The 288358-nt window shown below is 32.5% G+C and overlaps 11 protein-coding genes and 1 long non-coding RNA gene across 14 annotated transcripts; 5 read left to right on the top strand and 7 right to left on the bottom strand.

Moving 5' to 3' along the window:
* Positions 1 to 3869: 3869 nt before the first annotated feature.
* LOC132738528 (uncharacterized) lies at positions 3870 to 14075 on the top strand. The gene is made up of 10 exons (XM_060726032.1): positions 3870 to 3984; positions 4307 to 4369; positions 5122 to 5210; positions 6267 to 6342; positions 6996 to 7116; positions 7673 to 8106; positions 10255 to 10371; positions 11085 to 11184; positions 12046 to 12113; positions 13915 to 14075. The coding sequence occupies exons 1-10, from the start codon at positions 3899 to 3901 to the stop codon at positions 14000 to 14002; spliced, it is 1242 nt and encodes a 413-aa protein (XP_060582015.1). The 5' UTR covers positions 3870 to 3898; the 3' UTR covers positions 14003 to 14075.
* Positions 14076 to 19193: 5118 nt separating this feature from the next.
* LOC132738527 (cubilin-like) lies at positions 19194 to 71948 on the bottom strand. Of its 2 annotated transcripts, XM_060726030.1 has the most exons (22): positions 71810 to 71948; positions 71387 to 71430; positions 69824 to 69908; positions 66768 to 66901; positions 64201 to 64321; positions 61512 to 61634; positions 60817 to 61011; positions 41497 to 41616; positions 40464 to 40685; positions 39479 to 39577; positions 37888 to 38012; positions 37405 to 37493; positions 36426 to 36541; positions 35317 to 35409; positions 34550 to 34712; positions 33523 to 33596; positions 27527 to 27708; positions 26572 to 26722; positions 25780 to 25948; positions 25353 to 25528; positions 23140 to 23310; positions 19194 to 22684 (listed from the first exon to the last, which is right to left on the bottom strand). In XM_060726030.1, exons 3-22 carry the CDS (start codon positions 69882 to 69884, stop codon positions 22536 to 22538), a joined length of 2733 nt encoding a protein of 910 aa, XP_060582013.1. In that variant the 5' UTR covers positions 69885 to 69908; positions 71387 to 71430; positions 71810 to 71948; the 3' UTR covers positions 19194 to 22535. The 2 variants fall into 2 exon arrangements, with proteins under 2 accessions (XP_060582013.1, XP_060582014.1); XM_060726031.1 differs by lacking the exon at positions 71387 to 71430 and having other exon boundaries at positions 71810 to 71941.
* LOC132738526 (transient receptor potential cation channel subfamily V member 5-like) lies at positions 52176 to 56151 on the top strand. Its single transcript, XM_060726029.1, has one exon. It carries the CDS (start codon positions 53074 to 53076, stop codon positions 55921 to 55923), a length of 2850 nt encoding a protein of 949 aa, XP_060582012.1. The 5' UTR covers positions 52176 to 53073; the 3' UTR covers positions 55924 to 56151.
* Positions 71949 to 80333: 8385 nt separating the features above from the next.
* On the bottom strand, positions 80334 to 96192 carry LOC132738516 (uncharacterized). Its single transcript, XM_060726018.1, has 5 exons — positions 95817 to 96192; positions 94724 to 94883; positions 91771 to 91919; positions 81644 to 81758; positions 80334 to 80589 (listed from the first exon to the last, which is right to left on the bottom strand). The coding sequence occupies exons 1-5, from the start codon at positions 95836 to 95838 to the stop codon at positions 80403 to 80405; spliced, it is 633 nt and encodes a 210-aa protein (XP_060582001.1). The 5' UTR covers positions 95839 to 96192; the 3' UTR covers positions 80334 to 80402.
* A 3881-nt stretch (positions 96193 to 100073) lies between these two features.
* Positions 100074 to 107103, top strand: LOC132738524 (3-oxoacyl-[acyl-carrier-protein] reductase FabG-like). The gene is made up of 9 exons (XM_060726027.1): positions 100074 to 100224; positions 100778 to 100917; positions 102322 to 102414; positions 102822 to 102960; positions 103292 to 103332; positions 103771 to 103840; positions 104447 to 104483; positions 105271 to 105343; positions 106820 to 107103. Exons 1-9 carry the CDS (start codon positions 100188 to 100190, stop codon positions 106997 to 106999), a joined length of 810 nt encoding a protein of 269 aa, XP_060582010.1. The 5' UTR covers positions 100074 to 100187; the 3' UTR covers positions 107000 to 107103.
* Positions 107104 to 108241: 1138 nt separating this feature from the next.
* On the top strand, positions 108242 to 213111 carry LOC132738523 (3-oxoacyl-[acyl-carrier-protein] reductase FabG-like). 2 transcript variants are annotated; one of them, XM_060726025.1, is made up of 9 exons: positions 108242 to 108473; positions 109379 to 109518; positions 110194 to 110286; positions 112400 to 112538; positions 114375 to 114415; positions 207685 to 207754; positions 208638 to 208674; positions 212314 to 212386; positions 212775 to 213111. In XM_060726025.1, the coding sequence occupies exons 1-9, from the start codon at positions 108437 to 108439 to the stop codon at positions 212952 to 212954; spliced, it is 810 nt and encodes a 269-aa protein (XP_060582008.1). In that variant the 5' UTR covers positions 108242 to 108436; the 3' UTR covers positions 212955 to 213111. The 2 variants fall into 2 exon arrangements, with proteins under 2 accessions (XP_060582008.1, XP_060582007.1); XM_060726024.1 differs by lacking the exons at positions 207685 to 207754; positions 208638 to 208674; positions 212314 to 212386; positions 212775 to 213111 and adding exons at positions 114648 to 114717; positions 115215 to 115251; positions 120334 to 120406; positions 121293 to 121630 and having other exon boundaries at positions 108264 to 108473.
* LOC132738514 (uncharacterized) lies at positions 136710 to 153670 on the bottom strand (the record flags this gene model as incomplete). The annotated part of the gene is made up of 4 exons (XM_060726017.1): positions 153662 to 153670; positions 152540 to 153356; positions 149135 to 149200; positions 136710 to 138637 (listed from the first exon to the last, which is right to left on the bottom strand). Coding segments are annotated over exons 1-4 (2820 nt in total), but the record flags the coding sequence as incomplete, so codon positions are not given.
* On the bottom strand, positions 153802 to 172838 carry LOC132738515 (uncharacterized). Its single transcript, XR_009626887.1, has 3 exons — positions 172597 to 172838; positions 154209 to 154639; positions 153802 to 153876 (listed from the first exon to the last, which is right to left on the bottom strand). It is a non-coding gene; the product is annotated as an uncharacterized LOC132738515 (long non-coding RNA).
* Positions 191477 to 196168, top strand: LOC132738522 (toll-like receptor 4). Its single transcript, XM_060726023.1, has one exon. It carries the CDS (start codon positions 191582 to 191584, stop codon positions 193850 to 193852), a length of 2271 nt encoding a protein of 756 aa, XP_060582006.1. The 5' UTR covers positions 191477 to 191581; the 3' UTR covers positions 193853 to 196168.
* On the bottom strand, positions 212921 to 229539 carry LOC132738525 (sodium-coupled monocarboxylate transporter 1-like). Its single transcript, XM_060726028.1, is given in 15 exon segments — positions 212921 to 215670; positions 216056 to 216165; positions 216842 to 216942; positions 217222 to 217472; positions 217827 to 217913; positions 219034 to 219104; positions 219534 to 219658; positions 220146 to 220234; positions 220773 to 220902; positions 221314 to 221454; positions 222135 to 222289; positions 223446 to 223513; positions 227222 to 227273; positions 228065 to 228080; positions 228490 to 229539. Coding segments are annotated over 15 exon segments (2040 nt in total). The 5' UTR covers positions 228975 to 229539; the 3' UTR covers positions 212921 to 215511.
* Positions 229540 to 234341: 4802 nt separating this feature from the next.
* Positions 234342 to 248381, bottom strand: LOC132738520 (sodium-coupled monocarboxylate transporter 1-like). The gene is made up of 15 exons (XM_060726022.1): positions 247851 to 248381; positions 247104 to 247169; positions 246110 to 246161; positions 244815 to 244882; positions 243037 to 243191; positions 242198 to 242338; positions 241543 to 241672; positions 240526 to 240614; positions 239869 to 239993; positions 239021 to 239091; positions 238319 to 238405; positions 237673 to 237899; positions 237114 to 237214; positions 236315 to 236430; positions 234342 to 235557 (listed from the first exon to the last, which is right to left on the bottom strand). The coding sequence occupies exons 1-15, from the start codon at positions 248190 to 248192 to the stop codon at positions 235378 to 235380; spliced, it is 1950 nt and encodes a 649-aa protein (XP_060582005.1). The 5' UTR covers positions 248193 to 248381; the 3' UTR covers positions 234342 to 235377.
* A 5714-nt stretch (positions 248382 to 254095) lies between these two features.
* Positions 254096 to 288158, bottom strand: LOC132738519 (uncharacterized). The gene is made up of 9 exons (XM_060726021.1): positions 287948 to 288158; positions 285772 to 285928; positions 269508 to 271119; positions 262215 to 262350; positions 258351 to 259888; positions 257860 to 257953; positions 256674 to 256943; positions 254757 to 255043; positions 254096 to 254433 (listed from the first exon to the last, which is right to left on the bottom strand). The coding sequence occupies exons 2-9, from the start codon at positions 285925 to 285927 to the stop codon at positions 254237 to 254239; spliced, it is 4290 nt and encodes a 1429-aa protein (XP_060582004.1). The 5' UTR covers position 285928; positions 287948 to 288158; the 3' UTR covers positions 254096 to 254236.
* Between the last annotated feature and the right edge of the window lie 200 nt (positions 288159 to 288358).

Below are 288358 nucleotides of genomic sequence, written 5' to 3'. Positions count from 1 at the left end.
CCTTTATTTCCCATGGGTTTTTAGACCCCTTTCAAAATTTTTTTTTGTTTTTTCACCCTTTAAAAAAGCAAACCACCAACTTATAAATGGGAAATATGTGTCTGAAATGTATTAAGGGGGTTGAAATTTAAAACCCCTTTTCCCCTCCTGCTGTAGGTTTAAGGGTTAAAGGGGTGCAAGGGTCTTTTAGATTTTTTTTAATTTTTGAGAAAGCTATCCAGCTTAAGTTTTCATATCATGGGTTTATTTTTGCCCCCAGGTTTTCGTTTTTTCCTAAATAATGTACAGAAAGGGGGGGGGCACCCGAGGTCTTCCTCTACCAGTTAAAAAAATGGGCCCATATGAACCCCCCTTTTCGTGTTGTTGCAACATTTCCCGGGCCCAAAAAAAAAAAAAGGGAGCAAAAGCAGGGTGGTCTTAAATGAAAGGGGGAAATTGGGGTTTATTTAAAGGTTTACATCTTTGTTTCCTTTAAAAAATGCAAACTTCATTAAAGAAAAGGTCACCCAAATTTTTATGACTTTTTGCAGTAAAAGGCTAAAATTTCCCATTTTTAATTTTGATTTGTTAAACCCGTAAACTGGCCACTTTGAAAAAAGGTTTACGAAAATTACGTTTTAAAATTGTTAGTGTGAAATTTAAACCAAAACCCCAAAAAAATAACTGCAAAAAGCCTTTATTAAAATTTTAGGGCCCAGGAAGCATCTCACAATTTTTTCCCATTTTTACTTTTTAATGATGACAACATTCTCCAGGCTTTTTTTACAAATGGTCAGAAAAAAGGTAAATAAAAATTAAATTTACATGATTTATAGATTTTACCCCATTTGTTACAGCCTTTTAAAAAGAAAAAAAAGGGAAAATTTTAAAAAGGCACCCAAAAAAAAAAAAAAAAAAAAAAAAAAATTTTAAAAAAAACAAGTTTGTTTTTATTTTTAAAAAATGTTGGGCCCAAATTTGGTTTCAAAAGCTTTTTGGGGAAACCCAATGAAGCATTTCCCAAAATTTTCAAAAGATCAACTTCAGAAAAATTTTTTCACTTTGGAAATAAAATAAACAAAAATCCGTTTTTTTTGACTACCATCCCGAATTTTTAATTTTAAACCCCGTAAAACAAAACCAAAATAGTGCGTTTTTCGACCAGGGATGGATCCAGGAAACCCGGGCCGCGCAAATCTTTATCAGGATTTATGCTGTTTTCTATCAGTTTCTCACCCTTTTTTTTTTGTTAAAAAACGAAAAAGCATGGATCCTGAAACAGACTGGGGGGATGCTCAGGGTGGGCTGGATCCAAACTGGTCGCCAAAAGCATTATGTTTGGTTTTTTTCGTACACGGCTCCAATGTCCATTTTTATCATTTTTTGGGTTTTAAACAGTAACTTCATTATTTCTTTTTTTTGTAATGCAGGAAATTTTTTTTTGTTTTAGAAAAATAAGGGCTTTTTTTTTTAAAAGTGGCCCCCTTTTTTGGGAAAAAGTTGAGATAAATTTAAAAGAATTTTTTTGCAGGGTTTTTGTTTCTGTGCGTTAACAAATTTACAATAATTTAATTAAAAAAAGCCCCCGTGAAATAATGTGTCGGCTTTCACAGCAAAAGGGAAAATTTTAGTTTTTTTCTGCTGCATTTTTATCTTTAAAGATATTCTATGCTCATTCCCTTGAGTTAAAAAAATTTTTCACAGCAAAATTTTTTGGAAAAATTTTGAAATTCTTCTGAAATTGTTTTTAATTTAAAAAAATTTGAATGGGGAAAAAACTTTTCCATTTCCCCTTTTCAAAATAAAATTGGGCTTTTTTAAAAAAATGTTCCAAATTTTTATAAAAGGCAACCCATTTAGTAATGAGTTTTAAAAAAAACCCTTCCAAAATTTCTCTTGTGATTTTTTTTTCCCCTTTTATCATTTTTTCCCAAAAAAAGCCCTAGGGGTAATTTTTATATTAATGACATTATATTTAAAAAAATTAAATTTTTTTTAACAACAGTTAAGACCATTAATTACCAAAAAAAAAAAACAAATTTAAAATTTTTTTTGCCCGATTCTTTTTGTTTTCTTATTAAGACCAATTTTTCTATTTGACAAAAAAAACCCTTTCACAAAATTCCAAATATTAAACTTTTTCACTAATTAGGGGAGATAATTTTGTAAGCATTTTGGAATTTGGGTCAAAAATTACCCCCGGTGGGTTTTTGAGTTCGTGGTTCGAGCCTGGTCCAAAGGGCATAAAATGATAATAAATTTTATTGTTTACTTTTTGGTTAAAGCTTTTTTTTATTGTTTTTTTCAATTAAAAGGGAAATTCTTTGTCAAAGTTATGGAAAGTCTACATGGGTTAAAAAGTTTTTAAACCCCAAGAAAAAATTAAAACCCATGCATTAACATTGTTTTAAATTTTAAAAATTTTTGATTATTTTTAAAATTTTTGGAACTTTGACTGGCTTTAAAACCCAAATTGACAAAAACCTGTTTTTTGGGGGGGAAATCCCTCACTACAGGGCAATGTTAAACCTTTCCCAAGTCAGGAAAATTTTTGTTAAAAGTCCAGCTCAAGCAATTCCGTTTTAAATTGAAATTTAAAAAAAAGCTTAAAAAAGTGTGGATTACTTTGGGAAAAAAAGTCCCGTCTATGGCGGGGAAGGGCCCGCCAGTGTTGGAGAGAAAAGTGGGTGACATTATTGCTGCCCACCCCAACAGTCGCTTCTTGCTGATAAAATTTTGAAGGGAGGAAATAAAATTACCATTGAAACACTTGGGGGGGTGAAAACAAACAATCAAAAAAATTTTTTTTTTCCCTAAAGTTGGGCTCTTTATAGTTAACATAAAATTTATTTATTAAAGGGGGAAACTTGTGGGGTAAAAAGGGGGGAAAAAAGGGTTGAAATTTAAAAAAGGGGCAAAATTCCCGTTTTTAAAAAGGGGGGAAAAATTGCTTGGGGTTTAAAAAAAGGGAAAATGTTATTTAAAAGGGGGGATAAAATTTCATTGTTTTATTGAAGGGAGCTAACTTGCCACTGACATTTAATTACAGAGAGCTAACTTGTTCTAGTAATGAGTACTACAGGATGCTGACCTTACATTATTTTGAGCTAAAACTCATTTGTACCAATACTGTGTTTCAGGGAGCTGCCTTCCACTTAAATATTTTATTAAGCCTAATAAAGGGAGCTTACTTGTGTTAACATTGTAACATGAAACGGAGCTTACTTGTGTTAACATTGTAACATGAAAGGGAGCTAACTTGTGTTAACATTGTAACATGAAAGGGAGCTAACTTGTGTTAACATTGTAACAAGAAAGGAAGCAAACTTGTTTTAACATAGTAACATGAAAGGGAGCTTACTTGTGTTGATGTAGTAACATGAAATGAGCTTACTTGTGTTAAAATAGTTACATGAAATGAGCTAACTTGTGTTAACATAGTTACATGAAAGGAAGCTAACTTTGTGTTAAACATAGGGTTACATGAAATGAGCTAAACTTGTGTTAACATAGTAAACATGAAAAGGGAAGCTTACTTGTGTTGATGTGAGTAACATGAAAATGAGACTTACTTGCTGTTAAAATAGTTACATGAAATGCAGGCTAACTTGTGTTAACATAATAACATGAAATTTGAGCTTTAACTTGTTGAACATTAGTTACATGAAAAAGGGACTAACTTTGTGTTAGAATTGGCTAAACATGAAAAAGGGGGCAGCAAACTTGGGTTTCAATCATATCTAACAATTAAAAGGCGAAAGCAAAAAACTTGTGCTTGCATGTAGTAACATTTGAAATTGATCTTTACTTGTGTTTAACATAAATTACATTAAAAAAGGGAGGCTAACTTGTTGTTTAACATTGTAACATACAAGGGAGCGACTTTTTACTGACGTTACATATATTACAGGTAGATGACATGTACTGTAAGATGAAGTCAGTATTACATGAGGCACTAGGAAAAATACTTGAAGTTGAGATGCAAAAAGCATATGATGACATATGGTAAAAGCGCATTTGAATTTATTGATATGATAATTTAATTATCCAGTTTTGATCATTTTCTGAAATGAAATGTGATAATTTTAGATGGTTGAGGGAAGTTTTATGAAAGTGTGGCTGAACTGTACTCTGGTAAATTTAGTGTAACTTATTGTTGTGATCAGTAGTAAAATCTACCAACACCACCACCACCACCAGTTGTGAATGTTGGTGTGGCTCTATGCTAGTGGGTAAAGCTACTCACTCGCTCTCCAAGGTGGTTAATGGTTAAAAAAAGGTTTGCTGTTAAATCTTGATATGTAATGATTATTTGTTTGTATTTTAGGACAGACATTGTGTACAGAAAACCACCGTGGGATTTAAAAGCTATACTAGAGTGTTGGAAAAAGTAAGTAGTAGATTATGGTCATTACTCTCCGTTAGTTTACATCTGTCATGGTTACATGACCCATCTGTCACGGTCATATTACCCATCTGTCACGGTCATATTACCCATCTGTCACGGTCATATTACCCATATGTCACGGTCACATGATCCATCTGTCACGGTCACATGATCCATCTGTCACGGTCACATGATCCATCTGTCACGGTCACATGATCCATCTGTCACGGTCACATGATCCATCTGTCACGGTCACATGATCCATCTGTCACGGTCACATCTACAGGAGAATATAGCCTGAATGAGTTAAATATGACCCTAGATGCTAACGAACGGTTATATATATTTTTAAATGTCAGAAAGGCTATTAGCGATATGGATATATTGGCAATTTTCATAAATTAACGAGAATGTTTTTCATCAAAGCGCAGGAAAAAGTGGAATGTAAAGAAGATGATGTCATGTCTTAAACAAATACTTGTAAGCCGAGCTATCAAAATTAATTCAAGTATAAAGTCATCATTACAGTGTAACTTTTATATTTTTAATGTAACGAGAAATATGGCATAAAGGACTGAAAGCAATATTGAATATTATGCACACATGAAGATTACTATTATCATAAGATAAATCATTGCTTTTTGTAGGTGCTTCAGTTCTTAATGGTATATATGGCATAGTAAACAGAGTGTTTCAGCCAATCAGAATTCAAGAAAATTATTTGCATTATACATGTCAGATAAATATATTTGCAGGCACTGGAGAGCTGTGTTTGGATTTGTGTTTCCAAGATACCTGTCCGCTAATGTTGACAGTTTACTTGCCAATATATCTAGGTGTAAAGGTGAGACTTTGATAGTTATTGTAAATGAAATGACATAAAATAGGAAAAAGAAAACTGCTGACCACAACCGTATGAGCAGTATAATGTAACACAGTAGAACTTCCAAGAGTTGATTACCAATTAGTCCATTTTTTCCATGAGTCTAAGTAAAATGAAATTCATGCTTTTTTTCGCATATTTTTTTTTCTTTGATAAAAAATTTTTGTGTTAAAATTTTTCAAAGCTAAAATTTTTTCGCAAACCTTCATTTCTGAATTTTTGTTTTTAAATTTTTTTTAAAAAAATTTGGCTTGATTACACGAATTTCTTTGTTTACAGTGTGTTTTGGAACCTGTTGTTTTAAAGGTTGGCCCCAGCTTGTATATATGGACAAATTTTAAGCATATATTATTGTTTTTTAAGTGTGGATTTTTAGTTTGTACAAAAATTTTTTTTTTTCTATTGTTTTGGCTTGCTTTTGAAAAACTCTCAAAACTGTTCCTGGAACCAACCAATACTAAGCAATGAAAGTAAAGTTTCTTGCTCAAAGAAACAACGGCTTGTCCCTGACATGGTTTGAACCCACGCAGTCAGCAATTTTTAGGTTACTAGTCTGACCCGTTTACCACTTGGTCAAGCCACCACTCTTCAGGCAGATGGATCATATTGTGCTATGCCATAGATTGTATGTTTTCATTAATTCTTTCCTTGATATACATTTGTATAGAAACAAAATTTTTAATTTTAAATACCTGTGCATATAAATCAACCCATCTGAACCCGTATAGATTATTAGCAATTTTTCTATAGGTTCTAATGGCCCAGCAGCTGTTCACAAACCTTGTGACCATATTGTCACCTTAATGCAGTGACAGGTTAAATCCTTAAAATATTTGATAGGAGTTAATCAGTTATTGCAATAAGGTGAGGATATACCATATAACAGTGTATATGAATAATATAAACATCATAATTGTCCAATGAAAATCGCTGACACAAAAGGCAGTGTTGTAAAAATTTATAATTTGCATTTCTTCTTCTTCAAAAAAAGAAAAAGATCTGTGATTGTTTTTCCAGGTATAACTTTGGATGTTGTTACTGATATTTGTGATGAAAGTACAGAAATCTTGGAGAAAGCTGCTTTTACCAACATGTAGGTAGATTTATTAACTCTTAAATCGGGGGGGGGGGGGGGGGGGGGGGGGGGGGGGGGGGGGGGGGGGGGGGGGGGGGGGGGGGGGGGGGGGACTAATTTTTTTTTTTACCCTTACCAAGGTTGTAAGTTATGTCTTTCAGATTGTCACCTTCTAGCCAGTTTTGTTAGGATTTATATTTGTATGATATTATTAACATCCACTTATTCATAAGTAAGTTTTCAAAAATTATACAAACATCTATATGCATTATTTATTGTATTAAACATTAATTGACATTTTATATTATAATGTATGTTCTTTGCTTCAAAAGTGGCGTCTTATCAGCAACGTCAGTTTGGCATGTTAACATCGATGCCTTTGTTATTAATGGTATCAACAAAAGAAGCTAATAAAAAGAAATACATATTGTCACCTTAGTGCAGTAAGGGATTTACTCATTATATAATTTAATAGGAGTTAACCTGTTACTGCACTAAGGTGAAGATGTACTGATAATTTGTGTTAGTTTATGAATATTTTTTTTTTTATTATATCAAGGGTTGAACGCAATACAGTTGTAAGTCCTTCTGTATTTCACATAAGTTACTGTAATTTTGCGATAAACTCTAGGTATATAAAATTGTTACACATTTTGATGATGTTAATTCAGGTACAGTTCAAGGTTATGGGAGATCTCAAAGACTGTGACGGTGATTAGAGATTTGTGTGGCAAGATACCGAAGATGACCTCAGCTAATGTACCGAACCTGGAACATTACATTAATTCACAGGTAATGATATCTGATTAACATGATATGTTCAAAACTTTGGAAATTGGGACTGAAGATGACCGAACCTAGAATATTTAGGTGAGTGATAAAGGGCAATGATACCTTTCTTGTTTGATAGGATGGATTTAATGTCGTTTCAGCATAAGTAAGGTCTTTAGGATGATTTTCCATCTGTATTTGTGGAAGATACCCTTGCATGCCAATCTGTGCACCGTTTTCTCCATATGAGGGCACCTTTGATGAAGGATAATGGATATTCCTTAGTTTAGATTTAGCTTCCTGATATGAAAGAATTTTATAACATTGATTGTCATTGTCATAGGATTCAAGTCAACAGTATTGAGGGATTAGTTTATTTATGAAGTGGTAAAAGAGTGGAGCAGATGTTTAAAACTTTTTTATATTTGACTCTTAACAGTTACCATTGTCAATTATTCCTTCATGATCAAAACTGACATTTTTTTTGGTGAAAAATATAGCTGATGCTGTTCAGTTCGACAGTGGAACATGAGCATATTGTCATTTTAAATTTTGAAATTTTTTCTTTTATTTATAGGTTGATGCTACATTAAATGTTGATAGCAGTACAGGATTGACCAATGATGATACAGCTGTACACACTAGTCAGTGTACAGCCTCCACGTCTGTGATAAATACGCAAAAACCTCATACAGACACTGAAACAGCTCATTCTGTTCCCCACCCACATTCCAATATATATCATTCTAATCAGACTGGTCCCATACAAACTTTCTCTAGTCAGAACTTACAGAATGGTCCCCTACAAACTTTGTCCAGTCAAAATTCACAGACTGGTCCCCTTCATTCCCTACCTAGTCAAAATTCACAGACTGTGTCTGAAATAAATCCAGCTGTTTCATCAGTGAGTTGTGATAAGACTGTGACAAATGTTGCAGAAAGTGATTCCAGTCCAGAATTGATGGCAGGTGAACATTTATCTAACATATGGAGATGCATTTATAAATACTGGTAAGTTAGACCATTCTTTTTTATATGCCCTAGGGTCATTGATTTTCCTTATATGTGTATGGCAAAAACTTAAAAATCTTCTTTGAAAAAACCCAAATAGCTAGAGTTTAGGTATTAAGCATGAAACATCTTCTAGTAAGTGTCTACAAAGTTTGTTCAAAACTGGCCCCGCCCCAGAGGTGTCATTGTTTTTAATTATATGTGTATAGTAAAAACTTAAAATATCTTCTTTTAAAAAACCCAATGAGCTAGAGGTAAGATGTTTAACATGAAACATCTTCTTGTGGGTGTCTACCAAGTTTGTTCAAATAAAAGCCCTTGGGGTTAAAATTGGCCCTGCCAGGGGGGGGGGGAGTGCAGAGGTCATTGTTTTTTAGCTCACCTGAGCATATGCTAAGGGTGAGCTATTAGGATCACTCTTCGTCCGTTGTCCGTCGTACGTCGTCCGTTGTCCGTTCACACTTTTCAAACGACATCTCCTCTGAAACCATAAGGCAGATCATAATGAAACTTCACAGGGATGTTCCTTGTTTGAAGCCTTAACAAAGTTGTTCAAAGAATTCCATTCCATGCAGAACTCTGGTTACCATGGCAACCAAAAGAAAAAACTTTAAACATCTTCTTCTAAAAAACCCAAAGAACTAGAGCTTAGATATTTGGCATGAAACATCTTCTAGTGAGTGTCTACCAAGTTTGTTTAAATAAAAGCCCTGGGGTCAAAATTGGCCCCGCCCCAGGGGGTCATTGATTTTTCCTATATGCATATAGTAAAAATTGCACTTAAAAAAATCTTCTTTTAAATAACCCAAAGAGCTAGAGCTAAGATATTTAGCATGAAACATCTTCTAATGGTTGTCTACCAAGTTTGTTCAAATAAAAGCCCTGGGGTCAAAATTGGCCCGCCCCAGGGGGTCATTGATTTTCCCTATATGCATATAGTAAAAACTTAAAAAAATCTTCTTTTAAATAACCCAAAGAGCTAGAGCTAAGATATTTAGCATGAAACATGTTCTAATGGATGTCTGCTAAGTTTGTTCAAATAAGAGCCCTGTGGTCAAAATTGGCCCCGCTCCGGGGGTCATTGATTTTCCTTATATGTGTATAGCAAAAACTTAAAAAATCTTCTTTGAAAAAAACCAAATAGCTAGAGTTTAGATACTATGCATGAAACATCTTCTAGTGAGTGTCTACCAAGTTTGTTCAAATAAAAGCCCTGGGGTCAAAATAGGCCCCGCCCCGGGGGTCATTCCTTTTCCTTATATGTGATATACAAAAACTTGTAAAAAATCTTTTTTGAAAAAACTCAAATAGCTAGAGTTTAGATATTAAGCACGAAGCATCTTCTAGTGAGTTTCTACAAAGTTTGTTCAAATAAAAGCCCTGGGGTCAAAATTGGCCCTGCCCCGGCTGACATTGATTTTCCTTATATGTGTATAGCAAAAACGTAAAAGTCTTCTTTGAAAAAGCCCAAATAGCTAGAGTTTAGATATTAAGCATGAAACATTTTCTAGTAAGTGTCTACAAAGATTGTTCAAATAAAAGCCCTTGGATCAAAACTGGCCCTGCCCCAGGTGTGTCATTGTTTTTAACTATATGTGTAAAGAAAAAAACTTGACCAGCTAGACCTTAGATGTTAAGCATGAAATATCTTCTAATGGGTGTCTACCAAGTTTGTTCAAATAAAAGCCCTGGGGTTTAAACTGGCCCCGCTCCGGGGCCTATATACAGGTGAGCGACTTCAGGGCCATCATGGCCCTCTTGTCATAGTTGAAATTCTTGAAGAAAGGAGACATTTGCATATCATTGACTCTCGCTTGATTTTCTGTATATTATTATGATATAAATGTTTATGAAATGAGTTCAGGTGGACATGTCTTTAGCAAGTTTAATGAAATTTTATATTATATATGACAACACTTGTGAGGTTCTTTGTATCACATGACTTTGAAGTTATTTATTCAAATTAACTTGTTTTGGTATTTTATCAGCGGTTTTGTACACTTTTTTACTATTTTATTTAGACGCAAAAATGATGTCTTAAGTATATTGTATATGTGTAATTGTGAAGAAGTACATTATGGTTGTATATCATACAGAACAAAGCAAGGCTATGTGATAAAAATATAAAATATATATGTCTGATTTCAGTGACGAGTTTTACAGAACAATATCGACAAGTACCGACCCAGATGTATTAAGAAATATCCAACCAGTTTTAAAAGTACTTGTATCAACGAGCCTGGAGTTGAGGAAATACTATGCTGGGTAAGTTAGGGCTCACAGCTTGTTATGTAACTGTAAATTAAGCAGCGTAAAACATGAATATTTTGAATATTCAATAAATCACTGTTGAGCAAGTATAATAGATTTGAATTAAATGCTGAATATATATAATTTTATATTTTAAATAAAAAAGTAGGAGGTTCCTGCCAAGAAGTTGATTATTGTTATCTCCAATTTTTTTTGCAAGTCTGTTCTTTCCATCCATCTGTGTGCCACACAGTTTTACAGAGCATTTATGTATTGACAGAATTATCTTAGATATTAAATTGGTAAGTAGCTTCCTTGCATGGTTGTATGCCCGTCACTGCTGTGGGTTTGAATCCTGCCAGAGACTTTGAATTCTGTCATGTGAGGAAGCTATCCAGAAGCTTACAGAACGTTGGTGGTTCTACTTAGTTGCCCGTTTATGCTCGAAATAATGCAAGGAGTGTCAATGCAGGTCTCCCTCCGGAAACAAAGCTGGATAGAAAATGCTATTTTACCTTTACAGTGTGTGACATAACATAACATAAACATAACAAAACACAATACAAAATCCCCTTTGTTGCATTTTGAAGTTGATAAAGACTTAGTCAATGAGGCTGGAATTTATTTTATTTTCTACTTTTCCTCACAGTCATTTAATGTTGATATCTTTTATATAATTGGGATATAGTTTGTTTGTATGATGATACTAAGATTTAAAATGTTTGCAGGTTGCTAGAGTTACCGGTCACTGATCTCTCAAATAGAGAACAAGAGTTTACAGCATTAAGTCAAGTGTGTAACACTTTCTTCAGCAGATTAAATGTTCAGGTATGTTTTATAGGCTAAATATGAATGTAACAAAAAGCAAAAAAAAACAACAAAAAAAAAAAACAAACAATATTTCATTTGCCATAGTTTGAAATATTTGAAATGCCTTTGTTTAAAGATTCTTGATAAGTACAGGACTAGTGATAATATGTCACTCATAGTTCAATCATTTTGTTTACAAAGTTATTATGTCTTTATTATATGAAAGTAAAAAATTATCTGATTTAATTTTTGGTAAACAGTTTTATGCACCTTAAGGGTGGCATATAGATTTTTAATAGCCTTTGGGTCTTTTATATGGTTTGGTTAAAACATATTTATGTAAGCTTCATTGGGAAACAAGTTCTTGCAACTTATATTAATCACTTCTGAGTCTGCTTACTGGAAGCAACCAGTACTGGTGTCATGAAGAAACATGGTCCTCACCTAAGTAGGGCTCGAACCCATGATCCCTGGGTTGAGAGGCATACACCTTAACCACTAGCTCACTGCTTCAGTTTTATCTGGTCTATTACTTTGTAATTCCAGGTTGGATTTTGATATGAATTTTGCATTAATGTGTCACCACTCTCAAGATCCAGATTTGTAGGTCAAAGGTTATGGTCACACTTCAAAAGAATTTTTCATAAAAGTGCATATAGTTTGTCATGTCCAGTCAAGAATACCATCCTTCCTGGGTGGATTTTGAATATACTATGCAGTAACATGTTGATCATGATAACAACATGTTGCAGGGCATGTAAGAATCTGTTTTCCAGCTTAAACTTCAAATGCACTGTTCCAAATTCATAGCAGGGCAAATCCATTATAAAAATTCAGCAGTTTTAAGGGTTAAATTTAAAAGTACTGTAACTCTTTCAGGATAATGTTCCAGTTGGTATAGTTACACCTATACAGCTTCTGACTTTATATAGCAAATTATCCTATAGGTAAGTTTTATATTTTAGTAACAGTTTTTACCAGTGTAGTTCTAATAAGTGTTCTATATTTGGGACACTTTAAACCAGTGTTCTATATTTTGGATAGTTTTAACCAGTTTTCCATATTTGTAACATGTTTTACCAGTTTTATATTTCACAAACAGTTTTTACATACTGTCACAGAAAAGGTATCTGTGGCAGAATTGTTAGTAAATAAGAATAAACTTATAGAATGATAACAGTAAAGACTTTCATGCCTGCATGTCAAACTCTTTCTTATTGGCTGCTCAACTCTCAGCTTTTAAATATTGAATCATGAAAAAAAGCTGACTTGAGTGTTCCAAATTGAACGGAGAAAAAAGCTCATTATACAACATAGGTAGGGACAGGGTTATAAAACTCCGTAAAGAAAAGAAATAGAATGAAAACACGATTGTATGATGTTATTTGTATATATTTCACAAGTGTATGATGTTATTTGTGCATATTTCACATGTGTATGATGTTATTTGTATATATTTCACGAGTGTATGATGTTATTTGTATATATTTCACGAGTGTATGATGTTATTTGTATATATTTCACAAGTGTATGATGTTATTTGTATATATTTCACGAGTGTATGATGTTATTTGTGTATATTCCACGATTGTATGATGTTATTTGTATATATTTCACAAGTGTATGATGTTATTTGTGCATATTTCACATGTGTATGATGTTATTTGTATATATTTCACGAGTGTATGATGTTATTTGTATATATTTCACGAGTGTATGATGTTATTTGTATATATTTCACGAGTGTATGATGTTATTTGTATATATTCCACGAGTGTATGATGTTATTTGTGTATATTCCACGAGTGTATGATGTTATTTGTATATATTTCACGAGTGTATGATGTTATTTGTATATATTTCACAAGTGTATGATGTTATTTGTATATATTTCACGAGTGTATGATGTTATTTTGTGAATATTCCACGAGTGTATGATGTTATTTGTATATATTTCACAAGTGTATGATATTATTTGTATATATTTCACGAGTGTATGATGTTATTTTGTGAATATTCCACGAGTGTATGATGTAATTTTGTATATATTTCACAAGTGTATGATGTTATTTTGTGTATATTTCACGGGTGTATGATGTTATTTGTGTATATTTCACAAGTGTATGATGTTATTTGTGTATATTTCACAAGTGTATGATGTTATTTTGTGTATATTTCACGAGGGTATGATATTATTTTGTTTATGAGTGTATGATGGAATTTTGTGTATATTTCACGAGTGTATGATGTAATTTTGTGTATATTTCACGAGTGTATGATGTTATTTTGTGTATATTTCACAAGTGTATGATGTAATTTTGTGTATATTTCACGAGGGTATGATGTTATTTTGTGTATATTTCACGAGGGTATGATATTTTTTGTGTATATTTCACGAGGGTATGATGTTATTTTGAGTATATTTTATGAGTGTATGATGTTATTTTGTGTATATTTCATGAGGGTATGATGTTATTTTGTGTATATTTCATGAGGGTATGATGTTATTTTGTGTATATTTCACGAGGTGATGATGTAATTTTGTGTATATTTCACGAGGGTATGATGTTATTTTGTGTATATTTCATGAGGGTATGATGTTATTTTGTGTATATTTCACGAGGTGATGATGTTATTTTGTGTATATTTCACGAGGGTATGATGTTATTTGGTGTATATTTCACGAGTGAATGCTGTAATTTTGTGTATATCCCCCGAGTGTATGATGTTTTTTTGTGTATATTTCAGGGAAACATTGACACAGTTCCTGTCACAGCTTGATGAAATGTTAAAGATGATGTACCAGTGCCTTCATAAACTCTGTCCTGATGACTGAATCATTTATTTGTTCACAGTGTTAATTTTGTTAAAATAAAATCATGTTATAAATCTGTTATACCTAAATTGATTTGTTATTGTATATCCCTGTAATTTAGATATGGAAAGGAAAGCTGATTTAGTTAAGTGTCATAAGGTGTCAGGTGACCATTGCTTTCTAGCAAAATCTTTTCGTGAAAGTTTAGTAGTGGTTGGCTATTAATCTCATCAGGGGCCCTAATGGCTGAGTGGTTTAAATTGATGACTGAACTTCTTACCCCTCACTGCTGTGGGTTTGAATCCTTCCTGCCACCTTTAATTGAAGCTATTTGGCTATTTTAGGAAAGGTTGGTGGTTCTATAAAGGTGTTTGTACATATCTGACAATGTAGAAATGGACGCTGTATGTTTTCCTCCATTGTTAAAGCTGGAAAGTTTACAGTGTTCCAAACCTAAAGCACCACCAGGGGGCCAAAACCACCTTACCTGCTGGAGTAAAAAGATGATTAGACTCCAGTTATTCTTACCCATAATTTAGTCACATCTTAAGATCATGCAGGGATAAACAGTGGCTGCAATTGTGATGTTTTAACCTTTAAAGGCAACCACTTGGCCACAAAGGGAGTTTTTGTATAATAAAAAGCAACATCAAGTTATATATACTCTTGTAATTAATTTGTGAATTAAAGCATTTACATGCAGCAGTAATAAAGCACACCTGAGTGCAGAAATAAGTTAATTTGTATTAAATTTCAACAGGAGTTAACCTAATATTGCACTCGGGTGATGTGACAATTTCTAACAAAAGATGGTGAATAAACTAGGTCAGTAACAAAACTAAAACATTCTAAAGGTTAAGTATACATGTAATTGTTAATAATTTTCAGAAGATTAATTGCTATTACATATTACAGATGTACATTAATCACATTTATCAATCACATGAAAAGAATATATCAATTGAGTCATTCACCAAATTCAGAAATCATAACAGAAGCCAATATTGTTGGCTTTTCTTTTTAAAGCTTTAATGTAGCATAGCCCATGCCTATACCGGGACATTAATCATCTCCGGGACGCTTCTGGGACAGACACTCTATTTCCATCACTTTCCCGGATCCGGGACAACGTCTGGGACGTTATGGCACGTATACTGGATAGCTTATTAAATTTAATTTACTGAATAGGAACTTCCACCTTTGACCTAATAATGACCTTTCTTGATAATGACTGTTCTTGATATAATTTTAACCATTACCTGATAACAACCTTGACCAATTGATGACCTATGGAAAGTAATTTTCACCTATTAATGAAAATAACTCGTTACTGACCTTTATTATATAGCATTTACCTTATAATGACCTTGAGGTTTTACTCCTCTTCTGATAATATATAATGACCTACATGTAGATCAAATAATGATCAGCTGATACTGACCTTGACCTAATTATGATCTTTTGATACTGACCTTGACCTAATTATGATCTACTGATACTGACCTTGACCTTATTATGATCTACTTATATTGATCTTGATATAATTACGATCTATTGATAATGACCATGACCCAATTATGTTTTTGATAAATTCACCTTTTTTTACTTTATAATTGCAATTTTTGCAGTTGCACTTTTATGAATATTTAAATCCTTTTATTGCTTTCTTAAAATTGGTAAAGTAATGTAACCGACTAAATAGGTAATAAGCAAGATATCATGCACATTCGAAATCAATATTTACCAAACAATGTTTGTACTTGAATTCTCTGATTAATAAGATAAAAAGACAAAATAACCAGACTGTGTGTAAAACAAACAACATTTCTACAACCTACACTTCAAATATATATATAATAATTACTCTGTAAATTTGTATAGTGGGCTTGTCCCCACTTTAAAGGAACTCCACTGAGGTCCAAAGGTCTAAAAACATAAAATTTGAATTTCTTACATAAGTAAGCTGGGACACTTAAAACAGAAAAATATGCAAAAGATAATTAAGAAATATACCCAGAAATAAATTGGAAATCGTATTTTGTGCTATTCCAATTATTATTGAAAAGCATTTGGGTCAATTTTCACAAGAAAAATAATTATTCAGTGATAACAGAGTGAGCAAATGATCTAAAATTTAGCACATAAGTTATTTGTCTAACCCTACATCAAATGGAACATCTCAAAAAATTATTTCAAGTCCCATTGTTTCAAAACCACAGTGGAGTCCCTTTTATGCTGGAACTGTCCATTGTAAACACAAGGTTTTTTTTTTAAATAAAAATATTCTAAAATTAGCCCACTAACGGCGTAAAGAGTAGTCAGGCTGCATGGATGTGATGGCTGGCCATGCTCTATACTGGGTGGGTTAAGCGGAAATATACCATCACTACCATAACCAATATATTACATTTATAACAATTACAAATAATGAAAAAAAAAAAAACATTCAGCACAAAATACAACCTTTTCCCTCACATCAAACTTTACAATAAAGTAAAAAAAGAAAATAAAAAGAAACAAGCAAACATATCGAAAACAATTTTCTTTCTTACCATTTCAGATTTTTTTTTTAATTTCATAATTTTATATGATTGTAATTTGCTTAACAGAAAAACATCTTGTGATATCTTTTGAGTCAAGCAACAGTGATTATATATTTGCCATAAAGAAATGTTGACTGGTTTTTTATCAAAAATGTTGACTGGTTTTTTATCAAGAATTTTGATTGGTTATTGAGTAATGCAAGATATATGTTCATGCTATATTGCCTAGTTATAATATCACCCCTTATAACAGTTGGGAAAATAATATAAATGGTGGCCTTCATTATCACTGAATGATGTTCACATGTGAATATAATTAAAATGTATACAAAAAAGTAAGCATTATAATATTTATGAATGTCAATAAAGAACTATCCAAACAACCATTTTAAGATGGATACATGTATGTAGCTTATAAAAATTTTGAGAAAACAAATAATATTGCCCTATCCCTTCTTATACTTGACTAAAAACATCACATAAACATCAGTTCACACATTTACAAAAAAAATCCTAAATTTTTCCTAAGCTACCTATTGAAGGTATCTAAAATTGCAATACATGTTTTACTCTGAAACACAAAAATTGACCTAGATTGATAAAAAAAAACATTCAAGGGGAATTTAAGCAGGCAGATGTCCCTTAAGGCAGTGACTTACAAATTTTCAACCACTTAACAATGGGAATAAATTACCTAGCAAAATGATTAAATTGCTCTATAAAAAGAAAAATATTCACAATGTTATTGATACAATTCGTTTTGAACAAGTAAAACATGAAAAATGTTCACAATTAAAAGTGTGAGATTCTGAAGAGATTTGAGTATTTTAATGTTCCGAAGAAAAAACAACAACAACAAAACAAAATACAGTTCACAATATCTTACAGATTAACAGTTATTCTTAAAAGAAATGTAAAAAAAATCTCAATTACACATACATTGTACCAGATCCCTTCTATACATTGTTCTGTAAAAACAAGGAGTTCACAATATTACAGATTAACACTTTTTTCCAAAAGAAAAAAAGATATGTAACAAAAAAGTTCACAATAACACAAGCCAGATTCTTTCCATAAAGAATATTTTCATTGATCTAAAGAAACATAAAATTCATTTCATAACATACACAAACTTTGTGCTGCACTACTGAAAATTGAAATATTCATTATAACACATGTCAGATTTCTCCCATGTAGACTACTTTCTATAACTTCTAAATATGTTCTACAAAAATGCAATATAACAGTTTAATTTTGTTTTGAACAAAAAAAAATATGAAATACATGTAATCATACAAAAAATTAAATAAAGAATCATAATTGAGATTACTTCCATAGAATACTTGCATGCCTTGACAGATCTACTAAGTTCACAAAATTAAACTTAATCTGTTTGCAAAAATATAAAGTTCGCAAAATTGAAGACTTACATCTGTTTTGCAAAAAAAAAGTTATAAAGTTCATGATAAAAAGAAACTGCAGTATGTATGCCAGGTAAAAAGTAATTAATGTTCACAATATTAAAGAAGTCTGTTTTGCAAAAAAAAAAAACTAAGTTCATAAATTTATGTAAAAAGTAAAATAATGTTTACAATATTAAAGTCTGTTTTGCAAAAATATACAAAGTTCACTGTTTGAAAATTGAAAAAAATTAAGTTATGTAGATCTAAAAAAAAATTGTTCACAATATAAACAGTAATATGTTTTTACAACCCATCAATAATTTAATAACTTTAACAAATATGAGATTCTCTTGAGTATTTTTTATTGCTTTTACACAAAAATATAAACTACAAATGTGATAATTGCCATTCCACATAAACACATTATTATCCCATATCCAACTGAATATCTTAATTGTAATAGCAAGCTTTCAGATTATACAAAAACATTCATAGTTTTTAGCGAAATTTTCCCTAATTATACCAGTTTTCTTTCTTACCCATTTTAATGAACAATTTTTGGACAACATAAATTAAGGTCGAAAAAAGTATTATAAATGTTAAATTCAGTCATTAAATCATGTAAAATATATGCTAAGAATCACATGAATATGAACAATTTCTTGTTTCTTCAACTTCTTATTCACAGTCAGGCGGACATATTGTCATTATTCTGTGTGTTGTTATGTCATTTATGTATCTTTATTTTTGACACAAAATTATCAAAAGTAAAAAATATTATGAAAGTGTTCTTTAAACTTATAAATATTAAACTTTTTTATTTAGTTTAATTCATTTTGTTAATTTGTTAAAGTATGTTTGCTCGTCTAGGGAGGCATACAACTTTCATCAATAACACATAATAATAATACAACAAGAGGGCCATGATGGCCCTGAGGTCGCTCACCTGTATATAGGCCCCCCAACCCCCACTCCCCCAACGTTTCAGAGCCAATTTAACCCAAGGGCTTTTATTTGCACAAACTTGGTAGACACCCATAAGAAGATGTTTCATGCTAAACATTTAAGTTCTAGCTCATTGGGCTTTTTAAAAGAAGATTTTTTTTAGTTTTTACTATACACATATAGTTAAAAACAATGACACCCCTGGGGCCGGGCCAGTTTTGACCCCAGGGCTTTTATTTGAACAAACTTTGTAGACACTTACTAGAAGATGTTTCATGCTTAATATCTAAACTCTAGCTATTTGGGTTTTTTCAAAGAAGATTTAAAGTTTTTGCTAAACACATATAAAGAAAATCAATGACCCCCGGGGCGGGGCCAATTTTCACCCCTGGGCTTGTATTTGAACAAACTTGGTAGACACCTATTAGAACATGTTTGATGCTCAATATCTTAGCCATAGCTCTTTGAGTTCTTTAAAAGAAGATTTTTTAAGTTTTTACTATATGCATATAGGGAAAATCAATGACCCCCCGGGGCGGGGCCAATTTTGACCCCAGGGCTTTTATTTGAACAAACTTGGTAGACACCCATTAGAAGACATTTCATGCTAAATATCTTAGCTCTAGCTCTTTGGGTTCTTTAAAAGAAGATTTTTCAAGTTTTTACTATATGCATATAGGGAAAATCAATGACCCCCCGGGGCGGGGCCAATTTTGACCCCAGGGCTTTTATTTGAACAAATTTGGTAGACACACACTAGAAGATGTTTCATGCCAAATATCTAAGCTCTAGCTGTTTGAGTCCTTTAAAAGAAGATTTTTAAGTTTTTACTATATGCATATAGGGAAAATCAATGACCCCCGGGGCGGGGCCAATTTTCACCCCAAGGCTTTTATTTGAACAAACTTGGTAGACACCCATTAGAACATGTTTCATGCTAAATATCTTAGCTCTAGCTCTTTGGGTTCTTTAAAAGAAGATTTTTTAAGTTTTTACTATATGCATATAGGGAAAATCAATGACCCCAGGGGCGGGGCCAATTTTGACCCCAGGGCTTTTATTTGAACAAACTTGGTAGACACCAATTAGAACATGTTTCATGCCAAATATCTAAGCTCTAGCTCTTTGGGTTCTTTAAAAGAAGGTTTTTTAAGTTTTTACTATATGCATATAGGGAAAATCAATGACCCCCCGGGGCGGGGCCAATTTTGACCCCAGGGCTTTTATTTGAACAAACTTGGTAGACACTCACTAGATGTTGTTTCATGCCAAATATCTAAGCTCTAGCTCTTATGGTTTTTTAAAAGAAGATATTTAAAGTTTTTTCTTTCGGTTGCCATGGCAACCAGACTTTTGCATGGAATTAAATTCTTTGAACAATTTTTAAAGGTGACCACCAAAGGAACATTCCTGTGAAGTTTGGATGAAATTGGCTTAGTGGTTTATGAGGAGATGTCATTTAAAGTAAAAGTTTACGGACGGACGCCGGACGGACGCCGGACGAAAAGCGATCACAAAAGCTCACCCTGTCACTTTGTGACAGGTGAGCTAAAAACACTTCCATTCATCTAAGCACATTGCAAATTAATATAATTACATTTGTTCCATATCTCGTGTTCACAATATTTGGTGTAAATTTGTATCGAAAAAAAAAGAGGAATGTTCACAATAACAGGTATAAGACTGTATGTATAAAGTATTGTAAGGTGCCTTGAATTCGTACCTGTCCGTGAGTCAACATTGTTACTGTTTATGTCACAAAGTTTCAACAAATATTTATTAAGATAGAAAACAGTTGGATATTTTTAAACAACAAAGTAAATTGAAAGTATCTGCTAAATTTCTTCAACATAGAACACTTGGGGTCATTAGAAAATAAAGTGTATCAAACTAGCACTGTAAAATGCTTAGGGTAACGAATCATGGCCACCCATGGATATACAAATATACATGTATATACTATATCAACAATACTCTGCGCATGAGACTACATAGAACCATAAGGCCATAGGGAATGAAAACATTGATATGGTTACTTGATATAAAGACACACAACTGTTTTTTACATTTGTTTTCCTTCGTTAAACAAGGACAAAACTTTCAAATGTATCATCAAAACAATCACAGAAAGGAATGTTGCTCAATTTTAACCCTCGGAACATAGAGTCAGAATGGAAATTGGATTTTAATTTTGTTGAATTACAGTATCACACTCGTGTTTTCACTTCATATTGAATCCCTACCAAGTATGGCCTTTTTCTTGCATAGCAGACTGGCGTTTCCGTTAGTTTTACCCATGCCGTAAATTTCATCTGGCATGGGGGGTGCCAGATGAGTCGCGTGCTGTACAATGGCACGCTTAGGATGACGTCATTTTACTGTTATGAATGAAGTTACAATTTCATACGCTGTTGTAAGAAAGTAGTTACGGTTATCATGATATAAATTTCCATTGAAAATAAAGATAAAGAATTTAAAATATAATGGAATATGGTAGAATATGCAAGAAAAAATATCTGACATATGTTTGCGGTTCGGATCGGAATATCCGCCCCTCGGTTACCCGCCCATGGGCGGTAACTCGGCAAGCCTCGTTACCGCCCAATGGGCGGGTCACCTCGGGACGGATATTCCGATCCGAACCGCAACATATGACAGATATTATTAGTCATTAATCCCTAACCTTCTGAATTTCTTAAATGAACTTGCCAAGCTTTTATTTTTGATACTGTCCATTGTCGAGTGCATGCTGGCCTGGCTCTATACTGGTGGCAAAAGGGTATCACTTTCGCACCCAGCAGGTTGAAGGTTTAAGCCTGTGAAACCAGAACTTGCAATGTTACGCATTAATGAACTTGATTTTAAGGCCCATCATTAACAAAAATTTTACATGTTCAGGCAATGTATAATCTTTACAGTTTAAATGACAGTGCTAATTGTATATGGTGTAATTTACACTGACATCTGTCAATCAACCATAATTATCAGATAACATGCCTGTTATTTTTTGAGACTTGCTATAAATAGAACAAAAAGTAAATTATTGTAACAAATGAACAACTTGTCCTAAAAATATACATGTATTAATAACTTTCTTACATTTAAATTAGTAAACTGAAAAATATATGTATAACAAAAGCAGCAAACACAATTTCTTCTCTTCAAAAATACGAAAAAAAAGTCAACAACATAGAAACACAAAAACAAAATCTGAAGAATTACTTATGGCAGTTACTTACTACAAAATCTCAATTAAAATTAAAAAAATATTTTGAGAAATATATCACTAAAATGTGGTTTCAGATCTACATGTATCCTTGTCAAAATTGTTAGTTCCCACAAAGCTTATTAAACTTTCTGAAATTAAACTTAAACAACCAGTACTCAACAAGTAATTGGAAAAATGCCAACTCTTAATCTATTTTTAGCAATACTCAACAAGTTATTGGAAAAATGCCAACTTTCAATCTATTTTTAGCAATACTCAACAAGTTATTGGAAACATGCCAACTCTCAATCTCTTTATAGTAACATTTACAAAAAAATAAAGTAGTCTGCATGATATTGGCAAATCTGGTAAATTAATAAAAGTCTTTTTTTCCTAGTGTGGTATTTTGTTCTTCATTTGAGTTACCCGGTGTTACATACGTTAAATATGCATATCTATGTGTCTTCGTGGAGAGAGCCGTAGTTACTTCCTGGCGACCTGTTCCTTCCACGTACGTTTCTGATGCATTTTGGGACAAAGATGGTCAGCATTACACCTATGACTACTCCAAGCAACAGACAAATAACCACCCAGTAACTTGCCACTGAAATGTAAATAGCCGGGTCTTGTATTATATTCAGAGGAGATATAGAGATCAAATGACAGGAAATCATCACTAAAAAATAGATTTTCCGACAATATTCCATATGTTAAACAAAAATAACAAAGGGCCATAAATCTGAAAAAAAATTATCAAATCACAAAATCTTGACAAAATGCCCAAGGAAATTTGATGACAATCTTTTTGTTTAAGTTTCAATGAAATCCCTTGTTAAATAAAGGAGGAGCTGTGTACAGAAACAAATTGTTTACACCCAGCCACATGCTTGCAGACATTCAACACTATAGATCCTGGCTAGACTGCATGCATGAGGATGCTAGTCTGTATCTAAACTGGTTGAAAAGGCCATCATTTTCGGTTCCAGTATCGGTCAAGATTAAAAGAGATCTTTTAAATTGTAAGATTCTTGGTTTGACCTTTTTAGTTTCTATACTTACCCCCAGCTTTCTTCCCTCCTTTGTTAGGAGCTGGAGTAGGTGCTGGTGGGATAGGCTGGGAACCGTTACAGTGTTTCTCATCTTTACCATCTCTACAGTCTGGTACCCCGTTACATCTCCAGTCAGGATGTATACATACACCATTATCGCACTGACTTGTACTGTTACAGTCTGCAAAATATGGTACATTTATACAAAATACATGGTTTATTTGTTTGTTTTGTTGGATTTTAAATCAAACCCACACTACTAGGGCCATATTGCAACTTTCCGGCTCTACTGGTGAAGGAAGACCTCAAAACCCCTTAGTGCACTATTTCAGGCACACAAGGGGCACCTGAGTAGACCCAGATGCTAGCTGGAAAGCTTCCTCACTGGAAAGAACCTAAAGTCCCTGACAGGATTCAAACCCACAGTAGTGAGAGGCAAGTGATTTAAGTTGGCGACCTTAACTGCTTAGCCACCAAAGCCCACAAATACATGTACATGACTAGTGGAGGAAAACCTCAGGTATTCATTTATGCATCGTTTTAATTATATCTGTGGTAGAACCACCAACCTTCTCTTAATAAGCTTGATAGTTTCTTCACATAAAAGATGGGATTTGAACCCACAGGGTTAAGAGGCCACTGATTTAATTAATTTCAGCCATCTTAACCACTCAACCATGAACCATTCACCCTTGAAAAAGATATTATGGCCTAGCTTATAGTTGCCCTGAAAGAGGCAGATCAAAAGCCAATATGCTCCATGATCCATGGATCAATGCTTGGCATAATTATTGTTTGTTTCTATATTGCAACAAGGGTGCCATAGTCACAAAATACGCCCGTTTACGAAAGCTTTAGATGGAGATGGGGGCATTATGGATAAGTGTTATCTAGCAAGCAAGTTTTTATTCTTGGCACTGTGTTGTTAAATGAACCTTAAAACAAATCAGTAGGGAAGATATGCACAGGATGTGTGACCTTGACCTTGGTCGCAGGGACCTGAATTTTATGCATGGCACTCAGCCTCACAATGGTGAACATTTGTGCCAAGTTATATTGAAATCCCCCTATGAATGTAGAAGTTTTGCTCCAGACAAGCGTTTTTCTATGAGCTCTAAGTGTGGCCTTGACCTTTGACCTGGATCATGCATGGAGCAATACATATCATGGTGGTGAACATTTCCATAAAGTATTATAAAAATTCTTCCATACATGTAGGAGATATGCTCCAGACAAAATCTGGATATTTCACCATCTTTAGTGACCTTGACCTTGCATATATTGACCTAAAGTACATGTGTCACAGCCGTAGTCATGATAATGACCATTTGTGTTACAATCCCTCAATAAATGATGATTAAATCATCCCTATACACATCTTCATATTTTTATCTAAACTTTGACCTCTATGTGTGACCTTGACCTTGGCTGCAGGGACCTGAATTTTGTGTGCGACACTCCGCCTCACAATGGTAAACATTTGTGCCAAGTTATATTGAAATCCCTCTATGCATGTGGAAGTTTTGCTCCGGACAAGCGTTTTTTAATGAGCTCTAAGTGTGACCTTGACCTTTGACCTAGAGACCTAGTTCATGTGCGTGACATGGCTTCTCATAATGGTGAACATTTCTATGAAATTTCATTAAAATCCCTCCATGCGTGTAGGAGATATGCTCCGGATCAAAATCTGGATATTTCATCATCTTTAGTGACCTTGACCTTGTATATATTGACCTAAATTATATGTGCGCGACACTGCTCCTCATAGTGGTGAACATTTCTATGAAGTTTCATTAAAATCCCTCCATACATGTAGGAGATATGCTCCGGACAAAATTGGACGCCGCCCGCCCGCCAGGGGCGTTCCCATAATACGTCCCGTTTTTCAAACGGGCGTATAAAAATTGACCATCAACTTGTAATTTAATTCAGTTTAGGTTACATGATAAACTTTGTAAATACGTTATAAGGACCTTACACTGGCTGCTGGTAAAGACCGAAATATCTAGCTAGAGGGTAACTTTTTATGGTCGTAATGAAGCTCTGCGACTTGTCTTACATGAGTTGTGCCTTTCTAGGACCGGTAGATAATCCTGTCTTATACGCATCAATTGCGTAACAGAAACTCTGTGGTCTAAAATACAGTTAGAATTCATATCAAGGGACATTTATGACATCCCTGTGTTTAATATGGATATACAGGATATACATAAAATCACTTACTGAAGGTAGCGTAAGTAAAATTGAAGGTGAAAGGCTGGTTTGTAGAGATTGTGTAAGCATATCTGACAAACAGGAAGTTGGTGCGACTGTAGACAGTGGTCGTGTTTTTCTGCGTCATGTTCACCGTGATACTCTGGTCACGTACTGAGCTTCCATCGTGTATCTCCAGTACACCACTGTAAAATAAAAGATAAATCTGCATGTTTGTAACGTCAATTTTCATTGGATAATCGTGACGTTTTATATCATCTATATAGACAGCTTGAGAGCAGCTGCCAGATGCTGAACAATGAGTGATCCTAATTTTGTGCAAGGGGAGCTAAATACCAATAAATATCATATGATTATGAAAAAAAAAAAAAGAAATTTATTTTCATTCTGCGAAACTTTTAACATTAAGAATTAGGTATACATTATACAATCTTACTTCGAAGCATTTTTATATCCTTTCACTGTAATGTTAGCGAGCACAATGTTCACCGATTGCTTTGTTCCGTTTAAAGGCACCTGAATGATCCAGATACACTCTACAGACTGGTTTTTTCCTTTAGGGACGGTCAGATTGGCAGGGTAATTAGTAACCAGTCCACCGCAGGCTGAAAATAAGAGAAAAGATACATGTATTCTGTTTTTCTTCTTCATATTTCATGTAATATTGGCAATGATAAGATCACATTGCATTAACAAAAGCTATCTTTAGTTCGGAAAGATCGAAAATACTCATACATGAATTGTTATCAACATTTGCTGAGAATTAATAAATTTCCTTGAAGAGAGGTGGATTTGAGGCCTTTTCAACATTGGGATTGTGAATTCAAGTGCTACTGGAGTCATGACCATGTTCCCACACTTGACATCAATACTGGGTAGTATCAAAATAGATATTCAAATATATATATATATATAAACAAATTTTGTAGTCAACAGCTTCAGGTAAAGGGTAAAGGCAACCTGTATACAATAAATGTACAATAACATATACAATAATTGTAAAATATACAGTCAAAACTCACTGTATTAAGAACCAACTCACCATGAAGACCACCCTGTTAATAAAGACCACTCTTTGAAAAACCTTCATTAATTAAAGATAACACTTATCTTCAAATACAGACCACTTGTCTACAACTGCCTCCTTTTTTCTCCTTTGGATTATCGTAATTCACAGATTTGCCTGTACAATTTATTTTAGAAGGTAGAAATATCAATGTTCACTTACTCAGAACTTTGTACATGAGTTGTGCCCCTTGTCCGGTCTGTGTTGAGCCTTGTAATGTTGCATTGAAGATCATGGACAGGTTTCTGTTTGGTACAATCAGATCACTAGATGTACCAGTAAAGTTTGCTATGGTACTAGAAGTACTGGTATTCTGAAAACAATAACAAATCAACATGATATCTCGAAACCTTTAAAGAAACATGCCTCTAGATTCACATGTTCATTTTCATCTTTTTTTTTAATGAACATTATGTATAAAGTAGGAAAAACACATTGTCTAGTAAAAAAATAGTAATTAGCGCTAGTATAAGTCATTCTAAATCAACATAAAATATGTCCAAAAAAACAATAAAAAAAAATCAGCCCTTATTTTATGAAAAACGTGGATAGAGTATGGGAATAAGACTACTCTCAGTGCTTGACAGGGACATATCTCTATATAAAACCCATTCCTTTCAATAGTAATGGAGATACAAACTTGCAAAAACTTACCTAAAGTGTGAGGTTTGGGTTGAGTACATGTTATGTACATTATTCCAGACAACCTTGGAACAGCAAACAGCTGATCTTGTGCAAGTGTATGATTCAAAATATTAAAAAAATACAGATGTATATATACCTACCAACTTGTTCATCATTTCTTGTTTGTTTCTTCGAAATTGTTTATCAGCACACAATTTAGGTCATATGGCGCCAAAACAGGAAAGATGATATTGGCTAACCTCGGATGTTAAAAACTTAGAGCAACATCAGCAGTCAAAACCGCCTCACCTTCTAGAACTAAGAGATGCATAGTTTGCAGTGATTCGAACCCATTTAGTCGCCTCTTACAGGTTCAAATCACTAGAGTCTATGCATATTAGCTTCAGCAGGTGAGGGTAGTTTTGACCGCTGATGATGCTTTAAGTTTGCAACACCACACAAAGACATAAACCAACAAGAAGATATAGATTACCTGTAGTGTAAGGGAATGTCCTCGTTGAAAGTCTAGTGATTTGACAGTGAGATACATCATCGAGGTATTGACAGTAACTGGTAGTGTCCAGTTACACATCACATTCAGGGGGTACTGATTCGGGAAGTTTGGAGTATTAATATTCCCGGACATTCCTGCTCCCAGAGCACCACAGGTTGCTCCTATGTATACAGAAATACCTGATGAAACCTTTATATTAAAGTGTATAAAGCTATATCTTTGGTGTTTTTAGATGTCAAAAATATTGTTTATTTAATTTTATAATTAAAATAGCTACATAAACTGTAAATCAAAAGAAATATGTCCATATAGTTTAATGAAAGCAAGTTGAACATGTGTTATATAATGGGTAAACAAACTAAAATAGTAGGGGAATATTTTGTTCCGGAACATTTTATTCTGATTTACCTACAATATTCATGTATGTTAAATAACACGGGCATTCTATGTAACATCTTTTTTGAGATAATACTGATACAATATGAAAACAATATGTATTTACAGCTTTTAAATCTTTACAAAATTTTTCATTAGATATTGCTTTATACCCTTTAAGCAAAACTTTGTATATAAATAATGACAAATAAATTCAATCTTTGCAGTAATCTATAACCTGCTGAAATTGAAACAATTATGATCAGTCTTTGCTACCAATATAGATCCAAGCAAGGCTACACATCCATGCAGTCTGACCAGGCTTAATACTGTTGGTGGCTCTATTATAGTATCTTGATATTGAAAGTCCTTAAAGCTGCACACCTCCAGATGAGCCAAAATATTTCAAGAAAATCAATATTGAGAAAAATGTACTGAAAACATTCAAGATCCAAGTGATATTTTACATGTTATATGCGGTTTAAGACTGCTTTTGCAGTATTTCATAACAATATTTCTACTATAATCTATAAGACACCAGTACTTGACTAAATAATGCCTCTGGCAAATATAATATTATTTAATCCAATAAGTTCAATGCATTTTTGTAATATGAAGGTACACAAATATATATTCCATCTATTTCTTATGGAAAAATGTTTCAGGCCATGCAATACAGTTTTTACAGAGTGCAAAAATGGCACAGATGCATGATAAAAGTCTTTATGAAATAACATCTTATGATCTTACATAGGGTAAAGTGATCGTAAGTCGGACACATCATTGCTTCTTCCGTTTGTAGAATCTATTTTTAGAAACATATCGGAATTTCCAAAGCACTTACACACGGGGGAATACTTTAAAATGCGAAAAACAATCATAATTACTCGGAACCAGTGTAAGAAAAGAACAAAAATCGGGTGTAAAGCCAGGTACCAGCATTTGATGTTGACTCGGACGGATTTGATGTTGAGTCGGACACCAATTTTTTTGACTTGGGCGGTAAAAATTACGGTCCCGTTCTAATCGGTATTCATCAAAATAATCGAATGAAATATATGGATGTTGTATTATTGTTCCAGAAATATTATAAACATTATAAATAATATAATTATTATATTTTTAACTAAAGTTTATAGCATAATTTGTGTGACTGATGATTCTGAGTAAGTTCATTTCTCATCGCTCCCAATGATCAGACTGACTATATCAGAAACGGGGCGTATTTAATGCTTACAGACTAATTTGTATTTTAGTTTGATTAAAGTACGTAAGTACAGTGTAAATAAAACATTTAGTTTGCAAATTAAATGAAACACTAAAATATTGACGTTACCGTGATATTTTATTTTGAAAAAAGTGTCTTCAGGGTAATAGACACAACATGCAAATCTGACAAAACATGCAGCCGACGCATAAACGTAAAAATAGGCGTATACGCCGTTACATACATGAACTCATTCAATGTTTTTGTAAGTAAGCATTTTAAATGATTTCAATTATGTATTTATTTTTGTTGGTTCCAGTCACGCAAGCATCGTAGGTTTCTACATGTGAGAAAGCTATCAAGCTAGCTTACGGAATGTCGCTTGTTCTACTTAGTTGCTCTTTTGTGCCTGAAATAACGTACAGAGGGGCACCTGACGTCTTCCTCTATCAGTAAAGCTGGTAAAGCTGGCTCCGGACAACGCAATATGACTTTAGTAATACTTCGTTGGTAAGACGTACGTAAACCCCACTCTCCCACCCAAAGGCTAGAAACGTACACAATTTCCTGTTTTTCTCACAACATCTAAACAACAATATGCTTTTTGGTTGAAGAAAATATCACATTCGGAGGAGAGGGTCGAAATTTGCTGTTTTATTTTATGTGTATGGATGGTTCAGCTAGAACATTTTCGTTTGTCTAATAAAATATATTTTCTGAAAGATACCTGTGACAGCATGAATATTGTTACGCAACAGTAACACATTTATATGCTAAATTGAAATCAAATTAGGCTGTTGTCACTGCTTTCACTTTAGAACTGACAAAGGTCTAGGACGTATTTGGGATTTAATTTCTTAATATATGTTTGAATTCATGCAGAGCAAAATCAAACAAAAAAAAACAACAACAAAAAATAGCAAAAAAGCAACATGTCATTTAAACAGAGAAAGGTGTTCAATCATGATAATATATATGTTACGGCAAAATGTGAATGTGATCCATGCTGTTGGCTTACCAACCCTATTACAAGTAGAGAACAGCGTGAATCCTGATCAGACTGCGCGGCGAATGCGTAGTCTGGTCTGGATTCATGCTGGTCGCAAACGCACTATGTTGGTTTTGTCGTGACACGGCTCATTTATATATGTTCCCAGGTTAATGAAGTGTGTCTGCCTTACACATGTTAATCGTGATTCTGATATTCTGTAATTATGTATTTTCTTTTTATTAATTGCTGTTATATAACGTAGATTGGACTTTTTATAAGAGCGAAGCTTTGAACATAAGTGTATCATTTTAAGTTTCTGTGCGTCTTCACGACGCAGGTAACACAAGCCGACATGGCGACTAGGACCTTTATGTTTCAGGTAGATCATATACTAGCCCAACAAATTGTGCGCTTTATGGCTTTTTTTATATATACGATAGTCGCCCTTTGCGACAGACATCTATGAAATATCAGATTATAAAATCGGTCTGTCTTGCCGTCGAAATATTGAGACTAATCTAATACAAGTTTGGCTCCAGTTACAACCAAGCAATAACAAAGTTAAAGTTGGTAACACTTTGAAACTAAGAAACCATTTAAATTGTAAAACAAAGAAAAAAGCAGCTAAGTAATGAGGTGAACATATGTTTGACATAAAGATATCTTACATTATTTGAAAACACGAATACCAAATATCACATTTTAGAAAGAAGTTATATAGCGTAAGTATTAATGAACCATGAATATATATGAACTCTAGATCTAGAATAATGATAGGAAGGAAGCAGTGACAAGAGCCTAATTAAATTTCATGTAGCGCGGTATCCGCCTATCCTTTCGTCTATTCGTAGAGCGCATGCCTTGTCAGAATTGTATCTTGTCTATATTAAAAAATATCGAACACTGAAGACATTTTTTTCAATCAATTATCTAACTATAGATCTAGATGTAATGTCATTTGATATTAATCTTCAATAAATACAATGATGAATTTATTGTATCGCAAAAAATATAGGAAGCTTAAAAAATATCTTTCTTTTACTAGATAGGCCTATACGCTCTTTGTCGTTATAAAGAATAAAACTAGACCTTGTAGATAAGTCATGTATAGAACAATGGGTAATTATGTCAATAGAACCTACTTTGAACAGTGTCCAACTTAACATCAAATTTTCACTTTTGATTGTCCGACTTAACATCTAATTTGGTTCCTACGCCGGGTGGGGAAAGGTAAAAGAAATACGAGGCAAAATAATTAAACAAGTTTAGAACACAAAGTAAACATGTATATTTGTATAGTTGATATATATTTACATACACATTATTTAATTTTTAATACTTTAAACCACTGAAATAGGAAGACCAGTCTTACTTTTCTGGAATCCAGATTTTCAAATTTCGCGCCGATAGAGCTATTTATAGTAACAATATTCAGAAAGACAGGAAGTAAGCCACGCTGACAAGAAAGACAACTATGCACGGTTAAAATGTTAAGGTTGGTTTGACTGCACTTATTGGCATGTTAGAAACGTTTCTACAACATTTAATGAACAGCTAAAAATGTCTGACTTTCAATCGTGTCCGACTTACGACCACTTTACCCTATACAGAATAATATGTTGTAGTAGCCTTCTGAGGCTTTGTATCTAGCTACAAGCAACATTGCAAAATTAATATCTCACAAGACCTCTCACAGCTTCTACAACACAATTATCAGGGCCAGATTTGACCCCCGGGCTTTTATTTGAACAAACTTTGTTGATATTTACTTAAAGATGTTTCATGCTAAATATCTTAGCTCTAGCTCTTTGGGTTCTTTAAAAGAAGATTTTTAAGTTTTTACTATATGCATATAGGGAAAATCAATGACCCCAAGGGGCGGGGCCAATTTTGACCCCAGGGCTTTTATTTGAACAAACTTGGTAGACATTCACTAGAAGATGTTTCATGCCAAATATCTAAGCTCTAGCTCTTACGGTTCTTTAAAAGTAGATTTTTTAAGTTTTTACTATATGCATATAGGGAAAATAAATGACCCCAAGGGGCGGGGCCAATTTTGACCCCAGGGCTTTTATTTGAACAAACTTGGTAGACACTCACTAGAAGATGTTTCATGCCAAATATCTTAGCTCTAGCTCTTTGGGTTCTTTAAAAGAAGATTTTTTAAGTTTTTACTGTATGCATATAGGGAAAATCTATGACCCCCTGGGGCAGGGCCAATTTTGACCTCAGGGCTTTTATTTGAACAAACTTGGTAGACACTCATTAGAAGATGTTTCATGCTAAATATCTTAGCTCTAGCTCTTTGGGTTCTTTAAAAGAAGATTTTTTTAGTTTTTACTATATGCATATAGGGAAAATCAATGACCCCCTTGGGCGGGGCCAATTTTGACCCCAGGGCTTTTATTTGAACAAACTTTGTAGACATTTACTAGAAGATGTTTCATGCCAAATATCTAAGCTCTAGCTCTTACAGTTCTTTAAAAGAAGATTTTTTAAGTTTTTACTATATGCATATAGGGAAAATCAATGACCCCCCCCCCCGGGCGGGGCCAATTTTGACCCCAGGGCTTTTATTTGAACAAACTTGGTAGACACTCACTAGAAGATGTTTCATGCCAAATATCTTAGCTCTAGCTCTTTGGGTTCTTTAAAAGAAGATTTTTTTAGTTTTTACTATATGCATATAGTGAAAATCAATGACCCCCTAGGGTGGGGCTAATATTGACTCCAGGGCTTTTATTTGAACAAACTTGGTAGACACTCATTAGAAGATGTTTCATGCCAAATATCTAAGCTCTAGCTCTTAGGGTTGTTTAAAAGAAGATATTTAAAGATTTTTCTTTCCGTTGCCATGGCAACCAGAGTTCTGCATGGAATTAAATTCTTTGAACAATTTTTAAAGGTGACCACCAAAGGAACATTCCTGTGAAGTTTGGATGAAATTGGCTCAGTGGTTTATGAGGAGATGTCATTTAAAGCAAAAGTTTACGGACGGACGGACGGAGGGACGCCGGACGGACGCCGGACGAAAAGCGATCACATAAGCTCACCCTGTCACTTTGTGACAGGTGAGCTAAAAATGGCTCTCAAAAAAAAAAAAAAATCATGAATGATGGATGAATATGTAATTTTTGCAAGAGACCAAGCCTCCAAAAGTTTGGTTCCGTTTTCCATATGCTATGTAATACACAGCAAAGATGAGAACCAATGTAAAAAAGTAGTCTGGCACTTCCATATATGGTACTGCATTTGTCACTTGCAGAATACAGATTTTTTCTATCCATTTAAGTGTATTCCCGCTTCAAGATTTACGCCTATTTTAGGGAGAAAATTTATAGGTACATAATAAATACGACATAATTATTAAGATGTATTTTATAATTAATATGGAAAGTTTACCATTATCTTGGCTCCAGTATCTAGCTACCACTGTAGGTCCTGTACATGTGTTGTTGTTGTCTTTCCACACTAGCCTGAATGTGAAACAAAATAAAACATGATTAATAGGACTTTCCAACCCATTCTGCTAAAACTCCTCCCATTACCTCTATTTTTTATGCATACACCCTTTTAAAAAATTTTTTTGACCTGTACATTGTAAAATTCAAACCTTTAAACTATTAAAACTATAAAACAGTGCGCTTGAGAATTTTCAGTGATTGATAATAAAATAAAAATAGGTCCGTAGTTGAAAAGTATTAGTGAAAAACACGTGCATAATTAAGACAAAGCTCATTTTATTCATATTATGAACTGTATTATCATACTTTTGTTTAAAATGGGGATGAAGGTCATAAATACATATTTCATATTGCAAAGAAGTCATTTATCAAAATGGCCATATGGCCAGACAGTATACTGTCCAAACAAGCTGGCGGTTACCACCACTGCTTAAAGATATAAGTGGTGGCACGGCTAGTAATCTAATGATCACTAGTCGCATGGATTCAAACCCCATCAGGGTTGAGTCGCTGTTTACTTGAGCAAGAAACTTTACACTGATTGCTCAGTTCTTGTTGGTTCCAGAAATGGATACAAAAGTGTCTCTTTAAGCCTATAGCTTCCTACACAATCAAACTAAAATAAATTCTATATAAACCAAAGGGAAAGAATCAATAACCATGAGATAATATAATACCAGATAATGCTTTAAAGTCTACAATTAAAGTATCCATGGATGGCCAAGACTCATTATCCTAAGCACTTTCATAGTACTATATTGACACTGTATTTTAGAATCATCCACAATTCTATGTCAGAGAAATTTGGCACATACATAAAATTATACTTTGATATATACGGAATAATCAATTGTTTTCTTCCTTAATAGATAATATAAAGAGACCTTAGGACATAAATAGAAGTGGTGACGACCTAAGGACGGGGTTAAATGTTTGAGATCCAAAGACGTATCTTAAACTTTTACCTTGGAGGTGAGCCAGCTGGAAATCTGATCTGAGGGATCGTGTATGACGTGTTAGCTTGGAAGGATGCGTATTTCACGGAGTTCTTGTTGAAGCCCTGGTAGATATCGAGGGTACCCGTCTTACACAAGTTAATCTGCTTCATCTCCAGTATTATATCATTACCTGTATAAATATAATATCATTACCTGTATAAATATAATATCATTACCTGTATAAATATAATATCATTACCTGTATAAATATAATATCATTACCTGTATAAATATAAAGTAACATTATGAACATAGTTTCATTGCAATCTGATTAAAATCAGCTCTAAATAACGCTCCGCTTTTAGATCCGACTGTGACCAAATATGAAGTCATTTCTGGAGACCTTTCACATAGCCAATCATTGGCGAGCTTTCATAATTTTGAAAGCTATGTGGTTTCTGATTTTAACCCTGAGAAAACCAATATGGAGTAGGTAAGTAACTTGAAGGTTTAAACCAGTACTGACAAGTCGAGGCAGTAACTTGAAGGTTTAAACCAGTACTGACAAGTCAAGGCAGTAACTTCAAGGTTTAAACCAGTACTGACAAGTCAAGGCAGTAACTTCAAGGTTAAACCAGTTCTGACAAGTCAAGGCAGTAACTATGCTAAATGATAATTGATAAAAGCTTTTAACTTTCAAGACTAATTTACAAAAATAAATCAATTCAAACTACCTCTTGCATCTATATATACTTAAAGATTGACATAAGATCAATAATAATAAGAAATTTTACTTGTAGAAACTAGAAAATTGCAGGACTTCTCTGTTGTGCTTGCACCAGCAAAATTAATTTGGCCCGATGGTCCGTTAGACAACCCATTACAACCTGTCAAATATACAACATACATTTATATAATTATTGCACAATAATTTATTTAGGAAATGGATATCAAATTTGAGTGCATTGTTGTAGAATAATGCTTGGTTTGAGTTCAAATGCTTAGGAATGTAATCACGAAGGCCAATAGGCCTGAGTTATTAATTACAAAGCATTTTAACAATAAACTGAGAGTAGATGTCATTTGGTTAATTGACGTCATATCTGATGTCATATGACGTATAACCATTCCTTTTTTATGCTGTGAATATATCGTGTAATAATGCACTTGACTGTCTTATATGTTTGACAGGGGAATAGTATGAAGCGTGTTAGAATTATTATTTAACTGCAGTAGCTGAAGGTATGCAGAGTATACTGTATCACAGGTTTTATTTGCATTAGATTAATTTTCGCTAATATTCATACATCAATTTCTTCGAGAATCCATAGTTATCAGATATAAGTTTATCTGCCCACAATTATGAAAATCTTAACTTACTTAGCATCACTTTTGATTTTGAATACAATGACGCAAATTTCTGAGAACACAAATAAGGAAAAATATACTTTTTAAGCAAAAAAAAACAAAAAAAAACGCAAAATTCTTGACAACATAATTTCAAGTGTTTTACAGGAAAAATACAAAAGCATCACAATAATTACACATACACAAATACAATTCTATTTCTAACATAAGAATGACTGTTAAAATCAACATAGAAAACAGAAATCTCTTAGCAAAGAGCAAAAATTAAAAGAGCAGTATTGCTGATTTATCACATTTATTTCATAATCGCTCATTCATATACCCCTGTCCTGAAGGAACCAATCTTAAAACTTTTTTTTTCAAAATCCTGAAAGAGCCATATTTAAAACTGTCAATTATCAAGATCAAAGTTGGTCAATTGTCAGTATAAAGCAAGGTCAGATTGTATGGATGTGCAGCCTGGCCTGGCTCTATACTGGTGACAATGACTTATCAATGTCGGCTCTAACCGTGTTAAATCTTCAATAAACCTTACCTGTTGGTTGTAGAGCTGTTGCCTTCAACGAAACTTTCTGATTTCCTGTCAACATAGTTATAACAACCATAGCTCGAGCACTGGGAATTATTATTGGAAGAAACACACTGTCTTTCCTGAAATCATATACAAACAGTAGACATTTGTTTATAACAAGAATATGCAGCTGTTTAAACATTTTAACAATCTTTATTAAAACTATGGATGGCAACGAATAATCAAGTAGTCGACCCGTGCTCTATTAAACACTCAAGTACCAGTTAACAAAATTAATACTACATTCAACGGTTAATCGAGTACTCAATCAGTACTTGATTGAACACTCAAGTACCGGTTAAGAAAATTAATACTACATAACTGGTTAATCAAGTCTTCAATAGGTACTCAATTAAACATCCAAGTATCAGTTAACAAAATTGATATTCCATTAACCAGTTAACTATTCGAGTACTCAATCGCTACTCAATTAAACATCCAAGTATTGGTTAACAAAATTAATTCTCAATTAACCAGTTAATCGAGTCCTTGATAGGTACTCGAATAAACATCCAAGTATTGGTTAACAAAATGAATACCCTATTAACCAGTTTAATCAAGTACTTGATCACTACTTGATTAAACCTTCACATATTGTTTAACAAAATTGATGCTCCATTTTTCGTCCTAAATATAATTATTATTGTAGTAAAATAAAAGAATAGAAATTTCATGTTAAAATGTCAACCATAAACTTGTTCAATTGAATGAAAACAAAGATTGTTGGCCTATCAACCAAGGGATTCCGAGTTTGAGTTCTACTGGACTCAACTGCATTTTCTTATGTTCTAGTTAGTTTCAAGAGGCAAACTCAAGAGTGGCTTCAATAGTAAGTCCAAATGCTTAAGAACCAATGCACCTACTAATGTGAACTCCGGATGATAAGTTTTGATAATTACACACCTGCCTGTCATAAGAAAAAAACCACCAAAAAATGACTTACGTATAAGTGAACATCGTCATGAACCCTTGGCACTGGACTGTTATCTTACCATCTGTCAATGATGTGTTGTTGTTTAGTTCAATCTTAATCTGAAAAATAAAACAACAAATTAATAAACAAAACGTAAAACACCATAGCTTATGTACTGTCTGACCAGACTCTAGACTGTTGGTTCATAGACTTTAATTTTCATACTGATATCCCTCAAATTGATAATGGGTTAAGTTCATTTAAGAAATTACTACTGTTGAATCATAAGACTTTAAATTTCATACTGATATCCCTCAAAATTGATAATGGACAGTTCTAAAATAGAAGCTGGGGTTAAGTCCATTTGAGAAATTACTAGTATGCACAATAAGGGTTAAACTGACACTATCACTAAAGGGGATTACTTATTTATTTGACTTTCACTTATTCACTAATTATATACCCTTTAGCTGGCATAATTTCACTTTAATGCTACAGATTTTCACAACTTACAGACGATAGGGACTGGTTTGTACTCAGGAACATCACTTTCACAGTACTATTGCTGATGGTAGTGCCGTCAAAGTCAATATTTGCAGATCGTGACTGATTCGTGAGAGTGAAAAAATTGTTGTAACCTGAAAAACAATCATTATTTGAGCCGTGCCATGACAAAACCAACATAGTGCATTTGTGACCAGCATGGATCCAGACCAGCCTGCGCATCCGCGCAGTCTGATCAGGATCCATGCTGTTCGCTTTCAAACTCTATTGAATTTGAAAGCGAACAGCATGGATCCTGATTAGACAGCACGGATGCGCAGGCTGGTCTGGATCCAAGCTGGTCGCAAACGCACTATGTTGGTTTTGTCAAGGCGTGGCTCATTTATGCTTAAAATAAACAAAATTCAATTATACATTACTGATTTGAAACATTGTATTTTCTTCCCTTAAAGGCCAAATATGCCTCAGAAATGGTATGATTTTTATTTCACAAAATTTTTTAATTTTTAGTATCTTGTTATAGTTTCCAAAAATAATTATTTGCCATATAGATGAAGTATCTTTTACTTCTTTTGCTTTGTTGGCAATTGGTATAATTATAGTGAAATTGGTATTTTGTATGGAAGTCAAAATGCCACTTTGTTAACATTTTGCTACTTTTACAACACATTACTGCACATTCAATACTACTTTCTTCAGCTGTTAAACATCTAACATGCTCTAAATCCATTATTAAAACATTATTAAACACATGTTTCACATTTCTAATGAATTTAATAAATATGGATGTCTGGGGCATAATGTGCCTTTTAACTTAAAAATAAACTTTAAACTATGCCTTATTTGATAACAAGATGAGTTCATGATAAACACTGAACAGAACTTCTGGTTTAAAATCTGCAAACCTTTACCCTCCTGAGAGTGATCACCATAGCCTTAAAATGTCAAGTACATAAAGTGCCTTGTAATTCATCGCCTTAGTGCAGAAATGGGTTAACTCCTCATATAATTCAATAGGAATTACCGCGTTACTGCACAAAGGTTACAAAATATCAAGTTGTTTAACAATCACTTTTTTTCACCAAAAAGAACTTTCCAACTAGCGATGAAAATGCAAACTTTAATCCATGCATTATTACAAAATTAGTTCTTTGATGCTTTTGTTTTTTTTTGTTTGTTTCATTTTACGCCTTTTCCCAACAGTATTTCAGTCATATAGACGGGTAGTTTCCTAACCATTGTTCCTGGAGAGTTACACCAGTACTAGACTACCTTCCTCCACGTTAAACTACCAAAACTACCAAAACATCTCCCGGGGATCAAACCCACGCCAGAGAGGTAACTGGATTAGCAGTCATCGACTCTCTCTTTGATGCAACAACCCTATATACATGTAGATGTCTCATTAATGACATCAAAAATAAGGCAAATTTTTATAACGGCATCTTCAGCCCTCTTTCCCAATACATTTTCTTCCATTCTACAAAATCAAAGGTTGACAGTAAAACTGCTGTAACTGATATGAAATAAAAAAGGAACTTACATCAATTTTGCGGTCAACCCTCGAAATATGTCCAATGAATATAAGAATTATACTTACTGTCTGACCGGTACTGTAAATTACTGACTCGGGCAGACTGTGCTCCAAGGTTGGCAACCACTGTCAGAGATTTCTTTGAGCCCACGAGCCACTGAAGTCCTGAAAATATGATGAAAATGATGAGTTTACTCAGTTATTGTAGATGTTGCAAGGCAAGTAATTCAGTGGGTTTTCTTTTTTTTTCTTTTTTCTTTGTACTTACACTAATAAATATGTTAAATGGACTTGCCCTTTTGAGAATTTGGAACAGTCCATATCTAGTTTAAAGTGACATTATGCCCATCTAAAGGTATATAGTGAATGAATAGGTTAGAGTCAAACGAAATTTCTGTAAATATCTTTTTAGAATTTACCTGTTAGGTTCAGTTTATAAAAAGAGTAGGACAGTCTTGTTATATTTTAAGCCGATAATAAATTTTATCCTAAATATTTTCCAAAATAAACTGTTGGTCAAACACCATTTAAACAGTCAATCTTTTTGAAATATAAAGTCAATATAGCTCAACTTTACTATGAAAATATGAGCATAATGTCACTTTAAGGAATTTCAAAAACAAAATACTAAAATTTAACAGTATAAAATCCGGTCAGGGTACAGAAGTGCTAGGTTGACCTGACACTTAAAGATATATTATGCTCAAATTTGAAATGAGGAAATATTAATTTAATAATTGCTACACAGTCTCTTTGTAAATATTAAATAAACATGTTTTGATTTCACACAAAGTGTATATGTTAATATGTTTAAATTTCTACACACTGTAGATGGTCACAATATAAATACATAGTATCATTAAAAAACTGCAGTTTTTTTTAAAGAAAGGACCAATTTGACTTGTCCCATAACAGGAAACGAAGCTTCCCCAGCATAGTTTATTCATTCTTTTATTCAAATGAGACAATTAGAAAATATACAAAATAGTTGAAAAGTAAACCTAACTTGATCTACTAACTTGATCTACTAATCTGACTTGTTTTTACGTACCATCGCTATTGGTTCCTACGACGGGTGCCTGAGTGCTAGCACCATCATAAAATATCACATTATCAAAGCCACGTGTCTGAGTGTAGTTCACACTGTTCTCCATATACACCTTGCCCTCGCCTCCCAACTTCAGCTGAGCGTAGCAGGTCACCGGTAACTGGTTACTGGCAGGTATAGTCAGTTGTTTAAATGTAGACGCCACATCCAACTTTCCACTGCAACCTGCAATGAACAAATTTACTATTACTTCCAATTACAGAAATTTTTGTTTGTTTAATTGGGTTTTACATCACACCAAAGCAGTATAGGTCATATGGCGACGTTCCAGTTTTACTGGTGGAGGAAGACCTCAGATACTCTTCTGTGCATTATTTCAAGCACGAACGGGCACCTGAGTAGAACCATCTTCGTTCTGTAAGATAGCTGGATAGCTTCCTCACATGAAAGAATCCAACTGTCGGGATTCGAACCCACAGCAGTGAGGGGCAAGTGGTTTGAGGTCAACGACCTTAACCATTCGGCCACGGATGCCCCTCCAATTACAGAAATGATATGAACATTAAAGAGGTGAGGTATGTAACTTAAGCTAAGTTTGAAGAGACCCCAGCAATGATGACAGCTTTCTCTGGATACAGGTTTTCCTCTGACCTCTATCATGTGACCTTGACCTTGAGATCTTATTCATGCATGAAGCACTATGTTTCATGATGGTGAACTTTGGAATGGTATATTACTGAAATTCATCCATGTTTGTAGAAAAAGATATGCTCCAAACCGACCCTCCTTAGGCGTGCCTCTAACATGACCTACTTTCAAATGGGCATATCAATACGGAGTCAAATATATGGGTCAAATTAGTGTACTTCAAAAATATTAAGAGTCGAGACCTGAGATCAATAAACAGATCTCTAATTATTCTTTCCAGATTATTTTATGCAATTTCACAAATTTTGTATGTTATATAAACCATGATATTTTTTTTTTTATCATTTCAATTAATTACTCAACACATTAGCTAAGATTTTTTACTTACGAGGATCTACCGTCTGAAATAATGCTGTGAAGTTCTGAGCAGCAGTATTATTGTTGAAGAAAAAGTTTACTGTAAAACTTATAGCGTTCTTGTCTCCAAACACATCGTTGGGAACCGGTCCTGAAAATATACACATCATCGTGTTTATATAAATATACATATTTACTGTGTAAACTCACATCATCGGGAACCGGTCCTGAAAAAATACACATCATCGTGTTATATAAATATACATAATTTAACGTGTAAACTCACATCATTGTGTTTTGCTGCGAAAAATGCTATCATTTAATAATCATGGCCCCGCATTTTTTTCATGATATTACATGATTTGTTTATTAGTTTATTGATTAAAATATTTGGCTGAAGATATGCATTGAAAGTGCTACCGAAAATAATGAAAATATGAAGTTTCTTATTACGTAAATATTATTATTTTATTTATTTCGACACTTACGTCTTGATATTACGATATATACATATCTCTATTAGAGTATAAAGTTACTTCCCAGCTTTTTGTTATGATAACACTTATCTGTTTTCATTTTCAATCTTCAGCCTTAACTATTCTACAACAGACGCTATCTATGCGATCAGGGTACGGATCTAGATCAGCCGGCAAAATCTGTGCTGTCTAAACATAGTCTGCAATGTTAGCGATTCAATCGGTACATATTTTAAAAAATTCTCTAAAAATGATGGATGGTTACGTCAAGATATGACATTTTGTTCACATTTTATATATAAGACTCAAATTTTTTACAAAACATATCTGATTATGGATTATTTATTCTGGTAGGTCTGTACCGATCAATATTAGATAGCCTGTAACTGGAAAAAAATACATTGTTTAGTACAATTAAAATACAAACTAACTGTAATAAACATCTCGTTGTAAAAATGAAGGTCAGGTTAAGAATCAATTTAAAACTTTCTCGGCTCTTTGTCTATATATTATTAAATTTCTAACTAGCTTTTAGCTAAAATCTGATCGTTAACAGATAATTTAAACATGACATCCCTATTCTTTTATGATAAATTGTTTCACATTCAGCACTATTTTTTCAGGTAATAAGCATCTAACATGCTCTTCATTATTGAAGGGTTATTAATTTTAATACATGTATTGTATGGCCTTTCAGAAGAAGGAAAAAAAGTGACTTTAAGAATTCAGAGGCCCCTATTGGTCAGATAATGTTAACAAAAATATTTACTTTTACTCTTTTTTTTTAGGATCCTCATTAGCATTTTCAAATTAGGAGTCGTATGTATTTATGTTTGTTTACTATCAATTATGTTTATGCATCCTCGCGTAAAATTCAGCATTTATAGAATCCCAGCACTGAAATCTACGTGTCCATCAACAATAAACATGTGTACCAGAATGCTGAATCAAATAAGTTTTAGATTGCACATAAAAAGCCATAAATATTACACATATTGATTACTATGTATAACTGTCAAAATTTATCATTTTTTACAAATTATGAAATAAAATAGCATAAATACATTCAATCATAGACACTTTTTATGTATCTTTGTTAATGTTCACCACATACCTATATCTGAAGTGTTTGTAATATTACATTTCAACCTTAATAATACGACCTATACTGGCAGCTGCTTGAAATTAAAAATTGCCGACCAAGATGAGCCAGTAACATCCATGCTGTCTGATCATGGTCTGCACTGTTCCTTATTTAACCAATTGCTTTATATAGGTGAATGAATAATTGCCCTATTTAGACCCCAAAACACCAATGTTTTCATTCGAGAAATTTTGTTTAAAAAAAATCACTTTTCCAGCACAGTCCACTCAGTGATTTTCCTACTTATATAACAGACTCCGAAAAAAGGCCTCTTCCCAATTGAAATTTTCTTTAAAATCATGCAGTTTTCCCAAAAATCTGAACTTAAACCAGCTTTTTTACTTCCCAAATCAGCAATTTTAGCGATAATTTTTCCCAAAATCAAGAGGCTTAGGCCTCTTCCCAATTAAGTGAGAAAAATCACTGCCACTATCAAAAAGATACATCGGGGGGGGGGGGGGGGGGGGGGGGGGGGGGGGGGGGGGGGGGGGGGGGGGGGGGGGGGGGGGGGGGGGGGGGGGGGTATTGGGATTGTAAACAAGCTACTTTAAAGAAAGAAACATTATGCACAAAAACTTAGCTTGTGTCCCACTGAGTAATTACAGAACAGAAACCTTTAAATAAACATTGGTGATACAAACTGTGAATACTTTTTGTATACTATTAGATATTAAATGTCACATTGAGGTCAAAAAGACTAAAATCATTAAAGTTGAAATTTTTACATGTATCATATCTGAAGCACTTAAAATGGAAAAATCTGGAAAGGATGATATTTAAATATAAGAATCAACTTAGATTATAATTGAATTTCGATATTGAGTAGTAAGAGTTTTGACCCGATTTGAATGAAACTTTTTTATTTTGACAATAAAAAATGATGATTCTGAAATAAATCGAGAGGGAATGGTCTGAAAACTAGCTTGTACACAAGTTATTGGTGCAAACCTTTATCAAATGGTACACCAAACTTGAAAAAAATATTTTTTGAGGCCCATTTATAATGTCAAACATACCTCAGTGGAGTCCCTTTAAAGTGACATTATGCTCATATTTTCATAGTCAAGTTGAGCTGAATTCAAAAGATTGACTGTTCAAAATGGTGTTCAGACAAACAGTTGATATTGGAAAATGTTTAGGATAAAATTTAAAATCTGCCTAAAATATAAAAAGACTACCCTACTCTTTTTGTAAACTAAACGTTTAAGTAAATAAAGTCTATATTATACAATAATTCTGATATAATATCACTGTGTGACCCCAATATAACCAGATAATAATTATTACAATAACTAGAACAAACTTCCATCAAAGCCAGGTCTGACACATGCTACCCCCAGCAAAGAATAAATAAACAAGAGGGCCATGATGGCCCTAAGGTCGCTCACCTGTATGTAGGCCCCCGGAGCGGGGCAAGTTTAAACCCAAGGGCTTTTATTTGAACAAACTTGGAAGACACCTATAAGAAGACGTTTCATGATGTACACACTTATAATGAAAAACAATGATCTGCCCTCCCCTACCCCCGGCAGGGCCAATTTTAACCAAGGGCTTTTATTTGAACAAACTTGGTAGACACCCATAAGAAGATGTTTCATGCTAAACATCTAAGCTGTAGCTCATTGTGTTTTTTTTAAAGAAGATTTTTTAAGTTTTTACTATACACATATAGTTAAAAACAATGACACCCCTGGAGCGGGGCCAGTTTTGACCCCAGGGCTTTTATTTGAACAAACTTTGTAGACACTTACTAGAACATGTTTCATGCTTAATATCTAAACTCTAGCTATTTGGGTTTTTTCAAAGATGTTTTTTTAAGTTTTTCCTATACACATAAAAGGAAAATCAATGACCCCAGGGCAGGGCCAATTTTGACCCAAGGGCTTTTATTTGAACAAACTTTGTAGACACTCACTAGAAGATGTTTCATGCTTAATATCTTAACTCGAGCTATTTAGGTTTTTTCAAAGAATACTTTTTAAGTTTTTGATATACACATATATAAGGAAAATCAATGACCCCCGGGGCGGTGCCAATTTTGACCCCAGGGCTCTTATTTGAACAAACTTGGTAGACACCCATTAGAACATATTTCATGCTAAATATCTTAGCTCTAGCTCTTTGAGTTCTTTAAAAGAAGATTTTTTAAGTTTTTACTATATACATGTACATATAGGGAAAATCAATGACCCCCTGGGGCGGAGCCAATTTTGACCCCAGGGCTTTTATTTGAACAAACTTGGTAGACACCCATTAGAACATGTTTCATGCTAAATATCTTAGCTCTAGCTCTTTTGGTTCTTTAAAAGAATATTTTTTAAGTTTTTACTATATACATATAGGGAAAATCAATGACCCCCTGGGGCGGGGCAATTATGACCTCAGGGCTTTTATTTGAACAAACTTGGTAGACACTCATTAGAAGATGTTTCATGCTAAATATCTTAGCTCTAGCTCTTTGGGTTCTTTAAAAAAAGATTTATTAAGTTTTTACTATATGCATATAGGGAAAATCAATGACACCCTGGGGCGGGGCCAATTTTGACCCCCAGGGCTTTTATTTGAACAATCTTGGTAGACACTCACTAGAAGATGTTTCATGCCAAATATCTAAGCTCTAGCTCTTCGGGTTCTTTAAAAGGAGATTTTTTAAGTTTTAACTATATGCATATAGGGAAAATCAATGACCCCCTGGGGCGGGGCCAATTTTGACCCCAGGGCTTTTATTTGAACAAACTTGGTAGACACCCATTAGAACATGTTTCATGCTAAATATCTTAGCTCTAGCTCTTTGAGTTCTTTAAAAGAAGATTTTTTTAAGTTTTTACTATATACATATAGGGAAAATCAATGACCCCCTGGGGCGGGGCCAATTTTGACCCCAGGGCTTTTATTTGAACAATCTTGCTAGACACTCACTAGAAGATGTTTCATGCCAAATATCTTAGCTCTAGCTCTTTCGGTTTTTTAAAAAGAAGATATTTAAAGTTTTTTCTTTCGGTTGCCATGGCAACCAGAGTTCTGCATGGAATTAAATTCTTTGAACAATTTTTAAAGGTGACCACCAAAGGAACATTCCTGTGAAGTTTGGATGAAATTGGCTTAGTGGTTTATGAGGAGATGTCATTTAAAGTAAAAGTTTATGGACGGATGACGGACGGACGGACGACGGACGGACACCGGACGAAAAGCGATCACAAAAGCTCACCCTGTCACTTTGTGACAGGTGAGCTAAAAAGTAATGAGAAAAAAGAAATCCCCATAAATATCCTTAAGGTGGTCTCCCCATTCTGGTAATATTCTTAAGCATTTATTTCCGAAGTCCAGCCTTAGTTCATTAACATTGTGATCAGTCATATGTCCGTTTGAACGTCCGATTGTCTGATCATTTAATAATGTAATATTTTGTGCCCTCACCGGAGTACTACATTACAATAACTAGAACAAACTTTGATCAAAGCCAGGTCTGACACATGCCACCCCCAGCAAAGAATAAAATAAAAATTGAGAAAAAAAAATCCCCACAAAAATATAGGAGATTACACATAGCATAATTTCCAATAAAATCATTCAAATTTGTGTTTTAATTTACATGTATAATAAAGCATAAAATAAATTTTAAAATGCTATTTTTCATCGTAAGCAGAAAACATTCAACAGCTATAAAAAGAATATATATACCAAGGTTTAATAGTCAGTTCCAACAGATAATAGAAAATATAGAAAAATTTAAACAGTGTGTTAAATTTACATTTTTATTAGCTATGCAATTTATTATTGGATTTTAAAAAAAGATCATTTTCACCAATAGCTTTAAACAATTTTCACTTAAAACATATCGCACACAGATCTGTCAACAATATATTATTGCTTATTGTCACACATATCAAAATTAATACAGACTGGGAGAAAAAACTGTGGACAATGAATTCTCATTTCTAAATATAGATGTAAAATCGGTACATAATTGTTGTAGTAAAAGTCTAAAAATAACTTTTATCAATATCTACAGAAGCCCATATAGCCAGGTAAAGTCCCCCCTCGTAATGTGAGGTATATAGTGAATCACATGGTATATACGTACAGGGTATTTAAACCTCACAAGGTTAAATATCCTGTCAATATAATCTTTCAAAACTTGGCACTGTTTTTAAACAAAGGTCTTTGTGCAGGAATCGCAAAAATTATTACGTTCTTTTTTTCTTTCAATTGATAACAAGCTCCGAGAGAGAGTGGGATATAAATCAAATCAAGAATAAAGTTTATTATATATATTTATGAATTAATATATCTTAACAAATAATTAAATAATCCTTGTTGAAGGTAAGTGGGTTATATAATTATATATTTTTATTGCAAAATTAATATCATCATTTTAAATTTCATTAATATTCAAGTATTATTTCTACATGTTTTAAAACTTTTTAAATACAAAATAGAAATAGTTTTCTTGTTGCAAATTAAATTATAACAAAAAAATTGAAGAAATAAAAAATTGATTAAAAAAAAAAATAATAAAATTAAAAAAAAAAAAATTTAAAAAATTGGCCACTGCTATTAAATCTACCGATGCAAAATAAGTTTGAAGTCATGCACATTATGCTTAAGAAACAAATAAATTTTTAGTTCTTTAGAATTTAGGGCAAACGTGAATTTTATAATGTTTAAATAAATGGTTTTAGAGAAATGTTAGATTTTTGATACCTAATGAAAGTAGCGATGAATTTGAAATAATTTGTCATAAAAGTTGCAAAATGTAAACAAACGTCAAAGTAGTATTTTGACTTCCGTACAAGATATTTAAATTCTTATATTCATTATAACTAAAAAGCAAGAAATGAAAAAGACGATTTTAGGTAATTGGCCAAATGAGTAACTTTTGGATACTATAATTAAAAGTACATCAAAATTAAAAAGCTTTTTGAGAAATAAAAATAAAAGCATTTCTGAAACATTATGGGCATTTAATGCACAAATGTAACTTCTGAAAAAATTTGGTAGCCTTAGTAAATGAATGTCAGAGCATTCAAGGCATATTTTTCTCCACTTCAAAATTATTTTCTTTTCCCATGCATCGATTGGTGTAATTACAGATGTCAAATATATATTATACATATACAAAATTTAAGTAGTGCACGTTTAATACAATGTAACAAGATCAAAGGTTAAGTATCGTAATCCTAATTTAAACTGTATAATCTCGACGATCAATACCCTCCATACTTCATATACACTTAATATACATGTAATACGTGGTACAAACACACTTGTACTTCGGAATACAACAATGCAATCGGTAAATTAATAACAAAATTTGATACTAATTCAAATATACAGCTTTATAGTAAGTCGAGTTAAGATTACAAGTTAGAGCTGCATGCCTCCAGATAAGCTAAACTATTTTAAGTAAATCAATCTTGAGAAAAAAATATCAGGATCCTCAAATCATTGATAAGCACAAAAACGATTACCCTATAGAATTTGAATAAATAGACTACAGTCTATTAAAATTATAATGGAGTTCAGTATACAAATACCAAACTTAAGTAGCCCATTGTTTAGAATCTGTTCAAATTGTCTGACCCATGTACAGGCTTGCCTCAGAATCCAGAGGGTAGGACCCATGTACAGGCATGCCTCAGAGGGTAGGACCCATGTACAGGCTTGCCTCAGAGGGTAGGACCCATGTACAGGCATGCCTCAGAGGGTAGGACCCATGTACAGGCATGCCTCAGAGGGTAGGACCCATGTTCAGGCTTGCCTCAGAGGGTAGGACCCATGTACAGGCTTGCCTCAGAGGGTGAAGTCTAAAATGGAAACATTGGACGCACCTGAATTATACCCTGCTGAGACTAAAAGTGCCACCACTATAAAGCCAGGGCAGCCTATGTGCAGTCTGACCAAGCTCTCATCCAGTGTTCACAAAGATTTAAGGATCAGGATCAAATTTAAAAACTAATATTTTTCATATATCAAATATCTTATATTAATTTGATGAAACTGAACTTGCAAAAGCAAATTTATGAAATTTTAGAATAAATTTATTGTTATTTTTGCAATATAGATCTACCGGCAGTTTACAGTTTACAAAATTGATCCTTATTTTATCCGAATATTTTTGTATTTGTTTAGTTATTTGTTGATTTTATTCCAGAATAGTTTGGTTTCTTTGCAAATCAGCATTTTTTTTTTACGTTTTGAATATTTACCATTTAATCCTAGCAAAACTGGTAATAGACAGTTCCAAAAAAAGAAGCTGGACTAAATGAAACCAGTTTACCTTTAAAATAATTGCCTCTCATGTTCGAAAAGTAAATACATAAATTATGAGCCGTGTCATGACAAAACCAACATAGTGCGTTTGCGACCAGCATGGATCCAGACCAGCCTCCGCGCAGTCTGATCAGGATCCATGCTGTTCGCTATCAGTTTCTCTATTTGTAATAGGGTTGGTAAGCAAAGAGCATGGATCCTGATCAGACTGCGCGGAAGCGCAAGCTGGTCTGGATCCATGCTGGTCGCAAACCCATTATGTTTGTTTTGTTTTGACACGGCTCATTTAAAGCTGATGAATTCATCAATCTATTTATAAATCAATTACTATGCATTCTATATAAACGAGAAAATGTCAATTGTTCATTTATTTTTTCAATCCAAAGGAGAAAAAGAAAAATAGCAGATCGTAACTATCTAATTCACCCTGGATATCTTAAAACTACCTGCTTTATTGATGTTTCTTTCTTGTTTTATAAATAAATACACTGGGTAGATAGTTGAGAGTTTATTGGTTTTACAATTATAACTGGCCTTGTTCATGGACTTAAGCCAGGACCCAACCTTGTATATATACACAGTTGAATTTGTAAATATAAAATTGCAATTTTAAATTTCACGTCTTTGATAATATCTTGTCTTTCTTTTGCTACAAAACAAATTTGAACAATTTGCAGACATAAAAGAAATTATTGTTATAGCATGACTAATAATATGAATACAATATTTTATTTTATGCTGACTCGATAATCCAAGTACTGCCAGTGTATTGGCTGCCTTTAACCATAGTATTGCTAGTGTATTAACAGGCATACCTTTGTATTGCTAGTGTATTGACAGGCATACCTTTGTATTGCTAGTGTATTGACAGGCTTACCTTTGGTATTGCTAGTGTATTGACAGGCTTACCTTAGTATTGCTAGTGAATTGGCAGGCTTACCTTAGTATTGCTAGTGTTTTGGCAGGATAACCTTAGTATTGCTAGCGTATTTGCAGGATTACCTTAGTATTGCTAGTGTATTGGCAGACTAATCTAAGTATTGCTAGTGTATTGGCAGACTAACCTTAGTATTGCAAGTGTATTGGTAGGCTAACCTTAGTATTGTTAATGTATTACCAGGCTTACCTTTGTATTGCTAGTATTTTGGCAGGATAACCTTAGTGTTGCTAGTATATTGGCAGGATAACCTTAGTATTGCTAGTGTATTGGCAGGCTAACCTTTAAGTATTGATAGAGTATTGGCAGGCTAACAATTGTATTGCTAGTGTATTGGCAGGCTAACCTTAGTATTGCTAGTGTATTGGCAAGACTACCTTAGTATTGCTAGTGTATTGGCAGACTAACCTTAGTATTGCAAGAGTATTTGTAGGCTAACCTTAGTATTGTTAATGTATTACCAGGCTTACCTTTGTATTGCTAGTATTTTGGCAGGATAACTGTAGTATTGCAAGTATATTGGCAGGATAACCTTAGTATTGCTAGTGTATTAGTAGGCTAACCTTTAAGTATTGCTAGAGTATTGGCAGGCTAACAATTGTATTGCTAGTGTATTGGCAGGCTTACATTAGTATTGCTAGTGTATTTGCAGACTAACCATTGTATTGCTAGTGTATTGACCAGCTAACCAGTTTATAGCCTTACCTAAGTTTAAGGTTTAAAATTGCAGTGAAATCAGACTTCAAATTTTCGTCTGCTTGAATTTTTGACAGCTGCTTACCATTTATGTCAACATTTTCCTACTGAAACCTCTTTTTTAAATAATGGGACAGTTCCATTTATTCTTAAATGAGCAAGTCCATTTTACAAATGCAGCAGAGTTAAGGTTAACTGACCAATCTTTATATTAATATAAATTATACAACCTTAAATCACGAAAACATTGGCCCACCTTCAGATGACCCATATTTTTTTTTTATCTTAATAAGCAGGTTATATTGAATCAAATAAAAATGATATTTCTTCATTTAAATATACTTGGCCACGTCTTATCATTTGGCCATGTACGTAAAACTTCTACGTCTTCAAAGCTGTCAAGATACTCGACAGCTATCTTTTTTTCTTTTTTTTTTCCGTGTCAAATTGTATTTAAATATCAATCAACGTTGAATTTATCTCGAGTTCAATTAATGTGCAATAGACAATATCTATTTATGATTGTATTGATAATGATTTTGCATTATTTTATAGCATGGGTTTACAAATTCTTTTTGTACCAACTTGAATATGGGATTGTACATTTGCCAACTGCACTTATAGATACTTTAAGATAAAACAACTGTCATCATTTTTACGCTCCTACATTATAAGTGTCAAGACCCATTTTCAATGATAAAAATAAAATAATTATTTTTTACTGAAATGGGTTTTAAAATTCTCAATCAGTAATTAAATTCAAGATAAATTTTGGCTGCTGTTCTGACTCCTCCTGCTCCCCCATCACCTGCCCCCTCCCCCCTACCACCTGCCCCACTCCCCTACCACATACCCCCACCACCTGCCTCCACTTCCCCTTCCACCTGCCCTTTTCCATCCCTACCTACTGCCCCCTTCCCCCCTACCCCCCCACCACCTGCCCCTTCCCCCTACCAACTGCCCCCCTACTTCCTGCCCCCTTCCCTCCTGCCACCTTCCCTCTACCAACTGCCCCCTTCCCTCCATCACCTTCCCCATTCCCCCTACCACCTTCCCCCTATCACTTGCCCCCTTCCCCCTACCACCTGCCCCCTCTCTCCCCATGATTTGCCCCCTCTCCCCCTACCACCGCTCCCCCAATCAATTGCCCCCTCATATCCCTCATTAAGTATGCAAAGTTCTTTTTTACAAACAAATTTATCTAGATCTGTCTTTGTTTTATATCTTCAGACATCAGAAGAAGGACATATAAAATCATCAATGTGAGGTAGCTAGTGGGAGCCTTAAAGCGGCACCGAACATTGCAGAAGCCACCAGATACCCCAGTACATCCAATGACTGCGAGATTAGACAATAAAACAAATACAATAATCTACTTAATAATGCATTACTCCAGGAGTATGTATTTATTACTTTTCTCTGACTGAATAAAAGAATGAATAATAAAAACAATGGTAGATAAAGCCACATTATCATTGATCCAGAGCTAGAACAATTAATCTTTTCTTATCATGAATTATATATGAACTGTGCAGGAAATCTTGTTGGCCAACTATGATTCAATTCCAGCATATAAGAAAACTGTACTACACTGCGGAAAAAATTATTAAATGTATGTACCCAGGTTTTTGATCAATACAAGAACGAACAAAATTTACATCGATAATATCAAACAAACAGTAAAATGTGCTTATCCGAGAACAGGAAAATTTTGTTGAAGTTTAATCAATGTTTGTACTGGAATTAAAGAACAGGATTTTAATCATAGTATAGGCATAATGTGAATTGTCACTGTAATTATGTTCACTATATAACAATACATATACTATACTTATACATGTATGTATATATAATGACATGGAGAGATTTGCAGGGACAAAACAAACAAATTAAACAAAGAATCCATGAAATTTTAACATTTGAAAGGAAAGCTGAGAATTATGAATAAAACTGAGTGAAAAACAATCTGGAAATGTAATCAATATTGCATAGTATATTGTGATTATTTAGTTACAAAAGAAACCCAAAGAATCAATAATTGGGAAAAAATATTAATATCGTAAAGAATAAAAAGAAAGAAAAATGGCGTTCAATATCAAATCATATAAAGAGTATCATAGACGTCTGCTATTTGTCGATAGTGAAAAACCGAAGTACTTCCAAGAACTTGCCAGAGCAGTTAGTCTCGGTGAGGGTAACAAGGTGCGCATCTTACTTGAAATATTGAAGAAAGAAGGACAAACAAAGGCACTGATGACATATAAAGGTAAAGATGGGGAATCTATGTTACACCTCGCGGCCATGTTTAACCAGTCCAGTGAAATAATACAAACATTAATCAAAATCTGTCCGGAATTGATGACAACAGCTAGGAAGGATTCCGACAATTATTACGGTCAAACTGCTCTCCATATAGCCATAGCTAAAGGAAATACTGAGGCAGTCGATGGAATGCTCTCAGAAATCCTAAACTTAAGTCAAAGTCTAAAAAATGCACTATTACATTCAAAGGCAACCGGTCAAAATTTTGCAAACACCGTTATGATGGGTGAACTCCCTTTATCTGTGGCGGCCCTGACATTCAACACTGACATGATGAATGCACTTTATTTCAATGGTGCCGAGATGGAACGAAAGAACACCAAGGGTGACACTGTCTTCCATTCCCTGATTCGATTTGCAGCGATATATCCCGACAACATACCAAACATTATTTCGACTATGGAGTTTTTACACGAGAAAATCACAGAAAACTTGATGTCTAGTCATATGAATCTTGAATTTGATCACAGCGATAAATCGTACATTTGGTTTATACCGAACAATGACAATTTAAATCCTTTACAACTCTCTGCGACGCTCTCTCAGTCAACTATATTCCAGTTTATTCTCCAACTGCCAAAAGTCTACTGTTTTCTAAGCAGCCATGATGGCTTGTTTGACAGAAAGTCTTACGATATAACTGAAATAGATACAGTCTCTACTGAAAGATGGGCACATGACCAAAAGATGCGTCAAAGTCGACTTAAGAGACACGTCGCTCCAGCTGCTGCAGAGGGCGTGTCTCAGAAAAAGTTCGCTAACCAAAGCTCTCTATGGTGTTGTACTCAATTTGAAATTAAGCGCGAAAAACAAAAATCGATCATGGAGACGATGTTTGACATAAAGTCGTCTGCTGCGTTTGATTTTATTCAACAGCCGACAGTACGCCATGTGATCAAAACAAAATGGCTGTACTATCGATGGTTTTATTACTCATGGGCCATACTACATTTACTCTTTATGGTGACACTGACTGTGTTTGCTGTAGAAAAAGCTGACGACTACATTATAGTAACAGAAAGCAACGTTTCCGTGCCAACAACCTCTACAAACTCTAATCAGACAAGAGACCAGTTTCTAGAAGGTTTCAAAGTTGTATACCTTATTCTAGGAATTTTGTACCTGTTTATGCAAATGATTCATATATGTTTCAGGGTAAAATCTTTTTCCATATATCAACTGACAAATGTACTCCACAATGGTATATACAGGATCGTTCTTACTATTTTTGCACTCAGTTTAGTACTTGAATTCTCGCTTTCGGAGACTATGGAAAATTACGAAAACTATGCACTGATCATAGCCCTAATCACGGGCTGGTGGTTCTCTGTATTTTTCTTGCGAGCCTGGAAAAAGTTCAGTTTCTTTACCGTCATGATACAGAAGATAATATTTGGCGACTTGCTGCGCTTTTCCATCATTATAATATTAATGCTGATAGCCTTCACGGCAGCTATATATATGACGTTTAAAGGTTCTGGCACAAAAGACGACAATCTTCTCTCTTACGGACACACGATGATGCTGTTATTTAAGCTGATGCTCGGCCTTGGTGATATTGACGATTTATATGATGCACGTCGACCGTGGATGGCCGTCACGCTTTTCATCGTGTTTGTGCTACTTACGTATGTATTGATGTTCAATGCACTGATTGCTATGATGTCACAAACATGTGCTTTTGTCTCAGACAACCGACTGGTGCAGTGGCGAGTACAACAGCTGTCGGTCATCATGTTTTTCGAAGGTATACTCTGTGGCTGGTTCACAAAGCTCGTAGGCGAGGAGAAACATGTGAAACGGTTTGATACTAACCTGCAACAAGTTATTGAGGAAAAACGTTACTTTCTCGACATGCATTCTTTACAAACACAATATGCTAACGCAGAGGACATTTACTCGATGAAGCATAAACTGCAGACTCTCCCATTTGGTGGACAGCGGTCAGAATATCGTCCCAGCTTTAATGTCACAATTCCCACACAACATTTTATGACTCCAAGAAACAACGATGCTTATTTAAAGTCTCCAAAAAGTCCTTACTCTTACCATGATTTCAACCGTCCAAGCACTTCTTTTCAAATCACACCAGCTTCAGATCGGGAAAACAGAGATGATGTAAAAAATAGTCCGGCAATTAAACGCAGAAAATCTAAACGTGAGAAATCTCCGGATATGAAACATTCCCCGAAAGATTACGGCGACGGCCACTCAGATAGTGCTCAAGAGACCAACGCTAAAAATGTGAAACAGAGACAGAAATCTAAAAAGAAACGTGTTGAACCGGAAGGGGATATACACACATCATTTGACGAACAGAATATCGAGCCTCGTCGTTTTTACCTCGACCAGGAACATTTAACCGTACCTGGTCCAATGACTCAACATGCTGATGCACAGTTTGTGGGCGAGCGACGGAGATATCACTCTGAGAGTGGCCTCATTGATACCCATATCGGTAAACCAGGTCCGCCTGCAACTCCTGCGAAACCAACTATCCCAGCCCAACATGTTATGTTTCCAATACGAAGAGTTCAACCAACGCAGGATGGACCCAGTCAAAACCCAGGCTCGCTTGATATTGGTGTGATAGCCGACAGTTACATGTAGGTAGTTTATAAATAATATCAAGACATCAACATTGCTCGGTACTACAAAGAACAATATCTCTAATAAATTATCTGCTCTATTGCATGCTTTGTATGGAACGGAACAACAATACACACTTGTAGATGCGGTACAAGAAGTTATTCTTCAAATCAAAAAGGGTAGAAATGAAAGTGTCAAACCAAAGTCAGGATAGATTCGAATCAAAAAGAGCACAAATTAAACTTATATTGTCAGAGCCTGAAAAACTTGGACAGAAATTCTCGAAAAGTTATGCTTCAATGAATCATCTTTATGGCAAGTCTAAGACAGTATTATAGGATATGACAGTATTTGCATCTCATTAATAATGTACAACAACACTGGCACTAATTACAGTGTACTTTTAAATATTTGATTATATACGAGTTTAACAAACACTAGAGTAAGATTGTTTTACTCTTGTTGGTTGAAAAGATATTTTTCATTTAGTTAATATGAGATATTTTTGTATACATGTGATATGTTTATGACATATTTTCTTTGTTTATTAGAAAATTACTTTATTTAATTAAGAGGTATTTACTTTATTTATGAGATATCTACTAAATTTTTGTGATATCTACTAAATTTTTGTGATATTTACTAAATTTTTGTGATATTTACTAAATTTTTGTGATATTTACGTAACTAATGAGCTTTGTGATATTTTAAACTTATTTTATGAGAGATTGAATTGTAACAGTAAATGTGGTTAAAGAAATAGAAATATTTACTTGGAACATCCCATAGAAACAAATCTTCAAATATTATAATTCTTATAGGCCAATTAAGCCTCAGAATGCTATCATTTTTACTTCTGAGAAGATTTCTATTTTTGGTCTCCTGTTTAAGTTTCTGAAAAAAAAGTTACTTACTGGGCAGTAGTTAGTTAATACTAATTTTTTTTATTTTGATTGTGTTGGAAGCTATTAGCTTATTGAAATGCTCTGGAATCAATTCCTGGAATCAATCAGTACTATAAAGCAAATTAGTTGTTTGTAAGGAAGTCAAAAAATACTTTGTTTACATTTCGCTTCTTTGTAATGGCAAATAATTTCACTTTCAGCACTGATATAGCTCATGTCATAAGCATTTAACATACTTTAACATGTTTAAAACCCATTTTTTTTAAATGTTATATAACTCATGATTTGCCTTTTCTTAAAGTCAGTGGAAAAGAAGGAATTCTTTTATGAGGTAAAACATGCCTTTAAATTGACAGTCATGCATGACTTATACATAAGTTCAGTCACGCATAAACAAGTTTTCATAAACAATGTTAGCAAATGGATCTTTCGACTAAAACCAGTGAAGACATCAAGGCTCAAACTTGGAACCAATATCATGATATAAATTTATATTTAAGACTAATTTCAGGGTATATTTATGTGTTGTTTTTTTTTAATTTGTTGTTTTATTTAATTAAAAACTTATGTGATAATGCATTTTCAAGTTTGCTGTTTAACTACTCAACATAAGCAAAGGTCGTCAAACTTGACATTTTGCATTATATGTTTTTAATTGATTAATATATATGAGCCACGTAATGACAAAACCAACATAATGGCTTTGCGACCAGCATGCGCGCAGTCTGATCAGGATCCATGCTGTTCGCTATCAGTTTCTCTACTTGTTATAGGGTTTGTAAGCGAGCAGTATGGATCCTGATCAGACTGCGCGAATGCGCAGGCTGGTCTGGATCCATGCTGGTTGCAAACCCATTATGTTGGTTTTGTCATGACGCGGCTCATATCTTTCTATCACACATACTTGCATGCGAGCAGTTTCCGTACAAATATCGTAGTTACTTAAACATTATTTTTTATTACGCTCACTCACCAAAATTTGAACGTTACACATCAATATTGGGCTCGTCACACAAATCATGGAAATTCCATCATGTTCTAAACATAGAATAACCCTTAGTTATGAGGCCTCATATGGGGTACCGAAATTATCCATTATTTTGTATGAAGAGAAGTAGTTCCCGTACATAAAATTTAACTCATTATAATTATACAATTTTATAATATCGGACCTATTTTTCATTTATAATTGTTGAACAGACCATTTTCTAAGAGATAAATAGATGTTATTCAGGAAATAGAAAGTAGACTAAACGCGTGTATCTATTACCCGGTACCGTTACCGCCAACGCATATACATGCGATGGCATGCTTGTATGCATGATATTTTACGCATCAAAGCCATAAAATTATTTTATATAGTAATATTGGTCAAAATTCTGATAATTAAACAAGTTTTCATCACATTGCCTTCTTATCTGTAAACAGGTGGCATAACTGGAAAACCTTTTACATGCCTCACGTGTAAGTATGTTTGCGCGCATGCGCAAGGACGGAATCCCCCAGATAAAACAAGGTCACGTTTTGACAACGCACAGGTGAAACTGATTTAAAATGAGACCTTTTATATGTACTGCCGAACTGAAACTTAGATTTTGTCTCGTTTATGTATCTGCTTGATTTGAAATGAATTTTTGAAGAATGCATGTAAAAATCAAGCGTTTAAATGAAAAATACGGGTACTGCTTCTGTACGGGAACTGCTCGCATGCCAGTATGCCTTAACAGTATTTATTTACTTCTTATTTTGAATGATGTTTTAAGCTGTTGTTGTTCTTTTTCTAATCTGAATCAGATTGTTTACATTTAAAATCATACTTTTGTTTTAAAGATTTTTATTTTCTTTTTATTTTATTTTGAGTTTGTGTTTTATCATGTTTTATTGTTTGACAAAGTCTGGCTTTACTGGAACTCATTTTTCTTTTCAAACTTTAAATGTTTGGAACCGAAAGAGATAAGTCTTTGGCTCTACCACTTGCCTAGAGCCCGGCCATCCGTGCAGTCTGACCAGGCTCTATACTGTTGGCTGACAATCTTTAAATTATCAAACTAAAATCCAAAAATTTGCTTATGGACCAAAAATGGAAGTCCATTTAAAATATTCAGCATGTTAAGGGTTATTATATATAAAAACCCATTATTCTAAAATGCACTATTCAAAATTCAAAACAAGGCTGTTACATAATTACAGCATGGTTAGAGGTGAAATCAAATGGTATAAACCTATACAAGACTGTTGGTATTTGGCAGACTTTGTCATAATTTCATTCTTCAACTTTTGCTCTGCGGGGGCACCACTGGACACTATAAGGGGGGCATTGTTTGGACTGAACTTACCTTAAACCCTCATTTTAACCCTTACCATGCTAAATACTTTCAGCCAACTTGTCCCATCTCTCAATCTCGGACAAAAACCATTCATCATTTTTAGGGCAAATATCAAATAATGTACAGCTTTAAGTACCTATAATAGACTGACATTACTCATGTATATTACAAGTTCAACCTTTTGTCAGCAAAACCCTTTAAGAGACAAAGATTTTAGTTTTTGCCGAGAGGTGGTAGCTCTAGAGAGGTTTAATTTGTTGGGAAATCTTTCTTTGAAGAAAAAAAATTGATCCTGTTTTAGTTTCGAGTTTATTGCTCTACAGTGGGCCACACTTCAAATGTTAATCTGTGAAGTTTTAAGTGCAGAATAAAAGCTAGTCAATTCATTTGAGTCTTTATTTTCTTTTAATTTTTACCAAACAGGATTAGGATAACTGATAAATGATGAAAATTGATAACAGAATGATGACTACTGATAACAGAATGATGACTACTGATAACAGAATGATGACTACTAATAACAGAATAATGAAAATTGATAACAGAATGATGACTTCTGATAATAGAATAATGAAAATTGATAACAGAATGATGACTTCTGATAACAGAATGATGACTACTGATAACAGAATAATGAAAATTGATAACAGAATGATGACTTCTGATAACAGAATGATGACTACTGATAACAGAATAATGAAAATTGATAACAGAATGATGACTTCTGATAACACAATGATGACTACTGATAACAGAATGATGACTACTGATAACTAATAATGACAACTGACAACACAATAATGACAACTGATAATAGAATAATGACAAATGATCACAGAATAATGACAACTGATAACAGAATAATAACAACTGACAACATAATAAATATAACTGATAACATAATTATGACAACAGATAACAGAATTTCGACAGCAGATAAAAAATAATGACAAAAGATAAAAGAATGATGACAACAGATAAAAAATAATGACAACTTTTAAACTTTTAACACAATAATCATGATAATAACAGAATACAGATAACTGATAACAGAATGAGGACAAAATATACTAGAATGATAACAGCAGATAACAGGATAATAATAACCTGACAACAGGATATTGACAAACGATAACAGAATAATGACAACTGACAACAGAATAATGACAACTGATAACAGAATAATGACAACTGACAACAGAATAATGACAACTGATAACAGAATAATGACAACTGATAACAGAATATTGACAAAACATAACAGAATAATGACAACTGATAACAGAATAATGACAACTGACAACAGAACATTGACAAAAGATAACAGAATAATTACAACAAATAACAGAATATTGACAAAACGATAACAGAATAATGACAACAAATAACAGAATATTGACAAACAATAACAGAATATTGACAAACAATAACAGAATAATGACAACTGATAACAGAATATTGACAAAACATAACAGAATAATGACAAAACATAACAGAATAATGACAACTGATAACAGAATATTGACAAACGATAACAGAATAATGACAACTGATAACAGAATATTGACAAAACATAACAGAATAATTACAACAAATAACAGAATGATGACAACAGAAAACATATTAATGACAATAGAAAACAGAAATGAAGGAATATTAAGAATAAATAATATTAAGTATACCTGAGACGTTTACGGGATTCCCAGATCCAAACTGTACAGTGACCTTCCCACTGGATAAGTTGAAGCTGGTAAATGAAACCACACCCATTGGCTGATACAAAGTTTGTTTATAGGTACAAGTCACAGTTCCATTTCCAGGTAGGTAAAGTGGACTCTGAATAATGCCTCCTGCATCCTGTCTCTCTAACATGCAGGCTGCAAATAATACACAAATAATTACATATTTGAGCTGCGTCATAACAAAAACCAACATAATGGGTTTGCGACCAGCATGGATCCAGACCAGCCTGCGCATCCACACATTCTGATCAGGATCCATGCTGTTTGCTATCAGTTTCTCTACTTGTTATAGAGTTTTTAATATAGCCTCTTTTTCCCCAATTTCAAAAAAAATATATCCCAACAGCAGCCAGAAAAAACATGCTTCAATTTGTGAGAAAAATTGAACATTATTTTTTACTTAATTGTTTCTTAAAAAATATAACGGGTCATATGAATTGTCACAATGATCTTTCAATACACCGAATATGTAGATAATTTAAAGCTAGTAAGTCGACTCAAATCAAAGTTGATGGCAGAAAAATAAATTCAATTCGGCAATCTTATTCAGCAAACATCTTACAAAAAAAAATAATAATAATAAACTTGCTTGCCGCCTAACTAAAATTACCAGTACAAAACAAGTAATAACAAACCAGTAGTATCATAAGCTGCAGTAAACCCTGCATCAGACGGTGTGTCCAAGTTGGCTCGTGAGTAAACTATCTTCGTAACATTATATCCTGAAATCACTGTCAAAAATGCCTGTCCCTGGGATACTGTTAAACAAGATAAAATTAAATAATTAATACCTAAAATAATACTGTTTCCTAAATTTATACATTATCACAAATGCCTTTTTTGGCCCGGTTGCACAGGTGCAAACCCTGGTTATAGTATGGTGAATGTTCGGCAGCAAGCGGGCAGGGCAAAACATTTTGTTACAGTTTTCTCAGCAACTACTTATCACAGCCTCTTGATATTTGGCATACAGCATTGACATGTGGTCCCATACCATGGGATTTGATTTCAGGTCTGTCATTGATGCACTTCCTGTTTACTGATTTAGTTAAATTTTCGTATATCACTTCAATGTTGCTTGATATTGTGACCAATACATTTATGCTTGTTACAACAATGTTAAAGTGGATTTGCCTATAATTGGCACCTTTTCCATATGAAATTCAAAAATAAATATAAACAAGCAAATTCGTTGAATTTATATCCCCCGTCGAGTACTGGTTATTACTAACACAACAACTGAAGACATAAGGCTTTATTTATATATTTATCATGGCATAAACAGTAATATTCTTTGAACTTGATAAATATTCAGGGCAATAACAGAGCCATAACTCTGTGTTAAATAGTAATATCTGAAAATGCCAATGAGATGTATGCATACTGCATAACTAATAAAGGGCCATAAATCTGAGTTATATCCTCAAGGTACTTTATACCGGGAGGTACTTTGTACCGGGAATGTCCAGATATTACAAACAATACTTAAATAAAAAAATTCTTTTGTATGCAAGTGTTTTTCACATAAATTTCATACACAATATAGCATTTTTTGAAGAAAATTCAAAGTTTTAATAACCCTATTCACATAAATGTGTTTTTAGTATAAAAAACAGTAATATTGGTAACGATTTAGACCCAACATGATATTTTGAATGTGTGTGCAATGCTTATCAAATTGTTACCCTTTTACTGTGTGGTAATTGATAAATATTGAATAGAACTTTAGTATCATTAATAGTAATGGACCATTTACATATGTTTTTAACTTTTTATTGATTGCTTAAAAGTCATTCCTGGTATTAAGTACTTAAAAACAAAGATGGCTGCCACTCATATGAGGTTATTAACAGAACTATCTTTTTGATGTTTAGTTAAAATTTCTTTTGGATGATTGTTATTTTCATCCAAAAATGGTACCTTCTACAGAAAATAACTATCTTATCCTAGATTTTTTCTGTATTATATGATGGTGGGCCTAATAAGGCTTACACTCCCGGTAGATAGTACAACCAGGATATGTGTCTGACCAGAAAAAGGAGACTATATGCACATCTCTTCGTATCCCATAAAGTTTCATTGAATTCCAGCCAGTAGTTACAGAGAAGCAGCACTGAAATGATTATTGCTCTGGTTGTATACTGTATAAGTTATCAAGGGCCATAACTCAAAGTTAAAATGTCTGACCCGAACAAGGCAACGATATGCGCATCTCCTCTTGGTATTGAAGGTTCCAATAAATTTTCATTGAATTCCAGCCAGCAGTTGCAGAGAAGTAGCGCAGAAACAAATATTTTTCTATATGCATACTGCATAACTAATCAAGGGCCATTACTCTGAGTTAAAATGTCTGACCCCAACAAGGCAATGATATGCTCATCTTCTCTTGGTATTGAAGGTTCCCATAAAGTTTTGTTGAATTCCAGCCAGTAGTTGCAGAGTAGTAGGGCGGAAATGATTTTTGCTCTATATGCATACTACATAATTAATCAAGGGCCATAACTCTGAGTTAAAAAGTCTGACTCTAACAAGGCCAGGATATGCGCATCTCCTCTTGGTATTAAAGGTTCCCATAAAGTTTGGTTGAATTCCAGCCAGTACATGTAGTTGCAGAGAAGTAGCGCGGAAACGATTTTTACTCTATATGCATACTGCATAACAAATCAAGGGCCATAACTCTGAGTTAAAGTGTCAGACCGGAACAAGCCGACGAAATGAGCATCTCCTCTTGATATTGATGATTCCCATAAAGTTTTGTTCAATTCCAGCCAGCAGTTGCAGAGAACTACTCCGGAAACGAAATTCGGACGGCGGATGGACGGACAGAAGGACGGACAACGCCAAAACTATATCCCAGGGTTGTCATTAACATTTTTTGCAGTAGGTTTGTTTTGAACTTGAGGCGGTCATTTCTGTCTTTATCATGCATAACAAAGAGTGTTTTCTTAATTTTGAGGCGGCCCATAATGCATTTGAGACAGGCATTTTGGCCTCCTGCCGCCTCTTAATGACAACCCTGTATCCCCCTCCCGATTCCATCTGCGGGGGATAACAACAGAAATGTATCATTTGGATATTGTGGAAAGAGATTATAAAATTATTAAATTAAATAAAATTTAAAAAATATAAGTCTCACATCAATTTAAATTATTTTTAAATTAAGGTTAATAGTTTTCAGGAAAAAAAAATGTTTTTAATAAATAAAAAACAAAATGATATTCAGAGCACTAAATATAATAACATGTAAACAATGTAAACCATTATAGAAATTGGTTTTTTAATATGGGAAAAAAAAATTGCAAAAAAAAAATGCCAGTGACTTACCTTGTGTAAGATTGGCAATCAGAACGCTTGACACATTTGTCTCCCCTGTTGTGTTCACCCCATACACTGACAAGTTATACAGTAGTGGATTTATTGTCAAATTGCTGAAACTTATTGCTACCTGTAAAAAACACACAGATATTTGTAGTTACTTTCAATTGAATTTCTCACAATTACCTCTTAAAGAAATGGAATAGTTGAAAATGAGAACCAAACAATACTGAGTAGTAATTAAAATAGCTTGGCTAATTATAGTTTCCACTTTATATAAGTATGTTTCTAAATTCAAATGATATCTCAAAAGCATTTTTTTATCTTTTAGAAATTCACATTTCTTTCCTAAAGAATACACTCAGGTAAATACAGGAATTCAAAACATCCAAAACTAGAAATGTGTCCATAGGACACTGATGCCCCCACACGCCACTGTTCTGTCAATCTCATGACTCTAGGTCAAATATTTTTTGGACTACATATGCCACAAGTTGAAAACTAAAAATCAACAAAGGGCCATAATTCTGTTAAATTTGGTCGCAGCAAAAATTCCTTCCTTTACTACCATCTACACATTAAGGTTGTTCATCCCTGTAAGTTTAAGCAAAATCTGCCATCCGGTTTAAGAGGAGTTGCATTCACAAAATTTCTACATAGTATATAGTGAAAAAATCAACAAAGGGCCATAATTCTGTTAAATTTGGTCGCAGCGAAAATTCCTTCCTTTACTGCCATCTACACATTAAGGTTGTTCATCCCTTGAAGTTTAAGCAAAATCTGCCATCCGGTTTAAGAGGAGTTGCGTTCACAAAATTTCTACATAGTATATAGTGAAAAAATCAACAAAGGGCCATAATTCTGTTGAATTTGGTCGCAGCAAAAATTCCTTCCTTTACTACCATCTACATATTAAGGTTGTTCATCCCTGTAAGTTTAAGCAAAATCTGCCATCCTGTTTAAAAGGAGTTGCGTTCACAAGATTTCGGGGCGTACGGACAGACGTACGGACGGACGGACGGACGGACAAGTGCAACGCTATATGCTCCCACATTGTGGGGGCATAAAAATCTTAAAAACCATTCTGGAAATAATTAATAAATAACTATCTATTTCACAAAATTTATCAATCTCTAACACTTTGATAGATTAAACACCTCTTTATCAAGGACAGCAAACTCCTTGATAAACCAAACTGGTGTTTAATCCCTTTAAATGTTTGGAGGTTGATTAACTTTGTGAAATAGCTAGTTGTATAAAATAAATTGTTGTTCTGCATAACTGTAGCTATTATTTTGACAATTGATTTGTATAAACTTAAAAAAAAGCAAAAGATTTCTGGTCTAGGGTATGGTAAGGCTGAACAATTATCTGGTTAGCCTAGTGGCGGGTTAGACTGCACAATTATGCTGGCTAGCAAAGAGATTGTTTGAACTGCACAAACATGCAACCTGGCCAAAGGACAGGCTAGAATGCGCAAGCACTGTTTGAACTGCACAAATATGCAAGCTGGCCTGAGGATAGGTCAGAATGAGCAAGCACAGTTTGAACTGCACAAATATGCAAGCTGGCATAAGGACAGGTCAGAATGAGCAAGCACAAATTGAACTGTACAAACATGCAAGTACTGGTTGAACTGCAAAAATATGCAAGCTGGCCTGAGGACAGGTCAGAATGAGCAAGCACAGTTTGAACTGTACAAATATGCAAGCTGGCCTAAGGACAGGTCAGAATGAGCAAGCACAGTTTGAACTGCAAAAATATGCAAGCTGGCCTAAGGACAGGTCAGAATGAGCAAGCACAGTTTGAACTGTACAAATATGCAAGCTGGCCTAAGGATAGGTCAGAATGAGCAAGCACTGTTTGAACTGTACAAACATGCAAGCACTGGTTGAACTGCAAAAATATGCAAGCTGGCCTGAGGACAGGTCAGAATGAGCAAGCACAGTTTGAACTGTACAAATATGCAAGCTGGCCTAAGGACAGGTCAGAATGAGCAAGCACTGTTTGAACTGTACAAACATGCAAGCACTGGTTGAACTGCAAAAATATGCAAGTTGGCCTAAGGACAGGCCAGAATGTGCAAGCACTGTTTGAACTGCACAAATATGCAAGCTGGCCTAAGGATAGGTCAGAATGAGCAAGCACAGTTTGAACTGCACAAATATGCAAGCTGGCCTAAGGACAGGTCAGAATGAGCAAGCACAGTTTGAACTGCACAAATATGCAAGCTGGCCTAAGGACAGGTCAGAATGAGCAAGCACTGTTTGAACTGTAAAAATATGCAAACTGGCCTAAGGACAGGTCAGAATGTGCAAGCATTGTTTGAACAGCACAAACATTCAAACTGGCCTAAGGACAGGCCAGAATGAGCAAGCACTGTTTGAAGTGCACAAACATGCAAGCTGGTCTAAGGACAGGCCAGAATGAGCAAGCACTATTTGAACTGCACAAATATGCAAGCTTGCCTAAGGATAGGTCAGAATGAGCAAACACTGTTTAAACTGCACAAACATGCAAGCTGGCAATTAAGGACAGGTCAGAATGAGTCTGCCAACAATTATAAAAGAACATACCTGTGATGTATAATTGGCTGCAACAATGTAGTAGGAGCATGTCTTTCCCTTGCCTGGGTCCTGTCCGACAATTTTTCCTGATTCATTCTTAAACATTGTATTCCCACAAGGTCCATCATCAAACAAATCATCACCTAGAAAAGCATAGGTACTTCTTGACTGTCAATGACTTGATATAGCTTAAAGATCCTGTGTGAAACTTTTTATGGTTTTATATCATAATTATGATGCTCAAATGAAGATTTATCAATTTCAAATGAAGATTTATCAATATTGTAAGTTCCAAATAGCATCATTTGTAAAGAAATTACCAAATTTACATTTCATATAAATAAAGGGAGGTAATTAGAATTTTATTTTTGATAAATCTAAGCTAAATTTTTCAATAAGAAATGAATGCATATATGTGAACAAGGGTGCCATAGTCACAAAATACGCCCGTTTACGAAAAAGCTTTAGATGGAGATTGGGGCATTATGGATAAGTGTTATCTAGCAACCAAGTTTTTATTCTTGGCACTGTGTTGTTAAATGAACCTTAAAACAAATCAGTAGGGAAGATATGCACAGGATGTGAGACCTTGACATTGGTCGCAGGGACCTGAATTTTATGCACGGCACTCAGCCTCACAATGATGAACATTTGTGCCAAATTATATTGAAATCCCTCTATGCATGTAGAAGTTTTGCTCCAGACAAGCATTTTTCTATGAGCTCTAACTGTGACCTTCACCTTTGACCTAGAGACTTGGTTCATGTGCAGGGCACTACGTCCCATGGTGGTGAACAATTCTATAAAGTAACATTAAAATTCCTCCATGCATGTAGAAAATATGCTCCAGACAACATCTGGATATTTAATCATCTCCAGTGACCTTGACCTTGCAAATATTAACCTAAATTAAATGTGTCACACCTGTAGTCATGATAGTTACCATTTGTGCTACAATCCATCAATAAATGATGACTAAATCGTCCCTATACACATCTTCATATTTTTATCTAAACTTTGACCTCCATGTGTAACCTTGACTTTGGTCGCGGGGATCTGAATTTTGCGTGCGACACTCAGCCTCACAATGGTGAACATTTGTGCCAAGTTATATTGAAATCCCTCTATGCATGTGGAAGTTTTGCTCCGGACAAGCGTTTTTCAATGAGCTTTAAGTGTGACCTTGACCTTTGACCTAGAGACCTAGTTCATGTGCGTGACATGGCTTCTCATAATGGTGAACATTTCTATGAAATTTCATTAAAATCCCTCCATGCGTGTAGGAGATATGCTACGGACAAAATCTGGATATTTCATCATCTTTAGTGACCTTGACCTTGTATATATTGACCTAAATTATATGTATCACAGCCATAGTCTTGATAATGACCATTTGTGTTACAATCCTCAATAAATGATGACTAAATGGTCCATATACACATCTTCATATTTTTATCTGAAATTTGACCTCTATGTGTGACCTTGACCTTGGCCGCAAGGACCTGAATCTTGCGCGCGACACTCCGCCTCACAATGGTGAACATTTGTGCCAAGTAATATTGAAATCCCTCTATACATGTGGAAGTTTTGCTCCGGACAAGCATTTTTCAATGAGCTCTAAGTGTGACCTTGACCTTTGACCTAGAGACCTGGTTCATGTGCGTGACACTGCTCCTCATAGTGGTGAACATTTCTATGAAGTTTCATTAAAATCCCTCCATACATGTAGGAGGTATGCTCCGGACAAAATTGGACGCCGCCCGCCCGCCCGCCAGGGGCGTTCCCATAATACGTCCCGTTTTTCAAACGGGCGTATAATGATTACTTATAATGCATGTAAACATTTGCAGTACATATTTAACAATTATTCTTGGATGTTTGGAAATTGTTTTAGAAGAATAATTATAATTATAAACAAAAATAAACTTTCACTTAAGTGTTGTCACATCCTTAATTACAACATACAGGATCTTTAAATAGAGTTTTTTTGTTACATTATAAACAAGACTGGAAATATTTTTTCCAGTTTTATGTAACATTAAAAATTTTGATGTCGTTCTCTGGACCAAGATGTTACCTGCCAAATTACCATAAATTTGCACACTCTGATTTTCCAGAAATTTTTTGTTTGATTGTGAAGAACAACCTAAAACTAAGAAGTGTTTAAAGTCTGTTTAATTCAATTAGGCTAAAAATAACCCAAAATAAAAATTTAAATATTTCTTTATAATCTTTTTTTACATTTTAAGAATTTAAGAATAAATAGTTTGTTATGTGCCCATGATGACCTGTACATGTTACAAATTTATACGTTATGCTTTCAAATTTTTTAACATTAGTTCCTTTAAGCAAGTTCAATACAAATGAATTGGCAATGTAAAAGAATTTTAAGTTGTGGTTATAATAAGAAAGACTGCTGCTGATTAAAATGCATGACAAAGAATTTTCATTAAAAAAAAATGATAACCATGTAAATCTTATCTCAACAACTGGACAATGAAGTTTCATATATCTGTACTTTGGTTGTTGAAAAAATGAACTTGTGTTGATATCCAAGGTTACTTTTTAACAATTGAAAGGTTAAGAGCAGTTTGTTGAAGAGGTCCAGAGATGACAAAAAAAATTATTGTTCACTCTTTACTTTGCTAAAAATTTATTCATTTGACTGCAGAAATTATAATACTGTGACAGGACTTCTTGCTAAAATTATACTATTTTGATAATATATTATTTTAGACTTTAAAATGTTTTTTCTTTCAATGGCAACATGGCAAAGCAACCAAATATCAGAATGAAAAAAAATGAAACTATTCCAAGAAATATGATAAGATCTTAGTGTGCAAGAATTATCCCTGTCAAAGCTCATAAAAAAGATGAAACTAAGATAATATCAGGGGCTGTCTAAAACCTAGTGAGCAATTAAAATTTAATAAAATTGCCATACATCCTCTAAAAAATGTCCTTCCCCTAAAAAAATAACCATGGATGATTGATTCATTATTTAAAATTTAAAATGGTAAATAACTGGGGATGTTTAATAGTGAATATAAGGTATACAATCATACCTTTTATGACAAAACCATTTGCAAGAAGCACTGCAAACAGCAGATACAGTTCTCTCATCATGCTTTATTGTAGCACACTTTTCCCCTATAACAAAAAATCACTTGTATTAAGTTATATAAAAAAATATCATAATTATTGTAATAATTACAAATCAACAAAACTATCTATATGTTTGTATGGACAGACAGACGATGAATGCAAAAAACAATATTTTGTCAATGGTATTCTTGGTGAGAGGGTACCAGACCGTGGATATATATTCTACCTGGGATCTGACCAAAGTTTTGAAACATTAATATGGATGCCTGGAAAATCTTGGTAAACTTGTGCTGGTGCATGGGCTTCGGCACACCCTTCTCGGTGACTTTAATGTCAGGTGCTGATGGAATGGTACTAGAGCCTAGGGACGGGATGTCAGATGTATCCACTGTGGTGAACGCTGACAAAAATTGTTGGTTCAGAATGGAAGCTTTTTTAGGTTCCCGTCAGAGAGGAAAGGAGCAATCCCAGCACTGTCAGTCTGTCACACTTCTTACTCTAATGAAAGAATAAAGTTTCTTGCTGTTGGGTGTCCTCCTGCACCATATCCGATACATACAAATGAATGAGTACCTGTAGAATACCTGTACAATGATTCCAGGGCTCTGATATGGCAGGGCTAAACCCTTTTAAAGCCCCTCTCCTTTTGACAAACTTTAAATACTACTTCATATTGGTGTCATCACTTTTATATTAATAATATTCACTTACACTTCCAGTTTACACTGTTGTATAATCATTACAGCAAAATGTTACAAACATTCTAAACTTTATATGGAACTTCTCCTGTCCAGTGTGGATCTAGCTTGATTTTAAATTCATGAACACTTTTTGAGTCTACTACATTTTTGGGCAACTTATTCCATGTTTTAATTACATGTTATGTATTCTCTTGATTTAAAACGAATTATCACATGCAATCACAGAGCAAGTGTTGTATGAAAGATTGAAAGATTTGGAAGGCCTTAAAAAATTTGCATTATTAAACTGATTCAAGCAATGAGTTGTTCTACTACAAGGCATTTCTAGTTTTAAATCATGACATCTTCTTGATGCCGAATAACTAACAAAAGTAAAATCATCAAAGCCTTTAGCAATTTAGAATGTCTGAATCATATCCCCTCCTAATCTACGACGAGTTAGACTTGACTGCTTACGTTTTCAAACAGTCAATGTTGCATAGATCTTTCAATGATTGAAACTATAGTTTTGTTACTATAAAGATAGAAGATGTTTAGCCTTTTTCTGCAACAAAGGTGAAAAAATAGACTTCAAAATTTGAAAGAATGGAGTAAAAGAAGTACTAAATTTCATAAAGTATACAAATAATGTTATTACGCAGTAATTATAATTACGGCTAATTAACACCTGGAAGTCACTTTCATTTTTTCATGGAACAATTGGTATGAACCGGTTTATGTGCAGTACGCCTCAAATTATTAACATTTCATTTAAACAAAACAATGACATTACATAATATCATGCAGATTTAAACATCATATGATCATAAATAAATACTGTACCTTATGCACTGGTTAGCTTTAAACAGAAACCGAAAGCTCAATTTCTGAAAATGCAAATGAATAACTTTCTGATTTTTTTTAATTTGTAAAAGATCTTTCAATGATTGAAACTTTAGTTTTGTCTGTTTGTTACTCTACTAAAGATAAAAGAAATTTAGCCTTTAGAAAAAAATAGACTCGTAAATTTGAAAGAATGGAATAAAAGAAGTACTAATTTTCATTAAGTATACAAATAATGTAATTCTGCAGTAATTATAATTACTGCTAATTAACACCCGGAAGTCACTTTCTTTTTCAATGAACATTTGGTATGAACCGGTTTATGTACGCCTCAAATTATTAACATTTCATTTCAACAAAACAATGTCATTACATAATATCATGCAGATTTAAACATCATTTGATCATAAATAAATACTGTACCTTATGCACTGGTTTGCTTTAAACCGAAAGCTCAATTTCTGAAAATGCAAATGAATAACTTTCTGATTTTTTTTAATTTGCAACCAGCGGTGTGTGTGTGCAAAGTACAATTTGTGGGAACCGCTATTAAGCTTCAACAACACTAAATATTTTCGGTCTGATGTTGCATTATCTAATTACCGCAAGACAACACGACCATGACTACTTTAAAACATGGAATATATATCAAAAATATATTTTATATATGTTTATTTTATACTGATCAGACTAAATTTGTACTTTTTGACCTTTCTTTTAAAAAAAATAGTAATTAAATCTTACGGGAAGCTGGAACTAATAATAACTGTACCGAATGTAAAATGTCAGGCGTTGACAGATGTCCAGTCTTCTTTAACTGAAGACTGATATTCAGATAGCTGGAATAAGCATTGTCCCGCAGTAATTCAAAGTCTGCAACGCTCGCTCGGTTTTCAAATCGCAAGACGCACGGTTCTGTAAATATTCCTCGTACGGTATCTATTACATTAGTTATATACATGTATAACATGCTGACGAGATATATATGAGAGGATTTGACCCGAATGATACAAATATAGGTTATAATTATGTCAGCAAGGCTGTGTTCTCCCGTTGTCGAATAACGAATTTATTATAATGCTAAATGGTTTATTGACGTGAAGTTCATGCAAGACACATCGCAAGAAGAAGAAAAAATTTACGTAAATATGACATCAGTCGTTCAACGGCTACGCGAGCGCTTCCAAGGAAAAGTAATTTAATGATACTGTAAAGTCATCATTGCCGGGTATTTTTTTTTACTTTTATTTTTGAAGTAATGGTATTTTAAAGATCCTGTATGTTGTGATCAAAGTGGTTGACCACACCACGGGTTTATATTACAATAATAAAAATCCGTCGGTGACCACACTTAGTGAAATTATATATATGTACATAATTATGCAAATAAAACAATTTTCAAACATCAAAGAATATGTAAAATATGCACTGCAAATATTTGTGCATATTATAATTATGTAATCATCAAAATATATGCATTCCTTTCTTATTGTAAAATTTGACTTAAACTTTATAGAAAATAAATTTCTAATTACCTACATATTTTTACATAAAATGTTAAATTCTGTAATATCTCTATAAATGATGCTTTTTGGAACCTACAATATTGGTAAATCTTAAGTTGAGCATCATATTTATGATTTTAAACGAGACATATGCCATAAAGAACAAAACGCAAAAAATATGCAAATACCAGGTCTTTCAAATATTTGAAAGACTCTGCAACAGGTATATAGTAAACCGTCTATATGATATAGAAATACATTATAATTGTTATGTGTGCGTGCTTTGGTTCTTCACGGTATATACGGCATAGTAAACTATACAAAGTGTTTAAGCCAATCAGAATTCGAGAAGTTTATTTGCATTATTATATTTTATTCCAGATTCACCGACGTTAACCAAAAACAGTTTTGGATTTTCACAAAAATATTGGTCAATGCATGTTAGATGCGAACTGTCACCGGTTTCTATACATGCAAATACATTTTGTTAGAGTATTTAAGATAAAATGAAATAAATAAATAAATAAATAAATAAATAAATAAATAAATAAATAAATAAATAAATAAATTAAATAATAATAATAACATAACAGAACAAATATATAATAATAATAATAATAATAATAATAATAATAATAATAATAATAATAATAATAATAATAATAATAATAATAATAATGATGATGATGAAATAAATAAGTAAAACAAATATTTCAGTAATTATTATTTGCTTGAATGATAATATTATTGGAGCGAAACCTTAGCCTTGGAAAACACAGTTTCAATATTAATTCTATTTTAGGATATATTAGCACCCGCTTGAAAGAAATCAAAGTCACGTGTACAGCTAGGAGCTGCGGACATGTTATATCGTAAAATGTTGAATGAGTTAGCAATACTTATTTTTAATTTACACACTGAAAAATAATTGTTTCTAACAAAGATATAAAATATACACATCATTTAAACATGTAAAGATGTGTGCCATTTTTCTTTTCGGCCGAAGACTGTTTGTTTTCACCCTGACTTTCGGTGAAATTCAACGGAAAGAAATGAACAAAAGCTGGATTTTTATTGGCCGTTTTAGAATTTCACACTGATTTCTTGGAATTTCATTGGTCATTCTAAGATTTGTATAATAATAATAATAATAATAATAATAATAATAATAATAATAATAATAATAATAATGATAATAATAATAATAATAATAATAATAATAATAATAATAATAATGAGTTTATAAAATGATTGCTTTATTTAAAAGCGTATTCATCCAAATAAGTTTAAGATCTTTTTTTTAATAATAAACTTGCCTGATAAAAGATTTGTGACATTCATATAGATACATGTATATTTTGTTAAAATAATCAGTGTCATTATTATCATTAATATACATTATTTATTGTTAGGATTTTTGTCATACGGCGGGGATCCCAAAGAAAAATATACAGCAATCAAGCTGTTAGTCTTCGGGTAAGTACCGTCATCATATTGATGCATAGGAGAGCAAATATGTCTGTCTGTCTGTTCGTCTGTCTATTTGTTTGTCTTTTGTGTGGGTTTAATGTACTAAAAGCAAGATAATATACAAAAATGTAGTTGACAAAGATTTATAGGGCAAGACCTTGTCGTTTCTATAGATATCACGTTAAACATGCACTACTCTCAGATACATTTTCTACTTTGCTTTTTACAAAATCTCCCTAACACATAAATATACATGTGCGTGAAATGGCTGAAACCAGAATTTTAGGTCCTTCTAATGCAGCGTCTTTACAGCATATTTTATATTTACAATTTTTATGTATTTTTAAAAAAAAAATTGCAGATCTTTTGGTCACGTGATTCTGGCCAGGGCAAATCTGTTCTCATGCATGGTAGCTATCAAGGTTATGGAGGTAGAAAAGCAATTTTTTTTACGATGCTGGTAAACGAGGCCACCATTATGAAGAAAATCAGTCAAACGTATTAACGTTAATATGGAAATTTCGTTTCAACTTGTTTTTAAGCATAAAATAAAAAGAAAATGTGTTTATTTGTTGTGTAAGATGTAATTTTATTTCATCTCATGAACTTTAAAAACAGTATTCTCACTCGTGGCTACGCCATCGTGATAATACTGTTTTTAAAGCCCACTCGAGGAAATAAAATTTCATCTTACAAACAAACAAACAAACAAACAAATATCCTCTATATGTCACAAGAATTGAAGGAGCATGTTAACACGAACGTATGTACGAAAACAACGGAAGTACCGATGGTTCTCATTTAAACAGATCACCATAATGTGAAAGAGGCACTGTTTAGCAGGCGTGTACAGAGCAACGGAAGAAAACGATAGATCATCTTACAGTGTATTATGCCAAATGAGAACTGTAATAAGATACCAAAAAATAAAATGATTCTAAAGGGAATGAAAATGATAGCATATCTTAGCATAATGGGTCTTTAAATAAATTGTTTCCATTCCAAAAATTTGAAGTCAAGACCAAACATAAGAATAATTTATCGTGAATAGTTATACATGTAGCTGTATATTTTTAAATCTTTGTACGGGAATAAATCAGTTTTTCTTTTTAAACAGAAGACCTAAGTCATCATGTTTTATTTACTATACTTAAATGCTTAAAATCAAATGCTCCGTGTTACATGTATATTGAGGCAGTAATGTAATGTGGTTATTTTCTCTGTTTGAAAAATATACCTAGTTCATAAGTTCATATAAAACATCTACAAGAGTCTTATATCATGTATATTATGCCTGCATTAGGTAGCAAGGAGATTATCTTTGTACGTGTATGTACTGTCTGGACCGGTCATTCATCGTCGTATACACACGTTATATATTCCGTACATGTATACTACACACCGTGGCTGCCTAAAGCCGAGGAGATTGACCTGACAGATTAGGAGGAGACAACGAAGAAGGATACTAGTGAACGTGAGCCCCAAGTACGGTAAGACGGCTTGGACGGCGGTGCCATTCGCTGGCATAACAGCCCTTTTCAGGGCTATAGTAAAAAGGGCTGTAGTAACTTTTTTTTATATTGTCTCAGGTTACTGTAAATTTAGATTCTCATTGGCCGCCGTACAGTGATCTACTTTTGGCTCAAAATTCACATCTGTGGCTAATACTCCTTGTAAATTGCATGGTGGTAAATATCACAACTTTGTGTTTCAGAATTAACATCGTAAGGACATGACTGGTGACATGTCCGGGGTCCGTACTTCCTAAGCAGCGTGGCCGAGTGGTTAACGCGCCGGACTAGTAATGGATTGCTGACGCGTGGGTTCAACCCCTGTCAGGGGCAAGCCGTTGTTTCCTTGAGCTAGAAACTTTACATTCATTGCTTAGTACTGGGTTGTTCCACGGATTCGAGAGTGTTTTAATAAGCTTATAGCTTCCAACACAATCCAACTAAAATAAATTTGTATAAACTAAACTGCTTTTGTGCCTTCACAGACGGATAGACCGTCATATTAAACATGGACTACTACATGTACATACATACTGTGGGTTACCGACCATAGGTTTATTCATGATACACAGATTTTCATCGTCCCCGTGTTGGGCTGCCTTCGATATTTTATTTTCTAAAAAGAATAAAAACTCAAACTATTTCTTGAAAATGTTTAATTTATAACAAAAACAATTTACAAAGACAGTATCATGGGTAATGGCACACCAAGCCTCAGAAATGAAGTTATTTTTCTCTGAAGAAAATGGTAATAACGAACTGTGAAAAAAAACCCCAAAAAGAAACCAACAACAACCACAAAAAAGTCTGTCATCAACGTATCAAGAAGCAAACAAGGTAATGTTTTGTTCTCTTACACAAATGCTAAAATTAAATGGTACATAAATAAAGTGTAAAGAAAATGTAAAGTAACAATAAATTCAGTCTGTTATTTCACAAACATACTGTTAAAGTCCAATTTTATTTAGCTAAAAATGAATATCTAATTTATGAGGATAAACCATCGAGAATATTTAATATACAAGGGTAAATCATGAAGAAAATTTAATTTATGACGGTAAATCATGAAGAATATTTAATTTATGAGGATAAATTATGAAGAATATTTAATTTATGAGGGTAAATCGTGAAGAATATTTAATTTATGAGGATAAATCATGAAGAATATTTAATATACATGTATGAGGATATACCAAGGATAATTTATCTATGAGGGTAAATCATGAAGAATATTTAATCTATGAGGGTAAATCATGAAGAATATTTATTCTATGAGGGTAAATCATGAAGAATATTAAATCTATGAGGATATATACCATGGAGAATATTTAATAAAGGGGGATAAACGATGGAGAATATTTAATCTATGATAATAAACCATGGGTCATATTTAGTCTTTGAGGATAATCCATGGAGAATATTTAATCTATAAGGATAAACCATAGCGCATATTTGAGTTTTGATTTTTTATCCTGATTTTAATCCTAATTCATAAATCTTTGTGAACACGAGGCCAGGTTCTTTACTCGCGGCGAGGGAAAATCAAGTATTTTCATAAACATTAAAGGAGTTAATCCGATGAGTTTTCTTTTTGAATATCTTAAATGAACGTGTTCAGCTTTTATGTTTGGAACAGTCCATTATTAATTTTATGATTATTAAGTTGAAATTTGAAATATATTCGGCCAATAGTACATTGCCTGGTCATACTGAATTTAAATGTAGGCTGGCCTAGCTCTATACTGATGGAAAAGGCCAATTTCTTTTGGCCCTAGTAGGTTAAGGGACAGTGAAACAAAACGTCCATTGTAGTGTTGTGCAGCCGAAAAATGATAAAATTCATTTACAAAAAAAAAAGGAATAAATATGCATGATGATTTTCTTTTAAACGCAAATATTTATATATATAATCATTTTCTAAAAGGTCATATCTTTAAAACAAAATTTGTGAAATTTCACATATGTTAAGTTACAAATATTATATGTTTCAATAACAGATGTCAAATTTAAAATTATGTAACTGGAAGATTAAAATGCGACTTTACTTCTTTGTCCAATCAACTGTGCTAAAAGTTTTATAATATATAGGTGATAAGGTCAATTAAGCTGTCTGTACTTATCATGTTGTTAAACCTTATGACTGATAAAATATCCAGGTGATGATTGTTGTTATAAATTCTATGTTGCTATGTTACATTATTTTGTATTGAAACCTGATTGGTCATTTTGTTATTTAAGACACAAAAATGTTAAAATTCTATTGGTCAGTTAAAACGAAATCAATTTTAGAATTATTGTAAAGATATATGTAGAAAATTTAGAGACAGTTAGATTTTGGATTTCCAAGTGATAACATTGTGGCTTTCCACTAGAAATAATTGTTACTGTTTTTAATATTAATTTGTAAACATCAGGATAACCTGTGCATATGTTATATATTATCTGTGGTATTCCACTAAGAAAGAAACATTAAAATATAAAACGGAACATTGTGTTGTGATTCAATCCACATTCAGTAGAACTATAATTTAGCGCATAACACGTGGCGGGAATCAGTGTCTTTCCAAACCTCTCAATTTAGCAAGCGAGACTACGAATTCCAATTCCCCAAGAAGAACAACAATGAGTTTCACATATGGAATACCATTCAGAAGTGAAAAATCATGTGGACAATGTGGACTTTATCATAATAACAGACAGGAGAAGTGTTGTGCAAAAATGGCAAGATGCAACAAATGTAAAAGAATTGGACATTTTGCACGAGTTTGTCTACGTCCAGCAGTTAGTGAAAAGTCAAACCAATCAAAACAACGCGATCAACAACGTATGACAACTTTTATAAGATGCAAGACAGCCGAAAATACATTACCATTTTACAATGAAGATGATGCCTACTTTAAGAAGAACCAAACAAACAACTCCGTAAGTAATGTTTCAACAGCAGAATTTCAGAAGTTGAAATCTTTGACTGATTCAAAGACTAAAACTATTACCGGTTTAAAAGCAGAAAATATGGCCCTTGTTTTAAAAAATCAAAAACTTAAGAATTTTAATAAAACACTACAGAATAAGGTTTCCCTAAAAAAATTAAAAATAAGTCAACTTAAAAAAACATTTTTACATAAAAACAACTCGCTTAAGAAAATAATTAGGGCGAACTCTTCAAAATTAAAAATAATGAACAAACTTATATTAAAATTTAAAAAACTAAATAACAATTATAAACAACTAAGGCTAAGACACAACCAAAAAGCTTATAAAATAAAAATAATAAAATCAAGAAAAAACAACAAAATAAATAACCTTAAAAATAAAAACCACAACTTAAAAAACAAAATTGCTCAGTTAAAAAACAAAACTAAATATCTATGTCAAAAAAAAGGAAACAAAAATCAAAATCTTTCAAGTACATGCAAAACCGTGTTCCCACATGAATGGAGAGGTCAATATCATCATGGAAGACAACAAGGACAGAGGGGGCAATACAACAGAAATAGACGTCATTAAAACTGTGTTGTTTACAATAAGACAGTGATTAGGATATTTATTTTTAGTGAATGGTACTTACGCTTTTCAGCAAATCGGTGCTTTATATTCAAGTATATATTTCTGTAACTGAATATCTTATGTAAACAGTATTCTAATTTAATGATATTTATTTTTGTTATATAAAATTTATGCTTCATTTCACAGGAGTGAAATAGTCTTAAAGGAGGGAGAAGTGTTGTGCAGCCGAAAAATGATAAAATTCATTTACAAAAAAAAAAGGAATAAATATGCATGATGATTTTCTTTTAAACGCAAATATTTATATATATAATCATTTTCTAAAAGGTCATATCTTTAAAACAAAATTTGTGAAATTTCACATATGTTAAGTTACAAATATTATATGTTTCAATAACAGATGTTCAAATTAAAATTATGTAACTGGAAGATTAAAATGCGACTTTACTTCTTTGTCCAATCAACTGTGCTAAAAAGTTTTATAATATATAGGTGATAAGGTCAATTAAGCTGTCTGTACTTATCATGTTGTTAAACCTTATGACTGATAAAATATCCAGGTGATTGATTGTTGTTATAAATTCTATGTTGCTATGTTACATTATTTTGTATTGAAAACCTGATTGGTCATTTTGTTATTTAAGACACAAAAATGTTAAAATTCTATGGTCAGTTAAAAACGAAATCAATTTTAGAATTATTGTTAAAGATATATGTAGAAAATTTAGAGACAGTTAGATTTTGGATTTCCAAGTGATAACATTGTGGCTTTCCACTAGAAATAATTGTTACTGTTTTTAATATTAATTTGTAAACATCAGGATAACCTGTGCATATGTTATATATTATCTGTGGTATTCCACTAAGAAAGAAACATTAAAATATAAAACGGAACATTGTGTTGTGATTCAATCCACATTCAGTAGAACTATAATTTAGCGCATAACAGTAGAACATTCCATGAATTCTGGAATTCAGTTCAAGAATATAGGAATCGTCTGGTTATTTATGATTCTTCTACAATTAAAGCAACATTGTCAAAGACACGGAGAGAATGAACAATAAGGTGTTCATAACAGGCGTTCCATGGCCGCTGCAAGCGCCCTTCAAACTAGAAAGGTACGTATCCCAAATAGCGAGTGACGTGGGCGATCCGGAGCATACGGTCGTTATCTCGGTCATAAAACCCTCTGTCATAGTGTCTGCAAGCCTATGTAAATAAAAAGAGAATGTATTTTAAAGTTACATAACATTAACGCCAACACAAAGGCAGGCACCAAAGAACATCAAAATTCTTAAAAAGAAGTGTGCTTGATATATATACATAATCAAAGCGCTGAAAGCAATGATACTATTATGGACAACGGAATCAGAGATGATATCTATGTCTCTGACGAAATGCTCGAAGCTGCTCACAGCAAGCACGATTAAATGCATAGCTATGTAATTTCATTTTGTTTGTGTACAATGTACTTGTCTTATTATATTGATAAATGTGAAATTGTCATTTATTTTAACTTCTTTACAATTCATTTATTATTATGTAAGTTAGTGTAATAATTTTACAGTAAATGGACCCCATTGGAAATAAGCTTTTAGCTTAATGGTTACATAGAACATACTCGTTAATTAATCTTATAATTATTTTTGTTGCATTTATGTGTGTGTTTTTATATACTAGTATATGCAAGTTGATATATGTGATGACATTGTATGTGTATATGTCTATTCCCTGAATAAATCGATACGATGTAGAGTTCATGCCATTCAGATATAAAGTTGAATTATTTTTAATGAGGAGGTTACCGATGCAAACGATTTCATGAAAGTAGTTCTCGTACCCTACACAAAGAAAAATACCATTTACGAACCTACAATTTGTTATAACTCAATACGCATTCGTGATATACTAGTATCGTTATTTCAGCAAAATAGTGTGTGTATTTGCTTACATTATTACATATTGAACATAAGCCCCTTAAATTCATTTTCAAATTTACTCTTTAAGGTCCTACTCTTGCATTGAAACATGGCCAGCGATTGTCGTTAAAAAGTGCAAGGAAGACCGTACGTAAGATTCAATGAGACATCAGGTGTTTTGATTAAAATGTAATGTTAACAAGTATGAAAACTAATAACGAAGCTAACAGTGTACTGTTTCCTTAAGTCTCTATGATAAAATGTGACTCGGATATTTGCATTATAAAAAGTGTATGTCAAATCTTAAATTATGAGAGTTGTCTATCAACTTTACAAATACTTACGTGCATATTTCTGATACTGATGGATTTGTCAAGGCGTCAACAGCCGTGTCAAAATCACCCAAGGATGTCTTTATAGCGCCCATGTCGGCGCTTGTAGCGCAACTGAAGGGCTCGACTGAAAAATATTTAAACATGATTGTATTTCATATATCTGTTATATTTGTATAGGCGTCATTTTTTCTTATCTGTTTTTTATAACACATGGACATGTGGGTGCGCCTATAAGATTCCTAGGAAAATATAATGAAAAACCTGGAAAATGGGAGATCCCTCGGAATGAATGATATGAACAAAATTATAGGAAAATTGCAGACTCTGTTGTGAAACCTTAAACCCTACGGAATCTCGAACACTTCTATACCTCGAACACTTCTTTACCTCGAATTTTCATAAGAAACTAAACCAATGCACCCTTAGCCTTTTAGCTTATTCTACGCTTCATTGACGTATAGATCAGGTATCAAGGTATTATATATACGTCAATGAAGCCATCTGAAGTACCTATAATGTGTACATAATTTCTGTTCAAATTCTTTGTGTGGTGACTGACTGTCATTCCAATATAAAAACATGTTCAATTGGTCGTCTGCTACATTACCCAAAATACTTTATAAAATGTTTGTGGACAATGTCAATAAAGTTACTCTCGGCTTATTGAAGTACTTAGTTAGAAAACTTCCCGCCTATATGACTGAAATACTGTTGGGAAAAAAGGCGTAAAATGAAACAAACAAAAATTGAAGTACTTATTGGCCACGGCTTAATGATAGACAAGTTCTTACCATGGGATATAAGTCAACAATACAAGTCTTAAAAGGCAATTGAAATATCTCAAAGTGTTCAAATGTTTTATTTAAGGTTTTTAAATAATTGTTCAATATTGAAATCACAATGTACGGAGAGGTAAACGCAATACCTATAACTTATTTCTCGCGTATATACGAATCAATTTCAGCTTTATTCATTGTTGCTGATTTCTGCCAATTTAGTTTGTTCGAGGCTTCGAAAGTCGAAGATGAAGACGAAGGTAATATGCCCACTTATTGTGTCTTTTGAAGATATACTTAATAAAATTTATATATAAGACCTTAAATGTCTATGAAAGTTGGCCAATTCCCGGGGGTCTTCAAACAGGTATGTTTGACACGATCACGGCTTTTCTGAAAGCGATTATACGAGTGGTCAATACCCGTGATCTCTGTAATAATTATATTATTCTCTTTTTTGTTGGATATACACCATGTACACCCATTTTATGATAAATTTAATCAAATATTTTCTATTTCATTATGGAACGCACAGTATCGTAATGAATCGTTAAGGATATGGACCATCTGTTCTATTAATGACATTTGTTGTGATTTTTAAATGAATGTGAGTAAAGTTGTATAATAATAATAACCTTGACTTAAGAGTAAAATATAATAAGAATAATCTTCTAAAAATGATAATGATTAAATACATGAACATAAACTTACATATGGCACAATCTAAGAATTTATCGTTTTTCGTGCTTTTAATTTACGACAAGTATATATCAACACAAAAAATGTATTACTTTTCCCTATAGATCTAATACGTTCCCCTTTCCCAAGAGTATTCTTTTGGGATCCGTTGTTATTCATGGACAAGGCTAGAGCTATCGTTCTTCAATGAAACAAGTAAACATGATATGCTTAATTTGATTTGACATAAAACGCTGTGAATGAATTTTATTTCATGCTTTCCAGTGTTTTATTGTAATATATCAGATGATTTTATTCTGATAAACCACTAGTGAAATTTATAAAATATAATTTTCACTGTAGCCGGACTATATCTGATTGCGGATGAAAAGAAAATCAAACTAGATGGAATAACAGGCAGAAATAATTGCCGTCAATGCGTAAATTTTGCTTCTTTAGGAAAAGACAGTCGATGTCATCATACATCATGTAAAAATGTAACAAAATAAGAAGAGAAAATTAACAGAACTATATTTCAAAGTTGATGATGTGACGTCATGATATGATGACGTCACATAGGAGAATACGTGACGTTACGCGGCAAAATCAGTAAAAATATACTTAAAATCCCTTAAAAAGCATGAAATAAAAAGAAAATTCATTTGTTTTACATATAAGATTGAAATATATTTCATTCGTGAACACCAGCTATTATATTTTCACTCGTGGCTACGCCACCCGTGAAAATATTGCATCTGGTGTTCACTCAGTGAAATTATATTTCAATCTTACATGCAAAACAAACAAATATCCTCTATATAATTAATAGAAAACATTAGACGTTTTCCAACGTGTAATTTATGCACCTGTCTCTATTGTCTGAGAAGGACATGAAAGGTTTTCTAAAAGTTTAGTTTCGTATGCAATATGGATTTTAATCATCACACAGAATTAATATATTACATTAACGAAATATACAAGCCAGTTTCACTTTGCATTTGTAATAAAGACATAAACGGTAATTAATTTGACGCATTCACACGCATGTATTCTGCACAATAATTTGTCATTTTGCACAAGACTTAAATCAAAAGCAATGATACCAGTTCTGCATTAACAATCTTCAATACTATTCCTTACAATGGCATACATACATTTGAAATTTTGCATTTCTGTATGTAAAACATTATAATACTGCACGTTTGTAACGTCATTTTTCATTGGATAATCGTGACGTTTATATAGTTTTATTTCATGCTTTCCAGTGATTTATTGTAATATATCAGATGATTATATTCTGATAAACCATTAGTGAAATTTATAAAATATAATTTTCACTGTAGCCGGACTATATCTGAATGCGGATGAAAAGAAAATCATAACTAAATGGAATAACAGGCAGAAATTAATGCCGTCGTGCGTAAATTTTGCTTCTTTAGGAAAAGAAAGTCGATGTCAACATACATCATGTTAAAAACGTAACAAAATTAAAGAAATTTAACAGACCTATATTTCAAAATTGATTATGTGACGTCATGATGTGATGACGTCACAAAGGAGAATGCGTGACGTTACGCGGCAAAACCAGTAAAAAAATACTTAAAATCACTTAAAAAGAATGAAATAAAAAGAAAATTTATTTGTTTTACATATAAGATTGAAAAATATTTCATTCGTGAACACCAGCTATTATATTTTCACTCGTGGCTACGCCACTCGTGAAAATATTGCATCTGGTGTTCACTCAGTGAAATTATATTTCAATCTTACATGCAAAACAAACAAATATCCTCTATATATATACACGGCTGCTGTCGATTCATGAAGAAATCTTACTTGTTTTCTCTCAAAATGATGCTTGCTGTATTATAAATGCGTTATAAAGATTGTTGACTGGTTATATGGCCGTATATAAACGGCTGTTTGCAATATAACCCTCGCCTGACGGCTCGGGTTATATTTACAAATAGCCGTTTATATAGGGCCATATAACCTGTCAACGATCTTTATAACTAATAATAGACATAGAAGATGCACAAATGTAAATTATGTATTCATAAGAATGCAATCAACACACATTGATTGTAACTTTCAGATATAAACATGTCATCAAGATAAATATACTTTTGGCGAATACTCCCCTCCATACAAAGATGACTTTTGTGTATCATAATTTTCAGCAAAAAATCTATATTCCGGCTTAATTGAGTTCGCCGTAGCTTTCGGCCCTTAGTTTATACAAATTTATACTATCAGCTCTATTGTGTTGGCTGCTATAAGCTTATTATATAAAACACACTCGAGTCCGTTCCTGGAACCAACCAGTACTAAGCAATAAATGTAGTTTCTTGCTCTAAGATTGATGTATCCTCCGGCCCTATTCAGCGGCAATTATTACACATAACACACAAAAAAACTTTCATGAAATATTTATGATATATAAACAATGTTTTTGTTAACACATAACTTCAATGTGAATGGTTAATTTATATCAAAGAAACGTATATTTGGAAAGCCACTGGATTCATTCGCGAGCGGGTTAACAATGTCAATGTTCAATTGTCACTTAAAACCTTTCAAAAAAACCTTTGTAAAACACGTAAATGAAAGGGTCTAAAATTTATTGTGTCAACTTTATAACAAAATATAATTCGGAAATGCTGCAAATTCTTGTAGAAGTGTTACCAATTAGTAATAACTTGACAAGTTTGCTGTAAATTGTTGGTATAAGCATAAAATATTGTTGTATTAAATTATGCAGACGAAAATGAGCCGTGCCTTTACTATTCAACTCAAACGATTCATTATTTTTATTATTATTATTATTATTATTATTATTATTATTATTATTATTCTTATTATTATTATTATTTATTATTATTATCATCATTATTATTATTATTATTATCATCATTATTATTATTATCATTATTATCATTATTATTATTATTATTATTATTATTATTATTAGTGTCATCTTTTCCTATCTATTTTTGATAACACATGTACACATACTTTGGCGAGCCTCAAGAAAAAAATCTTTAAAAGGGGAAATCCCTCGGAATAAATGAAAGCAACAAAAAAATATTGAAAATTGCAGACTATGTTTAGAAACCTAACAACTACGGAATCTCGAACACTTCTTTATCTCGAACACTTCTTTACCACGAACCTATGTACACATTCAAATAACTGTTCGAGGTTTCGAAGTTCTAGTGTTTGACACACATACAGTTTTCATAAGCAACTACACAAATTCAATCTTAGTCCCCTAGCTTATTGTACGCTTGTTTTATTTTTTCTGTTTGGTAAATTAGTCACCATGAAAAATAATTTGAAATATTCTATTGAGACTGTAATTAGGTACACATTTTAGGGACTTCAGATGGCTTCATTGACGTATACATAATTGACACCTTATATCAATCCTTCAAGTGGTCGTCTGCTACATTAACACTTCATACAATGTTTGTGGACGATCTGTCAATAAAATTACTCTCGACTTATTGAAATACTTATTGGCCAAGGCCAAAGATAACACAACTCTTACCATGGGAGTAAGAGTAAACTTCTTAACGGGCAATTGAAATATCTGTTAGTTTTTCAAATATTTCAATAAACGTTCTTCAATAAGTGTTAAATATTGAAACTACTACGTACGGAACGTCAAATACAATATTTCTATTGTTCGCAATATTTGGATAATAGATTTATCCCACAGTGAATTAAGAATAGTCAATAGTAGCTTGTTTTAATGGAGTGTCAGAAACCATTCACCCCCCTCCCCCCCCCCAAAAAAAAGAATAATTATTAATACACAAAATAAACAAACATAAAAACAATGTTAAGCCCATCACGATGTAAAGTTTGGTTCGATTGCACATTGTGTACAATGATCTGGCTCATTTATGAGTGGTAATGGAATATACTAACCTAATCAAATACCATTTATATTTGGTGTGAACTAAAACAATTTGGTTTTAATCTAGAAATAAGTGCCCTCCAAGTGTTCTACAAATATTTTGAAAAATGACTGCGACATTAAATGAATAAAAATAGGCTTGCAAATCAATATTATATTGAAAAATTATATGATTTCAATACATGACATTTTGAGTATTTTATACTGGATTTTTGTTTCTGTAGCTTAACATATATAGTAGATAACACATTTGCAAATATCTTTTCTGAAGGAATTTGTTTTAGCTGATGTCTAAGATTTTGCTAAATCTATATCTGGTTACATCGATTTGAGCTAATATTCGAAATTGCTTGAATTGCGCAACGTTACGAAATGTGGAAATTTTTCTAACCTTAAAAAATGGGTTTTGTATAAAATATTGATCTATTTAGAAAAAAATCTATTTGCAGACTAACATTAGTTTGCCTGTCATTTGGTCTTTTCAGCAGCAATTATAATTACATACTTAACACGAGAACAAAAAACTTCCATAAAATATTTATGATGTATAAACAATTTTTGTTGGCACATCACTGCAATATAAATAATTAATTTATATCACAGAAGCATGTATGTTCAAATAAATAAAAAATAAATTGAAACATCCCAGGTCTATAATAAATAAACACAAGGAATGAAACGCCTTTTGACAACCCGATAGACCTTTCCGCGAATTTAACGGTCGGAAAAAATCAATGGCAACAAATGTCGGCGCCACTTCAATAACAAACAAACAAAAATGCACCGTATTCCACCGCTGGTATTTTACCTCAGCTCATTTCATATTGATTTTTATTAATTGTCATTTTTTTGCTTTTATGTCAAAAAAATAAATAAAATGATTTGGACTCCATGCGCTGAAGATATTAACAATGGATTCAGCTCCGGGCTGAATATACTAATACTAAGTATAATATTGGTCTTGATTCTACTTTTGACCATATCTTTAATATAAGGAGGTGACAACACACATTGATTTATCCAGTATTCAGCAAAACCAAGCTCCTGCAATGATTTTTTAATATAAGCTACCCAAGAGTAGTGATATACATTTCGACGGTCCAATTCAGACATTAGTTTTTCAGATTTTAAATAAATGATTTTGCACCAAAAATTTAGGACTGTAAATTTCATGACATAATCATTTGGTAGAATACCAAGCTCTCCGAAATAACATGACACTAGCAATAAACTTTTTGGTATTCATTATAGGAGTTTAAGATATTTCTACTGAAACTATTTTACAATATCAAGGTTACCTATACACTACACTTCTAACAAAAAAGAAGTGACCATGGAATCAAAAAGTTGCAATTGTAAATCCATATCAAGACAAAGAGTTATGGATTTTTTAAGTACAGCAAACATAGCTTTTCTAGATTGGTCACAAAGATGTTTAGTAGTTTTATTGAACTTACCATTAAAATTAAACTTAACATCTAAGTAACTAAAATCCTCAACAATACAATTATGGCATTGTTTAAGTAAAAAGGTGTATTTCTACCCTTCCCTTTAAAAAATAGACTGTATTTACTTGGAGTTTCCATACCTCGCAATACAAAGACAAAGCATCTAGTGCTGACTGAAAATCAGATAAGGAAGTAACTTTGGCTTCACACCACGAAATTTTCATGAAATTTCATAGCGTGCGTAACTTGCTGCTGTAAAAAAGCATTTGTTGATTTCATCATAAAGAATTGCCCATAAAGTTGCATTTTGGTATTTTTGTATGTTTTTTTTCTTATATGTTGATGGCACAATTTCATGAACCCTATTTTAAAGTTTTACCAAGAAATCTAGCCTTGGCGCAGTGTAGACGTAGCAACCATAAACTCCCTATTGAAAGGGTTCAGTATATAAATTTTGATCATCATTTAAGAAATTGTCATCTGTGTTGAAATAATTCTTAATCAGGTGACGAGTTCCATTATTTTTTCTTTAGTGTCCTCATTTTAAAATTTATCGTAGAAAAGTACTTACCTTTTAATTTATGAAGAGGTAACATGTTTAAATAACAGCAATTATTTAAAAGTACTGATAAAACTGTATTAGTAAAATTGTCTGTTTTTGCACAAAGAATAATGTCTGTTATGGAATAATGTTTACCACCTTCTAGTGTATCTCTATTGTCAAGTATTGTCTTGATTTTCATTATTTGTTTTTATGTATTTTATCTAATTATGATCTTTTTTCATCTTTAATGATGTTTTATGACATTTGTACTTCCTATTTAATGTTAGTGAAACTAGTCATACGGACATAGCGTGGGATTTCATGGACCCCATGTTGTGATTACGCTATGAGGTCAGGAATTTTCATGGTGCGGTTGCATTATGTTACTAGTATTTCATCTCTTTCTAGTCTCTCATCTCTGTAAGTCATACATCAATATCTCTAGTCTTAGTTTTGTATTTATCATGCAAATTAGTTTGTCTACTAGCTTTATTTACTCATTTGTATTATGTTGTTGTTAATGCTCATTTGTTTGTGAAATTTGCGGTGTATAACACTGATGCCCATATGGGCCTAGTTTAAATAAAACTTGAAACTTGAGGCTAGGGTTACGTTTCCCAATGGGGTTTTGGGGTTTTACTTATGTTTCGATTTAATAAAAGAACGCAAATATAGGTAAACAATTTTACACCTTAAAAATTTAGAATCTATTAAAAAAACTTATGATTTAGAAAATAGATTATTAGAAAACAATATATTCAGCCCAGTGACGCCAGCGCATGGAGTCCAAGTCAAAATATTTTGTTGACATTTGAGTAAAGATTGGCAATTCAGTATTATGTAATGCTTTGATTTAAGATATCATCGGTTGTAAAAGGTATAATTTTGTATTGTGTATCGAAATGACTAAACCAATTTGTTGAAATTGATTTTCCACTCGTATAATAAGATAAAATTTGTATCGAGTTTACGAAAGGCGTTGCGTTGCATTCCTTGTGTTTATTTATTGTATAGAGGCGTATATTTGACTGATGCCTTAACTATTTGCTTATATTTCTCAATTACTGATAGAATATCAAGCTCCTTTGTTTATATCAAAGAACATATTTGCAAAGCCATTGGATACATTCGCGAGCGGTTAAGAATTGACTTTGAAAAAAAAAGAAAACTTTCAAAATGACGGTTGCATTGTAACAAACACGTAAATGAAAGAGTATACAATTTATTGTGTAAACGTTATTACAGAATGTAATTGGAAAATTCTTGTAGAAGATACATTACTGTAACCGATTAGGAATAACTTGACAAGTTTGCAGTTGTTATAAGTTAAAAACATTCTACAGTAGTATACGAAAATGACCCGTACCTTTATTGTAAAACAAAAACGATTCATGATTATGATTATCATTATCATCTGATAAAACGACCAATTACAATTACGTTTTGATTACAAAATGTAATAAACATTACATTTTTATCTAAAATAAGATCATTTACCATTACGTTTTGATTACAAAATGTAATAAACATTACATTTTTATCTAAAATAAGATCATTTACCATAACGTTTTGATTACAAAATGTAATAAACATTACCATTTTTATTTTAAAATAAGATCATTTACCATTACGTTTTGAATTACAAAATGTAATAAACATTACATTTTATTTAAAATAAGATCATTTACCATAACGTTTTGATTACAAAATGTAATAAACATTACATTTTTGTCAAAAATAAGATCATTTACCATTACGTTTTTGATTACAAAATTAATAAACATTACATTTTTGTCTAAAATAAGATCATTTACCATTACGTTTTGATTACAAAATGTAATAAACATTACATTTTTATCTAAAATAAGATCATTTACCATTACGTTTTGATTACAAAATGTAATAAACATTACATTTTTATCTAAAATAAGATCATTTACCATTACGTTTTGATTACAAAATGTAATAAACATTACATTTTTATCTAAAATAAGATCATTTACCATTACGTTTTGATTACAAAATGTAATAAACATTACATTTTTATCTAAAATAAGATCATTTACCATAACGTTTTGATTACAAAATGTAATAAACTTTACATTTTTATCTAAAATAAGATCATTTACCATTACGTTTTGATTACAAAATGTAATAAACTTTACATTTTTATCTAAAATAAGATCATTTACCATTACGTTTTGATTACAAAATGTAATAAACATTACATTTTTATTTAAAATAAGATCATTTGTACCATTACGTTTGATTAAACGTTAAATAACTTTCATTTCTTTAATAACTATTAAATCTAGATTAAATCTAAATTAAATCCAATAATTCTGTATTTGATACCATTATTATTAATTACAACATTGTTAATTACTAAATTATTCATCACCATTTACTTCTTTGTTAGGTAAAGAAATATATCTTACCAGTATTTTTATTAAAAAGACGCATTACCATTACTACAATTACTATTTGAATAATGATAATAATACCAGTTACCATTACTATAACATTATTCATCTTCATTACTTTTTGGTTAAAAAATATATCTTGCCAGTATTTCTTTCTTAAAAAGACGCATTACCATTACTACAATTATTATTTGAATAAAAATAATACCAGTTACCATTACTATTACACTATTCATCTTCATTACTTTTTGGTTAAGAAATATATCTAACCATTACTTCTTTACTAAGAAGACGCATTACCATTACTACAATTACTATTTGAATAATAATAATAATATCAGTTACCATTACTATTCGATGTAAACTGGTTACAAAGATAGGAGTACCCCGTAGACAGTGTTGTCCCATCACCAAAAAATTTCGTCACATCGCTGTATCCTGAGCATGCCTGAATGACATTTTCTACACATGTGTTGATAGCACTCAGTTGTGACCTGAAATGTACACGTTACTGAGCTCAATTGTGCCCAACTACTTACACGTTTTAAAGCATATTTGTGCCTTGCAATGTACACGTCATAGAGTTAAATTGTGTTATATAATATACATGTTATAAAGATTAATTGTGCCCCGCAATGTACCTGTTTTAAATTTCAATTGCGCATTGCAATGTTTTTATTTACGATTGCATTGTGCTAGATATGTACACGTTATTAAGCCCATTAATTGTGTAATGCAATGTACTTATTACAATTGAATTATGCCGTGCAATGTACACGATATAAATCTCAACTGTGCCCTGCAATGTGCTTATTTCAATTGCTATTTTGTTTGATATGTACACGTTATATAGCTCAATTGTGCCCTGTAATGTACTTATTACAAATGAATTGTGCCGTTCTATGTACTTAAATGAATTGTGTCGTGCAGTGTACACGATATAAATCGCAATTGTGCCTTGCAATGTGCTTATTACAATTGCTATTGTATTTAATATGTACACGTTGTTAAGCTCAAGTGCGCCCTTTAATGTACTTATTACAATTGAATTGTGCCGTGCAATGTACACGATATGAATATCAATTGTGCCCTGCAATGAGCTTATTTCAATTGCTGTTGTGCTTGATATGTACACGTTATTGAGCTCAATTGTGCCCTTCCATGTACTTATTACAATTGAATTGTACCCTTCCATGTACTTATTACAATTGAATTGTGTCCTGCAATTTACACGTTAAATTAATATTACTCTAAATTTTGCCCTTCAATGTACCTAATAAATTGAATTGTGCCCTACAATTTAAACGTTATAACGCTCCTTTGTGCCCTGCAATGTACCGGTTATAAATATATGTACTCTTTATAAAGCCTTATTCCGCACTGCAATGCTGGGTCACATTAGAAAACATGGTCGTGACCCGAATAAGAGTCGATACCAAGAACCTTTTTGAGAGAAGAAGCCATGCTCCACCACAAATAATGTTAAAATGTTTAAGATCGTAACTGGTTTAGGCTGCACATTTTCATTCAAGTAAAGAAAAAAGTTAAAATACCGAACTTAAAAAAATATAAAAAAAATGCTCTGTGTTGCAGTTTGAATCGGAATATTTGCCCCTTAGGTACCTTCCGATTAAGTGGATTCGACGCTTGTCTATTTGGCGGAGCACGCGACTCATCCGGCAACGCCATGTCAGATCAAATTTCCAGCACGTGTGTGAAACTAACGGAAACACCATTCCGATATTCCCGAAAAGAATGTTTTCAGAAATGAATAAATAGTTACAACATAAACCTAAACGTTACTTTGTCAAATTTTATACAAAATATGACATACTTTGCTTTTAGTGTCACCATAGCTTTTGTTTCGTTGTGAAATTGTTCTAATTGGTGAAAATTCATTTGTACTGCTAAAGGGATATTTGTTACCAGTACTTACTATTCACTAAAAAAATAACGGAAGCCGTAATACAAACCGTTTTGTCTTTACACAAACATTTACTTACGTTCAAATAACGCGTCATTTGATTTTATACTTACTTACAAAAATTAATCCGTAGGTTGATATAAATTGTTTTGTTTTCTCAGTGATTGTAATAATTTTATGGCTTCGGTGACATTACTACGGGTATATATTTTAATAAATGCATACAAAATGTCACTCAATTCAATTCAATTGCAATAGTAAATTTCAATTTCTTCCCTCGAATTCAACTGCTAAATATTGCCAAATTTAATCTTAATGGTAAACGCATACACTTACGTAGAAAATGTTACTTAATTTAACTTAAATAGAATCTAGTAAAAGGGAAGTTATTTATAAACAAAAATCTCACAAAATTTGATTTTAACAGTAAAACGTATGTGTATACGTACAAAATGTCACTCTATTTAAGTTAAATAGTATAAACGGAATAACGTATGTACAATGTTTTTACTATTTAATTTTAATGTCTCTCTATTAAATTTCAATAGTAAAAAGTATATACTTGCGTTAAAAATTTCATTTTCTTTTTAATTGCAAAAGTAAAAAAATCACTTGCGGACTGAATGGCACAAGAGTAACAAGAAATATTTTTAAAAAATATAATTGTTTAACATGCAAAAGTATATTATTTTTAAGTTTTCAATACAAAAAAGAAATGTAAGAAATGCTTGCAGAACAATGTCATGATAATTATTTCTTGTAGCTATTAAGAAAATACGCATTTTGTAAACATTGAAATTAAATTATAGCACATAAATATTGATGATTTTTCAAAAAAGAACAACTTCTATTTTAGGTGTTCTCTTTACTTGTTTTCCGTTTGACTTTATAAATTTTGTAATCATTTACAAATTAACCTAAAAGTAAAAGAACTACCCTCATTCCTGTACATGTTATTTTAGAACTATCCTTTATAATGATTTTAAAGTGGCAAAACTATCCCTTACATTTGATCATAGAGCTATTATTAAAATTTTATTTTAGAATAGTAAGAACTATCCTTTCATTTTTTTTAGTAAAAAAGAATTCACGTACGCACACAATATCACAAATAGTAAAAGAAGAAATGAGCCGCGTCATGACAAAACCAACATAATGGGTTTGCGACCAGCATAGATCCAGACCAGCCTGCGCATCCGCGCAGTCTGATCAGGATCCATGCTGTTCGCTATCAGTTTCTCTACTTGTTATAGGGTTTGTAAGCGAACAGCATGGATCCTGATCAGGCTGCGCGGATGCGCAGGCTGGTCTGGATCCATGCTGGGCGCAAACGCATTACGTTGGTTTTGTCGTGACGCGGCTCAAATTACTTACGTGCAAAAAGTCGCGGCATTATTAGTGGTATCAATTATTGGCAGAGCGTATTCTGTGGTAAGGCCTCTGGTATCAAAACAATCATACAGGTCCAAATTTAGCTCTGAATACGTACACACTCCATCAGTACCACCGTACCATAAACACAGAGCAAAAAACACTGTAATAAATAAAAAAGTGATCAGTAATGAAGATTAGTGTTTATTGTTATTATTTTTTTGGTTATTTTCACGTGCTATTCTCACGTGCTATTTTCACGTGCCACATGAACAATGGTACAGTAAAACCTCTGCAGAGCAACCACCTTCTGGGAGAGGAAGGTGTTGGTTGTTGCTGAAAGGTGTTACTGTAGACAGGAATAGACAGGATTTTCTTGGCAGGAATTAACTAAAATGTTGTCAAACGAGTTGTTAAAAAAACAACGTTCAATTTGAAATTATTTGTCAGTCAAAGTATTAAAACGTAAATAAATCGATAATTTCTTTCCATACAAAATACGTAATCACAATACCTTTACTATACATGTAGTAAAAATCATAAGAGACAGTTTTGTAATAATAATAATAATAATAATAATAATAATAATAAAATAATAATTATAATAATAACAATAATTATAATAAAATAATAAATAACAATAATAAATAAATAAATAATAATAATAATAATAATAATGATAATATAATAATAATATAATTATAATAATAATAATAATAATAATAATAATAATAATAATAATAATAATTATAATAATAATAATAATAATAAATAACAATAATGAATAAATAATAATAATAATGAAATAATTATAATAATGAAAATAATAATTACAATAATAATAATCATAATAATAAATAATAGTAATAAATAAATAAATTCATAAGTAAAAAAAGAAATTTAATGATAACAAGAAATGTAATAATAATAATAATAATAATTATAATAAATAATAATAAATAATAATAAATAAATTCATAAATAAAAAAAGAATAAAAGGCATAATAAGAATAATGATATGAAAAATAATTTAAAGAATAATGATATGAAAAATAATAGAAAATAAAACAAAAAGCATTTTTAAATATTAACCTACCTCGCGCTAGTATGTTAAACATGGTCGTTATTCTACCCGAATAATTCCTTTTTTGAATAACAACTTTCCTTAAAACTGCCAGTAAAAAGTTAATAGAAATCAGTAATGGTATAAACCTTATATATAAACAGTTCAATGTTGATGTAAAGAATTAACTGGGTGTTAATGAATCGTTGGTTATAAGATACCTTTATTGAACTAAACCGACTGACCAGGACACTAACGTGCTATTTACAATTAAAAAAATCTAGCCTAGTTTATTAAAGATATTTTATGATGACCATATGGCCAGATAAGCTTTAAGAAAAACATTACTTTATTAAACGTAAAGTGTAATAAATAGCAGTCTTTTCAATTCCACCACGGTTTACGTGTTTAACAAATAGCCTGGTTTTTGTAAAGATTTAAGAAAAAAATCGTTAGAAGAAAGCATTGATGTAAACTACTTAAAATAAAAACAGGGCAACTGTTTTCTCCGATGACAGCCTCGCTGTATAAGACGAGCAGGGACCTAAATTTGAAAAAACAAAAAAAAAAAACAATTAGTGAGTTTTACTTACACGAATGCTCACAGATGAAGAATCAGAAAAATTAAGATTAACATTTATACCGGGTCTATACGCATGTTTACTTAGTGTATACATGTCTGTATTACTGTATTTTTTGTTTAAAATTTGCAGTTCAGCGATTGTGTAAACATTCAATGAAGTGACAACTCAGAATTCAAGGATATAGCTGACGCCTGAGTGGTTGTTATGTTGCAGATAGGTATGTCTCAGAGGCAGGTTGATCTCACTTTGAATGTTTCCCACAGTGACAATGCGTTTCCAATTAGAAGAAAATATTGCACAATTACATGGTGTAGATCGTTCTAAGTGTGCAAAAATGCATAAGACTGATTGTCTATAGGCCGGCGCAATTGTTTCCAAACGCTTCCTTGCTCAGAAAAAAAAATCTGGAAACAAAGTGACCCCTCGGAAGCATAAATCACAACAGAATTACATGAAAATTGCAGACTCGGTTTGATTGAGCCTGTACATGAGGGATAAAAACTCACAGAATGCAACAAATGCACGAGTATACTCAGACCTCGTAAAGTATAGATTGCATGCTGCTATTAGGATTGCCAGACGTCACGCCTTTCATGTTCATACAAGGTCAGAGAATCTCTAAGTTTGGCCCGCGATCATGTGCAATGAAGACCCAACAACTGTAATAGAGAACCCACCACTGGACCCATTTCTTGTTTACCAATGACATAAACTTTACAGAAAGACGCACCAGAAAGTGGAGGAGATTAAATGAACGTTTTGCACCTACTTGTATCTGGGAACACGACCGGTATGGTAAAGGGTCCCTCTGATAGGGAAGGAATAAGTGTCAATGGCAAAACGGACCTCCATGTTTTTGATAACGGCATCCTGACAGCTGAAGTTATTCTAGCGAGATTCTTGACGTACAGGTACGACCACAACCATCTGCTGGTGCAGTGGAGTCAGATTCTATTCTAATGGAGGACAATGCTCTCGTCCATACTCTGATCGCCTCACTACCCAATGCCTTGCACGCGAAACTATCGAAGTTTTTCCTTGACCTGCCAGATCATATTCAATCCGGTTAATCCGGTATAACATGTGTATGACATGCTCCGGAGGGTTATCACATGCGACCCTTGGCAACCAGACACTATTACAGAACGTACTTTGTGCTAGTTAAAGGGGTGTGGAACGGAGCTTCACGTCGGATCATTTACATCATGCACAGGCGCTGTCAGGCTGTAATTAATGCCCTTAGACACTGCACAAGATGTTGAGTCATTCCATTCAGCCTTTAGAAAGAAAGCAACACTTTTACAAATTTCCGGTTATTTACGAATTTTCAAGTTTTTGCACTCAGAGAATTTGCCACTCATGTTTTATTACAATAATTCAACTCAAATGGCTTTTTCATCGGTTTTATTAAATAACAACAAAACATAACACGAAAGTGGGTCTTATCAAATTTTGAATAGTATATACTTTTATGAAAACTTGCAATTGTTTATTTACGTTATGTATTAATTCATAAGTTTATTAAAATACTCATATTTATCGAGTAAGACCCAACCTAAATTTAAAGATATGTATAGGGATTTACTAATATAGTTGAAGAAACCGCACGCACAACAAATCTAACAGTTGAAATTTATTCAGAATCGTTTTCAACGACAATGCCACGCAAAAATCTCGAGACCACTTTTCTTCTGCTAGATCTTTGTGTCTTATTTTGCTCTTAAAAACAACCTCCAAAGTAATGGAAATTCTAACACGCAACGGATTCAAACAAATGGTGTTTTAAGTGTTAAGTGTTTTTGTTTTTTTTTTCGAAAAAAATTCACACTTTATATAGATAAACCTTTACGCTTGCCTTTTAAGTGCGTAAAGAAGAAAATGAAAGAGCGAGAGGACAGTGAGTATAAAAGACTGTGAAGTCACTTCTACCTCCGGGAAGTGATAGTGACAAACGTTCGCAGCGTAGGAAGCTATGTAGAGTGAACTTGTTTGTTTGTTTGTTTGTTTCATTTTACGCCTTTTCCCAACAGTATTTCAGTCATATAGGCGGGTAGTTTCCTAACCATCGTTCCTGGAGAGTTAAAGTGACATTATGCCCATCCAAGGGTATATAATGAATAAACGGGTGAATATCAAAATAAGTTTTCATTTTGCCATAATTCCTTTTTATTAAATAATTAAGTTCGCATGGACAATAAATAACGCAGAGATCCCAACGAAATTTCTGTACATTTCCATTAGAATTTACATGTAACGCTCAGTTTATAAAAAGAGTGGGACAGTCTTTTTAGATTTTAGGCAGAGTTATAATTTTACTCAAAACATTTTCCAATATCAACTGTTGGTCAAACACCATTTTGTCAGTTAATCTTTTGAAATATAAAGTCAATTCAGCTCATCTTGACTATGAAAATATTAGCATAGTGTCACTTTAAACCAGTACTAGACTACCTTCCTCCGCGCTAAACTACCAAAGCATCTCCCGGGGATCGAACCCACACCAGAGAGGTAACTGGATTAGAGAGTGAACTTAGTTAAAGGATGAGTGGAAAGTGACAAATGTTCTTGAAGAAGCAGGAAGTAAACTCAGTTCATCGCGTAGTAAGTATGTAGTATGATTACATCCTTAGAATGGAGAAGAACATTCAGGGTGAACATAAGTAGCAGACAGTGGAGAGGTTTAAATAGCTAATAAACAGAAAAGACTATTTAGGATGCAATTAAATTAATTAGGAATAAATATACAGGTATAAGTGATTCCGTCAATCTCTTACTCCCTGTATATACATGTAATGGAACAATACATAAAATACATAACAGTGTGTAATAGAAAGTGTTAGCAAATAATTATACCAAGTTGCCAAAAAAATATATGCACTTGGTTACTTTGAAATTCTGAATAATGAAAACTTAAGCAAAACCAGGTAATTTTTATGTCAAAATTTGGTAGAAAATAGAAATATGTGGATCACACGATTGTTTGCTTTTTATTGAAGTATTTGATTTTATCTAAGTCCATGTAGAATTTTGGTTTCGTGTGTAAATAGCAGAAGGGTGAAAATTAAAAGTTGCAGATTTGTGTTTTTTAAAACAGTTTTTTGTTACGATTCTCTCGTCTACGTATCGAAGAAAATATTTGAAACTTCTTGAACCTGATGTTACGTCATATAAAATTTGGTTTTAATTTGGTTCAATTCAAAAGTTTAATTATACAAAAGACAAAAACGCTATTCCGCAACTTTTCTTTTCTAACACTTAATCAATGTACTGATAATACACACAGGTTATCGGCGTGGGTCCGAGCCCTATCGCAAGGGTGCCACCCCAGGACCCTCTATACTGCCCAAATAGTATTGCTTGATTTTGAATTGACATGTATTTTGAATAGTTGAAATATATTTGGAAAGTATAAGGGCCCGGTGTGATATCCCGGGGGTAGGGCTCGGTCCTACGCCGATAAGTAAAAATTAAGAAATAAAAATAATAACATCTGAAGAATTATGTGCCATTAAGCCTCACTCTAACGTATCAACTTTATGTCTATAGAAAATAAAGTGACCCTTGAGAAAGAAACGAGGAGAAAGGTTTAAAATAACAGCTAAACTTTAAAATTTACGTTATTGGGGGTTCGCTCGGAAAAGTTTAAAACCGCGCCTGATTTAATCCCTTTGTATAGTTTATATATACCAATTAAGCTGATAAACGTTAGAACAAAAAGTTTACGGAAATTACCGATGATTAATTTATTCATCTGACACAACGAATGATTGACCTATATTTAGATAAGATGATAGTATATGTGATTGTTGTCTTGTGAGTTATGGAATCTTTAAGAGGATTAGTGGCCATTATTACAGGTATATCATTTAAACTTTATCAAGCTAAATATATCTTAATTAAATGGACTGGTCAATCAATCAATCAAGACAAAATAAAGTCCATTGATCACTTAAAAACACTTATTGGCTGATAAGCAACTAGTGAATACCATGAGAAAACGGATGTGCTTGCTGACCGAGGTCTGCACTGGTCACATGGGTTGACTAATTGCCGCCGATAGGGTTTAAACTGTTTGATATAAGTTACATAACAACACGATATAAACAAACAATAGTACATGCAGTAAACGGGTTTTATTTTTTTTTATTTTTTTTATTTATAAACAAAACTCATGGCCCTTAAGGGCATAAGAGTGAACAATCATCAAAGAGTAGATTAGTTTACTACACTGCCGTGTGTGCACGAAAGCATGCATGTGAAGTGGAGTTTTGATTACTATAGCATAATAAGCATACGCAAAAAACAACAAAAGAAACCTACAAAAATGTGCTATTTAGCCTGTTTATAAACGTGAAGTGCAGGAGCGTAAGTAGATTTCGAATTAACTTCCTTCTCTTTTACATTTAACAGGTGCTAGTAGTGGTATAGGTGAAGGTGTAGCAATCAAGTTTGCACAGTTAGGATGTCGTCTGACACTGTCTGGTAGAAGTACAGAAAATTTACAACGTGTAAACGATTTATGCAAGGAGGCGGGCTTAAACCAAGATCATGTAATTATCCTTACTTATTTAAACAAATTTTAACATCATAGTGCTTGATAAACGTTTCTAGAAATGTCTTATGTTTGAGATACATTTCGCCAATTTAGTTATTTCATTTCTTACTATAGTATATACATTATAATCTTACTGTATGTTAAATTGAACTACATGTAACTTCAAACTGTCAATTTAGCATATTTATCTTGGATGTTTGACCTATTTTTTTATGTAAATGCCATTTGTATAGGAATTTGAAGCTCGTCTGCACCATGTCGAATCAAATTTGAAAATGAGTCATTACTTAGTCCTATAAATATGTCGTCGCTTTGAGATATTTTTGCTTCTGGGCAAAGCAACATTCCTCAATAAAATCTGGCGGAACGAAAAAACAATTAAGACATATTTACATTAATATAAACTTACATTAATTTTGACCAATTTATGATCAAAATTAAAAAGTTAATACCTTTTAACAAAATAATTAAACTGTAACATCCGAAAAATCATGATTAAATCCTCTTATTTAATTGAATTTCTAACACAGCCGATTAACAAAAAGCCGTAACACAGTGCGCGAAATCTGATTGGCTAATTCAAATGCAAGCGTTTAAATGAGTCAAAAGTTTCAAACGAAATATTTTTGAACCGAATATTTGCCCATGCACCGCCAGCGAGTACGAATATAATTTTTCGTTCAAAAATTTGAAACCAATCTGTAAATCGCTTAACTTAACCAGTATGGCCGATATGCAAACATACATGTAGATTGTTGTTTGAATATTTAATTTTAGATTGATATATAACTACATTGTTTGAGAATTTTGCTTATGATTGAGCATGATATTGAAAGAAATGTTTTATAAACTTTTTAATAAAACATGAAAGGCAACACAATAAACATTTTTTGATTTTTTTATGATGCTATGCGTTTATGAGCATTAACTATAAAACGTCGAGCTTTGACCTACATAAACTAAAACAAGCCCATAACGTCTGATACATTGGACTAAGTCATTATTATGACTATACAGCTCTTCTACAATGATAAAATTAAATATTGCAATCGTAACTTGTCAGCGCACTCCGTCAATCTTTGGATAAAAAGTATTATGAATAAATGAAAATGTTCACCTTATAAAATTGATTGATCAGAAGCATTAAATTACACCATTTTTTACGGACCGTAATTCATAAGTATAATACAGAAGACGCCATATTGGTATTTCCTCACAGCGGAAAACAAATCTTGACGTCACAGCGGAAAACACCATCGCACTTGACAAATATGAAAAACTGTCGTAAAAAGGTGAATAAGGTTTATTTCGACATGATCCCGAAATAAGTCGATATACATTAATAAGATTAATTAGTACCCGTTATACCTAAACTGGAATATGTTTAACTTTGTTTAAGATTCTTACCGTCTCAGGAGATATAACTAATGGTGCTGATAGGCGTTCGATCGTAGAGAAAACTGTGGAAAAGTACGGAGAAATCAACGTTCTAGTGAGTATGTTTTAAATGTTTTAATGAAATCTGATAGTGCTGGAAAATTTCAACTAAAATCTGGTAATATTTTTTCTGTATTTACTACATATATTTATATTACGCCTAAAATATATCCGTGTTGTTGAACATGTTGGGGGATAACCGCAATAAAGCTCTTATTTACATTGCATACAAAACAACATAATTTAATATACTGATACCTGAATCAAGTTACAAAAGTTTCTGAAAATATCATATAAATTAAGTATAAACAGTAAAAACTTTAAACAAGAACTGCAAAAGGAAATGACAAAAGATGGCAATTTTTACACAAACGGTCTTTATTTGGAGGTTACGTTATTCCATTCTGGGGATTATACGTCACTTTTATAACATTTCAATGTCTTTGGACTAATTTATTTCAGGTGAACAATGCTGGTATGATATATTACAATAGAATTGGGGACATCACTGAGGAGAAATATGACGAATTATTTGACTGTAACGTCAAATCTCACGTCTTCCTAACTCAGCTTGCTATCCCTCATTTAATTAAGTCCAAAGGTATAGTTCTATCCGAGATTATAAAGCCCTTAGAGTTTTTAAACGTTGGCTAACGGATGTAAAACAGTCTAATAGTTACATTTTATAACCGTTCTTTTGTTTTATGGTAAAAAGTTTTGCCTTTGTCACGTTTAGAGGGCGATGCTGATTTAATTTCTGTAAGTACACATTATGCAAGAATAAGTTTACCATAAATTCATATGGTATTATCTTATGAGTTTATTTTACAGATGTATATAAAGCTCTTTGTTTATATACGTTGATTGATTGATTGATTGATTGACTGATTTATTTATCTGTTTATTTATCTATTTATTTATTTATTTATTAGGAAGTATTGTAAACACGTCAAGCATATGTGGACAAAAAGCGGTAAGTTAACTCGTTAAACATAGTTAAACATGTATATTGTAACATATTTCGCTTATTTATCGGACAGTTTTCGGTGACATTACATGTATAGGAGTCGCTGAATTAAGCTTGTATCGAGGCCCCTTACCATTTTCCCTTTAAGGAGTCGCTGAATTTATCTTGTATCGATCCCTTACCACCGCCATTTCCCCTTTAAGGAATCGCTGAATTTAGCTTGTATCGAGCCCTTACCCCCGCCATTTTCCTTTTTAGTAGTCGCTGAATTAAGCTTGTATTGAGCACCCCTGTGATTTTCCCTTTTTGTGCATTGTGACTCATCATTTATAATTGCAGTCAAAGTAGTAATGCTTAAACAAAGAACATGAAACCTAAAACAAATGTGATATTTTATTATAAGTTTTAATCTGTGTTTTAACTTGTCATGATATTGTATTACAGATGGCCGAGGTTGGGGTTTATTGTATGACAAAAGCGTCAATGGATATGTTTACCCAGTGCCTGGCTCTTGGTAGGTCACGTGTTATAAAAACAATGTATTACCTATTATTTCACAAAAGTTGCACTTAAAGAAAATGGTGAAGTTAGTAACTTTCACTAGTACGAACTCCCTTGTATGTAAAATACTTGTAAAACAGATAGTATATTTTTGCTATTTTCCACACTTTAGATTTACAGTTTAAAGTGTAAATGTGTGAGGAAAAATAAATGTCAATATTGCACTAATACGCTTCCGTAAAATACAAATGCTTCAGTATGGTATGGCATTTACAGAGTTAATTACTTTGTGCCACTAATAATCTTCCCCTTCATCCCCTGAAGTTGAAAGCATATGGTCGTAGGCTTTAAGAAAATGTAGAAATTACATCCATGGATTATAGCCTAAGTCCAAAACAATTTAACTTTCAGATGAATACATTTAAAACTATATTTGGAAATTGCGATGTTTACATAATTATAGGCTGCTTTGTTTTCAAGACTTTCCATTTGGGATATACAAAAAAAATCAAAACGTTTCAAGGCACATTAAGTTGGCCTTATATTTAACAATTAAATCAATAATTTCCCCAAAATGCACAATAAAAATGATTAAAGTTACATCTTGCATTTTTTTCAGAATTAGCTCCTCATGGTGTCAGAGTAAACGCAATAAAGTAAGTAAAAATTATCTGTTCAATTATGTCAGCTGTCCTTGGAATTATAGCTTTGTTTTGTATTTGTATTATAATTAATTGTATGTTTAAATATTTGCTGCTGTCGGAGAGCAGGAGATTAAGAGTATTTGCACATAAACGTACTGGAATAAAAATAGGAAAGCATTGCAGGTGACAAAACACAGAAGTGAAAATTTAACTTGATATTGGACACAAGCCACTAAATGTCAAAAATATGAGAACAAAGTGCAACAACATAAAGCGACGTTCACAGAACGCAGCCCCAAACATTATCCAGCCATAAAAGATAAACGCAAAGGCGCCCAGTAGGATACTTAACAAAACGCGGAGGCACCCAGTAGGTTAACGAACAAAATCCGGAGGCACACAGTAGGTTACCGAACAAAAAGTGGGGGCACCCAATAGGTTACCGAAGGAAAATCGGGGGCGGATACACAGGGCGTGGCATTGGGGCATTAAACATTGCATATTATTTCATTACATTGTCCAAATGATTACACATTAAGGATTTTGTCTGTGTTTGCTACTTTCACTCTTCGTTCTTTCCATTGACTTTCCTATTACGTTTGTGTCCAGGCAAAACTAATTTACCATTTAGGCATCATTTCATATTTGACAGAATATTTTGCAAAAATAAGATAAGTGCCTGTCATATAATATATTTATATCATATATATATATATATATATATTATATATATATATATATATATATATATATATATATATATATATATATTATATATATATCTTGTATGTTTCACTAGCCCTGGTACGATTGTAAGTAATATTGCAAGAAGACCATGGGGAGATTATCAAGATGAAGAACTATATCAAAAGGTATGTTTATCTGGTAACAGCAGTATACAAAAAAAGTTTTCCAATTATTTAGACATAAAGTCAGAATAATAAAATGTTTTTTTTTGTTAGTTGAAAAATGGTATTTAAGATGTTTTAAGTTACTTATAATTTTCAGTGACTTTTCTTGAAATATGTTTTTACTAATGTCACATGAGGTCGCTTGTTTCCTATGTAATATAACCCTTTTTCCTTATTTCTTAATGAAAAAAATAAAAAAATCTACAAAACAACAATTTTTCTTCAAATTTATATGACAGGCCATGTTTAAACATGGAAAAACGCGATTTTGGGTAATTTCAAGTATTTTCATCATTTTCTGTTAACCCATTACGCGATATACACGCCTTTTAACGCCTTTTTCACCTCCCCCTTTATTGTTGTCTCAAATGGTGAAAAAATGCCTTATTTAGGACCCCAACACTTGTTTTTGTTTGAGAAATGTTGTTAAAAAATGACCACTTTTTCGGCGCGGGCCCCCAACCAAAAGATACATCAGGGGGTTGCCAGAAGGGAGATGTGCCCCCTTCTGTTGGGGGGGGGGTTTGAAGGGGGGGCGGCAGTCCCCCTCATCGCCAAGAAAATTGTGCACTTGTGAGAGGCTAAAAATGACCCCAGATTGATCATAGGGTAACGTGTAACCAACGCTGAAAAGCATTTCACTCTATCTCAATCCGTTAAGAAATTGCAGCACTTTCAAATCAATTCTGATGAAAAAAATCAACGCAAAATATTGATTTTTTTGCAATTTTGAGATGTACCCTCGTTGCCATGGTGACAGAAAATTTAAGCCTGAGCATGTTGTTGCAAGGGCAATGGTCCAGTCAACATTTGTGCCAATTTTGATGAATATTGAAGCAGTTTTTATAGTATTATAGCAATTTGAACTTGTAACGGGAGACTTTTCAATGGAAACAGCCATTTTTCACAAAATGCCCATGAAGTAATGGGTTAATATTATGCTCGTTTTATATATAAATTTTGCCTTCCAGACGCCGGATTTATAGTTCTGCACATTTGTATCGTCGCTTTTCATTGGATGATCGGGACGCATATATAACCTTACTGTACTTACTGTTGTCAATTTAGAGATTAATTTTCATTTTACCTTAAACAAAAAAACGTTTGTTGTACTGTAAATTCGTTATGTTGCCGTAAATAAACGGTTATTTTCGTATATTTGATGGTTATATTGAAAAACAACCGTTTATATACGGTCATATAACCTGTCAAGAATCTTTATAACGAATTTATAATACGGCAAACTGACTTTTTAGAGGGGAAAAATCGTTTATGTTGTTAATAAAACGATGTGTACTTTATGTTGGATTTTATTTAAAAAAACACCTTCATAATTGATTGGCATAAGAAATAAGTTTTTAAATACTCAGTGTCATTATTTTATGTAAATCAGCAAACAAAAAATATAATCTTTAACATTTGTTTTACTGTTTTCAGTTTCTAGAAAAACAAAAATCTGGCCATCCATTAGGTCGTGTTGGTCAGCCAAGTGATTGTGCCGAATCAGTAGTTTTTCTTGCGTCACAGGCATCAAGTTTTATAACTGGTCAGATTCTATACCTAGATGGTGGAAGACATTGTGTATCTGTCGGGGTGGCTACCTCTGTGAAAAAATAGTTTGTCTTGATAAGACAACAAGAACATAAGAATAAAATAACTGTTTACATTATGAATGGCAACTTTTTCTGAAAGCGCTAGATTAAATATAACTGAAAGTCATATATTCTTGTTTGCTTCATGTTATTTTTGTCTTATTATTTTTTTAATTTTTTTTATCATTCCTAATTATTCATATTTTTTCTCATTATTCCTACTCTTTTCTCATTATTCCTACCTTTCTCTTATATTCTTACAATTTCCTACTCTTCTTTTTATTCCTATATTTTTTCTTATTATTCCTACGTTTTTCGTATAATTCCTTCTTTCTTTTTATTATTCCTTATTACTCCTACTAATGTCTTATATCATTCCTTCTTTGCCCTCATTATTTCTACCTTTCTCTTTTATTCTTACCATTTCCTACTGTTTTCATATTATTCCTACTCATTTCTTATTATTACTACTCTTCTTATTTGTTCCCCTTATTATTAATATTTTTTCTCATTATTACTTATTTGTTCCCCTTATTATTATCAGCGAAAACACCATATTTCTATTAAAGGCTGCAAAGCTGTATCTGGCGAAATATGCAAAAAGTATTCAGAGTCAATACGATGTTTTCATTCTTTTATGGTTATTTAAAAAAAAACGTTTTTAAATCAGGAGTTTAATACAAGAAAGTAAACAGAATAAAACATTTCCCAAAGAAACTCTTAGATTGCTATTACATGTATTATAAGTAGGTAAAATCAAGCCTTGATCGCACACACGTGGCTATCGGTTTAATATCATTCGTTTCACAAGGGCCAGCTTGGAAGGAAATCTTTTAATATACATGTACATACAGCTATTGTGGAGAGCAGTACAAATATTGGAAATGTAATATCCTTTATCTTTTACTTTTGCTGAAGTCTTAGAATGGGCAGAAACAACAACAATGTTAAGAGCTTTCCGCAGTAAAAAGGGACATTGACACTACCTCAATAAAACTTTAAAACACTGACCGACTTTTTATGCCAACTTTACATTTTAAGATCCAACTTCACATTTGAAGATAGCAAACACAGTGGTTAAGAAAGATAATATGCACACGCGCGTGTTTCAATCAGTTTTTTTTTCATATTGATAACCTGCAGTGATAGTAAATATCCTCAATGTATGACTGCACATAGGTGACATGTGCACATCTCTATTTGGCTCGTGAAAACAATGTAACATCTTGTGGTAACGGGATAATATCTCGTGGTCACGGAAAAATATCTCACGAAAACGAGATAAATATCTTGAGAAAACGAGAAAAATTTCTCGTGTAAACGAGATAATATCTCGTAACAATAAGATATTATCTTGTTCTCACGAGAGATATAAGAAGTACTTATGTCACCTCAGCGCCACCATAGTAATGCACTCTTAACATTATACAGCGATTTCAGTATGTAGTTTTATTCAGTGAATATGGAATCTCTGAGAGGACAGGTGGCAATTATAACAGGTAAGTTACTGTATTGATATTCTATATTAATATTACAAAACGGTTTTAAACAAGCTAAATTAACCATACTTTATGTATTTATTTTTCACTGAAAGTAGATAAATTACACTGTCGTTTAAAGCTTTAACATTGTACACTGCAGTTTTAAAGCAGTGACCTCGATATTAAAACGTGATTTAATGTATGTGCATGCGTCGAGTGTAAACAATACACTGTTTTAAAAAAAAATATCAAATTTCAAACTTTAGTAAAATAGGTTTTAAGCTAAAAGTTTGAGAAATGAACAAGTACATTATATATATACATCATTGAGACGGTTAAAATGTTAATGCAAACTAGGGATAGTTTTACTTATTGAACTTCTAGATTATCCATACGTAATGGTGCAAGAACTGTTGTCTACCTATTCATTTCACATTTTACTTACTGTTTGTACATAAAATGCACATTTAAACATTATTTTAAACACAAGAAAGAATAACAGGCAGAATTAATTTTGAGGCATGCTGCTTAATAGCACGTCGGACAGTGTTTACATATTTTATACTCAAGGACGTCAAAGTAATTTATTTAAATTATCTGTCCTTGAAAATGATCTAAACTACTAAGTATGCATCACAGGAGCTTGAAATTCTATCAATAATCGCTCTAAAGTCCGATTAAAAAATCCAGACCTGGATTTTTTAAAAATAGGATTTTAGAGCGATTATTGATAGAATTTCAAAATCCTGTTGTATGCACAGTTTAAGAAAATTATCTTTCATTCTTTGGTAAGTAAACTGTAAGATGTATCTTAAAAGAAGCAAGTCTCTACATTAAGCTGTTCGTTGTACATTGTATTTTAAATAATATCTTGTCAACCAACAAATTTTTATTACTTAAGTTATCTTGCTTTTTTTCAACAGGTGCTAGTAGTGGTATAGGTGAAGGCGTAGCAATCAAGTTTGCTCAATTAGGATGTCGCCTGACTCTGTCTGGTAGAAGTACAGAAAATTTACAACGTGTAAACGATTTGTGCAAAGAGGCGGGCTTAAACCAAGATCAAGTAATCAACCCTACTTATTCAAAGAAATCAATTAAATTTCGTTTATAGTTAATTGGTCTATAATGGGAGGTCTCTAAGACACTGAATAATTACACTGGCAGTATCTAGTATTAGATTTAACAACAAACCGGGGCGTCCGTGACCAAGGTCGTTGACTTCAAACCACTTCCCTGTCACCACTATAAGTTAAAATTCCGACAGGGGCCTTGAATTATTTCATGTGAGGAAGCTATCCTGCTTACGGAACGTTTGTGGTTCTACTCAGGGGCCCGTTCGTGCCTGAAATAATGTAAGGAAGGACATTTGATGTCTTCCCCCACCAGGAACCTATGCATCTCTTAGCTCCATCAGGTGAGTTGGTTTTGACTTTGACCCCTGGTATTGCTGTTAGTTAGTTACACTCAAGGAAAGCAAAAACTCATCTTTCCTGTTTCGGCACCATATGACCTTAATTGTGTTGGTAAGCCGTAATACCAACAAAAATATTAATCCGGTGCTTAGGGGCCTTGAAGGCATCTTACTTTTATCATTAGTGTTAATGAAAAGGCTTCAATTTGGCTATCCGCAGATGTGTTACTTTTCACATTGATGAAGGAAGGATGAACCGATCTTTCTTTTCTTTCTTTAGTTTTTAAATAGTTTATTTGTCGTTATAAATATGATATATTTTTAAAGATACTGATCGTTCCTGGGGATATTACCATTGGTGCTAATAGACAAACGATTGTACAGAAAACTGTGGAAAAGTTTGGAGAAATCAACGTTCTTGTGAGTATTTTAACTTTTTATGTATAAATCGAGTTTAAAATCAGTTTATACAAAAGTAAATGATATTGTATCATGTGTTTAGCTGAATTATATGCTATTTCTCAGATCTGAACTTGCCAGACATGACCTTTTAATAGCCAGACTTAACACATATTTCTGACAAAGTAACAGAAACTTATTTTAGTATTTTCCAAAATGTTTCTGTTGTTCTTGGACCTTTTTATATTATTATATGTAGGAGCATTAGTGCCAGGTGTATGTTTTTTATTAACTCGAAATTTCGAGTTACTTATCTCGAAATTTCGAGTTACCTATCTCGAAATTTCGACTTATTAACTCGAAATTCCGAGTTACTTATCTCGAAATTTCGACTTACTAACGTTAAGAACTAGAATGGCAAAATTTATGAGTTACCAAGAGTTTAGATAATATAAGATATAGTAGGGAGTGCGGTTGATTGATGGAGATGGAGAAACGTATGCCTGGACAAACTACTAAAGTTAAACTTAAACTAAGTAATGGCATGTACCTAAAACAAAACAAGGCTTCCTTTAATCTGTACGTTCAGGCGTTTTTCTGACATTGTATTGTATCCCATCTGTTCAAACATATCTTTTCACTAATCATATTGGACATCTGAGGAAAGTATCGCGGAGTGGCCAAAATTTGGGCCTTTGTCAAATTTGTTGGACTGACTATTTTTCTTGTAAAATCGGATGCTTTATATTATTCCCAACATGTATATAACAAGTTCTACTTTTATCAATTTTTATCAACACAATATGAATCAAAGTCTTAGTAAATAATGAATAATAATGTTACAAAACATTATTAGTATAAAGAAACGTGACAGACTAATTGGAGTATACACGCCACTTAAAACTTAGTTAACACAGTTTACTATAGGGTGGGTTTCGGACTTGTTGTATCTCCACATGATGGTTGTATGTGTGCTTTAGAAAAAGAAACATCCAGTTAACACGGAAATGTGGAAAGTGTGGTTTTACACCCCCCCCCCCTCCACAAAAAAGTGAAGGGTATGTTCAGTATGTGTGGACAATTTGACCCTATTAAATTGTCCTGTTAAATACATAGGTGCTCTGTCAATGTGCAACAGCAAACACGAAAGAAAGTATCTGGAATTCAATCTTTGCTTTCACCGGAAACCAATGAAAATCGTGCAATATAAGTCGACATTTCGAGTTAATAAATCGAAATTTCGAGTTAGTAACTCGAAATTTCGAGTTAAGTTACTCGAAATTTCAAGTTTATTTAGTAAGTCGAAGTTTCGAGTTAGTAATTCGAAATTTCGAGATAAGTTAGTCGAAATTTCGAGTTAGTAACTCGAAATTTCGAGTTAATAAAAAACATACACCTGGCACTAATGCTCTTCCGTACTTACCCGCAATACGTCTATATATAATTTCTTTTGTTCAAAGAATTGTTGGGGGGCCTCCGTGGCCGAGTGGTTAAGGTCGCTGACTTGAGATCACAGGTCCCTCACCGCTGTAGGTTCGATCCTCACTCAGGGTTGAAATCTATCATGTGATGAAGCCATCCAGCTGGCTTACGGAAGGTCGGTGGTTCTACCCAGGTGACCGCTCGTGTCTGAAATAATGCCCGGAGGGGCCCCTGGGGTCTTTCTCCACCAATAAAGCTGGAAAAAAATCGTCGAAAAAATCTCGGCGGGACTGACTTGAGTGTACGGTCGTCCATATGGGCTTTCCGGCGGCGACCTTAAATAAACGCATTAAAAAAAAGAATTTTTATCATAATTCTGCACATTTGTAACGACAATTATTAATTGGCTAATCGAAACGTTTATATTATAAAAAAAAATTATATGGCTGCTGTAAAAATTAAGTATATACGTAATGAAGTAATTTTCACCGCGCTGTAATGAAGACAACGGAGATGTTATAAATTGTTTTTGTGTGTAATATTTTAGCTTATAACCATGCATATTCGACCATATAATATTTCAATATTTTTAAAACTAGTAATAAGTTTAGTTTTATTACCAAAGTTTATATGGCGTTCGGTACTTACCCGCAATACGTTTTATAGGTCAAATTTGTTTTATTTTATTACTTATGCAGCCTATATTTTTCAGGTGAACAATGCTGGTATGATTCATTATAATACAATTGGCGACGTTACCGAGGAAAAGTACGATGAATTATTTAACTGTAATGTCAAGTCACACGTCTTCTTAACGCAGCTTGCCATCCCGCATTTAATTAAGTCTAAAGGTATGACCCTACGGAAGAGCATTAGTGCCAGGTGTATGTTTTTTATTAACTCGAAATTTCGAGTTACTAACTCGATATTTCGACTTAATTATCTCGAAATTTCGAGTTACTTATCCCGAAATTTCGAGTTACTAAGTCGAAATTTCGACTTACTAACCCGAAATTTCGACTTATTAACTCGAAATTTCGACATACTAACTCGAAATTTCGAGTTACTTATCTCGAAATTTCGACTTAATAACTCGAAAATTCGACTTAGTAACTCGAAATTTCGACTTATTAAGATAACAAGAATGACCAAAGTTGTTAGTTAGATGATATAAGATGAATTAGGTAGTGCCGTTGAACGATCGAGATGGAGAAACGGGTGCCTGGACAAAAACTATTGAAATTTAACTTAAACTTGGTAATGGCATGTACACACCCGACCTAAAAACACAAGGCTTCCTTTAATTTGTACGTTCAGGCGTTATTCAGACGTTGTATTGTATCCTATCTGTTCGAACATATCTTTCCACTTATCATATTCTTCTTATCCCTGTGAAAAAAAGATCCTTTACTTCACGTGTGGGACATCTGAGGAAAGTATCGCGACGTGGCCAAATAACGGCGTGCTGAGGCCTTTGTCAAAATTGTTAGACTGACTAAATTTCTTGTAAAATCGGATGCTTTTATATTATTCCCAACATATATATAACAACAAGTTCCACTTTTATCAACTTTTATCAACACAAAATATGAATCAATGTATAAGTAAATAATGAATAATGATTAGTATAATGAAACGTGACTGACTAACTGGGGTATACACGCCATTTAAAACTTATTTTACACATGATATTGCACATTTTACGATAGGGTGGGTTTTGGACTTGTTGTTTCTTCACATGATGGTTGTATGTGTGCATAAGAAAAAGACACGAAAATGTGGAAAGTGTGATTTTACATACCCCCCCCCCCTTCCACAAAAAAGCGAAGGATATGTTCAGTATGTGTGGACAATTTGACCCTATAAAATTGTTCTGTTAAATAAATGTTAAAGGTGCTCTGTCAATGTGCAACAGCAACACACGAAAGTATCTTGAATTCAATCCTTGCTTTCACCCGCAACCAATGAAAGTCGTAAAATGTAAGTCGAAATTTCGAGTCACTAAGTCGAAATTTCGAGATAAGTAACTCGAAATTTCGAGTGATTATATCGAAATTTCGGGTTAGTAAGTCGAAATTTCGAGTTAGTAACTCGGAATTTCGAGTTAATAAAAAACATTCACCTGGCACTAATGCTCTTCCGTAATGACCTGTACGTGTATTCAATTTATTGTTTGCAGTTTTTGTCCTTAACAAATATTTTAGATATGCGAAATTATAAATGGACAGAAGTCTAATTAAAGATATAATATAGTTCATACAATTAATTATCTTTGGACGCTTGCAAATCATAATGTATGTGTATTTGAACGCACAGCGTATCGCAGCTTTAATAATATTTAGATTAAAAGGAACGTCACCAAGTGGGACACGGGATATTATCGGGGAAAATGAGGGCAGAAAAGGTTGAGAAGGGATCGAGTTCAAAATTATAATTTTACTTAATATTATAATATAACCAAAAAGTGGGATTAAGAATTGGAAGCTCTCCAGGTTTCTACTTTTTTCAAAACATGTTTGCATGAACTTTATATATTTGCTAACACCGCTTTGATACAAATAAAATAGTTAGACAAAATTCACTTATAATAAACTTGGCATTTTATCAATATGTTTTACTGTAATATATTTGCCTTCAGATTTTATAAATTTACCTTTATATTTTATATATTTGCCTTGATATTTCAGGTGCTATTGTGAACACGTCAAGTATTGGTAGTAAAAAAGCGGTAAGATTTACGATCTTTTAAAATAAAAATAAAAATAAAAGAAATTAAAGAAACAAATTATTGTATGATATCGTATTTCCATAACAGTTCTGCTAATAACTAATTTATAACTAATATCGTTGATTTCTCTATTGTATGGCTTGTAAGCACTTGACAACCCTATCTGTTATATAGGAGAACAGTGTGAAACATGTAAGAATTATTCATTGTACATAGCAAAAATACATTACAGATGCCCGAGATTGGCGTTCACTGTATGGCAAAGGCTTCTGTAGACATGTTCACCCAATGTCTTGCTCTTGGTAAGGTCACGTGATTAAACTATCTTTCTAGAGCAGCATGCCAATTTTCATGTGAATTTTCAAAAAAGTATTAAAAAGTAAATTATTGTCCTTATTATTTATATTTCTAAGTTTTAATACTTTAACGTTCTTAACTTCACTTTTCATTGGCAAATCGTGAATTTTATATAGTTTAATATACACGTCTTCTGTCAATTTATGAGAAAATCTCAATTATTTCTTTATAAAAAGGAAGTGCGCAGCATTATAAATTCGTTATAAATATTCCTGACAGGTTATATGACCGTATATAAACGTTTTTTGTAATCTAACCCGATTCACTTTACAAACAACCGTTAATTTAGGGCCATATAACCTGTCAAAAATCTTTATAACTAATAATATATAATGATATTCCTTATTTCTTGATTAATAAATGTATGAATTACCTTTATTCAGAAATAATTTAGTTATATTGTCTGGACCATAAAGCAATATTTGTGTCATTGTAATTTCAGAATTGGCTCCTCATGGTGTAAGAGTTAACTCCATCAAGTAAGTTAGATATGTTTTTATTTTAATCAAAAAGGTAAAAGGTCAAAATAGTATTTCTTAATATAATATTCATAAATGAAATATTGAGAATTATTGATGAAATAAATTGCATATTCTCATTTTTCGTATTTTTACTGTAAAAATATTTTTCACCGCACTGAAACATATTTACTATATATTCAGGACTGATTTTGAGAATTTGGCTCCCTATAAGATGCTAGAGGCATTTTGAAGTACAAGTGGTATCTTGGTGTACGAGCTCGTATTTTACATATTTAAGGTATGCTGAATCCGATAAAGGTGGATACCAAATTGAAAAACATGATCTTGACCATTGAAATGGCCATTTAAAATGACCACTAAAATGGCCGCCAAAATTCTTTATCATAAATGGATGATAGATCAAATAAAACTTTAAAGGAAATGAAAAGCCTGAAATTTGTCACAAAGCATGTTTATTTAAAAACAAATTAGACACCAAAACAGAATTAAAAAAACAAAACAATCCAATATGGCCGAAAAATCCAAGATGGCAGACATTTTTCTATAGGCCAATATAATAGTAATATAAAAGTAAAGATAGTACTGAAAACTTTAAGGCATTTACGCAGCGAACACTACACTCTTTCCTGCCCTATCTGTTAGATATAGAGCTTTCAAATATTTTATCTGGCACTCTCTATGCAAGCAAAATAAACATTAATTAAAGGCATCTTTCTCTGAGTACTCTTGGGTTATGGTGTTCGTTTTTTGTTATTGGTCGTCGTCTTCGTTCTTCTGTTATAGGTTCTCGTCGCATTTTTCTGCTGTCAGTTCTTCTGTTATTGGTCGTGATCTTCGTTTTCGGTTCTGGTCTCAGATCTTTTGTTGTTATCAGTCCTCGTCTATGTTATTCTGTTAGCAGTCCTCGTCTTTGTTATTCTGTTATCAGTTCTTGTCTATGTTATTCTGTTATCAATTCTCGTCAATGTTATTCTGTTATCAGTCCTCGTCTATGTTATTCTGTCATCAATTCTCGTCTATGTTATTCTGTTATCAGTCCTCGTCTATGTTATCCTGTCATCAATTCTCGTCTATGTTATTCTGTTATCAATTCTCGTCTATGTTATTCTGTTATCAGTCCTCGTCTATGTTATTCTGTCATCAATTCTCGTCTATGTTATTCTGTTATCAGTCCTCGTGCAGTTCTCGTCTATGTTATTCTGTCATCAATTCTCGTCTATGTTATTCTGTCATCAGTTCTCGTCTATGTTATTCTGTTAGCAGTTCTCGTCTATGTTATTCTGTCATCAATTCTCGTCTATGTTATTCTGTTAGCAGTCCTTGTCTATGTTATTCTGTTAGCAGTCCTCGTCTATGTTATTCTGTTAGCAGTCCTCGGCTATGTAATTCTGTTATCAGTCCTCGTGCAGTCCTCGTCTATGTTATTCTGTCGTCAGTTCTCGTCTATGTTATTCTGTCATCAATTCTCGTCTATGTTATTCTGTTAGCAGTCCTTGTCTATGTTATTCTGTTATCAATTCTCGTCTATGTTTTTCTGTTAGCAGTCCTCGTCTATGTTATTCTGTCATCAATTCTCGTCTATGTTATTCTGTTAGCAGTCCTTGTCTATGTTATTCTGTTAGCAGTCCTCGTCTATGTTATTCTGTTAGCAGTCCTCGGCTATGTTATTCTGTTATCAGTCCTCGTGCAGTCCTCGTCTATGTTATTCTGTCGTCAGTTCTCGTCTATGTTATTCTGTCATCAATTTTCGTCTATGTTATTCTGTTATCAGTCCATGTCTATGTTATTCTGTCATCAATTCTCGTCTATGTTATTATGTCATCAGTCCCCGTCTATGTTATTCTGTCATCAATTCTCGTCTATGTTATTCTGTTAGCAGTCCTTGTCTATATTATTCTGTCATCAATTTTCGTCTATGTTATTCTGTTAGCAGTCCTTGTCTATGTTATTCTGTTATCAATTCTCGTCTATGTTATTCTGTTAGCAGTCCTCGTCTATGTTATTCTGTCATCAATTCTCGTCTATGTTATTCTGTTAGCAGTCTTTGTCTATGTTATTCTGTTAGCAGTCCTCGTCTATGTTATTCTGTTAGCAGTCTTCGGCTATGTTATTCTGTTATCAGTCCTCGTGCTGTACTCGTCTATGTTATTTTGTCGTCAGTTCTCGTCTATGTTATTCTGTCATCAATTCTCGTCTATGTTATTCTGTCATCAATTCTCGTCTATGTTATTCTGTCATCAATTCTCGTCTATGTTATTCTGTCATCAATTCTCGTCTATGTTATTCTGTTAGCAGTCCTCGTCTATGTTATTCTGTCATCAGTTCTCGTCTATGTTATTCTGTTAGCAGTTCTCGTCTATGTTATTCTTTCATCAAGTCTCGTCTATGTTATTCTGTTAGCAGTCCTCGTCTATGTTATTCTGTTATCAATTCTCGTCTATGTTATCCTGTCATCAATTTTCGTCTATGTTATTCTGTTAGCAGTCCTCGTCTATGTTATTCTGTCATCAATTCTCGTCTCTATTTGTATATTATTAATCCTCGTCATTTCTTTTGCTCTGTCTCTAATATTCTGTTATCGGTTCTCGTCTCTGTTAGCTTGTTGTCAGTTCTTCTGTTATTAGTCACTGTCTCTAATTATCTGTTATCGGTTCTCGTCTCTGTTCGCTTGTTGTCAGTTCTTGTCTCCGTTCTTCCTTCTGTAATCTGTCGTCGTCTTCGGTCTTGTACTTTCGGTACTTGTTTCCTGTTCCGTTAAGGTCTCCTCTTGTTTCTATCGTTGCCGTCATTATGTGTCTATGTCCTGGTTTTGTCAGTCTTTTAGTCATTTATTCGTTCAGTGGAGTAGCGGGGGATCGAACTCACGACCCCTTGATTTGTAGGCAGACAGTGTTACCACTGCACCATAGCGCCCGCTCTGAATAATAACTATTTTTGAAAATCCTTTATACATAAAAAATACTATTTCAATGGCTAACAAAGGGTGTATTACAATTATATTTTAACACCTCTACTATGTAGCCAACCCACGTGACTTTTATATATGGTCAAAGAAAATATTACTCTATTTTTTACAAGTAATATTCTTATAGATAACTTTGCTGTTACTTTAAAATATGGAAATTTATTGGAGGGTACCCGGAATTCAAATGTATATCAAATGATGTGATAATCTTCTTGTAGATTTTTCTCAAAACCGTGATTGAATTCCAAAATTTTCGAGAGCTGCCATGGTACCACATGAGAAAGTAGTTTCGTCATTGAAAAGTAATAATGACGTCACAATGTTGAAGCAAAATATAATTCCATGATTATTTTTAGATTTTAAATGTTTTTCAGCACAACGTTCGTAAATATTTATGAACTACAGTTATCACGTACATTTTTTATTATGATTGACTACATTTCCGCTGAAAAAACATTCATTAATGATAAATATTTTATTTTTACGCCAAATATAGTTCGGCTACTGTGAAATTATATTTGGTAATCATTACTGTGAAATTATCAGAATATAATTAACCGTTATAATTCAGTAATCTACTGCAAAACATGTAATAAATTTTTATAATTTTCACTGTGAAATTATCAAATATAATTTTCACGTATAAATCAGTAATCCACTGAAAAGCATAAAATAAAAAAAAAACTATAAAACTTATGTTAGTGAAAGTCATATGTGCTAAAAATGTAAACGGCATCGTTACTTCCGCAGTTACGTGGCGCAGTATTTATTCTAAAACACTTTATGTCTCGGTTTGTGTTGTGTTTATGGCATTGAAATGACATTTTTTGACATTTCAAAATAATTTTCAAATATTGATTTTAAACCATAAATACCATAATAAGTGCAAAATATATGAAAACAAAATCAACAACTTAAAAAATATCATAGCTACAAATAATGTTGAAAATTACGGAACACTTGAAATGACATTTTCCACATTTTCTCCCTGAATTGAATTCGTTTTTACGAGATAATAATTCCCAATTAGAAATATTATTTCGTATTAACGAAATATTAAATCTTAATTACGAAATATTGATTCATTATTACGAAATATTATTTCGTAATTACGAAATATTAAGTCGTTATTACGAAATATTATTTCATAATTACGAAATATTAATATGTTATTTAGAAATATTTATTTTTTGGTAATATTTATAAACTAAGTTTATTGTTAAATATAAGTCAAGTTAAGAAAACATTAAAAGTTTTTTTTTTCAATCTTAGTTATATATACCTTAGCGCGCTAGTACATTTAAAACAGTACTGAATATACTGTTAATTGAGCCATTAGGCTTATAATCGCTATATTTGGTGGCCAATCTCATTAAAATCTGATCATATTGAATAATCATTTGATTTTGACAAGAATAATTAATTGCATCATATTGTATCATAGTTTTAATGACCTATTTTAGTATTTTTAAGCGGCCATTTTGAATTGACCTTTTGAGGTCAAGGTCAATTTTATTTTCTTGGTATCCACCCTCATCGTCTTCAGCATACTCGGTTTAAACACTCTATATATTACTTGTACTATAAAATGCCTCTAGCATTCATATTTTCTTAAAATCAGTCCTGTCTAATATTTTCACTGGTGTCTTTTAAAGGGGAAATCTTGCTAATCGTAATGTCAAAAAGCCAAAATAGTATATAATAAACAGCAAATTTATTTTTTTCCCTATATAAACGGGATTTTTTCCAACTCGTGGTATGAAAATTATCATATTTCATACCACTCGATGAAAATAAAGCCTATACTTTATAGAAAAAACTTGATTATCCTCCTGTTACAAATCATCTATTTTTATAACTGGATACATGCATGGTTTATGATTGTGAATTGTTTAAATAACATTTCTTCCAAGTCACTGAGGAATATTATCTTTAATTCAAAATAGTTCTTGATTTTGCATTTTGCACTAAATACCGTATCGTCTCTTTTAAAATTTCTGCTGGAGTCGATATTTTAGATACTTTAGATTAATTTCATAATTTAACTTTAAATTGTCTATAGGTAAAACTAATTGTTTGTCGAGTCATTTACTAGAATATTATATTTTCACCAGCCCTGGTACCATTGTAAGTAATAGTGCGCGGAGACCATGGGGACCATACCAAGACGAGGAATTATATCAAAAGGTAAAAATTTATATAACATTTAAAAAAAATCCTTTTTTACGGTGGCAACGACTTAGTAACTCATGCTCACGACTTAATTCATAGCCAAGACATAGTATTTCGTTGTGTGTCAGTTAGCACGACCTAATTATCTGGTTTGCACGACTTAGCAACTAGTGGCCACGACATAGTATCTCGTGCGCACGAGATAAATAAAAACACACACATGTTACCTCTTTGCCACCGTAGTTAACACCCAGCATGCGACCTAGATCTTTATCAAATCCTTATGAACAAAATGCAAATTTCAAAGACATAAGATAAAAACATCCATTTATTATAAACAATATGATATATGATAATAACTAGCAATGTGACACGGATGCCCCCACACGCCACTGTTCTGTCAATCTTATGACTCTAGGTCAAATATTTTTTGGACTACATGTGCAACAAGTTGAAAACTAAAAATCAACAAAGGGCCATAATTCTGTTAAATTTAGTCGCAGCAAAAATTCCTTCCTTTACTACCATCTACACATTAAGGTTGCTCATCCCTGGAAGTTTAAGCAAGATCTGCCATCCGGTTTAAGAGGAGTTGCGCTCACAAAATTTCTACATAGTATATAGTGAAAAAATCAACAAAGGGCCATAATTCTGTTAAATTTGGTCGCAGCAAAAATTCCTTCTTTTACTACCATCTACACATTAAAGTTGTTCATCCCTGGAAGTTTAAGCAAAATCTGCCATCCGGTTTAAGAGGAGTTGCGTTCACAAGATTTCGGGACGTACGGACGGACGCTCGGACGGACAAGTGCAACGCTATATGCTCCCACTCTGTGGGGGCATAAAAAGCATACTTTAATAACAATGACATATTATGCAATATGTGTTCTCCTGTCTTCAGTTTCTAGAAAAACAGAAATCCGCCCATCCGTTAGGTCGTGTTGGTCAGCCAAGTGATTGTGCCGAATCAGTAGCTTTTCTTGCGTCACAGGCGTCAAGTTTTATAACTGGTCAGATTCTATACCTAGATGGTGGGAGACATTGTGTATCTGTCGGGGTGGCTACCTCTGTGAAAAAATAGTCAGTGTTCATAAAATCATATGTATTGAAAAACAATTGTACGAAAAGAACTGATGAAAATGTATTCAGATGTACTTTCATGTATGCCCCTGCTTGTGTCAACCCTTTTCTGTTTATCTGTTTTATACGAACAGGAGAGAATAAAATTCTTAAAAAATGTGTTGCTTTTATTCTCATTTGATACGAATTAGGTGGACAATATACACAATCATTTTGTAACAATTATTAAATGTAAAGTGAATTTTTTTAAGACTTATTGATGGAGTAATTTTGCTCAAAGGAGAGAACGTCTGTCCCTGAAAGGGGTTTGTCCCTGACGGGGTTTGAACCCGCGCGGCCAGTCATGCTTAGATTACAAGATTTCAAATCCGACGTGTAAACCATTTTGCGACGCCGCCATCACAATATTTGATTGTTGATGTGCATGTGCGCAAATACGATTTTCAAAAAGGAAATATAACCAGGCAATAAAAGATAGATTGTAAAATTGACGGCAACGTCTTAGTTCTGTGTTTTATCCTTCCTTATAAGAAGTTAAAATTTTCGGAAGTAATTATTATATAGAATTTCCAAGTAACCAAGTGCACACATTGTTTTGGCAACTTGGTATTTTCGACTCTGTATCAAAGCTTACACTTTGTGTAACACACTTTTATTTTATTTATGTACTATTCCATTATTGTATAGATCATTGGCTTTATTGTTAGGTTAGGTTTAGGCCTATTAGAAAAATACAAATTATATCAAGTTTAATATAATCGTTTACTCTCCGGTAACAAAATACGTATACAGAAAACGTTTTAAATTAATAAATTCAGTTGAAATAGATATAAAATCAATTTATTATGTCAAAATATATAGAAAATTATTAAACAATGTGATAAATACTTAAAAAACATATAAATTCTAACTAGAAATTATGAAACAAATTAATTTTGCACATGTGCTATTTCTTGAGACTATAACCTTGAAAGGTAGACAATATTGACCACTTTTGACAATGTATATTGTCAATAGAGTTAATATATCGATAAAGTAACGACGAACAGACAAGAAATAACACATGTGCAAAAGTATTTTTATTCATTATTTCTCTTAAGAATCTATATGATTTTTAAGTATTTATCACATTGTTTAATATTTTTCGTTTTTTTTGACATAATAAACTGATTTTATATCTATTTCAACTATATTTATGAATTTAAAACGTTTTCTGTACGTATTTTGTCAGGGATTATTTTCAAACGTAAATCCTTGCTGGAGGGTAAACAATTATATTAAACTGTATTTTTGTATTTGTCTCATTGGCCTTAACCTAACCTAACGTAACATAGCATAACATTAAGTCAATGATGCTACAGAATAATGGAATAGTACATAAATAAAATAAAAGTGTGTAACACAAAGTGTAAGCTATGATACAGAGTCAAATAGTTAATTGCCAAAACAATGTGTGCACTCGAGTACTTGGAAATTCTATATAATAATTACTTCCAAAAATATTGCGCAATACAACTTCTTATAAGAAAGAATAAAAAAAAACAGTTCTAAGACGTTGCAGCAAATTTTGTATGCCTGATTATCATTATTATCAGAAAAAATGGTGATATTGCTAGAAGAGCTTTAAACTACAGTTCTTGATTTGAGAGTCCTGGAACTAACCGAATCTGGTATCATTATTATATGGAAACATTGTGATTTGCTAGTAGAGCTTTTAACCTACAGTTTGTGATTTGAGAGTCCTGGAACAATCCAAAACTGGTGTCATTATTATCAGGAAAAAGGTGACTTGCTAGAAGAGCTTTAATCTACAATTCTTGGTTTGGGCGGCAGGCACTGTAATCACTATGCTCAGCATATAACATATTTCACAAGTAGAAGTGATATTTTTAACTACTCAGCCAAACAGACATGTGCACTAAGTAATTTTTGACGAAAGCATATTCATATTTGCCTGATCAAATGGATATATTGATTCTGATTTTGTTATTTTGTGTCGCTTCTACAGGGAAGTGGCACCATAAAGGGATCACTTCTCCGTCGTCTATCCGTCTGTAACAAAATTTGTCTGGACTACTCCACAAGGACTAGTGGTGCAATGTCATCCAAACATTACAAGAATGATATGTATCAAGTCTAGTTGTGCATTTCATTGGCATTTTTTAATTCAATGATTCTTCTAAAAGTTATGGACCTTTAATACTTTTTAAAAATTGTCCGGACTACTCCTCCTTTACCACTAATGCAAGTTCAATGAAACTTTACATGATTGATAAGTAGTTCAAGTACTTGTGCATGTTACACGGGTTTATCAATTAAATGATGTTTGGCCGAGTTATGGCCCTTGAATAACAAAAACGCATTTTGCCCATTAAAGATGTTTGTGTTTCCTGCTACACAGTAGCTGCAACATGCAATTGGCTTTCACGAGGTCATGTGATCACTTTCCTGATGACAGGATTGATTGTTGTCGTTGTACACAAGTTCTTTTAGTATCTAGTAATTAAAACATCTCCATTATTATATATTCATAATCATAACATTTTTCTTGAATTAATGAAATGAATAGATAAAAAGGGGAAAATATAAAAAAAAATATTTGGAAATAGAATATTGTTATGCAGCAAAGTAGATAAACAAATTAACAATGAAATACATTGAAATATAAAAATGCTATTATGCTATTTAAAAATGGGTCAAAGACAGAAAAGGCCGGGTTGCATTTGTACACCAAATATCATGAGGCTGTGATGTTACGAAAAAAATTTACCATTGACCCATTAATGTCGAAAATTTAATTCAGTGGGTAAACAGGAAGTGGATAAGCTACATGCCTAAAATCGAATCCAACGGTATGGGACCATGTGTCAATGCTGTATGCAAAATATCAAGAGGCTGTGATTAGTAGTTTCTGAGAAAAATGTTACGAAAATTTCCTACCATTGACCATTAATGTGAACAGGAAGTGGATGAGCGAAAGACCTGAAATCAAATCCCACAGTATGGGACCATGTGTCAATGCTGTATGCCAAATATGATGAGGCTTTGATAAGTAGTTGCTGAGAAAACTGTTACGAAAATGTCCTACCATTGACCATTGATATTGAAAAATTTAACTAATTTAACTAAGTGGATAAACAGGAAGCGGATGAGCGAAAGACCTGAAATCAAATCCAACGGTATGGGACCATGTGTCAATGCTTTATGCCAAATATAAAGAGGCTGTGATAAGTAGTTGCTGAGAAAACTGTTACGAAAATTTCCTACCATTGACCATTAATGTCGAAAAATCTCACTAATTTAACTAAGTGGATAAACAGGAAGTGGATGAGCTGCAGACCTGAAATCAAATCCCACAGTATGGGACCATGTGTCAATGCTGTATGCCAAATATAAAGAGGCTTTGATAAGTAGTTGCTGAGAAAAATGTTACGAAAATTTCCTACCATTGACCATTAATATTGAAAAATTTAACTAATTTAACTAAGTGGATAAACTGGAAGTGGATGAGCGAAAGACCTGAAATAAAATCCCACGGTATGGGACCATGTGTCTATGCTGTATGCCAAATATCAAGAGGCTGTGATAAGTAGTTGCTGCGAAAACTGTTACGAAAATTTCCTACCATTGACCATTAATGTCGAAAAATCTAACTAATTTAACTAAGTGGATAAACAGGAAGTGGATGAGCGACACACCTGAAATCAAATCCCACGGTATGGGACCATGTGTCAGTGCTTTATGCCAAATATAAAGAGGCTGTGATAAGTAGTTGCTGAGAAAACTGTTACGAAAATTTCCTACCATTGACCATTAATGTCGAAAAGTCTCACTAATTTAACTAAGTGGATAAACTGGAAGTGGATGAGCTGCAGACCTGAAATTAAATCCCACGGTATGGGACCATGTGTCTATGCTGTATGCCAAATATCAAGAGGCTGTGATAAGTAGTTGCTGAGAAAACTGTTACGAAAATATTTTCCCCGCTCGCCCGCCCGCCCGCCTGCCCGCCCGCCCCGACATTCACCATATTATAACCCGGATTTGCACCAGTGCAACCCGGCCAAAAATGAAAAAGATAAAATATAATTAACATGCCATTTTTTTATTTTTTAAGACAATAAAATATATTGGAATATAATATTGCTATTAAATTTATGAATAAATATCAATATCTGATATTTTTATTTATATTATTATTAGTAGTTGTACTTAGTAGCATAGTAGCAGTAGTATAATTTCAAAAAATACATACATAGATTTGTGAGTTTATGCACATTTGTATAATTGTATTCTAAAGACCGTCGAAGACCGTCAATGGGGAGAGAGACCGTCGATTTGTAGTTTATAGATATCGACGGTCTCATGGTATAATTTAATGTCTACAAGGCTGTCGATTGTAGTAGACAGTTGATTAGTAGGTTACTATACAAATCAACGGTCTCGTGATTATACATGAATTTAATGGATTATATATAATTATTAATTGAATTAAGCCAGTCAATAAGCAAAACCATGATTTTTCTCTCTTTTTTCTTTTCCCTTTTCTTTTTTGTTATTTTTTTATTTTCTTGTTTAAGGTCTAAGATTTTATGTTACATGAACTCCCCCTATATTACTATAAGTAGTAGTATAATCTCGCTTTTTTAAATTTAAAATCTTTAAAAATGTGTTAGTTTACGCATGATTGTATATAGTCTAAAGACCGTCGAAGACCGTCAATGGAGAGAGACCGTCAATTAGTAGTCAAATATCGACGGTCTCGTGGTATAGTAATAGAAATACTATTTTAACTACTGAGCCAAAAAGACATGTGCACTAAGTATTTTTGACGAAAGCATATTCATATTTGCCTAATAAAATGGAAATATTGATTCTGATTTTGTTATTTTGTGTCGCTGCTACAGATTAGTGGCACCATAAAGGGATCACTTCTCCGTCATCTATCCGTCTGTAACAAAATTTGTCTGGACTACACCATAAGGACTAGTGGAGCAATGTCATCCAAACATTACAGGAATGATATGTATCAAGTCTAGTTGTGCATTTCATTGGCATTTTTTATTTTAATGATTCTTCTCAAAGTCATGGACCTTTAATGATTTTTATTTTTTAAAAATGTCCGGACTTTTCCTCCTTTACCACTAATGCAAGTTCAATGAAACTTTACATGATTGATAAGTAGTTCAAGTACTTGTGCATGTTACACGGGTTTATCAATTGAATGATGTTTGGCCGAGTTATGGCCCTTGAATAACAAAAACGCATTTTGCCAATTAATGATTTTTGTGTTTCCTGCTACACAGTAGCTGCAACATGCAATTGGCTATCACGAGGTCATATGATCACTTTCGTGATGGCAGGATTGATTGTTGTCGTTGTACACAAGTTCTTTTAGTATCCATTAAACATCTCTTAGTATCCATTAAACATCTCCCTTATTGAATATTCATAATCATAACATTTTTTCTAAACTAATGAATTACTAGAAAGTATTTTATTTAAGCTTCGTGCTAAGAAAATTGTAAAATAAATGAAATCATTATTGTCTAAATTAAGTCACTTTTCTGAACTACCAAGAACTGGTGTCATAAAATATCAATTTCTCCCAGCTAAGCTCAAACCCACAATAACTGAGTACAGTGCAGTCGTTTTAACATCAAGGCCATCATAGTAAGTTCATGACTGTGTTAATGATAAAAATAAGCTGATTCTAGTTACATAATTTTATTATCATAAAATATATAGAAAACAATATTTTTTATAAGCATTGAACTTTAATAATTAAACAAAGAAATATGATAATAACATATCCTCATTGCTTAGTCTAGTACATACAGTTTATTATATGCTTTGCAACGAAAGTGAAATTATACTTGAAAATTTTCACAGTATAATTATATTTGATGATTTTCACAGTGAAATTATATTTGATAATTTTACCTGTAGCTGGACTTTATTTAAATGCGAATGAAAATTATATTTCATAAGGGTATTATCAACAGGAATAAGTTCTGTCGTATGTAAACTTTGCTTCTTTTCGAGAAGCGGGTAAATAACTAAATACAGTGTGTTATAAATGTAACAAAATTCAAGAACTTTTACAGAACTAAATTTCAACATTGGTTTGGTGAAGTCAAGATGTGATGACGTCATGAAGAACAACAAATGACGTTACGCGGCAAAACAAGCAAAAATGACCTAAAATCACTAAAGAAGCATGAAATTAATAAAAATGTGTTTGTTTTGCATGTAATTTTGAAATCTTTTTCACTCGTGAGCTACACCTTTCGATAAAATATTGCATCAAATGTCCACTCAATAAAATATATTCGATCTAACATGCAAATCAAACTAATATCCTCTTTATAATAATTATAACACAAATATTAACACAATATCTCTCTATTGAATTAATATCTAATAGTTACATTGTATATAAAACAAGAATGACAAGATATATTTATCTTACAACTACAGTTGTCTTGTATTAAAAAAAGTGATAAGACTTGGCTACCAGTACAGAGCCAGGCCAGCTTGCACATCTCTGTAGTCTGACCAGGCTCTATACTGTTGGATAACGAACATTTTTTTGTGTAAGGTTTTGCATCGCATCAACACTGTGATGTAATAATGCGAGCTTTTATTGTGATGTAAGACATCAAAGTGCCCCTCCATGCATTATTCCAGACACAAACAAATTCCTGAGTAGATAGATAGATAAATAATTTTATTTCCCCTACACGGAGAGCATAGCATATTTACAATATGCACCACATAAATTGATTTCTTATAAAAACAGCAACATGAGAATATATATAAAAAAAATATAAACACACGTACACGAACATTAGAGATTAAGTATGACTCTTCTATAGGAAATGAATACAAGTAATTATTATGTTAACTGTAGAATAATTAATATGCTAGATAAGATTTTGTCGAACATTCATTTGACAAATGAGCTATAGAAAAGTAAAAATGCAGGAATTCTACTGACATGGATATCAAATAAATAATAATCTTAGCGAAACGAAAGTCAAGATGTAACTTTTACTTCAATCCATGTAGTTTTATAATTGATTGAATAAATAATAGTCAAACGTATGTTAAGTAGATACCATTACCTTAGCAAAACGAAATGTAAGATAAAGTATCATCACGACATTATTGTTGTGCTTGTGGTATTTTAGTTCTATCTATTCGGCATCTTTCCTGTTGGTTGGTTCCAGTATTTCTCACTTGAATACTGTTGAATCACCCTTAGGATATGAGGCCTGCTTTTAAATTTGTCTTTTGACGTTATATCTGTGATATGCAGGCTTCATAACCTCAGATCCCCTTTCCAAATTCCATTTTATTTAGTTCCGCCCATTGTTTTCTCATTTAGGGCACACGCATTTTTTACTTGGGGACCATATGCCGCTTTTCATGGTCGTGTCACATTGAAGGTTCCATGATAACCGCCATATGAACACATCTGCGGATGTTTCAAAATTCTAAATTTTACCAGTTCATTTTAAATGTTGAATTCTGCTTAAGCCGGTGCTAGGGAGCGTGGACGGTAGTTTGCACTTGACAGTACCGTCCATGAACAGGCTCAATCAAACCGAGCCTGCAACATTTTTAATTTTGCCGAGTTGGGCTTTCTTTAGAGATTCTTATTTTCTCTATTTTACAAAGCTACTTCAATGAGATTATGTTCATTGAGAAATAAAAAATAAGACCACCAACGTTCTGTAAGCCAGCTGGATAGCATCCTTACATGAAGAATACATAGTCCATGGTGGGATTCGAACCCGCAGCGATAAGGGGAAAATGACACATAGTTTCATTTATAAAAAACAACAACTCAATATTGACATGTCCAAAAGGTAGCTTGACAAGTCCATTTATGAAATTAGGAGGATAATAATTTATCATTCTTAAAACATAAATATCTAATTAAGAATAATCATAACTTAAAGGTTAGTAATTTTTATTTAAACATTGAATGCTGTCACTAAATTTTATAAATATTCACTGAAATTTCTCAAGTGGATTTTGACAAAATTAATTTACTAAAAAGTCAAGATACTACGCACAACTAGGCATGGTGACAAACAATCCTGTGACGTTTCACTGAAATCCCCTCAGCGGTTTTAGAGCTGAAGCACAGACAAGCTTATTTTATTCAAAAAGTGACCAATAAGGGGCCAAAACTGTGCCAAAAAAATCAAGCGGAATATAAGGATACTATGCACAACTAGGCATAGTGATGAACAATCCTGTGAAGTTTCACTGTAATTCCCCAGCAGTTTTAGAGATGAAGTGCGGACACGATTATCGGACGGACAGTGCGATTCCTAGATTCCGCCCTATACATGGGTATATATATAGTTTTTTCTCATAAAATTATCATCTAAATAGTTACTGCAACTGTTGTCAAGCTATTTCTGAATGTGGACAGAACAAAATAATAATGATATCGTGATGTCATCATTTGAATGATAATCTGAAAGAAAACACGTAAAAATCAGTGAAACTGAATATAAACCATTAAAAAGCAAGTAATTTAGGCAAAAATTTACAAAAGGCAGTAATAACAAAATTTCTTCCAATAATTTTTTAAAATTTAAAAAACAAGCTGACGCATTGACATTCCAATCAATCTGAAAGAGCTTTACACTTTTCAATTTTGACACTTTGGGCGTTCTTTAAGGATTCCATTTTTCTCTGTTTTACTAGTATGAGAGATATTCATCCATAAAAAATAAAGATGTTATATTTCAGCTGTCATTCTTGTCGACTGCATAATCATTCAATAATTTCAAATTAATAACTCTAAAGTTTTAATGAATTAAGCAAAGGAGAAACAGTACAACAATAAAACATGAAATACGTATAACAAAATTGTAAAGCATTACAAATTTCAAAGTACGTTTTGTACAATAACTAAAAAAAATATAAAAAAATAAAAAAGATAAATTATCATTATTGTGCAATATACTCCTCCTGAATACGATGTTTTCACCGATTTATACCGCAAAAACATTTTGTGTTATACAAAGAAAAAACTTTAAATACAGACAATTGAACAATAACTAACAAAAGCCGCTTGGACCAGGTGATGCTCCCCGGAAAGGTTTTGACCACAAAAAAATATACCTTTTGTAGTTTCAGAGTTATGTCCCAGACAAAGTTCAAAGTGCAAAGATTCCAAAGTTAGGCTAGACAGAGTCACTATTCTTTGCAAGGCACTTGTAACAAATGACATCTATATACCGACTTAGTTTCTTGTTGATACATATTCTTGTTTCAAAGACATGTCCCGGACAAAGTTCAAAGTGAAAACAGAACAAAGGACAGAACTAAAAAATTAGGCAAGGTAAAGTCAATGTTCTTTTTCAGTGGTCATCTTCCAAATAAGATCTATCTACATACAAAGTGTCATGTTGATACCTCTTGTTGTTTTAGAGTAAGGTCCGGAACAAGAAAAGCGGATGGACGGACGGACGGACAAACAAAGCGGCAACTATATGCTCAGCCTTCGGGGAGCATAAACAATTATGATGGGTAGAATTACCATAACTGGATACTGCACTCTTTCTCATTTAATTGTATCTACCAATGAGGTTTTTAAAAATATTTAATGCAGTGTATTTAAAAAGCATTTAGTGTTACGTTCCAGATGAAAATAGGGGACACATTTTTATAAAATCATCTCGAGGCGTGTGTCTTAAATGCTTTTTAGAAATACAAAAAACGAAACAAAAGCATTTATTTAACATTTTAAACAGATATTAACAGAAATACATGTTATAAGCATATCTATATCAGTAACATTGAGTTCTTTAAAGCTGCATGCCTAAGATAAGCTAACATATTTCAAGAACATTAAAATTAAGAAAACTGTAATAAGATTTTAAGAAAAGTTTTAAGATTCAGCATTAAATTTATAAACTACAGGTTTTCTTTCTGATTAATGACTTAATTTACAGAATAAGTCACCATACTTTTACTGTGTTACTAAAGCAGGAAGGATTATTGTTTCATGTTTTTGCTTCTTTTTGCTAATTTACTTGGATTGTAAGCGTCATTTTTTTGCACGTTAACATTACTTTCTTTGTTCACCTTAAAATAGTTCACTTATAATTAAATTTCAAAATGTTCACCAATCTGGAGATATGCTGCTTGAAAAGCATGCTATTTGTATAAAATCTATCCATTAAAAATATTATGAACATTTCTGAATGAATGTGCAATTTGAAGTTCAGTGAATGCTTTTGTTGTGAAGTGCACCATGTATTGTCATTAAAAAGTCTGCCAACATTGTTATCATATTTACCTACAAATTGTACAATTTTCTATAAAAGTCATTATCTATGAGGCATGAAGCGTTAAACTGATATCATTCTGAACATTGATTATTTACAAATATGATAAAACATACACTACCTAAAAATAAATCAATGGTAACTCATATATACAGTTTAATTTAATAATACTACAGGCTTGAAACGTTACTTTTCATTAGATAATCGTGACATTTATATATACTATATACACCTCTGCTGTCAATTTATGATTTTTCTTTTATTTCCTTTTTTGTAATGAAGGAAGTTTGCTCTTTTATATATTTATTAAAATATTCGTTTTATGTTATATAGCCGTACATAAACGGATGTCAGCAATATGATATTCACCTTGCAGCTCGGGTTATTCATGCAAACAATCGTTACAAATTCAAAATCTTTATAACTAAGAATATACTCAGCAAATGCAAATTACCATTAAATGGACAACATTATCATAATTTGGTTATAAAGACTTATGACATGTTATATGGCCGTGTATAAAATATGGTTTGTTATATAACCATCATCTAGTGACACGGGCAATATAATCTGTCAGAATCATTATGCATTATAATGTATCGTCATATACATATTTACGTGTATTGCCGTGTATCACCAAAATAAAAAACTGTTACTTGTGTACGTTTGTTCAGAAAACTGAAATACTAAATATAAAAGCGAAATCTCTAAAAACAAATCTGTTAAATATTATACACACTTTAAAAACTGCTTACAAAACTACATTTGTAATACATATAACGCTAGAAAAATGTTTGAAATTATATTTTGTTAAATAAGATGGTAACATTTTTGTTAAAAAAGGTGAAAAAATAGCACTGAACATGCAATGATGTCTTGTAAAAGTAGTAAAATGTAAACAAGGTAGTATTTTGACTTCCATACAAAATATTACTTCACTATAATTGTACAAATTGCCAATATAGCAAAAACAGCAAAAGATAGTTTATGTATATGGCACATGAGGTTTTTTTTGAAAACTGTAACAAGATAATTGAAATAAAAAAGTTTTGGAGAAATAAAGCTGATAGCAATTCTGAAGTATTATGGGCCTTTTATAATAAATTATTTAACAATTCTTGTAATATAATATCATTCTAAAATTGCAGAAACATATTTATACATGTATAACTAATTAAATTCAATAATTTCAATAAGACTTCTTTAATAGACAAAAGTTTTTTGAAGGAGTACTGAAATATTTGACAGTGGTCTTGATGTAATTTTCTTTTCCGATGCAATTTTGTTTTGTACAAAACAGGTACAAGGTAACTGTGTGATGCAAAAGTTTTCTTTTATGCTTCCATTAAACCACGAACCAGAATATTATTCAATGTATTGGCAAGTAATGATATTCGAGGTATGTCCCTTTACAGCCAGGTTATCAGGTGCGAAATCATAATATTGAATTATTTAAGAACTGTAACATCTTTGTTATTCAGAACATTCATCAGGAGATAGAAGGGAAAAGTCGAACATTTGTGATTGTCCTCATTGTCCCTGTAGATTTATTATAGCTGATATTCTGAAATAAAGGAAAGTAATAAGTCATAATTATTACACTGTGTAGCAGGAATGTCATATTCTAACACTGAATATTACAATTTATTTAATTTTACCCATGAAATATGGTGCTATATCAGTCAAATATATTTCATATTTTTTAAAAATAAATATGAAATTTAAATATGAAAGTGGGCGGAGTCAAAACTCATATTTATTTTATGGGACTTCTTTCGCCGTTTTGTTTGAAAAATCTGATAAATACAAAACAACTTTTTCTTGAATTTTGTTTTGAAAACTATCTAGCATGAAAGAAAATGGTCTAACTAAGAAAATCAATCCGAACACCAATATCTTTAATTCAGTAATTAACGCTGTACAGACGTTTAAAGAGTTGTTTACATGACGTCACAATGTAGCGCCAAACAGCGCGTGCTTACGCATAAATTACTGCGCGCTGTACAATTGCAGTTTCTAACAAGCAAGGGGATTCGTTACCATTTTCTTTGATAATGAAATTAAATAAAAAGGTTATTTTTTCGTTTTTCGTGAAATATGGTATATATTTTCACTCAACATGAACTTTGACAGAAAAACAACAACAAAACAATTGGGGTCATCTACAGGTAGTAACTAATCTCCATACCAAGTTCGTAGTTAATAAAGCAAGGCGATCATAAGTTATTGACTTGAAATGGTTAGGTCTACAAACCAATTTACAGGAGTACCAACCGACTGACAAGTGTGATGCAATAAGTCACTAAGTGTAATACCCCGACTTTTTCTAAGGCAGCATAACTATGTTTATTTACATAGTTTATGAGGCTGTCGTTTATTAGGCTGTCCATCATGAAGATATTTAAAAAGTCATACCAAGACAAGAAGAAGTTTTTCAAATACATCTCTTCAAATTTATATATCATCACACAATGTTCCATGTAAAATGTCACGGAAAATTCTGCACAACACAGTATCGGAAGTTTTGATGTTAGGCCGCTGAAACAAGAAATAACAAATACTGTACTGTATAAATTGTGAATTTTTAACGAATTTGTAGAATTCTTATCTAGTAAAACATTTTACGTTCAAGTATATGAGTGGTATACTGATTTCCATGAAACATTAGTTATTACAGGCTGGAGAATACTGACATGTAGACTAGTGACGTCATGAATACTGGTTAGGGGGCATGATTGTGAACAAGAGTGAAAAATTTAAAAGCCAAATATATCCATGGACTTTCAAATCGCAAACTTAAACGTAATTTGTAAGTCGAAAAAGGGTAATTATTTTGTCAAAATGCTTAATAGAGTTACCTCTACATGTCTACATGTGGGGGCCTGATTGTAAACAAGTGTGCACATTTTCAAAGCCATATGTCAATGGACTTAGAAATTTTTTAGGTAAAATTCAAACTTTAACATAAATTCTAAGTCAAAAAGGTGCATAATTCTGTCAAAATGCAGAATAGAGCTACTTCCTCCTGCATACAGGTTGGAGGCATGTTGGTGAATATGTGTGCAAACTTTAAAAGCAAAATGTCAATGGACTTTGAAATATTTGAGGTGGTACGCAAACTTTAACATGAATTCTAAGTAAAAAAGGACACAATACTGTCAAAATGCTTGATAAGGTTATATCCTAATATGTTTAGAATGGGGACATGATGATGATCAATTGTGCAAAGTTGCAAAGCCATATGTTAATGGATTGTGAAAATTTTTAAGGTGGTTCACAAAACTTAAACAAAATTTCTAAGTTGAATAAATGGTTATTTGTCAAAATGATTGATAGAGTTACCTGCTCTTGTATACAGGTTGGTAGCATGATGTTCAACAAGTGTGCAAAGTTTTAAAGCAATATGTCATTGAACTTTGAAAATAGTTTGGGTGGTACACAAATTTTAACATAAGCTCTAATTAATATAAGTCGAAAAAGGGGCATAATTCTGTAAAATGCTTAATAGAGTTACCTCCTCATGTCCACATGTGGGGGAGGGGCATTATGATAAACAAGTATGCCTTATGTCAATGGACTATGAAACTATTTGAGGTGGTACTCAAACTTTTAATGTAAATTATAAGTCGAAAAAGAAGCATAATTCTGTCAAAATGGTGAATAAAGTTAACTTCTCCTGTCTACATGATAAACAAGTGTGCTTAGTTCCATAGCCATATGCCAGTGAACTTTGTAAATATTTAAGGTGGTAATCAAACTTTTTATGTAAATTCTTAGTAGAAAAAGGGGCACAATTCTGTCAAATTTGTGAATAGAGTTACCTCCTCCTCCTGTCTTCCGGTTGGGGACATGATGATGAAGAAAAAGCCATATGTTAATGGACTTTGAAATATTTGAGGTATATATAGTTAAATAGCAAGTGTTAAATTATTTTCACGTGTCTTAATTGACACAGTTAATTAAAGGTTTTATTTTAACTATTAAATCTACATTTAGAATAAAAAAATTATTGAAAAATATTAAAAATGGAATTCTTTATTGTTATATAGATTCTTTTATTAATTAAAAGAAAATCTTATACTATAATTCACATAGAATATTTTATTTCAATACTTAGATATGTTATAGAAAACAAATATAAATCAGTCAAATAAAAATGTCTTACCTGTAAAATATTTCCAAGTCTTAATCCAAGTTTTATATCCGGTAAATAAATTCTTTGAATTATTAATCCTCTTAAAATGTATTTGTTTATTTATTAACAACTGTCACTTAATTAAACTTTAAACAGAAAAAAATGTTTGTATTCAATCAAATGACCAAACTATACAGTACATGTTTAACGTAGAATAAACCGCCATTCTGTTTTTTAAGTGTCCATTTTATATTGATATCATTTTAAAATTATGGAAGTAATTTCTTCAAATTATTGTACATTGTTTTTTCCTGCCTGTTGTCTTGAATGCAAAAAATACGCGGTCTTGTACCTCATAAGAAGTTTGTCTCAGTATATGTTCTCTAACACGGTCATATTCTGTTTTTGGTTTAATGGCGGTCATCAGTACATTAACTGATTGCGGCAAATTTTCTAGCACGGTAATAAAGTTCTGTAAACTTCTAGCAGACATTTCTACATTCATCAAGAACACATTTTCAATATTCAACATGTTACGTGACAGTAACACTGAACTTTCATCTAGATTGATTCCCCACAACAAAACATGAACTAATGACGGCATTGATATATTTAATTTTAGCCTCCAAGGTAACTCCTGCAAGACTAACACTGAAAGAGTTGAATGTTTAGACAAGTCCAAGTTCCATCTCTTACAATTATGGCCGCCATGTTCTTTACAGTCTAACTTCACCAAATTTAACTCTTTCATTGATTTTTTACGCGGCGATAAAATTTGAAAATTGTTTCCAGTATTTTTGTGAGATAACGCGAAGTTGTGAATTTGTAAATATTGTAAGTTTTGACATCGCGCCATGTTTTTACTCAGATTTTCTTCAAAATCATTTGTCCATTTACCACTCTTCAATATACGCGCTGCAAACTGGGAAACAAATATCCGATTTATCTCAGCCTCCTTCTCATTGTCACCACAATAGTAAAGTTTATGAATATGACTGAGATCTGAGAGAGAGAATAAATCTATTATTTCACGTAAACTGCTGGAAGTACGGCTGATGTTTATATTAAGTGATTTTATGTTGGTTTTGTTTTGTTTTAACAAACGTTGTAACTGCTTATTGTGCATGGTGTCGTGGTCAATGAAGAAATCTTGTAAACATAATTGAATATTTTCACTTTCAGGCATTTCTTGTAAACAAGACATGTACATTTTCTGTATGGCATACAATGGATTATTGTTCGTGGCGTAATTATTATCTACCATAATTCTATAGCCGTATGTTTTCTCGTCTTCATTTATCACAGACTTCAGATCATTTAATATTACACACATCCGATTAGAATTCATTTTACTTATAAATTCATAAATTTTTGACATGTCCAGAATCACTTGAGCATTTCTACATGTTTCTACAACAGTTTTCTGAGCCTCATTTTCAGAACTTATAAATATTGCAGCAAAGAATTCTTGAACTGTTTTGTGGGAAAATGATACTTTACTAAACTTTTTTGTCAGTGTTTTGGATGTACTTTCCGACAACACACCTGCATTAAGGGTGAAATTCATCTCGTCTATTGAAAGATATTTTTCAGCAACTGATCTATCAAATACTAGCGTGGTTTCTTTGGTTTCATTGAATAACGTTAAATAAGCTAATTTCCCTAAACACATCAGGAGTGAGGAGCATTTCGTACAGTTTTCATATTTAGCAAAGCATTTTGGGATGTCACTTTCAGAAAGGTCACACAATTGTTGAAGATTCCCATGCTTCTGAATCGTTCTTGAAAAGAGCAGTTCTACTATATTTATATAGAGTTCACATTTTGAATTTCCTATTTGAACACCGTCACACCATAAACAAATTGTATATATCAAAAGTAGAGGCACAGAAATAAGTTCATCATTTTGGCTGCTTTCGATGCCTGTTATATACGCTGTGACATCAAGTTGTAATGCATCCTTATTCGGGTAAGATTTCAATCTTTGTAATATCCTTTCTGTAAGTGTAACTGCTGATTTGTAACTCAGTTTTGTAAGTTCTACCTTTTTTTCTATTTGGCACGAATTTAGATTCAAAACTCCTAATTTCCATGGTCTTGTAGTGGTCAGTATTGTACACTTTTCTCTGTCATTCCTATGGGGGATTGCTCGCGGCGATCTGTGACATTCCTTTTCTGGGTGTGTCCATTCATCTAGTCCATCAAGTATAACGAGGCATTTCTCATTCTTCAAAATTTTAAGGAGAAAATCCTCGGAAGGCTTTTCTTGTACACCCACATTGGAAACAATCTTTTTTAAAATGAGATCATCTATAGAACATAAATCGTTAGAATCTCGCAGTAAGACCAAAAATAAGAAATCAAATCCCTGCATACAGTCTATATCGTCCTTTTCAAAAGATTGAGTCATTTTTTCATCTGGAAAATGAGCTTGACACCACGTGATCGCCAGATAGTTTGAAAATGCAGTTTTTCCGAGACCAGCATCAGCAATAACATATATTTCTCGGTTGGCTTCATTCTCGGTTTTAAACATCGCTGATAACGATTCCACTGGTGTTTTTTCATCATTTCTCATCGGTGCTGAGATTATTAAGTTCAATGCAGGTCTTATGTAGAAAGAAGCCAAAGGCGTGTCATTTTCATCGAAAAGGGGCGACAGGAAAATTTTACTGTGTCTCGTTTTGTAGAATTCAATCAAACCATCTTTGAGCTCTGAAAAATGAAATGTAAACTGTTAATATCTCAGGAATATAAAGTAATCATAAACATATTATTGTTAAACTTTAAACCTCTATGTAATCTTTAAAATAATTTATGTTATTATTATCAATAAGAATAGAGTAACAATATACAGTATTTCAAGAATTGTTACACGGATTCGAAGAATGTGCTTAATGTGTGGTTAACCGTTTTATTCTGCATATTTGTATGGAGATAAACGAAAGGGTCAGCATTTGATTACCAGTACTAATTTAGAAACTAGACATAGCCGTTACATGAATTATTTTTCGCCAAATGAAATCATTCAATGCAAAGGGACAATGGCCTTTAAATCAGCCCTTACCATCCAACTATGTATGTGATGTAAAAAATATATGACTGTATAATACTAGAGAACAGCTTTTATCCATTTCTTTATAAGTATTTTTGTACTGTGAACCATGGCTTAAGTGGCTCGCCTGATAGCCATTTTTAGACAAGTTTCAAGTTAAAAAGTAAAAATGTACATGTGGTTTAAATGTGAAGACTATACCTGTACGAAATTTTCTGCACGGAAATGGGTCGCAATTCAATGGCAGATTCCGCCTAGAAATTTAAATTCTCCCCGAAATATACAAGTGTTAAACAATTGTCTTTTGGCACGGATTCCGGCCGGATTCCAGGCGGAAATAGGACGGATTCTGGGCGGAATTGGGACGAAATATGCAAATGAGTAGGAGCGGAATTTTGAAGAGGAATCTTTGGGCGGGATTTTAAAGTGGAATCTTGGGACGGAATTTGGGAGAGGAATTTTGGAGCGGAATTGTCAAACAAGATTCTGGGCGAAATTCTCGGACAGAATTCAGGGCAGGAATGTGTGCGGCAGAATTTTTATGAATATAACATGATCACATATTTTGGGGTAAAATTATCAATAATGTATCACATTAAATTTTCTTTCACAAAATTTAATACATATCCTTTAGTCCAAATACAGAATAGAATACCCTTCATTCACGATAACACAACCCGTTCTTTTCTAGCTGCAGGATTTGGTAGGTACTGGTTTTATAGAAACCAACACTTTTTTTAAATTATTTTGCTGGAAGTCTGTCAGTGAGAAAATAGTTCAATCATCAATTTGTTTCAAATGTTTCTGATAATTTAAATTACTATTTCTTTCATTATGGATGTCTGTTTTAAGTCCACTGCCTGTGTTTCCTAGAATTTCTTGTGGTTGTGCTCACCTTTGATAATAAAAGTCATAATTAATTAAACAAAAATGTTGTAAAGAATTATGTTTTATTGCATATATGCAGTTATATTTCATATTTTTCAATAATATCAAATTTTATATTTAAACAGTATTAAGTATTAACTGTGCTTATGCATATTCAAAAATACTAAGTTAATGCAGTATCTTATTTCAGTGCGCAAGTGTTTAAGAATTGCTCTGTATAAGAATTCATTAACTGTTTGATTTGTGACACTATTTATTACTGGTTACGTATTTCTTTCAAGGAAAGATGTTGAATAAAAGAAAATAATGCGATTTAAAAATATACCTTTTAAGGAATATACTGCACATCATTATTAAACCCCTGGCATCTCACAATCAGCACTTAAGTCCCAGCCTGTAAATATGTGTAAAATGTAATTTTAGATTGTTCAATTGAAAACACAACACATACATGTAAAATAATAAATGATTGTGATGACCCTGTTCAACTGTACAAAACTACTGATTGTACCATTTAGTCCCATTTAATCAAATTGATTTAACTTGTTTAATTTCCAGGAAAAATGAAAAAGATTTACTTACATGCTTTTTATACAGTGTACACTATAATCATTAATATATAATCATAATATAGAATCATAAAACAATTTTTATCTTACATATTATACATGTATTAAAGATTTAAAACAATTATCAGGAAAAAACAAATGTATGAAGTTGAAAATATAAAAACATCATTGAAATCTTGTTACAAAATTTAGTTTACTGCCATTGATAGTTTGATATAAAAAGACTTTTCTGCATTAATGTAACTAAAGGTTTATAATTACCTGATTATGTTGTACATTTCCATGTCCCATGTTATCACATTTATTTATCATACTAATACTTTAACACTTTGAAACAAAACTATATCTCCAAAATTGCTAACATATCAAGTACGAGTAAATTCACTGAAATTTGCACTCTTTTGACCCAGATATCTTAGAATTCAAAATCTACAAATGGACAGGTCCATCATTATGTAAAACAGAGTTAATTTACTCATCATTTTAACTTTCATTCATTAAATGTAAAAAAAATCAAATAACTAATAGATTTATATGGATTTAAAAAATCATTACAAATATTTGTACAAAAAAATTGCATTGTTCTAGACAAATTCTGCATATGCAATTTACATTGTTATCTCTCCCCAAAATAATCACATCGAACAGCCTGATCTGTTGAGTAAATTAGTCATGTATAGATGGTGGGAAACTGCTGGTCAGTTGAGTTCTATCAGAACTCTGATCTGTGTAGTGTAAAATCTCAGTGGATATACATTGTAGTATTAATAATTTACCTATTGGGCATATTGGTTGATCAATTCTATATAGATAAAAGGGCATAATATGGGATTATTTCATGCAGTTTTTGTTTTGATTCTGTTTACTTTTGTTTTTTGTTTTTGTTATAAAAAAACATAAATTCTAGGAATTTAAAATGGCAAGCACACTATCTTGTCTTTTGGTTGTCCTGTATTCTATAGTATATTCAAATTTAAACAGCATTCTTATTTCAATGTTGCTTTCAAATGATGTCCTAAAATCACATTTAAAGTTACAAAATACAGTACATGTATATACAAGTTGTATGAAAATCATTATATCATAAACTTAAGCATTTTAGAGGTGAATGCTTTAAATTTCTACTCTTAGATTGTTACAGTTGCAAAATAATTGCAAAAAAGAATTGCTAAATTAGTATTTATGATTACTTGGGTGTCGTTTATTATTAATGTGAAACACCTATGACAAAATGTTATTTTTATTTTACCTTAAAGCTGCGCGCCTCCAGATGAGCCAAAATAGTTAAAAAAATCAATATTTGGAAAAATGTACTAAAAGTTTAAGAAAGGTAAAAACATTCATGATCCAAGTGATATTTTACATGTTACATGCGGTTTAAGATTGCTTTTGTAGTATTTTACCACAATATGTATACTGTTTACTAACGCAGTAAGGGCTGATTTTGCATATGTTGACTTTACCACTTTTTGGTATTCTTCTTAGATTGTAAGTGCCGATTGCAATATGTAATTTTTTTATTTGTTCATCTTACAATATTTTACTTTTAAATACACTTTCATAACTTTCATAAAAAATAACATGAATCTGAAGGCGTGCTGCTTTAACACTCCACATTTACTTTTGGATGGCCATGACGTCACTTTAAGAAATTTACTGGTGAATTTGTCTAATTCGGAACCGTTGTAAATATAACATGGATAAGTGCCTTTCACTATCATGTGTGTATGGATAGTATAGTATTACTTATTGACCATAGTCCCTGCAATGAGGGACGTTGTAGTGTAGTGGTAGGTGTAGTTTCTTCAATCATACTAGTGCGGGTTCAAATCAAAGAAGTTTTTTTTCTTCAAATTAATATATTTTCAATGCACGGGTACTTCGTTTTTGTGTCATGCATATAAAATACACATCTCGTGTTTAATACAACTGACTTGAGATTGTGGCTACATGTGACACTACATGGCATGCAACTTAAACCATCTTTTTTTGCGAGCATGCGAGTACGGATAATGTTTGGTTGAAGTGAATGTTATGGCACTGTATCAAGGACGTCATCACACTTTTGTACTTAATTTCGTTGGAAACGTGTCGCTATTTGTGTGATAAGGTACTTTATAAACAATGAAAACAAATACCATATATAACTCATGTCAAAGGAGTACAACTTGATATATAACCTGTAATTAAGCTGACCTGTAATATATATAATTATTTTTTATGAATATAATGAATACCTGTTGTTGACACAGAATAACAGATAATTATCGTTCCTCAAAGCTAACCCACTCAAAGTAGGTCGATACAGAATTTATTTTAATTCAATTTTATAGGACTCTTTAAGCTTTAGTTAAAGTAAAGACTTAAGCTTTGGAATCAGTTCCGGGAACCAACCAGTAGTGAGCAAAGAGTGTAAAGTTTCTTGTTCAAGGAAACAACGACTTGCCCCTGACAGGGTTTGAACCCATGTGGCTGGTGATTATTAGGCTACTAGAATACCAGTCCGCCGCGATAACCACTCGGAAATGCCGTCACTTTATCATCGTTTTGGTTTAAAAGTTATTCAACACAGACACATCAACTAAACAAAATATATAACGACCAAAATATTCAATGGACCGGAATCTTAACATGTGAATATCCGTCTTAAACATATTTTTGTTTCAATTAATTTCTATTTTCACTGCATGTAATTGATCAATTTACAAAAGTAGTTAAATTCTACATTACAGATTAATCTATAATTGTTTTACATATCAAATCAAAGGATGAAAAAAAATGAATTAAACTACTTGTCTTATATCTTCAACACACAGTCGTCCATTTGGTAGAATACTTGAAAATAGTGTTGACCAGATCAACAGTACAAAGACATTCTGACGGTATAAATTCAGCTCAATGCCCCAAACTAAAACTTTATCAAGTTTTGCACCATGATATACCCAATCGCATTGACTCGGTGGAAACATAGAAAATGTTTCAAAAGAAATCACCTCACAAGTTTCTCTGACAAATACAACGTATCATAGTTGTAGCCTAAGGTCTTCAGCGAACCCGTTTATATACTATGATATGACGTTTAATGCCACATAAGATGTAAAGCAAAACTGTGAACAACAACTATCATTGTTGATGAGTTATTCACCGGACATGCATCAATAACGACTAGTTAAATATCATTAAGGGAGATAACAGTTGCGGACGGACAGACTAATCGGCGACTTTAATATTATAGTGTATACTCTTCCTTCGGAAAGCTGAAAAATTCTGGGTTATTAACTCGCTTTCACCCGCATATCCTCATCCGTTTGGGCTGAGTTACAACTCCAAATTTTTCAGGCAGATAATAAATAGTCAATATTGTAATTATTTTGTGCATGAAAAGGTAATATGTTTATTCATTTTAGTTTATTTTGCTGTAAAAATGAAGACAAACCAACAAAGAAGTCCTTACCGAAATTTCAAGAAAAAATCAAGACAAGTATCAAATCCATATTTTACAGTTCTCGTCTTGAGATTTTTATATATTGGGTGAACTGCAAGAAACACAATTTAATTGCTATTTCATATGAAGAGGCAGCTAGTTTGCAATTATCAAATGACATATGTCATTGAATCTATTTTAAGCTTTTTAAATCGAAAACAAGCTTAAAGACTATGGCATTAATGCAAACTGACGGAAAATAAGTTGTCCTGATTTTCCCCGTGGTCTATAAATCATGAAGCTCATATAGGACACTATGTTGCTAAATACTATATTATTATAAACTCATGAACTATTGGATATGATGTCATTTCCCTTTGCACAGGCTTTAGTATATTATTAAACATTAAGAATAGGATATGGCGTTTAACTATAATTCAGAAACAATTTTCCTCGCAGTGCCATTTTTTCGACCTAATCTCAGTGACCCAGTCTTCCACGGACATCTTAGAGCTATAGATGGTTACTACGTTTCATCATTAACAGCGCCGACATCAACTTCCGGTCGAAAATGAAATTAACGAAAGTGCGCGCCGATTTCAAGGCAGACCTCCGTACTGACTGTTCATTCTAAAATCAAAAGTGACTTGAATGTTTAAAATTTTACTTAAGTAGTTAAATATGCATTAAAATGTCTGCTTTTAGTAAATAATGTGTGGTAACTATAAATATTTTTTCTGTAGAAAAAGCATAAAATTTGTACAAGCATTTATTTAATTTTCGATTCATTATATTTCGACGAGGATGCTCGAGTAGCAGAGGTCCAATCATGTTCAGGCACACTTTAAATTTGCTGAAATGGTAATATCAACATATTTTCCTATTAACCGACGTGATTTATCTCTCATCCATGAGCCTCTGGATCAATTCCGACAAAATTTAAAAACTTGGCAGTCCAAATATTATCGTTTTTTTTTAAAACTGTCTTTTAGCTTTTTAATCCCTATATTTAAATATACCAAAAGCCTTAAAGCGGGTTCGTAGAAGAATGTAATCAAAAGTATCATTAACGGACAGTGAAACCTCCCATAAGGTCACCTCTCACCAACAGCCACCTTCTCACAGTAGCCAGCTTTAATTCCCGAAATAGTTTTTTTTACTTTATAATGTAACTAATAACGATGATATACCTTTGCTATTAATAGATGAAACATGTTCACGCATAATTTAATTTTAGCCTGGTTCAACGATATAAAATCTCAGTTGCACAGTCAATTATATTCGGAGATAAAACATTGTCTTTCCATTTGAGGAAAATGTAAATAAAAAATTGTGCAACAAGCAAGACATTTTTTATTTGGTCCTCAAGTGTAAAGCTTAAAGCTCTAAAGCCAAATGTCATGTTCAGTTTAAGATTTAAGAATGTTTTCTCCAAAGGTTGTTTTGTTCAATTTTGAAAATAATCCATATACATGTATTAGATATTAAGTTTTCTGGCGGTTGTTTTTGCGGTGAAGCAAAACGTGCCCTGGATATGAACAACTACGTATGGTACTGATCACTCCTGTGAAGTAATGTAGAAATCCCGTCAGCAGTTTGACCCGTGACAGTATTTTCAATTGATAGCACTGGTGGCCATTTTGTGCAGCAAAACAAAACCTTCTGGCGATATGCAAAACTATGGATGGAACAGATTACTCATGTGAACTTTCATTTAAATCCCACCAGCAGTTTGACCTGTGAAAACCAGACACCAGAATTTTTTATATTTATAGCTCTGGCGGCAATTTAGTGCAGCGAAGCCGAACATGCCGGCGATATGCACAACTAGGGTTGCTACTGGTCAATCCTTTGGAGTTTGGTTGAAATCCCCACCTTAGAAAGCCGGACAAGCTGAATGCGGACTGATGGACAGACAGGCGACGAAGGCAAAAGTCAATATGTCTCCCAAAATATTTGGGTGATATAATGATGCACTGTTCACATTCTATAGGTTTTAGCTTAGTTAAACCCCATACACATGTATTTTTCTTTGAATGAAATCAATAAGGATATCTCTAGCAGAACAAAACAACCTTTCAAAAAATCATATTTTAAGGCTGTTAGACTTCCTCGTAGATTTGTACTTTTATCAAAAGCAACTTCCTCAACAAACCTTAACTGGGTCAGCCTCATACAGATCCCATTCCATAATGTTACAGTAGATGCATCTTATATTGAGTGTCTCCACAATCGAGTACGTCTGTAACATGATTCTATAAGTAAGTAGAATACGTTTTATATTCCCTAATTGGTGAATAACATATCTTATCAGTCTTGCTTTTTATTTATAGGTGGTACATGGTAAATGTTTGCCTCCAAATAGCACGCACATGCATCAATACTTGGCCGGTGATTAAAAGTCTAGCATTCCAAATGTTATTTTTGGGACTATTACGTAGATATCCGTTGCCTGGTTTCCAGTTTGAAACTCTCTTTAGAAACATATTCCATAGATTTAAGGTTTTGTAACGCTAACATCTTCAGATATGCAAAGTTTAGGTGTTTGGTGTATTTCCCTGTATTTTGGTACAGCTCTCAATGAAATAGCCTTTCCTCTAGCCACATTACCGTGCAAATATTATTTTCATTGATGGCACAGCCTTGGTGATCTCTTATATATTCAATATTGCATAATAAATAAGCATGCAATTATCAAACTTGAATTATTGCATACCATTGGTGATCTCTGATGGATCTATTGTAGAATAACGCATTAAAGTGTGAAAATAAGCATAAAATGTCCAAAAATCCAAAGAAGATTACATATTTATCTATTAGATAAATATAGCAATGAATTTGCAAATTTGCAAATTAAAATCAAGCTTTTTGGAGGTACACTGTTTTAATCACAATTTGCAATTATAACCGATCAAACTCGTAAATCTTTCCATTATACAATACTCGAAAAGAGTCAGTAGGAAATGTTGTATCATTTGTCGTTTAAAGAATTAACAAAAATTATCTTTAAAAAATATATTCGGCAGAGCTAAAACGATTTTTGCACTTGGACCGACTCGGTTTTGGGAAGAAATATTCTGTTTGCATTTTAAGTTGTGGTTTCGTTAATGTTTGACAAAATTTATATAAAATACCCTTATATTGCTATTAGATTTTATAGGTATATAGGTATCACAGTGTATTATATGATAAGACACTACAAAACGTGCAAATATTCAAAACGTGTAACAGACATGCACATGTAAAGGAACACAGAGGGTTATCGACTTGAAACAGTCAGTAGTAATAAAACCACTTGCGAGTTAACCGGTTTTATTCGCAACAAATCTCAATCGTAGAGTCCATATATTCCTATATGACGAGACAGTGTAAATAAAACGATTCCCTGCAAAAATGAAATAATTCTAACAATTGCCATGGTAACATTAAACGAAATGAATTAAATACATAAATGATCATGTAAATATGTACAAAACTTAAAGACACCTCCTAATGACCATTACAAAAGACCTCGTTGCCTAAAGGGAAGGTAGAGCAACAAGAAAATCACAAGGTGGCGGACGAAGCAAGACAGAAGACAAAATAAAAACAATTCAGTCCAAAAAGCTTAAAGCTGTCCGTCTAAGAATCTTCCACTTGGTCCGTCAGGTGCATTCAAAAGAGAATGCTTAGCATTCAATTTAAAAGGATTGAACACAGAGCACATTACCTTAATATTATTGGGTCATAGTCTCTTTTAACCAAACGTTTGATAATTTAGTAAATACAGCAGAGAAAATACTATGACCCATAATGCTACAAAGTTTGTAAAAAACATCTCCCTAGAAATCAGTACTTAGTGGTAAAAGATTTTTTAAATTACGATCAAGTTTTAAAATTAAATCTGAATTGCGACGGTATTACTTTGTAAAATATTTGCGTAATTTATGTTAGCGATAGCCGTGCTGCAGCAGTTTGCCAGTAATAAATAAATTGCGTTCTTTAAAATCATCCACATATAAACTGCACGCCATTATCGTGTTAACTGGAAAAATATATACCATATATGTTGATGCATGAGGTTCATCTCCATCTAAATGTAAGTAGTTAACGATATCAAAATTAAGATCATCATTTTTATCATTAATTTTAGTTACTTTAGTATTGTTAATGATAGAAATGTTTTATCTAAAATATATGTAGTAATGTCTGAAGGGTTTGTTTTATTCAATTTAAGTTCACGTGGATATATTATAGTAACAATTTAATCAAAATACGGATTATTCACGTTATGGATATTACCTTGTTTGCAGGAAGTGTAATTAAATGCATGTATAACTTCTTTTTGTGAAATAGGAGAGACACTTCCTCTTGTAACAATATAAAAATAAATCAGTTATCAGTATCAGTGGTGTACAATTAGTTCACATTGGAAAGCCTATAATATATTTGAAAACTGTATTACCAAACTCGACCGAAATGTTATCTAAGGAAAGCCATAGTGCTTTACAAACTTCGTCACAGATAAAAATTGTATATTCTTTAATGATACATCTTGTAAAGAAAGACTTCATTAATTACAAGCAAGAAAAGTAACGTTTTCTCTTGAAAATGTTTTTTGAATTAAAGGTAATAATATACTGTTGATATGTTAATGTGGCAAGGTACGTAAGTACTCATTGATGAAGCTTGATAATTTTGCATTTTAGATTTATCTAGAAAAAATCTTGGGTTTTTTAACAGATCAGAAAAGATGAAATAAAGAAAGGATTAAAACCACCCAAGGATAAAAAGATCAAATAGAAGGAAATAAAGTACCACTAATATGCAATTTGGAGAAGAACAGAATCATTTAAGAAAACATGGCGGAATCAAAAATATTGCAGGCTCGGTTTGATTAAGCCTGTTCATGGACGGCAGTGGTAACTGTAAATTACCGCTCATGCCCTCTAGCATCGGCTAAGATATAATGCATGGCTAAGACAGAATACAAAATCATTGTTGTGAACAGAAATATACTCTGTCACAGCTAAATGAAAATCTATTTAATGGAGATTATTAATTTTGAAATATCGTATTTCAATATATACGGGTATTTTAGTTCCAAATTTTATCATTTTATTCATTATAATAACATAGATTTTGAGTCTTGTTAAAGCCAATTCTCATTTGTCTGTAAAAAGGTTCATTTATTCTAAATAAGAAAGTATGTGTTTATAAACAGTGACTACCATTATTTTCAAAAGTCTGCTTCTGGAGGATATTTCAAACCTTTACGTACAACACTATTAACTTACCCTTCTTGCGAGTTTGATATTTTTCTTCCTCTGTCTGTTTCGGAAAGTCTTTTCTGCTATCTATCTCTGTTTAAAAATAGAAACCCATGTAATCAGTCTATATTATGATCATTTGTTTAGTCGTTTGATATTAAATTGATAACGGGTATTATCATGTACAAACAAAACAGTCAGTGTTTAGTTATATAAAATTCTTAACTTAGAAAGGTCAAATCCTTTCATGACAAACATAGGTTTGATATGCCATTTTTTGCTCGATTTTTTTTTGTAAAAAAAGTAGAGGTATTAATACAGTCATGTCGGCGTTGTCGTTACCGTTACAGTTCCCACTTGTATGTTTATCATAAATCCTTTAATTATTGGTTTATTGTCTTCATACTTGACCATAAAAACACTTGGGACAAGACCTTTAAGAAAACTAGACTAAATTTGACCGTTGTTTTATAATGACCTTGATCTTCGAGGTCAAATGTCTAAATTGTTCTTGTTTTTTTGCTGATTTTGTTTTTGTTGTAAGTGGCTATAACTTTATCAAACTTGAACATTGTTATTATCTAAAATAAACCTTAAATTAACCAGACAGACCTTGACCTGTCATAAAAGACATTGGTCTTGAAGGTCAAATTATTGAAATTTTTATTCTTTTTTGCTGCAACTGGCTAAAACTATGTTATTCTTGAATAGAACATTCTTAAGAATGAGACTTTGATATATATATATCAAACTCAAATTGACCTAGGCTATTTTATGACCTTGTCATTGAAGGTACAATCATTGAATTATAACTGGTTTTTGCTATAATTGACTCTAACTTGGTAATTAATCATTGGATGACCTTTTGCGAAACAACATTTTGGACAATACCTTCTAAAGAGTTGAATTAATCTTGACCTCTAGCTTTAAATGACATTTACAGTCACGGTCAAACTATTCAATATAGGTTAAACTGTCATAATTTTGTTATATATAAATGAATTTCATTTAAACGTGGACAAAACTAGACTTGCTACCAAACAAACAGTCATATTGAATAATGTAGATATGACCTTGACATTAAATTGACCTTGACTGTCAAGATCAAACTAATAACATTCTCTTGATGTTGAGCTCATCTGTCACAAAGTGACAAGGTGAGATTTTGTGATCGCTTTTCGTTAGGCGTCCGTCCGTAAACTTTTAGTTTAAACGTCATCATCTCATAAACCACTAGGCTAGGTCAACTACATCCAAACTTTACAGGAATGTGCCTTCCATAGTCATCTTTGAAAATTGTTCAAAGAATTCAATTCCATGCATAACTCTGGTTGCCATAGCAACAGAAAGAAAATTTTTTCTTTTTTACAAACCTAAAAAGCTAGCGCTAAGATATTTTTGAATGAAACATCTTCTATTAAGTGTCTCTCATGTTTGTTCAAATAATAGCCCTTGGGTCAAAATTTGCCCCGACACGTAGTCATTGATTTTCATTATTTGTATTTAGTAAAAACTTAAAAAATCTTCTTAAAAACACAAAAAGCGAGTGCTAAGATTTTAATCACGAAACTATTTTCTAGTAAATGTCTACCAAGCTTGTTGAAATAAAAAACCTGGGGTCAAAATTGGCCACGAATCGGGGGTAATTGATTTCCCTTAAAATTTATTATTATGTATATATAGATATATTGTAGGAAAAAACTTTTAAAAAATCTCATTTTAAAAACCCCAAGAGCTGTTGGTTAGATGAACAGCATGAAACATCTTCTGGTTGGTGTCTACCAAGTTTGTTCAAATAAAAGCCCAGGAGTTAAAACTGGCCGCGCCCCGGGGGCGGGGGTCATTGATTTTCTCTATATATGTAAAGTAACATCTTAAAAAATCTTCTTTTAAAACTAGAGCTTAGATATTTAGCATGAAACATCTTCAAGGGAGTGTCTACCAAGTTTGTTGACATTAAATTGACCTTGACTGTCAAGATCAAACTAATGAAATTTTATTGTTTTGTTAAGCTCATCTGTAATAAAGTGATCGCTTTTCGCCAGGCGACCGTCCGTAAACTTTTATTTTAGTTTTGTTTAAACAAAAGCTCTGGGGTCAAAATTAGTCTCGCCCCAAGGGTTTGTTGATTTTCCAAATATATACACATCTTTTGAAACTTTTGTGATCCCTTAGCTATAGCAACAAGTTTAGTTTTTACACATGCACTTTTTCAGATGAAATTATGAACTTTGTAATATCAGTTCACGATTTTGATTTTATATCTGCTTTTGTTTATAGTTTACTTGTTCCTTTTCATGGAGAATTATTTTTATTCAGGTGATCGATTTCAGGGCAATCATTACCCTATTGGTTTGTTACTCGCTTAAACATTGTAATTATTAAATGGATTAACTTCGTGTTTAAATTAGACACAACACCTTTTAGGTCAGTATCTTCATGTATACAAATCTTAAATTGACCTTGACTCATGTGTTACCTTGACCTTGAAGTTTAAGTTATTTTATTTTCACTGATTATCGCTACAATTGGTTGTAAGTTTGCAGTAAATCAATGAATTATTTTCATTTTGGGACAAAATAACCTTTTGAACAAGACAATCTAAAAGGTTGAACTGACCTTGAGCTTTAAATGACCTTGACTGTCAAGGTCAAATTTTTGAATTTTGGTTAAGTTGCCATAATTTTGTTAATTCTATACGGTTTTGATTCAAATGTGGACAAAACAATACTTGCGGTCAAACAGACCTGCAGAATAAATAAGATATGACCTTGACCTTCAAATGGCATTGACTGTCAAATGATAGAAGTTTGGTTATTTTTTCTTAACTTTGTCATTTATTTATGGAATTGATTCATACTTGGACAAAACAAAATGTGTGACTAAACAGACCTAGTAAAATCTAAAAAAAATCTTTAATTTTCCTTTGTTTAAACCGTTAATTTGTTTGTACTAAGAAAAATGCAAAAAAAGGTCTAGCGTTGCCCCCCGCCCGGTGATGGCTCTTGTTTAAGTAAAGGTTATCAGATCCAACGGAATCAATGTTCACTAAATGTCAACATGACAGATAAATCAATACTAGTTTTCCTCTATCTTTTATAATGGGTTAGCTTTAGTCAGATCAAATTGAATTAATGATGACCTAACAAAAACAAATTTACATTGAACACAATGTATAGATTTATTGATCTAGGCTAATTAAACAGAACAAAATTAAATGATGAGTTTGTGCTGATAAGAAATCTTAAATACTAAAAAGTTTGATAAATGGAACCATCTCTTCTGAATAAAATATATTTTCAATCAGATACGTTTAATGGGAGTGTGCTGTCAAAGATGCAAGATAGACGAACACAATATAGTAAGAAAATAAGATATATAGTAAGAGCTTTGTAGTTTTGTACTAAGCCATAGATTCATGAAATTACCCACCTGTCTGTTGTCGTCTTTTGACCTCTTCAAGACCTTTCTCCACTTTTATGACATTTCCTTTTACCTCATCAAAGCCAATCTTTACTTCAGTAACATTTTCTTTCACTTCATCAAGGTCTCTCTTTACTTCTGTAACATTTACTTTTACGTCATTAAGGTCTCTCTTCACTTCAGTAGCATTTTCTTTAACGTCATCAATGCCACTCTTTACTTCAAAAATACTCTCTTTCACATCCTCAAGGTCACTCTTTACTTCAGTAAAAATTTCTTTCACATCATCAAGGTCACTCTTTACTTCAATAACATTTTTTGTCACGTCATCGAGGTCTTTCTGCACATTCATAACATTTCCTTTTACGTCATCTAGGTCTCTTTTTACTTCAGTAACTTTTCCTTTTACCTCATCAAAGTCTCTCTTTACTTCAGCAGCGTTTTCCTTAACGTCATCAAGGTCACTCTTTACTTCAGTAACATTTTTTTTCATGCCATCAAGGTCACTCTTTACTTCTGTAACATTTTCCTTCACGTCATCAAAATCACTCTTCATTTCAGTAACAATTCCTGTTACGTCATCAAGGTCTCTGTCGACTTTGGTAACATTTTCGTTTACCTCATCAAGGCTCTTTTGCATTTCAGTAACATTTTCTTTTACGTCTCCAATTTCCTGTTTCAGCCGATCAACATCTGCTTCATAGTCCTTGCATTTCTTTATTTCTTCATTTATCCTTCTTTCTTCCTCTGGATCAAGAGGACACGACTTGAAATCGGCAATTATTTGATGTATATTTACACCTGGAGTGTTTCGTCGAATAAGTATCTAAAAACCGAATTTGATAGGAAAGTGTGAATATAGCTTTAGTTTTTATACCAGTTTTAATTTTCAAGTTATTTTTGGTTCTTTGTATTATTAATGCTTTATCGTTTAATATTTGAAAATATTCATATGAAGAGAGCACTTATTGTTTATGTTATAATTAATTGGATGAAGAAAAATGAAAAGCCTTATTCATAAAGACAACCTTAACACAAACCAATTATAATGACATACATGTACTTCATTAGTTTTGACATCATTTTTTACACAAACCTATGAGTATTTTATGTAAAAGCTTAAGTTAATACAAAGTTCATCCTAAAAGCTAGTAAATACCATAAACAGTTACAACATTTTTTCTGTTGAAAATAATAAAGTAAATCTAAATAAAAATCTGGGAATGTAATGTTTTAAAAAAGAGAAAACAACGTCTTTAACCCTAAACGCTTACCTGCTCAATATCATTCCACAAAGTTGCAAACTCAATTTGTTCTATTCCAGTAGTTGTTGACATATGACAAATCTGAAAAAATACTCAACTTATCAGTAATGCAGAAAAAATCCCCGCATGTATAAATAGACTTGGGCATGTTCAGTCGAAATGTATTTATACAATTCGTGGCAAAGATTATGTGAAAAGGGGACTGTGAAAACTACACTTTGTAAGTATTAGGGTATATAAGTTATTGTACGTACATGCTGTCAAATATGTTAACATAGAAGTAAGATATCCGTTTTAATTTTCGTTAGTTTATGCATCTAAATTTTTGTTGTTGTATAAGAGGTGTTCATCTGTCTGCTTCTTTTGACTGTTTCATACTAAAATATCAACAACATCTGTCATCTCATACTTACTTTATTCCGGAAATTTCTCAAACGACATATATCTGCCTCAACTGATATATCGGTTGATACGGGTGTTGCATTCCATTGAAATTTCTTATTTAATCCGAAACATTTAAGGTTTGCAAGAAGGCAACTGATAAGCGTAATGTCCATATCTGCCGTAGTTGGGTCTGGACCCCCCACTGGGAACAATAAGTCATATTGATCCTGGCTGATTTTGTTTTTGCCATGCAATCGTGTAATTTTTGACCTTTCATTGTTAAGACATGCCTTTAGAGTTAGGCCTTGGGCAGCTATGGTCTGATCAAGTATACATCTCAATACAAGCAGGCCTCCATCTATTATTAGAATTTGCAAACGAAATAGATGTATCCGATTTTCTGGATCTCCGGATGCCATTTTAGTCTTCTTGATGCCTCACCTGTTTGTCATAGCCACATCTATTAAGAAATAAACAAAACAAATATTTTCAGTAATTTGAAAATCGGTTTATCAACGTTGTAAAAGGAAGGCTTGGGAAGCCGTGGACAGTGTTAATATTATTTTTCTGCTTTTCCGATCTTTAAGATTTGTGTAGCGTTTGATAAAAATATCAAATAATTCAGATTCAAATAAGTGAGGATATTTGGATGATGTTCCTTAATGGTTGGTATGCATAGAAATGATAAACATCAAAAGTTGTTTTGCCTTTGACTTCAGGATATCCTTGAACATTTTACGGTTATCCATGACCAATATACATGTATTTGATACAACCATAAAATATCAAAACAAAACAATACCTGTGAAATAAACTTAGCGTGTGTTCATAATACATCGGATATTTTTTTTATAATAATTAGGTTTTTTCATGTTTGTTATTCGGTTAAAAAGCTAGATTTGTTTATTTTTTATTTTATCGAGCACCTGGTACTAAAGAAATGCGATTAAAAATAAAGAGAAACAACACAATATTTATGTTAGTTTCAAGGTAAGAAATAAAAATATTTCAAGAAATTGAAATTTACAACATGTTAGAGTCTTTCATAAAAGTAAATTACCCTATTTCAGTCTTTGTTAACCCAAAATCAGAGAATTATATTTAAAGTGATTTAGCTCTTTGCTTTTTAAAAAACTTACTTTCGTTTTATCTTTAATAATAAAATTATACATCTCCAGGCAAGAATACCTTCAATACAGTAGCTCATTTCTATCTTCAATTTTCCTATTGTCCTTCGTTAATAATGTAACAAAGATGTGATCCAATGAAATTTAAACATTAGGTTCACAGAGACATAATACGGGAATAGATTTATAGAAGCATCGCTATTGACATTTGAAGCTGTAATCTAAAAAAGGGAATACCCGCCAAAGTACATGTCTCTTGACGGCATGTTATATATTTAGATACTGCTTTATAAAAGCGTCAAATTAGAAAGGTTTTTGTCACAAAAACATGTCTCCCACAATTATATATGGTCACTCATGTGAAGTTTCATTGAAATTCCAACAGTACTTTAACCAGTGCAGGCCAGACAAGATTTTCCTATTTTTAGCTTTGGCGGCCATTTTGTTCAAAGAAGCGAAACCTGTCAGTGATGTGCACAACTAGGGATGGTACTGATCACTTCTGTAAAGATTGGCAGAAATCCGCCAGTAGTTTGAACTGTGAAGACCGGGCAAGATTTTTCTAATTTTAGCTCTGGTGGCCAATTTGTGCAGCCAAGCAGAATGTGACGGTGTTGTGCACAACAAGGAATGGCACTGATCACTCCTGTAAAGTTTAGATGAAATCCCATTATGAGTTTGACATGTGAAGGCCGGACAAAATTTCTCTATTTTTACCCCTGGTGGACATTTTGTTCAAGGAAGCGAAACGTGCCAGTGATGCGTACAACTAGTTATAGTACTGATCACTCCTGTAAAGTTTGGTTGAAATCTGTTTGACCTGTGAAGGCAGGACAAGATTTTTCTATTTTTAGCTCTGGTGGCCATTTTGTCCCGCGAAGGGGAAGATGCCTATTTTGTGCAGAACTGTTGATGGTACTGATCACTCCTGTAAAGTTTGGCTGAAATCACTTTTACCTGTGAAGGCCAGACACTATTTTTCTATTTTAAGCAGCAACTCGGAACGTGCCGGTGATGTTTTCAACTGGGGATTGTACTGATCATTCCTGTAAAATTTGGTTGAAATCCCACCAGACGTTTTGGCCGGACAGAATTTTTCTATTTTTAGCTCTGGTTGCCATTTTGTTCAGCGAAGCGGAATGTGTCGGTGTTAAGCACAACTAGGGACAGTTCTTATCACTCCTGTAAAGTTTGGTTGAAAGCCACCAGTTGTTTGACCTGTGAAGGCCGGACTAGATTTTTCTATTTTTAGCTCTGCCAGCCATATTATGTAGTGAACCGGAACAGGCCGGTGATGAGCACAAATAGGGGTAGAACTGATCACTCCTGTAAAGTTAGGTCAAAATTCCCACTAGCAGTTTGACCTGTGAAGGTCGGATAAGATTTTTTGTTTTAGCTCTGGCGACCATTTTGTGAAGCGCATCATGCCGGTGATTTGCATAACCTTGGATGTTACTGATCACTTCTGTAAAATTTAGTTGAGATCTACCAGTAGTTTGACCTGTGAAGGCTGGACAAGATTTTTCTATTTTTATGTCTGCGGGCCATTTTGTGCAACGAAGCGGAAAGTACCGGTGACGTGCACAAAAAGGGATGGTACTGAATACTCCTGTAAAGTTTGGTTGAAATCCTACCAATAGCTTTGACCTGTGAAAGCCTTGTGCAGCGAAGCGGAACGTGCCTGTGACGTGCACAACTCGGAATAGTACTGATCAAACCTGTAAAGATTGGTTGAAATTCAACCAGTAGTTTGACCTGTGAAGGCCGTACAAGCTTAATGCGGACGGACGGACAACCGGATAGACATTCTAACGGGACAGTAATAATATGGCTACTCAATTGTTCTCTGTATTGCTCTTTTTAGCCACACAAAAGAAAATAGCCACATAAAAGCATTACGAAATGAATGACATTAAAGGGAAAGGAATGTTACCTATTGTCCCTCTAGCCACATTATTACTGTCCCGTGAGAGCGGACATACGGACGGACGGACAGACAGACGCCGAATGCAAAAATAATATGTCTTCCAAAATTTGACATAATTATTAGTCATTTATGTCTTTATGACATATTGAAAAAACTGCTTGTATATTTCGTTGGTGCAATATATTCTGTGTCATAATTAAAATTCATTGTTTACAAATGTTGTTAACTAATATTTAAGAAAAACGTCTCCTGTCCTTTTCACATAAAGTGCATATATTAAAATGGCTTATGTTTTTCCTATTAATAATAATCTATAATTTATAAATTATTATTTATTCATTGCGTTTTACGTCAAATAAAATTAAAAACCTCATGTTTACTTGCTATATTTAATTGTTAAATTGAAGATCGATAACTTTAGCCTTGTATAAAAAGAATACAATGGATCCAAAAGAAAATTCGTCAAAAAGGAGGTAAAGGTTAAAAAAAATCCGGGATCCGCGACGCCTTGGATCTGGAAACGTGTTAGATATATAGGGAAAAGTAATGAAAATATATGTGTTGTAACTTGTAAATACAGGCCAAAAGAAATGTTTGATATTTTAAGAAATTGATAATTGCTTCACAGTCTTTTTGTAAATAAAAACATATTTTGACTTCACACAAACTTGATACGTTATGCTTTAGATCCTAAATACTATAAGTGGTCGTCATTTAACAAAATAGCAGTTTTGTTTTTAAGAAAGGACCAGCTTTATTTGACTAATAAGAAGGAACGCAGATCCCATGAATAGATTATATTAAGTTCTTTGATTTAAATAAGACATACTTAAAAGGAAAAACAATAAGCAATTCAGAAATATATTGGCTTTTTTTTGTAGAATGAATTTTAAAGATTATCTTCACTCGGGCATTGTTAGACATTAAAAAGGGAGATAATTAATTGTTAACTTCCTTGACATGCATTTCCTCTCATGTATTTTTTTTTGATTATGATAAAAAGCGAAAAGCGAAAGCATTGATACCGGCACTATTAAGTGTTGAGAATTGAGTACCGCTCAAGCCGGTGGGCGTGAGGGATGTTGCACTTATTCAGTATTCCTCATGTACAGAATCAATTAAACCGAGTCTGCAATTCTTATGTAATTTTGTTGTGATTGATGCTTCCGAGGGATCACTTTTTTCCAGATTTGTATGAATTTTAGGTATGTATTAAGATATCTGTAGTAACTATGATAAATATTGAATCATTTCTTAAATATGATAAAATTTCATCGATTGATGTGCCGATTAGTCTAAAATGGAACTAGAAATTGTCACAAGTGCCGAATACCCCAAACATGCGCTTGTCAGAAAATATGCTTTTTAGTTAATAATTTTGCACATAGAGACAATGCAGTAGTTTTTAGATTTTTAAAATGTTTTTGAATTATTTGTCATAAGTCACTAAGATAATTAAAATTGAAATACTCAGTAAAATCTATTTACTTTCAGTTTTCAGTTGATACCTAAAATGATTATCAAGTTATGTCCCAGACAAAGTTCAAAGTGTAAAAATAAACAATGGGCAATAAATCCAAAGGGAGTGTTAGGGTTATTTACGTTGCACTAATACTCCGTGAGATATATCTACCTAAAACGTTTCAAGACGATACCTTTGATATTACTTAAGTTATCTCCAGGATAAAATTATAAACTCATAAATTAGGGAAGGGTAGGGGTTAAGGTTCTTCTTCACTGCACATCTACTCAATCAGATGTATCTACCTGCAAAGTTTTAAGTGTAAACATTAGAATAAGGACAATAACTCCACAATTAGTTAGGGAGGGTTAATGTTCTTACGCGCTTCACATTTACTCAGTGTGATCTGTCCACCTACAAAGTTTAAAGTTAAAACCCCTTGTCGTTTTAGAGTTATGTCCCGGCAAAGTTCAAAGTGTAAAAAAAACAAAGGCAATAACTCAAAAATTAGGCAAGGCAATCTTACAGTTCTTTTGCTCTGCACTGCTACTCAATGCGATCTATCTACCTACAGAGTTTCTTGTTAATACCCCTTGTCGGTTTAGATTTCTGTCTCGGATAAAGTTAAAGTGTAAAAATTCAAAGGGCAATAGCTCGAAAATTAGGGAATGCAGAGTCATGGTTCATTTGCACAGCACTTCTATCTAATAATATCTTACTAGCTACAACGTTTCTTGTTAATACCCCTTGTCGTTTAAGAGTTATGCCCCTGACAATGTTCAAACTGTAAAAAAAACCAAAGGGAACTGACTCCAAACTCCACAAGGCAGTGGTTTATTTGCACTGAACTTCTACTCAATAAGATCTATCTACCTACAAAATTTGAAATTGATATCTCTTTTACATTCCGAGTTATACCCCGGACAAAACAATCTGCAACGAATCACTTATCGACTGACCGACCGACAAACCGACCACCCGATGACTCCAGCATACCCTTTTAAACTTTGTATAATGATATAATTTTATCTTCTTATAGAAGGCCGCATTGAAAATAAGGTGTTACAAATCTGCATTTGTCATCATGTGTTCCTTTCTGTTATTATTATTAGTATTATTATTATTATCATTATTATCATTATTATCATTATTTTTTATTATTATTTATTACAATTGTTATTTTATTATTATTATTATTTATTATCATCATAATTATCATCATAATTATCATTATTATAATTATTATTATTATTATCATTATTATTATTATCATTATTATTATTATTATTATTATTATTATAAACCTTGTATCATTTAATAGTTACATTGATTCCGTTGGATTTATACAACAATTCATTGCGGCTGAAATTGCAATGATTTAAAGATTTAGATTAACTATAATAAACGGTATCGGAAACAAGATATTAATAACGAATAAATATTTCGTAAAAACGAATTAAATCCCGGGAAAAAGTGTGGACAATGTCACCTTAGGGGCTCCGTAGCCCTGTACTAGTTTCAATGTCATTGTAACAATAGAGTAATTTGAGAAGGTATTCAAATATGCGGGCTTTATCTGTTCAAAATCTAAATAACTACATGTATTCCATTTTCGGCGCCTGTGATAATGTATTCATACTTTTTTTTATAGTTTTGCATTGTTATTTTTTTTTTAATTCAGTACAATTGACGTACCTATTATTATGAATTGAAACGACAGAACCCAGCTGCAGTATTACACAAGCTTAACTAATCTTAGTATATAGTTAATCTTGAAAGAAAAAACATTTTAAGATAACTGAAGCAAAATATTGATATTTTTACCAACACAATAGCACGGGGAACTTAAAAAACTCTATTTAAAAGAATGTCTAGATAAGGTAATTAAAAAAATAAGTCGCTGGATCTTAAACTTGGTCAAATAGAAGAATCTGGCTGATAAAATGATCATTGCTCCTTAATAAAACATACAATAAACATGTCATTAAAGGATAAATATATAGTTTATGAACTATTTTTATAAAATTTATCAACAGTACAATTATATTGTTTCCATTTTTATATTTTCAAAAATGTTTTCACATAGAATGTTTCTATTACATGTATTTAACACACATGAATAATGTACGTAAACAGAATAAAATGTTACGGAACAAACTATTATTTAGTAGTCTAATTTAGAGTGTTCAAAGCATACGGTAAGGGAATACGGTTCGGGAATACGTTTTCACGTGCAATGGTACGGGAATACGTTGCCATCATATGGGTAAAGGAATACGGTACTGGAATACGTTTCCATCATATGGGTAAAGGAATACGGTACTGTAATACGTTTCCAGCATATGGGTAAAGGAATACGGTACAGAAATACGTTTCCACGTGATCATATGGATAGTATATGTTCCACAGAAAATACTTTGACAGACTTTGCTTTTCTGCTAGATTAATTAGAATAAAATCAGTTGCGCTTTAATGTTTAATTGAAGTTAAAAATACATATTCCACTTGCTAGACAAACAGCACATACAAAACGCCATGACATTTTAATATATAAATAGTTGTTTATAAGTATAATATATTTCTACTTTCTAGGAAGTCTTTTATAACTTAATTTAAAACATAGTTTTTTGGTTTCATTTCTCCTCTTTCTTTTCAAATTTACAATGATTTTTGTTGTTATTTCCTTTTGAATTACATTCAAAATGTTTACTATCAATTGATTACCAAAGTATACTGCTACAATGTAAATAGTTCATATAAACAAACCTTTCTCTGATTTAATACTTCCATTTCGATCACATTTTAACAATTAATTAATGTCTCTCTCATTACAACACATGTGTTTAATATCAGCATTGATTATTTTCCTTTATCATAGTTTTAATTATCCAATGCAGCACATTAACACTGTATATCATCCAATATAAATTAAAAAGATCCCTTTTTAATCACGATCATATTTTTAAGATCTTAATTACAACAATGTCAGCATTTAAAATTTAAATTATTATAGTAAACACAAATGAACGTTCGCTGTAGACATCAAGTTTGAATACCGCCAAGATTTTTCTTTTAAATGTGAGCATATCCCTTGCTTGTAGAATGTCCCCCAGTTTCACGTCTTTAAGTTTTCAGATGACTACTACATTCTTCCAAAATAAACCATGGTTTACGATTTTATGTGCAATGTAAATCACTTACTTTTTTTAATAATGTATTCTCGCATTTAGGCTTTAACAATTAAAGAAACATACAAGTTTAAAAAGGATTGTTTCCAAAAAAAAAAAAAAAAATATTTAACATGTCCAGTGAAGCCAGTTCTCTTTCTTTCTGAGTTCCACAGTTTAAACGATGGTAAAAGAAATGGTTTTAAAATGTTAGAGAATATTATTTACGGTCACCTGTAAATCATTTATAAAAAATATGAAATTAAAAATTAAGTAACCATAGTAACGAGGTATTCTAATCTCTATGTTTAAACATTGAAATTGAATCTAATTTCTATGTTTTAAAAATGAAATTCAGTGATTTATGGTTAACGTTACATAGCGTTTATAAAAAAGATGATAGGTATATTACGTTAGAAGGGCAAGTGACTCTTAAATAAAACTTTACTGACTAAGATTTAAAGATACACTATTCCACTAATGGAATCTTGTTTAGTAATGTAAAACCTTTTTAGGATTATATTTATTTCATACTAAATCACTTTTTTTGAATTATTCAGGCTATATTATTATTTACTCTTTGAAAAAACAATATTTCCCGCTCCACATACACTAAATATTTAGACTAAATTTTAACTTTTTATAAAAATATGTCTGCTTTTATACAAAAGTATAGTATTCTGATAACATGAATTTATTTTCCATAATGTATTTCCTTTGATATTTTTAACCTTCGTTTTTCAACCCTAGTGGAAACTTATCAGTACACACAAAATTCCAGATATGCATTGATTCTCTTGAAATGAATGTATTTTTCCATAAAAAATGATAACGACATATAACTTCAGAGTTTGAATTTTTTTCATAATGAATTCCTAGAGAAACAATGTGCTGTTTTGGTAAGTGTACTTAGGAGACAAAATAAATAACAATAAATCACTTGTATTTGGTAATCTGTGCTTGCAATTAAAAACCTTATTCAATCGAAACACCCCTACCGAGGTATAATGGTCCTCTTCACGGCATTGAATCTAGATTACAATATTAGCTGTGTTCTGCCCAAATTATGATTCATTCTTTACCTTATTTTATTTGTGTGTGTGCAAAATTTACACTATAGATAATTATACAGAGGATGGACCTGATCGTTCTTCTCTCGCAAATACACAGTATAAGTTTAAAAACATTTTCTTTTTACAATTTTATAAGAAAAATATTGTAGTTTTTTAAGAATTATGAACGACAGAATTATTGTTTTAAGCCTTGACTTAAAAAAAGTATTCTAATTGCATTACCTCCAATTTAATAAATCGAGGTTTTTCTGTATCGATTATGAAATACACATACCAGCCCCACTGATGGTATATTCTGCTTTTTACCCACGGCGAAATAAAATTTATTTTAACACACTATGACGATGTGTATGAATTAGGTATCCATGGTAAATCGAATACTTTCACTGGCTTTTTGACACACATTAAGTTGCTATTTTCAACAAAACTCTATAAAAAATAGCGCTTTTTAGTGGGTTAACATCTGATCATTCGTTTAAACATGATTATTCAGATAGTTTACTATAGTTTGTTCATTTCTTTTTTAATCTTTCATCATCCGTTTTAAAAGTCATATATGTGGCAAATTTTTACATAGTATGGTGGCTTTTACTGCATCCATTTACGGAGTTAAATATATGACAGGTTTATAAAGTAATGTCTTCATGAATTCATCTGTGTAAAATATATGTCCGTTATTTAAATATGAAAGCGTATAAAGGTTAATACGCTGCCACCTTTTTACTCATACAATGAGACTGTGACGATAAACATGCAATATGCCAATATTTTCTCTTGAGTTCACTTGTTATCCACATCATACGTCATACAAATATCAGTTACAGTTCGCCGGAACAAATTAAAATGCAAAATAAAGCTGCATTAACGACATTAAACTCTGACATGTTTTTTTAATTTTAAGGACAAAGTGTAGAATCGCAGTGGATTGTTTTATTTTAAACATCAGTCATTCCTAGATTCCTAACTTTTATTAGAATACTGTTAGAACAGTTACAAATTAAATGTAACGGCCGTTACTTTCACTATTGTTGACTTACGAGTCACAAAGAGCTAGATTAGTTTAATTATTTTAGTCGTGTTAAATAGGAAATGTATCATTGAGTTAAAAAATGCTTTATACACAACATAGAAACAAATGGCATTTACTTTTATGGAAAAACTGTGAAACGGGATGGCATACGCGCGAAATTTTTACTGGGCCTGCTTTTGCACATTAAAATAACAAGATTGCCTTCAGTACTACGTAAATTTATTTTACAGTATATTTACACAACATAATGAAACGCACAATACGCGAATCAGTCTTACAAACAAGATAAAAATCATTGAAAACCTCTAGCTTCAACACAAGGGCGTGAAGTGTGAAAGGTAATTGTCGTCCATTTTTACAATGTATTGTTTATATGGTTCTTTTCACAAGCAACACCACTATCAATTTCAGGTTTTACACCAATCAATTCGGAGTCTTCCTGTTGTTCCATAGCATCCTGTTCTTCTAGCTCTGGAATTTCGTAACTCATTTAGAACCTTGTCAAATAAAAACTCCTTTTGAGAATACCGTATTTCAAAGCTTCCTCCTTGTCGTACCCATCTGTATCAATCAACCTCTTTCACTGTCTTTTTAATAGATTTATAAATAGGATTTTTTTTCATTGCTTCAAAACCACACCACTTTACTACCAAAACTGTTCATTAGTGCTTTCCTGTAGTGCTTTTCATATTCCTGAAAGCCCTTTCCTTGGCTAACACTCAGACTGATGTCGGTATCATCCTCCAAAAGCTCATTTACCATGGAGTCATACTGCGACTGGCACTTTTGAAACGCTCTTCATCTACAATGTTGTCCCAAGGATCGCCGTCATCAAAGACTTCTCTGAGGTGACAGATGCATCGTCATCTTCTATTGTCGCTATGACTGGACTCATTGTCTTCCTATGGGTCTAAACAATTATCCTCTTCCACTGATACGTCTGACAATCGCGTCCTCTTCCGAGTAGATGTTTGACATAATGTCTTCATTCGGCGTTCTTTGTTCTGAATGCGCTGATTTTTTATGACGTAACATATTATCCTTCTGCTCCCAAAAGTTTTCAACAAAATCCGCACTGAAACATCGTCCTTCACACCTCAATGTTTTAAACAAGAATGAGGAGGACAGTAAGTGAACTCTTCAATTCAATACTTGTCTATAGATGCGATGTCGATTTCACCCGTGTTCTCCTTATGCTTTTCTTTCGACTTGATGTCTAGCGTTTTTACTCTTTCCTGCTTTTTGTCACCAACTTTTGACATACGAGACGTTTGCGTTTTTCACTGGTAGGTTTTATCTTCTCTTCTGACCTATAATTGACACATCTTGAGGTTTAGCTGGACGTCTGAGGCATACTTTTAGCTATAGCGGGTCATCTGTTCCGCTGAAAGTCACCATTCGTAATGAACATTTCAGAGCTCGCGATGTTTTTACTGTTTTGTCGTACCTGTCATTTTATTGTCCTCGCCCACGTTTTTCAAAACATGTCCGCCTTTTTAAAAAGTTCTGCTATTTTTTTACTTCTTTTGTTGCTCCTCCCTGCGTTATGAAATATAATCCATCATTTACGATATGAGCTTCTCTTTATTCTTCCAAGAACCAAACAGATGACTGCAATCTGAACAAGATATGATAGATCGCCTTTAAATAACATTTTCGACATTTCGAAAAGCCAGTTATTTTCTGGTTGGTACTCTGCCAGTGTTTAACCTGACCATCCTTCAGGCCAGCTCTCACCACCCTAAAATAACTCCTCACCACTCAGCCACTCCTCACCACCCTAATGCCACTCCTCACCACCCTCAGGCACTCCCACCACTCTAATGCCACTCCTCACATCCTCATGCCACCTCCTCACCACCATAAACTGCCATCTCCTCAACACCCTCAGGCCACTCCATCACCACCGCTGTATGCCACTCCTCACCACCCTCAGGCCAACTCCTCACACCCTAGATGCCACTTCCGTCACCACCCTCATGCCATTCCCTCACCCCCTCATGCCACTCCTCACACCCTCAATGCCATCCCACACCCTCATTGCCATCCTCACCACCCTCATGCCACTCCTCCCACCCTCATGCCACCTCCTCACCACCTTTGCATACCACTTCCTCCACCACCGCTCATTGCCAACTCCTCACCACGCCTCATGCCACGCTCCTCCACACCCCATGCCACTCCCTCACCACCCTCATGCCACTCTCTCACACCACTGCCACTCCTTCACCACACTCATATAACGCTATGTTACGTTACGAAACAAATTGGAATTTCATTTTTAAACAAAGAATTAGATTCAATTTTCATTGTTATAAACATAGAGATTTAAATACCTCGTTACTATGGTTACTTTATGAATATTCATCTTTTATTAAATTGATTTACAGGTAGACAGTAAATAATTATTTCTTAACATTTAAAGCACTTCTTACATGTTAACTGTTGACTCAAACAGAAAGAGGAACTGGCTCACTGGACTGTAAATAATTTTTTTTTGAAGATAATCCTTTTTAAACTGTATTTCTCGTAAATGTTAAAGCCTAAATGCAAACTACATTATTAAAAGTAAGTGATCACATTGCACATAAATCGTAAACCATTTAGTTTGGAAGAACTGTTAGTAGTCATCTAAAACTTAAAGACGTGAAAACGGGACATTTACAAAAAAAAAAACCAAAAAAAAAAAAAAAAATAAAAAAAAAAAAAACAAAAAAAAAAAAAAAAAAAAAAAAAAAAAAAAAAAAACAAAAAAAAAAAGATGGAGAATGCATGCTCACATTTAAAAGAAAAATCTTGCGGTATTCCAAATTGATGTCTTACAGCGAACGTCTCATTTGTCGTTTACTTATAATAATTTAAATATCTTAATGCTGGACATTTTGTTCATTAAGGATCTAAAAAATATCGTTATTAAAAAGATCTATTTAATTTAAAATTGGATGAATATTACAGTGTTTAATGGCTGCATTGATTAATAAAAAACTATGAAAGGAAATAATCACCCATGCTGATACTTAAAGCTACTGGTTGTAAAGAGAGCACATTAATTAATTGTTTAAATGTGATTCAATGGAAGTATAAATCAGAGAGAAAAGTTTGTTTTATGATAAACTATTACATTGGTAGCAGTAATCTTGGTAATCAATTGATAGTTAAACATTTGAACGGTAATTCAAAACGTAATAACAACAAAAAACATCAGCTTAAATTTGAAAAGAAAGAGGAGAAAATGAAAACCAAAAAAAACTATGGCTTTAAATGTTATTTATAAAGAGTTCCTAGAATAGTAGAAATATACTATACTTATAAACAACTATTTATATCATTAAATCATTTGTCATCGCTTTTGTATGGTGCGTTTGTCTAGCAAGCGGAATAATGGTATTTTTATCCTTCAATTAACGACATTACAAGCGCACTACTGTATCTGCTATTCTAATTAAGATCTAGCAGAAAAGCAAAGTCTGTCAATTATTTTTTCTTGTGGAACCATATATATCCATTATGATCACGTGGGCAACGTATTTCTGTACCGTATTCCTTTACCCATATGATGAAACATATTACAGTACCGTATTCCTTTACCCATATGAGGTGAAACGTATTACTCAGTACTCGTATCCTTTACCCATATGATGGAATACACGTATTCTCGTACCGTATTCCTCTTACCCATATCGATGCCGAAACGTATTACATACCGTATTCCTTTACCCATTTGATGGAAACGTATTCCAGTACCGTATTCCTTTACCAATATGATGGAAAAGTATTCCAGTACCGTATTCCTTTACCCATATGATGGAAACGTATTACAATACCGTATTCCTTTATCCATATGATGGAAACGTATTCCAGTACCGTATTCCTTTACCCATATGATGGCAACGTATTCCCGTACCATTACACGTGAAAACGTATTCCCGTACCGTATTCCCTTACCGTATGCTTTGAACACTCTAAATTAGACTACTTTATTTTGCTATTTAAAGTAGGGTTTTATCCGTTTAGCAATGATTTTGTACATTCGCTTTTAAGGCGATTAACTACCATTTTTACTTCATACGAGCATTTTAAAAGTTTTCATTTTTCAAACAATAAATTTTGCAGTGTATATATATATAACTTTATACACTTTAACTAAGATGTTCAATATCATTTATACTTGTTGATAATATATAATCTCAATCAATACGTTGAAAAATGGTTCTTACTAACTAAGAGATGGTTTGAATAATAGAAGTTAATCCTAATTATTAATTCATTGTGATTGTTCTCAGTAAATGACTGAATACTATATATTGCTGTTTGTATAATATTTTTATCTTTTGTGGTGCATTAATCTATATAATTCATTTAAGTATATGAGATCATTAAGATAAAAATAAAGCAAAATCATATTTACAACAAGCATTCATAAAAGCATAAAAATGAACAAAAACCACAATTGTTATAAGATATATCAAAGCAGCTTGTACATCTCATACATTTATAGTGAAATGCATCATATATAATTAACACATGCTATTTTCATATCTTATTGTAATTCTGATCGGTAACCGTTTTCAAACACTACCATTTTCTAAATAAGTTTGATATATCAACCAATCAATCAATCAATCAACCAATTAATCTTTATCTAGCAATCGAAATGAAAATTCCTTTGTCATATACAAGTAAATAATTAAAGAATATAGATAAGACAAAATAACACACCAATGTACAAGAATAATTCAAATGCATATGGTTAATTAAACACATATAAACATTACAATACAATATAAATAAATATACAATTAAGCACTATTGATCTCTACCAATTAATTTCGTTCAATAGTTGAATAGTTTTGTTATAATTATTCATTAATGTAACAATTTTTTAAGTGAAGGCCAATATGTATAATACTTTGGAAGTGATTCTTTCCTGATATTATTACATTGTATATGTTGGACAAATCAATAAAAAGTGTTATTCAGATTCAATCTGATTATAATTATAAAATAAACACAATCTTTCATTTCTCTCGATATTATAAAATCTAAATTGCAAGAGTATGCGACAATTCTAGGTTTAATTATCATTAACAATATTATTATAATAAGGTACAAATTCTATCACATTTTAAATTTTGCATACTATACTAATTTTCACCAGGTATTCAACTTGAACTCCATTCCTGAACATACTGGTCACGCAATCGCCTTTGTATAACAGAAAATATTTCAAATCAGGATTAAAGATATCAAATAACTGTGAAACATCTAGATTGTCAAAAGATTGTTTAATTCTAAACATCCAATTGTGATAGTGTACATTGGTGTAGAAAAATGTCATAAACAGTATAATTATCATTATTGTTCTTAAGTTTAATCCAATACATTAAAGAACGTTCAATACCTATGAAAGATAACGGGAATATCCCGAGTTCTCCAGGTACAGCAGCATTTGTAGTCTGTTTTCTTACACCCAGGATAATTTTACAAAACGTTATATGTAACTTATCAATCTCTTTATGATTGTGTATCCCCTAAAGTTATAAACCATACAATACAAGAGTGATCAGTAATCACATGTGTCGCCTCATGATGGCCAATTTCATGTTGGGCCAAATTTTATGACAGACGGACAGACAGACGGACAGTGCACAACTAAACTTGCTACTGATCAATCCTGTAAAGTTTGGAGAAAATTGCACCAGTAGTTTATGAGGAGTAGTCCGGACAAGCTTTTGCGTATCTGGCAACACACAGAAAAAAAACACCTTTTTATCAAAGGGCCATAACTCGGCCAAAAATCATTCAACCGGAAAACCCGTGCAATATGCACAAGGACTTGAGCTACAGATCAATCCTGTAAAGTTTCATTGAAATTGCATTAGTGGTATAAGAGAAGTAGTCCGGACAAACTTTAAAAATAAAAATTATTAAAGGGCCATAACTCAAATAAAAATCATTGAACCGGAAAATGCTGACAATATGCACAACTACACTTGGTACTGATCATTCCTGTAAAGTTTGGATGAAATTGCACCAGTAGTTTATGAGGAGTAGTCCGGACAAGCTTTTGTGTATCTGGCAACAAACAGAAAAAGAAACCTTTTTTATCAAAGGGCCATAACTCGGCCAAAAATCATTCAACCGGAAAACCCGTGCAATATGCGCAAGGACTTGAGCTACAGATCAATCCTGTAAAGTTTCATTGAAATTGCATTAGTGGTAAAAGAGAAGTAGTCCGGACAAACTTTAAAAATAAAAATTATTAAAGGGCCATAACTCTGACAAAAATCATTGAACCGGAAAATGCTGACAATATGCACAACTAGACTTGGTACTGATCATTCCTGTAAAGTTTGGATGAAATTGCACCAGTAGTTTATGAGGAGTAGTCCGGACAAGTTTTGTGACGGACGGACGGACGGACGGACAGACAGACAGACGGACAGACAGACGACGGAGAAGTGATCCCTATATGTCGCCACTACTCCGTAGAGGCGACACAAAAATGAAATAATACTAGTTTGGTCTTTAAATCAATGTTTATATTCTTAAAAAAATGATAATAAACTATACAGGGCTTTAAGCGCCTAGTCACCTAGGGCCTTAACAGCAATACGAAGATTTCCTGTTTTAACAAGTTTTATACCTAAATAACAAAAAACGGTCAACTTCTTCATTTTTTTTTCATTATTGAAAAACCATTCAAAATAATTTCTTTGTTTTCTGTTTTTAAATACACATATTTTTGTCTTTTAGTTACTGACATTTTTTTGTAATTTCCATCCGAGAAGTATATACTATTTAATTGGGCTTGTAAACTGTGTTTGACCGTTGTAAAAACTGCTGTATCATCGGCAAAAAGCAACAGATATACTGAAAGTTGCTGTAAGTCATTTTCTGTCAAATTATTGAAATCTAGTGAATCACAAACAGTATAAAAATAAACGGTGAGATTGGTTCCCCTTGCTTTATACAAAAAATCAGACAATTTAGATGTATATGTTATTTTAACACATGACGTGACTCTCTAATATAGTGATTTAACAATATTTACAAATTTACAACTTCCATCAATTTCTACTAACTTTGTTCGCAATGAATCACGGGTTATAGTGTCAAAACATTTCTGAATAAAAGCACAGTAAAGTTTAATTGTGATTTAAAACACCTTTTGAATAACACACTTAGGAATAAAAACAGAATCTACAGTACTACGTTTATCTCTTAAACCAAACTGGATATCATTTAAAACCTTTTCATTTTCACGTCATTTATTTAGTCTTTTGTTCAAACAATTAACAAAACAATTAAGCCTTCGAGTTAAGGCTCGGATCCAAAATGGAGGGGGCTTAAGGGGCTGTAGCCCAAATACACACTGGCCTAAAAAAACTTTCTATTTAAGATGGCATATTGAGGGTAAAATATAAGCAAAAACTGGATGTAAGTCACTAAATCCTTGTATATTGGAGCCTGCATTTCTGCTGAGTTTCTTGTCAGTCAAAACACTATATGCCTTCTCCAGGTGATGCAGATGCTATTCATACATGTATATTACTCTTGGTCAGTGAAGAGGGACATTAAGCGAGTAAATTAGCATAATAATTCTTAAATTAGTAGATCGAAATATTTGTACTAGTTTATTAGAAATAGCCCCCTTGAATGTAATGATAATTTTTTTGTATACATTCTCAGTTAGTTTTAACTCTTTATCTATATAAATGTGAGGTGTAAGTAGTGTGAAGAAAATAATCAAACAGCATTTCTAAAGCATCGCCTTTAACTGTTAATGTTATACATTATCAGGGCTTTTCCTTTCTAAAACAAGCAAGACCATTTAAAAGCACCTGCCTGTCTGTAAAATTCTTTTAAAATCATAGTTTTTAATAAATGTGTATATTTTTTTCCGAATCTGTAACAAAATACCAAGTATAAAAAAGTTTCTAAAAACAAAAATGATAGAATTGCTCAGGCATAATGGACCTTTAACTATCGTTGAGCTTTTGATCTACAAAGTATGTAATAATCGGAGATTGTCAATTTTGAATAGAACTTGGATAATATTGCCATACAATCATATGATAATTTTTCAGAAAGACAGACAACTAAGCAAAGCATGTCTAGGCAAGATGGTTTTTCAACATTTCAAACAATTGGAAGTCGAAAACTATATACAAAAGCACATTTAAACATCAACATTTCATATTGCCATTTCAAAACCTCTTATTGTAATAATTAAGTTTCGTCTTCCTAAATCTTTGATTAAACGTTGTGCGGTGTTATTAAAGAGCATGAGGGTATTGCCTTTCTTCAAAGCGAGTTTAATTAATTATTTTATTTAATTTTTACAAAAATATAAAACAAACACCTTTCGTAGTGAGCTACATTTAATCATAATGAAAGAAATTAAAAGAGGATCATTAAACATTGGCACACATTTAAATAAAAACACTCTGAATACCCTTAAAACTTAGTCTAAATGAATCGAACACCATTATGAGAAATCTATATTCATATCAAATTATTGCGTTAAATTAGCAGCAGAACATTTGTATAGTATGTATGTCTAAGTAATAAAAACAAAACCTTATCACTTATTACCAATGACTTATATATAGATATATGAAAAGTTACCGTCATCAGGACACTTATCCGATCCATGGTCACTTTTTTCATGCCGCATTTTAGCACAGCCTCTGATTCTAGCTGCCATTTTCCAAATTGTAGATAATGTTTTTGGGTCACTACATTATTTAAGCACTGAGATAATAACAATGTTCATACACGAATGTCTATAATCATTAAGAAAATCCTATTTATTTCTTCTCCTGTACAAATAACTAATTTTAATAATATCATATTCAAGGCGTCTCCCAGGAGATCTTGCGTTAATAACCAATGAAATTCAAACACGTCAGGACTTTTCTATTGATAGATATTACGTATAAGTAAACACGTCAATACAGTCATCATATTTCTGGTTTGTTCAACTACAAGGAAGATTTTATAAATAGTATGTTGTTTTTTTAGTTGTCTACCCAATAAGTTGTTGATATTTAAATAAGGACGGTGAATGTAGTTGTAATGTGATATACACTGCTTCTTTTCTCACCTGAATATTTTGAGTGGTTAGACGTTATTGCGATTATATTATGATAATTATATAGTTTATATAGTCAATCTATTACAAAACTATAACTAGTCGTTAATCATTATCTCTGAAGATTTCAGTTTCGGTTGTAGGTAACCGTTAGTCATTTTGACATCACGGTTTTTCAAATAATAAACATGACTTGGCACAAATAATATATTATCAAGAATAAGATAACCTGAAATTAAGTCCGAAATATGTAACAATTGGTTATAAAAAATCCTTCTAGAAAGTAAATTATGTTTTCAAGATATATTGATGTTATACTTGTAATAGTGACACACTGATTTAAACCACTTCCTGTCATAAACGACACTATTTCAGACCGCCCAACGTAAATTACAATGTAAAGTCACTGAATTTAACGACTCCCTGTCGTCTGACGCGTCTAACGACCATACATTTTTCGCCCCGTAGTACTTATACAGCTTAATCAAACGACATTTTGAGTACAACTCAAGTTTTTCAAACACATCATAAATTTAAAAAGATCAACGCCTTCCTATATGGTATACAGTGAACTAGGTATAATGCCGCTTAAAGTATACGCCAAGATAAGTGTGATACCTTTCTGGTGCAGAATAAATAATAACAATGACAATATAAACTAGAAAGTTTTTTGTCACTATGTATGGTCACTCATGTGAAGTTTCATTGAAATCTCACCAATAGCTTGACCTGTGAAAGCCAGACAAGATTGTTCTATTTATAGCTCTGATGGCCATTTGTGCAGCAAAGCAGAACATTCAGGTGACATGCACAACAAGGGATGGTACTGATCCCTCCTGTAAAGTTTCATTGAAATCCCACCAGTAGTTGACCTGTGAAGGACGGACAAGATTTTTCTATTTTTAGCCTTGGCGGCCATTTTGTGCAGCGAAGCGGAACGTGCCGGTGATTTGCACAACTACAGATAGTACTGATCACTCCTGTAAAGTTTGGTTGTAATCCCACCAGTAGTTTGACCTGTGAAGGGCAGCCAAGATTTTTCTATTTTTAGCTCTGGTGGCAATTTTGTGCAGCGAAGCCGAACATGCCCGTGATGTGCATAACTAGGGATGGTACTGATCACTCCTGTAAAGTTTGGTTGATTACTTAATTACCGACTTAATTGAACCTAACTGACCTCAATTAAACTGTAAGAAGACAGTTCTGGTTTCCTAGCAGTTTCCAGCCACAAATCTATCTCACTTTTTAACAAATAAAATAAAAATCAGTCTACGGAGGGGTACAAAACTTTGACAGGACAAAGTTAGGTACCTGTCCAGAATTGCCATTTGTTTAATGTTGCACTTTCATTTTACTTTTTAATTTGAATATTGGCCTGAAATGTAACACCGTTTTCACCTTAATTCAAAAATTCATAGCAGTTTTCTGGACCTTTTTTTACTTTGAATATAATTCAGTACCGTAAAGCAATTTTAAGATGGATTATTCTTGCATATCAGACTGGCGTTTCCGTTAGTTTTACCCAAGCCGGAAATTCCATCTGGCATGGGGGGTTCCAGATGAGTCGCGTGCTGTACAATGGCACGATAAAGATGACGTCATTTTACCGTTATGAATGATTTTGTAATTCATACGCTGTTGAATGAAAGTAGTTACGGTTGTAATGATATAAACTTTCATTGAAAATAAAGATAAAGAATTTAAAATATAATGGAATATGGTAGAATATGCAAGAAAAAATATCTGACATATGTTTGCGGTTCGGAATCGGAATATCCGTCCCTCGGTCACCCGCCCATGGGCGGTAACTCGGCAAGCCTCGTTACCGCCCAATGGGCGGGTCACCTCGGGACGAATATTCCGATCCGAGCCGCAAAATATGACAGATATTATTAATCAAACAAACAGAACTTCCCAACCTTAAACAACATGCAAAACTTCAAAACATAAATCGTTGTACTATTTTAAATGCTGTTTAGCATAGAAATAAATGTGTCTCTGATTGATGAAGTAATGTTGACGCCTTACTGGTTAAAATAGACTATGCTGGACGAAAATGATAAACGGCCTGAAAACTGCTACGGGACGGAAACTGCTAGGAAACCAGTACATGTACTTATACTCAACATCACTAATTCCGGTCATCACTTATTTTCACGTTAATGGCATAATTTAAGTGACCAGTGTTAAAATTGGTCATAATTGACATTTTTTATTCATACACCTATACAACAAAGTTTTTGTGCAAAATATATTAAATCTCTAGATTTTTACATTTTACAAATTTCTGCAAGAAACAACTTTAGTCCATTAAATTTGTGCGTATGTCTCATAGGTGTTCGGCGCGTTGATTGGTCACTACCCACCGGGCTTCCCTCACCCACTCTACAACCCGCCTACCTCTCAAAATCATGTAAAATGTGGTATTTTTCATTTGAAACATGCTTTAATTATTACCTTCATTAAAAAATTAAAGTATATATATTTAGTTAAGGTATGCAACTCGCCGCTCATTTTTTTTAGCTCTCTTCTTAATATGAACTCCAACATTTTTTCACCAATTTTCAATATCTTGGTACCAAATGGTAGGGAATTGTTTACTTTTAAAAATAAAGATGTCATTACAATCATTTCAAGTTATAAGAAGATATTTAATCTCGAAGTCACCGCAAGTGTTACTCGACAGAGACCTGACCGCTGGATTTTTTGGTCAAAAATAACCGACTAAACGGAAGTTTATTCGAATTGAATGAATATGTTTTTGTATTGCGCATATAAATATAATCAAATTTTATTATTATTTGTAATAACTGTTCAATCAAAACATCATATAAATATTATAACGAACCGTCTTTCCGATTTGCCAAATTCTCTATCCAAAATGAAAGTACACATGTATAAACGGATGCATTCGTATATGGAGTATTTTCATTGGTCGTGTGAAAACCTTAGACCAATGAAAATTCTCCGTACAAAAAAATAAAGAGGAGAGCACTCTGCAGAACCATTACTTGCATAACGATTTGGAAAAAAACGGTTTGTTATAGTTTTATATGATGTTTTGCTTGAACAGTTATTACAAATAATAATATAAATATAAATATAGAAAGCTACTACAACATAATATTCCGTATTTCCCGTTTCCAAAATGCAACGTTATACAAGTCGGAACCAACGTCAAAAATAGTCTGTCACTTCCATATATGGTACCGTATTTGTCATTAACATAATACGGTAATTTTTATCCGTTGAAACGTATTTGCACTTCAATATTGGCGTGTATTTTAGGGAGAAAATTTAAAGGTATATAATAAAATAGAATTCAGGTTAAGAAAAAGGTTAAAGATGACAGACGATATTTCTAGACATGTTGATTCAGTACTGTCTTTCTTATATATACGCAGGTATATATATTAACGGTACCGTTAATATACGTACGATTTACTGTATATATATATACCTGCTGATATACAGAAGAAATTTGGTTGCAAACAAATAATAATTCATCTTTTAATTTTGAATGAATGTTGTCCTCTGTAGACAAGGTTTTATATCTATTTAGGATTCTTTTTCTCGTGCTTATGTATTTGTATGCATACTGAGATAATCAAATAAACTTGAAAACTTGTACATTTCGTACAGTCAATATCGTGTGGAAAAAGATGTTATTCGCACTTTACACATTGAAAACACAACAGCGTTCGTGGCTTAATGTATATGTTAGTGTTCATCCGTGCTGTTCTACAGACATTAGAAACTTCGACGGGACCGATAGCGACCAGAGAATGTTTCTAATTTCTGTAGAAAAGCTACGGATGAAAACTATTATATTTAGTGTCAAACTTTTGGCCTCATTAATATTCATTTTATTACACCACACTATTACACTATGTATATGTTAGTGCTCATCCGTGCTGTTCTACAGAAATTAGAAACTTCGACGGGAGCGAAAGCGACCGGAGAGTGTTCCTAATTTCTGTAGAACAGGTACGGACAAGTACAGATTTTGATGCTAAAGCATCAAGTCGCCGGATAGAAAATGATTGTATTATCATAAATATAAGAAAATATAAGTTTAATTAATGGTTCACGTATAAAGAAAAGAGGAACAATATGTTGAGTAACTGTTTATTCACAATAAAACATCATATATGAAGCAAACTTGCTTAGCAACATTGTCACGGAACTGCTATGATTATTAAATAAGCAAGTATTGTCTGGCAATATTGACCTGTTCGGGAGGTGTTTCGTTAGTTTACGTAACTTAGTATGATTAATGCTAAAGATTTTTTTGATAGTATAGATCTCGATATTAAATTAATAAATATTGCTCGATGGCCTAGTGGTGGTAAGTATGACGAAGATGTGACCTAGTAGGCCAAGTTCGAATCTTTGAAAATCCATTTTGCAGTTTTCATAAAACTATTTTTTATTATTTCTTTTAACAAAATGAAATATAAGTTGATAAATTGTGTTTCATTTCTAGCTTTTTCTATTTCATAATTTTGATTAATTTTGTAAGGTGAGTGATATTCTTGTAATTCTACTTGTAATTCTACCTTATGCATATACCGTTATACCAGACATCGAAATCCGTATTGTATACTTCAGAATCCGATAATTACCGCCAAATAATAAACGGTTATCGAATATTTGAAAAAAATATATGTTTTAATTATTGCTTAAAACAATGCAATTCTACCGTAAAAGTGGTATCTGCATCAAAAAATATTTTTATTCGCTATCGAAAAAATAAATAATTTAATTGAAATCAATACTCCTGTCGTAACGATATTGCCTTTTAGTTCGATAAAATATTAACAAAAAGATATTTTATTAGTTTTCTTTACGATTCCGGCTCCCTACCGTCATACCGCGCGACGGAAATCGACGGAATATAACGAAGACGACGATTCAATAAATGTGCCTCTTTAGCATAAATCTATTTTGTGATGTTCAACCTAAACTAAACTATTGAACGATGACAACAGAAAGGGTCATGTTTAACCCTTTACCAAGAATAAAAATTAAAAGGTTTTGAAAACTTATTCTCTAATGTATAAATTATGCAGACCTTTCTAATGATATAAAATATATCAATCTGTTACTATTAAAAGATTTTATAACAATAACATACAACGTGTAGTCACGTGATTCTTACAAGAGTATAGGGAGAATCTGTTTATAATTAGATAAAATATTGAAATATAATAGGTCTCATAAGATATAAACAACCAAATAATTTCAATGTGTCATTTCAAATATCATTCATGATTTATCAATCATAAAATAGCAACGCTTGAAACGTATAAAAAGGTAAAAGTATTCCTAAATTCAATGACTGGTCGATAGGGATACGTTATTAATTCATTTCATGAAAATTGCAATGTTGCTTTTAAATATGTCAATATTTGAATATTTCATTTCATTGAGCAACGTTATTGTATGTTAGAATTTTTTAGATTACCGAAAAACAATTGTGGTCTTTAAATGTTCAGTAATTGATATGCTTTTATTTACAGATTTTAAGGCCTTCTCCTACCATAGATATAATATTAAACTGTTACAAATATAGTCGCCGGTTTCTACCGGCGACTAATGAATACTAACATATTTAGTGTCAAACTTTATTTGGCCTCATTAATATTCACTTTATTGCGTCACTACCAGTCCGCTTTATTAAAACAATTACCTAAATGGTGGGTTTGAATTTGACCTTATAAATATGCATGTTACGTCACTTTGTGCGCGAAGACGCATACAACTATTGGAAATATCGAGGACGTCATATGGCTGATGGCGAACATTGTGTACACCGGTCCTACTGACCTGTGAGAAACCACTCCAAGCATGATGGGAATGCACTACTTTTTACATGGTGGCTTGAACACGGAAATGGGGCCAGTTGAAAAATTAAACTTTGTCCTTACCCTGTTGGCAAAATAGCCATTACATCATTTTTACTCAAAACATGCACCAAACACACCTACTGACAATCCTTTAGTGATTTTACTCAACACGCTTGATAGTATTTCGTCGTTTGTTAGTTTAAAATCGAAAGTGAAAGTAGTTTTGAATATTTGAATAAATAGTAACACAATCAAACTATGAATTGCATTTGCAATATTAAACTCCGGAAAACAACCTTGGAATCAATAAACGATTTTAATCACTTGGAAAGATGTATTGTGTTAAATAAAATAAAATTGTCATCCCTACGCTGACTTCTTTATGTCGGAGTCATTTTTACCCTCAATTGGGGGTGAGTAATGCGTCGTAAGGCACATGTCGATATTTGAGAGACCGGTGTGTATACAATGGTTATAATTGTATACAATGGTTATAATTAGCCATCACATTCTCCCCAACCAGTAATTGTTAACACTTACGTTTTCCTTAATGACAACTAGCTTTCGGTATATCCAGACATTGCACCAAATTTCTTAGTAATATGCATCAAAAATCACTTAAAAAGATTAATCAAAACTTTAGACCAGTAGAAAAAAATCCATAAACACTTTCTGTGAGTAACTAAAATCCCACGTGATACCGCGTAACTTAATGCCCGTGAAATAAGGAAATAAATAAACACCGCAAAAATATGTTAAAATTCAGTCGACACAAATTTCGATACATTAAACTTTACAATCAGTTTAAATCTATCATAAAAACAAATACTGTCGTTTGCCCAATATTATGCATGACAGGTGTCTTGAAACTTGAAACTTGGTGTCAAAAGATGATTATATGAAATAGACATCATTTTATGTTCTTCTCAGACTATAAAGAGCACGTGGTCAAACATAATTTTAATTTTATGTTTAATGAATTTACCGGCTACAATATGAAATGCAAGATTGTCAAGTCAATATTGTTGGACAATAATTGGGCAGTTTTATCTTCAATATTTTTGTTCAATACATTTCCACTCTACTTAATGATTTACGCATAATTACTAAGCCGAAGAGTATCAAAATAATTCATGCTGCTATTTATAAATACGTATAATAACGCATTGAACATAGCAATTTTGTAACTTTAAAATAATACGAATATCAAATGACACTGTCAAATGCAAAAGAATAATAACAAGAGGGCCACTATGGCCCTAGATCGCTCACCTGACCCATCGAACTCATCCGAAGTTTCATGACAGGTGAGTCAAAAATGTGTCCACTAGAGTGTTAACAAGGGTTATCCATATTTGAGCAGTGTGTCATAGTTTTGTACCCAGGTGACCTATATTCGAACTTGACCAAGAAATCATCAAAACAAAACTTTCAGACCAATTTCCAAGTGACTTGGATAATAACAGTAGCCACTAGAGTGTATTTTCTTTTTTTTGCTCCGGTGACCTAGTTTTTCATGCGAGATGACCCATGTTCGAACTCATCCGAACAATTACCTAGACAAGCATGCTGACCATGTTTGATGATAATTGAGTAAAAAATGTTTTTGTTTTTGTTTTGTTTTGGGTTTTACGTCACATCGACACAGTATAGATCATATCGCGACGTTCCAGTTTTACTGGTGGAGGAAGACCTCAGGTGCCCTTCCGTGCATTATTTCAGGCACGAACGGGCACCTGAGTAGAACCATCGACGTCCCGTAAGCTAGCTGGATAGCTTCCTCACATGAAAGAATCCAAAGTCCCTGTCGGGACTCGAACCCACAGCGGTGAGTAAAAAATGTGACCACTAAAGTGTAAACAATCTTTTTCCATATTTGGGCTGTGTGACCTAGTTTTTCATCCGAGATGACCCATGTTCACTTGACCTAGAAATCATCAAAACAAACTTTCAGACCAATTTACAGGATATTTGGATGAAAACAGTAGCCACTAGAGTGTTAACAAGATTTTTCTATTTTTAGCTCATGTGACCTATTTTTTCATCCGAGATGACCCATGTTTGAACTCACCCGAGCAATTACCTAGACAAGCATCCTGATTAAGTTTGATGACACTTGAGTAAAAAATGTGACCACTAGAGTGTTAACAAGGTATTTCTATTTTTAGCTCCTGTGACCTAGTTTTTCATCCGAGATAACCCATGTTCAAACTCATCCAAGCTATCACCTAGAAAAGCATCCTTACAACGTTTGATGATGATTAAGGCAAAAATGTGACCGCTAGAGTGTTCACAAGGTTTTTTTCTACTTTTAGCTCCGGTGACCTAGTTTTTCATCCGAGATGACCCATGTTCGAAATTATCCGAGCTATATAGTAGACAAGCATCCTGACCAAGTTTGATGATGATTGAGGCAAAAATGTCACCGCTAGAGTGTAAACAAGGTTTTTCCATATTTAGCTCTGATGACCTAGTTTTTCATCTGAGATGACTCATGTTCGAACTCATTTGAGCTATCACCTAGACAAGCATCCTGACAAAGTTTTATGATGATTGAGCAAAAAATGTGACCGCTAGAGTGTTAACAGGGTTTTTCTATTTTCAGCTCCTGTGACCTAGTTTTTCATCCGATATGACCCATGTTCGAACTCATCCGAGCTATTAACTAGATGAGTATTCTGACAAAGTTTGATGATGATTGAGGCAAAAATGTGACCGCTAGAGCTGAGGTAGTCTAATAAAAAGATTGTATCAATGGCAAAGTTATTTATAAGTTCAACATAACCATTGGATATTCATCACAGGAGGCCCTTAAAATGAGATTTCAGTCATAATCTTATAATATGTATATAAATTTAGTCTATATTTATATACATATTATAAGGTTATGACTAAAATCTCATTTTAAGGTCACCATCACGCAGTATATACCATCCAAACACTGTGTGGGCCCCCTGTGATATTCATTTCATGTCAACTTGCTTTTGTATTTGGTCGTTAATACGAGACGTAAATCACGTGATCAATTGAAACTGTTATATAATAATATTTCGTTAAAGAAATATCGTCTGCTTAAAATATTTGTCGTCTGTTACATTTTGTTTATTCAGTATTTATTTTCATTCTACCTGGGTACATATGAGAATAATGTACAACCTCAGTCCTGGGAGAGCAACGAAAACTTCTTACAACTCATAAAGTTAAGAATTCATTGTGAATTACATAATCATTCGCCATACAATATCTTAATCGGTCTATGTCAAATTTATGAATTAAAAACTTTATTGAAATTATTAACGTATAGCATTTTTACTTTTAAAATGAATTTACGTCTGCTTAAAATATCCTTAACGTCAAAAATTGGTACAACAATTACAATTAAACAATCATGCATATTATGTAACTTAACCATTACTGACGTTCAGAAGATATTTTGAAATAACAAGGAAGATAAAATGTGTGTTTAAAGGGAGACAACACAATGACTGTACGTATTTTACATTTGAAGAGTTAGTTATTCATAGACTGTGTTTAATTACAATGTATTGTAAATCTTGGAAGATACGTTAACTATTGAAACATGTTTGATTTGCTTATTAGATGCATCCAGCAAAATTTATTAAAATGTTAAATTATTATTATATAATATTCATTACCTGTTGTTTAACTCATATTTTTGTGTTAACACGGTAGGACCGTACACCGGTGTAGCGTGTGATTCGTCAGACCGGTGAAAAATGTAAGATCTTACGTATCGTATCTCACGGGAGGGTCCAAACTCCGCGCACCGGTTACGCTACGGCCAGTTACCACTGCCTTCACACAAATTACGTGATGATAGTCTTATCACATGATCGTGTAAAAATGGCGTATATGCCAAGAAATCGTTGAAAAAATATTTTATCTGTAATCAGGTACCTGTCTGTAAATAAACAGCGACATTAAAACTTGAACTCTGGTCTCAAATATGTCGATATGATTCAAAAAAATTCATTTCTGTAAAGCGTAGAGTCAAAATTAATAATTACTTGAATGATTTCTCTTTCGAGAGGGGCCATTGTTTTGGAAATAAACGGTGCGGCATTAAAATTGTTAAAAAATTATTTTCATAATATTTATGTTTCCTAAATTATTTCTTATTTTAGTTCACATCTAACACCTAACGGTCTTGAAACATTAGCAAAACCGTGTTTACTTTTTAAAATAAATATAAAAATTGAAAAAGTTCATATCGTCAAAAATCTTGACGAAAATGTTGTGATGGCAGAGATCTAATCCTGTAAGGGGAGATCACTGCATTGGAGATTGGGGAGGGTCGTGAAAAATGTCAGACGTGAGAAACGTAATCATATTTTAGTGGCTAGCATTTAAAAAAAATACTGTTGCACTTAAACTAAATATTGTCAATATTTGATTGCATCAATAAAATAATGGTTTAAACGCATGAGTTTTTCTGTATTTACAAGTTAAGAATAACATTTTAAATCAACGATCGGCTTTTAAATATCTCTCATATAACTTCCATCATTCTTGTAACAATTCCCCTACGTGATAAATACGAGTCAAATCAAACTCGAAGTAAATTAGAGGTAAACAAATCGATATTTCAGCTTACGGGAGAGGAACTGTTCCACGAAGGATGGAGTTCTTATGACAACTTGTCAGGAGTTCTTGTGATTACTGTCACGGTGTTCGTCAGAAAATGTTTGCATATACTACCGAAACACTCATCAAATATGGCAATTTTTATCTTTAAAAAGTCAGTTTTAGGTGCTAAAATAATCTTTAATGATCAAGCTTGCCTTACATATCGTATTATGTATAAAAAAAATAGTCTATTTTTTATCGCCTCTTGTTTAAAATGTGTTAATTTTGAGTAAAATTTCCAAATTATTTGCCAGTTCAAACGTATTGACCTTTTCATCCATTACCTAATTATAATGCAAAATTGAAAAAATATTAAAGTCTTGGTTAACAAACTTAAACCCGATTTTTCAAATTTTCTGGAATTCTTTTAAAACACTCTGATCGACTTTTTTATGCCAACTATACATTTGAAGATAGCAAACACAGTGGTTAAGAAAGATAATATGCACACGCGCGTGCTTTAATCAGTTTTTTTATTGATAACATGCAGTGATAGCAAATGTCCTCCATGTATGACTGCACATTGGTGACATGTGCACATCTCTATTTGTCTCGTGAAAACGAAGTAAAATCTCCTGGTAACGGGATAATATCTCTTGGTCACGGGATAATATCTCTTGGAAACAAGGCAGAAATCTCGTGGGAACAAGATAAATATTTCGTGTAAACGACATAATATTTCGTAACAATAAGATATTATCTCGTTCTCACGAGATTAATAAAGAAGTACTTATGTCACCTCTGCTCCACCATAGTATCGCACTTAATATTTTAGAGCGATTTTAGTACATGTAGTATATTTTTAAGGGGGCAAACATTTTTACTTTTTTTTTTTGGACACATGAAAACAGAGGTTTTTTTATTTTCTGATCGCAGATCAGAAAATTCAATGCTGACATTCAATCTCTGACACAGAAGCTTCACGACAAACCTAACAACAAGTAGTTCTCAAAACAGCTTAAAACTAGCGATGTAAAAGAAAGAAATATTTTTATTTTGTTACAAGTGTCAAACAAATTACAACGCATTCAGTTTAAAGGTAGCGTTGGCTTATAGAATTGTCAATTCACCAATTATGCGGATTAATATTAAAATGCTATTTTTAGCGATGTCGATTACCGGATACCTCAGAGCGTATTACACTGCCGAGTAGTGGAATATATACATGTCGGACTGTTTTGACGAAAAGATTTTCGCTAAATTATTTTCATCAATGTTAAACAACAGGTATATCGTGAACAAAATACATCGAAATTAATAAGGATTACCATGGAGCTAAATATAAGATTTATATATCTGTGGGATTACAAACCCTGCATGGATATTTTAAAATTATAATTATTTGATTTTATTCAGGCTGTTTTCGTTAAGCATCTCCGTGGTGCAGGGGTTCAAATCCCAGTCGAGGCAACTTTTTTTATTAAAGAAGTAGCCACGATATGCAAGGATAAAAGGATAAAGTGTGGCTGTCAAAAACAATGAACATAAATGAATTTTAATGCAACTCTAGTCATGCAAAATTCCGTATGTATCAAACTCGAACTGTAAAAATAGTAAAAAATCCAAACGCAGTCGCTGCATCTCGGTGCCCTGCAAGGTGAATTATAAAATATAAAAATAAACTTATACAGGAAAATACATACAGATATACAGTGCGATTTAGATTGCAAAGATCAGAAAATACCACAGAGCTTGCAGCCCTTTGATTTATCAATGTGGTCATATTTTCTTCCCAGTTTCGATACTCGTGCGTGTGCTTGTGGTCATAAACACATTTTTTGAAACACAATAATCCTGTATAGACAGAGACTATTTATGTGGCAGAGAGAACAATTTCTTAATGGCTTTTTTTACTTTATTTATTTCTTTATTTTGCGACATCTACTGACATACTATAGAAAAGAAGCGGGTAATCAAATAAAGACCGCCCTTGGTGAAAATACAAAGATTTATTTAAACTTTACATGGTCTTAGAATATGAAAGCATTTAAAGTGAAATATGCTCGGTTCAAATGACCATGTAAATTCAATAATACGTGTTCGGCCTAGTTTGTCAGAGCTTAACTGTATCATAAACCTTCAAAGTGTAGGATTGTTTCTTAATCGGAATATGAAATTACTGTGAAACTGTTATCCATTAATTACTTTCAAATATTTATAAAGTAAACAAAATCAAGATTACACCAAAGCCGAGGTTACTCATCGCCGAAATTCGTTTTATCCAGATTTTCCGCTCCATAGCAATTCCGCTAAAATGAGGTGTATTTCAAGAAAATAAACCGCAAATATTTACAATTGCAAAGTATTTCCTGGTAAGGTAATTATTTTTTATGACGTTATCATTTTGTTCTACGAAAGGAAACAAATCATGTTTGATTTTGCAGTTTGTTTTTTGTATCTTCAAGGAAATAAATATAATCGTTGATGTCTGATAAAACAACAAATAAAGTATACACAATGAACCTTTTGGTAGCAATATTTTTTCATAATTAATAATGAAAAACGCTTTCTGTTTTACTGATCAGACCTCTCCACAGTGTTGAGAATGATTGCTGGCGGCATCCATTTTTGCGTATCACATTGCAGCTAATGCATCGTATTTTAAGCCTTAAAACATCGGAATCAGTCTACAAAAAATGTTATGCGCATGCTCCGCCTCAAAATACGACTTAACCTAAAGGAAAATAAACATCGAAATGAACAAATCGGTACAAGGAAAAATCGGAAAATATCATTTACGTTACATAACACTACGAGCAATGATTCATTTCATTTTTAATCCTTTAAACTGTATAAATCGATACTTGTTTTCTGAATAGCGTTTTACTATTTCATGTGACCGATTGAACGGTGTACCGAAAATTTGCTGCTACTGGTATGACTAAAATACGCAATGGAGATTTTTTTGGCGCAAATGGCGAAAATGGCACAATTTTTATTCAAGTTTGATTTTCTTGCCATATTGTGGTTGGAGGCATGCAGCAGTATATATTGTTTATTCCAATCAATTGCTAATACACTTTTAATGTAAATCTGGGATTTAATATTGTTTGATTAACATACTTTATGCCCGTATTGGAAAATCTTTGGAGCCTCTTCTATCTCCAAATATTTTCGAAATGAACAAATATTCAACAGCTGCAAAAAGACCTTTCGCATGCTTCTTTTTAAAGAAGCAAACTTGTATGAACACCTGCGTTTCGGAATTCGGAACATCTCGCTGCCTATCTGTAATCGTTATCGAGAAAAAAGATACACAACGTCGATGAATTAAGGGGAGATCACTGCGTGGAAATCGGACCGATATATGTTGCGGCGCATAAGTTCGCCTCTACTCCATCACACCGTTAACATGGTTGGTCCATCGTGCTGTTGAATTGTTTAACAGTAAAGACAAAATACAAAAAACAAATATTGTTAGATTTGTTGCCTTTAACATTCAATTTTCCCTTCGAATTTCTTAACACTTTTTTTTTAAAAAAAAGGGGTCTTTTAGAAAAAAATATATCTGTATTTTATGAATTATAAAGGGTTAAACCCAACAAAGGGTGAAAACCAAATATGAGAAATCTGTTTTATTTCAAAGCATTATCCCATTACGAAAGGCGTATACAAAGTAAAATATTTACATATTTTATTTAGTTTTATGTATTTTCTGTTGATAGGAAGTACATTAGGCAAGAAAAAAAACCCTAAATTAAAACAGCGTTTTTTAAAATTTAGAAACCGAGAAAATGTTTAATTGTAGTACATACCCGTTTTTTCCAGTCTTTCCTTTTTGTTTTTGGTATTTTTGAGGGGCATTCACAATTTAAATTTATGAAACAAATATACACAAAAATGGAGACATACTGCTTTAATTTAGATGTGTGACTAATCAGACCTTATCTGAAATGTTTGATGTATTAAACTTAGATTGTTTAAAAAGTATCTAAATATGTTGAGACGATTAATATTTATAACACTCTTAAAACGATCTTCAGTGAGATCGATAAAACAATTTTAAATTCATATACAAATATCAACTGAGGCACTTAAAATTGAAAATATGCGATAGATGATAAAGAAATATAATCCATGTAATCAGTCGATTTTTGGGCGATACTTGGCCTGTTTGTATTAACGCTTATATTTCTTTAGTAATTTTACACCATAAAAATGATTGTTCCGGAAAAACAACGGATTAGGAAATGATCTGATTTTTGCCCACAAGTTATTGACCCGACCTACATCACATGGTACACAAATATCGAAATATATCAGTCTCAATTCAAAAAGACAAACAAACAACAACAACAACACAAAAAAAACAGGCCTATCTTAAAAACTCAGCTGAAACATTGGGCGTGGCACTGTTATATGTCGCAACGCCGCTAAAAATCGGACCATTGCCGCTGATTGCCGTAACCGCCACTTAATGTCACAAAATTTTCTGCCGTTAAGGTAAGATACCTGTAATGGGTAAATTTAGGAATCTGAAATCTTCTGCTGTTAACGTTAAATGTCCACGATTTTCCCTTAAATGCCTCAATACTATTGTTTTAATCACAATAAACATTGAGTAAATGACTGTACATATCTTATTGCTTTTGAACATAATAAAATCTGTCATATGTTGCGGTTCGGATCGGAATATCCATCCCAAGGGCACCCACCCATTGAGCGGTAACGAGGCTTGAGCTAGCTTACAGAACGTCAGTGGTTCTACTAAATTTCCTGTGGTTCCAGAGGTCCTTCTCTACCAGATAATCGCTATATGACCTTTCTGTGTTGGTGTGACGTTTCAATGTCTAAAAACTAATTAGGGCTTTGCATGTCATAATTAGATGTATCTAAAGCTGATTAGGCAGAATAATATTCTTAGTTGTCTTTTTGTGTAAAAAATCCACATTTATTTGATTCTAAAGAAATGTTAAACATGTGTTAAATAATGTTTTAGTAAGTGATTTAGAGCATGTAATGTTGGACGCATATCAACTGAAGAAAGTAGCACTGAATGTGCGGTAATGTGTCGTAAAGGTAGCAAATGTAAACAAATTAGTATTTTGACTTACGTACAAAATACTAATTCACTATATTCATACCAACTGCAAACAGAGCAAAAGAAGCAAAGGTAGATCATCTATATGACAAAAAAGTATTGTTTGGAAACTGTAACAAGATACCAATAAAAGAAATACTTTTGAGAAATAAAAGTGATAGCATTTCTGAGGCATAATATGCATTTAACATGCTGAATTTGTAAAATAAACTTTTCAAGCTTCCATTTTTTAAACTGTCTATCGATCTGTGAATATCAAGACAGTCAAACGAAAGAGTCTAAAGTAAGTCAGACATATGTAAAGACAGGTTCAGCCTGCCTACGTACATATGTATCTCTATACTGGTATTATCACTTCGGTTCCAGCATTGTAAAGGTGCAGTGCTGTTAACAGTGGTCATATTAACACAATTGCTTTTGATCTAGTAAGCTTATTCAAAGTATAAACAAATTCTATTGAAAAGTTTTCAATTAGCCTTTGTGTCTATGTAACTGTATATGTCTTTAAACTTTCATTTAATTTATTTTCTCAAGATGAAAAAGTTTTCAATGCGATAGGTGCATCGAAGAAACACAGTAAACGTAATTTCAAATCAGACGGAGTCCATCAATTCAATGCCATTTCACAGTAGTATTGTGACATTAAACATAAGGGAAAATGGTGCGATATTTAACGTTATCATTGCAACATTTAACGACAAAATATTATGAGATATTTAGCGGTGGTTGTGACATTTTGCGGCAATTGTGCGACATTTAGCGCGCAAGTGCGACATTTAGTGTCGTTGCCACATATAACGGCGCCACAATTGCCCACTAAATGATTCTTAAAAGTCAACATTCGGTGACGACCTACGAAGACGTTCATTTTTAAATTTCCTCTTTTTTTGGTTTGTTCTTTTGTTTCATTGATTTAATAGACACATATTATACAAACAAAGATTCAAACATTGTGTCGTTCTCTTACAAAAATCCCCATTAAAAGCATAGCATACTAAAATAAACAAGAATTTGTAACAGAGTTACTAACGTCCCCCGCCTCGGAGAATTTATATACGAAGCATAAAATTGTTCTATTTCAAAAGATTGAGGTATGGATCTCAGGACTTTCAGTCCAAACTTATGATCAATGCTAGATCTGCAAATGCAACAATAAATTTATTAAAGAAATAAAATAAAACACGGAATTTAAACATTAATCATGTAAAGCTTTGACCTCTAAGTGTCACCTTGACCTTGGAGGTAGGGGTGCAGGTGTTATGCATGACATATCGTCTTATTATTGTAATTATTTGTGCCAAGTATTTTCAAAATCCCTTGAACTATGAAGAAGTTATAGATCTGACACAAAATAAACCTATAACAGATTATGTAAATCTTTGACCTCTAAGTGTGACCTTGATCTTGGAGGTAGGGACACAGGTGCTACGCATGTCATATCATGTTATCATTGTGACTATTTGTGCCAAATATTTTCAAAATCCCTTTATCTATGAAGAAGTTATGGACAGGACACAAAATATACCATATAACAGACTGTTAACCTTTGACCTCTTAGTGACCTTGGAGGTAGGGGTGCAGTACTTGAAATTTCGTCTTCTTGTTGTGACTATTTGTGTCTAGTTATTTTAAAATCCCGAAGAAGTTCTTGATCGGACACAAAATATACCCTTAAACAGACTATGTTAAATTTTGACCTCTAACTGTGACCTTGAACTTAGAGGTAGGGATGCAGGTGTTGTGCATGCCAAATTGTCTTATTAAAGTGACTATTTGTGGCAAGTATTTACAAAATCTTTCGATCTATGAAAAAGTTATGGACCGGACACAAAATATACCCTATAACAGACTATGTTAATTTTTGACCTCCAAGTGTCACCTTGACCTTGGAGATAGGTGACCGGTTGTTGCGCATGACACATCGTCTTATTATTGTGAACAATTGTGGCAAGTATTTACAAAATCCCTTCAAAGATAAGAAAGTAATGGACCGGACACAACATATACCCTCAAAAAGACAATGTTGACCTTTAAGGAGCAAGTGCGACCTTGACCTTGGAGGTAGGGGTCTGGTTGTTGCGCATGACACATTGTCTTTTTGTAACAAACATTTGTGCCAAATTATTTCAGATTCCTTTGATAAATGACAAAGTTATGGACCGGACACGAAAGTGTGACGGACGGACAGACGGACATTCTTACCAGAGCTACATTATGCGGTTTTTTTTTGTTATTTCTTTTGTTCTTTTTAACCCCACAATGCAGAGAATAACCCCACAAGAGAAACGGAATGAATGACATCAAAGACATCTATTGTTATGAGAACAATAGACCAAACCCCATAATGTAGCTCTGGTTTGTACGGACGGACAGACAGACGGACGGATGTGCCACTTAAATGGACTAAAGGGTCATTTCTTTTGTTCTTTTCTTTTGTTTAATGGCCCCTTATTCTATTTTTACGGAATGAACTCTATTGTTCTCTTTTGTTCTGTTTACTGTTAGATGGCCCCCTAACCTATTGGTTGCTCGGACAGACAGACGGACGGACGAACAGACAGACAGATGGACGGAGCCTATTTCTATATTCCCCTTTTTGCTTCGAAAAGGCGGGGGACAATAATTTATTTAGATAGAGTACATTATGTACAGTGTTAAGGTTAAGGGGCCGGTTTGATACATTTTTATTGACAGCTAGTCTTAACAAAATTACTCGCACAAACCCATTCACGGATATTTACCGGGTATATGCGAGTCAATAAAGTTCGCAAAGACGTCATTTCCTTTTAAACCTTAATTATTCTATATTTATGATTCATTTGAACAATGCAAACACTACATATTCGTCTTTCAGATTAAGGAGATGTATATTCACATGGACGGTTTTTGTCGTTGTTATATGTGAAATATTAAACTGAAATGAAAATTTGTCAGAGATTGTTTGCTGATTTGAATAATTGATGGGCTAGCTTCAGTTTTAAGATGGCGGTACTTAATCGTATCACGTTTTTTACGATATGTGGATTTTGTATGTTCGGAAGCCTACAGTGTGAATCTTCTAAGTTTAACGGCATAGAACGTAAATGGAATAAATGCACACGACAAGGTTTAGAACTTAATTGTACCGGATTACCAAGTGACATTCCAAATGGAGTGACGACAGTTCATCTTAAAAATATTTACGTTCCAAATAGAGTTCTAACACGTGGGGCGTTTTTGTCAACAAACTGGGAGCATGTTACAAAACTTGTAATAACTGCGGACAATAGCCGGACTAATATGAATAATCCAGTTGGTGTATTTGATTCACTGTGTTTCAACGGTTTAAAAAGACTTGAGATATTACATATAGATATATCAACCACTGTGGTATTCAGGCCTGACACATTAATAGGAATTCCCAATTTGAAATTGCTGGATCTATCAGGGTGCCGTAGATTCGATATAGACTTTCTCATCAGTGCGTTGAATAACACAAAAGCAGTTCCCAACCTGAGGTCACTAAATCTGTCCCTCTTAAATACCTACCATACCGGAATCAGACTCGAAAACAATTTCTTTGAACTCATTTCAGCAAAAGGAATAAAGGAGTTGGATCTTAGTTCCATCCAAGTGCTCTTCATGAATTTGACGTCGTTTAAAGAAAACTGTAATACTTTAGAATTTATGAACATATCCCGGATGATGTTAAATGATTATGAAATTGACGATCATCCAAGTTTCTGTCCAAATTTAAAAAGACTGGATGCCAGCTATATAACGTTACCTTCAACATTAATTCCTGATCGTGGTCCTCAGACGCTTGTTGTGGCAAACAAATCTGTTCCCCTTTTCTTAAATCTAATACCGTATTTTAGAAGTGTCGAATACTTCAATCTGGCAGGATTAATGGTAAAACAGACGCGGTACATATTAAAAAACGTAACATTTTACGTTGTTGGAATAAGTAAGTTCAATTTGAAAACATTAGTGTTGCGAGACAATAGATTTGAAAGACTTGATTTAAGGGTAATCGCTAAAAAGTTCAAATTAGAGTCAATAGATTTATCGCAATGCAATATTCGATTTATTAACCCCATGATGTTTTCAGGTCTTTCTTTACTGAAACTCATAGATCTATCTCATAACAACCTAAATGACATGGTAGCAGAAAATTCAAGTTTATTTGAAAGACTGTACGAAAATCTGAAACATCTAACGGAAGTGAATCTGTCGAATAACCGTCTAACAACAATACCGTACAATATGTTCGAATCTAATCGGAAATTAGAAATTATACACTTATCAGACAATTTGTTGACTCAGATTTCGTTTCACGCAGTTAACTTAAATAATCTCAAAACTATTAATTTAGAAAGGAACCAGATAAAGGTCCTCGATGCTGCATCCTTGGTACGGCTGAATGTCATAAAAGATTTAAATAACAGCAAGTATCCAAATGGATCTGAAGGAAAAACTTTATTCAAGCTAACGGGCAACCCGATAAGTTGTACCAACTGTGATTCCCTTGCTAGCATAACTTGGATTTTTCATTCCAAATCATCTATAGAAAATTCATCTCTTCTCAAGTGTCGGAATGAGCACGAGCAACTAGTTGGCATCGATCAATCTGCTATAGATAATGTCCAGAAAATATGTAACCGTCCAAAGGTCATAATAATCTCATGTGCCACTGTCGCGACTGTATTAGTTGCAGCTATAGTTTCGTTCATTGCAACACGGCAACGCCGACGTCGTAAAGCGCATGAATTAGAAATGGCAGACCGCGTGGCACTTATTAGGGAAGGGACAGAATGTTACGAGTTTGTGGTATTTCTGTCGTACAGCAGTCAAGATGAAGACTTCGTCCAGAAGTATGTGTACCAGTCCCTCAATGAGCATCTTCAGAAAATGGTCGGAGATGATCGGGACCTAATTTGCGAAGGCGACAGGAATTTTCAACTTGGACGCTCTATTCATGATCAAATTTCTGTACTTTTGAAGAAATCATCAGTGGTGATGGTAGTTTTAACTGACAATTACAGTCAGAGTATTCATTGTAGGAATGAGTTTGATCAGGCGTTTATGTTAGAGAAACCAATCGTGTTAATGGTCAAAGATCAAGTTGAAACCGCCCTTATGACCCCTTTGATACGAGATTTGTATGAGAAAAGGACAAGAGTACTATGGTTGTGGGAAGACGGACAGTATAAATTGAAAACAACCTTGGAAAACGTGTGTACTTCGATTATTGAACTTGTTGATTGTAAATAATATATCAAACGTGAAATTCAAACGGCATGAAGACTAGACCCTATACGAAACGGAGCAGGAGATTCGGAGAACTCCATTGTTGGTTACATTGTTAGAGAAAACTTTTCCATCCATCGAACCGGGAAATCATTACGAATGGGTTAATATTATGATTTGCCGACTTTTAACAACTTATATTACGATCATCCTGACATTGTCGATAATTTGATGACACTTGTTTTATTTAAGTGGAATTCCTGAAAAAATATGGGTCATTACGGTGTTGGGATTTCTTTTCTCACTTAGAAATAAGAATCAAATGTTAAATATTTTGTGGAAGAATTTCTGTTTGTAATAATGTGTATGACACAGGAGTATCTTTTTTTTAAAAAAGCTAGTCAATTATTATTTAAATTGGCGTGTTGTGATGTGCCTTATATTGCACTTATATTATTAAACGTGAGTGCAATACCGAATTCTGTTTGACCAGTACACAGCTATCAAACCTATATTGGATAAGGCGACAAGCAAAATGAAATCGAGGATAAATTAATTAAATTGGATCTGATAACCATAATTATATTGAGCGATCACATGGTGCAAACGCTTGAAATTCATTTTACTACATTTTAGTATGGAAAGCCATGGCTGTCTTATATTGTTATGTTTAAATTGATTTAACCATTTTGGATAATATATAACTTCACTTCGACTATATATGAATTGATCACCTTCTAAATAAATCGTAATCCATTATATTAATCCACAGTTACAATATATGAAACCATACCGTCAGCATCACAGTTTTGGCCATATGTCGGTCGTTGATCCACTTAACATTTTTTTTAGATAATCAGTAATTAACAGTTTCTCAGCAAGTGAAAGTCAACTAATCGCCCGTGATTTCTGAATCAGCGGTAAGAAATGACCATTAGATTCTATGTCATACATTATTATTCTATTAAAGCTAACTGAAAAGCTTACACACATGAAATAATCATTAGGATTCGTCAGGATTTGAACTCAAAGCGTGTGAGGATAAAGTGGTTTGAAGTCGGTGACCTTAACTACCCGGATATGGAGGCTTATTCAAATCAGCCAGTATCTAATAAATCTTAAGATTCGGCATTGATTTTACGACAAAAATATGAATAAAACTTCTGAGGATTAAAAAATAGTCTGCTGGTATTGCAATCATATGAATTTGAATTCGGAACTGTATATTGTAAAATACATTGGAATTATAAATTTATATATTGTTTATTACATGGTAATTATACATCGGAACATTTCTGGCAAGTTTTAGGCAATTGGAGTAAGACAAAATAATTTAAACCATTCAAGTATTTTTCTTCAGATTCAAATAGTTTTAATTGTTACATCCTTTTACATTAAATAAATATGTAAAACTATTTTTGACGTCGGCCTCAAAACCAAGCATTCTACAGTTTCATTAAACTTTTTAACAGTATCGTTATAAATCTCATCAAATACTGTTCATAAATAAGGATTTTAAATGGAAAACCCCACGATACACTAAAATCCGTATACGGATTTTAACATGCAAATGAAGACTATAATCAGCTCGTGTATGCGCTACGTCACGGTGTTATAGTTGCTATCCGGAACACAGCAAATATAAGATTTTCTTGTGCAAACACAATTTAACCGTTTAAACTTCACGGTGCACTAGGCCTGGGGTTCAGAAAAATTAATCATCTCATAAAAAAGATTAAATTTGTATGAAAATAACCGTTACAATGCGGAAATATAACGTTAAATTAGGACTGCTACTTATAGCAATGTTTGTTGATTTAACATTGATGTACGGATGATCTGAAGGCAGAGTTTCTCATGCAAACAAAAATTGTACTTCCGAATTCGTCACAATGAGGTTGCACATTTGTATGCTCATAAAACTCATTTTGGTTGGATACCAAAATAAGACCTGGAGTCGATATGAAACACAATTTTTTAATGAAATGTCGCTATTTCTGTTTTTATGAAATTTATTAAATGTAACTTTAAGGAGCAGTAAAAATATAGACATTCTTATATAAATCCAATACATGTACATTCTGAAAACAATGGTATAAATGGCATACAAGAAGATGACTCAAATGAAGCTAAGCTATCAACATTATGAAAATAATCTTTAAAATGATTGGCTGTTTCAAACATTCTATTTATAAACTTGGTTTTATTTGGCTCTTTCATACATTATATTTATAAACATGAATCTGATTGGCTCTTTCATGAACAATGTTGATTTGTTTTCAATCTGATTGGCTCTTGCAGACGTTATTGTTTTTTAAATTCTGATTGGCTGTTTCAAACATAATGCTTATAAAACTGATTGGATGATTGAAGTCATGTGCCCAATGTGGAGTGAGATACAATATATCCCACCTATTGCATGAGTGTGACCAGTTCAGGGACCATAGAAATGAACTGCGGTCGGCACTTGGTGCTGTAGGTTTGGGATATAACACACAAAATATACTGAATCCACCAAAGAAATACTCAGTACACATTTTTAAAGCTTTAGAGTTGTTTATTCTAAACTGTTGTCTAACAGATAAAATTTAAACAAATAATAACCCATTTCACTAATTTATTGAGTGATGGGGCTTTAATGTTAATTTTTTTGTCCAAATACAACTGTGACCTTGATCCCAGCAGTCATATTAAAATATGAAGTCATGATTGGCCTTTAATGTAAAATCCTACTTTTCCTCCCCTCTGACAATAACATAAAGACTGCATTATTTGTATACTTCACTTTAATTTATCAAAAGGTGTTAATGGGACCCAGTTTGCATACTCAGTCCCCTGATACCGGTTCCTCTTTATAGATTTATAGTTTTGACAATATCAAATATAGTCAAAAATTGTCCAAATTTATGATAGTATATAAATCATAATATAGATACTTATGAAAATCAGTGAAATTTCTATTTATTGACATAATATGGCCCAGTAAAACCAAAGATAAAACCCAAATACAATTGAAATATCTATACTATTAACTAATAATAATTAACTAACACCATTAAAGGTCTAATTAACAAAATTTTCATTAATTTTTGTGGTTTATTAAAAAAATTATAGTTATTTCCCTATACAGCATATCAAATATGTGGCAAATAGTCAATTTAACAATAAACAAGAAAATCTCACCAACTTAAACTCCCCCAAAGGGATAAGTTCTTTATTTACAAAGCCACATCACTATAATAATTAAGAGCAATCTTTTAATGAGATAATAAAGAAAATTCCATCAAAATTCATTAAAAATTAAAGAAGATATGGCCAATTACCTATGACACATAAACTTAATATTTAAATCAATAAATCTCAGATAATAGTACAAGGGAAGCAACTCAAATTTGGACTAATGATGTCTATTTTCTAAATTTGCTGTTTGATATAATTAATAATGGCCATAATAAGATCAAATGGTTATAATATGATCTATTTAGGATATAAATATGTAGTTTTAACAAGTTTAACATAATATTTGATAATAGGATAGGAGGAAAATAAGAATTATAGCTAGAAAATGCAAATTTCTGGTATAAGTAGGAGTTGTCCTCCCACTACTTGAATTTTTGGGTAATTATTGGTTTTACTCTATAATCATACTTAGTTCAACTATTAAGGAACATATGAAATGTATTGCAAGTGAATTTTAAGGAGAATAAATGGCAAAGTGTCCCCAATTACTGTAATAAATGAAATTCTATACATAGAAACATAATAAATATAACCTGTCAGAGGGGAAACCAACTCGCATTATATGGGAGACAGTGCAGAAATGTCAATACAGAGACCACGTGGTTTAGATCACAAAATTCTTCAAGCTAAGCTCCAAAATCGGATAGTAAATGCGCCAATGAAATCAGTTTACTATCAACCAATCATTTCTTATCATCTCTTTTTAATTAGCCATACAAATCACAACATTTTTCGGCCAATCAAAATTTACCTACTAAACGTGGTTCGGCGCTATCTGTCAAAATCGTTTCTGCATTGGTCTCCCTACAAAAGTAATTGTATTAAATGATGGCCAAATTGTAAAAAACTATGTTCTCAGGCGTGTTGCTAAGGTTTATACTTATAAACCTTCTCATGTGTTAAATAAAGTTTATAAAAAACAAAGATCTACAAATCTAACTGTGTTGGTCTGTTATAGAAGGCGTACGCGTATAAGCGTCTTCCCCCTTTTAATATTTGTTTTAACATTATAAATATGATTTGCAATAAATGAAGCTATCATTAAACATAATTATTAGGGTTTTTTTTTTGTTCCCTATATAGAAGACGTCCGCGTATAAGCGTCTTCCCCCCTTTTTTAATTTAAGTTTAAATTTTAAATACAGCTTTTAAATCTTAGTGTGGGATGTAATCCCACCGTTTTCCGGCCCCATTCAGTGCAATTATTTTGCATTGTTGGGGCAGGAAATATTGTACTCACTAGTCACATATGCAGATATTAACTAAATAAAGTGTTTTCCCTATAATAAATGAAGCATATGCTCGCCCATATGGTTTTAAACCGGTGGCGAGGGTAAATAAACTCAACACACACACACACAAGTCATGCTTCAATCTATAAATTTGTTGAAAAAGAGAGAAACGTGCTTTAATATAAATTTGTCAGAGAAACATTTTGAGAATATTTCATATTTTGGTTAACTTTTTTACAAAAAATAAAAATTCAGCAAAATTCGATAAAACTAGAGGATTTTATAGGTTGATTCATAGAATATGCTCAAAACTTAATACTTTTCATCAATTTTCTATAAAAAATAAAAATCAGTTTATAAAACGATGGCTAAGTAACAAGTGAATTTTTAGCAGATTAAAGGTATTAACAGCCTTTTCACCGTGAATATCGAGTAACACAAGAATGTGGAAATTAAGCGCGAACTGTACATTAGTAACACATAATTATGCAAATCTATGGCCGAAACGAGCAATACGGAAAGTAAATGAACCTATATATTTCGTAAGTCAAATTGAAAGAAATAAATTTGCTGCTAACATATAAGAAGTATATTCAATCATAAATGAATATTTCGTGAAATAGTTTAAAATATTATTGGATACCACAAAATAAGGAGAAGTATCAAGAATTAATGAATAATTCATGTATTTTCAAACATAAATGAATGATTCACGAACAAATGAATGGTTTCATACAGAAATGGATAATTCATGATAAAAATTGGAGTATGTATTTGATTGCTCCGTGCTCCGTGCCCGCAGGCGCGGAGCTATTTGTGTTTACTAATTTTTTTGTCCATGGGCAAAACAAAAATATTGGTTTCCCCATCGTTGATTCGCAGCATGTCATATTAATGAATGAGAACCGGAAAGCAGTTCTGCTGTACATGAATTTGAAAGCTATAAATAGCTATGTAGTAGGGCAGGTTGTTTCCCTTTCTTTGTATATAAATAAATGTTGTCGTTTTTGACACTTAGGTTATAAATTTGTTATTTCCCTTTTTTAGTAGTACATGAAATTATAATTGAATTACATTTACACACATCATATCAAATATACTATTAGCGATTGAATTTGTCAATATTAAGAAGATTTTAGGTATAAGACTTTAATAATTTTACTTTTGATTATTATTCTTAATTTATATTTACGAAACTAAATGTTAAAAATAACATGTTGATATATTGGTTGTTTTGAAATAATTATAACTCTAGTATATAAGGCATCATTGATAGCAAAGGTTACAAAATAGGGGCCTCCGTGGCCGAGTGGTTAAAGTCGTTGACTTGAGATCACAGGTCCCTCACCACTGTAGGTTCGATCCTCACTCGGGTCGAAATCTTTCATGTGAGGAAGCCATCCAGCTGGCTTACGGAAGGTCGGTGGTTCTACCCAGGTGCCCGCTCGTGCCTGAAATAATGCCCGGAGGGGCACCTGGGGTCTTCCTCCACCAATAAAGCTGGGAAAAAATCAACGAAAAATCTCAGCGGGACGCTCTAGGATGACCCGACTTGAGTGTACGGTCGCCCATATGGACTTTCCGGCGGCGACCTTAAATAAACGCATAAAAAAAAAAAAGGTTACAAAGACACGTTACCGCCCCTCCTCCTATCTAACTTTATTAGGTGTTCTTTTTTTAAAAGTAAACATTTCTCATTGAAAGTTCTTTGATTTAAATTTGGTAATTATTACAAATAAAAGGAAGAATTTGTTGTTTGTCAGATAACTCATAGTTTGATAAATTGAAGTTTGTACATTTAAATAAAGAAAATTGTCATATATAATTCTGTATTAAACAAATTAGATTTGAAAACTTGGAGTTTTTGTTATTTCCTACTTTTTGTTTGTTTGTTTTGGGTTTTACGTCACATCGACACAGTTTAGGTCATATCGCGACGTTCAAGCTTTACTGGTGGAGGAAGACCTCAGGTGCCCTTCCGTGCATTATTTCAGGCAGGAACGAGTACCTGAGTAGAACCACGGACATTCCGTAAGCTAGCTGGATAGCTTCCTCACTTGAAAGAATCCAAAGTCCCTGTCGGGATTCGAACCCACAGCGGTGAGGGGCAAGTGGTTTGAAGTCAACGACCTTAACCACTCGGCCACGGACGCCCCTGTTATTTCCTACAGTAAAGGTTCAGTATTATAGAGACGAAGTGAGTCAAACTTCAGGCTCTATATAAAGCAGTAGCAGAAAAAGGGAGAGGAACTTGCGAAGCAAGGTTGTGAAAGTTTTGCAACCTGTCGCCCCGGAAGTAGCTCTCTCCTGCTACAGCTAGATGACCTTAACATTATGAAAGTCGGAAAATCTATTTATAGAAGTAGTTTTAGTCTTAACGAAATGGTCATTAGTGTCGCGCTATGGTAATAAATAACGAACTTATCGAAAAGATTTAAGTAGGCCATTTTTTAGAAATGTTATATTATAGTGTTATCATTTCCGTAGGTTCTTTCCGGTATATAGCTCCTTTCTTTTTTACCGCCCTGATTGCTGATTGCACTTATAACATTTTTTACCGTGAATATTTGAATCGACTCCGATTTCTCGAAATTTTTCTGTAAGATGTTGATTCTATTTTGTTTGAAGGCATCCGGTTTTGTGCCGAATACTGTGACATTTTAACAACAGAAACTTTAATCTGCAGTTTGAACATGAGGTGTAATGTTTTTTATGAATGGTTTTTAAGCAATTCAACAAAATAGTATATTGACCTCCCAATAAATCAATTAACAATAGGTTTTTTATATATCACCAATGTCAAGTAGCTTTTATATCTTTGTTTGTTTGTTTCTTTTGCGTTTTACGTCACACCGACACAGTATAGGTCATTTGGCGACGTTCCAGATTAACTGGTGGAGAAAGACCTCCGTTGCCCTTACGTGCATTATTCAGGCACGAACGGGCACCTGAGTAGAACCACCGACATTCTGTAAGCTAGGTGGATAGCTTCCTCGCATGAAAGAATCCAAAGTCCCTGTCGGGATTGGAACCCACAGCGGTGAGGGGCAAGTGGTTTGATGTCAACGACGTTAACCACTCGGCCACGGACGCACGCTCCTTATATCTTTGACTCGCACGAACATGATGTTAGTGAATTTCTCCATACCTGCCTAAAATTCAGGTAACAGTCTTCTTTTATATTGACAAATACTGTATCACCATGTAACGCGTGTATAACAAACAAAAATTCCTGAATCTGGTCTTTTTGAAATTCATCCCATTTTTTTTCATTCCAGAGTGTGTTCTACTTTCACATAACATTTACAAGTCTTGTTTGTAAAATGGAATTACTTTCCTTACCAGGTAGGCATCAGTGAAAGCATTTTTTAAAATTAAATATCTGGCCCCTCTTTTTAAATATGGACAGTGCATAAGATAAGTATAATTATGCAAAAAAAAAAGGTTAACAAAACATTTGAAAAAATCTACAATATACTTTATCTGAATATAACATGACCTGTGCGTAGGAATAATTTGGTAAGGTATCTGAAATGAGCGCATTTTTGCGCGGAGCTTCTTAATTGCTGTATTGCAGCAACATTTGTACTTGTATGTTTAAGAGTTAAAACTAGAAATATAAAAAATTCAAATACGGTATAAATATAATATATAAAGATAATATAATAGATACATAATAGATCAATGTGGCCTTGAAAGTACAATTTATACAATGAAATCCACAAAAAAAGCAATAAAGGTCAAAAAGATTTTGTGCGATTCTTGGCCTGTTTGTATTAACGCTTATATTTCTTTAGTAATTTTACACCATAAAAATGATTGTTCCGGAAAAACAACGGATTAGGAAATGATCTGATTTTTGCCCACAAGTTATTGACCCGACCTACATCACATGGTACACAAATATCGAAATATATCAGTCTCACCAATTCAAAAAGACAAACAACAATAACAACAACAACACAACAAAACAAAAAACAGGCCTATCTTAAAAACTCAGTTGAAACATTGGTCGTGGCACTGTTATATGTCGCATTACCGCTAAATGTCGCACTTGCCCATGAATGTCAAATCATTACCGCTAAATGCCGTAGCTTCTGCTAAATGTCGCAAAATCTTCTGCTGTTAAATGTTGCAAGTTGGATTACTCTGCCTACAATATTTACAGAATTAGGCCCTTTTTTAACTTAGAAATATTTAGTTAAAGTTTTTTGTAAAGTCAAATATCTCAATTATTGATTAAGATATTCAAATGAAACTTACAATACTTATTTATAGTAACAAGGTACATCAGATTGACAAGTTGGATTACTCTGCCTACAATATTTACAGAATTAGGCCCTTTTTTAACTTAGAAATATTTAGTTAAAGTTTTTTGTAAAGTCAAATATCTCAATTATTGATTGAGATATTCAAATGAAACTTACAATACTTATTTATAGTAACAATGTTCATCAGATTGACAAGTTGGATTACTCTGCCTACAATATTTACAGAATTATGCCCTTTTTTAACTTAGAAATGTTAGTTAAAGTTTTTTTGTAAAGTCAGATATCTCAATTATTTCTTAAGGTATTCAATTGAAATTTACAATACTTTTTTATTGTAACAATGTACATTACTCTGCATGTATTTTGACTGAATTATGCTCCATTTTGTACTAAAAAAAATCTCCTTTTCTTGGTTAAGTTTAACATGCAAGTTTTGCATATCTCTGAAACAATTAAAGATACAAACTTGAAACTTCATATGTATATTTGTGGCATAAATAATGATCACTGAATAGCACACATATCTGTGTCATGTATTTAGGCTGATTTATCTCCCCCTTTTTTACTTAGTCTCTTGGTTAATGTTTACATGTAAGTTTTACATATCTAAATAATAATCAGAGATTTTGATTTCAAACTTCACATATGCATGGAGGGTCATAATTGTATGTCACTGACCAAGTTCCATAACTCTATCTTGCATTTAGGCTGATTTATCTCCCCTTTTCTACTTAGTCTCTTGGTTAATGTTTACATGTAAGTTTTACATATGTCAATAACTATCAGAGATTTTGATTTCAAACTTCACATATGCTTTAAGGGTCATAACAGTAGGTCACTGACCAAGATCCATAATTCTATCTTGCATTTAGGCTGATTTTTCTCCCCTTTTCAACTTAGAAATTCATGTTAAAGTTTTGCTTGTAAACTGTTATCTCCATAACTACTGAAGGGTTTGTGCATCTTAAGAACAAGCCTTTGTACCTTTTCGGTCAATTTTATGTATTCATATAGGTAAGCATTATTATACTCATAAAACACTCTTGTGATAACATTTTCGAATAGTCGAGCCAATACTATCCTCCGACAGTTCTTGTTATTATAAGGCTGACTTTTACTATTTTCTTATTCCTATTGATAAGGTGTCTAATTTATTCACATACATGTCTTGAATTGGTTAATATACAACAATAGTAACGCAAACCAAGCGGGATTTCAGTTTGCGTCCTTTATGAAATTTTAAAAAAAGATCATATATAATTTCTTGGAATATTCTGAGTTAACAGTTTTTTTCTACTTTTTCTAATATGTATATAGCAGAATTATTTTATTTTTGCAAAACATGAACGTTTCAAAAACATTTATATGCATTAAGTATGGAAGGTTATTAATGCCAAAATTACATCTTGCTTTCTTACGTTACATCGTGCTTTCAACGTGTACATATTGCATTCTGACATGTACATCTTGCATTCTGCCTTGTACATCTTGCATTCTGACTTTTACATGTTGCTTTCTTACGTGCACATTATGCTTTCTTCTGTGTGCGTCTTGCTTAATTGTATGTTGATATCGTTATTTAACGATCAATTATTATTCATTTGTTGATGTGGTATATTAATTCAATAACGTAACCTGCAACTGTTTGTATTTGGGTCTATTTACTCAGCTTGAATGACGCATAGCCGAAAGCCGAATGCAGCATGACATCTGGTGTAATAATATGTGACAATATGCGCTACAGTTATATTCTCGGTAAAGTCCGTATTGCGGTTCGGATTCAGTTTGCCAAATTACGTCCCTTTTACGTAACCATATTATGATTTGCCGACTTTTAACATTTTCCTGACATTGACTGAATAGCGCCATCAATATTTATATGAAACTTGTTTGATTTAAGTGATATTCATTATTGAATATGGGTCATTACGGAGTTGGGCTTTCTTTTTATTTACCTTATTCAGTAGCGTGAATACATTTATAATTCTCACTTAGAAGTAAGAATTAAAAGTGTTAGACATTTTGTGATAGTATTTTGTGTGAGTATTTCTGTTTGTAATACTATGCATTACACAGGAGTATCTGTTTAATAAAATCTAGTCAGATATTATTAAAATTGCCGCTTTGTGATTTGCCGAATATTGCACTAATATAATAATCGAGTACAAAACTGAATTCTATTTTTATCAAACCTATATTGGATAAGGCGACAGGCAAAATGAAAACGAGGCTAAATTGATATGTTTGGATCTGAAAATAATTTATATTGGTGCAAACTCTGCAAGTTCATTGACCACATTTTAGCATGAAATGAATATCAGTATCTCTTCGAAAAACATAAGATATATTCCTGTTCTTACACGAAAATGACTTGTATGTAGTTTTATTCAGTGAATATGGAATCTCTGAGAGGACAGGTGGCAATTATAACAGGTAAATTACTGTATTGATATTCTATGTTAATATAACAAAAGGGTTTAAACAAGCTGAATTAACCATACTTTATATTTATTTTGCACCGAAAGTAGATAAATAACACTGTCGTTTAAAGTTTAAATTTATTAAACCGTAATATGTGCATGCCTCGAGTGTAAACAATACACCGTTTTAAAAATATCAAATTTCAAATTTTGAGAAATGAAGAAGTATTAAAAAGATTGAGACGGTTTAAATGTTAATGCAAAATATGGATAATTTTACTTATTGAACTGCTTAATTAATTATCCATACGTAAAGAAGATAGGACTGTTTTCTACCCATTCATTTCACATTTTACTTATTTCTTTGTACATAAAATTTGCATTTAAACGTTATTTATAAACACAGCAAACAGCAACAGGTCGAATTAATTCGGAAGCATACTGTTTAACTTAATACTCACGTCGGACAGTGTTTACATATTTTACACTCAAGAACGTCAAGGTAATTTATTTAAATTATCTGCCCTTGAAAATGACCTGAACGATTCTCTAAATTTTAAGATAAAGATCGCGTATAAATACGAAAATATGCAAAGTTTAAGAAAATTATCTCTTTCAGTCTTTGCTAAGTAAACTGTTGACGGATGTAGTTTTAAAGCAGGAGGTCTCTGGGTTTGTACAACTATTTGTTGTACATTGTATTTCAAATAGTCTTTCAACAAAGTTTTATAATACAGTAATTTTGTTTTTTTTCAACAGGTGCTAGTAGTGGTATAGGTGAAGGTTTAGCTATCAAGTTTGCACAGTTAGGATGTCGTCTGACTCTGTCTGGTAGAAGTACAGAAAATTTACAACGTGTAAACGATTTGTGCAAAGAGGCGGGCTTAAACCAAGATCAAGTAATCATCCGTACTTTTTTTAAACAATCAATTAAACGTCGTTTTTACTGATTTGGTCTATGAAGATTTGTAAGACACTGAATAATTACACTATCTAGTATTAGATATAACAACAAACCGGGGCGTCCGTGCCGAGTGGTTAAAGTCGTTGACTTCAAATCACTTGCCCGTGACCACTGCAGGTTCGAAATCCGACGGGGACCTTGGATTCTTTCATGTGTGAAAGCTATTCATCTAGTTTACGGAACGTCGGTGGTTCTACTCAGGTGCCTGAAGTATTGCACGGGTGGGTACTTGAGGTATTCCTCAACCAGTATAGCTAAAACGTCGACATACTGTGTGGGTGTGACGTAAAACCCAAACAAACAAACTATAAGAACATACAATGAAAGAATTGTACATTTTTCTAGATTAATAACCCTACAAGAAATTATTCTATATGAATTTTCATGGAAAACAAAGAAATAACACATGAAAGTTAACAACATTTACTTCGGCTGAGCACCCTTTTTAAAGATACTTTTTTGTTTCATAGTGTATAGAACTTACAAGTTAAATTATTCTGAAGGATATCATATAATTATTATTACACGTTATTGCCCTTGTGCGAGAGTGGTTGTCTTTAAGATTTGTGGCATTAACATGACACTGCCTGATCGTAACAAGCGACTTAATGGGTTCGAATTACTGGAATCTATACATCTCTTTTTTGACCTCTGGTGTTGCTGTAAGTTTGTAACAACTGAAGTAAGCCAAAACTCATATTTCCTGTTTCGACGCCATATGGCATAAATTGTGTTGGTAAGCCGTAAAACCTTTAAGGTTCCACTTTTAACTACCTAATAATTAAACATGTAATGTCAAAGATCTGTAATCTTTTTGGTCAGATTCCAGTTTACTATGGTATAAGTGAGGTTGCATAAGAAAGGTCACGTGATTATGGTATAATTTACGCAAACCCAGAAATCGTCAACGCACCAATGGTGTATCTGTTTTAACCTATAGCTCCGCCCAGAAACACTTACTCCTTCGATCTTCAAAACTGAAAATTATACCATAGTCTAGGTATGGTATAATTTACGGTTATTGGGAATTATACTTGGAAGAATTTTACATAAGAAGCGCTGAAGAGCTATAGGTTAAAATGCGACTTCGTCTCGTGAGGTTAAGGCATAAGAAAGGTCACGTGATTATGGTATAATTTACGCAAACCCAGAAATCGTCAACGCAGCAATGGTATATCTATTACATATTCAATGGCTCACTAGTCAAAAACTGTATATCATTAACCATTTGCATCTAGGCATTTTATCAATATGTTTTACTGTAATATATTTACCTTGATATTTCAGGTGCTATCGTGAACACATCAAGTATTGGTAGTCAAAAAGCAGTAAGATTTACAATCTTTTAGAATAAAAAGGAAAATAAAAGAAATTAAAGAAAAAATCAGTGTATAATATTATGTTTACATAACAGTTCTGCTTTAAACTATTCTATAGCTTAATATCGTTGATTTCTCTATTGCAATGCAGACATTGGTGAATATATTTTTATATATTAACTGTTAATAGTGAGAAAGGTGTACCAAAAGCTTACAAATTCGAATTGACATTGGCATAGATCATAAATCCGTTTTCCCTCCAGTGTTTGTATTAAATACATTATTATTTAGAAAGCGAAAGAAAAATATCAACGAGTTCACTTTCAGAATAGTCGGGTAAACGATTATTGTAACTATTTGTTCATTTTAACAAATAGATGATCTCAAAATGATTAATACTAACATTACAGATGCCCGAGATTGGGGTTCACTGTATGGCAAAGGCTTCTGTAGACATGTTCACCCAATGTCTTGCTCTTGGTAAGGTCACGTAGTTAAACTTTTTTTTTTGAAAAGCAGCATGCTTCCAGATTCATGCTTATTTTCATGAAAAATTCTTTAATTGTGTTAAAAAGGAAACTATTGTCAAGTGAACAAAAGAAGTAATTTACACGTTATAAAAGGCACTTCAAGTGAACGAAAATTACCAAAAGTTTCATTGTTAGAATCTGACATTGATACTATTATTAGTGATACAATTTTTTGACAGGTTTTATAGCCCTATGTAAAGGCTGTTTGGAAATATAAACCGAGGCGTTTGGCTATGGGTATATTGCAAACAGCCGTTTAGCCTGTAACAAATCTATATTACAGCAAACAACCTTTATTTTCAGAAAAGGTGGGATTTCTTTATATAAACTGACAGCAGCCGTGTATATAAAACTATATAAACGTCACAATTATGCTATTAAAAGCGACGTGCAAAAACACGTGGCTTATAATAAAGTTTTATATATAAGGCTGCTGTCAATTTTTTAAAGAAATCTTGCTGTTTTCTTTAAAAAAAAGGAAGTAGTTTATATAAAAGGTTTTATGAAATATATGTTTTATTTAATTATTAAAGTCTCATCTATACATGTATATATATTTATTATTTACATATGTAAAACATAAAATACAAACATGAAATATATGAATAGCCATTCAAGGAGACTGTTTACTTCTAATGGTGGCCAGGCGGCTAGGGTTATATTTACAAACAACCGTTTATATGGGGCCATATAACCTGTCAAAAATCTTTATAACTAATAATGTATCATGATATTTTTTCTTGATTAATAAAAGTATGAATCACCTTTATTTAGAAATCATTAAGTTATAAAGTCGGGACCATAAAGCAATATTTGTGTCATTTATATTTCAGAATTGGCTCCTCACGGTGTTAGAGTTAACTCCATTAAGTAAGTTACAAAGTTTTTATTTTAATCAATAACTGGAACAAATGTATTTATTATATACTTATCAATAAAATATTGAGAATTATTGATGAAATAAAATGCAAATTCCATTTTTCATATTTTGACCGTAAAATTAGTTTTCACTGCACTGAAACATGTTTACTATATATTCAAGACTGATTTTGAGAATTTGGCTCCCTATAAGATGCTAGAGGCATTTTGTAGTACAAGTGGTATCTTGGTGTATATTTACCTATTTAAGGTATGCTGAATCCGATAAAGGTGGATACCAAATTGAAAAACTTGATCTTGACCATTGAAATGGCCATTTAAAATGACCACTAAAATGGCCGCCAAATTTCTTTATCATAAATGGATGATAGATCAAATAAAACTTTTAAAGAAATGAAAAGCCTGAAATTTGTCACAAAGCATGTTTAGATCAAACTAATAAGACACCAAAACAGAATTAAAAAAAAAAACAATCCAATATGGCCGAAAAATCCAAGATGGCAGACATTTTTCAATATAATAGTAATATAAAAGTAAAGATAGTACTGAAAACTTTAAGGCATTTACACAGCGAACATTACACTCTTTCCTGCCCTATCTGTTAGATATAGAGCTTTCAAATATTTTATCTGGCATTCTATGCAAGCAAAATATACATTAATTAAAGGCACCTTTGTCTGAGTACTCTTGGGTTATGGTGTTCGTTTTTTGTTATTGGTCGTCGTCTTCGTTCTTCTGTTATAGGTTCCTGTCGCATTTCTCTGCTGTCAGTTCTTCTGTTATTGGTCGTGATCTTCGTTCTTCTGTAATCGGTTCTGGTCTCAGATCTTTTGTTGTTTATCGGTTCTCGTCTCTGTTTTTCTGTTATCGGTCGTCGTCTTCGTTCTTCTGTTATCGGTTCTCGTCTTCGTTCTTTCCGTTCTTCTGTAACCAGTCATTGTCTCCGTTTTCTTGTTGTCAATTCTTCTGTTATCAGTCCTCGTCTATGTTATTCTGTTATCGGTCCTCGTCTCTATTTTTCTGTTCTCAATCTTCGTCTGCGTTGTTTTGTGGTCAGTTCTTCTGTCATCGGTCCTCGTCTATGTTATTCTGTCATTAGTTCTCGTCTATGTTATTCTGTTAATAATTAAGAATATGTTATTCTGTTATCGGTCCTCGTCTATGTTATTCTGTTATCAGTCCTCGTCTATGTTATTCTGTTATCGGTCCTCGTCTATGTTATTCTGTTATCGGCGAACGTCTATATTATTCTGTTATCAGTCATCATCTATGTTATTCTGATATCGGTCCTCGTCTATGTTATTCTGTTATCGGTCCTCGTCATGTTATTCTGTTATCAGCGAACGTCTATATTATTCTGTTATCAGTCCTCATCTATGTTATTCTGTTATCGGCGATCGTCTAAGTTATTCTGTTATCGGTCCTTGTGTATGTTATTCTGTCATCGGTCCTCGTCTATGTTATTCTGTTATCTGAGTTATTATCGGTGCCTGTCTCTAATATTCTGTTATCGGCTGTCATCTCTGTTCGCTTGTTGTTAGTTCTTCTGTTATCGGTCGCTGTCTCTAATTTTCTGTTATCGATCCTCGTCTCTGTTCGCTTGTTGTCAGTTCTTGTCTCCATTCTTCTTTCTTCTGTTATCGGTCGTCTTCAGTCTTGTACTTTTGGTACTTGTTTCCTGTTCCGTTAAGGTCTTCTCTTGTATCTATCGTTGCCGTCATTATGTGTCTATGTCCTGGTTTTGTCAGTCTTGTAGTCATTTATTCGTTCAGTGGAGTAGCGGGGGGTCGAACTCACGACCCCTTGATTTGTAGGCAGACAGTGTTACCACTGCACCATAGCGCCCGCTCTGAATAATAACCATTTTTGAAAATCCTTTATACATAAAATACTATTTCAATGGCTAACAAAGGGTGTATTACAATTATATTTTAACACCTCTACTATGTAGCCAACCCACGTGACTTTTATATATGGTCAAAGAAAATATTACTCTATTTTTTACAAGTAATATTCTTATAGATAACTTTGCTGTTACTTTAAAATATCCTGGAAATTTATTTGAGGGTACCCGGAATTCTAATGTATATCAAATAATGTGATAATCCTTTTGTAGATTTTTCTCAAAACCGTGATTGAATTCCAAAATTTTCGAGAGCTGCCAATTGGTATAGCAAGCACACGTATCAATCTTCCGGTTTCAGACATTTTATGACTCGATGAAAATATGGTGTTGTTATTGTTGTTGTTTTTATTATTAACTTTAAATTTCAAATTAAATAGTCAATTATTTTTAAACAAGATAGTTAACATTTGTTGTTTTCTGTATTTTTGTTAAGAATGTGATAAGTATACACTTTTAAGTTTAAGACGACTTTTTAATATTATCGATTATCCATCGTATACCTGTCAAAATCAACAACTTTAAAAAAAATCATAGCTACAAATAATGTTGAAAATTACGGAACACTTGAAATGACATTTTCCACATTTTCTCCCTGAATTGAATTCGTTTTTACGAGATAATAATTCCCAATTAGAAATATTATTTTGTGTAAACGAAATATAAAATCTTAATTACGAAATATTGATTCATTATTACGAAATATTATTTCGTAATTACGAAATATTAATTCGTTATTACGAAATATTATTTCATAATTACGAAATATTAATTTATTAAGAAATATTTTTTTTTTGGTAATATTTATAAACTAAGTTTATTGTTAAATATAAGTCAAGTTAAGAAAACATTAAAAGTGATTTTTTTTCATTCTTAGTTTTATATCTTAGCGCGCTAGTACATTTAAAACAGTACTGTATATACCGTTAATTGAGCCATAAGGCTTATAATCGCTATATTTGGTGGCCAATCTCATTAAAATCTGATCATATTGAATAATCATTTGATTTTGACAAGAATAATTAATTGCATCATATTGTATCATAGTTTTAATGACCTATTTTAGTATTTTTAAGCGTCCATTTTGAATTGACCTTTTGAAGGTCAAGGTTAATTTTCTTTTCTTTGTATCCACCCTCATCGTCTTTAGCATACTCATATTAGGTTAAAACACTCAAGATATTACTTGTACTATAAAATGCCTCTAGCATTCATATTTTCTTAAAGTCAGTCCTGTCTAATATTTTCACTGGTGTCTTTTAAAGGGGAAATCTTGCTAATCGTAAGGTCAAAAAACCAAAATAGTATAATTATAATAAACAGCAAATTTATTTTTTCCCTATAAATACGGGATTTTTTCCAACTTGTGGTATGAAAATTATCATATTTCATACCACTCGATGAAAATAAAGCCTATACTTTATAGAAAAAACTTGAATATCCTCCTGTTACAAATCATCTTTTTTTATAACTGGATACATTCATGGTTTATGATTGTGAATTGTTCAAATAACATTTCTTCCAAGTCACTGAGGAATATTATCTTTAATTCAAAATAGTTCTTGATTTTGCATTTTGCACTAAATACCGTATCGTCCCTTTTAAAAGTTCTGCTGGAGTCGAGATTTTAGATACTTTAGATTCATTTCATAATTTAACTTTAAATTTTCTATAGGTAAAACTAATTGTTTGTCGAGTCATTTACTAGAATATTATATTTTCACCAGCCCTGGTACCATTGTAAGTAATAGTGCGCGGAGACCCTGGGGACCATACCAAGACGAGGAATTATATCAAAAGGTAATTTATATAACATTAAAAAAAAAAAAACCTTTTTTTACGGTGGCAACGACTTAGTAACTCATCGTCACGACTTAATTCATAGCCACGACATAGTATTTCGTTGTTTGTCAGTTAGCACGACCTAATTATCTGGTTTGCACGACTTAGCAACTAGTGGCCACGACATAGTATCTCGTGCGCACGAGATAAATAAAAACACACACTTGTCACCTCTTTGCCACCGTAGTTAACACCCAGCATGCGATCGAATCCTTATGAACAAAATGCAAATTTCAAAGACATAAGTTAAAAACATCCATTTATCATAAACAATGATATATGAAAATAAAAAAACATACTTTAATGACAATGACATATTATGCAATATGTGTTCTTCTGTTTTCAGTTTTTAGAAAAACAGAAATCCGCCCATCCGTTAGGTCGTGTTGGTCAGCCGAGTGATTGTGCCGAATCAGTAGCTTTTCTTGCCTCACAATCGTCAAGTTTTATAACTGGTCAGATTCTATACCTAGATGGTGGGAGACATTGTGTATCTGTTGGGGTGGCTACCTCTGTGAAAAAATAGTCAGTGTTCATAAAATCATATGTATTGAAAAACAATTGTACGAAAAGAACTGATGAAAATGTAATCAGATGTACTTTCATGTATGCCCCTGCTTGTGTCAACCTTTTCTGTTTATCTGTTTTATACGAACAGGAAAGAATAAAATTCTTAAAAAATGTGTTGCTTTTATTCTCGTTTGATACGAATTAGGTGGACCATATACATAATCATTTTGTAACAATTATTAAACATAAAGTGAATTTATTGAAGAGTAAATGTGAAGCAATGTGTAAGCTTATAGACACACTCTTGAACAAAATAGTACATATACTAAGCAAAGGGTGTGATGGAGTTATTTTGCTGAAAGGGGAGAACGTCTGTCCCTGAAAGGGGTTTGTCCCTGACGGGGTTTGAACCCGCGCGGGTTGTCTTGCTAAGATTACAAATCCAACGTATCAACCATTTGGCAACGCAGCCGTCACATTACTTCATTTTTGATGTGATTTGCATTTTCGCAAATACGGTTTTCAAAGTTGAAATATAACAAGGCAATAAAGATAGATTGCAAAATTGAATGCCACGTCTTAATTCTGTGTTTTATCCTTTCTTATAAGAAGTTGTATTGCGCAGTAATTTTCGGAAGTAATTATTATATAGAATTTCCAAGTACCCACATTGCTTTGGCATCATTCATTTTATGTTAATATATTTAAAAAAGCCATCAATAACCCCCTCCCCACAAAAAATATAAATAAAACAACAACAACAAAAATTTCAAGTTTAAGGTAATCATTTACCCTCAAGCAAGGATTTACGTTTGAAAGTACTAGTAATCCCTGACAAAATACGTACAGAAAACGTTTTACTTTCATAAATTCAGTTGAAATGGATAAAAAATTGATTTATTATGTCAAAATATACCGAAAATTATTAAAAATGTGAAAAATACATAAACATTATATAAATTCTATCGAGAAATTATGAAACAAATTAATTTTGCACATGTGTTATTTCTCGTTTGTTTGTCATTACTATATCGATATGTAAATTATATTTAAAATATACATTGGTCTATAGTGGTCAATATTGTCTACCTTTCAACCCGGTCAAATTTAGTAACATTCTGTCTTCTTTTGTGTAAGCTATGCTTGCTGTTTCTTTCTATATTATCACTATCTTCTTCACACTTAACTTAACTCATTACTCGTTCTGTAATCTTTATTTCTATAACATAGCTCACTTACTACTTACCCCGGAACTGTTCATTGCCACTTTCTACGACAAGTTGAACATTCTTCTACATCCTTCACATTACTGTTTACTTACAGTTACCCTTTTTTGTCACTCCTTTCTGTCTACATACTTCTTCCTAAATGTTCTCTACTGTCTTTTAACTTTCTAACCTTTGCTTCTCCGGTCTACAAATGCATTACTTCCTGACTGCATTCTGCTACCTGAACATAGCTCACTTCTTCCTACTTCTCTAAGAAGGTCGCTTCCTGATTACCCTGTCTTCTGCTGCCTAAATTAAACTCACTGTCTACTATGCTCAGTCTCAACTGTTCCTTAAACATAGTTTCCTACACTTTGAACGGTTCTTTTTCCATCACTTCCTATCCCTAACTTTACTCACTGTCTTTTTTCATCATTGTACTTGGTCCACTGTCTCCTTCTCCCTGAACATTCAAGAAAGCTGTTTACACTCAAATGTGCTTGATCCGAAACCTTGATCCTTTTAATACTGTTTAAACCGCCGGTTGGGCGTAAAAGATTTTATACTTTATCTCTCCTGAACAAACTGATTTTCAACATTTTATTTCTTTTTCCCATTGGCTTTTAAATATTTTCCTTTCCAAAACTTTTATGACGTCCTAACGTTGTCATTAGTTCTTTCTCATAGGTTAAGAAGACAGGCGACAACAAATACATGTATGTAAAAGTTTCCAAAACAAAAACCCTTCTTAACCTAAAGGCAATGAAATTCTCAAAAATGTTTTAGTTTCATTCTGTAGAAATAAGTAATATAATGAATAAATGTGATCTAAAATGGTATAACACATGTGAGATGCTTTTAAGAAAACAGCGCTGAATATGATTTATTTATATGACGTAACATGATTGTTACAAAATATAAACAAAGTGGTATTTAGTATTCCATACAAATCACAATAACATAGCATTTCGATATATATTCTTGGTTGAATAATGATTCAATTTATAGAATGATCATAATACACAAATTATGTACGACAAAGACCACATCTGAGGAAGGTAACGCAAATGATTTAAAATGATTTTTATTTTTTTAACATTTTCCTTTAACACTTTAAATTCTCGAGTTGAATATAAATATATATTTAGATTTAATATAATACATTAGATTTTTTAAGTAAACAGTTAACTGTGTGCTCAAACATAACAAGATTGTGTACAAATGCAATTTTTGCACATTTATAAATTCATTTAAAATAAATCGCACAAATCTGTGAACTGTTTTCTTAATTTGCACTTTTGATGTCTTCTTGTTAATTTTTAGCGATTCATGAAATACATCTCACAATCATAATTGCGATCACAATCATAATTGTGTGCCGCTCTCCACTATTCCAGCAGATGGATGTCCACCATTGGATACACTTGTCAAATATGGTGTAACGCCATTATTGTCAATCCCTGGTTCAAAACTGTCATTTATATATACTGACTTCTCTAATTCTATCCCTCTTTTTTCATGTCTCTGCAAATGTAAAATATATGAATCAAATGGTAAAACAGAGTACTGATCGAAACATTTGGTAAAGAAGAATTTTAACGCCATGTAATGTTACGAACAGATAAAATGGTATGGTCGTTATGACTTGGTCTATTCAGATTAGTGATAAAGAGAAAAAAAAGAGAAAAAGAAAATACAAACGGCCATATTACAAGGGTCAACAGATAATTTGAATTAAGTTCCTGAAGGAAACCAAAGCGACGACGAATTAATTCGATGTATAAAGGAATTAGTATAGCAATTTACTAGATGAAAACACGACATTTTGTATTGATTAACTGGTATATAGAATTCGGAATTCAAATTGCTTTATGTGTTTAGTGTTGAAATTCTTGGGAGTGTTACATACCTTTCTATCGAATCTATGGATTCTCTTGCAGCATAAAGGCAAGTAACAACACACACGATCTGCTGCTTTATGTATCAGAGTAGGGTCCACATCATCAGGATCGTTAAACTCTGAAACAAATACACATACACTTACTTCTTTGATAAAACATTTTGTTTTCTGTCTCATCTTTATTTATTCATTCTGAAGAATCGATGCATAAAAAAGAAAATACTACTACAAAGTTTAAACTATGGCATGAAAATTTATAATAGTTTGAGGTCCCAGTGTGATTTTGACATATCGTAACAAGCTATAGACAGATATAAATACCGGTATTCAAAATACGCGAGTGGACACAAAATTGTTATTATTTTTTCTGTTGAATAATTAACACTAGAAATTTTTACACTACATGACCATTTCAGGCAAAATACTACAAGCAAGTATGAATTTAAAATATTAAACAATTTTATGCATTATGCATATAAAAACAAGGGAAATACAGCCATATTGAATAAATATATGGTAAACACTGTGTTAAATCAGAACTACGCTTTTACGCATTCTTCTAAATTGCCACCATAAAGGGTACAATTTAACGCATTGTCTTTTTATCTAGCATTATTTTAAATGTTTGTGTCAACAGCAGAATTCATAGCATCAAAGGTTTGCAAAGCTTGTCTTCCAAAAACGATGTTGATTTCACTGTTTTTACTAAATAAACAGCTATCACGATCGGTTTAAAGAAATGTGAAGACATTAATTATATGTCATTTTCGGAGTAACCTGTGATTAAGGAGTTACCTGTGATTAAAGATGATATAATTGTCACTATTGTTCCAGTAATTATCGAGATCAACACGGCAAACAAAGCATACCACAAATACGACAGATGATATATCCAGCTATAATAATAGTGTAAAACAATGATAATATATCCAGCTATAATAATAGTGTAAAACAATGATAATTTATCCAGCTATAATAATAGTGTAAAGCAATGATAATATACCAAGCTATAATGTCAGTGGTTTTGTTTAGTAAAAGCATGCATGGATTACAAATTCTAACATAAAAGAACAGCACTGTGTTATATACTTCAGTGACTTTTATTTGAAATTTGTGAAACTTATTTCAAAACTTGAGAATGTGTCTTTCAATAAACATTATGTAATAACACTTACAGACTGTTGTCCTCAACTATGTCACTGCTTTCTGATGATGTAGATAATGAAGGTGTCATTATAGTTGACGTCACCATATTGCCTGTCACATTGAGATTATCCATGACAGTTTGGGCACCACACGAATTGTTGAAGTTCAAGCACATATCAGCACTGACTTGTTTTATTTCAGGTAATGGAACAAGAACTGTTCCTCCTACACCAATCCAGAATGTTAGTACCGCACTTACTATGAGTCCGAACAAAGCACCCTGAAAATATATAATGAAAAATATTCCGTATCATTTAAAATGAAATATACTTTCACAGCAAACTTTTTCCCTTGATACTTCACAATAGCGTACCTAATACTATGTAACACTTAGGTTTCAGTAAAACGGAAAGATGACGGAGGCTCAAACAAATTTGCCTTTTAAAAATACAACAAACAGTAACAACAACAAAAGAACTATAAAATATTTACCCATGTGGTCTATTGACATATATTTGCGCAAACTTTGCGCTGTCTTTACTTTTCATTGGCTGATTTAATATACAATCTATTTTCATACTTTTCAACGAACAAGGAACTTTTTTTATGGTTTACATTAAAAGAGTATAATTACCCATTCATTTATCCATGGCATGAAAAGTCCAGATATAAAAAGTCCTAGCAACGGACCTCCAACCATACCAAATATACTCAACATGATCTGCAATGTTAGAATTTTAAACTATATTATAAATTAAATATATATGATAGAATAAGACACGTGGTTTTTATGTAACGGTTTAGCAATGCTAATAAGAATGTACGGCAATACAATTTAAATACAATTTGACATAGTACTTGCTTTAAATCACCATCTAGATATAAAATAAATAACAGTGCATACTTTGCTGAACAACACCCTATAAATAACAGTGCATACTTTGCTGAACAACACCCTATGAGAGACAATTATTTTGGTTATTTTACATGTAAACCTTTATTTTGAGAAGAAATAATTACAACGTTTGTTGATTACCGCTCTGAAACTGTATAAATTGATAAATGTTCCATTAACAAAAATGTTATTTCTTACAAAAGCCAGACATTAAACATGACATAATATCTAACCAACCAACCAACCAACCAACCAACCAACCAACCAACCAACCAACTAATCAACCAACCAACTAATCTTGTGTAAATTTGTTTTTGAAACCCATCCAGCAAAGTTAACTTTTTTACTTAAAGGGGAATCTACTGAGTCTTGTAGTTTATACTTATTTTTAAAAACAAATCTATTATATTTACAGCTATAACCTTATTGAAACACTCTCGAATCTTTTCCTGGAACCCAGTACTAAGCAATGAGTGTTAAGTTTCTTGCTCAAGGAAACAACGGCTTGTCCCTGACGCGGCTGGCAATCCTCAGATAACTAGTCCGATGGGTTAACCACTTGGCCATGACATAAAGGAACTAGATATATTTTTTCGAGAATTATGAACCATTTGATGTAGGTCTAGACTAATAAATTGTGTGCAAATTTCAGATTATTCCGTTTTCATCGAATAATTTTATTTCATTGTGCAAAATGGTAAAAAAAATGGGCACAAACCGGAATAAAAAATCCTGCAATTGAACTTTTGGTACATTTCTTTCTTATCTTTTTCAGATTTTTTCCACTGTAGTTGCATCACTTAATATATATGCACACATTGTCGACCTCTCCGTCAACATAATATCGAGGGCTTGGTGCAAAACTATTGTAACTGCTTACATAAATCAAGGTAGTTACAATAGTTTTGCACCAAGCCCTCGTTATAGTATATTATAAACAGTTTACCTGTAAAACAGTTTGTCCAAGGAACTGAGAAATAAAAGCCACACCTATAACTACACCACCACATAACAAGCCTGAAAACAGACGTATTGACATGATAATAATTATTTGCTCTTATTCAGATTGATTTATGCCATTTTTCGGCATTCCATGTTATTCATTTTGTACTTTAATCCAATGCAAAACTGCTGGATCTATAAAAATATAAATCTGTATCGATTTTGATTGCAAAAATCAAATACAAATTGATTTTCAAAATAAGAAATAGATTACAAATTATTTGTGATCGAGGAAGTATGAAAATTTATCATTGAAATGATAGAAGGGGAATGGAGATAAATATCTTATGATCGATAATAAACATTTGGCAAATGAATATAGCCATGTATTTAAAATCGTTTAAAGATAAGGAATAAAAAAACCCACTAATAATAGGATCCCATATCAATGACATATTATAAAACAACAATCAGATAAAATACATTTGACGAAAGTAGCATTACCTAATAATTTAGCAAGTCTTGCAATGGTGGTAGGGGTTGGGTTTATGTTCTTCATTTCCCAGAATATTTTCACTATATCCTCCAGTATAACAATAGCCAGAGCATTCAATCCCGACGATATAGAACTGTTCAAATATATATAAAGTTTGAATTATCAGTACAGAAAACACAGTAGATGTGCTTCAAATTGAAAGAGAGAATGATAAGTACATTAAAATACCAAATTAAGTGTTCAGACAAACATAATGTGACACAAACACTGAATACTTGTTCCAGTTTGAACTGTCAATATGTAAGAATTTTTAACTCAAAATGGAACAAGAATGCAAATGTCTAACGTACATTCAAGGACGTCAAAATTTCCATGGACATGAAAACATAGAAGACACAAAAGAAAATAAGTTGAATGATAGTATAAGATTGACGGACGGGTATATAATCAATGCCACGCATTGTAGCAAATTATCTAATTAATAAAATCCTTTTCTATTTGAAAGTTTGCTTGAATATGACTTTTTAATTAACGTTATGCCATAGAAATTATCACGTGTTGCTTGCTTCTGAAGGTGATACTTGTTAACAAATTAAAAAAAAAAGATAGTAAGTTATTACCTCAAAGAAGCGCTAAAGATACAGGCCACAAACAGACCAGATAGTCCCGGTAGAAACGTTAATTTGTCCATAACTAGAAAAGGTAGTAACTGAAATAGACACAGTCAACTATATAATTATAGCACAAGGACTTTCTCGTAATAAAAATACAAGTATTAACAATTTTTGTGACGAATTTTGTAATATCTTACAAAATAGATAAGCGCGAATGCAAAAGATTCTTCTGTTTAAATGATTAAATAATACTTATTGTAGCAAAAATCAAAAGCAAACTGGAATGAAATACTTGAACTTAGTTACGGTATTGGATTATTGGAAATAGTGAATTTGATATTCGACTTTTTTAAATGAGCACATGTAAAGCCCAAGTCCTTATGTTTTCACTAAATGAAATCAATTTAATAAATAATCTAAAATCTTTCAGAATCGAGCTTTATCTAGTTTTAAAACAGAAATATTTTGAGAAAATAAGTTTATTGCCTGATACATTTTTTTCTGTGACGTTTTTATGTATTTACATTAAATTTACTTAAGTCAAAACAATTTACCAAGAGTGAGTATGTATTTTCTCTTATTGTCATGTTTAAGATGGTTTTAACAGTTTTCTTGCGTCAAAAAATGACTCACCTGATCTCGGGCGTGCACATGTCCAAGAATTAGTGGATCACACGAATGATATGTTGAATATATAACAATTCCTACCACACAGACTAGAGTAGAGAGTATTAGGGTAAGAGGTAAACTCAGGTATAAAGCCCTGAAAAAAATAACGTAACTTCTATATGGCAAATTTGATATTTATCATACAGATAATGCTAGAGAAACACCGAAAAAATATGCTTACATAAAGTCAAGTATTTCATTTAGAAATGTAATATATGCGTAAGTAGAATACCCAAAATATGAGATTCAAACTAAAATTGAATGACATTAATATATCTGATTGATTCAAAAGTGATAATGCCACAATTCACCAACTTTAACAGTATTAAAATCTCCAACAATTAATGCCCCGCCCCTTGCACGTATTATCGTCAACAATTAATGATCCCAAAGGCCAACCAAAAAATAAGTAAGGGGTGGGGGGGGGGTCTTTCTTAAGTTGCTTCATCGCATAGTAGACGATGTAATGATAAGTAATGTTTATTTTTAATACTAAAGTACAAACTTTTGTGAATTTCTTGGATCCTTGATTGCCAAATATCGTTGTATCATTGTTTGATTGGCTGCATAAATTGTCAGCTGACCAACAAATGAACCAATCACAAGTGCCCAAACAGAATGACGTGTCGTCGGATCTCCGCTCCAACTTGAATGAAATTTTCAATCATATAATGTACATGTAGATTTATCAATATAATTATAGGCATTGTTATAAAGACAAAAGCTTAGAGAAAGATATTCTTTTCCCCTCAATTACCTTATATATTTTACTACAAAACAAGCACCAGAAAATCTTTTTACAAATAATATAATTACATGTATACATGTACTACTGAACATTTATGAAGGAAATATTTACAAAACCATTTCCTTGTTCGTTTTATGTATAGAACATATTCAAGTTTTTTTTCTCTATGAATACAAGATTTATTTTCATCGAGTGGTATGAAAATAGATATTTCACTACTGGTGGTACATATAGCAACGAGTAAAATGCGATCATCTTTAAACCAGGATTGAAATATAAACGCCGTATTAATAAAAAAAAACTTGAATAGTCTGTTTATTCTAAATTATAGTTTTTCTATTTTTCGACCATACAATTCGAAAGAACTCCACTTTAATTATGTGTATTTGCTAATATAGAAGAAAAAAGTCAGACAAGATACCATACGGAAAATATGTTTTATTGCAGTTTGAAAAATATTTTATAGTAAAAATGCGGAAAATGAATATATGCATTTTATTTAATCAATATTCATCAATATTTCATATATAATTATAAGTTTACGATAAAAGGTTACGTTGAATGTTAAATTTTCTTACTCTAAGAAAAAGATTCTTCCTCCATTGTAAGCTATATTCCAGACCTTATCTATTCCACCTAGATCTAGCGAGCCCTGTACTGTTACAGCGATGAGTCCAGCCATCACTACAAATGTCTGAAACGTATCTGTCCACACAACAGCCCGTAAACCACCCTGGATGTTAGACAAATATCATTATATTTTACAAGTACGAACCTATTCAGGATTTTTTAAGATCTGACTTGGGGTACTTTAAATTTTAATGGATATATACAAATCATGTGACATAAGTAAGTGTATAAAAAAGATCAATGACATTAACACTTGTACATGATAAAGAACAAGAAGAACAGAAAAAAAGAAAGAAAGATGAGGAGGAAATAATTAAAGAATAAGACGACGACAGCAGAAGAGTGACAAAGAAAAATGAGTAGACAGAAAAATTACACAGCAGAAAAGAAGATGATGATTAAGATGATGATTAAGAATAAGGTTAAGAAAAAAAAAAGATGGAATCTGAAGAATGCCAAGGACAAAAGACATTCGAGTAGACAGGAAAATTACAGAGCAGAAATGGAGGAAGATGATGATGATGATGAAAAAGATATCCGACAAATATCAACAGATATAACAAGAAAAAAACAAACGATAGTATTACTAAAAGAACTTCTATTAATATATTTATTACGAAATTGAATTAACTTCAGTTGAATAAAGCGGCCATAAAAAGGAGAAAATGATAAACCTCTTGATCCTCTTGATCAATTGTTAAAAGTTTCGAAATATGTCATTATATTGTATTGACGATTAAATAGGTTCATCTTGAAATTTATTTCACGGTTTTAGTGATTTGTCAAATAATTTCTTTATTTAAGTTATATCTGAAATCCTTGATAAGTCCTTGTTGCTGTCAGAGATTATCAATGAATAGTAATTTCAAGGAACATAAATTAGTTAAATCGTGTTTGTCAGTTTTGAGCTGCTTCGCTACCAACTTCAAAATAGCCCCTTTCCAAGTACTAATCAAACACATATGAGCCGTGCCATGACAAAACCAACATAATGGGTTTGCGACCAGCATGGATCCAGACCAGCCTGCGCATCCGCGCAGTCTGATCAGGACCCATGCTTTCGCTATCAGTTTCTCTACTTTAATAGGGTTTGTAAACGAACAGCGTGGATCCTAATCAGACTGCGCGGATGCGCAGGCTGGTCTGGATCCATGCTGGTCGCAAACGTATTACGTTGGTTTTGTCATGACGCGGCTCAATTATATACAATATAATTATGCCGATATAAAGTTGATATTTATATCTTTAATCAAACTTACCAGTGCTGTATAGAACGTACATACAATTCCTATTGAGACGATTGAAAGTTCTAACGACAGACCCGTCACTGTAAGAAAGCAAAAAAACATATACAAAAAAGTTCATATCATTCAATACATTCTTACGTATTCTTACCTATTCGATGGGATCGGCTCTTATTAATTCAATTCCAGTGCGTTTCAAATAACACAGTTTTGAAGCAAAATGCAACCAAATGACAAAACGTCTAAAATATTTTGTAATCTCCACATGGTTCATTAACTCGTCGTGTCAAATGTATGGAGGGTGATTTATGCCAAAATTACATCTTGCTTACTTACGTTACATCGTGCTTTCTAACTTGTACATCGTGCTTTCTAACTTGTACATTATGCATTCTGACATATACATCTTGCATTCTGACTTTTACATGTTGCTTTCTTACATGCACATTATGCTTTCTGCTGTGTGCGACTTGCTTAATTTTATGTTGATGTCGTTTTTTAACGATCAATTATTATTCATTTGTTGATCTGGTATATTAATTCAATAAATTAACCTGCAAACTGTTTGTATTTGGGTCTATTTACTCAGCTTGAATGACGAATGTCATAAGGTAGAATGCGCAAAGCCGAAAGCCGAATGCAGCAAGCATAATACAACGCGACATCTGGTGTAATAATATGTGACACCCAAATTATGCTAACAGGTGGCGCTACAGTTATATTCTCGGTAAAGTCCGTATTGCGGTTCGGATTCAGTTTACCAAGTTACGTCCCTTTGTTTTAAAATTTCCATTTGCACTCATGAAGAAATTATACAAAACGATTTAACCAATATTTATATTTATTAATGAAACTCTGTAGGTCAAATTATATTTCCAATTTCTGACAATGAGAAGTTGCACATTTCCAAATCAATGGTTTTAGAATTTTTTTTTTTTTCATCAACAAAATAATTATAGAATAGAACAGTTGTTCAACATTGTTCAAAGTGCTTGGGCCATAAAGAACTTCTGATTAAAATATTTCATCCTCTTGATGGCTTATTTCCAATACCTGTGACCATCCACAACATTTTAATGCGTTTTTATTAATTAGGACATTTTCTTGCCTATTTTCAAACAAATTTTGTACACACGTTAGATTTTTAAAATTCAACTTGTCAAAAAAATGTCTTTTTTTTCACTAAGTTGAAATTATTCACTAAGATGCTTTATGAATACGGCCCAGGTTCCTGTTCACAGTGTCAGCTTAAAACTGAAGGAACTGCTGCCAAAATCAGCTGATTCTGAGAAAAAAAATAAAATGTCAAAACTGTCTAGTCTGTCAGACATAAGACATTTTTGCCTTTTTTTTCTTTTGCAGCGGCACGGGCTACCTCTTCTTCATTTGAATTTTTATATCACAGGTACCCTCTCATTTTTTAACACATACGTACCCACAATGCACGACATATGCTTTTATTTGCGTTAATCGTTAAGTATGTAATATTTACATAAAAGTAAGAAATATTACATACCTATTTATAACGATTAACGCAAATAAAAGCATATGTTGTGCCATAAGGGTACGCTGCAAAACCGAAAGTAGGGTGTTTTTATGAATTTTACATTTATTTTTGACAATTAACTGCAATTTGTCCGAAGATGATATGTATATGAACATATTAAATATGTATGATGCATATATAATCAAGCCCACGGTTCATTGCAGCCCGAAAAGTATGTCGAGGTGATGGGCGAGGCAAGACATATCGATTTTTTGTAGCTTATTGTGAAGTTGCAGTACATGAAAAACGGGCACATGACAAATCAGCACATAAATAAAACATTCTAGTGTTCCGTGGTATATATCTTTTGTACTTGTCAAACCTCCTTTCCTTATTACATTGAAATTTTACTGGATTGTTATCCATCGCTGGTTTGTTTTTAGCAGAGAATGACAATGGCTGAAGATGCCTTTTTAGTAGTTTTCTTTAATTATAACGTTCATGATATTGGAAATGTATAGCAGATCTTACTCATTTAAGACAAAAAAGTTTTATACCTTAAGGCAATAGTATTTTCAATACAAACACCACTGAGAATGTAGAAAAAATGTTTATTAATACCTTCTATGACAAACAATTCATTTGATTTTATTACCATTTTTTGGACATTTTTGTACATTTTGTTTTAATGTACTCATCAATTAAATTATGAAATAATTCGTCCTAAAGCTAAACTCTCACAGATTGACAGACTAGACAGTTTTGCCTTTTTTTCTCAGAATCAGCTGATTTTAGTTTAAACATAGTTTATTTCGAACAAATTCACAATATATATACAGACAATAATGTACACAATAGAAACTGTGAACAAGAACCTGGGCCGTATTCATAAAGCATCTTAGTGAATAATTTCAACTTAGGGAAAAAAGACATTTTTTTGACAAGTTGAATTTAAAAAATTTAACGTGTGTACAAAATTTGTTTGAAAATAGGCAAGAAAATGTCCTAATTAATATTAAACATTAAAAATGTTGTGGATGGTCCACAGGTATTGGAAATAAGCCATGTCCCCAAAATTTAAGAACTTTTCAAGGAGGATGAAATATTTTAATAAGAAGTTTTTTTTTATGGCCAAGCACTTTGAACAATGTTACAACAACTGTTCTATTTCATATTATTTTTGTTGATGAAAAAAAAAATAATTCTAAAACCATTGGGATTTTTGGAAAGTGCAACTTGTCATTGTCAAGCTGGAAATATTTTAATTTGACCTACAGAGTTTCATTAATAAAATATAAAAATTGGTTAAATCGTTTTGTATATTTTCTCCATGAGTGCAAAATGGAATTTTAAAACAAAAGGACGTAACTTGGTAAACTGAATCCGAACCCAATACGGAACTTTACCGAGAATATAACTGGTAGCGCCACCCTGTTAGCATAATTTGGGTGTCACATATTATTACACCCAGATTGGTCCGGCGTTGTATTATGCTTTGCTGCATTTCGGCTTTCGGGTGCTATGCGCATTTTCTTACCCTTTATTGACATTCGTCATTCAAGCTGAGTAAATAGACCTAATTACAAAACAGTTTGAGGTTAAAATTTATTAAATAATATACCAGATCAACAAATGAATAAAAATGATCGTTAAATAACCGCGACATCAACATTAAAATTAAGCAAGTCGGCACTCAGCGGAAAGGCATAATTTGCATGTAAGAAAGCAACATGTTAAAAGTCTCAGAATGCAAGATGTATATGTCAGAATGCATAATGTACAAGTTAGAAAGCACGATGTACAAGTTAGAAAGCACGATGTAACATAAGAAAGCAAGATGTAATTTTGGCATAAATCACCCTCCATACAAATGATTGCGTCATACAGTCATGTAGGTTTCTAGAGATCTAAGCAGTGGGGATTATAAAATAATTAAATAATAATTAAATTTCTTTTCAGTTTTATATTATTACATTGGAAAATATATGTTATGCATGCTTAAGCATTACAACAGAAAAGCATGTATGAAAAACGAAATCGCATCATCGGCAATTACAAATAGTAAGGAAAACAGTAGAAGATAATTAAATATTTCATTTATATTAGTACATGTAACTGTCAAACTATTACCTCGCCTTTTTTTTTACCTCAATATGTCAAAAAAAATCCTAAAGCCATGAAAAAGTTTTATTTTCTTATAAACGATGATAATGCATGGTAGAATTTGACTATGTACAGCCTATCTGGTCGTCAAGGATAACAAAATCAACAACAGTAATACATTTCAAGTAAATTTTAGACTTACCTTGATTTAAAGCCAATGCTGGGGCATATAAAACTACACCCATATACAATAACTGGAATAAATGAAACGACAAAGTGTATGAAATTAAAACTTTTTAAGTCAAATATAAATGTATTGGAAGCACGGTCGGTGTATGTAAATATGGATGTTAAAGAATACTTGTTGGCTGTTATTGACGGTATAGCATCCAACCAGTATATTTATTAGACTTGATGTTACTATAGATAAAAATGTTGCGATATTTTTGAGAAATAAATATTTCATTTTCCCAAGGTTAATTGTAAATTATATCAATGAACTATATATACTGTTGTTTTTTGTTTTATTTTGTTTTGTTTTTTTTAAAGTGGCTTTCAGCTTTAATTTTTTGTTGGAAAAACAATTCTGTGTTGTTTCAAACATAGTATCTTAGTAATTTTATCTTGGAAAAGTGCGTCATATTACTGTTAGGCCTTCTTTAAAACAGCGTCCCAAGAGTAATTTATAGGGTGCCAGTGACGTTCGATTCTAAAAATAGATGATCGGGAATTACTAATTTACATTACAGAGAGCGGGTCGGTAGAATAGATATATCGAGGGATTTCCATATTGTTCATGTGTTTTATCGACGGCAAATTTCAGTTTCCTTCTTAATTATTTTGATTTGATAATTATTTGAAGCGATTTTTTCTAAATCAATATTTTTCCCTTTTAGAAAAGCTAAGCCGTTTAATAAAATAAGTAAAAGAAATTTACCTTTGTTTAGAAAAAAAATTTAAAAGAAGCACGATCGTGTCGCTCTGTTGAATCTCCTTCCCAAAGGACTAAAAAAAAAGACATTTTTTAAAACTTTATATTAAACACTAACTTGTTTGTAAAACTCAGATTTTTTTTTAGGGAAGGGAAAAAAAACCCACTTATTTTTAGATTTCCCTTGTGACAACTCAAACTAGAAAATAAAGAAAAAAAGAACACAAAATTAAATTCATTAATTCGGTGTTTGTGTCATTTTAGCTTTAATTTAAAGTTTCAGCCCTGTTTTAAAACCCGGAATTTTCCCTTTTACTTGGGTTTGAAATAGCCCCTAATTATCGTTCTTTGTGTTAGGTTGACATAATTTTAGATATTTGAATAAGCTGCAATCAGGTTGGTCAGTATTCAGAATGTTTGTACTCAGCAAGGTAACAAAAGGCCATTTTGTCCTTCAGTGCCAACACTTTTACACAGAATGCGCCCTGGCTGTCTTCTTCCAGTAGCAAACGCTCGAAAATCGTGAAAAGACCTTAAACATCATCGATGTAGACAAAATCAAAACAGGAAGAAAGTTATGTAATAAAAGAAAGAATAATTATTAGGAAATATTCACCTCATAAGCGCTGGTAAGGCTAAGGTCGTGGAAAAACGGTAAGAAAACGTGGTTTGTTGTTATCACAGTTGGAATCATTGCCAATCCGGCAATCCAATAACTCGTGTTGTTATTGTACATTTCCGTCGGAGTACCTAGCACTGTAATAGCCGACATGAAACTTGCCATTAAACTCATTGCTATAGGGAATATACCAATGTCTCGTCCTCCCATCAAAACATCGTCTGCTGTAGCTCTTTTTGAACTCAGATACTCCTTTACAACGTAAAATACTCCGATACCGGCGGAAATAACTAAAACGGCTCCAAACAGTACGTAGTCAACCGCAGAAAAAGTACCGATGGGGTCCCCAGGACATAGCTCACACACGGCTTTACAACTCCGAAGGTCCGCTTCATCCAATTCCATTTTTGTCTTAAATTGTTCCAGATCGATTAGATAAACTTTTTTAAATTATTTTTTATCTTTAATAATTCCTCCTTGCTTTCATTTTTTGCTAAATTGTTTTCCTTTGGGAAATGATTTAAGCCTATATCATTTCCTTATTGAAAGTTACACAGTTGCTTGATGTTGTCTCTCCTAACCAGTACAATATCCAAATGAAATCACTTCATCATATCTAAATCATTAATAACGAAGGTTCTGACAATCAAAATTGGCTTATTTCAATTGTTTTTATCTATTTTTTATCAATAACAATAGACTTTAATCACGGGTAATTTCTTTAATTGAATTCGAACGGATGAAATATTTCCATAAATCTATTCCATGTATAAATAAAGAAAATGTAATATTATGTCCGAAAATGGCAGATGGCTATTTTTATGAAAGTTTTATCTCGGCATACCACGGTCGTCAAGCTAAGATAACGTCGAGGGCTGACCACTCTGTTAACACAAATGAATTTATCACAATGTGCCACATGTTCTGTAATTCCCATTAATCAAATTACAGAGTTTATTTGATGATGCTACCACAGAGTTCAAATATATTTTACAATTTATGCTTGAATATTTGTATATGAATCAGTTATTTAATCAATATGAACAAATGCTTTTCTAAATTATGTTAATCGTATCTCAAGTCAATTTGTAATGTAACACAACTTAAAGAAAAAGCTTTGGCGACATGTGTAGATTAGATATCAGCGATTGTAAAAACGTTATGTTTTTGGTGTATTCATGTTTGTAAAAGACGTGGCTTGGTAGTTGTGTTTGTTCAATGTTTTTGGTGTATTTTTGTTTGTAAAAGACGTGGTTTGATAGTGGTGTTTGTTCAATTTTGGTTTTTGGTTTTCGTTTTTCATTTCGGTGTTTTAAGTTTTAAAAATAATGCCAATATTTAACCATGTCATGGTGTAAACAAGGGAGTTTACTTGCTGAAATTTTATTTGTGTTTTTTTCCCATTAATGCTTTTCTTTGTTAAATATTTGAAAATAATGCTTCATTACTGCGGCACTGGTCGTCATACAGTAGTGGAATGTCTTTCTAACTTTTCAATGTAAGTGCGTAGTTTAACAATCAAATTATTTCGATGTTTTTCAACTTCTTATTATTACCTTTTTACCCACTGGATTTTTAAAATGCATTTGCCTAGCTTTGCTTTTGGAACAATCATTTTAAGTTGCAGAGATGTCATTGTTTAATGTAAAAAGGGCTACGTATGGATTACTAGTACAATGTTTTGTAACATATATAGTTGCAAAATAAGACTTTCTGAAAAATAAAATGCAATTAAATATATAGTTAATTCTCAAAATAAGTTACTAAACATAATTTGCAGAAATATATGTATTTCAATTATATTTCTACAGTGAGTTTATTTGTTGAATTGTGTTTGATTTTTAAATGCGTTGAAGAATGAATACTTTAAAAAATAAAGTTGGAAACAGATTGAGCTGTTTATAATTTCCAAATCAAATTTGCATAAAAATGTGAGATTATTTATATCCAAAGACAAAAATGAGACTTTTTTAATATCTGTTAAATGTAAATTTTACATTTAGAAAATATGTTTCCGTTGCTTAAGTGTATGTCAATTATTAGGAACTGTTATTATTTTCATTTGTTTTTCTTTTCTTTTTTATAATGTCTTTAGCTTCGACATAAATTTTCCACCGAAGCAATTTTATAAAATATAACTGATACTTTACCAATATTTTCCTTGGTTTGAATAGGAATATTAATTTATATTTTTACGGGTTTTGCCAGCATTTCTGTTTTTAACTGCCCTCGAATTTTTAATTTCTTTTAACGGTAAAGTTATCTTCTGGTCCCTACTTCAGCTCAATGAAATTAACAGGATTATCTCTTAACGCCTAAGTAGCCAGTAAACAAAGTTATCTGCCGCTGATAAAGTGAAATAAGGTGTTTGTCCACCATTAGTTAGTCTTAAACTATGTATAAAAATGTCATCTACACACTTTGAATACTTAGTAACAAGTACATGTACCACTGCCAAGCCTTAAATAAAATAAAAAAAAACACAACAACAATAGTGTCCATTGAAAAGGGCAAAAACCTCACTGTTCGCCACAAAATTATTTTTTTTACTTGTTTTAGCATTACTGAATTCGATATAAGCAAACTATTACTCAAAAAGATTAAATGAAATCGATGTTAAGCGAAATATCTAAAGCTTTTTAAATGAACTAAACTCGATGGAACCAATATATTCAGTCTGTTATAGTAGGAACTAAACTCGATGCACACAATGAATCAAATTTATTATAAAAGGAACAAAACTCGATGGAGCCAATATATTAAATAAATAGTTTAAATAAGGAACCGAACTCGATGGAACCAGTTCATTTAATATTTTAGAAAAGGCTCTGAACTCGATGGTAACAATATGCTAATTGAGTTATAAAAGTAAGTATACTCGGTGGAACCAGTATATTAAATGTCTTATAAAAAGAACTAAACCCGATGGAACCAATTTACTAAATGTGTTATTTATAAAAGGAACTGTACTCGATGGAACCAATTCATTATATGTTTTATAAAAAAGAACTATACTCGATGGAACCAATATGCTAAATGTGTTATAAAAGGAACTAAACTCTCTTTTGAAACCCCATCTGGGTAACCCCGTCACAACGGAATGGAAGAACCATGATCCCGTTTATTAACTTCTTCATCTCAAATGTTTAATTAATATTTAACTTAATCGTCAACTTTAAAGCTGCATGCCTCCAGATGAGCAAAAACTTTTCAAGAAAATCAATATTCAGAAAAATGTACTTATTATTAATAAATTTTAAGAAAGCTAAAAACATTCAAGATCCAAGTAATATGTTTCATGTTATGTGCTGTTTTAGACTGATTTTGCAGTATTTAATTACCATATTTCTACTGCGTGACTAACGCAGTAAGGGCTATTTTTGCTTATGTTGACGAGTGTTTGGTAGTTTTCTTGGATTGTAAGTGCCGATTGCAATATGTAAATTACTTTATTTGTTCACCTCACAATATTTAAATTTTAAATACATTTCCAAAATTTTTACGAAAATTAGCATGAATCTGGAGGCGTGCTGCTTTAAGACGTTAATCACTCTATATTAAACCGCTACCTTAATGTAATGTTAGGTTATCGTCTGGCAGATAACCTTTCATATGACAAATGACTTCCATTGTAGTTAAACAACTACAAGAAAAAAATTATCAGATAGAAAAGTGTACTGTAATACACACTGATAACGCAATATAAAGTCATAAATTGGAATTTGTCTATAAAAAGAATAAAGAGGGAATTAAATACTATTAGTCACTCGAGCTCGTTAGAATATTGAAACATCTTTATACTTTCTTTAGTCTTCAAAATTGACACACTTTTTGCAGGTTTTTAGCAATTACGGATCGATTGAAACGATGAGAAAACGAAAACATTGGTTGATTGTACTACCTAAATCATGCCATGTGTGCTGTTCACTGTGTAAAAATACGTCCTCTTAGCTCAATAGGGCACAAGTATCGGATATGTGTTTCAGGGGTGTCACTGGTTCGATACTCTGGCGAGGCTAAATTTTCTCCATGATGTCGAACATTGAGTATAAGAGTCACTTTTCCCTCAACGCTAATATTCAGAAATCATGCGGGTTTAGTAGTCAGTCCCTTGCGGAGAAATTGGTAATTAGTAGTTAGTTATGCCGGAATGCCGGTTAGACGACGAGATGTATGACCCAAAATAAGCTAAAGTCGATGAAAGCTAACAAACCACAACAACAAAAAACAACACATGAAATGTAGATTTGTGACGAATGGGTTAAAAGACGGACGGAGGTACGTCCGCTGTTCCCATAATTGTCTAATTTGGGGAGAGACTATATATGAATCATTAGGGCCTTATGTATCTTTATTAAGTAAGTTGAAGTTATTGTAAGATCTTACTTCAAAGGGCAATGTTACTTTAATCATATTAACAAGGTAAAGCTAATTATGCATCTAATATTGTATCCGTTTATATACTTATACGCATTAATATTGAAATAAATTGGTCTATAATGGAAGGTATGTAATAACATAAATAATCATGTAGATGTTAATTAGTATCATGAGTAGCGACAAAGCACGAAAGAATTATAATTGAGCCGTGTCACGACAAAACCAACATAATGGTTTTGCGACCAGCATGGATCAAGACCAGCCTGCGCATCAGCGCAGTCTGATCAGGATCCATGCTGTTCGCTTATCAACCCTATTACAAGTGGAGAAACTGACAGCGAACAGCATGGATCCTGATCAGACTGCGCGGATGCGCAGGCTGGTCTGGATCCATGCTGGTCGCAAACCCACTATGTTGATTTTGTCGTGACGCGGCTCAATTATGGATTTTGTTGGTAAGTGCTGGGTACATGAGTCAATATGACATATCAACATATATAAGCAGAAAATAAACTGTTATTGAACAAAATATTATTATATATTCGTACTAAATCACTTAAAAGGTCTATCAATAATTTAATTTCCATAAATATTTCATGGGAATATCCGAACCATACATTCTGTTGATTTTCTATCAATATTTGAAGCACTTAAATGGTAAATATGCCCACTGTTAACCAATCCGCTTTAAACAGTAAATTTGATACATTATACATGTATACATAAGCTGCCTCGGCTTGATTGATATGAGTTTCATATTTATTTAATTAATATATTTGATTTAATGTTTTAAAGATCCTGTATGTTGTAATTAAGGACGTAACAACACTTAAGTGAAATTTATATATGTTTATAATCATTCTTCTGAAACAATTTCCAAAACATCCAAGACTATGTTAAATATGCACTGCAAATGTGTATACGTATTTTAAGTAATCATTAAAATATATGCAGTCATTTTTGATTGAAAAAATTGGCTTACGCTTTATCGAATATAAAGTTCTAATTATCTCCCCTTATTTTCATGAAATTTAAATTCGGTAATATCTTTACAAATAATGCTTTTTGGAACTTACAATATCGATAAATCTTCATTTGAGCATAATATTTATGATATAAAATTATAAAAAAATGAGTTACATGATCTTTAAGGGTGTAATGATAGTGAACTCAAGTATTTTTTGGAATCACGTGATCAAAGGGATCAAAGTGTTTATTTAATTTATATAATCTTTTGGTGAACCCTTACGATCCCTGATACATATTATATATTTGGATTATTTAAGTTATAATTTCTGAAATGAAACTGATTCGAACACAACACAAGTTCAACGACCTTCAATCATACATGCCCATTTTCATAAGTTTTCTTTTATAACCAAATCTAATAAAATTATACAAAGTCATTTTGAATAGTTCATTTCAAAATTTAATATAAATATTTTTTTAAACAAATACATGCCTCAAACAGTTTCAAACAGCAACAAAAACTCATTTTTATCAATGCAAGTACGCACAAAGAAACACATCTATACACTAACATAACTGTTTTAACCCTTAACCTGCCGGAAGTGTAAATGATTTGCCTTTGCCACCAGTATAGAATCAGGCGGATCTGCACATCGTGCAATCAAACTAGGCTCTATACTGTTGGTAGCCCAATTTTGGTATCTTAAAGGGGCTCCACTAAGATCAAAAAAACTAAAAACTTAAAATTTAAATTTTTAACATCTATCAAGTGAAGCACTTATAATGTAAACCTCTGCGGAGGAAAGTAAAGAAATATACTCAGAATTAAACAGAAAGTCGATAGTTATTGCAAATCTTTGAGAGAAAAGCGATTTGAATAAAAAAAATTACAACGCCTTTTTCATTTTTTTAGGGGCATTGTGTATTTTGAAAATGAATCCAATGGAAAAATGCTGTGAGAGAATGACCTTATATTTTGTGCACAAGCAAATGGTTATGGCTTACATTGAAATGGTTAAAAAATCTTGAAAACATTTTCCAGTCCCGTCATGTAAAAAAACCCAGTGGAGTCCCTTTAATATTAAAATCAGACTACAAGTTCCTCCTTGTCCCGTCTGACCATACTATTTACTGTTGGCGGCGAATTTTTTGTACCTTGACATTAAAACCTATTAAACTTTTAATGAACTATTCTCAACTGAAAGTAGGGCAAATCCATTACATTAACTCAACAGGTTAAGGGTTAAAAGTGATTAACATATTGAATGAAATGCAGACTTGCTGATGCCATCTTTTTGTCACATTTTTTCATGAACAAAGTTGTAAAACAAACATGATCATACATAGCTTTAGTCTTTGCAAATTTATCATTATCTTATCTTGTTCTATGAATGTTTCCCGCTAGTCGACACAAGTCTTTATGTCCTCTATTCTATAAGAAACATATTTCACTTCATCATCAAAGTTCTGATTCATTCAGGCTAGCTTCAAATCCATCAGGACTGTCTGTATAGCGAGGTAGCAGTTTTACCTTGTCCTTTGCTGCCTTTTTATGATGTTTAACTTTCACTTTTTTAACAATGTCACTAGTGTCGCTATCATCTTCGTCGGAAAAGAAAGTGTCTACTTTTCGTACATTCTGAAATATAATAGAAATGCGCTGGAAAAGTTGTACCCTTTTATTGGAAAAGAAAGTATTGATCCTTTTTGAAATATTAAAGAAAAGCACTGAAAAAGAAGTAAATCGATACATTTTATTTTCCTTGGAAAAGACAGTTTAAATCCTTTTTGAAATATAATAGGAATGCACCGGGAAAGTTGTACCTTTTCTCCGGAAAAGAAAGTATGAATGCTTTTGGAATTATTTAATTTTTATTGGAAAATGAAGTAAAAATCCTTTCTGAAATATAATATAAATGCGATGGAAAAAGTTGTAACTTGAAACACTTAATTCTGATCGGAAAAGAAAGCCTCGGCCTTCTGAAATATTAAAGTAATGCCCTGAAAAGTAGTAAACAGAAACATCTTTTATTTATTGGAAAAGTTAGTAAAGATCCATTCTGAAATATAATATAATTATATGCGTAGGAAAAGTAGAAACTTGAAACACTTTAACTTTATCGGAAAAGAAAGCATGGATCTTTTTTGAGATACTAAGAAAAGCACTGGAAAATTGAAACATTCTATTTCTATCGGGAGTGAAAGTACGGACTCTCCTGTACGCTTTAATATAGTAGATTGTTTTAATAGCAGTTTATATAGACGTACATGTATTTCTTTCAGGTGGTCTTTTAGCTGATATCTTAAATTGTTATCTTTATAATGAACATTTCCAAAAATGAAAGCTTGCGAGTACATTTAAGAAATTCGGAAGGTTAATGGTTAAAGTGACTTACGTATGTCCACCAGGAACTACAGTTAAGGCGTTTTTGTATAGACCATGGTATACAACATAGTAGGTTCTGAGACACCGGGTATATGTATTGTGGGTTCAATGACTTGTCCGTCCAACCTGTTGTGTTATGATAATATATTCATTATTGTTATGATAATATGTTCAATACTGTAAGTTAAATATATTCATTATTGTTATGATAATATGTTCAATACTGTAATTATAATATATTCATTATTGTTATGATAATATGTTCAATACTGTAATTATAATATATTCATTATTGTTATGATAATATTTTCATTAAGGTTATGATAATATATTTATTACTGTTTTGATAATATATTCATTATTGTTTGGTTTATACAGAATTTATTTTAGTTCGATTGTAAAGGAAGCTACAAGCTTATAGACATACTTTCGAATCCAATCCTGGAACCAACCTGTACTGAGCAATGAGTGTAAAGTTTCTTGCTCAAGGAAACAACGCCTGACCCTCATTATTCATTATTGTTATGATAATATAGTCATTATGGTACTAATCTTTAACATAACCAATGTATTTAACACAATTTGTAAAATCTTTGTAATCAAAGCAACATTACGAGTGTGTGGCTTCATCTCAGAGCAAAAATAACACTAAGAGTTATATTTAACTCATTAGATATATAACAAATGATGTAAAAATAGAAGAAATCTTTCTATAGAATCTATTCCATATTACATAGATAAAATATGGAATATTGCGATGCTTCATTAAATATTATTTTGTTAAGAATGTTAACTAAAATACGGGTTACCTGTGCACCAGCTTACAAATATACCAACGACAAGAGCGATACCAACGGCTAGTGTAGGATACCATAAAAATGATAACGTAAATATAACCATCAGTCCATTCCTAATTAAAGAAAAGTGGGGAAACAATGACTAATTATGCTTTTATGTATACAAATATATAACTAAAATGTTTCAAAAGACGAGATCTAAACGTCTTAAAAAAGGGAAAGAAAGAAATTTCTGTGGCTGATTTGTGCCATGTCGCATTTTCGCTCCGCTTGGCGCAAGGCGAAAACAGGAAAATATCACCACTTTGGCGTTCTTTCGCTCCGCGGGGCGTAAGGCGAAAATACGACAAAGTCACAAATTTGGCGTTCTTTCCCTCCGAGTATTTCCTGTTTTCGTCTTGCGTCACGTGTAGCGAAAATACTTCAAGAGACAAATCAGCCACCATAATAATTGTTTTGGTTGAAAGATAGATGCTATTACGTATAGAGGATAAATAACTCGTCAAATCAAAAATGTAACGTCGATAGATAATTAAAAATTTGAATTTTGAATCAAGTTTAGTTAAAATACCATTCGTCATCACTTTGCTGTGAGATGATGTTATCGTTTGGCATCGCATACTGTGGATTCACCAGGTCAAGGTCATTTTCTACATAATGTCCCAGGATGCTTGTTGTGTGATCTACACACCCGGATGTTACAAACGGAAGTTCCGGTTGAGGCGCTTGATAAACGTAAGCGCCTATAACGATCCAGAATATTACAACTGTACTCACAATAAGACCGCTGATGGCGCCCTGGCGATGCAAAAAAAAAACAACTTATCTACATTTATAATTAAAGCCAATTTCTTATCTCATTATTATTGTTCTTTGAATTAATCTCAGATCTGTTTATGTCAAAGGAAATGAAAGTGTTTTCTGTAAAGACTCTTTGAATTATACAAGAAAAACACAAATTCGGATGAATAAAAATGACAGTAAGTATAACCACAAATCATAGATAAACAGAATTTTGCTAATAATTCCATATTTCAGATTAACTTGTCACTTGAAAGATTGACAACGAACGAACAATAAAACGAACCTTATGTAAGAATTCATTTTATTTTTACTGGACAGAAAAAAGTAACATCCGTGAAGGATACTATTTCAAATCATGGGATATAATAATATATAAAATCATAACTAGGTTGTATATGAAAAGTATAACAAACCTTTGCGTTGACACATGGCAGAAACATGCCCATTAAAAACAAGCCAAGAAGAGGCCCCCCTGCCATTCCAAGAACACTTATCATAATCTGTATAAATTAATGTCAGAATAAATACAAACGTTTCCTTTAAAGTTATCAGAAACCTCTAATTATTCGTTACCATATTTTATAATGTATAATATACAAATAATGAAAATATATTAATAACGATTGCAATGACAAAATAAACATGCAATGAATGATATGTTATGCTCAAATTTAATATAAGAAAATATTGATAATTGCTACACAGTCATTTTGTAAATATAAAATAAAAATGTTTTGACAGAAAGTAGATACGTTATACAGGTGTTCATAATATAGAATATATAGTGTAATTTAAAAAAAACCTGGCAGTTGTTTAAAAAAAGGACAACATTTACTTGACCTGTAATAGGGAATGCAATTTCCTATACATAGTTTATTCATTCTTTTATTCGAACAAGACTTATTCAGTAAAAATTCATAAATTTCAATTCATTTCTGTGATTAAAACATTTTACTAAAGGATGAGCATAGTATATATTTAATATCATACCAGAATACCGCTAAAACTGGCTATAAAAAGTCCGTTTGAAAACTTGTCCTCACATATAATAAAGCTTGTATGATCAAATGTCAACAACAATTAACTGATGGTCAAAGTATGAATGCAGTATATACCTGAAGAACTGTTGTTCCCAAGGCAGCAGCTAAGAATGCAAAAAGAATCACAAGAGCACCGCCAATCACACCTTAAATAATAATATAAAAAGATAAAGGAAAAAGTAAGCTATTCTTTCAAGCCGGTGCTGGGGGCATGACATGTATTGCATTTTCCATAATTTTTCATAATCATAGTAAATTAAGCTGAAACTGCAATTCTTACATCTCTAGTTATTTTTTTCATTGCTCCGAGAATGTCCCCTTTTTCAAAGAACTTTTATATTCATAACAGCAGGAGAAAATTGTTTTGGAAGCAGCTTTAAAAGATTGTTCCGTACTTTGGTCATACATTTTCCTGTTCTTTTCGGCGTCTTTGCTTTGGAAATTCGTTGGTTAAAGATTGAATATGGATCGTTTCGGTGCTAGGATGTATGAGAGGTGCTAGGATGTGTGAGGAGTGCTAGGGTATGTGTGAGAAGTGCTACGGTTTGTGTGAGAAGTGCTAGGGTATGTTACAAATGCTAGGATGAGTGAGAGGTGCTAGGGTGTGTGAGAGGTGCTTGGATGTGTGAGGAGTGCTAGGGTATGTGGGAGGTCTTGCATATTCTCCTGTCTCTCATGACCGGAATCAAACAATCAGTTAAGCCTGCGTATTTCACCTGTTCATTTGTTCCACATGTTTTAGAATTTTCTAAATGATGCAAACCATTTCTTTTCTTACGCGCAGTAATATTAAAACAAGTATTTACATGTAATTCTTTCCGACAAACCTTGTGGTAAAAACTACTCAAACCTATGTTTCAATATCTTACTTTTCCATTAAACATTTATAATGAGCCAGTGAACATTTTGTATAATGGCCTCACCTAGAACTTTAGCTAAGCAGGTCTCAAATTCAGGTCTTAGTTGAACATTCCATGTATCTAAGCATGGCTTTATCATATCCTCCAGGACTGTTATAGAAAGTGCGTTCAAACAGGAAGATATGGAACTGAAAATAAGATTATATATATTGGTATATATTAGTATTTATATACCGGTATAATTTGATGAAATAACAACAACAACCAAAAACAAAACAAAAACAAACAAAAATAAAACAAAGAACACTCTCTTATAACTTAAATTCTTATTTCTTATATTGTTTTGTTGAATAAACATTATCTCTAAGTTTTCTAGCATCAAAACTGATGTTTGTTCTGTTGTCAATATAAAATAAAATTCTTCACAACGCAGTGTCTGGAAATTAAAATGAATAAAATAAATAAAAATAGATAAATAAATGAATAAAATAAATAAATAAATCATTAAAATAGTAAATGAATAAAATAAATAGAAAAATAAATAAAATAAAAAGATAAATTAGATAATAAAAATAAATAAATAAAAACCCCCCCCCCCCCCAAAAAAAAAAAAAAAAAAAATGAGGAAAAACAAAGAAAAAACACACACACACAAAAATGTAGAATTTAGAATAAACAGCATATAATTAATTAAGATCTTACAAGAACTATACTACAAACCTTAGAGCAGCACTGAATATGCAAGCCACAAATAGTCCGGGTACACCCGGTATGTCTCCGAGAGTTTCCATCACATAGTACGGTAATAGCTGAAATTATCATTTATAATTGTTTCAATTTGTTTATAACTGTAACCATGATCATTTACAATACAAAAACATCGAACAGTTAATGATAATTATATATTTCACACCGTAAGAAAAATAGTTCTTAAATCATCCTGTAAGGGGAGATCACTGAGTAGAGGATCGTCTTTGTATAGCACAGGTTGTCCACCATTAAAATGTAAAACTAAATCTGATTGGTCAATAGTACTCCTCTTTAGTATTATTCAATAAAAACTTCTCCATAGAAATTTATTATAACACGTATATTGCTACCCAAAGCGTAAACTTTAATTGTGAGATGATACACTTGTTTTCGAAATTGACTGATAAAAGGTATTTAATGCCTCAAAAATGATTTTTCAAATTTTAGAAAGAGCATGAGTTTTATCATATTTTAATAATGGTCTAGAACATGTTAGATGCTCTTCAACTGAAGAAAGAAGCCGCGAATATTAAATTATGTGTCATTAATTAAGCAAAATGTAAAAGTAGTATTTTGATTTCCATACAAAATACTGAATCACTATGTACAAATAGTCAATAAGCAATAGAAGCAAAAAAACGGTAAACTTCTTTGGCACTATATCAGGACACCAAAAATAAAAAAAAAATGTGAAATGAAAATAAAAGCATTTCTGTGACATAATGGACCTTTAATAATATATACAAAGTAAATTGTTTTAAAATCTTAATTCTATAATCTACTAAGTTTAACCAAAAGAAACAATGTTAATGGACAATGCACAATTTGTTTAAACAATATCAGGATAATGTTGAATTTAATAAAATATATCCATAAAGATATCAACCATAATAATAAATATTTAATATTTACTATCTATAGCTATGGAATGTATATAAAACATTCATTACAAGTTTGACACATTATTTCTAAGATACAAATATTGACCTGATCTCTGGCCAGTAGTTTGCCGTCCAGGAACGGATCACAATCGTGATAGGCTGCGTAGATAACCAGTCCAGCAATACACACCAAAGATACCAGTCCAATTGTTACCGGAAGTGACACATACAACGCTCTGAAGGAAGCAAAAACTAAACGTTTCAAACTTTGATTTTGAAATATACCTCAAAGCCTCGTCTCTAGGAGATAAATCTAACCAAAAGAACTTAAAATGTAGCTGCTCATATCCCATGCGACATTTTGCATGTTTGATGTTAACCATGACTTAATACATTATGTAATCAACTTATCACCACAATATTTACGAAGCATAGGCCATTTTTAACATTCTACTTCATACCGCCAGCGTCTGTTAATTATGAATCAGGCAAATGGAAATTGTCCGATATAATAAAGGCAAAATTGGTTTATTTGCACTTAAGTTAATATAACCAATCGAGTTTTCTACAATATATAACTTCATTAGGCCATTTGTTAAATTCTTTTCCAAAATAGAGTAAAGCAACAACATCTCGTGTGTTTTTGTATATTATACAAACTGAGTTTATTGTAAATAAATTGAAATTGTAGTGCTATTTATGTTCGGATGTCCGGATAAAGTAACATTGAGCAACAGCGAATGAAATGACACCTTACTTACAGCTGAGACTTCTTCACGTTGCTGATACTCATGTATCTCTGTAACATCGTCTGATTGGCTCCGTAAATCGTCAACTGACCAATGAAACTGCCGATTGTCAATCCCCAGAATGTGCAGCGTACAAACGGACTGATACTAAAACTATAGAATAAAAAAGCAAGTGTTATCATACCATGTGTTACAGTCTAATGAAAATATGGAAAAAAGGAAATCCCTCGGAAACAGCAGAAAAACAAAACAACAACAACAACAAGAACAGCAACAAAAAAAAAACAAAAAAAAGCATAAAAATCGAAGATTGGGTTTGACTGAGTCTGTTCATGACATATGGTGTAAAAGTGCAACATTTTCTCGCCCCGAACACTAGCTTAAGAAATATTCAATTTTCAACACTAAATCTGCTGGAATTAATGACCCCCACCCCTAAGGACCAGGATAATATAACAACACTGAAGGGAAGTATGGGGAGAGCCATGTAACTGTTGTTCTTTGGTTCTGCAAATGTCATGTATCACATAATTGTCTATTGTAAGCAATGTCAAATATTGCGTTCATTGTGATTTATAAAGTACCATTATAAATTTTTTGTTTATTATGTGTATTAGCTCACTGTATGATGTTTACTATAAGTTCTTATCCAGTGAATATTTTACGAAAGTTAAAAAAGAAACACCAAAACCAATCCGGGCTTAGTAAACTACGGATGTAATAAATGCAAAGTGAAGGTCACTGTACATGTTTTTGTCCTTCACTGTTCGATGTTTCAGACCATATTTTGATTTTTATCAACACAACTAAAACCAATTTAGTCACTATATTTATCTTATCATTAAACTTACTTCCAAAAGTTGATTCTACCACCAGCACTAGCTATATCCCAGACTTTCGTGATTCCTCCTAAGTGACTCGAACCAATGCTGATAATGCCTATAAGTCCAGCAATCACCACCAGCGTCTGGAATGTGTCTGTCCATAACACCGCCCTTAGCCCGCCCTGGTTGCATACGTAAGTATATGAGAGCACATAAATTTATTGATAAGGACAAGATTTCTGAGGTATAGTGTCATAACACCGTACAATCAAATGGGTAGACAACGGTTCAACGCATCGACAGTCGTACTAGTATATACATGTCGGTATAAAGGCATAATTTGCGGACGGTAAGTATTTATTATCTTTTTACATATTCCATTGTGTATTCCACAGTGTTCGAATAAATCAATGTCATGGATTCATAGACAATATCTAAATGAGCCTACTAACAAATTTCTGGCCCTGTGCAAGCATAATTTTACGTGAATTTTGATTGAAAATTTTGATGTGCATAAAACTTTGCAACAGAATGTTTTTGGTCTTCAGAAATTTGGCCCATTCAAGGTTCTTATTGTTATCATTTTTATTTTTGTTTAAAATAGTCTTTAAAACATAGAACTGGAATAGTACTTGCAAATGGCTCATCATATAACAATGTGAGCTTTGTTGTTATATGAATTTTGGCCTACTTTCACTTTGGACATACTTTGTGAAAACAAACATGGCTGACAATGCAGAATCACCTTAATCAACTTTACTTTGAGCGCAACAGTAATCTCTTTTTGAAACCTTACCACATTTGAAATATGTTTCAAATCTATTATTATTAATATGAAATTAGGTGCTACCTTTGGCGCGGAAAGCTCGCATGATTTATGATTGAAGCATAACATGTTCATTATTCATGTAACCAGATCTTACACTTCGTAAACATGTAAAGGCAGGAACAGAACGCCTCACAGTGATTTTTTTAAACTCCTTGCTATATTTTTTAATTGATTTTAATGCGGTTTCATTTTTTTTACGCAATATTGTTTTCATAGAGCGCTATATAGCCCTCGCGGGCTTGAGCTTATATTGTGTCCGAGATTTTTCCTTCGCTGTTTTGGGGCCACTGGCAAACTCTTCACTAACATGTAGACAGCTTGAATTTGCATACACGTATCGTGACATTAATAATAGTTATATCAGCGTTATTCATTCATGCTGATGAGTGGATGTCGATGTTATTATTAAATAGAGGTGAACAGTTCATGACTTTCCTCAAATTTTGAAGACTTTCCAAATCAATTCCTTATATCTTAAAAAGAAAAGCATTTTTGAAGGTATGGTTTGGAAAACGTAAGTATTTGTGATTTTTTTGTCAAAAATGCCGCATCTCATCGAAAAGTGTGTTTTTTTAAAGCTTGCACAGGACCAGAAATTTGTTAGCAGGCTCCTTTAGATGATGATTATGAATCCATAACATTGATTTACTCGAACACAGTTGGGATATGTTAAAAATGGATTAATACTTGCCACTTACTACCCGTAAAATAATGTTTTTATACATGTATAAACAAGTACGGCTGTCGACGCGTTGAACGGTTGTCTACCCATTTGATTGTACGATGTTGTCATATGACGGGTCTCTTTTGGGAATATTCCTGTCCAAAAACAATAGACAATGAGCCTCATTCCAAAGCCAGGTAAAGTTATTCAACTAAGTTGCAATATAAAGTCTATTAAAAACAATTTTAAACCAAATGCAATCTTTGGTGAATACAAGTACATGCATATGTTATGGTTAATTTTGTAACTTACCATTGACGTGTAAAATGTGACGACAATTCCCACACTGAGTATTGAGCCCCACAATGATAGTCCAGTTACTAAGGGAAAATACAATTTAATATTTTGCTGAATATATTAACATTTTCAGCACATTTATAGTGAAGTCAAACAATTGAACTCGTTGTACAGGTTATAACATAACGTTTAAAATACACACACATAGGTGTATTGTCTATAGTAATATGTAAACTTTCATAAAATGGCAGTCTTGTATAATTCTATGATAATACCGGTAATCCAAAATGTAGTTTTATCAAACTTAACATAGAAGTTGGTGCATTGTCGTCAAACACAGCTTACCTAGTCCCAAAATAAATCTGGAAAAAGGATCTTTGTGATCAATGATAACAATGATAGTAAAGAGATCAAAATTGCAGACTCGGTTTGACTGAGTCTGTTCATGAAGAAAAAATGGAAAGTGCAACATATCTCACGCTCTCTAACACCGCCTTAAATATCACGCTCTCTAACACCACGTTATATCTCACGCTCTCTAACACCACCTTACATCTCACGCTCTCTAACACCGCCTTATATCTCACGCTCTCTAACACCGCCTTAAATCTCACGCTATCTAACACCACGTTATATCTCACGCTCTCTAACACCACCTTATATCTCACGCTCTCCAACACCGCTTTATATCTCACGCTCTCTAACACTGCCTTATATCTCACGCTATGTAACACCGCCTTATATCTCACGTTCTCTAACACCGCCTTATATCTGACGCTCTGTTACACCGCCTTATCTCTCACGCCATGTAACACCGCCTTATATATCACGCTCTCTAACACCGCCTTATATCTCACGCTCTCTAACACCGCCTTATATCTCACGCTCTCTAACACCGCCTTATATCTCACGTTCCCAAGTACATGTTGAAGCGGTATTCATCCCCAACTCTTTAAGTATTAGAAAGAACCAGAAAAATATCAAATCATCGATATGAAGAATGTGGCTTCTACAAAGCACTTAACACATATTGTAGTGAGAAAAGGGGAAGATCACTCTAGTGCAATTAAAACGATAGTAAAAGAATGTAAAAAAATACAGATAAGCTCCCCCTTTAGTTCATTATGAAGTAAATTATTTATGCATTTTTTCAAACATTACATGAATATTGACTTTATTTAAATGGGCTGAGGAGTATCAAAGATCGCTGTTGTGAAATATGCCTCTTAAATAGATTGTATATATACTAAATACATGTACACCTTTTTTGATATACGAGTATCTCAACATGGTAAATAAAATAGTCTTACCTTGGTTTAGAGCAAGAGATGGGGCATATAAAACTACGGCCATGTACAAAACCTGTAAATAAATGGGTAACGTAACAATGTCACATACGTTTAAATTGTAACAGGAGAAAACATGTTAAAATCGTAACGGATGCGACAGAGAAAATCTTATTAATTTTCATCTTATTTAAAATAAATGTATTTAAATAAAACAAAACGAAACAAACAAAACAGAATGGTAAACTGTTCTTCAAGTATAATATGACATCTAATGAAAGACCGTTGTCAGGACCGTTGTAAATCGGCATCCATTCGAAAAATAATACATGCTGTTATTTTTATCAATTTTGTTCGTGATTTTTGCTTAAAATGGGTATATTTTTTAATGCTTTTTTGTTATTATAAGTATGATTTTTTGGATTATTTGTTTTATAATATGGCATATCAAAATTTTCTTTTTTTTTTTTTATTTTTTTTTTTTGATATCATTCATATATTTCTTTATATTGCAAAAAACTAATGTATCAAGGACAATCACAATTTCTTTTTTTCTTTTTTACTTGTAAATACATGTAAATATTTTTTTATTTTCTGTGTTTTTTAATTTCTTGCTGCAAATTACTTGGAATGAATTAGTTGCAATGTGTCGTACAAAAGCATAGGGGTACAAATACGTTACCAGTTTCATTCTTTAAAAAAAACGAAATAGTGTAACCCGTAGTGTTTTCTAATGTAGATAAAGTTGAAACAAATATGTTAAAATTATGATTGCAAAAAAAGAAAGAATCAATTACAAAAATAAGAAGAAGGACAACAATAAAAGAAAACTATCGACAAGGGAAACGAAACGTGATCATCTCAACTGCACAAGCACGTTGGTATAAATACGTTACCATTTTCTTGCAATACATATAAAAGGGAAAAAGAAAATTAATATATTATAATATCTATAGCCAAATAAATGACAATAAAAGAGAACAAACACGCTGAAATTCGGGGATAAAAAACACGTTACCATTTCAATTGCAAATATAGCTGATGCCAAATATCTCGTCACACGATTAAAACGTAGCTCCAAATACTGGAAATCATAAAAAGAACTGTATAAAACTTGTATATCTCTGTTGTCACTATGTAATTATACATGTTGTTCTATTGAGATTTCTATGAACTATGTTATCTTAATGACTTGTAATCATTATTCTATTTCAGAAAGCTTATTTAGCTAGATTCGAGGAATCGTTTTTCAAAGAAAGTTTCCTGGTATTGCAAATACTTTGATATGTTGACTCGTATAGTAATCAATATAAAAAGAAGCATTGGCCAATAGCGGTTGAGATGTCTACCTTGGCATTATGTTGTTATGATCCCTACTAGAGTCACTAGGTACCACCTTACCTAATAAGACATAGTAAAAGCGAACTTGGAAATAATTTAGTAGTTGCAAGAACTAGCTTCAACATATCGAGCTAATATAAAAATTATAATAGTAACACCGAGTCTTCGATAAGACGAACATATTCGGTGTACTCTTCAGAAATATCTGTAAAATATCAGATACAAAATATCATACAAAATGTCTAAAAACCATTGTCATAAAGTGGGTGAGCAGTGATATATAAGAATATCCACAATTAAGGCCACTTCGAAATTAAGACCACTTTGGTCCAGTCCCGATGGTGGTCTTAATTGAAGGTGTTCACTGTAAAACTGTAAAAACTTTATTTTTTCGTCTTCAAGGAGTGTCCATTTACGGACTTACCTGATAAGCACTGCTTAACTGCATGTTATGAAAGAAAGGCAGGAACATGTGACACGTGACGGGGTACGTCATCAATCCCGACAACGCCACTAACCAATACTGAGCTCCAAATACGTACATCTCGGTCGGAATGCCAAGAACTGTGATCGCCGACATGTAACTCGCAATCAGGGACATGGCGACCGGAAATACCGCCATTTCCCGCCCTCCCATCAACAAATCGTCTGAAGTTGATTGTTTCGGCGCCAATTTTTCTTTGATAATATAATATATCCCAACAAATGTAGATATCATTAAAACTCCAATAAAAAGAATATAATCCAATGCTTGAAACGTTGCCATGGTTAAATCGATGTTTAATGTCCGTTAGTTGAAAACAAGAAGATTAGTCTCATGTATTTTTTTATTAAAATGAATTCTTGCACACTATTGAAACAATGTAGCTTTATTCAGAAGTTACAGAACACAAGCTGACCATGTGGTCAATTTTTGGCATTTTATATCACAATGTCTCGGTCACTTATCTGCAGTAATGCTATATTATAAGAAGGTCGGCGGTACAGTATGAACCAAATCTCTGATAAGAAAGATAAAATCTTAGACTATGTAGTACTACACTAGTTGAAAGAGCTCTGTAACTGTGTAGTCAATTCTATCCATCTTAAATTATCTGTAGAGTTTCTTCCTCGTGGCATTTCGTAAATTTTATTAAAATATAATTGGTGTTATTTGTTTGCGTTAGCAATTTTTTATACATAAACTTTTCAAGTAAAACGATCCATTCCTAGAGAAAATAATGTTGTACCTAACCCCTTGCTTCTTTTGCTTTTATGTGATCTTTGTTTTTTTTTTTTATTGATTTACACAGTTTATTTCAAAGTAGCAATGTACACTAGTTAATAATAATATTATACATTTTAATCTTATCTACTTTGGTATGGAAATGCAAAACTTATGGTGAATACTGCGCGGAACTGTCTTATCATCGTGGTTGTATAGATACCAAAAACCAAATTGCTAAGCGGTGTGCAACATCGTGTCGTGTTAGTTTCCAGATAGCCGCTCAAATACAGACGCTGCATTTTGGATGGAATTTTAAAACACTTCAAGTCGGCACAAGTTCCAGTTTTCCAGGTTGAATTTTATGTTGCACCAACACAGAAGAGGTCATATGGCTTTACTGGTGGAGGCAGACCTCAGGTGCCACTACGTGCATTATTTCAGGCTCCTGAGTAGAGCAACTAACGTTTCTAAGTTTATTATAAAAAATAGGACAAAGAACACATCCTCTGCAAGCAATAATTATTTCAAGCACTTAGGTGAATATTTCTCATCATTTTTTATTTACAATCCTGCCATCTTTCTCGCATACAATTTAAATGTTTTCCACTCACCGATTTTGGTACCAAAGAAGACGTTGCATTATAGAAAGGGAGGAGAGAGAGAAAGACACAATTAACAACAACAACCTGTCACTTTTTTAATTTTTAATATATTATTATCATATTAATTCATGAAATACATGTATACAGTATATATATGCATTGCATAAAATGTGTCATATGGCCAAATGTAAAAAATGACGTAATATCATATAAATAGATCTAGTTCTTTTACTAGTAATCTCCGTCTTCTACATACATCTATATATATTTATACATTCAAGTCAGCTTATATAACATGTATATAGGAAGTCGCATTAATTAACATAATAATGGATAATGATTATTAAATGCTTTAAATAATATTTAATTATCTAAGTTTGAAATTATGACAAAATTTTAATGGTCTTTTTTCTTGCAGCTTTAAAACATGCACATGTTTTTATTTAGTTTTCTTATATAAAAAGGCATGTATACATTACAGTGTCATGTGTGCAGCTAATATCAATTGGTTAAAAATAATATGAATGAAAAGTAAGCAAGACAAATAATTAGAAACAACATTATTTTCAAACGAAAAAACAAAAAAATCAATAAAAATGATTTGAACAATTTAAAATGTAAGTTTCAGGTCTTGGTTTTGACAACTCCTCATTATTGAAATAGAAATATACAAAAAAACGCTACATTCATGGCAAATCATAAATCTTCTATTCCCTCATCCTACCTAGATATTTTATCTAGTTTCTATGAACCTTTACAAAATAAATACTGCGAAAAAATATATATGAAGAAACATCTGCATTAATTTTTTATCTATTAAAACACTTGTTATTTGTTTGAAATAAAATATATTTTGGGACAAAATCAATAAAAGAAAAGTAACTAACAAAATGTTAGCTAAATATATTCAAACTAATTTAGAACTAAAAACAAGAGCCGGTTGAACCGGGTGATGCTCCCCGAATAGGTTTTGGACACAGGAAGGTATACCTCTTGTAGTGTCAGAGTTATGTCACAGACAAAGTTCAAAGTGTAAAAATAACCCAAATGTTGTGCACGACACATTGTCTCAATATGGTGATCATTTTTGTGAAATAGTTGTAAAATCCAACTTCAAATAACAAAGTTATGGGCCGGACATGATTTTGCTGCAAGGTCATGCTGTGACCTTGACCTTCAAGGTAGCAACCCAAATGTTGCGCGCGACACGTCATCTCAATATGGTGATCATTTCTGTGAAATATTTTTAAAATCCGACTTCAAATAATGAAATTATGGACCGGACAAGATTTTGCTGCAAGGTCATGCTGTGACCTTGACCTTCAAGGTAGCGACCCAAATGTTGCGCGCGACACGTCGTCTCAATATGGTGATCATTTCTGTGAAAAAGTTTTAAAATCCGACTTCAAATAACAAAGTTATGGGCCGGACACGATTTTGCTGCAAGGTCATGCTGTGACCTTGACCTTCAAGGTAACGACCCAAATGTCGCGCGCGACACGTCGTCTCAATATGGCGATCATTTCTGAGAAATAGTTGTTAAATCTGACTTCAAAAAATGAAGTTAAGGACCGGACACGATTTTTCTGTAAGGTCATCCTGTGACCTTGACCTTCAAGGTAGCGGCCCAAATGTTGCGCGCCACACGTCGTCTCAATATGGTGATCATTTCTGTGAAATAGTTTTAAAATCCAACTTCAAATAACAAAGTTATGGGCCGGACACGAATTCGGGACGTACGTACGTCAGTATGGACGGACTGACGGACAACCCGACGACTATATGCTCCCCCGAAATTTTTCGGGGAGCATAAAAAATTTTGATATTTGAAAAAAGTTTTAGTTTAACCTACAAAAAAATAAAATATGGTTTTGTTAAAGGCACATTATGCCTAAGAAACAAATAAATATTTACTTTTTTAGAAAGGGCAATCTGAGTTTTGTAACATTTATATAATACTTTTAATTAAAATACATGCTTGTTAACTAAAATCACCAGTGTTAAATGTTAAAATATTTTTCATGAAAGTAGGAAAATGTAAAAAAAAATACAAAATGTAATATTTTGACTTTTGTACAAAATACTAAATTACTAGAATTATATAAGTGCCAAACAGCAAAAGTAGAAAATATACTACATCTATATGGCCTGAATGAGTAACATTTTTGGAAACTGTTACAAGATACCACAGTTTTTGTGAAATGAAAATGATAGAGATCTGGAAGCATAATGGGCCTTTAAGAAAATTTATGTAATAGAAAAAATTAAATTTAAAAACACAAATTGTAATTTTTATATACCGGTAAAAGGAAATCTTTAATTTCAATGTAAATGATATGAAATTAACCTTTCAGAATACTACCCATGACAATTTGTGGATGTTTAGACAGTAATCATACTCAGGCCAGCCTGCGCACATGCACACCCAGTCCAGCCAGACTTAACACTGTCTGGCGCTCTCTCAACATTAGTATTAATATTGAAATCCCTAAAACATCTAATGGGCTCTTCCAAATGTCACAGGAGGACCAGTCTATTTCACAAATTTTGCAGTATAAGGGGTGCACTGAAATAAATTATTCACATTGAAATTAAATAGCAAAAATCATGCCTACTATAGACGTCATCCAGAACTCTGAAAATATATTTTTTCCCAGCTTATAATCTGTAGGTACAAACTAACATTTACCCAGTTACATCTGCTCGGTGCACAAGCCGTCACTATATAAGAAGTTGTATTTGTAAAAGTATGTTTGTACCTACAGATACGCTGGGAAAAACCTAAATATTCTTTATTCTGTAGAAAGACTATTCATGTAATTATAATTTGATTATAATGGTACTCTAAAAGAACTATGAAAAAATATATAAAATAATTAATTATTTATCTAAAATTACCTAAAAAATGTACGGATTTACAATGTTATTGTGTAGTCCAGTGCATAGAATGGTGTTTTCAATGGAATGTTTGTTAATGTAATTTTAACATAAAAAAAACAATATATACATGATATTGCAATAAAAAGTCACATGACTTGCAAAAAGTCACATGACTTGCAAAAGTCACATGACTTGCAAAAAATAACAAAACATTTCCTATGGCATTCAGATATAACTGGATCGTCAAAAAAGATCTATGGTTGCTATAGTTACTATGCTGTATAAAATAAGTAAAATAGTCTTAAAATAGAATCAAAATAGTAAAAAATGCAGTCAGGCCATCCCAAAGAAACTATTGCTTCTGTTTCTCGCAACACAAACTTTTAACACCATGTTATATAATATATTTTCATATTTGTAAAGAATATAAACAAAACACTTTTAAATTACATGTATTAAAAATTGCAACATAATATTATTTTTATAGAAAGCAAATTTGTTAAATGAATAGCACAAGTACTCACAAACAAACAGTTCTTTTTTAGGATGGCCTTGCAGAATTATGTAATAATTTAGCATAATTATTAGCAGGACAACAGTGTTTAATAATGAATTGCTATTTTATGTTTTGATTTTTTCCCCAATTTTCAACAATTGCATGTAGCTTATTCAAATTTCCCAATTGTAAGATCCCAGTTGTTGCGAAAATAGTTTTAAAAAATTCACTGACAGAGTTGCCTCAAATTAAATAACAAAAACTTTGAATACATATTATGCATAGTATTTTAAAAAAAAAACAACAGCAAATTTTACAGATAAAAAAAACAAAACATTTTCTTCATTAAATGGCATTGAAATAATATTGATTCAAATGAGTTAAAACATATCTTCCTTTCTGCATAGAATGAAAGACAAACTAATATAAATGCTCGATTCAACTGATTCAAGTGACATAGCTTTATACGTAACTTGGTTGCCAATTACATTCATTTATAGCCAGCAGTGATAATGTCTCATCTACGAGACCGATGTACAACTAGACCAGCCTGTACATCTGGGCACTCATTCATCTGACCGCACTTCATACTTTTGGATTCTCAACATAATTCTACTGATCAATGTTTCATTTGAAAAATCTGACCATATTTGAAACATCATGTTAATATTTTGATCACGGAATCCACAAACTAACACATCTAACCACAATAAAACCACATTTAATACAGCCTGAATGCCTGATTTCAATATTTTTTGATAGCTTTATCCCTAAACAGAAGCTATGCTGAGGTCCATAAGCTTAAAAACATAACATTTGAAATTCTTACATAAATCATGTGAGGCACTTAGAATGGTTTATTCAGTTCATATTGGTGTTAACCCTCTGACAATAGGTGTATGTTTACCCTCTGACAATGGGAATGTGTTTGACTTTACCCTCTGACAATGGGTGTATGTTTGTCCTCTGGCAATGGGTTTATGTTTACCCTCTGACAATTATCCTCTGACAATGGGTGTATGTTTACCCTCTGACAATAGGTGTATGTTTATATATTTATGTATGTATGTTTATACTCTGACAATGGGTATAAGTTTATCCTCAGACAATAGGTGTATGTTTACCCTTTAACAATAGGTGTATGTTTCGGTAGCTTAGGGTTTATTTTTACTCTCTAAATAGGGGTGCTCATTATGTTCATTCTCTGTAAATTGGTTTTATGTTGGTATTATGTTTACAATCTGACATCATGTTTATGTTCATCACAGACACAAATCATATCTTTATACACTTACTGAGGGTATAATGTTCACCCTCAAATTAAAGCTCTATGTTCCCCTTTTGAAAACTAAACATATGTTCATATAAGTCAGAAAATAAATGTTTACCACTTGGAAAAATGGTATGTCCACTTTCAAGCAAAATCAATATCTTAATCCTCTGACCGTGGAATAAAGTTTGCCAGCAATGTTCATCTCTGATTAAATGTCGCTAATGTTCACTTCCTACACATACATTATGTTCCTCCTCTGATGGCAGGTATTTGTTTTTGTTACATGTTCACCTACTTGCAACAGGTATAAGTTAACCATTTTTGTCTCATAGCATACAGACAGTAACTTCATTCACACATCCTTCCTTGCTATGAATGGGAACACTTTAACAAGCAGCACAGATTTGCCACTCATCAGGTTGTACACGGCATCCTGGGATAGGTCCCGCACCACGTGGTTGTTAACTTCAATAATCTCGTCACCGATGCCAAGTAACCCTGCAAAACTTTGCTCAGATCTTGTTTCCGCAAAACGTGACACAAAAATTCCTGAAAATATAATTCAAGTATTATAAAATCAAAGACATTTTTATTTTAATTCAAACTTCAAACTCAAACTTTGAAGTTTTGTATGTACCTTGTAAATCAATTTGCAATGAATTTTAAAATAGTTTGTCTTTACGTTTTCTTATTTTAAACGATAGATTCATGTTTAAATCTTCTGTAAACTTTTTTTCATTTTTTATGACAATTATGTATAATTAGTACTTTGAAAATTACATTTTGGCAAATTGGAAGATATGCATTTTCTTTAACATGCAATAAAATGTTTTAAAAATATAGAGAAGCTGTTATATTTCTTTAAAACTAACCATTTCCAAATTTCGCACTGCCTTTAGCAATAAAGAATCCCATTGGTCCATTTTCTGGCTTTATCAGCTTTATCATCTGTGTCCCATCTGGGTTAATCTTAAGAAGCTTTCCCATTGGCTGAATTTCATGTTGAGTTGAACTAGTCTCTGTGTCCTGCTTTCTGATTGGCTGATGATGAATGGGAGAGTTCATTGTTTCAAGGGAGTGACAAGATGCCCAATGCTTTTGTTTACCATTTGAAAGATTATGAGTTGGTTCATTTCTACCTAGAGGACTCCCATGTTTGCTAAAATGAAATAAGAAATTTATAATGACTTAGTTTTTATTTTCTTTTGGTGGAATAAAGCTTTTTTCTACTGTATAAATTTAAGAAAATGTATTAATTGTCACAAATCATTGTTTTCATACCCTTCTGTTTATTTTACAAAAGAACTTTTACAAAAAGAGCCCATGTTTTTAATACACAACAGAAAAAAAAGGTTCAATAACTAAATACATATATTTCATTCCATTGCCATTTGAAGTACTGCAGGTTGCGCAACAAATAGATGTTATCCAGAAAGCAACAAATGTGGGATTTTCCAAGCTTATCCCATGGAACAAACAAACTTTTACAGTTAAAGCTTCACAGTATAAATTATACTACCTTTCACATCAGAGTAGTTTATTTAAGAAATGACATCAGCCGGAGAGGTGTATATCGGCTATTTAACACCGGTTTGGAGTTTTGATGCGTAGGAATTGACCATGAAGGCCGTAGGCCTGAGTGGTTAATTTTGTCGCATCAAAACGACAAAACTGGTGTTAAATAACCGATATACACCTCTCCGGCCGATGTTATTTTGATTCTAACACGATAAAATAAGGAAAATCACTAATGTTATTTTTCAAGCGGAAATAACTTCCGGTGCCGATTTTCGTATAATGCTGTTCGATTTTCGCACCCTACTGTTGCGAAGATATAGAAACTATTAAACAAAAGAAATAATTAGAAAAAAAACGTTATTTTATCAAGTTTTCAACAATAAAAACTTACGTTGTATTGTGTTTACATTAGTGCCCCATATATCATTCTTGTATGTATGAAATAACGTCAGCTTGTTTATTAATGAGTTGTTTACTTAGGATGACGTCATTAAGCTGCTTACGGATTGGCGCCGTTTTGTCAAAATATTTATTAACTGATATGGATCTAATATGTGGCGTAAGTGTATGTGAGATATTATTTCGGTATTGTATGAAAAGAAAACATTATACGAACTGAAAATATAGATAAAAATGCTTTTTATTGTTGCTTTAAAAGGCCTTATAACTATGCAATCGAGGGTGAAAACATAACAGCGCATATTCAAGTAGTCCCTAACCGATGTTTATTGGCAGTTTAACACCAGTTTTTTTTCCTTCTTTGTCTAAAGTGACAAAATCACGTGAGTGTTAGAATTTATTTTTAAAGCTGTAACGGTAACAGTTTGTCTGTGCCCTCAGATCCTCTGATAAGCTGGGAAAACCAAAAATATTCTTAAAATTCTGGTGTAAGTCTACGTGTACATGAACACAGCTTGACTTATCTGAAGTTGAAACACACAATTCTTTCAAGTACATTTTTGTATTACTCTTATCACATTCCTGACGTCATTTAGTTTGCATGAATACATTCCATTTTATGATGTGCATATATTGTGTAATATAATTATATGCACTTGATTGCCTTATCTGTTTGATAGAGTAACAGAGTGACACTTGTTAGAATTTTATACATTGAATTTATATTAGCCTGAATGTATTATAATACAAGTTACTTTAATGTCATCTAACACCTGTCTTACATGAAGTACACTTTATGGAGACTATGCCTCAATGAAAACCACTATGCACAAGGTAAGACATATTTTTAGTTACATTACTTTCATACATACCCAGCATTTTCTACATCTTCAATCACAAACTGGCCTTTTTTCTTCTTTTTCCTATTGAAAAGGGAGGTAAATGACTTCAGTGACAGATTTTTCTTCACTTTAGGAAAGTTAGAGTGACTGTCCTTAGATGTTTGTGGATTTTGTCCCGTTGGATTTGGATCAATACCAACTGTCTCAATTCCTCTATCCATGCTAAGAGCTTTCTTGAACATTTTAAACTTTCCCTTACTTCCCCGTTTCTTTTCCACTTTCTGTTCACTTTCCATGTTACTGAAACAGAAGTAACTTTTATGTAAAACATTTAAGTTCCCTTGACAACAGTGGCAGTTATTTTAGGACTCATCATTCAATAAGTAATCACTAAAATATAGAAAAAAAACTAAAGTCAACAGATCATTTAAGTTAACCAACAAAAGTTAAGGAACATAATTATGATAAATCTAAATGTTGAGAAGATGTACATGTATGCTATGTTTAGGCGGGAAGACCCACATCGTCTTTGCGGCGGGAATCAAGATAAACATCAACGTATATATATCAACGTCACTATTGTTTATTTGTATATTTTTAAAATAATTCATGTATAGAAACAAGACACAAGGCGAATTTATACCCCACACTGATTTTCATCTTGCACAAGTAATGCAAGCTGTTACTTCTTTGTGCAAGAACTTTACTCTTAGTTCTGCGCTGGTTGGTTCCAGGAACGAATTTGAGTGTGTTTCTATAAGCTTATAGCTTCCTACACAATCATACTAAAATAAATTATGTAGAAACTAATATTATTGACAAAAACTTTTTTTTAAAGTTTTCATGAAAGTTTTAATAAAACTTTGAACAATTTTAAAGGAACCTTCCTGTGAAGTTTGGATAAAATTGGCTTAGTGGTTCATGAGGAGATGTCATTTAAAGCAAAAGTTTACGGACGGATGACAGACGGACGCCGGATGAAAAGCGATCACAAAAGCTCACCCTGTCACTTTGTGACAGGTGAGCTAAAAATGTTTGACTTTTAATGTTATCTTAATCATATAATATACTGTCTCCTTAGTGCAGCAATGCATTAATTCTATCAAATTATATAAGGAGTTAACTGCTATTGCACTAAGGTGGCAATATTAGGGTTATTAAATTCAACAACAACAATTCAAATCAATTCAGTCACTAGATCATGTCTATGTCATACCTAGGAAGGGGTTTCCATTCTTCTATTTCACTTTCCCCAGATGTTCCCTTGCTCAAATGTGCTTGACCTGCCTTTGAAGGATTTGAACTTTGACCTGAAATAAAATCAAGTTGATTTTCTGTCGTGTTTTAATCAAATATCATCTCCAAATCCTTAATTTTGGAAGTGTCTTCCCATGTTTTACATAAGTTTGTCTTAAAGGGACTCCACTGAGATCTTAAACAGAATAAAATATTCCGGAACAAAATATTCTGCGGCTCTTCTCGTAGGTTTGGCAATTTCATGCAGTCACCATTCGCTATTCATAATTAAATAAAATATAGTCATTCTAGGTATTCTGTAACCACTTTAATCACAGTATAAACAACAATATTTCAATCTAGAGGCAGCAAATGTAGCTTTATACACTTTAAACTTATTATATTTCAAGATCAGAACAATTCAAATAAATGTAGTACAGCATTTTACACTTTTTATACAATGTAAATTACCTGGTAATGTTGAGGAATGAGATCTTTGACTTTGTTCCGCTTTTTCCGTCTTCGTACACAAATTAGATTCCAAAGTCGCCGTCTGTCCTTCGTCCACTTTAATTTTATATTTTGAGAAATTCAATTGATCTGCAAGCACATTTAGATTCTTATTTTTATGTTTAGTTCTAACTGGTTTTTGTGGTGGCTGAGCTTTGGCAGGAGAAACTGCCCGTTCAATTTGCACGTTCACATTTTTCAGATTATCCGATGGAATGTTAGTTTTATCACTTTCTGAAGGTTTACCCCTTGGATCTAAGATAACTGGTTCAGCTGTAACTGTGTTATTACAATCACCAGATATAAACTTATCAACACTTTCAGTATCTCTACCAGCTGATGTAGCTGATTCAAATGGTGTTGTCCTTTTGACAGAATTTCCTGCCTTGGTTTGATCAATGCCAAGTCTATCTGTTGCTTTATTCAGATCAATATTTGCATTAGACACTTCAAATGATGCCTTAATACCAGTATGTGGTACACTGGTATCTTGTCTCTTTGTCACATTTTCATAACCTGCTGAGTCACGAGATTTTGCATAAATTCTATTTACAGCATTCTTCTCATCCACAGGTTTCTTGCCGTCTTCAGGTGGGGAAAAAGTACCTTTTCTTTGTTTCAATATATTCCTTATTTTTAATCTCTTTTCTTTCACTCTTGGTGAAGTCACGGCAGGTTGGTACATTCCTTTTATCATTTTCTTCAGTTCACTTGGTCTCCCTTCAACTAAGTTTTCAATATTTGTTCCAGAATCAAGCTCCATTTCTGTGAAGTTTTCTTCCTCATTTTCTTTCGCATAATTGTCTTCCAAAGCACCTTCAGGTGAATGAACTTCATCTTCAATGCCATCGTCATAACTCAGATTGCAAGCATGAGTCATGAGGTCAGCCTCATTCTCACTTAACAGAGATATAGAACTGTCTTCGGATGAAATTGATGAGATCGAGCATTTTCGTTGCTTTACCAGTCTGGAAGACGAATTATTGGATGAATGGGTTTTGGAATGTCTAGACTGATTCCCTGTTAAATTTGGCAAAGATGAATACTTTGATATAGTATCAGAATTTTGGCAAGAATTCGTTTTTGATGTAGTGTTTGAGTTTTTGGTGGATTTTTGTTGTGAGTGAGAAACATTTCCATTTATTTTAGGGATTTGTGCTACAGTTCTTGCTAAAATAGAGTTTTCAGACAGGGGGATTTCTACTACTCGTAAATCTAATTCACTCTGTGCAAATAAGGGTGCACTTTTAGGGCGACAACCAGCAGGTGACTGAAGATTGCGTAAAATATAAGGAGAGGGAGACCTTGCCCTTCGGTATTTTTCAGCAATTTTCCTGTCCTTTTCAGAAGCTTTTGAGATACCTAGTCTGATATCCGTGTCATCTCTTTCCTCAGTAGCAGAGTTACCTCTCCTTCCTCTATAGTCATGTGACTTCAGAATGTCATGTGATAAATGCACCAAGTTGACCTCATCTAGAATATCCACATCAACCTCAGACCTGAAAATATCACAGAAAACATAAGCAACACATCTTTTTTTGTCAGAATTTTTTTTTTAGCTTTCTCTGACAAAAGTAAATATAAGAAAATCCTGTGATATTAAATTATTCATTTGCATTATGTTGCAACTTTCTGACCTGTAATATGCAAGCTTTTAATGCTAGAACATGTAGAAGTTTAGTCGTCCTTATTGTAATGACCTAATATAATGTGTTTGTACAATAAAAAACCTCCAACCAAATAAAAACAAAAGTAAACAAGAGGGCCATGATGGCCCTGAAGTCGCTCACCTGTATATAGGCCCTAGGCTTTTATTTGAACAAACTAAGAAGACACCCATTAGAAGATGTTTCATGCTAAATAATCTAAGCTCTAGGTCTTTGAGTTTTTTAAAAGAAGATGTTAAGTTTTAACTTCAGACATATAATGAATAACAATGACCCCCCCCCCCCCCCCCCCCCCCCCCCCCCCCCCCCCCCGGCAGGACCAAGGGCTTTTATTATTTGAACAAACTTGGTAGACACCCATTAGAAGATGTTTCATGCTAAACATCTAAGCTCTAGCTCGTTGGGTTTTTTTTAAAAGAAGATTTTTTTAGAGTTTTTACTATACACATATAGTTAAAAACAATGACATCCCTAGGGCGGGGCCAGTTTTGACCCCAGGGCTTTAATTTGAACAAATTTTGTAAACACTTACTACAAGATGTTTCATGCTTAATATCTAAACTCTAGCTATTTTGGGTTTTTTCAAAGAAGATTTCTAAGTTTTTTGCTATAGACATATAAGGAAAATCAATGTCCCCCGGGTCGGGGCCAATTTTGACCCCAGGGCTTTTATTTGAACAAACTTTGTAGACACTCACTAGAAGATGTTTCATGCTTAATATCTTAACTTTAGCTATTTGGGTTTTTTCATAGAAGATTTTTTAATACACTTGTTACTATATATAGTAACAAAATTGCCTATGATTTCAACTGATTATGAGTGTCACGTGACCTATTATGAGTTTGTGGCCCGGGGCCGAGAACTAGTTATCAGCCCGCAGAACATGTGCACGTTCACAAACTGAAACAATGACATCATATTTTACGTCATCAAACTGTTAACTGTAAAAGTGAAAGTAGGTTGTCAGCACGAATCGCTTTATTTTTATTATGAGAGCTTAAGTGTATTTAGTACAAACACATTTTTGTTACTATTAAAATTTGAAGAAATAATACGACAAATTCATTCCGAAAAAAAAATGAAAATAAAACTTGCTTCTAGATTCTACTGCTTTGAACACACAAACAGTAGTCTCTAAACATCTCTGTACAGAACAGTAGAAAAGTACTGTAGACAAGAATTTCAACGAAAGAACTTCACAGTATTTATTGTTTTTTTTTCTTTTAAAAAAAAATGCTACTAATAGATCTACCAAGTGTATTAAAGACATTAATACACGTCAGAGTAGGGCCGGAAGGTGATAATCGGCCCTGAATGAATAATGGCCCTCGGGCTAAAGCCCTCGGGTCCATTATTCATTTTGCGGGCCGATTATCACCTTCCGGCCCTCTCCTGCAGTGTATTAACCTCTTATTAAGTGTTTGCTATACACATATAAGGAAAATCAATGACCCCAGGGGCGGGGCCAATTTTGACCCTAGGGCTCTTATTTGAACAAACTTGGTAGACACCCATTAGAAGATGTTTCATGCTAAATATCTTAGCTCTAGCTCTTTGAAATCTTTAAAAGAAGATTTTTTAAGTTTTTACTGTATGCATATAGAGAAAATCAATGACCCCAGGGCTTTTATGTGAACAAACTTGGTAGACACTCACTAGAAGATGTTTCATGCCAAATATCTAAGCTCTAGCTCTTTGGGTTTTTTAAAAGGAGATATTTAAAGTTTTTTCTTTCGGTTGCCATGGCAACCAGAGTTCTGCATGGAATTAAATTCTTTAAACAATTTTCAAAGGTGACCACCAAAGGAACAGTTTGGATGAAATTGGCTTAGTGGTTTATGAGGAGATGTCATTTAAAGTAAAAGTTTACGGACGACGGACGGACAGACGGAACTGGACGAAAAGCGATCCTAAAAGCTCACCCTGTCACTTTGTGACAGGTGAGCTAAAAAGGACTCCTCTGTATTATAGTTTTGCTAAGCCTCATATCAAGTAAATTCAGTTTCAAGTACACTTATAAACTTCTTTACACAATAAAGTGTTACACATGGCACTAGTTAAGAGTTACAAATTTCAGTAAAATCAATTATGCTGACAATTATAAAATCTAGTGCAGGAAAACCTACAGTATTAAGTGAATACATTTAATTTGCTTACTTCAAAGGGAGAAGACTGTGATCTGCCTTGAATGGCTGATGTTTCATAGTTGCCTCCCTTTGTTGTGCTCTCCCTCGGGGAGGTAATGTGTCTGTTCCCGTACTGCTGTAACCTATCCCAGAATCCACATCTGACTCTGGAACACAAATCACACATTATTAGAAACTGCATTATTTATTTAACTACACTCATCTGTTTCGTATGACTTTCGTTAACTTTAAAGAGGCTAAACCAAACAGAACTCGAGGGGAATGATAATAGTCTGTTAGGGGACTAATAAAGTTTCCCATACATCACATGGTATATCATGTCCAGGCATATATATAGGTCTTTATGGTTCCACATAACTTACTTTGATTTTTAATTTCTTTGAAATTTTTTTTTAAAGTTTGTATATGAAATACTACAAGGTTTCGCAGCCACCATGTTTTAATGTATCAGAAGTGCACTGACTATTTCACATTATGTCCAATAAAAAATACTGGCCCCCTAGTCACTGCTTAAAGTATACTGTTGTCAAAACGGTGGGCAATAACCGTGGGACCCGTATTAGCCAATAGTTGCTATTCATCAATTAGGAAACCAGTGATTTTAACCACTTAACACACTTCTGTTGCGTTAAAACATGGCGGCTGCGAAACCTGGTAGTATTTTATGGAAGACGGACAAAACCCCACCAGTTAAAACCCCACCACTCAAAATTTTATAGAGTGGACAAAACCCCACCACTAAATTTTGTAGAGTGGACAAAACCCCACCACTAAATTTTGTAGAGTGGACAAAACCCCACCACTAAATTTTACACAGTGGGCAAAACCCCACCACTTCAGTTTCACTTTTGTCCACTCTATAAAATTTTGAGTGGTGGGGTTTTAACTGGTGGGGTTTTGTCCTACAAAATAATGAATTTTTTATTCACAGACTTTTTAAAGACTGCGAGCTTTGAATCCTTAAGTGCCTATGGGTCAAAGGTTAAACAAATCACCAGGAAAGATCATCAAGCTTAAGTCTTGTAGGAATGTATTAAGGCCTTTAAACCTGCTGGAACTGCTTAGCTTTTGCTACCTGGTGTCAGAGTAACTACATTGCCAAGCCGAAAATGTGCTGTTTGACTTAAGGCAGTCTATAATTTTGGCTAAATATTCTTATTTTGATGTTAAACTTTAAAATTTAGAATGGAATGTTTCAAATTCAAGGATGGGAAAATATCCAAGTACATGTAATATGGAAATTTAGCAGATTTATGGCTACACATTGTATGTCCCACTCCCCACTGAATTCCCCAAAAGTTGTAACATAAATATGGAGAAAAAATACTTTTGCACAAAGTCGAACAACACTTACATTAAACTTACATATATAACACATAAAATCCTGTTTATATGTAAGATACAACAAAGAATCATATAAAGAAAGGCAAGAAATAATGATGAAATAAACAATATTCTTTTACTGAGTATACAGATATTCATGTTCAAAATATTTAACAATACTTCTGTAAGTCACTAAAGTCAACTGAGATTAAGGCTTTTTAACTTTACAACGGTGACATTTTTATTGCAGGCATATATGCCCCATAATAGACTATTTACAACCTGAAATGTTGAAACTGTGCCAAACATCCAAACATTCCATTCTTATTTATACCAAATACAAATATAAGGGGATACTGACAAAAGCCCCCCATTTTAAAAATGACACAGTGGGTAGGACAAAAGCCCTCCGTCTGGTCTATAACCTAATAGAGGGGGGGGGGCTTTTGCCCTACTAATTTGTTTCATGGGACATGGGAGGTGGGGCTTTTGTCCTATACTTCATTCTTACTGACTTTAAAGCGGCACACCTCCAGTTTCATATTCAGAAATTGTTTTAATTTGTAAAAATCTTGCCATTCAAGTGTACATATTTATTATATAAACTGATTTAACATAGCCTTGGACACTTTTTACCAATATAATATAATTATCATAAAAGTTGGATAGGGCTTTTTTTTTCTTTTTTTTCTTTTTTTATGAACAGAAAACTCAAAATGTTATGAAATAATTTGTTCAATGAACTTTTATCATAGGTCCTATAATGCATTTTCCAACTTAAACTTGTTATAAATTTCTTTTGTTTGATTTTTATGAAACTTATTTATAACAATTAATGTACAAGGGCAAGCAATTTTTTAAACCACACAATTTTTGTTTAAGGGGTTCATTTAGTGCAAAAAAATTCAATTTATCTAAGGTACATTGTAATTTAAGCTTGATATTTGAAATTTCAATTTTTATTTTAACTATAATTTAGTGAGTCTTAAATTTCATGACATGGGCAATCGAGATTAATCCACAACAGATTGAGGCCAAATGATACAAAATGTATTTTTCTGGGCACAAAAGGAGTCACCTAGGCTAGGTATATGAACATTAAGCCTGCTTATAAGGAGGCAAAAAAAATTCTTCCAATGAAAGCTCAGTGCAGACCAAGATCAGCCGGTATACGTACGCCGGGTACCATCTGATCATGGTCTGCACTGTTTGCTACTCTATCTGTACTAATTTCGAAGTTTTCCCTAAAAATGATGTATGGCTTTGTCTAGATTAAAAGATGGATTAGTCCATTTTAGGAATTTAGTGATAATCACTAAGGACTACTATCAATAAAACTAAGAGAAGGTGACAGAAAAGTTTTTTGTCATAGAATTAACATAAACTTCATAATTATAGTAAAAATCAAACTTCAATAAATATTCAAATCAAGAAAATTCATTGAATTACGCATTATGTAATTATATTGAATAACTTAAAATAATAATTATGGTAAAAGGAAGAGCCTGGGGGATACAGCATAATTTTGTTTGTTTAATGTGTAATGTTTTTTTAATTTACTAAATTTATGTCAGTATATCACCATTTATAACTGAAATATACAATAATTTACCTGAACATTTACTTTAAAATCAAATTTTTTTTCCATGAAATAGGAAGACCCATGACAATTAATAATGAAATTCTTACTTAGAAATTTGGAAAAATGAGACACACATTAAATTTTAGTGCACTGGAAGGGTCCCATGATATTGAAATCTTCATAATATTAAGGAGATTAGTTTGCTTGGGTAATAATATATTTTTCCGTCCTAATTATTTTAAGTTATCCCAAAAACAGAACAGAAAAAAACTTTTTTTAGTTTAATCAGTTGGGAATATTTTATTCAAAAATTTGGGAGAAAAAACAACAAATAAAACTTTCTCCATATGGGAAGATGACAGTATTATGCGGCATTATAATTAGCCCTTAAAAACACTGCATAAGGTCAGTCTGCCCTGTCTTAGCTCAACGGTAAGGGAAAGCATCAGATTTGCACTCCAGGTCTCAACGGTTCAATTCTCAGGCAAGATGAAATTCCTTCAACAATGTTGCCTCTCACCATTGGCTTTATTAGAAGTTGTTGGTCCCTAGCGGAGAAATAGATGTTATCGGTAACTCAACAAAGTGAGTTTTTCCCAGCTAATCTGTAGGTACAAACTAACTTTTACGGTTAGTGCACTACTGTTCACAATTGATAAGTCATCTTCGAAGCTGTTACTGTAAAAGTTTGTTTATACCTACGTTATTAGCTGGGAAAAGCCCAAATATTATTAATTTCAGAGTAAGTCTTTTGGTGATTACTGGTTAGTTATCCAGGAATATATTAACCAAATTTGTGTAAAATATTGGTATAAAATTCAGTTTTTTATAAAAGATTGGTTAAACTGTATAGATGAACTGGCTGATCTGGATCTACATGATAAATGTATAAATGTATTATTGCAAAAATGAACAGCAGCCTGGTTATATTGGCAAGGTCGTATTTCTAGTCAGTATACAATTGCATCAAAAGAAATAAATCAATGACATTAAAATAGCCTGCATCCTTAGCAAACAAGACAATTCTCAATTAAACCTTAATTAAATTGTAACTTAAAATAACCGCAAAGCAACCCATAACAGAAGACATTATTATTCTCCTTTTTTGCCCAAAAACATAAAAACAAAAAATAATTTGAGATCAGGATCCTTGCTGTTCGCTATCAGTTTCTCTACTTGTAATAGAGTTGGTATTAAGCAAACAGCATGGATCCTGATCAGACTGCGCGGATGCGCAGGCTGGTCTGGATCCATGCTGGTCGCAAATGCACTATGTTGGTTTTGTCTTTACGCGGCTAATTTAAAGCTGCATGCCTCAAGAAAATTAGAGAAAATCAACTTGGAGAAAAATGAACTAAAATTGTAAGAATAAAAATATTCAATATTCAAGTAATGAATCACATGTACATGTCAAATGCAATGAATGTCTGATTTTGCAGTATTTATCAACATATTTCTTCTGTGTGACTGCATGACATTAATTGTAAGGGCTAGTTTTGTTTAGCATATTAATTGACCTTTATTTGGTAAATTAACATACATTGAAATTGCCGTTTTGCAATGTGTTAATTACTTCCTTAGTTCCACTTGACAACATTTTACTTTCTTTCAAAATATTTCAAAAACATTTTTCAAATTTTTTCAATTCAAAATTTCAAAATTAGCATGCTGCTTTAATTAGTTAGACTGGTTTGACTACCGATTAAGTAAACTTTATTTAGTTAGCTACACAAATTAACCAAAGTTAGACTTAGCAGAAATTTGAAAAATACTGCAATGTGATTGGACAAAAAATAATTTTGATAATTAAATGAAAATTAGCATGAATCTGGAGGCATGTCGCTTTAAATGGTAGATTAAAAAATTTCAAACAAACAACAGGCCATTCTATTGATTGTTATTAATGAACACTGTATGACAGTCATAATATCAAGGTATAAAATCTGTTTATGAATATACTAACTTAATTTGATGAAAGACATTTTGTGACCTTAGTGCAGTAATAGGTTAAGTCCTTCTAAATTTAATAGGAGTTAATCAGTTATTGCACTAAAGGTGATGATTTATCATTATTGACCTGCCAATACAACAAGGTAATGCATCTGCTGACCAGAAAAGGAATGTCAATTATGTACTCTAATTTAGTACAGGTAAAAATATTATCATATCTGATTTTACTTCTAGTTATATTTCATTACTATCTAAACCTATGGTTATATTAAAGTCCCTGTCTTAACTTCTGGTCATATTTTATTCATATCTAAACTTTTGTTTATATTTTTTCACTATCTAAAGTTTTGGTGAGATTTAACTCCAAACTAAACTAAACTAAACTAAACTAAATAACTTCATTTCAGTGTTGTTACATTTTTCTGGTCCTTTCCGGATGATTGAGTCTAGCTGTTTTTATAATAAGTGTTGAGAATTGAGTACCCCTCAAGCCTGTGCTTGGGGGCATGAGGGTGTTGCACTTTTTCATTATTCCTCATGTACACTACACAGATTCAATCAAACAGAGTTTGCAATTCTCATGTAATTTTGCTGTTTCTAATGCTTCTGAGGGATCACTTTTTTCCAGATATTTGTCCATTGTTTTAACTTTTGGTTATATTTTAACTTTAAATTTGGTTATATTTCAACTTTTGGTAATATTTTATTCCTAATCTTAGTACATGCATCTTGTTTTAGAGATAAATACTTTAGTTTATCTTTATTTTATAAACATTTTTTAAAAGACTAAGTGTATTAGTGCATTACAGCTTTCTCCACAAGTTACCTGCAACTTCTCCACTTGAATCAAATTATAAAAGGTTTTATAATTCTCCAAGAGCTACTGCAAACTAAACCTTTAAAGCCAGAAAACACAACAAAACAAAAATCCCCACAAGTTATTTTCAGTTTCTCTTCTGACTCATTCAAATCAGAGAATATAAAGCATAATTACAAAATGCCTTTCAAGAGATCTAGTTTTTAAGAGTAATTTTATGACCACACTAATGGGTTCTATATTCAGAATTCTTTCACTTAAAAAAAACAAAACATTTTGCTTTCAAAAGGGCAATAATCAATAATATAATTTCTAAATTAGCGCTTGAAATTAGTCATAAAGACTTCAAAATTAACATTCTTTTGCAAGTTGTATTATAACTAAAAATTATAGTACCATAAACATGATAAAACAGTTTGGTTAATTAAAGCTAATTTTGTCATCATCATTTTTTGTTGGTTGAAAAGAAAAATACTGTACATAAAAATTAAGTTATAACTTAAATTACGCACTAAATCTAAATGTATGGCATTAAAAATGTGTATATGTATAGTTACATGTTCATTCTAATTTCAATAAAAAACATTGAAACATACTTAATGGGTTTTTCAAGTTCAAATTCCTTTGCCATAAAAAAAACGCAGCTATACAATTTTAAGTCGATAATTTAATTCAAGAAATGTAGAAAAATATTTGTTCAATATAAACACAGCCTGGGTAAGATATTTCAGCGTACAAGTATTTCACGCACAGAAGATTCCGTTAAAATACGATTTAATTGTTTGAATGGCAGAATACGACTCCAGCCGATGGGAATTGACTCAACATAATTGGGTATATTATCAGGGGTCGCATATCGGAATTTGCTATTTATCATTCCAGATGTATTGAATGATAAACTCTGAAGGCGTCAGTTACAAAATTAATCGCAAACGATTATGGAAATTATAGATAAATACAAAACCATTTCAGTCTCTTTAATTTAAATATGCGATCAAATAAACAAGCCTTGTTAAGATATTACTGGTAGATTTCATATAATTGATTTTTTATCACATTTTATCATCAATTCAAAATCACTTGAATATTTCTAAAATAGAATTTGAAAAGCAATTATGATAATGTCCCTTTTGTCAAATTTGATGAAATTTAGGCATTTTTTTCTAAAGTGTAGCTAGGAGAATCTAATGATTTTTATCTTTCAATGAAACAATTTCACACCATCACAATTTAGATCATCATTAATTTTTAGAATTATTGTAAGACATGTATATTGATTTAAAGCCACATTATGCCTCAGAAATGCTTTTATTTTTATTTCTCAAAAGTTTTTTTTTTATATTCGATGTACTTTCATAGTTTCCATACAGTTACTCATTTACCAATTAATTGAACCATCTGTTTCTTCTGTCACTTTTATCTTAATTAAGTCAGTATTTCATGTTCAATATTGAAAGAACACAAAGACTAATTTTGTTTTAGTTTCCATGTAAATTACTGTAGTGTGCATTGCTTAATATAATCATTCTAAAAATTTATATAATTATGAAATTTGGACACATATAATTATTCTGTACTTAAATAAGAAAAATATATTGGTCATACTAAATGAATATCAAAAATATACAAACCTCTATGCGTATTAAACCTTTTAAATGCAGCATTGTTACTATTTATAGCATTGGTCATCACAACATCTGCCTCTTGTTCATCATCAGCATTATAATCCACTTGTTCTACAAGATGAGCACTTTTTGTCCCCTCTGTATCACCCAAGTCTTGCTTAATATCTTCCTCCGATAATGCAGCTCCATCAATATCCATCTTAGAGACATTCTTTTCTATATCACTTTCAGCTTTATCTAAGTCAATATTATCTAAATCCACTGAGGTAGTATGTCCATATGTTGTCATTTTCTCCTTTTCAACTTTTATACCATCAGCACTTCTTTCAAGAGTTTGTCCATCTTTAGAGGACTCGATTAAATGTTCTGAGGAATCTTTATGGAATTCTCCAATCCCTACATTTTCATTACCCATATCTACAGTATAAAACTGCAATAAACCAGAACCCGTTTTTTGATTCAAATTATCTAAACTACCATATTTTTCTACAATTCTATTCATCTCATCCTCTTCTGAAATACCTTTTTCACTATCATTGTTTGTTATATGTTTTTCAGAAGTCAAATTATCTACATTTCTACTGTCATTAGAACATTGCACAGTTTCAGTACTGACCTTTTCTTGCATAATATCATCAATTTTGGCACTATTATCTGCAACATGAGCACTGGCACTACTCCCTGGACTTTCAAATGAACCAGTTTCTTCTCCATTCAAGGCAGGTAACTCTGTGTCCTGTTTAACTAAGTTACTGCCCTTTGGATCAGAGGCAATGAGAGATTGCACTGATGGTGTATCAACGTCAATTGCACTATCGGGCGGTGACTCAGGACCTGACATTTTGGAGTTTATTTTTTCTAGGAGAGTATCAATTTTTAAATCTGAGTCAGCGATTAATGATTCTACATTCACAGGATGCGTTTCATTTGTTAAATTTGTATGTGGTAAACTATATCTGAACAAATGCCGCGAGGGAGAAACAGATTTGCTCATCCAACGTCTAGAATTTCTTTCGTTTTCCTTATTCACCTCAACACTATCATTTTTATGAATTTTCCGCTGAATTATAATTCGTCTCTGTTGTTTTCGGTGTCGACTTCTCTCCTTGCTTTTCTCTAACATATAATCCTGTAAACTTTGTTCATTCTCAGTCCCACTGTCATACTGGACATTTTCTCGATAAGCGTGTTTTCTAAACGGTAAATCCTCACTTAACAACTTGTTTAATGACTGAGAATTCAACTTTAACCTTTGACTCACCGAGAGAACTGAACCACTGCATTCTGACGCATCGACAGATGTGACACATTCTTTAGACCTTGATTTGTGCCTTATATAATGTCCAACTTCTCGATCCCAGTTAGTTAAATGCGTATTTGAGTGAAAATTTCCCAAACTCCCGTGAGAGCCGCAATTGTCATCGGAAACGTCTGTATCATCCTTAAACCTGACATGGAGACAAGAATTAAATAGCTTTCTGCCAGCTTCCCTCGATTCCAGACGTCGACGAAATGCATGAGGATATTTCTGATAAAGTTCTTGATAAAACTCGGACTGGAGTCTTGGATGAACCTGCATGTCCATGTCCAGTGTCAGATCACCCTGAGACCTGTGCACCTGAAAATATATAAAAAACAAATTTAAAAACTTTTGTGAAATTTCTGAATCAGTAAAAACAATCATTTTGTGAAGAGTTCTGACATAACCTCTTATACAATGTTGACACTGTGTTATTTCAACATGATATACATTTCTAATCTATAAAAAACATAAAAAATACATTCAGTACTCAAGATCTTTTTATTTATTGACTCAATAAAACTGATGTAAAGCCTAATTTAAATAATCAGCTTTTTAAAGGCCACTTTAAAGAGGCTTTATTTTATTATGACTTAGGTGTGTAAATTCTTAACTCTTATAATTGAAATATTATCTTAGGGTTTCATTCCTGACGTAAGATTAGTTGTTATACACTATTTATCATATGTTACCAGATTAAACACACATCCAAATATCCTTTTATCACAACATTACAATTTTGTTCTTACTGTAATTTTGAAATAGATAAAATACAAAATATGGTATTTATTAATTAAACATTGACAAGATGTCAAATTACACTCGAGGTCTTTCAATTTAGCTGAATAAACAAGCAGATCTATTGCCAGCGTCCCCTCGGGCATTTTCCCATATTGTATCATCAGTCATTAGCGTATCAATAATTAATTTGGATGATCTATATAATTAATTAATTAAAGTTGCCATGTCTATGCTGTTGCTGGTTTTTTCTTTCCTCCCAGTCAGTCAGAAAATTGAAATTTTATGATAACGAAAGGTCTTATTTCTGACAATGGATCAATGTGGCAATAAAATGTTAATGATGCAATGTCTCCATCAAACTCCGAGGCCAAATATATGTCAGTAACTGACTTACCATCCCAATTTGTTTCATCCTAATAATAAAATGATAATTTCAAAAATTTAACAAAATTTGACAGATTTTCAACAGGATACTTGTCTAAAAATGAAAAATTATTATTTTTTTGGATGACAATTCTAAAGTCACATTAACTCTGTTGAGGTCATAGGGCAAGTTACCAGCTTCCCTCAGGTGGCCTGGATGATAATTACCTCAGGTGTACCTAAACTGTGCATTTAATTGTGCACATGTGTGTATGTGGTTGGGGAGAGCAGGGGATTTAAGGGGCTGGGTGGAAGACCACTGTGTCATAAATTACATTTAACAAAAGTATATATTGCTCAAAACTTTCAAACCAATAATTTTTCCATATTTTCTGCATATTTCCAAATGTTTTTAATCTCTTTCTTTTTCGATGCTATGTTTACTATATTGAAAGAGAACAATTATAAAACAAGGTCGATACTGGTAAGATTATTACTGATATCATATCAGATGACACCTGGCATTTCTTTCCAAAGAGATTCACTGTTATAGATGTCATACAATATTTCATTCTATCCTTTTGTAGCAATATGGAAATCAATAAACATTCACAGAGCTTATGATAACCTTACATCAAGTATTTATTTATACAAAGTATAAGTTCATCACCTAAAATTCTCCAAACATCAGCCTTCCAAAATACATATTTTTGTTTGTGCATGTGGGGTTCCGGTAAATGGTATACTTTAAAGTTTTACATAGAGAAGAATTTGCTTATACATGTATATGGACCTGAGTGAGAAAATAAGAAGAACTTTTTTGGGCCATCTGTGGAAGAGTGGTTTAGGTTCGTGACTTCAAACCTGAGTCTTGCCTCTCGCCACAATGTGGGTCCTGTCTGGGACTTTTCTTTCGTGAGATAAGGCTATCTAGCCAGCTTAAGGAACATGATTTTGTCAAATTATGATGTGTGTTTTTATTCAAATTTCCCAAATACGATGTAACTTTCCCAACACAGTCATGGGGTTCGAGTTATTAAATAGTCGGGAAATTTAAATTCGTTTGTCCTGTGACACAGCCTGCCAGATGGTTGTAGTAATCTAAATTGTTTTGGTTCAAAAACCGCCAGAGATTTTCAGCATCTTGCAGCAGGGGGGTGAAAATCCAACCCTGGTTTTCTCCTGAGGATCGACTGCATTTACAAATGACTGGACAGGTGATTTTATGATAATTATATCATTTACCCTTTCATAGTTCAAGGCCCCGCCAGTAGTGGGGCGGGAAATTGAGAAAATAGTGCAAATTGTGATACAAGCATGAAACTTTCAGGAAATCATCTTTAGACCAAGTAGATTTCAAAAGTGAAGTGGGCCCAAAAATATCTCTGCTAGTTCAAGATGGCCGCCATTTTCAAAATTAACAATTTTATATGGAAATAAGCGTACTTTGTGCAAATAATTACACTACAAAAGAGATATATCAGTTTAACAAGGTCAAAGTTTGAGTTTGTAATTGCATAAAATTGGCAGCCATATTGGACGCCATTTTGGATTCTGAAGAAGTATGCAAGCGAAATTGCTAAAAAAATTAATTTTTTGAAAAGATGAAAAATTATTTGCATGATTTGGTGTAAGGTGCAGGTCTGTACAAAAAATTGGAATAAATGAGCTATTATATACATCAAATTTGTATGGTGGCCATCTTGAATGAGCAGAGATATTTTTGGGCCCACTTCACTTTTGAAATCTACATGGTCTAAAAATGATTTCCTGAAAGTTTCATGCTTGTATCACAATTTGCACTATTTTGACAGCAGAGACCTTATTTCCCGCCCCACTACAGTGCCTCCTGACTGTTGTTACATTAACTGTTGCATTTATAACACATTTTTGTATATATACATGTATATATATATATAATCTCATCATCATTTACTCTAGCTCTCATTAATCATTTTTCAACTGTGGTCTTCTTTATCATATTTAACCATCATTATAACTTCAATTACTTTGCTATCTGCAAGTTTCCATCAAAAGTCAGTAACCTAGAGCTTATTATGAAAGTTATTAACCTTGTTCTTTCTCTTATTAATATATATACAGTTATTATTGGTAAATCTCATAGACTGAGGCAATTACATTTATTCATTCATGAAATTAAGTAAATGTTCACTGTTTTGATTTTTATTACTTTAAAATTTTAGAACAATTGAAATATTTGCTTATTAATTTTGTTTTAATTAAATTAATGGATTTTAAGTCACATAAACAGTGTAAAGGTGACTCATTATAAGTGGCAACATTTCAGGTTTACTGGTGGTCCAGGAAGACCTGAGAGGTGTCCATCCATGCCTTATTTCAGGCACAAGCACGGGTACCCCATGCGGTATATATTAACCACTGACATTCCGTAAACCTACCATTATCATATTGAGTAAAAACTATGTATGCTCAAAGCAAAATCTAATTTACATAACTTTAACTAAATAACTTTAGTATGTGTACATAAAAATGATATGACCAAAACAGCTTTCCTGATCAACAAAAAAGACAAAAAAAGAGGTTTGATGCAGTCTAGACTGAGACTTAACTGGTACCCTAATGTTTCCAGGCTATACTTCTTTACCCATATCCTAGTTGCTAAAAGACCATGGCAGGGTGTACTTAACCAACTGTTTGGCTCTAGTCAGTACCTGCATTCACGGTCTTATGTGGCCAAAACCTTCGTACCAGAGAGACTGAGCTTACAGTGATTGTTTAGTTATAGTAAATTCCTGATGTCACTATAGTCTTACCACTGAAAATTTTTGCGGTGTCTAGTGGAATAACTGTAACATTTAGTTAGTCCAAAGTGTCCGAACCCTGTCTATAATGATTATGGAGCAACATTGTAATTAAAATAGTACAACAATAGTAGAAGATTAATTCAGTATTTTTACTGAACATCTTAGCAGTTATTTAAAAACAAACCAAGTGACCTTGACCCCTTTAAAAGTTACTTCAAGGAATATGTGTACCAAACTGTGAATTCTAAGACAATTTATTGATCGACTGAGGAATTACAATATTTTAATGCTGCTATGAACCGAAACCCTAACATTATTTTTTATCTACAGCCTCACCAGGCCTACCAAAAATCTTTCTGACTGACTATTAATAAATAAGAGACCATTAAAAACTGGAATAGAATAAGTTGACAGATAGATCGATGGCCAAACTCAATAAAAAAATTTTTAGCCTAAAAATAGAAACATATTACATTACAAATCAATGATTGTTCGATTATAAAATTGTAAAATTGAGTACTTTTGATTACCTTAAAGAATTATAGACATACGAATCATTATTGCTACATTTCGTTTTATATTCACTACACATGTAGGTACATTGTTTACACATTGTTTTTAATAAACCATTTATTACATTTTCTAATGTATATTTTGTATTCTATGTATGATGCAATAAAAGTTATGTTATTTTCAAATTCTAAGTACCAACGTATTGTTTTATAGTTGGATCATAAAGAAAAAAACATTTATACAGTATCATAACTAGACAGTATTTCTCATGTTTACTATAATAGGACTTCCGATATCTTTTCTAGGAGGGGGGATCATGGGGGAGTACATGTAATTCACTATATTTGAGAATTCCCCCCTATTTCATCAGAGGCGGGGGGGGGGGGATTTTGTGACACAAATGAAGAAGGAAAAAGATAAACAATTGCAATAAATTCTCACTTTTCGATAAAAATCCCAGTTTTTTCGAATCCTAGAATACTGACACTGGACTTCATCATCTATCATACACAGACATGCTAAAAATAGGCATTATATTCATAATGCTGATATTCTTAACCCATACCCTGCAATGGACTTGTCCAGTTTCTAAATTTGGAATTGCTCATAGTACCAAATTTTGGGGAATTAAGATGAATATAGTGGAGCAGTCTAGCCTCAGTCTGGGACAATTCTAAGTAAGATTGCATGGAAATGCAGGCTCAGGCCAATGGCATTATCGATAACAGCATGGTGTAAAAGGCTCAAGCCTAATATTAAAGTTACCAAAATTTGGTTCCAGCAGTTGAACGGTAAAAGAAAAGCATTTCATTTGGTTTTGACCAAAAAATATCTTTATGTAATACTGTCATTGTTACAGAAGATATGTAATTTATTTAAATAAGGAAAATTACATGGGTGTGCTATTTTGATGGATAACAAGTGTATCACTCCATTTTGATGGCAAAATTAACATTGTATCAACACTTAGCCCTGTTGTCTCATGTGATATATGAAACTTGGAATTAAATTTATCAATTTAGCAATACAATTCATTAGAAATATTAGCTCATTCATGGCTATCCTTTGATGTAACATTATGATGCATAAAAACATACATATAAGTGCTATATTGTGGCAACAAATACAAATTTACTATTCAAAATAACATAATTATATGTTTTTGTTGTTTCTGATATGTTATCTGATTATATTATGATTTTAACACTTTTTTTGGTAAAATCTCAAAATGTGGTCCTAAGTCCATCCTCAGTGACAGTCTTTCCATTATGAATAACTTAAACCACCTAACTTTATTACCAATTTTTTTACAAGTTAATGGACTGACTTTAACTAGTAATCCCGCATGATAATGTATATCAATTAAATAATATAGTAATATGAAAAAGTTATCCTCACATTAATAAACTTTATTATCGTAATTTTCTAAAATCATCATATTTACCCAATATTTCTTATGTTTGCTAGAATACATGTCTAAATAAGCCATCGAATTTATCCTCAAATATCCAAATATACAGTAATATTTTTACACATTTATAAGATCAGGTAGTGTATTATGACTGTAGACTCACAGCTTAATATAGGGAATTTAGGATATACCGTATAAGTGTATATTTATGTGTCACAAAAATTTTGTGAATTATGTCAAAAGGTGGACTTTTTAGGTGCGAAAATACTTGCGAAAAATATGATTTCTTCAATTAAATACTTTAATTACACAGGAACATGTTTGAGAAAATGCCGTTATTATATTCATCCATAATTGATAGAAGAAAGTTTGCCTAAAAATAAATAATTTTTACGGGATCAAATATTTGCGAATAATTTCAATCTGCAAAATAATCCCAAATATTTCCATGTCGCAAAATAAACCACTTATACAGTATGTATTCAGGCAGTGATCAATATTATACAGAAGTAACAGCTTGACATCAACTAACTGTTGTCTCACATATGTTGTATTAATGAATATTCGTCACTTTCAAATCCTCGCAACTCTTATATAAAACATTGATTTCTTTATTTTTCACTCGGTCATTCAGTTATTGTACTATTAAAGCCACACCTTGAAGTTGATTTTCTTGTTTCAATATATATCTTAATGAGAAAAAATTGGGGCATTTTTTTAATTTCATGACCAAGAAATTTTTTGAAACGTTTTTAGGGGCCAGCGCAGCAGAAGATAAATATTGAAAAAAGCTTAAAGAATAACCTCTATTGTAATATAAATACTCAAACATATTATGAATTTTCAGTTTATTATGTACTTTCTCTCTTTTTTTAACTTTATACTTCTGCTGTAATTTTGTGTTTTGGCTGAATTCAGATTTGGCAAATTTTATAGTCAACACCAGTGAAAATATGGAAAACAATAATGTTTCACTGCAGTGAGAAATAAATTTACATAGTGAAAATATGGAAAATGAAATTACGCATATCATTTCATCAATGTTTCTCAGTATTTCATTTATAAGTATAAATGTATTTATAAACAGAATACAAATCAAAATAATGTAAATATCCCAAACCAAAATCGCAAGCTAACATTGCAAGCTTGTCACAAGCTTGCTGCAAGCTTATGTTGCAAGCTTGCTACTGGCTAGTAATTGGAACCTTGCGGCAAGCTTGCGATCAGTTATTTAAAAAAAATCTGACTGCAAACTAGTTAATATTTAAGCTTGCGCAAGCTTAATCGCAAGCTTGCGCAAGCTTAATCGCAAGCTTGCGCAAGCTTAATCGTAAGCTTGCGCAAGCTTATTTGCAAGCTTGCGCAGGTTTATCCGCAAGCCTGCACAGGCTAAGTCGCAAGCTTGTGCATGTATAACTACATGCTTAATGTATAAGCTTGCGCAAGCTTAATCGCAGGCTTGCAAAAACTGTAAACCCTATTTGGAAAGGGAGCTGCTACGTATAACAGTCTCTGAATCCTATATAACATGCAAAAAAAAAAGGCATTAATTACCATGATAAACTTATTTAATCATAAACTGTAAAAAGAAGCTGATGTTAAATTTTTCATGTACTAATGTTTTCTTCCAATTACCATGGTAAATAGTCCAGCCTTGATGGAATGACATTGAAAAAATCCAGCCTAATTCCAGCATCCCTGAATGTTCTTAAAATGTAAAATTCTGGGATGGAATTCAGCACAGGAATGTTTGGGGTAGAATTTTTATGAGTTTAACATGATCACATATTTCTTTCACAAAATTTAATACATATCCTTTAGTCCAAATACAGAATAGAACAGCCTACATTCACTATAACACAAACAGTTTTTTTCTAGCTGCAGGTTTTGGTAGGTTCTTGTTTTCTTAGAATCCAACACTTTGTTTTAAGCAATTATTTTGCTCTTAGTCTGTCAGTGACAAACTATTCAATCTTAAATTTGTTTTAAATGTTTCTGATTATTTAAATTACTATTTCTTTTATCGGTGTCCATTTTTAGTCCTCTGCCAGTGTTTCCTAGAACTTCTTATGGTTGTGCTGACCTTTAAAGATAAAATTCATAATTAATTAAATACAGATGCAGTAATGAACTATGTTTTATTGCATAAATGCAGTTATATTACATATCTTTTAATAACATCAAATCTAATGTTTCAACAGTATTAACTATTAAATATTAACTATGCTTATGCATTTTCAAAAAATACTAAAGCAATGCAGTATATCTTATTTCAATGTGCACAAATGTTTAAGAATTTCTCTGTATGAGAATTAAGTAAATTTGTGACAATATTTATTACCCAGTATGTATTTTTTCAAGAAAAGATGTGGAATAGAAAAGTATTGAGATTTAATAATATACCTTTTCAGGATTAATACTGCACATCACTTTTAAACACTTCCGCTATTTCTCACAGTCAGCACTTATGTCCCAGCCTGTAAATTATTTATGTATAATGTAATTTTAGATTGTTCCATTGAAAACACAACACATACATGTAAAATAACAAATGATTATGATTGACCCTGTTCAGCTGTACAAAACTACTGATTGTACCATTTAGTCCTATTTAATCAAATTGATTTAATTTGTTTAATTTGCAGGAAATGAAAAAGATCTACTAACATGCCATTTAAACAATATAAACAATCATTAAAAAGAAATCATTGAATAATTTATATTTTACAGATTATACATGTATAGATTAAAAAGAATTATCAGAAAAACAAATGCATGAAGTTGAAAATATAAAAACAACCTTGATCTCTTGTTACAAATGTTAATAATTTGATATATAACCTGTTTCTGCATTAATGTAACTTAAGGTTTATAAATACCTGATTCTGTTGTATATCTCCTTGTCCCAGGTGATTCTGATTGTTATCATACCAATACTTAAACACTTTAAAATCTTAAACAAAACAATATCTCCAAAACTGCTAAAATATCAAGTACATCCTCTGTAATTTGCTGACCCAGATATCTTAGAATTCAAATTTTACAACAGTTACTGTAAAACTGGACAGGTCTATCATTATGTAAAGCAGGGTTAATCTACTCATCATTTTAACTTTCATTCTTTGAGCGTAAAAGATAATATCAAATATTTAATAGATATATAGTTTTTAAAAATCATTACAAATTTTTGTACAAAAAGATTGCAATGTCCTTCTAGACACATTCTGCATAAGAAATTTATTATGTTATCTCTCCCCAAAATAATCACATGGAACAGCCTGATCTTTCGGAATGACCAGGGAGTAAATTAGTCATGCACAGATGGTCAATGAATTTTATCAAGGCTCTGATGTGTGTAGTGTAAAATCTCAGTGGATGTAGTATTTATTTTCCTGAATTAAAGCAATATATATTGATTAATTTAATATAGAATATATATGAGATTATTTCATGCACTGTTTTTGTTTTGTTTATTTATTTATTTATTGTTATCCAAAAACATGAATTCTTAGAATGTAAAAATGGCAAGCAATGCAATCCCATCTTGATTATTATAGTGTCTGAATGATTGAATCATAGACTTTAATTAATTTATAGTTAAACTTAAAGCCTGTAATTAAATGGATATTATTTCATTGTACATAACTTCATGTAGATTTATTGAAATAATAATATGTATTTAACAATCAATTCATTTACTTCTTTTGCACAGACATTTTTTCTGAGATACCCTTTTCCAACTACATGAAATGTATAAAGTGTCAAATTTCAAATCATTTACAGTAACTTGCATTAAAATAAATGATGATTTTATATTTTCTTCGTAAATTTACAATACTGAGCTGAATATATAAAATAACTAATAACTAATAATAAACTTTAGCGTGGTAATCTAGTTTAAACTAGTTAATTATCACTGATACTATCATTTTTGGAATTTTTTTTTTAATGTGTACACTTTTGACAAAAATTTTCTAAGTGTTTCCATTACTTTAACAAGAAATTTCTAAGTGTAGATTTGTACAAAAATTTTCTAAGTGTCTACTAATTGCAAGCTTGCGGCATTGCAAGCTTACATCAAATGTTTGCAAGCTTGCATGAATTTTAAACAAGCTTGCAATATATTTCAAAAGTCATCGCAAGCTTGCGCAAGCTTGTTGCAAGCATGCAGCAACCTTGTATTAAAGCTGTAAGCTTGCGGCAAGCTTGTGACAAGCTTGCGGCAAGCTTGTCGCAGGCATGCATTTTGGTTTGGGATAAACAAATGAATATGTCACATATAATGTTCTGCTATATTTAGTAACTCTCGGAGCTTGATAAATATAATGATACAGATGTAGCTGTACAGAATGTCTTATAATTTTAGAACTATTTACAAAGGGGAATAATTCAGTTACTTTTAAAGTTAGAGTTATGGGTCTTGGTCAATTAAAACTGTGATTCTGAACAAATAAGCAAAGTTTTAAGTGAAATACTGTAATACAGTGGTCAACAAGATATATATTTAGTTCAACAATTTTACATTATAAGTTATTCATTTAAATGCTGATTTCTAATGCCAATTTGGAGTTTAAATGTCTTGACAGAATAGTTTTTCTTAGATTTTTGACACAAACTAAATGTTCACAAAATGTTTAAAAGACTTTTTCAACATGTGGTCATAATTTGTTTTAATTACTATTTACAATTAATACTTTTACAACTGCCAACAGGAAAAAAAAATGCAAAAAGTACATGGATAATATTTAAGGCTGGCATAATTTTTATCATGGATCTTGTACAAGGCCATTGGATATGTTTTATACTTAGAAATAGGCGTTTAATCAAATTATCAAGTTTCAAGGCTCGGTACTAAAATTGGCAGTAAAAGTCCCCAATAATATATTATAATAATAGACACAAATCTTGACATACCTTCATATTTATTCAATGATTAAATTTCCAAAATCAAAGGTTTTTAAATATCCCTGTTTTTACACAATTACTTGACATGCTTGATGCACTAAATTGTCACGTGTGAAATTTATTATTTATAATTATTACCAGTCAGACTGTCCTGTAGCCATGTTCAACCAGGTATGTTAATAAACGTACCTGGTTCAACACATATTTTTTGATCAAATTAAAAGCTTTTAAAAGCAGCATGCCACCAGATGAGCTAAAATATTTCCTGTAATTAATTTCAGCCTTGAGAAAAATGAACTATGATATATGTTAAGAAATCTTAAAAGTATAAAAATATTAACAATTCAAAATATTCACAATTCAAGAAATAATTTACATGTGAATAATTTTGCACCATAATCATACTGGGTTACAAACACAGTAAGCGTTATTTTTGCATATTCTGGCCTTTCTATTTATTATTTTTTTGGTAATTTTTCGTAATTTTTGATAAATTTAATCAACCTTATAAGGAAATTAGCTAGCAGCTTAGATTTTTTATCAGGAAGTAAACTAAATTAATTTTAAGCTTAAGACTTAATCAGGAAACACATTAAATTATCCAATCTCGATCCACAATTAATTACACATTAAAAATGTGGTGACAATTAAAAGTAACTCAACCTAATGCAGTATGGATTTATACAACATTCAATAAATTGCCAGATTATGAAAAACAAATATTTGAAGTAATGTGTATATTAATTCACACCTATCAATAAAGCTTTTGATAACTTCCCTAAGGGGGGAAATGTTTCTCAATTCTGTAATTGAAATCAAATAAAAGGTCAATTACTTAGAAAAATATTGAATGTTCGAATAAGAATACTTAAAAAAACATTTTCATTTTTTGGGTTTAATGAAAGGATAAATAAGTCAATTCAAAGGTCAAAGTTCTACTTAATAATTTAAAGTTGCCAAAAAATATGCTGAAATAAGGTCTATTTAAACATGTAAAAAGTCTGGCAAGTTGAATTTTTATTATAATTGTTGTAATGTACAGCTAGTATTGAGAAGATACCTTGAATATTGCCTTTAAAGCTGCAGGCCTCCAGATTAGCCAAAATATTTCAAGATCATAACTAATGAGCAAAGTGTTGTAATTAAGATTTTAAGAACAGTAAAAAAAATTATGATTCAAGTAATAACTTTTAAATATTATATTAATGTGTGGTACTGATTTGCAGTATATTCATCACCATAATTATTTCTACTGTTACTTTCCCATTAAGGGCTATTTTGAGCTTTTTTGGGGGGTAATTAATACATGGTTTAAAAGTCACTCACAGTTGCAGGCAATGTGTAAACTACTTTCTTTGTTCACTTCAGAATATTTAAACTTTTAATAGTCATTTTCAAAATTTTCATGAAAATTAGCATAAATCTAGAGGCATGCTGCTTCAAGGTAAGAAACTTACAGATCTGAAGATAATCAGAACTTTTCATCTAAAGTTATCCTTCAGATTATTAAATTAGGATACTCAAAACTTTTCATCTGAAATTATCAATCAGATTATTTAAAGTAAGGATAATCCATGCAACTTATATTTCCAACACTATTGGTATTTTGTTTTTTTTATCCTTTTTTATTTAAATGCATAATAAACCCATATTAGGAATGCCTGACTTTCTAATACCTATAAAATAAACCGACATTTAAGGAAATGCACACTTTGTTATATTTAAAGCCCCGTAAGAAGTAATTACCTTTTTACAGCTTAAGATTAAGAATTTATAGCGATACAGGTAATACTGATATCATATTAAGCCAAGTCCACATGATAAAATAGGATTATTTATCTCAGAAGTTATAAAACATAAAAGAGAAGTGGTATTTAAAAACCCTCGCCCTGCTGACTTTAGTATAACTTATTGTACTAGTCGCGGGTTGAGATCATATTAATTGTGTTATTTTGTGAATGAGCAATCTCTCCCCTCTCCCCTCATAGAAGCGAGATTCTGACCAGTAAATAGAACAAAAAAATCTCAAAATCTAGCTTATGCATGTTGACTATTGTCCACTTTATCCTGCTCTGAATTTCAACTTAAATTAACAAAATGATATGTGAGCAGTTTCTATCATACAGTATTAAAGAAACGAGAATCCTTCAGACAAAACGGAAATAAAATATATTTCTTGTTCATAGATCTGCTGGGACACTTTATTAAAACAGAAACAAATACAAGTGATAATATCAAGACATATACCCCCAAAAAAACCCTTGAAACTCATATTTTGTGTGCAAATCTTGGTAGCCCGATATGAGTTGCAACATTTTTCAAATTTTTGGGTCATTTCTTACAATTTCTACACGTTTTAACTGTTTTAGGGAAACAAAGAGAGAAAATATTATCTGAAATTTTGCACACACGTTATTGGTCAAGACCCAAATCAAATGGAACATTTATCTCAGAAAATTATTTCCAGTCCCATATGATGTCAAAAAACCTCAGTGGTCCCTAAGTTACTGTTAAATGCAATAATAACTTCAACCCAACAAACTAATGTAACATTGTGAACAAATTATCATACATGTTATAGTGTAATTCAAGCTACCAAACATATGTCCAGAGTGATTTTCACAGCAAGTGTTTTAAATGCCTAACTTTAATAAACATTTATGTTCAGACAACAAAATTTATATGTCAAAGCCTGTATGTCAATATTTGTTTTGTATATGGAGGAAATATTTGCGTAGGCCTTTTATCTTTCATTTTATGATATATTCTGTCAGAGATGGCAAAGTACAGTCTTATCCTTAAACAAACATAATCAGGAGATAAACAAATAATTTCGGAATTCTTGACCTTTATAACTTTAAAACTGTCAACAAAAAAAAACTGCATAAAAAGATTTTATTCAGACATTGTGCCAAAAAAATGCTTTATGATAAGTGGTTAATGATAATGCTAAAGGTTTTAAAAAAATGCCATGAATGTAAAATATTCAGACAAAGGTACAGAATTATATACAGTTCAAATTTGGACAGTCCCCTTCGAATTGTAATGATGATTGTGAACTACAGTAAAATCTCACGCTTTTTATAACAGTGGAAACTAAACAGGTTTTGAAAATATTTAATCAAGTTCTTTAAAGTTTTAAACTATCTCTAGCAATTCAGCAATATATTTACAATACTGGTCATCATTCAAAAAGCCATCATCTTCGTAACAATTATGCTATTAACATTGTCAGTAACCCAAATACAAAAATACCTAAAAGTTAATCATGCAAAGTACACAATTTACTAATTTTTAAACACTAGTATTTGATAATGCTATTAATATACATTTTGGATTGTCTGATATAACACATAATTGACTATGAAATACGAACCATTTCCAATAGCATAATCATACAGATCTTTATAGATTACATTATGTCTTATCATGTTATCTCAATTAATCCGGTCTAAAATCCAGCAAAATATCTGAACCTAATCGAAATGGCATATTTCTATGATAGCGCTTTATTTCAAAACTGTGCACATAATAATCAGTTTTAAATTGATCAATCAGGGCATCCATTAGTGGAAGTTTGGGAATCATTTTCTCCTGATTTTGGCTTGTGACTTCTAATATTTATTGCTTTTCCTTCTTTAATATGGATTACCTATAGATATAATTTGACTTCCATTGTCAGAAATATTCAGCATCTGATTTCCAAATTTTGGAACTTAATGGAAGCCATGTTCAATTATTAGATGGCAAATGTGGTTTTTTAAATATTTACCCCTTTTACCCTATGTTGCAAAGTTAACAAAATTGTTCAGTTACAACTTTGTAAATACATGTATACTTAGATAACAAGTGAAAGTTGTTGATCATTCTATTTTGAACATGACTGAAGAAGCTCATTGTGAAGCAATAATTTTATTTCTTAATTGGAAGACAAACAATCATTTTAATAAATGAGCAAGATTTCATGAAATTCATCTCCTGAAAGTTTAAATAATGCTTATTCATGATAGTCATGTCAATCTGTTAAAGTAATAAAGCATAGTGAAAATGATTCTTAACTTTATAAAGTTTAACTGTTTATATACCTTCTGGCATTATTAGGAATATAATTAAAATATTCTTCAACTATCATTATCACTTGTATCAATGGTAACATATGACAATAGCAAAACAAAAAGTTAAATTCGATAACAAGTTAAACATTAAGTGTGCACCATGATTATTTGATCTAACACACTAAATTTTACTCACCCATTTCCTATCAAGTGCAGACCTAGGCCTTGGTGTTGAATGTCTAGCTGAGTTAGGCACATTCTGGCTATTTGGTGGACTATATACCATTCCTATTGTTTGACGACGGAATCTAGGTGGCGATAAAATTCTATCTCTCTGCCTCATAGTAGTCATTCTGATAAAAAAAAATAAATCTAAATATTAAATTATTTATTTATCCATTATATATACATTGTATATTTTAAATTTTGTTAATTTTTGTATAACATGTGACCAAGTTGATACAAGGTCTGGAAAATTTGTAAGTGTACAGTTCAACTCAACAACACTGTGTAGTAGAAACAGTGTTCACCAATGCTCAGTACTTGATAGAAAAAGAGCCATTCAGAAATTAATAATGGTAAATAATTTGGTGTAAAGTCAAGGTAGAAATTTTATGGGTCTTGGTCAGAGTAGACCTACATATGAAATATTATACAAGAGCGATCAGTAATCACATGTGTCGCCTCATGATGGCCAATTTCATGTTGGGACAAATTTTGTGACAGACGGACAGACAGACGGACAGTGCACAACTAGACTAACAACTTTGTACTGATCATTCCTGTAAAGTTTGGATAAAATTGCACCAGTAGTTTATGAGGAGTAGTCCGGACAAGCTTTTGTGTATCTGGCAACACACAGAAAAAAAAACCACCTTTTTATCAAAGGGCCATAACTCGGCCAAAAATCATTCAACCGGAAAACCCGTGCAATATGCGCAAGGACTTGAGCTACAGATCAATCCTGTAAAGTTTCATTGAAATTGCATAAGTGGTATAAGAGAAGTAGTCTGGACAAACTTTAAAAATAAAAATTTTTAAAGGGCCATAACTCAAACAAAAATCATTGAACCGGAAAATGCTGACAATATGCACAACTAGACTTGGTACTGATCATTCGTGTAAAGTTTGGATGAAATTGCACCAGTAGTTTATGAGGAGTAGTCCGGACAAGCTTTTGTGTATCTGGCAACACACAAAAAAAGAAACCTTTTTATCAAAGGGCCATAACTCGGCCAAAAATCATTCAACCGGAAAACCCGTGCAATATGCGCAAGGACTTGAGCTACAGATCAATCCTGTAAAGTTTCATTGAAATTGCATTAGTGGTATAAGAGAAGTGGTCCGGACAAACTTTAAAATTAAAAATTATTAAAGGGCCATAACTCTGACAAAAATCATTGAACCGGAAAATCCTGACAATATGCACAACTAGACTTGGTACTGATCATTCCTGTAAAGTTTGGATGAAATTGCACCAGTAGTTTATGAGGAGTAGTCCGGACAAGTTTTGTGACGGACGGACGGACAGACGGACAGACAGACAGACAGACAGACGGACAGACGGACAGACGGACAGACAGACGACGGAGAAGTGATCCCTATATGTCGCCACTACTCCGTAGAGGCGACACAAAAACCATGAAAAATATTGTCATGTTTCAAATATTATGAATACCATCACATGCAAATTCATAACCTTAGGTTGGCATAGACGATAGTGGTCATAGAATTAATAAAGCTCCTTTTATTTCTTAAAATTTTATTATGATCTTGACCTTTGACTTACTATAATATACCTAAATTAAAATATATTAATTTTAAAAACAATTTATTTAAATCAGTTTTTAGTCTGATCACAGGAACTTAAAATTTAATCAATTATATAGGGGTATGACATACATGTATATGTCTGATTTTCTAAAAAAAAAAAAAAAAATATATAAAAAAAAATATAATAAAGAGTGTTTCTTTATAACTTTTTTTTTAATCAGACTTCACAGAAATTATTGACAAAGTTTCAATTTTTTTTATATACATGCATAGGGATGAAAATATTTTAGAAAGACACCTTTTGTTAACTTTTTATGTCAGATACTGAGATTTAATTAATAATGTTTAATTACAATACACTTATACAGAATATAATAATTCCAATACTTTTGAAAGAATATAATTCAGATTGAATATTTTTCCGGTCCTTAACTATTGGAATTGTTCTACACTAGATTCTATTATTTAACAATTGCAATATTGTGTGTATGTTTACATTTCTATTAATAGAACTGTAGTACATTCTTTAAGAATCAATAGAGTTGGTACATAAATAACAGGTGCCCGCCTAATTTGCTACAGTATCAATTTATTCTTACCTGAATGAAAAATTAATACACAAGCGAGTTTATACAACAAAAGACAACACAATAAATCATCATTGAGGAAAACTATCAACCTATTCCATCTAAATGCTTCTGCCATACGCTAAAATACAGCATTTTACTCCAAAACACGTTTATCAATCACATTTCAAGTTTCACTTTCCACAAAGCTTTGTGTAGTAACATATGACGTCATCAGTTTATGTGTATTTCACATGTTTTGTGATGTAGTTCACATAACATTGTAGGTTGCTGAGTTTTTTGTCACCCTTAAAGGTATGTGTTTAATTTTTCTTGGCATAGGAAAATAATGCAATACTAATAAGAGTGCTAATGCTACGAGCGGAACATTATAGTAAATAAAGGTGCTAAAGGTGAATGTTGGCATCGTACACAAAGAGGTAA

This window comes from Ruditapes philippinarum, unplaced genomic scaffold, assembly GCF_026571515.1.
Source record: "Ruditapes philippinarum isolate M1 unplaced genomic scaffold, ASM2657151v2 ctg194_1_1_1_1, whole genome shotgun sequence".
NCBI lineage: Eukaryota > Metazoa > Mollusca > Bivalvia > Venerida > Veneridae > Ruditapes > Ruditapes philippinarum.
The sequence above is the reverse complement of the archived record's forward strand: the minus strand, read 5'-3'. Positions and strand labels throughout refer to the sequence as shown.

Excerpts from the sequence above, each read along its gene's own strand:
- LOC132738528 (XM_060726032.1), top strand. The coding sequence starts at position 3,899 with ATGTACTGTAAGATGAAGTCAGTATTACATGAGGCACTAGGAAAAATA. Across the intron at positions 5,211-6,266 it reads CAATATATCTAGGTGTAAAG|GTATAACTTTGGATGTTGTT; the intron begins GTGAGACTTTGA and ends TTGTTTTTCCAG. Across the intron at positions 10,372-11,084 it reads TTGAGGAAATACTATGCTGG|GTTGCTAGAGTTACCGGTCA; the intron begins GTAAGTTAGGGC and ends AAATGTTTGCAG.
- LOC132738526 (XM_060726029.1), top strand. The coding sequence starts at position 53,074 with ATGGCGTTCAATATCAAATCATATAAAGAGTATCATAGACGTCTGCTA.
- LOC132738527 (XM_060726030.1), bottom strand. The coding sequence starts at position 69,884 with ATGATGAGAGAACTGTATCTGCTGTTTGCAGTGCTTCTTGCAAATGGT. Across the intron at positions 61,635-64,200 it reads GATTGCCAATCTTACACAAG|TATCCCAGGGACAGGCATTT; the intron begins GTAAGTCACTGG and ends CTTGTTTAACAG. Across the intron at positions 61,012-61,511 it reads TGCAGCTTATGATACTACTG|CCTGCATGTTAGAGAGACAG; the intron begins GTTTGTTATTAC and ends TATTATTTGCAG.
- LOC132738516 (XM_060726018.1), bottom strand. The coding sequence starts at position 95,838 with ATGTTTAACATACTAGCGCGAG. Across the intron at positions 91,920-94,723 it reads AATGCCGCGACTTTTTGCAC|GTCACAACTGAGTGCTATCA; the intron begins GTAAGTAATTTG and ends TGTACATTTCAG. Across the intron at positions 80,590-81,643 it reads TCAGTATCAGAAATATGCAC|GCTTGCAGACACTATGACAG; the intron begins GTAAGTATTTGT and ends TTATTTACATAG.
- LOC132738524 (XM_060726027.1), top strand. The coding sequence starts at position 100,188 with ATGGAATCTTTAAGAGGATTAGTGGCCATTATTACAG. Across the intron at positions 103,333-103,770 it reads GCATATGTGGACAAAAAGCG|ATGGCCGAGGTTGGGGTTTA; the intron begins GTAAGTTAACTC and ends ATTGTATTACAG. Across the intron at positions 104,484-105,270 it reads GTCAGAGTAAACGCAATAAA|CCCTGGTACGATTGTAAGTA; the intron begins GTAAGTAAAAAT and ends ATGTTTCACTAG.
- LOC132738523 (XM_060726025.1), top strand. The coding sequence starts at position 108,437 with ATGGAATCTCTGAGAGGACAGGTGGCAATTATAACAG. Across the intron at positions 112,539-114,374 it reads GCATTTAATTAAGTCTAAAG|GTGCTATTGTGAACACGTCA; the intron begins GTATGACCCTAC and ends TTGATATTTCAG. Across the intron at positions 114,416-207,684 it reads GTATTGGTAGTAAAAAAGCG|ATGCCCGAGATTGGGGTTCA; the intron begins GTAAGATTTACG and ends CTAACATTACAG.
- LOC132738522 (XM_060726023.1), top strand. The coding sequence starts at position 191,582 with ATGGCGGTACTTAATCGTATCACGTTTTTTACGATATGTGGATTTTGT.
- LOC132738520 (XM_060726022.1), bottom strand. The coding sequence starts at position 248,192 with ATGGCAACGTTTCAAGCATTGGATTATATTCTTTTTATTGGAGTTTTA. Across the intron at positions 244,883-246,109 it reads ATCTCTTGCTCTAAACCAAG|TAACTGGACTATCATTGTGG; the intron begins GTAAGACTATTT and ends ATTTTCCCTTAG. Across the intron at positions 238,406-239,020 it reads TGGGAACAACAGTTCTTCAG|ATTATGATAAGTGTTCTTGG; the intron begins GTATATACTGCA and ends TAATTTATACAG.
- LOC132738519 (XM_060726021.1), bottom strand. The coding sequence starts at position 285,927 with ATGACTACTATGAGGCAGAGAGATAGAATTTTATCGCCACCTAGATTC. Across the intron at positions 262,351-269,507 it reads AAGGTTTAATACGCATAGAG|AGTCAGATGTGGATTCTGGG; the intron begins GTTTGTATATTT and ends TTTGTGTTCCAG. Across the intron at positions 256,944-257,859 it reads GAATGGAAACCCCTTCCTAG|TAACATGGAAAGTGAACAGA; the intron begins GTATGACATAGA and ends CTTCTGTTTCAG.